Source organism: Artemia sp. Qi Xiang Cuo, chromosome 1 (assembly GCF_049724085.1).
Source record: "Artemia sp. Qi Xiang Cuo chromosome 1, ASM4972408v1, whole genome shotgun sequence".
Taxonomy (NCBI): Eukaryota; Metazoa; Arthropoda; class Branchiopoda; order Anostraca; family Artemiidae; genus Artemia; species Artemia sp. Qi Xiang Cuo.
The window spans coordinates 95,934,374-96,182,145 of record NC_142794.1 but is presented as its reverse complement, the minus strand read 5'-3'; the positions used below and the strand labels follow the sequence as shown (position 1 = coordinate 96,182,145).

Here is a 247,772-nt window from a genome sequence, read left to right as displayed (position 1 = left end):
TCATGCTGAATAAAATCGCTATCTCAAAATTTTGATCGGATGACTATGGGGAAAAATAAGCGTGGGAGGGGGCCTAGTTTCCCTCTATTTTTTGGTCGCTTAAAAAGGGCACTAGAACTTTTAATTTCCATTCGAATGAGCTCTCCCGCGATAGTCTAGGGCCACTGGGTCGATATGATCATCCTTGGGGAAAAAAAAAAAAAAAAAACAAAAAAACAAATAAACACTCATCCGTGATCTTTCTTCTGGCAAAAAAATACAAAATTCTACATTTTTGCAGATAGGAGATTGAAACCTCTACGATAGGGTTCTCTGATACGCTGAATTGGATGGTGGTATTTTCATTAGGTTTCTATGACTTTTAGGGTGTGTTTCCTCCTTTTTGCAAAAATAGGGCAAATTTTCTAAGGCGCGTAACTTTTGATTGGTAGGACCAAACTTGATGAAACTTATATATTTGAAATAAGCATAGAATTTGATTCTTTTGATTTATCTATTGGTATCAAAATTCCGTTTTTTAGAGTTTCGGTTACTATTGAACCGGCTCGCTCCTTACTTACAGTTCGTTACGCCGAACTGTTTGATAATCTTTTGAAAATTGAACCCATTGTCAGTAAGAGAATTAAGATTTTAAATAATTACCAGGGGACTATATTATCTACTAGACAAAATTGAGTTGCTTCAGTAATAGCTAACAAGAGGATTATTTTGCAACAGAATAATTAACTTAATTTCATTTTTTATATTTTTACCTGAGTTGATTTGATGATCTCGTCGAAGTAACTCTAATAGCTTCTTTTCCCTTCGTGGATCAGTTGCAAAAACTGTATTTTATTGGTTGTGGTTTTATTTGTTTTTAGTTTTGTTTGTTTTTTTTCTCTTGTGCTGAAGACGCCTAGTTTAGATACAGGCGAAATATCCTCGTTGTTTTAGTTTTTTATCTGTACTGGCCCCTAGTCTCGTTTGGCGTTTTTTCTCTCTTTGTTAGTTTTTTTGTCATGGCTGGTCAGTTAGGCTTAAGATCTTTTAATATGATTCTGTATATTTGTTTAAATATTTTACGTGGTAATAGAATGAAGGTTAGACCAAAAAATATTTTCATACAAGCCAAACTTATTAAGAGGAAAAATATACTTAAGAACATGGTTTTATCTGCTCCATGTCTCCATGTTATTTGCCATGAAAAGTTGCTATAAAATAACAAAAGTAATTAAACTGTAAAGTAAAATGTAAAGTAAATAAATTCTTGTGTGAGCGGGACAAACTTTATGGTGCACATTTGATGAAAAATCGTATTAGCTTTGATGACGCGGTGAAAGCCCCGCGACATGCTTTACACAAAAATGTACAAATGTGCATTTTCCAAATGCTTGTATCTATTCTAAGGTTTCGGATAAAAAAAAAGTTGAAATATTTTACCAGAAACAGTTAACACAGTGAATCATGGCTTGATATAATTAATTACGTATTTTAATTTTTGATATTGCTCTATCACTTTCCTTTAAGGTAATAACTCAAAATAATCTATGAATTTATTTTTAAAATTTCCCTCTCCAGCAACCTGTGAAAGTTTCAAAAGCCAAAATCCAGCCAATCTTAAAATAACAAATGGGTATTTACCAGTTATTTCAGTTGACAATACCTCTTGAGCTGTTAATATGCATTTTTTCAAATTGAAATATTACTCTTGACTGTCCACTGAACGTGTGAGATTAATATATTCTTTGAATTAGTTCATCCTTCTACCTTGAACTAAAAGTTTCATCCTTAAGAGATTAACCTGTCCAAAGATATTGAATATTTATGTTTCTAATGTTTTGGATTTGAGGGTAAACAAATTATTTTTTTTAGAAACTGTTAAACCATACACTGAAAAATCTTATTATATAACCATATTTATCCAAATAACAATATCGTTTCTTTGAAAGTATGAGCACAAAATAGTCTACTGATTTAGCTCAGCATTCTCCTTCCCAATAAAGTCTGAAAGCTTCATCCCTCTACGTCCGACTAATCTTACGATATGGAATATGTGTTTTTTAATGGTTCCATCCCTTTTTAGATTACGGTAATTCAATTTTAAACTTTTTAGCTATCCTATCCTCCTCAGACCGGGCGTTTCATTCTGTAGACACTCTCGCAATGAATTTCGTTTGTAAAGGGCATATCACCTAGTCAAATTTTAGTTATTTTAACGCTTTTTTCAAGTCTGAAATGCCATTTAAATTTTTTCTTAAATTTTTTTGTCTCATTTAGAGCTTTAATACTAACCAAAACTAACCTAAATTTGGAGATGAAAAAACCAAAGGTAACAAAACAGAAAACAGTGATGAGAAAAATAATGTGTAATCTTTCAAGTCTAGACTGTGCATAGACAGTTTTACAAGTAATTACGAGTTTAAGCGGATGACTCTCGTAGAGTCTCCTTCCATTCCCTGTCCCCGTCTGTGGCAACTTCCTCTCAATCAAGTAATCGAGAAAGTTAAAATTGGTTGGCTTTGGAGTGAGGTAGATCTTCGTCACATGAACAATCAATGAAAAAAATGTATGTGAAATTTATGTCATCTTGGTCCTGAGGTAGCCCCGGTCCATTTCCAGGACCATGAGGGCAGGAATTCGGAACAATTCTTTCAGCAGTATTACCCAGGGAGCTTTTTCCAATATACTACTTTATGTATTAACTACAACCATCAATTAGTCAGCAATAAAAGCTTGAACACTACTCCTGACTAGCTCAAGACATTTTGGGGGAGAGGGTTAGTATTCTAATAGGGAACCTCTATTTTCCTCGTATCTGTGTTTAGTGGTCCAGAAACTTAAGGTGGAAGCCGTATCACATAAGATCAGTCGATACCGGGTCTTCACAATCCGACTAAATTTTAGGTTTGTTGTTGAATCAGAAGTTACAGACGAAGTAAAAAAGAAAAAAAAAGTCTTTGTAAACCCCTCAGGGCTCATTCTTGATATCGAAATCTACCAGGGAGGCACAACTGTGGATGACAATCTCCAAGTACATGACTTGTCAGCGGAATGTGTACTAAGCTTGTCTCAATCCTTATCATAAGCCACATACCTTTATTTTGACAATTTCTTGTCTTTTATTGAGCTTCCAACCCTGCTGTCTCAAAAAAAATTGATTCCACCGGAACTATAATAATAAAAGATTCTGGGTGCCAACCTCTCAATACTTTTAACAGAAGGAGAAAAGAAAAAGAAGGGCAGATGAACTTCTGTGATGTATATATGTTCAGATAGAAAAGGATCTGTTACACGATAGTATGACAATAAAGAAGTTCTGTTACCTTCCAACTGCAAAGGTATAGGAAGGATGGGAAGGAGGTCAAACTGTATGGACAAGCGCCAAAAGTCAAACGTGCAGATCCAGTGTCCACGATCAGTCTCAGACTATAACACCTCCACCCAAAGTAAGAGCAGCACTACACTTACTTCAATTTTTTGACTTGAAAAATGCCACCCCGCGCAGACAGCCTGGACGTGGTATAAAGTGAAGATGGCGGTGCTCCCAAGATTATTCTCTCTTTGACAAGGGACAACTGCTACTTTGAAGGGTTTCACGAAGACTGAGGTTTTATTTGACGAATTTTTTTTAATGAGTGATTTTTTTCTGTCTATTGTTTCCACTAGATAGGGACTGAATGTCCACCCCTTTTGACTTCCTGCAGGGGGTGTAGGGGGCCAGATTTTCTTTAAAGCTCATTAGCGTTAAATAAGGCTTTTTATTATTATTATTATTATTATTGCAAAAAAGAATAGAATCATAGAAGTATTTCTATGTTCAGGTCTCGGGAGGATATATTTAAATATTCTGTATTTATCCTAATTCTCGATTTTTTTTTTTTTTTCAATGGTCTATATTTGACACATCTTTAATGCAGCTACATCAACCATACCCTTTAAGTGATCAGAAATTGTATAGAATGAAAATTTTAAGATACCTGGTTGTCACTTTATTATTTTTAATAATATTAGTTCCCTTTATTTTTTTACATTGACCATTAGGCTTCACTCAAAGGCAAACAAGGAGCTCGTTTCTATGTCCTGTTTTACCACATTTCTATTGTCCCGCTCATTGTGATTTTGTCACCTACTGCTCATAGTTACAAGCCTTTTAATGTTTCTACTTAAATATTTAGTATGCCATAATGGGATAGCAACGTGCTGAGGAATTTAAATAAAAAGGTGAAGAAAATTTTTTTTTATCCTCATCATTATAAATCATGAGATAAGAATAGAAAATTACACCTAAATTTTAAATATTTTATTTTTCCCCAAAAAAATTCAAAGTCCGGAAAATGGTTGCAACTAATACTTCAGTTGCCTCCAAAAGAAATTTTAATAAAAATATTGTCAGATCTTACCTAAATTCAGTTGAAAAAAAAATGATTCTTTTGTTTATTTTTTTAGGGATCAGATCCTAATCAAACCATTGCAGTAGAGGGGAAGTGAAGGGGTTCCTTTATTCATTGGCATCAAGACATTAAGCTAGAGGGTTTACTTGGCTCCGACGAAACTTTGCCTGAAGCAAGACTAATTGTTGTATTTGTAAGTTTTTCATCCCTCTAATAGGTAAAAGGGTTTCTAGCTTTTGTGTTACGACATCTAACAAAATGGATTGTCAAATTTTAACTAAACTTGAAAATATAGGACCAAGTTTCATGGCTTGACCTTTTAGGAGTTCCAGCAGATATGGGAGAAGGTTTGAGGAGCCTTCTAATGGCTATTTGGTTGTTGTGTCAACCAAAAGAGGCCACCAAACCAAACTTATTTAGAAGAGACGTACAATATCCTGGTTATACCTTTCAGAGTCGAGGATTAATTCACCATCCTTGTGGCGAGGGGCCTATGTTCTTCTCTTACAAGAAGAACATTTAACACAAACCAGAAGAAAACATTGAACACCAACCAAACAAGTTGAAAAGATAAAGCTAGGCTTATGGTTTCGCCTTTTTACGGATGGCACCTATTCCAATATCCCTTTTTTGTAAACTCCTTATTATCTACATTGCTAGGGAGGGTAGAAGATTTTTTTCAGCTAAACCTCGTCAAGAGCTAGAAATATTCTTCGTGAAATTTTTTCCTAAAGGAATGGCTAAATTCTTGCAATTTGTTTATTTTTTCCAATTTGTAACGGAAACCTAAAATCCCGTTTGTTTATTGTAAATAGATATAGCAAATATAGTTTTTAGTCAAATGTAATAACCAAAATAATTTTTTTTTTTTTAATAAATGAGTCAAGTAAGATTAATACATTTTGTAAAATTAGAGCTGTCGTAAAGGCTGTCGTAAATGTGAAAGAAAGTGCGACTTCTTCCTCCAACTTCTGTTTTTAAATCAATTTCAAAATTTGTATAAAAATGATTTGAGAATAACAATAATCCTTGAAAAAAAGTACACTCCTTCAAATATTAATTAGGACAAAAGGGTGAGGGGAGTGTCCAAAAAAACTTATTATATCCATGGTTTTCAAGGCGAGCTCTTCAAACAAGTTCTTTTTGAAGTCAATCCCCATGGATGCAAGCAGGAGGGCTAAGGGCCAATAACAACACTCCCACCAGAATCTGAAAGAATAACAAATCCCATCCTACAACTCTTTCAGATATATTTCCTGATAAAAGACATTATGCTCCTCAACATCTCTGTCTTTTGTGCCTATAAGAATGCCTGGGGAGCTTGTGAATGTGATATATCATGTTGCACAGAAGAGAAAGTCTGCAATAGAAACGCAACTACCACCCCATAGCGATTATATTACAAGCGTAGTAACTAAATATTTCCACGACTGGAGGTTAATTTTCACCCTTTATCTCTCCTCTAACCTCCTCCCCCCCCCCAAAAAAAAAATCCTTCTGTTCTTATCCGAAGGTTCAAAGACAAGTAGGGATTTTGAGATTGGAAACATGACTTTCGAGACTTTAAGCACACTTCTACAAGGATCCACCGACCCTCCTCCGTTACTTTGTTACCACGAACTATTTGATATCTTGGTAAGAAAAGTTAATAGGAATTACTTAGAAAATTATTTCAAAAATGCAAAAAATATTAATGATTTGCTTCACTTATTAGTATTGGGCGACAACTTGATTAAACAATATATCGATATTTTCACTTTCAATATTCAATAATCGATATATCGATTTTGATATTTCTGATCAGTTTTTTGTTGAGATTAACTTTTGGCTTTGCAAAAGTTTAATAATAAAAAAATTGTAATTAAAGCTTATTTTGCAAAATTTGAGTTAAAGTTTGAGTAATATAAAATAAAACTACTACTTCTACTACTACTAAAAACTCACCACAGCACCAAGTCGCCTGAGGCCAACAGAGCTACGCACGCTCCTCCTCCACCCCAATCTATCCAAAGCCTCCCTTTTTACACCCGCCCAAGAAGTTCCCACTTCCTTTAAATCTTTCTTTATGACATCCTCCCAACCCAGACGAGGACGACCTGCTTTCCGTTTAGCCCTAGACAGTTGGCCAAAAAGGACAATCTTTGGCAATCTGTCGTCCTTCATCCGCAGAACGTGCCCTAGCCACCTCACCTTTTCTTTCATTATAGCCCTAGGGAGCGGTATTGAACCACATTTTTCGTATAGCCTATTGTTTGACATATGGTCAGTCAGCCGGGTACCCAGAACAATCCTTAAGCAATTTCTCTGGAAAACATCTAGCCAATCTTCATCCGCTTTTCGGAGCGTCCATGCTTCAGAGCCATATTTGACCACTGTCATCACTGTAGCTTCTAATACTCTAATCTTGACTTGCAGACTTATCTTCCTATTCTTCCAAAAAAAATTTTAACTCTGAAAAAACACACTGAGCCTTGGCTATTCTACTTTTAACATCTTTACTGCTCCCACCATCTTTACTAATAATACTACAAAGGTAAGTGAAGCTGCCCACCTGATCAATATTTTCATTACCCAGCGCCACCTTTTCATCTTCACTCATTCCTAGCCTAAGTGACTTAGTCTTCTTAACTTTAATTTTCAAACCTATTCTAGCGCCCTGCACTCGCAAAACCTCTAAAACTTCATTCATTTTGCTCACACTTTCATCTAGGATGCTTAAATCATCAGCATAATCTAAGTCCAGGAGACTTTTTCCTCCTAATTTGATTCCGTGGTCTCCCATTGCCTTTCCTGTGCTCCTTACGACAAAGTCCATCAAGGTTATCCATATAAAGGGGGATAGAACACAACCCTGCTTAAATCCTGATTTAATACAAAACTAGCTACTAACTTCATTTCCTACCGTAACCGCAGCAGTGTTATTCTCGTAAAAAACACTAATCACTTTAATGTATTTGTCTGGTATACCATACAAGGATAAAACCTTTACTAAAGCTCTTCTATCAACAGAATCGAACGCTTACTCATAATCTATAAAACTGAGTACCAACGGTATTTGAAAACTCAGGCACTTCTCAAGTCTCACTTATTAGCCTAAGAGTAAAAATTTGGTCGACACATCCTCTACCTTTTCTAAAACCGCACTGTTCTTCTCTTAAAACTTTGTCAACAGCATCTATCAGTCTAAAAATTATCATATTACTAAGTAATTTGCTACCTACAGAGACCAGACTAGTGCCTCGATAATTACCACACTCCCTCTTATCACCTTTGTTATAAAGTGGTTTGATTTAAGGTTTTCCTAAAATCGTTAGGTCCTTCCCCTTTTTCGAAAATCATATTCATAATATTCAATAACTTATTTCTAACCTCAGAGCCCCCATATTTAAGAAACTCATTTACCACCTATCAGCACCTGGAGCCTTATTATTTTTAAATCCTTTTAGTACTGTCGCTAATTCCTCCTCACAAAACAAATCTTCCTTCACATCCAAGGTATCACAAACATTTTCATTTTCCTCTATATCTTTTCCTGCAACTCTATCTCGGTTAAACAAATTCTCAAAATGTTCGGCCCATCTCTCTTAAGTTTTTTCCTTATCGGTAATTGCGGCCCTATTCCTATCTTTAACAGGGCCAAGTCCGGATTGACTACTCCCTCTCAATTTGTTAACATGCCAGTACAGTATTTTACTATTATGTTGTCTAGCTGCATCTTCCATATCCTCGGCAATTTTATCCATGGCCTCCACTTCACACCTCCTTAGTTCATATTTTAATGCTTTCTCCACTTTCTTTAGATTCCTTTTGTTTTCATATGATTTATCACTCAGAGAGTTCTTGTACAAGTCCTTTCTCCTTTCTATTAAATATAAAGCTTTTTCACTAATATTCTTAGCTGCAGCTCTAGCTTTCTTCCCTAAGATACCTTCAGCAACTTCAAAAATTATTTTTCTAAAATTATTCCAACCATCTTCCACATTATCAAATTTTAAACTCTAAGTCTAGTATTCAACTGTTCCTGGAAAGTTTCTCTTAAATTCTCATCCTGGAGTCTACCAACATCATAAGTTCCCGGGAGGTAGTTACCCTTCCAATATTTCAGCTTTAAATTAACCCTTGACACTACTAGAGGGTGATCTTTACTTTTAACATCAATAACGGCACTCCTATATACCCTAGTATCTTGTATCCTGTTGTATCCTGTCAGTATAGTATCTTGATCCTGTCAGTCTTCGGTTTACTATAACACAATCAATAAGGTATGCTGTCTTACCATCACGTGAATACCATGTTAACTTATGAGACATTTTATGACCAAACACTGTATTGGTTATAACTAGATTGTTATACCTACAAAATTGCAAAATACTGTATCCATGACTGTTTTCTTTTCCTACACCAAATTTACCTAGGCTAGGATAACATCTATCCCTATTTCTACCAACCTGGGCGTTAAAATCTCTCATTAATAACATCATATTTCTACCTGGGACCCTGTCTATTTGCTCCTGTAACTGTAAATAAAGTTCATCTGAGTCACTAATATCTCCGTCAGTCGGCTCTACAGGGGCGTATACCCTGAAATTTTAAAGGGCTGTATACCTATAACTGATACCCTGAGCTTTTTAGTCATAAAATGAGCAATTGGTATTCTATTATTAATACCTTTCCAGCCTAAAAAAGACTTAGCAGCTTTCTTATTCATCATGAGCCCTACTCCCTGTCTATGTACCCCATCCTTCCTGCCTGAGTAAACGAATTCTATATCACCTAATTTCATGCTTCCTACCCCTGGGATACGAGTTTCTGAAACTCCTAGCAAATCCAGTTCGAATCGTCTGAATTCGTCAGTCAAAATGTCGATACGATAGTCATTTTTTAACGTCGTTCCAACGTCATTCCAAGTTCCAATTTTCATGTTCTTTAAATCATTGAAATTATTTTCGCCTCGGGAAAAGCAATGATCCCGAATACCAGTGCAGGACGGGGATCACATATCTTCTCAAGTCTACACCGAAGTGCTTAAACCGGCTTAGAACCGGTCAGCAAGAAGTCCCTGGGACCTCCATGAATGGAGGTTTTGTGCAATCCTGGGCCCATCTTGGTCACAACATGGTTTACAGCACAACATAAAATAAAACAATAAAAACAAACTTCGATTACATAAATTAATATTATGGAAATCCCCAGTTGACATTATTCGGGCTCAGAATAAAGGAAGATAACCTTGTGGCTACTTTCGGCTATTCAAAATCAGCAACATGTCGATACTTTCCCCGGAAAATTGGTTCTACCTTCCAGTGACTAGATAAAAAAAAAAGTTTTGTTTTTTAATGAAAGTAAGTATCAGCATTAAAACTTAAACAAACAGAAATTATTGCATATGTGAAAGGGATGCCCCTCATAGATGTTTTTTAGTATTTCAAAAAGCTTCTTATTCTAATTAAACGAAACTTGTGTTTCAGGAGTTGTTCTTAAGGAATCTGGACAAAAAGTCAAACTCTCGCGTAAAGAGTGAGGCATTGAGGAAGGGGTATCTCCCTTCATATGCGGTATGATTTCTTTTCGCTTCAAGTTCAAATATTGCTCCCTAGTTTCAGGTTTTAAAAAAATGTTTTTTTATTAATTTCTGATCATTTTCCAATAATGCTGGGAAGTCTACCTCTTCCCTCTTTGTATCCCCCCCCCCTAAAATTCATCAATGATAAATTTAGCCTGCGTAAAATCTTCCCTCCCCACAATATATCCATCTCAGCTGAAAATGCCGCCCAGAAATTTTCTTCTGGTCAATATCGCCAAGAAAATTTTTTAGCCTACTTTCAGTTGAAAAAAGACTTGTTTTTCATTTAGTTTCTACTTTATTTTCAAATCACACCGGAAAAACCCCTTCGTGGTAAATATTTACTAGAAATTCTATTATTCCAATGGAAAGTTTTCTCGCAGAAAATTCTCCCATGAAGAATTTCTCCTACGGCAAATTCCCCCATGGAGGATTTCTCCTGCGAAATATCTCTCCCTCCTACAAAGAATGCCCCCAGATAACTTTAACCTTTCGGAAAATTTTTCCTGGATAACTTCTCTGGAACATCTCTGGATGTAAAATTGAATCAGAAAGAGAAAGCAAGATAAATTTCATACAGGGGTACTGGAAAGTTTTCCCGTGTAAAGTTTCCCCTTGTAAATTCATCCCAGGAAACTTCCCTGTTCAGGGAAAATTTTCCCCGTGGAAAATCCCCCTTCCACAAAAAATGTGTTTTTTTTTTCTCCCAAATAACAAATACTAAATGTAAACTATAGGCAAAGTCCAAAATGTAATAGCGCTTCGCCCAGGTACTGTGGAGGGTCATGACAATTTAACCGAAACATTTCTAGATGAAAAATTCAATCGGCAAAGAGAAAGTAGAATTTTTTTGTATAGTTCTGGCAAATTCTTCCATGTAAAATTCTCCCTGCAAGTTCATCTCCGGAAACTTTCCTGTCCATGAAAAATCCTCCCCGTAGAAAATCCCCTCCAGAAAACTCTTCCTCCCCAAAAAATGTCTGTTTACTTACAAATCAAAAGGTACCTAGGGGGTAGGGGGAGGAAAAGGTACCTAGGTGATGTTAGGCTAGGCTAGGTTACGTATTCAATATATGCAGTGCTCTATCCCCCATCCCCCCCCCCTAATGTGCATATATATAGCCCAAATCTGTTTAGAAACTATTAAATATTCATCTATTTTATTTTATTTAATTAGCATTAACCAAACTTGACTTTTTAGAAGTGCCCATATAATGGGAAAATACCAATTTTAATTTTCGTTCGAAAGGGCCCTCTCCCGATATTCTTGGACCATTGGTTCTACACGACAACCCTGATGAAAAAAAAACAACAAATAAATAAACACGTATCCGTTATATTTATTCTGAAAAAAATACAAAATTCCACGTTTATTCATATGGGAGGTTGGGACCTTTACAGTAGGGAGTAGAAGGGGGGGTACCAGCGCGATCCCTCACCCCTGCTGCCACCTACAACTTTTTTAACACCATATATTAGCACGAGAACCACGTGGTTTATGGTTTTTGTCAGTGAGAATTTGAAAAAACAGGAATTTTGTCAATTTTATGTATGTTTTCATGGATGGTTATGTGTGTTGTTCGATTTATTTGATGTTTTTCATGGATGTTTAATGGTTTTTGTCAGTGAGAATTTGAAAAACAGGGACTTTGCCACATTTATGGATGTCAACAGCAATTCATGTCTGTTTTATGGTTTTCTCAGTGAGAATGGAAAAACAGGAATTTGCCAAATGTTATGACTTTCCCGGAAACAGTTAGATCACGTGTTTCCTTCTCAGCCAATCAACGAGTCGGATACAACCTCCTTCTCAGCCAATCAGAGGCCTGCTTACATATGATTTCCCCATTACATAACAATTCACCCTTGAGATTTCATATATAACGGACATGCACTGTGATTAAATTATCAGAAAGTATTTTGACACAGTGTAAACAACAATGGATAATATTGATGAATTAGAAGCCTTGGCAACTACAATTTACCATGTAAGTTCCATTTTATTTTCAAAATTATTTTACTTGGACCTTCTGCCATATATATTTCCATCTAACTTCCACCTCACTAACCACTGTTTTTAATACAACATCGTAGCTCAATCATAAAGATATTTTCGCGCCAGGCGGGACCTCTATATTTCAAGCACACTCCCCCCTCACTCCACCATAGTGTTTAACCACAAACGACTCGCCAAAGGAACTAGATTTTCATAAATTCATACCAACAAGATACCAGGTAAAAGCAACCAATGACTTCCGTCAATTTCTAATGAAAATGGTGCTCTGGGTTTGACAATACATTTCTACACAAGCATATAAATAGTTTTGCACTCTCTTCCGATTTACAAACGCGGCAGTCAAAGGGTTTCTCCATCAAAATTAAAACACTTTTAAGCAATAATTAGGCACAGACGCACTGCGCTATATGAAAGGAGAGAAAGAGATTAAGATCTAACAATATATTTAGGGCATTATGTGAGAGGGGGCAATACATTGCTTCTAACAGCTTCGTTGTAAGTAAATTATGTGAAGGGGGATTCTGTGTGTAGACACATACGCCCATTGACAAGAAAACTAATGTGTAAATTTATAATTTCTTAAAGCTTTCAATATAACTTCTTTTATATTCCCAGGCCGGGTGCGTGAAAAATTTGATTTTTAACTTTGACATACATGGCTAGAAAGAAAAGTCTGTATGAGTTGCATGAAGATTATATTATGATTAAATTGAATGGCATTTTTTTTTAACCTACGTTTTCAAAATATAGGCATACAGGTCGATGGGTTAACGTTCTGATTTAAAGCCTATAGACCGGAAAATTTCAATGGTAAAAATAGAAACAATGATTTCCATCCTATGGCTATAGATTACTGATTGTCTAATATAAACGCTCGATGTCTAAGTCTAATATAGTTCTCGCGAAATTGTTACATTCTAGCTGTATAGTAAAAAAAATTACGTTTAATAACTCTATTTCTCTAAATAGGAAGAAATTATTTTGATTTTTCTTCTATTCTTTAAGGTCAATTATGAGGAATTTGCAGACCCTATGGCTGACGCAAATAGCGAAGAATGCGTACCCCCACCATCCAAGAAAGCGAGGGCCAAGACTGCACCCCCCGCAAAGGCGACAGTTGCCCAATATGGTCGCTGGCCGAAGCCCCCCAGCTCCACACTACCTGCCCAAGTGCAGCCATCCATGCACGCCCCTGTCCCGACTCCGCACGTCACAACTCCTGCCCACGAAATTAACGTCGGCCCCTCCACCCTCCAACAGACGTTACCTGGGCCTTCAAGACAAGCCGTAGGCCAAACATTGGTTCCTTCTCACGCAATATCTGAGCTATCAGCTCCACATCAATCGTCAGTGCACTCTCTGTCAAGTCCTGAGCCTTCCATGCAAGATAGAAGGGTTGGCTCATTCAAGCATGTCATAGACCAACCAATGGCTCCATCTCATGTAATGGTCAAGCCTCAAGATTTCTGTCTAGTGATTTATCAATATGAAGACGTGATTATTTTTTTTCAATAAAGTAATTTATTTTTAGCTGTTAGAGAGCCTTTTACTCTTAACCGATTTAATTTCAATTTTTTATCTAATAAATTAAATATACATATATACAAAAAAAGAAATATAAACACTATTTAAAATTATATATATGTGATATCATAACCCCCCTCCCAACAATACTTCTATATGCACACCCACCCTTATCTAACAATATATTTTTGCATAGAAAACACTCTTTTCTAATCTTTGCTATAGCATCGATAGCTCATAGGCGAATATTTTTAGGATAATTTAAATTAATTCTCACAATTGAAACTCAAAATCCCATATTTTTTCACAATAGATTATCACAATGTTTAATGAGAAGGACCTGAGGGGGATTATTCACATTTAACTATTTGTTCCATATGTACCCCCGTACTGTGCTCAAAAACCTTTTAAAATAACTTTCAATCGTACAAAGCCATGCCAATATTTTAGCGATGTGGATACATTGATGACGATCCATTGAGTTAACGGTTCTCGAATGTAATTTTACTGTTTCACAGATAATATGCTTTGTAAACATAACATAAATTATATTAAAATTAATATTGCATAAGTGGTTTTAATCTACACTGTTTTGGGTAATTAGGCTAACCGACTTAGGTCGCATAAAAATCGTTTTTTTTGGGGCTTTAGTAACACGGCTGGGGGCCGCGATGTCCGGAATGCGCCGATGGGTCCGGGGAGTGATGGGGGGGGGGGGGGCAAGGTTAGGGGGACCGCCGGGGGATGTGCCCCGGCCCAGGAAAGCGACACAGAGATGCGCCATGGGGCTGGAAAGCTCCACTGAGGGGTGTCCCGGGGCATGATAGGGCCCCAGGGATGTGACCCAGGTCATGGAAATCGCCAACGGATGGTCCACGGCCCCCCATAAGCGCCACGGGAAAAAAAAAAAAAAAAAAAAAAAAAAAATTGAACACTTTTTAAAAAAAAGCTACACTGTTCGTCTTCTAGTTAAAATATTTTTTTATATTAATTTTGATTAAAACAATTTTATTAATAAAAATAAAAAAGAATTTTAAAAGCAGTAGGGGGTTAGTTTAAAAATTTTAAAATAAGATATTTTTTCAGTTATAGATTGGTGATTTTGAACCATACTCGAAATAGCTTGACTAAGTGGTGGACGGAGAGTCCCTCGTGGAGTCACACAACCAGTTAACCTTGTAAGATCTACATAACAGTCATGTTATTCTTGTTGATTGTTGTTCGTAGTGTTTTGTACTTTTCTATAGGATAGCATCGGCACTGGTAGACTGTATTCAGCCCCATTGTAACTTAATAGTTTTTTGTACCCGGGAATTAAAAGGGACACATCAACCATCATATCAAAACACTACACCACTTCTATCATCTGAATTGGAGCTGTCGAAAGTTTTTTTTGAACAACGTGGGGGAGGGGGTAATATAGACGAGGGGGAGGGGGGTACAACTCTCCCGGACTTTCAGCTGTCCAACAGAATTTTAAATCATATAGTTGTTTACACTGCGATGTTTGGTGACCCTTTTAATTCGCTTTTGTGTGGTAATTTTGTTTATGATCCTATAGAAATTGTACATAAATATGTAGATAAAATTCGTGCACGTCTGGAGAACCAGCTTCAAGTGTGGGGGGGTAGGGATTCAATTAAGGTCTCCATTGTTCTAAATGTATTCTATATAAATGAGGGGAAAAGCTAAGTTTATTATCATTTTATACATTCAGAGATGTGTTTGGTTTATTCGAATTTGGAAAATTTTGAGGGAATTTTCGTGGAGTGGGTGGATCAAATTATAGCGCATCTTGAGAACTATAATGAAAATGGAAGTGGCTCAGTAGTTTTTTTATTGAAAATCTAAGTGTAAATATTTTTAAAATAAATAAATATTTTATTTTACGAGGGGGGGCAGGCGGGGCGTATGAAAGCGCGATAGTTTTGAAAGATAATCCAGATCTAGTAGGTTTTAAAGGTGTCCAGAAGATCTGTTTTGAAACACATCAAAAGTGTTTCAAGTATGCTTTCCTCATCTCAGCATTAGAGACTCGAGCTCGGCACGCAACTAAGACGAATTTAGATCATTGGGCTGTACACGGGAAGGAGGGGTCCGTTTTTCCATTGTAGATTTTTCATGCTTAGAAGTAAAATACACAGTAACGCTAAGATCTATTGATATTTTTGAAATGGCTAATGTTCACTTAAATATCGGCGTTACTGTGGTACAATTTGAAACTGAATTTGAAGATGGGGCTCGTTTTAAAAAGAAGTGGGTCGTTTTCCCTATAAGGGGCCCGTCAGTTGATTTGGTTAAACACTGGGTTTGGTTACTATACACACCACCTAGTCAACCAAATACAATCGGGCATTTTAATCCGATCACTGACATCAGGCGAGTTCTGAGAGGTGGTAGGCATAATGCGGGACCCGTTTCTACTGTCCAACATGCCTTTCATAAGTCCGTAGTGATATGAAACTATGGGGTCATATGAGGCATTGTAGCCACCACGGCTATCAGACAGTGGAAATGGTTTCAGGGGATAGGTCAATTTTACGATTTAAAAATTTTCAAAACACACTTCTTCAGTGCAGCAAAATATCTTTGGATTGTGAGGCTAAATTGGTAGAAATGAATGAGCCAAACTTTCCAAACAGAGTCAAAGAACACCAGGCCATTGCATTGTCATACTCCCACGCGCAAAGAGATAATTCTAACACCAGGCGATTGTTAGAAGTAGTTGAAACATTGGATGAGCATGAGTATTTGGACAAGGCGCTGACTAAACTGATTGGTACGGCTCATGGTGCTATTTCTATCTTGATAAATTCGCATTAGCCAAGGGTGTGGACGGCTGCGGAGCGACTCGCTAAAAAAACACACACCAGAGGGGTGGGTGGTCAGGGGGAGGGGACCGAGATGCGTACTCCCGGGACCCGTGGGGTTCGAGGCACAGTTAGAGCTCATGACAAGGTAGGGTCGAACAGTTCATCGGGGGGGAGTACTGGTAGTGGAGGTGCGCATCAATAGTGTAATGTAAACGTGAGCCAACAGTTTTTTATCCCTGTTTTCATTCATATTTACAATTATATATTGAAATATAGTGGAACTGCACTGGCAAGTAGGCACAGGGAGGGTGGGGGAGTAGATTGTCCATTTGTAAATAGTTAATTTAAATACATGATAATCCCCAAATCAGCCGAGAAGGTATTGATTCTCGAGCTGAAATGGCAGGCCGTGGATCTTGATAGTACGTGCTGTACTAAAATCAGTATTTTAGAGTCATGTATTTTTGTCCCCAAGGAATTGATTCAAGTGAGTCAAGTGAAAAAAAGTGACAAGTTTGATAGCTTTCCATTGCTTAAACGGAACTGTCCAGACAGTGAAATGTATGACCTGTTGACCTGCAAAGGCATATATGCAGATGATTATTACTGTTCTGACGCACACCGAAGTGAGGAGAAACTACCACCACTTGAAGCTTTTTACAATTCACTGACCAACAGTGAATTCGCAGCCGAGGAGTATGAGTTTGCCAAGAAGGTGTGGTCCACGGGGGATTGTAAAAATGTGTGGGATTATTTTAGACTTTACTTGGCCAGTGACGTTCTAACTCTATTAGATATAGTCTGTAAAAACACAGACCAGATCTATTCAGAGTTCGGGTTAGATATACGCTACTCTTTGTCAACACCCCATTGTTTAACTGATTTAATTTTAAAAATTATCAGGGAGTACCTAGGACTACTCAAGGAAATAGACCAACACCAATGTGTATAGAGTTAACGGAGGGGGGGGTATGTTTGTCATGGGGCCCATGTCTTGTCAACTACTCCAAGTAGACCAAACAGCACTGATGCACTGTCAAAGGCAGTGTTCTTGGACATGAACTCATTTTAGCCCTCGGCACTGTCCCACTACGCTTTGCCTTGTGGGACCTATCAATGGCTTGAGAATCCTTGTGAGGTCTCTGACATTACAACCGTCGAGGACACCGAGCCAACCGGATGGTTCTTTGAAGTTGATGGTCACAGTCCGCTGGCGCTTCACGACTCAGTCAATGAGGTTGTCTGTCCCTGGATCCCGCGACTAGGGAGCAGGGGCTCTTTGAGACCCTACACTCGTTCAGTGGGTGAGAAGATGGGGATGCGTTGGGCTCCCTCCAAACATACACGGATCGCTGATTTGGACCCTCAGGATACTATCGGTGTTCACCATGTGCTTTTGAACTGGATGGTGAACAATGGCTTAAAAATCACAAAAATACCTCTGGTCATGCAGTTCAATCAGCGATCCTACTTGAAAACGTTTATAGACACTTGTGTCGATAAACGCTCTAGGGAAAAGTCAAAGGTTGAGAAGGAAATGTATAAGCTTATTCTAACGTCCGCAGTTGGAAAAATGTGTGAAAGCATCCGTACTAGCTCTTGCAGTGATTTAGTGACTGACCCTCGAGAGGGTGCAAGAATTAGTTTTGACTCCAATTTACATCATTAACGAACAGAGAGACCGGAATGGTTCTTCTACCCGGATGAAAATAAACTGTAGTACTGAACAAGTATATCGCAGGCGGTCCTTCAGTCCTGGAAATTTCAAAAAAGCTCATGTTGTCATTCTTTTACAATTTGTGCAAGGTGCAATGGCCACGGGAGGGGGAGGTTCAAGTTTACTATGGTGATACAGACTCTCTGCTGTTAAAGGTAAATGGGACTGAAGATTTGTTGGGTGATTTGCAAAAGGGGGAACACATCAGCTCGCGGATGGATTTCACCAACTGGAATCCATCACTCTACCCCGAGCTGGTGAAACGTCAAGCCCCCAACCAACTATTAATGTTAAAATCAGAGACGGTGAGTGATTTGATATCCAGGGGGTGTTCCCGGGCCCCAAAGTCTATTGCGTGGAAACTCAGAGTGGGGAAGAAAAGAAGGCGTGTAAAGGGGTGCCTACACATTTTGTAAAGAGCAATTTCAACATGAGCGTGTACAGAGACTGTGTAGAAAGTAGCCTAGTGCCAAGAGCCCAAGTGCTTGCAATTTGCTCTCTACAGTATAGAAATTATACTGTGAGAGTGGAGAAGAATGCAATGTCGTGTATATCTAACAAGGTCTATGTGCTCGAGAATGGTGTGTGTGTCCAACCCCACGGCCACTATCGTATTTCAGACCGAGTTGAATGCATAGACTATCGCAATAAACTTGGTCTGAATAAATCACCCTACCCTGACTCTACCCTTTCACTACCTTCACTCAACATGGACATCTACGCCGCTCGTACAACCCCAACCACCACTCAACTCCACTAACGCATAGCAGTGACGACAAAGTGTGTTTGGCACCCCAAGGCCCCCGGGGGGAGGGGGGATCCCTTCCCGCGGCCGCCCAGGGGGGGGGGGGTCCCGCCCACGGCCGGCCGGCCTTCGGCCCCGCGATTCTGGGGGGGGGGGATCCCACACCTTTAAAGTCATAATAATGCTCACCGTTGCTACTAGCAATTTCCGAGTGTGTGTGTGTATTTTGTGGTACAGAAAGTGTTATTGTTGTAAATAGAATTGTTGACAAAAAAAAAGAGTGTTGTACAGAAAAGTGTTTTTTTTTATTGTACAAAAATTGAGTGTAATAACAGTGTTTTTAAAGAAAAATATTTCGTTATTTTTTTTTTTTTTAGTTGCCCTGTTAATTTTTTATTAACATCTTTTTTTAATTTTGTACATGAAATTTATTAGTGTTGACCATGTGTTATTTTTATTGTTTAGAATTTTGATTGCACAAATTTTTGTGTTAACTTATTGTAGTAATAAATTCTGCCATGTATTATTGTTTTTTTGTTGTTCTTTAATATTCGGGAAAATTATTGCTACTAATTAATTGTGCAGAAACGATTAAGCGTTAGTTATATTCAGAATGCTACACCCAACAGCAGCAGGTCTCAATTTAAAACAAAACACAGATTGTGTCTATGTGGTCCCTCAATGTTGGTTAAAAAAACACTTTTAGCTAGAATAATTCAAAATTTCAGTAAAATTATTTTTGAAAATACTAAAAAAATCTACTAGTGATATAGTCTCTGTCAGGAGTCCTATGATATAATAAAAATAATTGCAACATCCATACCAATACAATTCATACGGGGACTTGATGTTTTCAATAGTATTGAATCGAACTCGTGGTTAATCATTGATGATTTGGCTGAATCCATAGAACAGTTCTCACATGAAATGCTACAACTGTTCACCGTTCGCTCCAATAATGAGCACATTTCCATAACACTAGTTCTACACTATCTGTTTCATCAGAGCACATGTATGCAATCCCTTGCATTGAATTGCACTGTCTATATTATCTATCGAGTTGTCCGGGAATCTCTCTACCGACACAATATAAAACATACCCAATAAACCCGTGCCCCTAACAGTAATGTTTAGGCGTAAACTCACGTGCCTAGCCAGCCCTAACGGTAAAATTTGTTGGATCTTAATCAGAGCAGGCCCCAGGATCTACGTGTAGTCACCGACATTTTCAACACTGAAATTACAGTATATCTTCCGGTGAAAAGTAGAAAGGACTATTAGTCGCCATTATGACACTGAAGAAACTACACGAACAACGGCATCTGTTTTCCGTTTTAAGCACTTCAAAACCATTGCTTAGGAAGGCTATACTCACCCTCTGTGTTGACAACGATTTCATTAATCTAATATCTGAACTGTGTTTAAATTTAAATGTAGGCATTATTCAACTATCAGAAGATTTTAGACAACAGAAAAAGAAACATCGTTCCACCTTAAGTGCCTGGTCTTTAAAAAACAAGGGGAAAAAATTTAAAAGAAAACGGCTCCTTCAGGCGGGCGGTAGCTTCTTCACACTTTTACTACCGATAATTGCAGGACTTGTAAACAGTTTTCTCTAGAGAATGGCAAAACCCTATAAATTGACACCATTTGAACTTATCCTCTCGCCCATCGAACATTTTGAAGACAATCTAATCAAAGTCATTAACAATGAGAATATTGCCGACGAAAAAAATCTTCTTTTACTTCAAGATGGAATGCGACGTGTTAACAAACATACACCTTCTAGTGAGAGACCTAACACTGATCCCCCTCCACCGGAAACATCTCCTCAAGATTCTTCCGAAGCACCCCATGAGAAGGACTTGAAATCGAGCTTATGGAAAACTGGAAATCTATTGCCACTCTCATATCGGGAACAGATTAAAATAGTATTATCCTATCTCGTGTTGGAAACTGATGATCAGGTTCAATTCGAGAGCACTGGGAAAAGAATTATAATACAGAGAAAAAGTTATAATCTAGTTGATTTTATTTGTTATATGGTGACGAATCTTAAAGGTCTTTTATCCTTTGAAAATATTCTTTACACATGTCTGTTTTCGATAAACTGCCCCAAAAGTATTATTGCCAATAATAAAATTCTCAAGAAACTAAGAGAATTTAGTCCTCCTCCAACACCACCGTCATTAAAAAAAGAAGAACATTCAATGTTTGAAGATACTATCAGTAGCAGCACTGATTTTACATCATCTGTGGCTGCTATTCAAAGGCGAAGACGAATTGATTCGACCTCCAAAGTGCACAAGTGGGATGGTCATTACACTACGTGTTTACGCTCGAAATGGATGAAGTTTTGAAAGGTGTTTCTAAAAATATTGGCGAGGTGGGAAGTTTAATTTCCCCCAAAACGCTTTCCAAAGCTGTCTCCGGCACCACCACATTGAAAAATGCTAAAGAGTATCTACAAAATGAGGCGAGTTACACACTACATCTGAATCATAGGCTTCACGGTAAACAATATCGACACACTACCGCCTTTGTTCCTATACATATACTGCAAATGGATCTTTTAACGGTGGATACACTTCAACGAAGTTACAATATACCTTACCAATATATTCTGGTGGCACTCAGTGTCTTTAGTCGCTATGCCTCTGCCAGTCCATTACGGTAGAAGAGAGGTGTTGAAGTTGCACAGAGCATTGAAAGTATTCTCCAACATGATTCGTATAGAAAAATTCAACCGGATCGTGGTAGTGATTTTGTTAATCCCCATGTGCAAAAATTTCTTTTGAAATATAATACAACACATTATCATAGTCACAGTCCGATAAAGGTTGCATTGGTTTAACTATTAATAATAACGATTCTTATATTAATTTAAATATATTGTAATTTTAAAAATATACCTTATTTTGTTCATTATTTATATAAAATCTTGTTTATATATAATCATCGACCTCCTCTATCTCATTCTAACTATACAACACATGATGTTCATTACAGTGAAAAGACAGTTGATACTTTTATAAAGCAATACTCCAAGTGGTAAAAAGAGAAAAAGAAGAAGAAGAAATTCAAGGTTGGTGATACTGTTTGAATTAATAGAACCACCAATATTTTCGAAAAGGGTAATTATTTATGGAGCACCGAACTTTTTAAAGTGTCCAAAATCCTGGACACCGAGCCAATAACTTATCGACTGCGAGACACCAAAGATGATGAGATTCTCGGTGGTTTTTATGAATATGAACTGCAAAAAGTTGGAAACACTAGTGAAATTTATCAAATTGAAAATATATTACAGAGTATCAAACGATCTGTTAAGAAACATGTGGTTTTTCGCTGGCTAGGATACAACTCGTATTTTAATTCTTTGATCAGTGCTGAATATATCGACTATGCCCAATGATTTCTATTTGACTGTTATGTCCAACGTTTCCGATCCTCTCTACACTGATCTGAATAGAACAATTGATTTTTGGACAAAACTCTCACCCAACATCAAATTCTATGATTTAAAGTATGAATTGTCTATTGTCGACTTTATTCTAAAAAATAACTCTGACATCCTGATACAAGATCTTAAATATTAAAGAAACATTAGAAACTATGATTGTCCGCCACCATAAGGTGATCAAGAACAAATTAAAAAAATCAAGTGTTTTGATTATAAATACATAGAATTACACTACGATGAACACAAAATTATTAAGTATTTATGTCGTAATATTAATAAAATACGTTCCTCTCGTAAAAAGGGGGCTTGTCATTTAAAATATTCAAATTAGTATTGCAAGATCTCCATTCGTTCACCTCTTGCCAGTGAAAAGGTTATTATCAACAATAATCTAAAGTATGTTCTTGGCTTTAAGCTCAATATAATCAATGGCAAAAGTGCGGGAAACACTAATTTCATTTTCGCTGACTACCTGCCTGCCTTCCCCACAGACACTTGTATATTTCTCTACACTTCATTTGCGGAAACATCTCAGGTTGGTAATTCAATGGGCCCCCTCCGAAGAGTTCTTGAAAGAAAAACCCCTCAATAACATATTCACCACGACACTATACCTAATCTACAATAGATCCCAGAAAACACGTCATCGATTTAACTCAGTAAGCGAAAACTGATAAACAAAGTGTGTGATCAACTAGCACATTCAAAGTTTTTATCTGTTATTACATGACATTATTTAACCCTTGTTCAAATACACGATGCCTAATAAAAAAAGTGGTATTCACTTGTCCTGATATTGAATGATATGTTAATACTCTTGGTCAAAGACACCTGGGCAGTGGACTGGACTACTATAAGGGTCGCTCGTCAGTGTCTGGCTACGGTCTTGGTAGCTGGTTTGCTAAGCTGTTTTGCTCTTCACTACCACTGGCTAGAAAATATCTTGTACCGGCTGTGACAGATTTTGCATCCTCTACACTATATTAGTGGGGCTCTGGCAAGGATTTTAAAAAAAAGTGCTTCAGAAAATCTTAGGTCTAGTGCGCGAACCCTTGGCGAGAGATTAAGACAAAATTGTCATGGTTTAAAAAGGTCACGCAACAACGCTCCCCTTATCAATCTCCATTCAGGATGGACACGAATGACATCCCACTTGTCAAAGAAAAGAAGTACAAAGCTGATACATAGTGTAACCAGTAGCCCCATGACAAATAGAAGGGTAAGATCGACACTAGAGGTCTTCTCCTAAGATGTCCTCCCTACCACAGAAGGAATCCCACCCTTCAATCACCGCCTCAGTGAATCTATTCAATGCAGAAAATGGTGAGGTGAGTGTCAAGCATTGATACTATGACCAATTTTATCCACCACACCCCCTCTCCGATAATATCAACTTTCAAAATTAGTCCAATGAATACGACTTTATGGACGTGTCTTCAACATTTATAGATTTGCACATGAAAGTTCTGAAATTAGATAATGCAATCCAGATTCGGAGCAATGGACTCTTATATGAAAATTTTATAGTACATAATTTTTTTCTTCAAATTAGTGTGTACATCAAGGGCACGCTGGTGAGCACGAGCCCCACTCTCTCCAACTCTACCATCTCTATGCGATTCATGCTGATGACGCACAAGTCATACAAGGACTTGAGAGGTGTATCAAATGGATATGAATACATAACTTATAAAGATAGTACATATGCACATAAAAATGCTACAACTACTGAATTACATCTAGTTGGAAAAATATATCATGAAATATTTAATAGAGCCCACTGGCTACCGCCCAATGTTAAAGTGGATATAAAATTGACGCTCCTACCCACCAATGTCATATTGAGAAAAGAACGTTCCGCTAATCCCGATGTAATTCTCTCCATCAACTCTTCACTACTTCACGTGCTCAAACAATAGGTCCAGAGCTATGTTGCTTTGGCTGTGTAAAAACTGAGAGTCAATGGTAACAACATTAAACTTCTTAGCCATCATACAATCACCACTCAACATAATATTGCCGTAGGGTCACACACCTTCACCGACTCATCCTTTAGCACTGGCGAAATTCCTTCGAATTTGTCATTGGCCTTTGTAAAAAGCGCCAGTGCACTAGGATCATGGACTGAATGTACACCTACATTCAAGAAGTTTGGACTTTCATCTCTTGTATGCAAAGTAAACTGCATCACACTCTACACTCTCTCTTTTGATAAATCCTATAGAACATTATATGAGTTGACCATGCAAACCCTAGATCATGACTCGCAACTATTTGAAAATGGTATAACCGAAGATATGTTTGCTAAAACACATGGTATCATTGTACTGGATTTGTTGGGTACACAGGATCTGAGTCTAGTACGTACGGGGAGTTTACGTTTAGAGTGTACATTTACCGTCCCATTGGCTGAGAGTAGTTCCATAATCTCACTAAATCAATATGAAACCTATTGGGAAATCACCCCAGAAAGTAGTGTTCTATTAGACTTGGCGCCAGGAACACCAGTCAAATAATCAATGTTTTTAATAGGGACCCTTACATGTCCCAGTACAAATCCCAGTGTCTACCCTCCGACTTTCTTTGAAAAATTCAAAGTGTGTGCACGACCTTGAGTATTGTTAATAGCAGTCACTAGACTCTTCTGTCGAGTGCTTGGCTGTGCATCTTTCAAGCCCAGAAGACTATTGATTTTTTTTATACTCGTTGTTTACACTATACATTCCAAACACCCCACATCAGCAACACTATTGAGAGCAGTGTGGAAAATTTAATTCAAAATCGGAAGAGAGTGCAGTATCTAACGGCTAGAAGATGCGGCTTTCATACTCTACTATATTGTGTGTTCAAGTGTCATGACTATACTTCCAAGCAGTTTCTCCACAGCTTTAGTGACAATCCCCGTCTGAACGACTTCTTAGAGGAAAATATCATCTCTGACCTATACAGTATTGATTTCAGTGCCCTAAGAGTAAAGTGCTTAAAAAATGTTTGTGAATTTGTTTATTAATAAAATGCGTATATATACAACAATGTCTTTAAATCTTCACTTTAGATTTCTTCATCTTCGAGGTATTGGCAACTGTCGTGAACCACTAATGCTGGTAAATCATTTGGATTCACTCTATATTGATCTTGATTGACTGCAAAGTCAGGGTCACATTTTCTACAATACAATTTAACTTCACACTTATCATATCTCTTTGTATAGTCAATGATACTATTTACATTCATATTCGGAAATTCATGAGTTTCAATCTGCATATTTGAAGCAATATCAAAAACAGTGTTTTCAAGTGGTGAATCACATTCTGTAATTGAAAAATAAAAATAACTTGTTTTATATCAATAGCTGTTGGTGACATCACAGCGATTACTTAGAAACCAGATTGTATTTTTATTCAAACATTTTAATCGGAGACCAGATTCCTCTTCCCAGAATAATTTAAATCCTCGACGATACCGATCTCGTAGAAATAAACTAAAATCACGATTAGGATTCTTTCCAATCATAGCGGGGTAAGTATTTTCCCACTGGTCACATTTATCAATATGACAATTGGAGCACAGGTGCTCTCTTGGGTGGGAATCACACACATCTTCAAGACATGAATTACATCCTTTAATTTGTACCGCATAGCCTCTATGTAATTTACATGTATTACATAATTTACACTTTTCACTATACCAAACAATAATTTTACAAGTCTCACATTTATTCCACCTGCAACGAGTGTACATGAACAATGTAAATATATATAAAATTTTTCGGTTTCCGATGTCAACTCACTCACAGCTAAAACGAAACTGATCGTCTTCGCTCGATAAATTCAATGTGGAGGGAAATGGTGGGAGAGAGGAGTAGCTCTGTGACGTTACCTCTTTCGAATGATGGGGGAGCCATCTACATTGAATCCAATGGCAATATTTTCAAAAGTATATCCACAATATGATTCTGCTTTGTTCCAATTAATATATCAATAAATTGACTATAAGCACTTGAATCACATTTTAAAAGTTTCATACAATAGTCCAATGGGGGGGAATCACTCCTCATTATATTGTCAATTGTCCCTTGACGAGAGAATATCTTGCGTTTAAGAGATAACTAGAGAAAATCATCATCCAAAATCAACTGTTTTTCCATAAACACTAGATTTGATCTAAGTCTATATTTCTCAAATTTATTCATTTTTCAGTCCTTTCACTCCAACTGCTGATTCTAGACTGACCATGAGTCGTTGGCCCTAACCTGACCAGAAAAGAAAAGAGAACATTTTCGATTTCGAAACAATTTTATTGAATAATAAGAACAATAACCTCAATAATATTGAACATGTACAATCAGCGATACTGTTTATTGTCCTCAATATGTTTCATCAATGAACTTAAAGCACATTGAAGTCTTTTCACGTGTGCTATATCAACTTTATCGGCGAAACATAATTGATCTTCCATATGAAATGTGCTGAAGTACCTTATAGATCTTATATGTACTGCATCCCATTCCATACATAGTTACTAACACGTCGTAATCTTCACCGCACTGCTTGTTGATCTTACGATCTTATTATCAACCCCCCTCTCAACGTCCCAGCTTTTACTTATACAACTTGTTGCCATCGTCAACACACACACAAATATATATCCAAAATGAGTAATGTTAAAACTGTTCTTCTTCTTCTTCTCACTCCTTTGAATTCTATTCACAGACTAATAAAACTATATCAAAAAAACCCGTTCCATAAATTCCCACCGCCCGCTAATATGTAAGCACGTCTCTGATTGGCTGAGAAGGGGGATGTAATCGACTCGTTGATTGGCTGAGAAGGAAACACGTGATCTAACTGTTTCCGGGAAAGTCATAACATTTGGCAAATTCCTGTTTTTTCATTCTCAGTGAGAAAACCATAAAACAGACATGAATTGCTGTTGACATCCATAAATGTGACAAAGTCCCTGTTTTTCAAATTCTCACTGACAAAAACCATTAAACATCAATGAAAAACATCAAATAAATCTAAAAACACACAAATAACAACAAATGAAAACATAAAAAAATTTGACAAAATTCATGTTTTTTCAAGTGATAAATTTCCTGTTTTTTAATTCTCACTGATAAATCCATAAAACAAACATGAATTGATGTTGACATACATAAATGTGACAAAGTTCCTGTTTTTCAAATTCTCACTGACAAAAACCATTAAACATCCATGAAAAATATCAAATAAATCGACCAACACACACATAACCATCCATGAAAACATACATAAAATTGACAAAATTCCTGTTTTTTCAAATTCTCACTGACAAAAACCATAAACCACGTGGTTCTCGTGCTAATATATGGTGTTAAAAAAAAGTTGTAGGTGGCAGCAGGGGTGAGGGATCGCGCTGGTACCCCCCCTTCTTACAGTAGGGTTCCATTATATGATGAATCTGATGGTGAACTTTTTATTAAAATTCCTTGACTTTTCGGGGGTGTTTCTCCCCTTTCTCGAAAATCACGCAATTTCTTTCAGTTTCGTAGCTTTTGATGGGCACATTAAACTTAATGGAGTTTATATATTTGGAATCAGCAGAAAAAGCCAATTCTTTCGATGTATATATCGTTATCAAAATCCCTTTTTTACAGTTTTAGTTACTATTGGGCCGAGTTGCTCCTAACTTACAGGTCGTTACCCCCAACTGTTTTATTAAATCACCAGCCTTGGAACTGATCACCTCGTATGACCTCATACACATATTTTTGAGACTCATATTACGAGACTTCCATGACTTGAATGGATCAGTTTTTTTCTTGGAACTATAGATTCCCTATAGAAAATCTCCAGAGCCTTTACAGATTCGGCTGTTGGCACAGCATGCATTGCATTGACTACTGAAACTTCGCCATATACTTCCCACCGACTAGCTTGATTCTGTCGTAGGTGAATCACAGGGATCGTGGGTAAATTCGTCTATTGATAAGGATTTAGTACCCAGAAAGGCCAAATTCATATCTCCCTCTATTGTACTCTGGAGAAGATCGTCAGTGGAAATATACTTTTTCATGAAACTCAGATCAAGATATATAGCAATCATGCCGGGTGTGATCTAAGCAAGCCCTATAAGCCTAGAAGACATTTTATACAGCCAAGTCCTTTTGAGGTCCTTAGTAATATTTGAAAGTCCCCCCTCACTAAACGTATTTTGAATTTGAGAACGAGCTATACCAACTTATGGATACAGGAATGTATGCTGTGTATCAGCATGTATGAGTCAATGGATTAAATACGTCGTTGTTCTTCTTCTCGGCCACTGGATGTTTTCTGCAGGACGTTCTTAAGCATTTATTCTTTAAAGCAGAAAGCAAATATCGAAAATATTTAAAAGTATTTATATTGTTTAAAACAGAAAATAGTCAAAATTTTCAAATATCGTTTTTGATATCGATATTTACGTTTCGATATTCGACATCAATAGTTGCTCCGATATATGGATATATGAATATCGATATTGATTATCGCCCAACAATATTGCTTATTACTTTTGTCTGTTGCTAATGGCTAGTAGCAAAGCGTATCAAATATTTTTCCGGGGGAGAGTTCCCAAATGCTCAAAAAGAATGTTTTTTTTTCCTTTTTATGGCTATCGTCCGTTAAGTTCTATTGCTAGTTTGGACGTAATTGCTTAGCTGTTTAATACCCTTTTCGCGAGTTCACCGTTGTAGACTATAAATTAATTATAAAACAAAGCCTAAAAAAAACAATTAAATCTACATTATAGAAAATCCCTGCGGTGTTTGATCTTTCACAATAAAACAGATTCTCAGTAGAAGCAAGCGTTGGAAAAGACAGTTTTATGTTTCCTAGATTGCGTAGAAAACGTTGGCGAAAATTGGGCTTCGAATAATTATAAATAAAAAGGGACACATAGGCCACTATTGTTGTAGTTGGTGCCCTCCAAAAGAAACACTATAAAACTTTGAAATCAACTTAAAAAAATTACTAAGTACTTATTTATATCATTCCGAAAAGCGTTTCACTTTGCTTTACCCCCATTCCTCTAATAGTCAAATATATAATCCAGATTATATATTATCCGTGACTATTCTGTCGCTTGATCTCGTCGACACTGCTTTGTTTGTTGTTAAATGTTTTTGAAGAAGAGTCACGAATAAAAAAAAAATCCAAACTAATAGTATTTTTAAGGTTATATATTTGATAATTAGATAGGGGAGGGGGAGGGTAAAGCAAAGCTAAATACTTTTAGGAATGATGCAATTAAGTATTTAAGAGATTTTTTAAATTTTCTTTATAGAATTTTATAGTGTTTCCGTCTGAGGGGGGCAACCATTGAACTTGTACGAGACACTACCAGCAAATAATGCAAGGCTATTATCGATACACAATGGATTTTGACCAAGCCCTTTTTTGAGGATGTGACTGAAAAATTCAAACATTTACTATATTTCATGGCCTTAGGAGTCTCCTCATACATATTTGCATGCCTGTGTATGGGTCTGTCTTTATTATATGAATACCCGTTAAATATCAATCAAATATCAGCAAAAATGATCAGCTCCCTCGGAACTAACGACTTTTAAAATTGTGACAGGTTAGATTCATTGACCTTCCTCAAACTATACCACTGAATCTTCTGCTTGGTTTTTAATAAGAATATAAATGAAACTAGCAACTCCCCTATCAACTGGATATGAACCCCCCCCCTCTGAATGTGCTTCTCTTATGGTACATTAACATTAGGAAAACTTAATGTAATTTTTTCTACCTGTTCCAGACTCCATTTATATTCCTTTTATATTTAAAATATCTTGAATATCCTTCGCAATCGGCCAGAAAAAAGAAACTAACCATCTTGCATTTCATTCCGCGTTGAATGAACATAACTTCTGTGCACTGTGTGTTAGCTAGCTGCTGACGTCATAACAGCAACTGTGATTTTTGAATACGGATAAATTCGATTTGTATAATTTGAACGGCAGCAGGTTGGGATGTCGGAATACGGTAGGAAAAATTGACAGGCTCCGACGTTCCACCGGGCCCTCATTCATAAGGGTGTCTGCCCCCGTGTAGCGTGGTCCTGTCCACTAAAGATAAGTAATTTTTCGTTTTATTGGATCCTTATTTCCATCATGGTACAGTTTCAAAAGGGGGATTTGGCGTTATCACATTTCAAGGGATATCCCCTTTGGCCAATTCGGATTGTTGGCATTACTATTCAAGAAGAGTTTATGTCGAAATTCATTGTATTTTGTTATGGATCCCATGAATTTCAAAATGTTTTAAAAGCGAATCTTCTTTCGTATAATGAAAATTATTTGAAAGCTTCGAAAAAAAACCCAGCTACGATCATTACCAGCACCTACAGGCTCTCGTGCAGCTGCATAATCAAACAGTTCGTAGTAACGAACTGTAAGTAAGGAGCGATAAGGCTCAATAGTAACCAAAACTAAGAAACAGAGTCTTGATGACAATGGTTACATCAAAAATAATCATATTTGCATGCTAATTCAAAATATGTAAAATTCACCAAGTTTAATGTTACCCATCAAAAGATATCTACCCATTCAAGATATCTGCCATGCCTTCTCTCTTTTGACAGAGTTTCGCCAGCCAAAGTTTGAATGCATTTTCCAAAGAGAAAATAGACAAGAGAGCGAGAAAGAGAGAAATGAAACTAAAACTAATGGATTCCTCTTCTAAGTTGTGATTAATATCCGACTTGTCTTTCTCCTTCATTTTTGATTTTGATTACTTCAGACAATTTAGCAATGCCCTTCTCTTTAGCTGCCCCTACTGGTCTTGTCTCATTTGATTGTACTTGTACTTGTTGCACGTTCAAGCCGCATCCAGGCAGATCGTGGCGCCCAGCAGACAACGACATGTTTCTTACCAGAGATTTCACTCGAGGGTGCCCGGCTCCATAATTGACGATTCCACCGTCGCTCAAATTTTTGGAAACCCCCAATATGCTCTAGGTCAGCGTTGACTGTCGCAATCCATGTTTTCTTTTGTCCTCCTGCTTTCTTCCTCCATGCTGGTAGTGGAAGGCATCTGAGGCATTTTTTGGTAATATGGTCTTCTGATCTCTGCATGGTGTGGCCAAACCACCTCAACCACCTCAGTTTTACAACATCAGAGACAATTGGGCGATACTCACCTCTTCTCCTGACCTCTTCGTTCGAGACTCTGTCTGAGAAGCGAATGCCTAGTATATATCGCAGGCATTTGTGTAAACGTCCAAGTTTGACTCTGCTGCTTTTGGCCAAGTTTCACACCCATAGAGAAGAACAGAGAGTACCATGGCTTCTTAGACTCGGAGCTTTATGTGTGGAGAGATTTCGCTACGCTTCAAAAGCGAGTTTTTTAGCTGCAGAAAGACGTTCCATGCTGAGGATATACGATTCCGGATCTCCTTTGAAGATTCCCCAGTTGCAGTTATCATTGAGCCAAGGTATTTAAACAACTGAACGTCCTCAATTCGACTACCATTTAGGGTCACAGGGGTGTCATTCATCCCAGCTGTCCGCATCTATTGGTCTTCGGTAGACTTATTTGGAGGCCAGTCACAAGTGCTCTGCTTGCTACTTCATTAATCATGGCTGGGGTATCTGTAACAGACTCAGCAAGTATATCCACATCGTCAGCGTAATCAAGATCCTTGAAAGATTAGGCTGGGCTTAATTCCACACCTTTATGCTTGTCGAGGGCCACGAGAATCCAATTAATGATGAAGTTGAATAATATCGGTGACAGAACGCATCCTTGACGCACACCCTCCTCAATCAGGACCAGATCTGAGAGCTCATTATCAACTCTAACTTTGAAATCTCTAACTCCTCCCTCATTGTGACCCATATGGCTTCCCGATGGACCGAATCAAAAGCTGTGATGAAATCGATAAAGATTTGGATTGTCTCCTGCTGGTGCTTAAAGCGATGTTCTAGGACCTGTCTTAAGCTAAGGATCTGAACACAGCAGCCCATGCCTGGTCTAAATTCCACTTGGCTGGATCACGTTCAAGAATTTCTAGTGTCTCGGAACCTATTTAGAAGTATAATTGCGAATATCTATGCAGCAATCGGGATGAGGGATACGCCTCGGTAGTTTTTACATTATATTCAATCTCCTTTTTTGAAGATAGGGACAATTATCGATGTCTTCCACTCATCGGGAATGTATTCATTATCCCATACATTCGTAGCAAGTCCATGGAGCTCATCTGCGGTTGACTCAGGTAGAGCTTTCAGCTGCTCAGCCGGGAAGTCATCTATTCCAGGACTTTTATGTTTTTTTAGGAGTTTAATTGCCTGGCCTACTTCCTCTCTAGTAGGTGGGTTCGTAGACACACTTTCATAAGAATGGTTTTCTGACGGTTTGGGTGAGGCCAGAGGGTATTGGTTTTCGCTGCTAGTAATTCCTGGTCTCAACAATTCTCGGAAGTGTACCCGCCACCTTTCGATACGTTTTTCCTTACTTATGAGTAGTTGCCCGTCTTTCGCTTTAAGCAGGAGCATGGTAGATTCATTTTTCTTCCCGGTACATTCTCCAAGAATCTGGTAGTGTTTCCTTTCGTCATTTTGTGAGGCGGCTTTTTCCATTTCATTGGCCAAATTTGATCAGTATTTTGGTCACTCTCTCGAGCCGACTTTTCGTCGGTTCCAGCAGACTTATGGCATCCCTGACGCAGTGATTTATATACAGCAGACTTTTTGCTGGATGTCTCCTTCTTCATTGCAGAGAGTCTTAATGTTTTCTCAGAGATCCATTTTTGGCTTTTCGTTTTACAGCTCCGAGGATGTTTATTGCGGTTTCCTTCACTCGGCCTTTGAACTTGCTCCATTTTCTCTCTATCTTCGAAGTGGGGCATCCTGAGGAGTTGGAATCCTGATCAATAACTTCGGCGTCGTCTTGCAGGCTGGTGAAGCGGTTGGAAAGCTCAAGGGCAAAGGGTTCTCGGTAGTTATCTAATTTCAATTTAAATACATCTATTTTCTTACTTGGCATGGGCGCCTTCTTTGTACTGAGTCTGTACCTTAGCCTGGTCTTTAGCAGGAAATGGTCGGATCCATTTCTTAATCTTGTGTCAGTACCTCTGTGCACCCTTGAGTCTAACATCAAGGTCTTCCACTTCGAAATATAAGCAGGTAATCAATTTGAGCTTCCGTTCTTCCTACCCGGGATTCCCAGGTACATATATGGCAGGGCTTGTGTCTAAACCAAGTATTAGCAACAGCAAGATTGTTCAGCATTGCAAACAGGTCTCATTTGATGGTTCAGGCTGTTGATTTTCCCCTATTGTAATTTTTTTGTTTTTTCAGGGCCGACCGCATCGGACCAACGGTCCTAAAACATGGGGAGGCTCATTTGAACAGAAATCAACATTTCTGGTGTGCGTTTTATTTGAACAAAGGGATTATACGGCTACTAGCCCCCATCCCAGCTTCCTTTTTTCCCAAAAATTGTTAGATCAACAGCTTGAGATAGCCATTTTGTTTAGTATAGTTGAAAGGCTCCAAGACTATACCCTTAGATTTAACATGACCCATGCAGCCCCTGAGGACAGGTATAGAGATGAAAGTGCGCTAAGGATAATAAGGATAGTGTACGATCTATGAAAACCAGTTTCATAGCCATAAAGACTAACGGGTGACAGAATGCATTGGACAAAGGGATTAGACGGCTACTAGCCCCCATCCCACCTCCCTTTTTTCCCAAAAATTGTTCGATCAACATCGAACAATCCTCTTTTCCCAAAAATTGTTCGTTCGTGTAACTTGGGCTATATACTTGTGGAACTTAGGCACATTAGGGGGGTGGGGGTAAGGCTAGGTTACTTTACCCCTACACCTCATAATGTTAAAATATATAGCGAATCATATTATTATAATATGATTATAATATAATTATATTATTAAATATAAATTAAAGTATTATATTTTCATCATACTTTGGTATATTTCATTAGGATTACCATTAATTCATTTCTTGGGCGTGTTCTGTATAATTAAGAAGTACCTCATTTTTTTTATTAAAGAAGCTATAAGACCAATGCTTGTCAAAATTTGTGAATGGTGGGGTAAATTTTTCCATGAGAATATAAAATGCCATTTTCAAAATTGCCGCTGGTGTTCCAGCAGTTATACCAGCTCAACTAGATTAAAAAGAAAACAGTTCCTATATTTTTGGGGGAAAAAATATATACCATTTTTTGTGATCAGGGTATTAGCCAATGGTACAAATTCCAGAAAATTCAGGAAGGAAGCAAAGATTTTGTTATATTCTCTGCATGAAGATGCAAAAAGGTATTTTTCAAAATTTCAAGGGTAATTTTCGCTTGAGAAAACAACAAAACGTCAATCTAAAGGTATATTTCCATATGTATGGTGTAATTTTACCCCTTCCTGTAGGTGCGCATGTATAGAATATAGTAAAGAAACAAAACAATTATTAATTACAATAACAAAGAGTATTATATTTCTAGTTATTTCTATTCAATAATATAGTGATTTATGTGCCAATTTAGTGATTTATTTTTCAAGAATCTTGTGGTTATTTTTCACTGGGTGGCAATCCTGCCAACACGGCGTGTGCGTTGTCATTTATCTTAGGGGAGAGGTGTTGGGGTCGTGCGCTTTTTCTTATCAGATAAATTTTCCTTTTATTTTTACACAGATTTACCCACGATATAACTTTAATTTACAAGTTAAAAGCTCGGAGAGGCTAGCCTGTTTTAAATGTATTGCTTTTGCAACAGGGAAGAAATTGTTTTGAAATTATATCTTTATCTAGCTAACACTGGACATTAAACTATAATTTATGCGGAAAGCAAGTTTAATTTGGAGTGGTAAAACATTCTATTAGCCCATCACTTCACAGAGCCAACCTTACCTTTTTTGTAAATTTTTTTTTTCCCTTCTACACTAGATATTGATATGGCAAACGTGATATTGGAATTCAATTCAATTCAATTTCAATTCAATTCAATTTATTGAAATAAAAATAAGATGAAACATAACACCAATAATAATATGGATCCTGGAAGCGAACTTGTTGAGGACCATAACAACAAAAATTGAAAATGAACAAGAGAAAAAAAAAAGAAAATACAGAAAAAAAGAGAAAACACGGGTAAATTAAAGCAAATTGATTTAAAAATTTAGAGATTTATAATATCAAAGTTTAGTAACATTGTTATACAGCGTGCGAAAACTTGTGGATAGCTCGATACTAGGGGGTATCATATTCCATTGAAGCATAGATATATAAATGTGAGATCGCTAGGCAGATCTAAAGACACACCTGGGGACAATAAAGGAACGGTTGGATGAACGGAGACATAGGCCTTCAGAATTATTGCAATTAAAATAAGATAATAATTGGGGAGGAAGGTTTTTATGGTAAGCGGAGTATGTAAGGGATAAATTTAATTTTTAAATAATTTGTTCAAAAGGAATAATACCAAAATCGGAGAACAAGTCCTGGGTGGGATATAGCCAGGGCAGCCGAAAAACTGCTTTGATGGCACGGTTTTAGGCAGATTTTAATTTATTGGTAATTGAAGGATAAGTGTTGCCCCAAACAGATCCCCAGTATGAGATATATGGGTAAATAAAAGAGTAATAAAGGGTGACAAGGATATCAGGGAGAAGAAAATTATTCACACGATTAATCATACTTACCTGTCGCAAAATTATGGCTCTGATGTAGGATACATGAGTTGCAAATGATAGGGAGGAGTCTATGTGGACACCATGAAACTTGGCAACTTCGACCTGCAGGAGGAGATTGGTGGAATATTTTAGGTCAAATGCTTGTTGAGCTTCATTTTTTTTGTAAGGGATTCGAAATAATACAACCTGAATTTTATTGCTGTTAATGGTCATACACTTAACGAGAGACCATTCTTGTACTCTATTCAGAAGGATTTGAGCAGAGGTGACGACGGTTGGTAAATTAGGGCCGGTGATGAAAAAGTTGGTATCGTCAGCAAAAAGTACTGGGTGCACTGATGGACCCAGGCCTGTAACCAAATCATTAATATAAAGGAGAAAAAGTCTTGGACCAAGAACAGAGCCCTGCGGGACGCCCCTCCGGACAGGCAGGGGATGCGAGGTCATGCCGCCCAGACTCACACTCTGTACTATCTCTCTCCTATCTCTCTGTACCAGAGAGATAGGAGCCGAACCATGAGAAAGGAATTCCACGAATCCCTATGTTCTTGAGTTTACTTAATAAAACACTGTGATCAACCATGTCAAAGACCTTAGAAAAATCCAGAAATAAGCCAATTACAGTATTTTTATGGTCAAGTTGGGAACGGATTAACTGTATGGTGTCGATTAGTGCATGAGCAGTTGAAAATTTGGAATGAAATCCATATTGATGAAAAGAAATCAACGAATCTGAAGGATTAATCCCAAATAAAAAGGGAGAAAGACATCGAAAATAATTCTCTCGAGCATTTTGGATACAACTGGGAGAAGTGAGATTGGACGATAATTACTTATCCCAGACGGATCGCCTTTTTTATGAATCGCGATAACAATTGCTGATTTAAATATTTCTGGGAAGACTCCATTGATCATAGACAGGTTTGCTATATGCACAATGGGTTCACAAACATAGGAAGATGCAGTTCTAAGAAGCTTATTACTTATCCCAAGGAAGTCAGGTGTACTACAATTAGAGAGAGATTCGACAACTTGAAGCACCTCATTACTATCAGTTGGAGAGAAAAATATGGATCTGGGATTCTTGCTAGGGTGTACTGACTCGGAGGGGGAACAGGAGTTAGCATTTGGAATATTGGTGAAATAATTATTAAAAGCATCTGGTACTGAAATTGGGTCAATTAATCTGCCTCTGATGTCCTTAAGGTTAATAGATCTTGAATTCCTTTTTTTTGAAAGAATTTCATTTATTGTTGACCAAATTTCCCTTTGCAGTGAGTGATTTTTGAATAATAATGATTTTTTTTTTGCTTCACGGATGAGTTTGGTATATAAGTTTTTGTAATTTTTATAATTAGTTAGGTCAATAACGCTACTGGTTTTGCAAGCTAACTTATATAGGTCATTTTTACAATATGAAGAGATTATCAGGCTATTGAACATCCAGGGTTCTATATAGGTAGTTTTTCGGTTTGATTTACAGACTGGAAAGGTTGAACTGATAAGATCACTCAGTCCCTGTGTAAAACCATTTGTGGCTGAATTAACATCCTGACAATCAAAACCTTTAACCAGTCAAATGATTTCAAACGATCCGTGAACCGGGTCATATTCACACTATTATATATTCTATTAGACGTAGGGATATTAGTTCTAGGGTGTGTAGTAGTTGGTTGGAAGGGTAGGGAGAGATAGATTGGAAAGTGGTCTGACAGGTCAGAGAATATTACTTTGGAGGACAGGTGGTTTCCCAGGGAAGTGGATACAAAAATGTTATCCATTACAGTAGCGGTAGACCTCATAGGATCAACTCTAGTAGGAAAAAGGATTGTTGGAAGAAGACCACTTGAGGTAAATGTTTCAAAGAAGGTATCACAATCATTATTACTGCTAACATTTAGTAAATTACAATTGAAGTCACCAAAAACTATTGCCTTCTTTTGTGGTAAATTAATAAAACTAGAAAAATCATCAAAAAGATTACAAAAGAAATGTATCAGTAGAGAGGGGGGTCCGACTCCGGGGCGAACCACGTGGTTGATGGTTTTCTCACTGAGAATGAAAAAACAGGAATTTTCTCACATTAATGGATGTCAACATCAATTTATGTCTGTTTTATGGTTTTTGTCAGTTAGAATGAAAAAACAGGATTTTTCTCACTTTGATGGATGTTTTCTGGATTATTGAGTCTAATGGGGAACATGGTCAATGACACCTTTTTCTAGTTCAATCATGTAGGAAAACAGGATCACGTGTTACAGATGATGTCATGGTTGATTGATTTGACACGAAAGGGGAATTAATTTGTTGTTTCTAAGGGGAATTATTGATTCACGAAAGGGGAATTAATTTATTGTTTCCAAGGAGAATTGTCTCCGGGACGAAGTTTATTAATATCTTTGGAGTTCGACCAGGAGACTTGTTTCCGGAATTATTTATTCACGAAAGGGGAATTAATTTATTGTTTCCAAGGAGAATTGTCTCCGGGACGAAGTTTATTAATATCTTTGGAGTTCGACCAGGAGAATTGTTTCCGGCGAATGTTTTGATCTTAGAGATGAAGAGATGCGTGGGAAAGGGTTTCCCAGTAATTTCAAATGTGACAGCGCAAGGATGCCAAAAACAAAAGCAACACACAGAAATTACGTTTAGGGATTATTTGGGCGAAACCGTTTTAGACATTTTAGGGAATTATTTCGGCGAAACAGTTAGAGACATTTTAAAAGATAATTTTAGAAGATGTTTTAGAAGAGGTTTTGAGTGTGGTCGTTATAATACACAAGTTCCATTTGAACAGTGTCGTGAGGTCCCATACCCCAACCCCAAAGGGCCCCGATCCCCCTACCACAACCCAAAGGGCTCCGATCCTCATACCCCAACCCCGAAGGAAGCCCCCGGTCCCCAAAGGTTCCCCGGGCTCCCAAAGGACTCCGATCCCCCGACCCAACCCCAAAGGGCCCCAATCCCCCTACCCCAACCTCGAAGGAACCCCCCTGTTTTGTTGTGGTTTACCTTGTCTTACTTACATTCTCTTAATTTTTCAAAGTTCATCTTGGATTTCTTTCGATGAAATGTAAGAGTTGGTATATTTCAATAGTGCTTTGTCGTGGTTTACCAAGTCACAGTTACATTTTCTTAAGTTTTCAAAGTTCATTTTGGATTTCTTTCGTTGAAATGCAAGAGTTGGAATATTTCAGTAGTGTTTTGTTGTGGTTTACCTTATCATAGATACATTATCTTGATTTTTCAAAGTCCATTTTGAATTTATTTCGTTGAAATGCAAGTTGGAATATTTCAGTAGTGTTTTGTTGTGGTTTACCTTATCACACTTACATTTTCTTGATTTTTCATAGTTCATTTTGAATTTCTTTCGTTGAAATGCAAGAGTTGGAATATTTCAGTAGTGTTTTGTCATGGTTTACCTTGTCACAGTTACATTCTCTTAATATTTCAAAGTTCATTTTGAATTTCTTTCATTGAAATGCAAGAGTTGGAATATTTCAATAGTGTTTTGTTGTGGTTTACCTTATCACAGATACATTTTCTTGATTTTTCAAAGCTCATTTTGAATTTCTTTCATTGAAATGCAAGAGTTGGAATATTTCAGTAGTGTTATGTCGTGGTTTACCTTGTCACAGTTACATTCTCTTGATTTTTTCAAAGTTCATTTGAATTTCTTTCATTGAAAAGCAAAATTTGGAATATTTCAGTAGTGTTTTGATGTGGTTTACCTTGTCACAGCTACATTATCTTGATTTTTCAAAGTTCATTTTGGATTTCTTTCGTTGAACTGAAAGATTTGGAATAATTCAGTAGTGTTTTGTAGGGGTTTACCTTGTCACAGTATCAATTTATTGATTTTTCAAAGTTCATTTGAATTTCTTTCATTGAAATGCAAGAGTTGAACTATATCAGCAGTGTTTTTTCGTGATTTACCTTGTCGCAGTTACATTCTCTTAATTTTTCAAAGTTTATTGTGGATTTCTTTCATTGAAAAGCAAGAGTTGGATTATTTCAGTAGTGTTTTGTTGTAGTTTACCACATCGCAGTTCCATTCTCTTTATTTTTCAAAGTTCATTTTGGATTTCTTTCGTTGAAATGCAAGAGTTGGAATATTTCAGTAATGTTTTGTCATGATTTACCATGTCACAGTTAGATTCTCTTAATTTTTCAATGTTCATTTTGAATTTCTATCGTTGAAATGCAAGAGTTGGATTATTTCAGTAGTGTTTTGTCGTGGTTTACCTTATCACAGTTACATTTTCTTGATTTTTCAAAGTTCATTTTGAATTTCTTTCATTGAAATGCAAGAGATGGATTATTTCAGTAGTGTTTTGTCGTCGTTTACCTTGTCACAGTTACATTCTCTTGATTTTTCAAAGTTCATTTTGATTTTCTTTCATTGAAAAGCATGAGTTGGAACATTTCAGTAGTTTTTTGTCGTGGTTTACCTTGACACAGTTACATTCTCGTGATTTTTCAAAGTTCATTTTGAATTTCTTTCGTTGAAATGAAAGAGTTGGAATATTTCAGTAGTGTTTTGTTGTGGTTTATCGTGGTATTGATTTTTCAAAGTTCATTTTGATGGATTACCTTGTCACAGTTACATTCTCGTGATTTTTCAAAGTTCATTTTGAATTTCTTTTGTTGAAATGCAAGAGTTGGAATATTTCAGTAGTGTTTTGTTATAGTTTACCTTATCGCAGTTACATTCTCTTGATTTTTAAAGTTCATTGTGAATTTCTTTCATTGATATGCAAGAGTTGGATTATTTCAGTAGTGTTTTGTCGTGGTTTACCTTGTTGCAATTACATTCTATTGATTTTCAAAGTTCATTGTGGATTTCTTTCATTGTAATGCAAGAGTTGGAATATTTCAGTAGTGTTTTGTTGTAGTTTACCTTTTCGCAGTTACATTTTCTAGATTTTTCAAAGTTCATTTTGAATTACATTCGTTGAAATGCAAGAGTTGGAATATTTCAGTAGTGTTTTGTTGTAGTTTACTTTGTCGCAGTTACATTCTCTTGATTTTCAAAGTTTTTTTTGAATTTCTTTCATTGAAATGCAAGAGTTGGAACATTTCAGTAGTGTTTTGTCGTGGTTTACCTTGTCACAGTTACATTCTATTGATTTTTCAAAGTTCATTTTGAATTTATTTCATTGAAATGCATGAGTTGAAAAACTTCAGTAGTGTTTCGTCGTGGTTTACTATGTCATAGTTACATTCTCTTGATTTTTCAAAGTTCATTTTGAATTTTTTTCGTTGAAATGCAAGAGTTTGAACATTTCAGTAGTCTTTTTTTGTGGTTTACCGTATCTCAGTTACATTTTCGTGATTTTCCAAAGTTCATTTTGAATTTCATTCGTTGAAAAACAAGAGTTGGATAATTTCAGTAGTGTTTATCGTGGTTAACCTTGTCAGAGCTACACTCTTTTAATTTTTCAAAGTTCATTTTGGATTTCTCTAATTTTAATTCAAGAGTTGGAGTATTTTAGTAGTGTTTTATCGTGGTTTACCTTGTCACAGCTACATTCTCTTGATTTTTAAAAGTTCATTTTGAATTTCTTTCATTGAAATGCAAGAGTTGGATTATTTCAGTAGTGTTTTGACATGATTTACCTTGTCATAGTTATATTTTCTTTATTTTTCAAAGTTCATTTTGAATTTCTTTCGTTGAAATGCAAGAGTTGGAACATTTCAGTAGTGTTTTGTCGTGGTTTACCATTTCACAGTTACATTCTCTTGATTTTTCAAAGTTCATTTTTGATTTCGTTCGTTGAAATGCAAGAGTTGGATCATTTCAGTAGTGTTTTGTCGTGGTTTACCTTGTCACAGTTACATTTTCTAGATTTTTCAAAGTTCATTTTGAATTTCATTCGTTGAAATGCAAGAGTTGGATTATTTCAGTAGTATTTTGTCGTGGTTTACCTTGTCACAGTTATAATCTCCTGATTTTCAAAGTTCTTTGTGGTTTTCATTCATTGTAATGCAAGAATTGGAATATTTCACTAGTGTTTTGTTGTAGTTTACCTGTTCGCAGTTAAATTTTCTTGATTTTCAAGGTTAATTGTGAATTTCTTTCATTGAAATGCAAGAGTTGGACTATTTCAGTAGTGTTTTGTCGTGGTTTACCATGTCACAATTACATTCTCTTGATTTTCAAAGTTCATTGTGGATTTCTTTCATTGAAATGCAAGAGTTGGAATATTTCAATAGTGTTTTGTTGTAGTTTACCTTGTCGCAGTTACATTTTCTAGATTTTTCAAAGTTCATTTTGAATTTCATTCGTTGAAATGCAAGAGTTGGAATATTTCAGTAGTGTTTTGTCGTGGTTTACCTAATCATAGTTACATTCTCTAGATTTTTCAAAGTTCATTTTGGTTTTCTTTCGTTGAAATGCAAGAGTTGGAATATTTCAGTAGTGTTTTGTTATTGCTTACCTTATCACAGTTACATTCTCTTAATTTTTCAAAGTTCATTTTGGATTTCTTTTGATGAAATGCATGAGTTGGAATATTTTAATAGTGTTTTGTCGTGGTGTAACTAATCATAGTTACATTCTCTTAATTTTTCAAAGTTCATTTTGAATTTCTTTCGTTGAAATGCATGACTTGGAATGTTTCAGTAGTGTTTTGTCGTGGTTTACCTTGTCATAATTACATTCTCTTGATTTTCAAAGTTCATTGTGGATTTCTTTCATTGAAATGCAAGAGTTGGAATATTTCAGTAGTGTTTTGTTGTGGTTTACCTTGTCGCAGTTACTTTTTCTTAATTTTTCAAAGTTAATTTTGAATTTCCTTCGTTGAAATGCAAGAGTTGGAATATTTCAGTAGTGTCTTATCGTGGTTTACCTTGTCACAGTTACATTCTCTTAATTTTTCAAAGTTCATTTTGATTTTATTTCGTTGAAATGCAAGAGTTGGAATATTTCAGTAGTGTTTTGTTGTAGTTTACCTTGTCACAGTTACATTCTAATAATTTTTCAAAATTCATTTTGGTTTTCTTTCGATGAAATGCAATAGTTAGATTATTTAAAATGTATTTTGTCATGGTTTACCTTGTCATATTTACATTCTATGGATTTTTAAAAGTCTATTTTGAATTTCTTTCCTTGAAATGAATGAGTTGAAACATTTCAGTAGTTTTTCGTAGTGGTTTACATTGTAACAGTTACATTCTCTAGATTTTTCATTTTGGTTTTCTTTCGATGAAATGTAAGAGTTGGAATATTTCAGTAGTGTTTTGTTGTGGTTTACCTTGTCACACTTACATTCTCTTAATTTTTCAAAGTTTATTTTGGATTTCTTTTGATGAAATGCAAGAGTTGGAATATTTCAATAGTGTTTTGTCGTGGTTTACCTAGTCATAGTTACATTCTCTTAATTTTTCAAGGTTCATTTTGGATTTCTTTCGTTGAAATGTATGAGTTGGAATATTTCAGTAGTGTTTTGTTGTGGTTTACCTTATCACAGTTACATTCTCTTGATATTCAAAGTACATTTTGGATTACATTAGTTTAAATGCAAGAGTTGGAATATTTCAATAATGATTTGTTATAGTTCACCTTGTCAGAGATACATTCTCTTAATTTTACAAAGTTCATTTTGTTTTTCATTCGTTGAAATGCAAGAGTTGGATTATTTCAGTAGTGTTTTGTTGTAGTTTACCTTGTCACAGTTACATTCTCTTTATTTTTAAAAGTTCATGTTGGATTTCTTTCTTTGAAATGTAAGAGTTGGAATATTTCAGTAGTGTTTTGTCATGGTTTACCTTGTCAAAGTTACAATTTCTTGATTTTTCAAAGTTCAATTTGGATTTCTTTCGTTGAAATGCTAGAGCTTGAATATTGCAGTAGTGTTCTGTCGTGGTTTACCTTGTCACAGTTACATTCTCTTTATTTTTCAAAGTTCATTTTGTATTTCTTTCGATGAAATGCAAGAGTTGGAATATTTCAATAGTGTTTTGTCGTGGTTTACCTAATCATAGTTACATTCTCTTGATTTTTCAAAGTTCATTTTGGTTTTCTTTCGTTGAAATGCAAGAGTTGGAATATTTCAGTAGTGTTTTGTTGTGGTTTACCTTGTCACAGTTACATTCTCTTAATTTTTCAAAGTTCATTTTGGTTTTCTTTCGTTGAAATGCAAGAGTTGGAATATTTCAGTAGTGTCTTGTTGTAGTTTACATTGTCACAGTTACATTCTCATAATTTTTCAAAGTTCATTTTGGATTTCTATCGATGAAATGCAATAGTTGGAATATTTCAATAGTGTTTTGTCGTGGTTTACCTAGTCACAGTTACATTCTCTTGATTTTTCAAAGTCCATTTTGAATTTCTTTCATTGAAATGCAAGAGTTGGAATATTTCAGTAGTGTTTTGTCGTGGTTTACCTTGTCACAGTTACATTCTCTAGATTTTTCAAAGTTCATTTTGGTTTTCTTTCGATGAAATGTAAGAGTTGGAATATTTCAGTAGTGTTTTGTTGTGGTTTACCTTGTCACACTTACATTCTCTTAATTTTTCAAAGTTTATTTTGGATTTCTTTTGATGAAATGCAAGAGTTGGAATATTTCAATAGTGTTTTGTCGTGGTTTACCTAGTCACAGTTACATTCTCTTAATTTTTCAAAGTTCATTTTGGATTTCTTTCGTTGAAATGCAAGAGTTAGAATATTTCAGCAGTGTTTTGTTGTGGTTTACCTTGTCACAGTTACATTCTCTTGATTTTCAAAGTTCATTTTGGTTTTCTTTCGTTGAAATGCAAGAGTTGGAATATTTCAGTAGTGTTTTGATATGGTTTACCTTGTCAAAGTTACATTCTCTTAATTTTTCAAAGTTCATTTTGGTTTTCGTTCGTTGAAATGCAAGAGTTGGAATATTTTAGTAGTGTTTTGTTGTACTTTACCTTGTCACAGTTACATTCTCTTAATTTTTCAAAGTTCATTTTGATTTTCTTTCATTGAAATGTAAGAGTTTGAATATTTCAGTAATATTTTGTCATGGTTTACATTGTCACAGATACATTCTCTTGATTTTTCAAAGTTCATTTTGAATTTCTTTCATTGAAATGCAAGAGTTGGAATATTTCAGTAGTATTTTGTCGTGGTTTACCTTGTCACACTTACATTCTCTTAATTTTTCAAAGTTTATTTTGGATTTCTTTTGATGAAATGCAAGAGTTGGAATATTTCAATAGTGTTTTGTCATGGTTTACCTAGTCAGAGTTACATTCTCTTGATTTTCAAAGTTCATTTTGGATTTCTTTCGTTGAAATGCATGAGTTGGAATATTTCAGTAGTGTTTTGTTATGGTTTACCTTGTCAAAGTTACATTCTCTTAATTTTTCAAAGTTCATTTTGTTTTTCATTCGTTGAAATGCTAGAGTTGGAATATTTCAGTAGTGTTTTGTTGTAGTTTACCTTGTCACAGTTACATTCTCTTAATTTTTCTAAGTTCAATTTGAATTTCTTTCGTTGAAATGAAAGAGTTGGAATATTTCAGTAGTGTTTTGTCATGATTTACCTTGTCACAGTGACATTCTCTTGATTTTTCAAAGTTCATTTTGAATTTCTTTCATTGAAATGCAAAAGTTGGAATATTTCAGTGGTGTTTTGACGTGGTTTACCTTGTCACAGTTACATTCTCTTTATTTTTCAAAGTTCATTTTAGTTTTATTTCGTTGAAATGCAAGAGTTGGAATATTTCAGTAGTGTTTTGTTGTGGTTTACCTTGTCACAGTTACATTCTCTTTATTTTTCAAAGTTCATTTTTGATTTATTTCGTTGAAATGCAAGAGTTGTAATATTTCAGTAGGGTTTTGTCGTTGTTTACCTTGTCACAGTTACATTCTCTTGATTTTTCAAAGTTCTTTTTGGAATTTCTTTCGTTGAAATGCAAGAGTGTGAATATTTCAGTAGTTTTTTGTTGTAGTTTACCTTGTCGCAGTTACATTCTCTTTATTTTTCAAAGTTCATTTTGAATTTTTTTTCATTGAAATGCAAGAGTTGGAACATTTCAGTAGTGTTTTGTCGTGGTTTACCTTGTCAAAGTTACATTCTCTTGATTTATCAAAGTTCATTTTGAATTTATTTCATTGAAATGCATGTGTTGGAACATTTCAGTAGTGTTTTGTCGTGGTTTACTTTGTCACAGTTACATTCTTGTGATTTTTCAAAGTTCATTTTGAATTTCTTTCGTTGAAATGCAAGAGTTTGAATATTTCAGTAGTGTTTTGTTGTGGTTTATCGTGTCACAGTTACATTTTCGTTATTTTTCAAAGATCATCTTGAATTTTTGTCATTGAAAAACAAGAGTTTGATTCTTTCAGTAGTGTTTTATCGGGGTTGACCTTGTCACAGCTACATTCTCTTGATTTTTCAAATTTCATTTGAATTTCTATCGTTTAAATTCAAGAGCTGGAATATTTTAGTAGCGTTTTGTTATGGTTTACATTGTCACAGTTACATTCTCTTGATTTTTCAAAGTTCACTGTCGATTTCTTTCGTTGAAATGCAAGGGTTGGATTATTTCAGTAGTGCTTTGACATGATTTACCCTTTCACAGTTACATTCTCTTGATTTTTCAAAGTTCATTCTGAATTTCTTTCATTGAAATGCAAGAGTTGGATTATTTCAGTAGTGTTTTGTCGTGGTTTACCTTTTCACAGTTACATTCTCTTGATTTTTCAAAGTTCATTTTGGATTTCTTTCATTGAAATGCAAGAGTTGGATTATTTCAGTAGTGTTTTGTCGTGGTTTACCTTGTCACAGTTACATTCTCTTGATTTTCAAAGTTCATTGTGGATATCTTTCATTGAAATGCAAGAGTTTGAATATTTTAGTAGTGTTTTGTTGTAGTTTACCTTGTCACAGTTACATTTTCTTGATTTTTCAAAGTTCATTTTGAATTTCTTTCGTTGAAATGCAAGAGTTGGAATATTTCAGTAGTGTTTTGCCGTGGTTTACATTGTCGCAGTTACATTCTCTTGATTTTCAAAGTTCATTTTGAATTTATTTTATTGATATGCGGGAGTTGGATTATTTCAGTAGTGTTTTGTCGTTGATTAACTTGTTGCAAATATATTCTACTGATGTTAAAATTTAGTTGTGGTTTTTTTTAATTGAAATTAAAGATTTGGACTATTTCAGTAGTGTTTTGCTTTCGTTTACCTTGTCGCAGTTACATGTTCTAGATTTTCAAAGTTCATTCTGAATTTCTTTCATTGAAATGCAAGAGTTGGACTATTTGAGTAGTGTTTTGTCGTGGTTTACCATGTCGCAATTACATTCTCCTGATTTTCAAAGTTCATTGTGGTTTTTTTTCATTGAAATGCAAGAGTTGGAATATTTCAGTAGTGTTTTGTTGTAGTTTACCTTGTCGCAGTTACATTTTCTAGATTTTTCAAAGTTCATTTTGAATTTCATTCGTTGAAATGCAAGAGTTGGAATATTTCAGTAGTGTTTTGTCGTGGTTTACCTAATCACAGTTACATTCTCTAGATTTTTCAAAGTTCATTTTGGTTTTCTTTCGTTGAAATGCAAGAGTTGGAATATTTCAGTAGTGTTTTGTTGTGGTTTACCTTATCACAGTTACATTCTCTTAATTTTTTCAAAGTTCATTTTGGATGTTTTTCGATGAAATGCATGAGTTGGAATATTTCAATAGTGTTTTGTCGTGGTTTAACTAATCATAGTTACATTCTCTTAATTTTTCAAAGTTCATTTTGAATTTCTTTCGTTGAAATGCATGAGTTGGAATGTTTCAGTAGTGTTTTGTCGTGGTTTACCATGTCACAATTACATTCTCTTGATTTTCAAAGTTCATTGTGGATTTCTTTCATTGAAATGCAAGAGTTGGAATATTTCAGTAGTGTTTTGTTGTAGTTTACCTAGTCACAGTTACATTCTCTTGATTTTTCAAAGTTCATTTTGAATTTCCTTCGTTGAAATGCAAGAGTTGGAACATTTCAGTAGTGTCTTGTCGTGGTTTACCTGGTCACATTTACATTCTCTTAATTTTTCAAAGTTCATTTTGATTTTATTTCGTTGAAATGCAAGAGTTGGAATATTTCAGTAGTGTCTTCTTGTAGTTTACATTGTTACAGTTACATTCTCATAATTTTTCAAAATTAATTTTGTTTTTATTTCGTTGAAACGAATAGTTTGGAATATTTCAATAGTGTTTTGTCGTGGTTTACCTAATCATAGTTACATTCTATAGATTTTTAAAAGTCTATTTTGAATTTCGTTCATTGAAATGCAAGAGTTGGAATTATTCAGTAGTGTTTTGTCGTGGTTTACCTTGTCACAGTTACATTCTCCAGATTTTTCAAAGTTCATTTTCGTTTTCTTTCGATGAAATGTAAGAGTTGGAATATTTCAGTAGTGTTTTGTTGTGGTTTACCTTGTCACACTTACATTCTCTTAATTTTTCAAAGTTTATTTTGGATTTCTTTTGATGAAATGCAAGAGTTGGAATATTTCAATAGTGTTTTGTCGTGGTTTACCTAATCATAGGTACATTCTCTTAATTTTGCAAAGTTCATTTTGGATTTCTTTCGTTGAAATGCATGAGTTGGAATATTTCAGTAGTGTTTTGTTGTGGTTTACCTTATCACAGTTACATTCTCTTGATTTTCAAAGTTCTTTTTGGTTTTCATTCGTTGAAATACAAGAGTTGGAATATTTCAGTAGTGTTTTGTTGTGGTTTACCTTGTCACAGTTACATTCTCTTAATTTTTCAAAGTTCATTTTGAATTTCTTTCATTGAAATGCAATAACTGGAATATTTCAGTAGTGTTTTGTCATGGTTTACCTTGTCACACATACATTCTCTTGATTTTTCAAAGTTCATTTTGAATTTCTTTCATTGAAATGCAAGAGTTGGAATATTTCAGTAGTGTTTTGACGTGGTTTACCTTGTCACAGTTACATTCTCTTGATTTTTCAAAGTTCATTTTAGTTTTCTTTCGTTGAAATGCAAGAGTTGGAATATTTCAGTAGTGTTTTGTTGTGGTTTACCTTGTCACAGTTACATTCTCTAGATTTTTCAAAGTTCATTTTGGATTTCTTTCGTTGAAATGCAAGAGTTGGAATATTTCAGTAGGGTTTTGTTGTGGTTTACCTTGTCACAGTTACATTCTTTTGATTTTTCAAAGTTCTTTTTGGAATTTCTTTCGTTAAAAAGCAAGAGTTTGAATATTTCAGTAGTGTTTTGTTGTAGTTTACCTTGTCACAGTTACATTCTCTTGATTTTTCAAAGTTCATTTTGAATTTCTTTTGTTGAAATGTAAGAGTTGGAATATTTCAATAGTGTTTTGTTATGGTTTACCTTGTCACTGTTACATTCTCTTGACTTTTCAAAGTTCATTTTGAATTTTTTTCGTTGAAATGCAAGAGTTGGAATATTTCAGTAGTGTTCTATCGTGGTTTACCTTGTCACAGTTACATTCTCTTGATTTTTCAAAGTTCATTTTGAAGTTCACTCATTGAAATGCAAGAGTTGGAATACTTCAGTGATGTTTTTTCATGGTTTACCCTGTCACAGTTACATTCTCTTGATTTTTCAAAGTTCATTTGAAATTTCTTTCATTGAAATGCAAGAGTTGGAATATTTCAGTAGTGTTTTGTTATGGTTTACCTAGTCACTGTTACATTCTCTTGATTTTTCAAAGTTCATTTTGAATTTCACTCATTGAAATGCAAGAGTTGGAATATTTCAGTAGTGTTTTGCCGTGGTTTACTTTGTCAAAGTTACATTCTCTTGATTTTTCAAAGATAATTTGGGTTTTCTTTCTATGAAATGCAAGAGTTGGAAAACTACAATAGTGCTCTGTTTTGCTTTACCATGTAACAGTTACATTTTCTTGATTTTTTTTAGGTTAGGTTAGGTTAGCTGGATCAAATTAGGTTAGGTTAGGTTAAGTTAGGTTTGGTTAACATACATACGCACGCGTACGTAGGCTAGCCTAACCTAACTTAACCTAACCTAACAAAACACTACTGAAATATTCCAACTCTTGCATTTCAACGAAAGAAATTCAAAATGAACTTTGAAAAATCACGAGAATGTAACTGTGACAAGGTAATCCATCAAAATGAACTTTGGAAAATCAATAGAATGTAACTGTGACACGATAAACCACAACAAAACACTACTGAAATATTCCAACTCTTGCATTTCAACGAAAGAAATTCAAAATGAATTTTGAAAAATCACGAGAATGTAACTGTGACAAGGTAAACCACGACAAAACACTACTGAAATGTTCCAACTCATGCATTTCCATGAAATAAATTCAAAATGAACTTTGAAAAATCAAGAGAATGTAACTGTGACAAGGTAAACCACGACAAAACACTACTGAAATGTTCCAACTCTTGCATTTCAATGAAATAAATTCAAAATGAACTTTGAAAAATCAAGAGAATGTAACTGTGACAAGGTAAACGATAACAAAACACTACTGAAATATTCCAACTCTTGCATTTCAACGAATGAAATTCAAAATGAACATTGAAAAATCTAGAAAATGTAACTGTGACAAGGTAAACTGCAACAAAACACTATTGAAATATTCCAACTCTTGCATTTCAACGAATGAAATCCAAAATGAACTTTGAAAAATCAAGAGAATGTAACTGTGACAAGGTAAACCATGACATAACACTACTGAAATAATCCATCTCTTGCATTTCAATGAAAAAAATTCAAAATGAACTTTGAAAAATCAAGAAAATGTAACTGTGACAAGGTAAACCATGACAAAACACTACTGAAATACTCCAACTCTTGCATTTCAACGATAGAAATTCAAAATGAACATTGAAAAATTAAGAGAATGTAACTGTGACATGGTAAATCATGACAAAACATTACTGAAATATTCCAAATCTTGCATTTCAACGAAAGAAATCCGAAATGAACTTTGAAAAATCAAGAGAATGAAACTGTGACATGGTAAACCACGACAAAACACTACTGAATTATTCCAACTCTTGCATTTCAACGAAAGAAATCCAAAATGAACTTTGAAAAATCAAGAGAATGTAACTGTGACAATGTAAACCACATCAAAACACTACTGAAATATTCCAACTCTTGCATTTCAATGAAATAAATTCAAATGAACTTTGAAAAAATCAAGAGAATGTAACTGTGACAAGGCAAACCACGACATAACACTACTGAAATATTCCAACTCTTGCATTTCAATGAAAGAAATTCAAAATGAACTTTGAAAAATCAAGAAAATGTATCTGTGATAAGGTAAACCACAACAAATCACTATTGAAATATTCCAACTCTTGCATTTCAATTAAAGAAGTTCAAAATGAAGTTTGAAAAATCAAGAGAATGTAACTGTGACAAGGTAAACCATGACAAAACACTACTGAAATATTCCAACTCTTTTATTTCAACGAAAGAAATTCAAAATGAACAATGAAAAATCAAGAAAATGTAAGTGTGATATGGTAAACCACAACAAAACACTACTGAAATATTCCAACTTGCATTTCAACGGAAAAAATTCAAAATGAACTTTGAAAAATCAAGAAAATGTAACTGTGATAAGGTAAACCACAACAAAACACCACTGAAATATTCCAACTCTTGCATTTCAACGAAAGAAATCCAAAATGAACTTCGAAAACTTAAGAGAATTTAACTGTGACTAGGTAAACCACGACAAAACACTATTGAAATATTCCAACTCCTACATTTCATCGAAAGAAATCCAAGATGAACTTTGAAAAATTAAGAGAATGTAAGTAAGACAAGGTAAACCACAACAAAACAGGGGGGTTCCGTCGGGGTTGGGGTAGGGGGATCGGGGCCCTTTGGGGTTGGGTAGGGGGATCGGAGTCCTTTGGGAGCCCGGGGAACCTTTGGGGGCCGGGGGCTTCCTTCGGGGTTGGGGTATGGGGATCGGAGCCCTTTGGGTGGTGGTAGGGGGATCGGGGCCCTTTGGGGTTGGGGTATGGGACCTCACGACACTGTTCAAATGGAACTTGTGTATTATAACGACCACACTCAAAACCTATTCTAAAACATCTTCTAAAATCATCTTTTAAAATGTCTCTAACTGTTTCGCCGAAATAATTCCCTAAAATGTCTAAAACAGTTTCGCCCAAATAACCCCTAAACGTAATTTCTGCGTGTTCCTTTTGTTTTTGGTATCCCTGCGCTGTCACATTTGAAATTACTGGGAAACCCTTTCCCGTGCATCTCTTCATCTCTAAGATCAAAACATTCACCGGAAACAATTCTCCTGGTCGAACTCCAAAGATATTAATAAACTTCGTCCCGGAGACAATTCTCCTTGGAAATAATAAATTAATTCCCCTTACGTGAATCAATAATTCCGGAAACAATTCTCCTGGTCGAACTCCAAAGATATTAATAAACTTCGTCCCGGAGACAATTCTCCTTGGAAACAATAAATTAATTCCCCTTTCGTGAATCAATAATTCCCCTTAGAAACAACAAATTAATTCCCCTTTCGTGTCAAATCAATCAACCATGACATCATCTGCCACACATGATCCTGTTTTCCTACATGATTGACCTAGAAAAAGGTGTCATTGACCCTGTTCCCCATTAGACTCAGTAATCCAGAAAACATCCATCAAAGTGAGAAAAATCCTGTTTTTTCATTCTAACTGACAAAAACCATAAAACAGACATAAATTGATGTTGACATCCATTAATGTGAGAAAATTCCTGTTTTTTCATTCTCAGTGAGAAAACCATCAACCACGTGGTTCGCCCCGGAGTCGGACCCCCCTCTCTACTTGTGTCGGAAATGAGGGTGGTTTATAAAACAATGAAAAAATAAAAGAATTGTCGTCAACACTCATATCAACAATTATTGAATAAATGCATCTATTATTAAGAGGTTGCGAGAATAAGGATTCACAGTGTAATAGCCTGGTGAATTTTAGACTTGACTGGATGTAAAGAGAAATGCCGCCAGAGGACTTGGTTAATTTCCTTTCAATATGAATAGCTTGAAAGCCAGGGAGGGAAAATTTATAGTGTCATCAATTTCTGAAAGCCACGTCTCCGTTATTCCAATTACGTCGAAAGGGCAGTAACCGTTAATTAAAATTAAATCTTTAAAATTAGTCCACTTATCTCTTATGCTTCTGATGTTAAAGCAGATTATTAAGTTTTGTCTCTTCCATTAGCTTAGGTTTTACATTTTTTACAAAATCAAAAGTGTCGAGATATTCACAGTTAATATGGCTTAAGGGGCTATCAGGGCTAGCTAAGGGGTTGTTGCACAAATTATTTTGGTCATCGTAATAGTTAAAAACAACATTATTGCACAGTGATACATTTGTGAGAAACGTAAAATCCTGCCTAGTACACATTTAAAGATCTATTGTGCTAAGAGTTTCAACATTTGCTTGATTTGAATATTGAGATTCTTCTTCAGCCGACGAATTATCCTTGGTGGTAATTTTGGACTGGGGTGGAAAGTTGGCCGTTTATTTCATAGATTTCATGCTTTTGACTAGGGCAGTGGCACCGAGTTGATTAGCAGTTGAGTCAACAGGCTTAATTAGCTTCGATGTGAAATCTATGTCCTTTTTGATGGAAGATAGTTGAGTTATAGCTGTTTGCAAAATGACATCACCTATGAGTTTGGTGACGTCTTTCTTCTTGAGAATATTTTTGGTTTCTCCTTGTTCATTACTAACCTCAGTTAAGTGACTGATTGTGAGAAAAGTTGAAAGTCTCTGACCCACTTGGCACCTTTTGGATGAACCTTTTGGGAGGCAGGATGTTTAAGTAAACTTAGGCAAGGGATGGGGGGACTGACTAATACCTTGAGTATGAACATTGTTTGCCTCTTTAGGAAATGATACTGTATGCGCATCTTCTACAACAACTGCTGCTTGGCTTCTACTGGGCCTATGGGATGTAGGTTGCCGAGAGATTCTTGCAGCCAAAACTGGGTAGGGTAGGGTCGTTTTATTCAATGTTCTAAGGATTACTACTCGCTTTTGGTGAGCCGAGCAAGACTTTTTTTGGAGGGTTTTGTGTCCATTACAGTCACAATATCTGCAATAAGGGTCTGACTCACGGCATTCATTAATTGCGGGTCCTGTTTTCCCACGCTTATGGCAAGACAGATTGGACTGTTTGCAGTGTTTTTTTCTGTGGCCATGGGCCAGACAAGTAGAGCTTTGTAGGGGCTTAGGCTTATAAATCTTATAAAAAAAAAGAGACATACTGTACAAGAATTTTTCTCTGTTTAGCTCAACTTTGCAGGAAAAGAGGATTGAACGGCTTGGGTGAAGGGCTCCTTCTTTGTTTAAACTTAGCCTTATTGCAGTTGAAGGATTTATGAGAAGGCCTGAAAAATCTATTAGTTCAGTTTGTATTTCCTCCACTTTTAACCTGGTATCAACACCATAAAGCACATACTTGTGTAACTTTTCCACATTTTTTTTTGTGGCTAAAATTTTCGAGCCATCAAGGATTATTTCTTTGGATTTTGACAGGACATGGTCTGCTGCCTGAGAAAACGTAAAGTAGATATCAATAGACTTGTCCTGCTTGAAAACAAGTTCAAAATTTACCTTGGCGATCAGAAAAATAGCTTTCCTAATTTACATTATTCGATCTTTAGAAAAGGGTTGGCCATTGATTTTATTGATTGAGACAGTATAATAATTAGGGTAATCTGCACTACTAGTTTCTGGGATACTTGAAGGGAGGGGTTGCACTATCACTGGCGATCGAGTTTCATCCTTTTTCCTCTTTTTGCCAGGCGTCTCACCTCTTTCATTAGAGTTAGTTGTGGCTAATGCCTGAATTCCTGACAGGTGGCTAACTGTTTCCTACCGCGTAGTTGGGGGGAGGTTCTGGAAAGAGTTTTAGAAGTAGGTTGGAAGGGCGACTGGCCAAGGGTTTCAGTGGGAGTATCCTTCTCGGGTGGTAGCCTTGGGGGCTGTTTTTTTCCCGACATTTATTCTGACGAGACACTACAGATTCACGAACTGTTAATCAGTATTAATTCAAAGTTACTTGACCAATAGTAAATATTCAGTTATGAAACTAGATCATTCACTATGATAAATAATAACTCACTTTGTGTGAAGTGAACAATCCCTCACAATTAAATCCACAAGTTAATTGCGCAATCTAACACAGTACAGTACAAAAGATAATCCGATTAGGCTCATAAGTTAGTTCCTTTTAGTTCAGATACTAAACTCATACATTAACATTGATAATAAAATTGAATCATTTTTCTACGAGTGTATTAGCTTAATTTCCCCTAACCCTGGTGGGGTTAAGAAGAAGCTATTGAGGATTATGAGAGGTTAGGAGAGGTGCATGTAGCACTGTGCCGCATCTGCCACCACCACCAGATGTAAGAACCGCTGGGAAATATAAAAATCTTGAAAAGAAAAAAAATAAGGAAAACAAAAGTTGAAACAAAAATAAACATAAAAGTTTATATAAATATACTTTCGAACTACAAAAAAGGGTTACAATTAGGAAATCGAAGAAAACTATCAGTTCAAACTTAACGAAAAACAAAACGTTAAAAAGTTGATAAATGGTAAAATTTAAGCAAAGAAGCTTGAATTAAAGAAAATCGAACAGCAAGGTCAGCCTCAAACCCTATAAGGGCCAGGACCCCTAAACGTGGACATAGAGACTTACCCATTTGATCAAAAAAATTAAAAAATACTAAAATAAGAAGTAAGCAAAAAAGGCAATAGTATATAGTATAAAAAAAAACTTAGAGCTGGGAGAAAAGCCCCACAGGTCTAGAGAAAGTCAAGGCGTTGAGTCTTAAAAATGTCAATCCGTTTCATGCCCGCTAGGAAACATAGAAATTTTAAAAAAGATAAAAACAAGCAATACAAAAGTAGGTATTAATAAAGCGAAATGTTAAAGTTGGAATTCTGAAAAATATACAGTTACAAGTTAGCAAACGGAAAGCAAAACGTAAAAAAGCGGATCAATGGTACAATATAAGCGAAAAAGTGTAAACTAAAAAAATTCAAACAGCATGGTCGGCCTCAAACCCTATAAGGGTCACGACCCCATAATATGGACATATAGTCTTCCCCGTACTTTCCAAAAACTAGTAAGATTTAAAAAAGACTTAAATAAAAGAAAGTTGAAAATCACGGCCACTCTCCAACCCTAGAAGGCGCCACTAAAATGGGGCCGTATAATCTCACCCATTCGATTCAAAAATAATAAAATATGCTAAAACTGATAAAATATAATAAACAATAAAAGAAAAAAGGACTTGTTTGAAAATAAATATTTCTTCCTAGCATGTGTTCACCCTTTATATTTCTCCATTATAAAATTGAAATTGAAAAAGGAGCGATTGGCAGAAAATTACAATAAAAGAGTGACATGATCTTGCAAGCTCATTCGTTTGAGAAAACAGTCTTTGGAGAAGCGGTAAATCGATAAAACTATTAAACTTAAAAGTTAGAATGATTTATTGATGACATTTCTCTTAGAAAGAAAATCTAGGAATTCCTAGCACTTAAAGAGAATATTTGTTACAAATCGACCGTTATCCCATTATACGCAATGACGATTTATCCTCTTTGCCTCCTGGTGTTCATTCCTAACCCTCTGCTATCCCTCAATGTAACGAAAACTTCCTAAGGCTACTTAGTTAGCTCAAACTTCCTGGGAATTCCCACTTCCATCTACTAGTGTCTTACATACACAGTCTAACAAAACTCAGCATTAGAAATCATTTGATAAAGTAAGTATTTTCCCATCTCTATCTGGGAGTATCAATTGGAGGGGCAGAAAGGGGATTTATCTCCCCTTTAATGCTCACTTCTCCTTAAATTTGGAAACAAATATCTTTTATTGGTATTTTTGTTGAAAAAATACATTTTTTTTTTCGTTGATAAAAGTAAGAAAAACAAAATAATTGCTCCCTGCCTAGATTTCAAAAAATATATGTACCCTCTCACCACCCTAAATTCTTGTGAACTTGATCGCCAGTGTGTCCTTAGCCATAATGGAAATACAAAAAAAATCCTACCATTGAATCGTATGGATCGCGGAGATATCTGATTTTTTTTTTTTAGCTTTTATAAACAAATTAAAAAATATGACATATGTTGATTTTTAGATTATTGAGGGTAGGAGTTAGTTATGTTCATGTCAACTACTTGTCAAATATTCTTCTTTGGCGATAAAAATTTCCATTACATCTAGTCTTATTGGTGCAGATTTCTCCTATCTCTAATCCATTGGAGAGATACAGATTCCGATTGAGCTTGTCGACCATGGCACACGATCCAAACACTTTCTTGGAGAACCGAAAATCTTTTAGTTTTTGGTCCTCCTGAACAAGGAGAAAAATGGCATACATCTCTTTCTGGACTTTGTATCATCTTTTCAACTATTTCAGAATTCACCTTTGTGTAAAATCTTAAGTGTTACAGCCAGTTTTATGATTCTAGCATTTTTCTGCATTAACTATACCAATTTACCATCAAATATGGTTATATTCAAAAAACCCTCAACTGTTTTCTAATACTGAAAGTAATACCGTCAGGTGTAATTCTAATTCGGTTGAGGTTAAAAGTTACCTTGTTTAAAAATTTCGGTTGAGGTTACCTTGTTTTGTCCAGACAAAATGTCCCTGCTAAGTAACAAATATAAATGCATGATTCATTCTAGTATGAACGATAGTTAACTCTGGCGTTCTATTATTATATCCGCGTGCGAGTTTTTCTATTTGAATAAATTTGAGTTTAGTTACATTTCAGTTTATTAATAAAAATAAGAAAATAATAAAAGCGGAGATAATGACAAACAGTTTCATATACGACTAAGTAGTCGTTGTTAGCAAAGACAAAGATAAAGAAAAGATAGAAAAGAAGAAAAATAGAATAAGAAGAAGAGAAAAATAGAGAAGAAAAAAAGATTTAATTTGGGAGTTCGAAAAACCGCTCCGTCAGCAAGGCCGTATTCAGAGAAGATTTTGGGTTTTGACCTCCTCCCCCCAAAAGGAATCATTTGTCCGAGTCGTAAAAACGCAACAAGGCAATTTTGATGCTTTTTTTGCGTATCACATTGAGTTTATTCACATTTTTTACCATATTTGAGTTTTTCTACTTCAGAATAAATTAAACAATTTTAAGTTTTATTTACTAGAAAAAATGGTTCTGTTGCGCTTAATTGTTCACACGAAAGAAGTCAAGTTTGGTTAATGCTAATAAAAAAAAATTGGAAGAATATATAATAGTTTAGAAACAAATTTGGGCTATATATTTGGACATTAGAGGGGGGGGGGTAAAGCATAGCATATATTAAACACGTAATCTAACCTAACCTAGGTATCATCCCCCTCCCCCCCTAAACCCCAAAAACAACATTTTAAATATTGTAAATTTAATGAAAAACCGCTCTCTTCGATCAATTTAGATAGCAATTACACGCTTTACGGGTCTCCATTACTACAGTCCTTAGACAATCTATAGCGCTGTGTACCATTAAGCGCAACTGTACCGAAAAAATATACTGAAGAAAGATATGTACTATGCATACAATTCTTTTTAACTTTTGCCTCGTCTTGAAAATCTTCTACATAATAGGGAGCGCACTAGCGCTGCCTAAGTAAAGAACGATGTGGGCACAATGTGTTGTTTTTTGTTTTTTGTTTTTTTCCTCCATACCCGGGCACCTCGTATCGAAGGAGTTGTCATAAAAAGTTCGAGTAGGGATCATTTAATTGAACATCGAATGGACTGAGGCCCTTTTTAATAGCAGAAAGAAATTGAAGGGAAACTAGCCCCCCCCACATCCAGTATTTCCTCCAACACATCTACAACAAAGTTTGATATAGCCATGTGGTCAGGGAGTATTGTTTTACACATAGATAATATATTGCTGAGGAGGACACTCCCCCAGAGCCCTCATGGCAAGGGTTTTAAGTTATGCCCTGGGGGCATACAAGGTTTTTATAGAAGGCGTTGTCGTTAAAACTTCAAAACAGGCTCATTCGATTGGAAATTCAAAGGGCTAGTGCCCTTTGTAATAGTTGAAAGTGATTGGGTGGCAACTAGCCCCCCCCCCACGCCCATCATTCCCCCAAATACAACCAAAAAAAATTTTTAGATAGCCATTTTTTTCAGCGTAGTTGATTTCCAGATAGAAAATATATTTTTGAGGAGGACACTCCCCCAGAACCCTCAAGGCAAGGGTTTTAAGTTATGCCCTGCGGGCATATAAGGTTTTTATGGAAGGCGTTGTCATAGAAACTTCAAAAGGGGCTCATTCGATAGTAAATTCAAAGGGCTAGTACCCTTTTTAATAGTCGAAAGGGATTGGAGGGCAACTAGCCCCCCCCCCCTCATGCCCATCATTCCCCCAAACACATCCAATCAAAATTTTGAGATAGCCATTTTGTTCAGCGTAGTTGATGATGTTTTTGAGGAGGGTACTCCCCCACAACCATCAGGGCAAGGGTTTTAAATTATGTCCTTTGGGCATATAAGGTTTTTATAGAAGGCGTTGTCGTAGAAACTTCAAAACAGGCTCATTCGATTGGAACTTCAAAGGGCTAGAGCCCTTTTTAATAGTCGAAAGCGATTGGAGGGCAACAAGCCCCCCCCCCACGCCAATCATTCCCCCAAACACATCCTATCAAAATTTTGAGATTGCCATTTTGTTCAGCATAGTAGATTTCCAAATAGAAAATATGCTTTAGAGGAGGACACTCCCCCACAACCCTCAGGGCAAGGGTTTTAAGTTATGCCCTGGGGGCATATAAGGTTTTTAAAGAAGGCGTTGTCGTAGAAACTTCAAAAAAGGCTCATTCGATTGGAAATTCAAAGGACTAGTGCCCTTTTCAATAGTCAAAAGTGATTGGAGGGCAACTAGCCCCCCCCCCCCCACGCCCATCATTCCCCCAAACAAATCCAATAAAAATTTTGAGACAGCCATTATGTTCAGCGTAGTTTATTTCCGGACATAAAATATGTTTTTGAGGAGAGTACTCCCCCACAGCCCTTAGGGCAAGGGTTTTAAGTTATGCCCTGGGGGCATATAAGGTTCTTATAGAAGGCGTTGTCTTAGAAACTTCAAAAAAAGCTGATTCGATTGAAAATTCAAAGGACTAGTGCCCTTTTTAATAGTCAAAAGTGATTGGAGGGCAAATAGCCCCCCCCCACACCCATCCTTTCCCCCAACCCCACCATTCCAAATTTTGAGATAGCCATTTTGTTCAACGTAGTTGATTTCCAGATAGAAAATATGTTTTTGAGGAGGATACTCCCCCACAGCCCTCAGGGCAAGGGTTTTAAGTTATGCCCTGGGGGCTTATAAGGTTTTTACAGAAGGTGTTGTCTTAGAGACTTCAAAAAAAGCTAATTCAATTAGAAATTCAAAGGGCTAGTCCCCTTTTTAATAGTCGAAAGTGATTGGAGGGCAAAAAGCCCCACGCCCTACCACGCTCATCTTTCCCCCAAACACGTCCAATAAAAATTTTGAGATAGCCATATTGTTCAGCGTAGTTGATTTCCAGATAGAAAATGTGTTTTTGAGGAGGATAATCCCCCACAACCCTCAGGGCAAGGTTTATAAGTTATGCTCTGGGGGCATATAAGTGTAGCGATGAAGGAATGATATTTGTGGCTATAAAGAAAATATTAGCGATAAAAGAAAAGGACTGGGCTTAATTGTGGTCATAAATATTGACCGCGTCAAATCTAATATCGTACCTTGAAGCTGTGAACTTACACCTTATAAGTTCTCCGATAGCGCCGCTTATATGGCTAAAGATCGTGCCAAAAAGGCCTACGCCACCATCAATTAATGAGAGAAAATAAAATGTGTAGCCATATAGATGTGACCTCTTCTCCTCGAGCTATCTGGAGATCAGATTCCTTGGGAACGTAACTTTGGAGACATGCGAACTAATTAGCTGTCATTAGGCTAGATACAGACATATATAATGAAATAAACACAGGTAAAAAGCAATAGATTTATTGAAACTTACATATTTAGGTGAACAGCAGTAGGTCACTTCAAATGTCAACAACGGTGACTGAGATACAACAATCAGAGAAATGCAATGCTTGAACGTCGAAAAAATTCTGTCTAAATGATCCTGAATCTCTTTTACGAATATTTCAAAAAGCACTTTTACCCCACTATCAAACATAGTTTTTTTTTTGTCTTGCACTATTAGGACTGGCTCACGATTGGCTCAAGTGGCCCAAGGATGCGAACCCTTCGTCCAATAAATTGTTTTAAATATTTCTGATGATTCGAACGTTCACACGGCTCTTATCATTTAAACTTCCCTAGAAATATTGTGCGTAGCATCCTTTTTATTGCCCACTGTCTTAGCGAAATCCAAAGCTTGGATAGCGCCTTTCTTTGTCTGAGGCTATCTGCAATTTTTCTCTTTGCTGATTAAGGACTTTTCTAGATTTAAACTTAATTAGAGGAAGTCAGAATTATCTTTAGAAAGAAGGAACTTTATTTTGGTATTTTAAATACATCGCATTTTGCTCACGGTACATATTACCCTTCCCATTATTTAATGACGTCCCGTCATTATGACTTGCTTGCCTTTGGGTTTTTGAAATTTTCGCAATTTATTAACTATTTCTTCTACATAATTATTTCATATTTATGTTATGGCTTAATCAGGAGTGCTAAAAATTTTCTCTATTACTTTTCTTATTTTATTCTACATCCCTATCTAAAATACATCTACCGGACTAAGATTATTCATGGTTTTAGGCTAGCTACTATACTAAATTTTTTTTTTCTACATCTAACACTGATTACTTTTACATTTCCAACAAGGTTGGGGCTATTCTACCTCCACATAAGATTTTTGAATTCACTTTTTACAAGGCTTTTTTTTGCTGTCTATATGGCACACTAGTTTCTATCTACGCTACATTAAATGAATAGCTCGACAACGCCACACATAACTCTATCTGGATATCTAACACTACATACAAGAACGATTTAAAATACACAATATTGGGTTTACCATGTTCACTGGTAACATTAGAACACTTTCACTGGGGATGTTTGCTACGCAACATTAATGATAGTATATTGGAATTTTTTGAGTTATCAAAGTTATTAAGAAGTAACAGATGTGTAAATTCACATCTATTTCATCACCATTCGAGTCCTTAACGTACTCAATCCTTCTGTTGTAAATTATTGTCCTTCACTCTTTTTGTCTTGGCAAAACATTTTTAAAACACTTACTTTATAGTTTCTTCATGGTATAGTTCAAGCACGATTGTGTTGACACGCTAAGCTTCTCTAATTGTCCACTGGGAAATGAAGCTTCCAATTACAGGTGTGGGAATGTGCTATCAGAGTTCACTCTCACCTGCTTTTTGATAGTTCATAGGGTGCCTTATCATTAAGGGGTTGAACACTGGGAGTGCGTTTATTTTCTTTTCAGTATATAATTTTTGGGATATTTTGAGGCACACAGAGAATGTATTCTCGTATAAAATTGTTCATTCGTGCATTTAGGGATCACAGTTCTCTTATAAAATCGTTAGCTCACGGCTTGCGTATCTCGACATTTGTGGTGATACCTAGGTTAATTGCGGGGAACATACAATTTAGCTCTGGACTAGGTTGAGCAGAAACAGTTGTGAATCCATCCACATATTGTCTTTAGTTTTTGGGATAGGCATACTATAAGTGAGGGGCTGGTCACCGGGGTTAATTTTGGTTTCTGCAATTCAATGGTTGGTTTCCATGTTCATTTTTTAGAAATTATCTCGTAGCAGTTATGGGATAACAGAGATATAGACTTTCCACACAGAGGGGATAGGATGGGTTTCGAGAAATGATCGAAAGGGATTCGAAGCGTAAGTCTGTGACCCATAAATAGTTTTTGGGGTCATCGAATATCATGACTGTACGGTCATATGGTATATGGGTCCATAATGATTATCAAAGGCGATATGTATGTACTTATCTCTTGTACTGATCGATGGGGTTCTCAGAATTTATGTGATTATGTAGTTCGATAGTGCACTGGATACTGAGATTCAAATATAATGTTACCTGATACGTAATATGGTTGATGGTCGAGGAAACAACGATCGAGGGTAACTGTTGTTTTCGTAGACGAAGCTGGGATGAAAATTGCCTGGAGTCTATGGTGAGTACTCTTCGTTGGTTGAGTTATGATGAAAATAGATGCTACTAGGTTGTATCTGCACTGGGCAACTCATTGTAATGATCGATATCCAATATGTCAATCCACTTCATGTAATAAAAATAACGAGGCAGAATCACACGTTCTTTAAAGTAAATACTCATAGTACAAATACGTATCGATTGGGTACATGGATTTTACACTACGAGACAGAGTTAAATAAATACACTAATATTAGGACACAAAACGAAATTTTTATCATGTTGGTTGAAATATATATGTAAAGTTCCCATTGGGAAATTCAGTATATAGAAGTTTCTTCTAAGTTGTTATAGCCTACGACGATATAAAAGATTAATTCTTTAACTTTAAGTGTGGTCTCTTAATATGCTTTCTAATATACACTACTACATACACTTTATTTTAACTTCTTTCAACACTTATCTAATTTTACATTAGATTTAAAATAATCATTTAAACAGAGTTTATTCTACATGATTAATTTTGAGGTCTAATTTTACAACATATTTCATGCTTGCATTGTTCACGCACGTCCGCGCTGTTTAAGAAACGCAAGTTGCAGCGTCATAGCCACACGATTCTACGTAAACAATCTTACATTGACGGAACAAGACATATCAAGGACGAGTGGGGACCTCCATACCCACTCGTTTTCTCATGTCTTCCCTTTTTCATGGCTTAGACGTTCTCAGGGGGTTCCGGGTTTAACCTCTGCATTTCAGCCGTTTCCCCGTGTTCTTCTCTTGGTTTTCGCCTTCTTAGTCTCAGGATTTTTCCTTAATTACAAGTCAATACGGTTCTTATGGTCAGGGAAGTTGCGAATACAAAACATACGGCCGGTAGCATGTTCCACCAGAAATTGGTTGAGAACAATCCGTATCTATTATCCACGTACGTTAATCTCTGGTCTTCATTTGTCAATAGGGGAATCTGGGAATCTAATGCTTCTCTTATTTTTGTAAGCCTTATTGTCCCTTTATTCTTTTCTTTTTTAGACCATATCGAGGTTTTCATTTCCTCGTTTTCTATATTGGGAACAGTGTACGACAGGTTAATTGCTTTTAAATTGATTATTTTGGGACTTATTCTCTTTGTGCTCGTGGTAATTAATGGCGTTCGAACAGTTGACTCTTTGGTTACGAGTCGACACCCTTGTTTTATGGTTATCGTACCCACATTTTGTAACAGTAATTCTGTTTTGTAACTTGGGTCTATTCTTTCTGTATTATTATAACAAGACAAAGTTCCAACAGTTTCTCTTGGAACAGAAAATAACCAAAGATCATTTCTAAGGTGTATGAATATTTCCCGCTTAGTACTTCCTATTACGGCTTCGCATGAATTCGGTGTTTCTTCCTGTTGGGTATCTTTTAAAAATATATCTAACATACAGGATCCAGACTTGACATTATAAATAGGTAACGTAAGTTGGCATACTAAGTTTTTGAATAGTACGCACTCTTTTAAGTCTTGTGGATTGGCTAGAGTGTATTTTCGCCTGTCTTGATCAACAATCAACAGCTTTACTTCAGGTATGAAAGTTATAAATGAATTCGTCTTCTTTATGTTCGCAGGGAAGGTCGAAATTTTGTCCAGGTCGTATACGGACTGTTGGTTTCTCAATGGAATTGTTACTAATGCGAATAGCTGTTCATTTATTTCCGTGACATGGACCTTTAATTTAGTATAGTAAAGGAATAAATTTGATATTTCTGGCTCTACGGGTAATTGTAAACCAAACGTTAGGTGCGTTATTATTTTGTATGACATATTTTTTAGGCTAGAAGAATATAATAGCTCGTAGGAGAAGGTTTTTCCCGTGAGGGAAAACAGTGCGAACTTGAACTGTCTAACACCTGTTGCCAAATTTAGTAATGACATGGTAATCGTATCGAGTGAAACCATGGTAAAGCTCGCGTCTATCACCACGCGGTCCACTTCGTTTCTTAAATACTTCATTACGTTTAAAGTTTTCAAGATCTTCTTCTCTATGATTTCAATTTTATCTTTCTTGTAATTTGATACACTGGCTTGTACCTGATGAGCATGTAATGTTATGTTTGTGGCTGTGTTCTGATTCATTACGTTTTCCCTTTGGCTTTTAAGGTTTTCCCCCGTTGTCAAACCGAAGAGGCGGGAGGCGAGTTCTCCGATGATGGGAATTAGGCCTGTAGACCTACGGTATTTATTTCTTCGAAAGAATACTTCGAAAATCTTCGTGGTACTTTGTTTTAATTTTTATATTTCCGCATTGAATAATTCAAATAAGGCTTGTAGTCTTTGTCTATATAGTATTAAGTAGGCTTGATGAATTGAAACTTTTTGGGCGCTTTTCTCATTTAGATTGGGTAACGGTTGTTCGTCTATCATTGCGTAATTTCCATCATAAAGTTTTCCTTTCCTTGTAGTCGCTAATTTAGGGTTTTGCATTGATTTTGTTTTAGCGACGTCCCTCGATAAGTATTCAATATCATCCGCCAATCTTTTCCTTCTGTCTTCCTTAGTGCTTGTTTCAAGTGCCATGTCAATTTCTGTCCTCTTCTCATCAAAGTCATCTATTTCGAATTTTGATTTTAGTTTGGGGACAACTGAAGTTGGAAACTCTTTATTATCTTTACTGTGCATTATTTTACTGGCCTGTAGTCCTTTGTTCGATCTAAGGAATTGAAATATCGATTCTTTGGGTTCATTCGTGTTTCTTTCTAGTCTTGTTACTTGTTGAAACAAGGTCTCGAAGGGTTTTGGGTCCAATTTCATAAAGATCTTCCATGCGTCATGGCTAGCTAGCAATGAATTTTCATGCTTGAATGTTACTCCATGTTTTACAATATCTTGGGCCACTGCTTGAACAACGAGGATTATGATGATATTCTTAAGCCTCATTTTATTGTTTGTTTCTAGAATTAATTTATCATTAATTTTACCCATTTTTTTTTGCAAAATTCGTTTGTTTACTTTTTTTTTATTATTATATTTTTTTTCAAATGCACTTTAATTTTTAACTTAGGTTTTTTTATATTATATAACCATTTTGTGGTGTTGGCCAAAGAAAACTGATTTGTAGGCGTAAAACAGAATAAATATTTTAGGATTAGATAGGTTAGGAAAGTAAAGTTAGTGCTCCTGAGCTTCATTCTAGTCGTGATATACCTCTATGACTGGTTGAGATATAGCTTTAAAGCGTAGCTAGTAATCGCTATACAATTTAATTTTTGCATTATATTTCTCGAGTAAGAAACACATGAATAAGCAAGCGTGCAGCACATAATTACACTAGTATCCTTTTTTTTCTTTTTTTTTTTGGTAGGCCTAAAATAATTATAATCTGCACTAAGACAAAATAGTTTATATATATAAGATTAATTTCTTCCACAGTTACTTACTAATAGGTAGTTTTGAGTTTAGAATCTTCTCTTAATTTTTTTGTTATTATTTTTATAGGCGTCTCTTTTTCTTTGGTAAGTTTTCATACGTTTCAAAAATGTTTTACTACCAAGGGATTTGTATTCTTCAGATTCAGGGTCAAATAAAAATTGTTTGTAATATTGAATTTCCGCTAAAAGGTGATGTATTCCTTCATATTTGACACATTGGGGATTTTTTTCGAGGTTATAGCAAATTTTAGGGGCTCTGCATTTACCGAGAAGTAATAAGTCTGTTTGAGTAGGTCCCTTGGAATAGAAATACTTGATATTGAGGTTCTTTCGTAGGCGTCTTATCAGTAATTGTAAACAGCCAAGTTGTTTCGCACTTCTTCTTCTATATTTTGTTTTGACTTCCCCTCTAGCCGGACGATACTTGGGGGTATTCGCGAGTGCTAAACCATACTTACAAGTGTGGGGTGCATACCGTTTAAGATTGTAGGTTAAATCCCATTCCCTCTCATATATCTGATTTCCTTGTTCGTCCACGACTAACATGGCTGCCGAATATATAATGTTTTCCTTCGCGTTCATTATGGTAATGAACTCAGTATCAATTATCGCCTTTCGAATAGGTCTTGATTCCATTGTCATGATCTGAGAATGCTCACAGTTAGGACACTCCACCATCATGTTCAGGTATAGGACCAACAGTTTCTCTTGGAACAGAAATCATGATAATGTTCATAATTAGACGCTTCTGTACTGGTAATTTCTTGTTTTGGAAAATATCCATCTTAGTTAGGACATGGGTCGATTTTCTCATAGAAAATCCAAGGAGACACCAAAGCCCAACAAACCAAATATCGCTTGGGTTCTGAGTTTCCCCCCCCCGGGCTTCCCACAAAACGTGATTATTCTATTTGGGTTCTATGATATTCTTAGCACGGAATTGGGGATGGTTTCCGTGGGTCATTTTGTAGAAATATAAGTTGATTCTCACAGAGATTTTCACATTGATTCCATTGTCATTATCTGACAATGCTCACAGTTAGAACTGTGAACTATGAAAATGTCCGCATTTCATAACTGTGAACATGATCATCTCACAATTAGACTCTTCTGTACTGGTGTTTTTTTTTTGTTTTTTTTTAGATTAATCTTTGTTTGGACCTGGGTCGATTTTTCATAGAAAATCCGAGGAGACCGCCAAAACCCAGCAATTTAAACGCCGCGTGGGCCTTGAGTTCCTCCCCAGGCTTCCCAGAAAACGTGGTCCATCTATTTAGATTTATGAAAACTGGGGTCTATTTGGGAAGTAGGATTATAGAAGGCAGTTGGATGGGGTCTGGGGGAAAAAGAGGACACAGGATAATTTTCTTAGATACTGTGAACTTGGCAAGGAACAGCGGCTGCACAAGGATCAGATATTAAACAGTTGTTACCTAGTGTTTGCCATGGTGGAAATGTTCTGTCAAGATTTTATTGGTTTGTCAGAGAGTGGGGAGGGAACAAGGCTTCTGTATACAGGGTAGGGAATAAGTGGAAGAAAGGGATGTTGTTTGCCAAAGCTGGAGAAGGAATGATGGGTACTGATGTTTCTAAGAGGCTTAATACTGAGTAGGGGATGGTTTCCATAGTTCATTTGTAGAATATAAGTTGAATTCCATGGAGGAGTATAGGGACGGTCTCTCCCACTTTGGGCCTTTCTCCCTGATCAGCAATGTTTTGACATCACTCGTATTATTTTTTTTTCATTAATATTGACTTGGTTAACTTTACTTGCACACTGTTAAATTTATTATGGTGGATCATAAGTTGATTTTCATAAGGGATTTGAAATTTGTCTTTACATTAATTAGGGATATTTCCGTCTGTCAGGTTTTTTAACCGTTCTACCTGATTGTGTCGTTATTTTCTCCTCTGTTTCTTGCTGTTTTTTCTTTTTCGGTTCTGCCTGCCAAATAAGATCAAACTTTTTGTATTGTCTTTTCCAGAATTCCTGCCCTTTTAATTTCGTTTGTTTCGCGTGTGCGACTGCTGAAGTCGGTCTTGATTTCCCTATTTCTTTAACTACTATACGGTCTGATTCGCCGTCAGACTCTTTGGAACTAGTTTCCGACGAATCCGGATTAGAACTTTTAGAGTTGGCACTTTTTAAGGTATCACCTGCCCTTCCTTCGTAAATTTCCACTTCTTTGGAAGTAGAAGGTTTATTCTCTAAGTCCTCGCTTTGAATTTTTGACTCGGGAGATTTGAAAGATTCTTGAGAGCTTTGAGAGGAATCAAGAGTTTTTGCGGAGTTCCTCCACTGTTTGAATGCCATGTCCTCAGGGGGATGGGGCATTTTTTGCACTAAGGTTTCCCTCCATGAAGTCCACTGTTTAGGCTTGACCTTGGACACAGTTATATCATGATATTGTCCTTGCTGGTCATCCTTGGGAGTTTTTTATCTCGGGCAATGTAATTTGACTCGTTTTTATCGGGAAATTTATTAAATCCATAGCTTCTCGCAGATTTGTTTTAGTTGAATCTTTGGGGGGAGTTTTCTTTACAGTAATACCGGGGGTTTCCACAGCTCTGTTTAATTCCTCCTGTAAAGACAGGGGCCTTTCTATTGGTGTTGCAGGGGAAACCATATCGTCTGGAAATCTTTTGGGGGGACAAGGGGTCGAAATTCTATGGGGGAAAAATTGGATTTATGGAGATATTGTAAAATCCAATTCTCCCACGCTCTCTGATGATGAACTTTTTGAGCCTTTTGGTGTTTTTATTCTTACTGGTATTAGAGATTTTTTCTTTAGAATAAATAGATTTTTCATAGATAAAAATTATTCGAAATTTTTCTCATCGCTCTCATTCTCGAAATAGTCTTGGTTGAAATTAAAGGGTTTTAGCTCTGCCAATCTTGATTTAGGGGGCTCATTTTCTGCATCTGACGCATCAGTAGAGGAGGGATGTGATACCTATATCTCTGAAAATGTGGCTCTTTTTATTTGGCTAACATGCGCCTTGTAAGTTCTTCCACAACCAGGGTTTTCCATTTTAAAAGTATAACCGTTATCGTACTTTTTGACTATTCTGTACGGTCCGGAACATTTGTTGGAAAGTTTTTTGCCTTCCGTTTTTACCTCGTTCTTCAGGTAGATGCAGTCTCCTACTTTGAAATCTATACTCCCCTTGACTTTGGGTTGGTTTCTTAGCTCTTGGTTTCTTTTACATTTTTCCAACTCTTGCCTAGCTATTTTATAAGTTTTCCTCATCCTATTTATGAATTCTTGTTTGTAATCCTCCGAGTTATTATAATACTGCCGAGACTCAATAATCTCATCATACGGGATTCTAAAATCACGACCAAAAAGTAAATAAAATGGATTATCTTTAGTTGTTTCTGAGTAAGCAGTATTGATTACGTTAGTTAATAAAGATAAGAATTGATCTCAGACGTTCCTATTGTCTTATGTATAAATAATTAATAAGTTCGAGAATATTTTATGCCTATTTTCTATTTTACCATTAGCTTGTGGATGGTACGGAGGTGTCACCATTTTCTTTATATTAAGAAAACTCATTAAGTCTTTTGTTACTTTTGAAACAAAATTGCTTCCGTTGTCACTCAAAATTTTATTCGGAACACCAAATTTTAAAAATAATTTTGCTAACGCCTTACTTGTGGCGTAAGCACCTTAATTCTTCAATGCTTTTGCAAAAGTAAATCCGGTAAAATGGTCTATGACTGAAAGAATACAAGTATGGCCTCTGCTGAAAACAAGCACGGCTCCACTCGTTCCGTAAAAGTCAAATGAAATAATATCGAAGGGATGCTTTTCTACCGGGACTCTTCCCAGTGAAAGGTTAGGATAAGCCTGGGGGATTTTTCTTAAGTTACATGCTTCGCATGTACTTACAAATTCTTTAAGTTTTGTCATTGCCGACGGCACGTAAAAATATTGTTTTAATTTATGGAAAGTTTTCATTACTCCTAAATGTCCACCTATATCTGAATGAAAACATTCAAATGCAGGTGCTATTAAGTTTTGTGGTAATACAGGTATTATTGAAGTTTGGTTTCTATTTGTCTCAGCCGTCACGATTCTACATAATATTTTTTCATCGAGATCATAGTAAAAATTATCTATTTCTTTTCTAAGAGTTTTGAATTTATCCGGTAACGTATCGTCATTCACAAAATTATTAATAAGCGCCGAATATATATCGTCTTTTTTGCTTTCTTTTTATATTTTCTAACGACAAGGGACAATAGTTAACCTTATTTTCCTTTACTGCGTCTTTGACTTTGTTTTTCTTACATTTATGTTTGCTCTTAGCATTGATAGCGTTAACCTCATTTTCCTCAGTTTCCGACGGACTATTTTCTGGGTATCTACTCAAAAAGTCACAGGCTGCGTTTTGTTTACCTTTTAAATGTTCAACTTCGTAATCTAGGTCTTGGATTTTCATAATCCATCTAGCTAGAAGTCCTGTGGTGTTTTTAAATGTACACAGGTACTGCAAGCTCTTATGTCTGTTCATAGTATAAGTTTTCTACTGATCAAATAGTGTCTAAATTTTTCCAAATTGTGGATTATAGATAATAATTCTAAGTCTGTGACGGAATAATTACTTTCGCCTTTTGATAAGGTTCTGCTTGAATAGTTTATAACTTTTACTATTTTATTTGATTAGAAGGTTCTTGTTAAGGATCAGGGTTTCCTATGAGAATTATTTGCAAAAGAATAGCACTAATGCCCTGTATCTGGCATTAGTCGTTACCAAAAATTCTCCATTTTTAAAATCAGGATGTGATAATATTGGTTTAGAAGCGAGTGGTTTTTTTAGACGGTATATAGATGTTTGAGCTTCCTGGGATCTGATAACATTATGGGAGTTCCCTTTAGCTAATTCCGTGAGGGGTTTCGCAATTTGGGTACAATTACGTACGAATTTTCTAAAGTAGCTAGTAAGACCTAATATTCCCTTTAATTCTTTCATGGTTCTAGGGGGTTTGAGGTTTTCAACACATTTCATTTTATCAGGGTCTGGGGACATCTCTCCTTGTGTCACTACTACTCCTAAAAATTTAATATTAGGTTGAAATAAATTTACTTTCTCAGGCCGACATTTTAAATTGCCCTGTCTGAACTTCTCGAAGACCTTAGCTAATGTTGCTAAGTGTTGTTCAGTGTTTTCTCCCACTCATATGACACCATCAACAAAATGAATTATATTCTTTAATCCTCTTAACAGGTGTAATAGGGGTCTACTGAGCGCGCTTGAACTTTTATTAAGTCCAAAGCTCACCCTTAAGTATTCATATGAACCACATTCATATTTTAAGAATTCAGTTTTGTAGACATCTTTTTTGGATATTTTCACTTGGTGGTAGCCTTGGGCGAGGTCCAAAGAAGTAAAAATTTTGTTTTTGCTTGAAATAGAGTCAAGAATTTCATCTATTCTTGTTAAAGGAAATTTATCGCTAACTACTTGTTTGTTGAGGGCTCTATAGTCTACTACAAGTCTAAGGTCACCATTCTTCTTTGGTACTAAGATCACTGGTGTACTATACGGACTTACACTTGGGCGTATAATTTCATTTTTTTCTAATTCATGAATTTATTTTAACCATTCTTTGTGCTTATATGACACACGATATGGCTGTTTTGCTACGGGATAACCAGTCGTTAAAATTGAGTGTTCATAAAATGGTATCAGCCCGATGTCATCTTCAGATGCGGAAAATAAATCTCTAAAATTCCATAATAATTCGCACAATTTTTTCTTAAGTTCCATGTCTGTAATATGATCCATATTAAATTTGTTTCAAAATTGCGATTTAGTTAAAGCATATTTGTTATTTGAGGTTTTAATGCCGTTAACTAGGTTTCTTTTAGAATTTTCTCATCTATTTAAATCATTCTCCGTTAAAACCTGGATTTGAACTAAACACGTCCCCTTTTTATTGTAATTGTATCATTTTCGTGGTTATTAGTTACCCAAATAAAACCTTCTCCTCTTTTGTAAGGTATAATCTGTTCCTCACATAGCAGATTTTCAGGAATTTCGTTTGATGGTGTCACAAACCATATTTCGGATTTGCTAACCACTGGTTCAATCATCTGTGATATTTGAGTTTTTTGCATCGTTTTGGGACGGACTTTTGTTTTCCTTATCGCGAATCCGTAATATTTCTCTTTATTTTCATTGTTTAATAGATTCTTACTGGCGCTATGCTGTGCCATGGTGGCATCTTGTGGTGGCACGTTGGGTTTTACTTTGTTTTTCTATAACTCCGCTATTTTCTTTATTTCGTTTGACTTGTACTGTCGCATATCTCCTATTTTTATTTTTGCGGATTCAATACTTTTATTATTTAAATTTACTTCATCTCTGCAATGTCTTTCAGAGATGGCCATCATTGATTTTATCTTCATCAACAAACACCTCGAATTTAATTAGACCGGACTTAGACACAATAATATGGTCGAGGTTGGATTTAACGGAGCCTCGATTATGACTGTAAGTATAAGCCAGGTTCTTAGCAGCGACATGATAGACACTTGGCAGAGAATCTAGTAGGAGTTCAGATCGATCAGATGGGATCGATATATCAGTATTCATAGCCCCGGATAAGATCCAATCAATATTTTTATCTGCAAATTTTATGAAAAGAGATTTCAGTTTATGGCAAGCTTTAACAAAAGCAGTAAATCACTGAGTGTTTCGTTGATTGCATGGGAAATGCACATTTACAAAAGCCATGTTATTACACTGGATTGCTAGAATATTAGCATCAGAATAAATTTGCATAGGCTGATATCCCGATCGAATGAAGATGGCGGTGCTACCGGAAGGGCGACCGCGGGTCTTTTTTGCTTCTCAAGTAAATGTATAATGGGTAGCAGACCGTCTTAATCTGTTCGTATTAACTTTGGAAAGTAGATGCTCCTGTAGGAATACAACATCCAAATTTAGCAGCTCGTCAATTTGCAGATTCTTATCTTCAGTACCATTAATGTTCAGAGAATCAAAACTTAAGGCTGTACGAGAAATCATCATGCTGACTTGGCACGCGCATTTCTCAATACCGAACATTTGAAACTATAAGAAACATGATTTCCTCTGTAATTGGCGTACTTAGGAGCAATTGAGCACGGGTTGTCTGTGGTGTTTTCGTGAGCCCCAGCACAGCGGGAACATTTTGGTAAATCAGGAGAACGTGGGCATCTAGCACTAGTGTGATCTACCCCTTTGCACCGGAAACAACGACGCGGTAATTCTTGGTAGATTTCAACACGAAAAAGCTCATATCCAAGTCGGAGACCATGGTTAATTGCATTTTTCAGTGCTAACTGATCCAGAAATTCCAAACGAAAACATTTTGAATGTCCTATTTTTATAGCATGTACTAATCCCGGTATGCTTTCCTTTAGAGATGATTCTGATACATTTTCAGGGATACCCCGAACAATACCAAGTACTTTTTTATCAAGGACCTTGGATTGAACATTAGGTAGGCTCTTAGAGGCTGAGGCGGCAAGGGATACGGCTGACTGCCTATCTCGAGTAACTACGATCCACTTTTTATTCTGATTATCAGGTTTTAGACTTAAAATCCCTTCATGACCTTCAAGCGTATTCAATTTATCTTTTCGCAAACCAGGATCACTTAAATCGGTAGGAACATTTTTCACAATTACTGAATATGTAGGTTTATCTTCAACTAAAGGGGGAGCGGCGGGGGGAAAGGCGGCTGGGTTTGAAGCTCTTCTGACAAAGCGCGTAATTTATTAAAACAGACGTTTACCTTACTACTAAGCATGGAATATACCGATGCGGGAATTATCGGGATTTCACTCGCGTTCCTTATCACGTAGTCCGGCACATTTATATCTTCAAAGTCGCATCTTTCAAACGCTGCAATAATATCGGCAATACTATTTTGTTGGGCGTTGTTACCAACTCGCCTGGGTGGAACTTCCCTCGGAAACACTTTCTGGAGGAAAAGCTTTCTCGCATCTAACACATCAGTAGCCGAAAAAAAAAATCCAAAGCTTGATCTTTAATCAAATCGTGGGAAATCCCTTGTTCGAGATTTTTCTGTATGAAATTCAACACTGGATTATAAAAAAGTTTATCTTTCGCCCAAATTCCAGGATCAATCATTTTCACTTACAGTAATATAGTCCATAAATCGTAATCCCTTATTCCACTTATGAAACCAAATTGCTTCGATTAATCGTGTCCGTAAATCATAAGCCGTAAAAACTTAGGTAAATGTCCAGAAACTAGTTTAAAAGATTAAGCAAAGGTTTCATATATAGGTCAGGAACTATAATCCTTTAGAATAATTGCGAAATCTAACTAACTTCACTGGGATTATAATTCAATGAAAAAGCTTACGTCCGTTCACTTTGAACTCTGAACTCTTATCTCTTTTCTTTTACTTTCCCCTTCACTATTCTCCCCTCAATGTTCCGTTTCTTCTTTTCTGCCCGTCGAATGTGTTGTCACACTTCTTGGTAATTTTTTCTCGACCTTAGTTCATTCCTGGAGGTCTAGTCCTGACTAGTCCGGATTACCTGAAGAAATAGGCATGGCTGCACCATGCATGCAAGCTGAGGAGGGCCCCCCACGAAAATACGGAAAAAATTGAAATTTTCGCTTGAGGGGGAGTCCTAAAGTTTAATCCTTTGTGCGTGCCTGTTTCAAGAATTAGATTGAGGGAGGGGGATGAAAGGGGATTCTGACTTGCTGTCCGAAAAACAGCAAGGATTAGTCGACTTATTTATTAGACAAGGATCCATTCCACAATTATAATACTTACCTCTGTTAAAGACGAGTAGGATTAAAACATTTCGTATATTTGGAAGCTCAGGGCTCTCTTAAATGTGAAAGAAGATACAATTCCTTCCTTCAACATTTTTTTGTTTTTAATCAACTTCAAACTTTTGATAAGACTGATTCGAAAATGACAATGATTCCTGAAAAAAATACACTCCTTCAAATATTTATTAGGATGAAAGAAAATCTAAAAAAAAAAATTATCAAGGTTTTCAAGGCAAACTCTTAAAACAAGTTCTTTTGGAGGACAATCCCCTTGGAGACAAGTAGGAGAGCCAAGGGGCAATGACACCCACTTCCACTCGAACCAGAAAGAATAAGAGATCCCATCCCTCACTTTTCTCAGGTACAGGTACTTTTTTCTTTTTTGAAAAATGAATATATTTATCAAACAGTTCGTGACAACGAACTGTAAGTAAGGAGCGACCCGGCTCAATGGTAACCGAAAGTCTAAAAAACGGAATTTTGATACAAATAGATACATCAAAAGAATCAGATTTTAATTGTGATTTCAAATATATAAGTTTCATCAAGTTTAATCTTACCCATCAAAAGTTACGCTCCTGAGAAAATTTGGCTTATTTTCGAAAAAAGGAGTAAAGACCCCCTAAAAACTATAGAACCTTAATGAAAATCACACCATCATATTCAGCGTATCAGAGAACCCTACTATAGAGGTTTGATGCTCCTATCTCCAAAAATGTGGAATTTTCCATTTTTTGCCAGAAGAAAGATCACGGATGCGTGTTTATTTGTTTTTTGTTGTTTTTTTTTTCATTTTCCCAGGGGTAATCGAATTGACCCAGTGGTCCTAGAATATCGTGAGAGGGCTCATCCGAACGGAAATTAAAAGTTCTATTACTCTTTTTTAAGTGACCAAAAAATTGGAGGGCAACTTGGCCCCCTCCCAAGCTCATTTTTTCCCGAAGTCACCCGATCGAAATTTTGAGATAATCATTTTTTTCAGCATAGTTGAAAACCGAATTAATATGTCTTTGAGGATGACTTAATCCCCCACTGTTCCCGGGGGAAGCCTTGCAAGTTATAAACTTTGCCCATTGTTTACATATAGCACAGTTCATATAATTATCCAGTATGATCATTCTCTATCTCACCTATTATAAAAACCCGGACCGGGGTGCGAGTGCTCCGGAGAACTTTTTTGCAGATATAAACATAGGCGAAGTCAGATTAGCGGGGATGCAAGTTAGTCTGTTTCCGATTGTTTCCATCAAAGTGCAGTGAAACAATCGGAAACAGACTAACCCGCATTCCCGCTAATGCAGAAATAAGGTGGGAGGAGCTTTTTGTTCGCACCGAGAACGAAGACCAGAAATGATCTGCGATAAGCTTACTGGTATATTCTGTCTACTGTGACATATAGTGTTGGTTATTGGCAAGTATACAGGCGTTTTCAGGAGGATTTTTTTTTCTAGTGGGGGGTCGGGGTTAGAGTAGGGGTTACATGGGAGGATCTTTCCATGGAGGATATTTACTTGGGGGAAGGGACATTTCTATGAAGGGGGCGCCGGATTTCCCAGTATTATTTAAAAAGAAACGATCAGAAATTAAATAAAAAAACAAGTTTTTTTCAACTGAAAGTAAGAAGCAACATTAAAACTAAAAACGAACAGAAATTATTACGTATATGAGGGGGTTCATCCTCTAGTCAATATCTCGCTCTTTACGCTAAATTTTTTTTTTTAGTACTTTCAAAAGAGCCATCTATTCTAATTAACCAGCCTTTGTGATTCAGGAGTTTGTGATTAGGACAAAATTCGAACCTTAGAGTAAAGAGCGAGGTATTGACTAGGGAGCGAACTCCCTAATATACGTAATAAAAACATTCGAATATAGAAATTCGTTACGTAAGTTAATTCGTAAGTTACGTCAGAACAAAATTTCGAGAAAGCCAATTAGCAAAAAAGGGAAAATTAATATGATGTACGGTGAGCCAAAATCAAAGCTGCATTAATTCAAAAACGTTCAGAAATTAACTTAAAAAAGACAAGTTTTTTAACTGAAAGTAAGGAGTGACATTAAAACTTAAAACGAACAGAAATTATTCCGTATATGAAAGGAGCTTTTCCCTCCTCAACGCCTCGCTCTTTAAGCTTAAGTTTGACTCTGTCTCACAACTTTATTTTTTGAAACAATAAAAACTTTAGCGTAAAGAGCGAGGTGTTGAGGAGGGGAAGCCTCTTTCATATACGGAATAATTTCTGTTCGTTTTAAGTTTTAATGTCGCTCCTTACTTTCAGTTAAAAAAAACCTGTTTTTTTTAGTTAATTTTTCAAAAGATAAGACAACAATAATTTACTTTACTAATTACTTTTGTCTGCTACTAATGGCTAGTAACAAAGCTTATCTAATTTTTGTAGAGGGGAGGGTTCTCAAATTCTCATAAAGAATGAGTTTTATTGCTTTTCATGCCTATCTTTCGTCAAGTTCTATTGCTAGTTTGTATATAATTTCTTAGGTTTCTAATACCCTTTTCGCTGGTTTACTGTATGAGACTAAGTAAAATATAAAACAAAGCAAAACAAAGAATATAAAAAATTTCTCCGGGGTTTGGTCTCTCGTAATCAAAACAGATTCTCAGTAAAAGCAGGTATTGAGAAAAAACAGTTGTTTCTTTACTAGATTGCGTAGAGAACTTTGGCGAAAATTGGGCTTCGAATAATTATAAATAAAAAAAGGACGCTCAGAGTACTAATGTTGTGGCTGTTGACCTCCAAAAGAAACACTATAAAACTTTGAAATAAACTTCAAGAAATTACTAAGTACTTATCTATATCATTCCGAAGAGCGTTTCACTTTGCTTTACCCCCATTCCTCTACTAGTCAAATATATAATCCAGATTATATATTATCCGTGACTATTCTGCCTCTTGATCTCGTCGACACTGCTTTGTTTGTCGTTAAATGTGTTTGAAGAATGAGTCACGAATAAAAGATTCGAGCTTGTAGTTTTTTTGGTTAAATATTTGGTAAATTGATAGGGGGAGGGTAAAGCAAAGTTAAACACTTTTAGGAATAATACAACTAAGTATTTTATAGAATTTTAAAGTTTTCTTTATAGAATTTTATAGTGTTTCCTTCTGGAGGGGGCAACCATTTCACTTGTACCAGACATTATTAGCAAATATTGCAAGGTTATTTTCAATACGCATTGCACTTTGGCCAAGCCATTTTTTTAGGTGACTGAAGAATTCAAACATATACTATATTTCACAATCTCGGGAGTCCCCTCAAATATGTGTGCGTGTCTGTCTATAGGACGTGCGTGTCTATATTATATGAATACCCGTAAAAATCAAAGAAATATCCGCAAAAAAATTATCAGATCATTTTGGACTGCCGATTTTTGAAAGTGAAACAGGGTTAGATCCTTGCACCTTCCTCAGACTATACCACTGACTCTTTTCCTTGGTTGCTAATAAGGATATAAATGAATCTCACAACTTCCCTGTCAATTGGATATGACCCTCCCTCCCCCCTCTGCATAGGCTGCCATTATGGTATATTAACACTAGGAAAACTTAAAGTATATTTTTGTACCTGTTGCAGACTCCATTTGATTTTTCTTTCTGATTTAAAATCTCTTGAACTTTTGCACAATCAGACACAAAAACAAAACTATCCAGCTAGGCTATGTAACTGATTTGCTACCTGAGTGAGAATGCCCTTGGGAACTGTGGATTTTCTTATATTATTAAATAAAAAAAGACAAGTTTTTTAAACTGAAAGTAAGGAGTGATATTAAAACTTAAAACGAACAGAAATTATTCCGTATATGAAAGGGGAAGTCCCCTCCTCAACGCCTCGCTCTTCATGCTAAAGTTTTTTTTGTTTTTTTTTTTAAAGGAGAGTTGTGACAAAGAGTCAAACTTTAGCGTAAAGAGCTAGGGGTTGAGGAGGGACAGCCCTTTTCATATACGGAATAATTTGTTTTCGTTTTAAGTTTTAATGTCGCTCCTGACTTTCTGTTTAAAAAACTTGTTTTTTTTTTTATTTAATTTCTGATCGTTTTTTAGTTAATGAAGCTTTTATTTTGGCTAACCGTCATTGAATAAGTAAAGAAAATTTGCATAAAAATTTTACTTTTCTTTTGCTAAATGAATGTCTTTACAAATTAACTTACGTAACTAACGTTTTATTTAATTTCTGATCGTTTTTTAGTTAATGCAGCTTTTATTTTGGCTAACCGTCATTGAATAAGTAAACAAAATTTGCATAAAAATTTTACTTTTCTTTTGCTAAATGGATGTCTTTACAAATTAACTTACGTAACTAACTTCTATATTCGTATATTTTTCTTCTGGCAAAAAATACAAAGTTGCAGATTTTTGCAGATATGAGCTTGAAACCTATGTAATAGGGTTTTCTGATACGCTGAATCTGAAGGTGTGATTTTCATTAGAATTCTTTCACTTGTAGGGGATGTTTCCCCCCCCTCTTTAAAAAATCGGGTAAAATTTCTCAGGCTCGTAACCTTTGATGAGTAATACTAAACTTAATAAAATTTATATATTTAGAATCAGCATTATAAACACATTCTTTTGATACATTTGTTGACATCAAAATTCTGTTTTTAAAAGTTTCGATTACTATTGAGCCGTATCTCTTGTTTTTTTTATTTTTTTTTATTTTTTTTACGTATATGTTACTACGTATATAAGGGGGCTCTCCCCTTAGTCAATACCACGCTCTTTACGTTAAAAGTAAAAAAAAAATTTGATTCACAAACCCCTGAATCACAAAGGCCGTTTAATTAGAATAGATAGCTGTTTTGAAAGCACTAAAAAAACTGTACCGTAAAGAGTGAGGTATTGACTTGGGGGAGAACCCCCTCAAATACGTTATAATTTCTGTTCGTTTTAAGTTCTAATGCTGCTTCTTACTTTCAGTTGAAAAAACTTGTTTTTTTTATTTAATTTCTGATCGTTTTTTAAATAATGCTTAGAAATCCGGCGCCCCCATCATAGAAATATCCCTTACCCCAAAGAAACATCCTCCACCGAAATATTCTCCAGAGTAACCCCTCCTCCAGCCCCCCCCCCCCCCAGAAAAAAATCCTTCCTGAAAATGTATATATACTTCCCAATAACCAATAAATAATGCTGGCAAGTCTGGCACCCCCTTCATGGCAATTTCCCTTCCCCATGAAAACTTCCTTCATGGACAGATCCTCCAACATAACCCCCGACCCACCCTTCCCTCCCACTACCAGAAGAAAACCCTCCTGAAAACTTCTGTATACCGTACTTCCCAATAGCCAATACTATATGTTAACATTGGGTAAAGTTCATAACTTTTAGCCCTCCCCCTGGGGACTTCGGGGGATGAAGTCATCCTAAAAGACATATTTATCATATTTTTCAAGTCTGGAAAATGTCTGTATACTTCCCAATAACCAATAAATAATGCTGGCAAGTCTGGCGCCCCCTTCATGGCAATTTCCCTTCCCCCATGAAAACTTCCTTCATGGACAGATCCTCCAACATAACCCCCGACCCACCCTTCCCTCCCACTACCAGAAGAAAACCCTCCTGAAAACTTCTGTATACCGTACTTCCCAATAGCCAATACTATATGTTAACATTGGGTAAAGTTCATAACTTTTAGCCCTCCCCCTGGGGACTTCGGGGGATGAAGTCATCCTAAAAGACATATTTATCATATTTTCCATCATGCTGAACAAAATGGCTATCTCAAAATTTTGATCAGGTGACTTTGGGAAAAAAATAAGCGTGGGAGGGGAACTACTTGCCCTCCATTTATTTTTGATCACTTAAAAAAGGCACTAAACTTTTACTTTACGTTCCAGTGAACCCTCCCACGATATTCTAGGACCACTGGGTCGACATTACCACCGCTGGGGAAAAAAACAAAAAAACAAAAACCCCGCACCCGTGATCTTTCTTCAGGCAAAAAAATGCGATATTCCACATTTTATCAGGTAGGTGCTTGAAACCTCTACAGTAGGGTTCTCTGATACACTAAATATGATGGTGTGATTTTCATTAATGTTCTATAGCTTTTAGGGGTCTTTCCCCCTTTTTTTGAAAATCAGCCTAATTTTCTCAGGCGCGTAACTTTTGATGGGTAGCACTAAACTTGATGAAAGTAATATATTTGAAATCAACATTGAAATCTGATTCTTTTGATGTATCTATTGGTATCAAACACCCGTTTTCTAGAGTTTCGGTTACCATTGAGCCGGGTCGCTCCTTACTTACAGTTCGTTACCACAAACTATTTGATATATTTTCATGATCCGTTCTTGAAAAATAGGGACAAATTGCCAGATTTTAGAGTAATATTTATAGGCAATTACGCTGTAATAAAGGGACAGGAGAAAAGTAAGCAGAAGAGGGGCGAGAGAGCTGTTTGCAGAAGCCGTGGTACCCGCGGGGTTTGCCCTTTAAATTGCAGGGACAAGGTAGTAACCCTTCAACGCTTCCCTTACTTCTCTTGTAAGGAAACCACCAGAAAAATGGTGGTTTCTATACATGTATGTCCAGTTTTGAATTTTCTGCAGCGGAACATTACAAAAGAAAAATATACATTTATCATGATTGCATCAAAATTTTTCGCAAAAAATGCGATAAACCAGGCATAGGATGTTTACAAAAGTGCTTTGAAATATGCTCTTGAAAAGCACAGGGGTTCACATCCAAGTAAAATATTTTTGGCAGATTTTCATAATCTGTTGAGTGGTTTTTTTAGCACGTAAGGAGGAGCTAACCCTCTTTCTTATAGTTGATTCTTGTGACATAACAGCTATCTCTAATGAACCAAGCACTATTGTAGCATCTCGTTTAAACGAGTGCGTGAGTATGTTAAATTTTCTCGTTGAAAAGCAAGAAACCACAATACAGCCCCCAGGCCATGTAGTCTGACCCTCAGTGCCAGCTAAAGCGCAACTTTCTGCTCCTGTTGTGTTGAGCAATGTTCCGGGCAACTTGAATATTCGAAACCCAGTTAATCATCGTGAGTTTGTGGTTCTATAAATGCGTCAATGAATGAATAACTTGAGCGGTAGGGGTTTTATCATACACGTACCTTTTCTTGCTAATTTTATTTGCCATTGCTATGCATCTTCTTGCCGGAAGATTTCTTACGCTTTAGGCGTTAGATTAAACGCAGTACATAATCAACCGAAACACACACAGAGACTTATCAAGCTTTTTGTGATCGAACGCCAAAAGCGTAAGAAATCTTCCGGCATCGATAAAGTGATCACTCTTCACACTCTGCATGGAAGTGAGCTGCTGGTAAACAAGATTGCTCTTTTCATGCAGATGATTGTTACCCAAGGAGTTATACCTTCTTCTTTCTCGATTAGAGATCTCACTCCAATTCCAAAAAATAGGTAAACTCGCCACCCAGTGGTCGTCTTTCCTCCCTATAACGGTGGCTACTACCTTCTGTGAACTTTTTGGACTTCTGTTCATTGACCATTTGAACGTAAAATGCTATGTTCTACCTTACCAATTTGTATTCCAGCCACGTCTCGGTTGTGCCCACGCTTTGTCGGTTGTCACGAACGTTTTAATCGATGCTGATGCATAAGGTGAAACTCTTGTGTTAGCCGGGCACGATGTTTGTAAAGCGTTTGATCTCTCATTCATGCCACTGTGCTACTCCATGCAGCAAAACGTTGAGCGAGGCCTTTATATATCAGAGGGTGACGACTCTTCTCAAGGGAGGAGCATTATAGGTTGACCATATGAAGAGTACGAATTTGATATTTATAAAATAAATTAAAATACGCAACTGCAAATTACAAAATTTTGAAATAGCTACTTTTACTGAGATAGAAAGGTTTAAAAATAACGAAATAACCAAGAACTTACAGGATGTGTGGGCTGAGTTACAGAATTTTGAAATCCAACCTTCCCTACTTAAAACAGAATCCATGGTTAGGGAATGGGCTATAATATCTGTATGTCTTGTTTTAGGATTACGTCGGACTTAACCTCGGAACTTGTTACAATCATCGATTTGTAATAATTTATCAATTTTAATTTGTGCATTGTTTAATTATTATTCTATATACCAATTTCTGATTATAACAGCGATATTTTGTTTCACTATAACTCCTCATTCTGCACCGTTGCCCACTTAAGACTCAATTAAAATTAATCAATATTTAACCTATGTCTTCCCTCAAAACTTAATAGGTCACACCTCCTTCTAATTAGTTTCAGCCACCTTGCGACTATGACGCTACCCATAGTTATTAACTTCATTACCTTTGGTTACCCTAGAATTCACAACTCTCATCCAAATTATTTCATTTTACACCATCTGGTGGCTAAAATACTTTGTCGTTTTATATGATCCACTAAGTTTTCTCTTTTTTTGCTAAAAGTTTATACGTTACAAAGGTTCAACTGCTGTGTTTAAAAAGTTTTTCTGAGCTGTTGAAAATGGTTTCCGTTATTCAATCATATTTATTTTGAGTTTTGCATTAATTTGACAAATAGTATTAGGGTCATGTCTTTTTTATTCCAGTTCCTAATGCTCAAGGATCGAGGGTATATTTCTGGGGACATGAACATAGAAGATAAGAACTATATTTTAACTAAGTATAGCTAGCCTAAGCAGATACAGATTACTCTTTGAATATTTATCTTTGATTCTAGAACTTCTTCAGCACGTTCATGTGGATAAGCTGTTTAAATATCTCATAGTAATTTTGTGCTTCAACAACTGCAGTGAGCAGTTTCTGACATTTCTGTGTGAACATTTTTGTGACTTCCTCTCATCCGCTAGTGAGCCGGTTTACGTTAGAAAATTCACATCAGTCCAGCTTACAAAAAAGCCTTTTATATTTAGGGATTTTTGTATTCACCATTGACCTCCTTTTAAGAAAAGAATATACTTCTTTTCATCATTGTTGTTGGATCTGAACATTAGAAATGGAGTTGTTTGTTCTTTTTGCGCTTGTTATAATTGCATCAGGTATTTCGACTTTGAGTAATTATTTCAAAAAAAATCCATATTTCTTTAATTATCGAAGATTTAAAGTAAAAACTAAAAGCCTTAATTAATCATTGGTAAAACAGGCTATGCAACTGCTCTCAAACTAGGCCTGTCTGGTAACTATTTTTGATATTGTCTTTTGGATGATGGATGCTAGTATATTTTATGTTCTTTTCTTAAGAAAATGTTACTGAGGGTGTTTATTTTGTGTTTTTTATCTTCTGTAGGGAACATGCTTAACAAATAAGAAAGTAGGCTAAAGTTCTAGACATGCTAGGCAACTTTTGCTAACTTAGAAAGGGGTTAGAAAAAAACTTTTAATAATGAATTCAGGACCAAAAACCCTCTGGGAAGGTACAGCTAAGCCACTGTGTTAACCTTCTATTCAACATCAGAGATGTAGAGGTCCAACATTGACACATTAAGATGGACTGCTTCAGCATTTGAGTCAGAGCTTCTGTTGTGAAAGTAGCCTCCAACTGAGTTGATTGATGTTTCCAGTGGTTAGAGAAAAATAGGGTCTGAATCTTGAATAAAAACACTTGCACCATTAATGGGATAAATATTCATCTCAACAGAGTATTCTGGATGGGATGCCAAGGGGTCCAAATTTGTGAAGACAGGACTTTTCTCATATTTGTTGATCTCAAGTGCTTTTGATGATTCTATAGGCTAGCCTAGTTGTTTTAAAAGTACCTTGGAGAAGAGCAGAGTCATTGCTATCACTAGATAAGGGCCACCAAGAGTGGTGCCATTTTTGCAGCCTGGTCAGCTAGTTCATTTCCATGTATATCAGAATGATCTGGAACTCACTGTAAAACAACCTCCTGTCCTTCAGATAGCCTACTTCCTTTGACCATGTCCCTTCTCTTTATGTTGTTAATAACTTCTAGTGCACTCTTTGGATCCAAGCAAAGGCTATTAACACTAGAACAATCTTTCAGACCACCCTTTATATACATCATGCTTTCTTTATTGCTATCACTTCAGCTTAAAAACTCAGTGTTTGTTTAGGTAGCTTGTAATGTGCTGTAACTTTGTTCTTTGATATAACAAATGCAGCTCCAACTGTACTTTAATCATCTACTTTGGATCCATCAGTATAAATATTCATTCAGGGAAACCCCTGAATGACTCCTTAATCAAATTCTGAACCTAGTGGCTAGGGCTAATCCTAATTTTCCTTTCTTCTCCATGATAGTTGAGCACTAAATTTTGCAACTTTCTCATGATACATACATGATACATGATACAGGTTACTATGTCTAGAACTTGCAACATTTCTATGATTGGTAAAGTTCTACCAAATCATATTATTGAGTTAGGACAATAGTGAATGCACCATTTGATGCCTTTTTTATGCTGATTACAAATTTAATAATCATTTCTATCAGAAATGAATCTCAGCCCCCCCCCCCTGTATATGCCAATTCAGGGTTAGGTTAGGTATATATAGGGGGGGGGTCTGAAATTCATATCCAATAGAAATGATTATTATATTTGTTATCAGCATAAAAAAAGGCATTGAATGGTGTATTCACTTTATTTCTAACTCTAAAATATGATTTGGTAGAACTTTACCCTATGATCTTTAGTTCTAGGTCAAATAGAGCACATTCAAATCAATCTTTCAAAGAAATCTAATTGATTTTGTTTGTTTTTTTTTGCAATTGTTTACAGTCATACACAGACTGGTATAACAATCCTTGATTTCACAGGATTTATTCCATCCAACCCCTATACTTTTACTAAACATATCATTGTAATAGTATTCCTTCTTGTTTCTAGATCTTCCAGGTCAATTTATGGTTGCAGGAATGACACTAGGGTCCTAGCTCCAGATGCAATCCTCATTGGTGTATTTTGGATTACATTTTGATTTTTAAGGGATGACTGATTTGCAAGATGATACACAACAGCTGCATATTCCAGCTTTGACCTAATGCATATGGTCATAGAACCGAATGAAGAAATCAGCTTTGCTTCCCCATATGACTGCAGTCAATGTCTTGATTATGTTTATCCTCCTAATACAGGCTGCTTTAATGCTTTCAATATGCAAATTCCAGTTTAAATGTACCTCTATTGTGCATCCCAGAAACTCTGTTTGGTCCACAAATTCAATTGGTATTCTATTTAGGGTTAAGAATGACACTTCAACCAATTTCTGTCTTGTTATGAGCACAGTTTTTGTTATGAGCTGCAAATCCCAAGTCAATGTCAGATGCCCAATTTTCAAGCTGTTCAAAATTAGATTTTATAGCTGGCATGACTGCTTCAGTTGTTCTCCCCATAGGTTATTGTCATTGGCAAAAATTCCTGCACTATAGTCATCATCATCTAAAGATATGTTATGTTTATCATGATATGCAATTTAATTGCATATCTAAGATATGCAATTTAGTTTATCATGAGCTGAGCCCTGAAGGACTCCACTTTTTCCTTTAGTAAATTCACTGGGAATAGTTTTGCTCACCCTAACTTACACTTCTTAGTCTCCTGTCTCTCTGCCTCTTTATCTGTATCCTTCTTTCCCATTGTTTTCATCATATGTTTGACATATGTATTAGCTTTGTCCATGTCTCATACCAAAGTCATTCTCATAATCTAGAGGTGGGTTACTTATTCTGTTTGGCTGTTTGTTCTACATCCTACATATTAAACTATATAGTTTAGCACCTCTCATTTTTTACACAGCCCTTCTTTGTGTCTTCACATTCACTGTTCCATCAAATGTAGAATAGAATAGAATTTTATTTTAAAATTTCTTTCACAGCATGTTTGCCAAATTTAAATTTTATGTCCAAAAAAGCACTATATATCTCATATATCATCAAAAGAATATGATGTTCACTTCAAACATAATTCATTGCATAGAAATATGTGAAAGAAAGTCATTATTTAATTAGAAAGTCAGAAATAGAAAACAATAAAATTAATGAAAAACATAAAAAAATATGATGCTATTCACTGGAATAGCTTTCTTTGCTGCTGTCAATAAACTTCCTTGAAATATGCAAGTTTTCGTCTGTTGATGTTTCTACATTCACTAATGTCTGAATTGATACTTCTTCAAGTTAATGTCTGAATTGATACTTCTTCAAGTTGGTGCCCATACTCTGGCCAGTTTGCTGTCTTCAATCAAAAGTAAGGAGTGTTTTTACTTTCCAATAGTGCTTGATTGCTGTTAACATTATGGCCCTCAATGTTGATTTATATAGGGCACTATTCAGTAAAAAACAGCGTATCCTCTGGAATTACAACAATATTCCTTGTGGCTAAGTTAGGACTAGTAAAGGTTCAGTTAATTGTTGTGTGACTACCAGGTAAGATGATTTTAACAGGTTTGGCAATCCTTTGTGAGTGGCAAGGTAAATGTTTGATTCTAAAAGAAACTCCTCCATACTCCTTTCAGACGAGTTCACAATGTTGCATTTGCACCAAATTTTGCTGTGTACATTAAAATTACCTGTTCTAGCCTGTTCATCATTAGCAGGCATTGTCTGTGACAGCTCATTAGTAGTTCCACCAATGTCACTGTTGTTTAAATTGGCATGGTATGTATATATAATGTTAGTGGTTGATTCATCTTGTTGAAGTACACTGCAACCATGGATTTCAACTTTATAGTCTAGAGAATCCTGCAGATCAATCTCCCACTCTATAAAATGTGAAGCCTTTTTAATGCAAATTAGTGCTCCACCTTTTATGGCTGTTGACCTGGCTTTTCTTACCACATTATGCCCTTTAAAGTGAAATGCATATTTGGTTGCAACCATGTCTCTTCTATGCAAATTTCATCAGTCTCATTTTCCTGACAATAATCTATAATAAAGTCCCTATTCTGTTTCATGACCAACTGGACTTTCCAATACAAAATTTTAATGTGTATTTTGGATATTTCAAGTTTTCAATCCAGCTTACAAACACTGGCAATCTTTTACTCATTGAGACGCCCCAACTCTAGTTCTTCAACTAATCTGTAAAGTCTCAATTCAATTAGATAGTGAAATCCTGCTCATTTCCAATAATTCAGCTTTGCAGAGTAAACCTATTATGATTTTTTATGTAGTTTCTTATTTGTTCAACATTGCCAGCTGATTCAGATATATTTGGTGCTAATCTTAGCAAATTCATCCTGTTGGCTGCATTCACATAGTTCTTAAATGTTACTTGAGCCATCCTGTATCCCATTTGATGTAGGGGTATGATTTCCTCATTAATTGGAATAAAAATATGCCCTTGGTCTATCAGGTGAGACATCATTTTTCAAAGGACACTTATCTGATGAATGTTTATTTGAAAAACATTGGCAAACTGGTTTCATGGCTCTGCAATCCTTTTACAGTTGACCATACTTCTGACCTTTATGGCACTGCATGATTCTATGATGGTAAACATGAACTTCTCTTTTCCTCCCACAAAACTAAATGTTTGGAGGTAATGTATCACCTTCAAATATTGTCATTATTGCTAAACTGTCTTCTAGTGTTTTTTTTTTTTTTTTTTTTTTACAGTTGAACCTTTTCTGTCTTACTACTTTATGTACAACCATTACACTTTGTAGACAGTCTATTGTTTCTTCTGATGTTGGGTTAAGAGGAACCCCCTTTACAATTCCTCTCACAACGGGCACTTTCATTATTGGTGTTATTGTGATATCATCAATTTTCCATTGTTCAGACTTATTTGTGCTGTATCTTCATTTTGACTATATACAGTCCTCATGGGTATATCCCTCATAACATCAAATTCAAGCATGTGGCTTGTGAGCAATGCTTAGTTGAAGGGAATATTCACATTTGCAAATTCTCATTTGGATGGCTTATCAATGCTCTGTCTATTTGTCTGAAGCAAAATGGACCTATCACTATCTGGAGAAACATCTCTTTTTTTACAGCCAAAATTCTGAATTTGACCCAGCCTTAACGTTTCTGTTGGTCTCTTGATTCCTTCAACATCATATGGGTTTCCAACTACTTTCATCTCATTAGTTACACACTGCAATGATGGAAATTGCTCTGTACTTAATGGCATAAATCTATAAGCTCTTGTCACAGTATAACTGGGGATTCTGTGCTGTTTCTTGTTTGGTGACTGAGTTTTGCTGAGCATTTACAAACTTTGATGATGCTGCAGCACAGACATGGCTATAAGAAGATAAAGCTTGATGTTGGTTATGTCAACCTGTTGAAGGAGGTACATACTGCTCAGGACCCAGCTGGCAGGGATGACACCAATTCATCATTACTGGATTGCCATTGTAGTAAGGATCTATTGTCCCTGAACCCCTTTAAGGTCTGGCAAATTGTTCATCTTCCCTAATTCACTTCAGTTTATATTATACAATTTTATAAAACTTTTAAAAAGGCAGAAGACTAGAAGTTCTTAAGAATCACAAATGCTCACAGAAAGATTACAAACTTGAAGCAAAGATTTTACATCCAATCATTTAATCTTTTCTTCTCTCTTGCACAGTTTCACTTTTGTAGCACAGAGATTTTTATAGGTCATCAAAGGTTAGTGCCTTCTAGAGGGAGAAAGAAGAAAGGTGGACACTTCCAAATACTTTCCTGGGACTTTTTTTTTGGCAGTGCCTTCTAAGAAGGCCTTATTCTAGCATCCAAAGCAAATAGAAGTACTCTAAGATGGGTCCCTAGACACTTGCAGATTGAAAGTAAGGATGTAGCAGATGAAGCCGCCTATGCTCAAAGATCAGAAGAGTAAAACAGAATTGGCATAGGAAGGTTGGATGTAACCAAACAAAGCAAATGCTGAAGATAAGAATGATGACTGAAGTCATAACAGGAATTGGATATTTTGGAAAACACCTTTCCTAAATGGCCAAGGGCTGATTCTGCTTTTTGCCAAAAATGTAAGATGACTGTGAAAACAATGAAACATCTGGTTGGGGAATCTCCAGCAAGGAGTCCAATTGGCTGGAGATTTTTATGGGTTAAATGCTAAGTTAGATGACATATAAGTGGAAGGAAGAGTCCAACTGCTAGCAAAGTATATGAGAAGAGTGGGGAGGTCATTTCCATTTTTGGTTCTTCCAACCAATATCTAGTTTGTTTTTGGGGGTGCAAAGGCAAAAGACCTGTGAGACATGAGCATCAACCCAAATTGTGTGGGTCTGCCCTGTTATTAACTTAAGTTATGGAAAAGCCAGCCACTGCACTAGTACCAATTCTTAATGTATAATATGCAGCATGTTTTTATTCATCAGATTATCATGTTTCCTTCCTTTCATTATAAATTTCTTCAAATAATATATATATTCACAGTTTTATTGGTCTCACCAAGTTGAAACTGAATTTTCTCATTGAGAACAGAGGAACCTGTTTAACAAAGAAGAATGTCAGCACAACAACAAAATATACTATTAGAGCTATATCTTAGACCATCAAGGGGGAGGGGGTTGTCAGAAAAGTAGCCACAATATTTGGAAAAGGCATAAGGTAAAGAATATAGTTGTACTATTTTAATTTGTTTAGCATGTTTCCTTTAGGGGAGACCAACCTCTACATATTTAGCCTCAGTATAACAAAACTCTGAATTGTAGGTTTATAGAGACAGGAAGCCCAGTAATAAGAAACCAACACTAGTGTAATAACTACTCGGAAAATTAAGTCAGATACCATTTGAAATTAGGGTTCCCCAAAATTATATGTTCTAATAAAAGGGATCTGTTTGATTCCATTCCTCCATCTCAACAAAAAATATTTCATTAGGATAGTACTATTAGACCTGTTATTTAATAGGGCTGTTTTTTAGTACCAAGATCTTGCATCTATCTGCAAAGATTATTGTTTTTTAATGCATCTTTGTTCTAAGATCTTATAGCTCACTGTTAGCAAAAAGTGTCAAGAACACCATTTTTCTGCCATATAGAACAATGATGACAGAACTTTGATGATATACTCATCATTGTTCTCAGATCACTGATCAGAGCAGAATAATGAAAGACGTTTTGCATAAAAACAACAAAAGGTCTAAGATCTTAGTTCAAAGATATCACTTTTATGTGATTTCTGACAAAAGATGTAAGCACATTGATGTGTGAAAAAATGGCCCTAATGATATTTCTAATTATATTGTTTGCTTTCTTGACAATGGATACCCTCTTTGATGGTCCCATATTTAGCTGTAATTATATATTATGGTTATTGATGTTGAATATCAAGTTGCACTATCAAAAGATACAGCAGAATAAAGTAAAAACATGCAACATAGGACATACCACCATTTTTTTAATGTAAGAACTTCAGTTTTTGTTGATTTTTAGCTAAGATTAGGTAGGGGTGATAAGACCCAAAGGGGAGAAAAATTAGGGTGCAGTGTAAAAACACAAATATGAAATTCAAAATAAGGATAAAATATGGAATCCAAAGGTACTGTAGGCATCTAAGGTGAATGTTATTCAATAAAATGTTTCTTTCTATGGAGCCACTAACCTAAGTGTCTAAAATCTCTATTGTATTACCTAGGAATGGGGTTATTACACCATTGAATCTGCATTCTTGGTGGAAATTGCAGTTTGATTTGTATTCAATATAAATTAACTGTGAACCTGGAATGATTTGTTTACTAATGCCTCTTTTCCCTGCACAAGTTCCATCACTTTTCAATGTTCCATCATGTTGAAAAGATTCTCTTTTCCATTTCAGAAGTCCACTTGTCTGTGTTTTTGAAAAGTGGTCAAACTGTTATTCCACCCTAACTAGAGGATATAAAAAAGTTTTCAAGTACCAGCCTTCTCTCTCCATTCTAGAGACTGAAGGCCTTAAATCATGGCTAAGATGATCTTTTGAAGGATTTGTCTTTGCCCATTCTTCCTCTGAAGCATAATAAGCTTTTATAAACCTAGGCAAACTTTGTGCTATAAAAGTGAAATTTTGGAAATAAATCTATAGCCTTCACAGAGCCTAAGAAGTGTTTTGATCTTCATGATTTCACCAAACCTTGATTTATATGGTTTAAAAAAAAAAAAAACTTGAAGAATATATCTTGCTTGAAAAGAAATATCCAAGAGAGTTTTAACACCTACTTTATTTGTTGGAATTGCGTTTTGAATACCTTAAGTTATCCAAATTAAGGAATATCAAAACCAAGCAGGATAAGGGAAAGGTTTGTTTTCTGAAGTTGACAGATATAAGCCTCAAAAAAGCAAGAAATTGTAGTTAGGATTTTGAAATCTTGTAAACCAATGCCTAAGTTTAGCTTTAGATCCATTTCTTTGCAAGTTTCATTTGCCTAGCTCAACTACCTTGCAAGCTAACATAAAGCCTGTCATGTAGAATTTTGAACTCTAAATTGTAAAGCTTGAGGGTTCTGTAAAAATGGCTTATCTTTCAGCAAAAATTTCATTTTAGCTCAATTATCCCAAACTTTCTTGCCATGGCTTGTCTGCAACTCTCACAAGTAAAGAAAACGTCAAAATATAACCCTGATAAAAATTCATGCTAAATTACCTGGGGAGCCAATTTATCCAAATCCTGTGCAAGGATTCTAGGTCTTCTACAGAAGCGGGTTCTGTCTTGGCTTCCATATTTCAGTGACAGGGATTTGAAAATACTATGTTCAAAAAAATTTTATTTCCTCTTGGATTTCTGTAAGAGAATTTTCCAGTGCTCAATAATGCCACAACTATACTACATTTTGACTCAAATAATCTACATTCCCTTTCCATTCTTTGCCTATGGCAATTTCTGACCAATTTGGTAATATGTACTTTGAAAGGAAGTTAGCTAACATTTGTGGACTGAAAGCCATTTGATTCTTGGACACTACAAAGAAAAAAGCAAAAGACTTGTCAGTTATTTCTGTGACATTATGAAAGATGGCTTTGGTACCAAAAAATGCAATTTTGCAAAAATAATCTTTTATTCAGTTCAATCAGGACAAATTTATGAAAGCTGTGCAGATATGAGCTGTAGCTATTAATTAAGTCATGAAATATCCCTTTAAGGGGCAACCATACTTGAAGCAACCTTTCTATCTCTCCCATAGTAAGCGTTTTGAGTTTGTCTGACATTAATAGTTGAGGCAGTTAGGCGGTCTCAGTCTTTTCTAATAGAATAGAATCGGGTGAACATTTTGATTTAGCAAAATGCTAAAGCCAACACCTAATTTTCCTGAAATCCCCAAAAAAAACTCAAAAACCTATTTTGGGTTTGCCTGCAAGATTGCTGCAGTCAATATTGTCATAATTGGTACTTAAAAATGGAGCAAAAAATATTCTATTGAAGCAGTTGCAGCATATTTTTATAAAAAAAAAACACTTGCTGACTGCAGTCCCTTCGAATACTTTACATACCAATGTTTCAAATTGCTTATCACCTGACAAAGAGCCTAAAATACTTGGAATTAAATGGATGTGGGCGCATAAATTATGCTGAGGGGGTTAACACTTCCTTTTGTTCAAAATCGTAAGGAACCCCTTGAAGTCGCCCTCTTCAGGTTTGTTTACTCAAGTCTGTGTGAAATCTGATACCTTTGTGTTTGAGCCTTTTTGCTGACCAGGAAAAGGGCTCGAATTTGCCAAAACGGCTTTGGACTGGCGTCCCCCCTTAAGGAATTGTTGCCCTGTGCTAGCCATGAAAAATAAGGGTTTTGGATAAGATAAAATCCAGCAAGACTGCAGAAACTATTTGTGACTAGTTCTGACAACAAGTTGTATTAGGAGTCAGATGACTAAGACCTAGTAACTTCTATGATATTCAATATTGGTTTGCAAGCCAGTGAATAAATTCATAGTCTGAAGTTGTTGAGGCATTGATGTTGGTGTTGTAATTCTAAAATAGGTTAAACTTATTGGTCTACCATTTATTTGAGCCTGCTTTGAACCTCAGGGTGGTCTTATGACAGTCTATAGTTAGGATTGTGACAACAGCTGGTTTACTCAAGTGACTAGTGGGGGAGTTGGTATTCAGGGGCTCTGATTTTGAGAGCAAGGATTCTTGGTAAGGGTTGGGTTTTGATTTTAGGAATGAGATTCCCAGTTGTTTTCTCTTGAACTGGTTTAAGAATTTTTGTTCTTTGTAAATATTATTTAAAGACAAAGTTTTCCAGAATAAAATAAAGGGAAAATATTTAAGCCTTTATCAAGCAATTGTGACTTGATGAGTGACTGTTACCTTTCCATTCAATATTTATTTTGTGTTTGTGATGGGATAGCTTTAATTATAACATACTGAAAGAAAATACTTACATAGATAAGGATCCCATGTGCTGCTTGTACTTAGCCAATGCAACATGTTTTGATCTCCTCTGATATGAAGGCTACTGGAAAGAATTATCATTTCAAATTTTGTGATTTTAACTTGTATAATGTCAGCAATTACAAAAAGGTCACAGAAATATAACCCTTTAAAAGATAGTGTCACTCTACTGAAAAGTGAATGTATTTCAATGGTAAGTATGTTAAAATATCAACAGAAACAAAAGGGAATCAAGGGCAATCAAGGTTTCAGGAATGAATAGACAATTTTTAGAATAATTATGGCTGTGACCTTAAGTTTAATTTAACCATATTCTACTGATTTTGATTTTATCAAAGCTTTTTCTTTTGATTCTAGTTCAATTAGAAGCATGAGAAATTGATATCTAAGCAATAGTTTCAAAACTAACATTGTAATTTTGATGCCATCAGTTTAAATAGATTAAGCAATATATTGAATCAGCAAATCAATAATCACACATTTGACTTGTTTTTGGGCCCAACAGAAGATACTAGAAGGTTTTTAGCTGACCAGAAAATCCTTGGTCCCATTCTAGAGGGCTACGCTGTCATTCTTTTTTTCTACTTAGCTTTTTTTTTACAAGAAGTCTACACATAGCTCTGTTAGGGATTTGATTTTATCCCTAATATCTGTTTTGAAGGAAAATCTTTGTTTTCCAATTATTGTTTGAAATTTTATGGTGAGTTTTCTTAGCAAAATGCAAGTGGGTATTTTGGTAAATTGTGATTTAATAACCATAAGTTATGATAATTACAGCAAGAATTTGATCTAGGAGGCATATTAAACTACTAGTCTATTACTATTAGTTTATTAGTCTATAGCATATTAGTCTATTACTACTCATTCTTCTTTTTGCAGCTGAAAATAAAACAACTGCTCCCCCTACTACTGTGACATCAGAAGCTCCACCAAATATTACGACTACTACAATTACTTCAACAGCATTTACCACAACTACAGTGCAGCCAAACGCCACAACTACAATACAGCCAACCACTACAGTTACACCAGCACCAACTTCAACAAATGCACCAATACCTCCTGGACCTCCTCAGCCAGTAGCTGGATATTGGGTTGTCCATGATGAATATGCTAATGTAACATGCATAGTTGCGAGGTTTTCTGCAGTCTTCAAAGTTCCTTACATTAAAACAGATGGGCAGGTAATTATAGCTAAAATCCTTACATTTTTATTATTACATTTTACTTAACTCACTGACTGTCATCATTCATTCAAAATTTGAGATGTTTATTTTGAACCCTTCTTCTTGTAGCCCAGGTCTACCTTCACCACTGCAGATGTGGGCGTTTTATTGCCTATTTTGGGATTTTTGCTTTAGCCAAACACCCAAAAGACTGCACCAGTCTTTGATGTGGACTGCAACAGGAGATGGTTTGAAATGCAGTTTAGAATACAACTGATGAACAATTGTGTTGTTATTGTGCATACATATATGCAAATGCAAGAATTAAGACTTATTCTAAAAGAAACATTGCTTGGGAATATGGTCTTTGCAAAGTCAAAGTTTCTGAAGGGTTTCTTAGCCAAGGTGTTTCTGCTATTAAAAAAAAAATATCACATTTGTTTTTAGAAAGACGGTTTGATATTACCTGTGAGTAAATTAAATTACTAATTTAAAATAATATTTGGTACTCCTATGTTAAGTGCACTCTTATATACTGCAATGGAAACCAGTCACCAAAAACCTGTTTTTGATGGGTTAATTTAAGACACCGCTATAGGGCAACACATGTATAGTGTGGTTTTCATTGCATATACAATATTTAAACTGTTGTTTTTTGGGGTTTAGGAGGGGGGGTACCTAGGTTAGGTTACGGAATAATATATGCTATGCTTTACCCCCCCCCCCCCCCTAGTGTGCAAATGTATAGCCCAAATTTTTTTCTAAACTATTATATATTCATCCTATTTTATTTCATTTGCATTAACCAACCTAAACTATATAAAAGAGTGCATTTAACATAGGAGTACCTAATATTTAAGCTTAAAGGAACCTAACATGGGAGTGAGGATTTTGCTCAGCCAAAGTTTCTACATGGTTTCTATCTGCCAAGGGTTATCTGCTAAAAATGAAAAAAACTTACTTTTTATGTAAGTTAATTTCGTATTGTGCCTTGCTTATCATTAAATTCTTCTGAATTAAAGCAATTTTGACGCTTAAAGAAACATGACGTTATGTATTTCTAAAAAGATGAAAAATGTTTTGTTTTTTTTTGTAAAATTATCATGTTCATCTCAATAAAAATATATCTTATACTATAAGAAACAATATGAGAATACAGTCTTTACCAAGTCAAAGTTTCTGCATGTCTTTTGAGCCAAAGAAGTTCTGCTTCCAATTGACATTTTTCATCAATTGATCTGATATTGTTTCTTTAAATAATGGGCTCAAATTAACATATTTGAGCAATAAATTAACATATTTGTAAAATTATTAGACAGCGCTTGTAAATAATCATGTTTATTTAAATGAAAATAGTTTTTGTGCTTAAAGAAACAGCATGGTAATACAGTCTTTGCCATGTAAATAGTTAATGTATGGTTTTGTTAGCCAAGGTAGTTCTGCTTACAATTGAAAGTGTTTCTGTAAATTGATTTAATGTTATTTCCTTAAATAATGGGATCACTTTAACATAATTTGATTCACAACTCAGCTCCAAAAACGAATTCTCTTCCTGAAGAAATTTTTGCTTAAAGAACTTGGCTTAATGAGGCCCCATAAGTATTTTGTATTTTGATCTGTGTCAACGTAGGCTATGCTCTTTTTTCCTAAACCTTTCATTTCCTAATAAGGATTTTTTTTTCTTCTTTTTTTAAGTAAATTTGGCCTACGTGGACTTACATCCCACTCATTCCCGCTAGAGCAGTGTTTTCCAACCGATTTTGGGACATGTGCCACTTGGGCATTTCTAAAATCTTGATGCCCCCACGTGATATTTAAAATTTTGTTATATGTAATTACCTTAAGGAAGCTTAAAAACTCATTAACTTGGTTTGTTTGGGGGTTTCGTCCTTTAGGCATATTTTCTGCTAATGAAAATATATTGTCTGTATACAAAATGTTTTTATACAATGCATGACATTATTGCAATACTATTGTGTACAGGGTTGCCACCGTTAGTAGGATTTTACTATATCTAGTAAAAAAAAATATCGAGTAAATTTAGAGGATCTAGTAAACTTTTCGAAATCTAGTAACAACTAGTAAAAAGTCATGACTTATAGTAAACAAAACTTTTTTTATTTTCCATGAATTCAGGGATAAAAATTATCCTAAATATATGACAATTTGCAATTTTGCTCGTCTGTTTTACAATAAAGAATTTTGCTTTTCTGTCTCATAGACAAACAAGCAGTCACTTATTTTCATAAGCAGTCAGTTCACTTCCGGCGTCTAAAGGTCAAAAAAATCAGCTTTCTGTGTATCAAATCTTACCAACTAAAAATGAAGCTATAATGACACTTGGATTTGTGATGATTGGGAATCTATTGGAATCAAAACAAAAGCCAACCACCCAAGGTAATTAGGTGAATCTCCTCAGTTTGAAAATTGTTATTGAGGAAAAAGGAGCCTGCTGAGAGAAATTAAAAGTAAAGATTGAGAAATATCCAAAAAAAGGATTTTTGAACTTGTAGGTTTCCGGAATTTTCAATCATACTATGAAAACGAAAGAAAAGAGGAAAAGAGAAAAAAAAGAAGAAAAAAGTAAAAAAGATTGTGAAAATCGCATTGATTATTCTCATGTAGTAAAAATTGGCGCTTGATGGTTCACAAGTGCGGCATAGCTGCATCCACAAAATTTTTTTTTGAGCATTTAGTAAAAACAGATGCGATCTAGTAAATTTTTCCTCTCCTATTTAGTAAATTCTTCCAGGTCAGTGTGGCAACCCTGATTGTGTATCTTTTTTCTCTATAAATGCACATAAATGTGATGTCATTTACAGGATTTTTTTTTTTAAATGAAGACTTAAATTAAATTAAGACTTAGCCAAACGGTGCATATACTGCTCTTGATACACCAAAATACTGCCATGCCTCCCCCCTCTCCTGATGCCTGAGGTGGTTTTTAAACGTCGCCCGAGGCGGCTTTCCATTTGTGTAAAGCTGATTAAGATTTTGAAGGTAATACTGTATTTCTATTTCAAGGCTGGTAATGGAAGTGTGGTTCTTAATCAAAATGCAACAGCGACTGGTACTTGCGGAGAAGTTGAGCAGACATTGGTTTTGAAGTGGTACCAAGTTGCAGAGGGAATTCAAGCTCCGAAACCGAATATTTTAACTTTCACTTTTACAAAGAACATTTCAAATGACATCTATTACGCCAAATCCATTGAATTAATGGCTTATCCAGATCTCATTTACTTTCCAAATGCAACTACCCCAGGTATTTTTTTTATTAATGTTTGCTCATTTTTTCTCTATGGATAGACATGCTTCTATTTTTGCCTTTTTCTTACCTTCTCTTTATTTTTGATTTAAAGTATGAATTAGGCCATTGCATTTTTAAAACTCAAGGTAATGTGGCCACATGCCATAGTCTTTTTTCTGTATTGTTGTTTCTTATGCTACTTTAAATATGAAAATACTTTAAGCGCTTTATGTTAAGTACTGGGAAAAAAACTAAATACTGTGGGAATACCTTATAATTTTTTTAGATTATTAACAAGATTTTAATTAGATTATAGAGATTTTAATTAGATTTAGATTTTAATTAGATTTAACAAGATATAATTAGATTATATTAAACATAATTTTTTTAATAAATAAGTTACTAAACATAAAAATATGTTGATCTGCTAGTGTTTTGCATATGTTTATGTCTCTCTTCTTTACATATGCAAAAATTATTTTGAGTTTCCATCTTTGTGTTGCTTCTATGGGTTTTTGCCACCTCCCTCATTACTACAGTTAGCATGCAGAACTTCTGGCCCTTGATGATGTCTGTTTTCGAGTTTAATGATAATTTTTTAGACTTGCATAACCTATTCTAGACAAGAATGGGTGTATGATGGGAACACCCAACCCTTCCATGTCATGACAGGGGTCAAAGGAGGTCATATGAAGGCTGTGTGCTACCACTGGTGTTATTTGTCCTCGTTATTGACGGATCTTTGGACATGTAATGGTCATAGAATCTGGTTAAATTGTAAGAAACTTGGAGAAGTTGACTTTGCTGTAGTCCTGCAAGCATAAGATCCAGCAATACCTCAACCATGTTAGAGATGCTGTCATTCTTTTTGGCCTAAAAATATATGGCAACAATCCAAAAAGGATGGCGCAAGATTTTTACTCGATTTAAGATGCGACAGCGTGATGACTGAGGAAGTCAAGGAGTTCAAGTATATAACTAACTAACAACAACTCACCGCAGCACCAAGCTGCCGAGAAACAACACAGCTATGCTCCTGTATCCCAATCTATTCAAAGTCTTCCTCTTTACACCCTCCCAGGAAGTTCCCATTTCCCTCAAATCTTTCCTTCCGACATCCTCCCATCCCAACTGAGGACGGCCTGTTGTTCGTTTACTCCTAGACGGTTGGCCAAAAGGGACAATCTTTGGCGATCTGTTGTCCTTCATCCGCAGAACATGCCCTAGCCATCTCAGCCTTTCTCTGATTATAGCCCTAGAAAGTGGGAATAAACCACACTTTTTGTACCACCACATTTTTCGTACAGGATCATGTTTGAAATACGGTCAGTCAGTCGGGTACCCAAAACTTTCCGTAGGCAATTTCTCTGGAAAAATAATCCAGCAAATCTTCCTCCATTTTTCAGAGTGCCCATGCTTCATAACCACATTTCACCACTGTCAACATTTTAGCTTCCAATATTCTAATCTTGGTTCGCATTTTATCTTCCTATTCTTCCGAACTTTTTTAATTGTGGAAAAACACCCTTTGCCTTGGCTATTCTGCCTTTAACATCTTCACTGCACCCACTGTCTTTAATGATAATACTAATAAGGTAAGTGAAGCTGTTCATTTGATCGATCTTTTCGTTCAAGTATATAGGGGGGCGCAATCGACAAAACTGGAATGTCCATGCAAGAGTCAAGCTCAGAATCTCGGGCAAATACATTCTTCAAGAAAGTCAAATCCTGCGCAGCTAGCAACACTCAAACTGAAGCTAGGAATGTTAAATCAAATTGACGCTTTGCTGTGATTGTGGAGCCTGATATTTAGACTAACAACTTAAATGAAACTCTTTGCGTTGGAAAACGCATACTAAATATCCATTGAACCCAAAAAGTAACAAACACTACTTGTATAACAGAAGACCTCTCCACCACTAATAATCAGAGTGATCAAATACCGGAAGTGGAGATGTCTCGGGTACGTTATTCGCAAGCCCGAATCTCGAATACTAATGACCTTCCTCTAATGGCAGGCACGCAATACCGGGAGAAGAGGAGGCCCAAAAACATGTTGTAATACAGTTACCTACCTGACCTCACCAATTTCAAAGCCTCGCTCCAATAGAAATGGGAGGATGTTTGTGCGACTTAAGTGATGAAAGATGAGAATAAGAGGAGTGTAGAGAAAGCAATTAAATATGAATTAATGAGGTATAAACTGGAAGCATGGATAAGCTTGCCCAAGGTCTGAAAGATGCAGCCAGATGGCATTACAATATTGTACTGGTATGTTAAGAAATTGAGAGGGGTAAACAGTCAAGATTTGTCCTAGTTGAAGAGAGGAACGGGAGTCAATTAGTGATAAGGAAAGATTTAAAGAGAGATGTGCTGAACATTTTGAAAAAATGCTTGGCTAAAGTGTCGTAAGGATATAGGAAAAACATTGTAAAAAATTGGAAGAGAAGGAAGATTTATTTTGCGAGGAAGATTCAGGGACAGTGCTAAAAGTACTAAGGCCATAGTTGCTGATAGTGTGGTAAATGAGATTTTGAAATATGTGGTTGTGAAGTTCAGAGATAAATTGCTGAAGACTTTAAAAGGGGGAAGTTTCTAGCTGTTTTAGGTAAACTTTAATTAGATCCCCTTACTAGAAAGATTTTAGGAAGAACCTTTTCTAAAGGCTTTTACTGGGGGATGGGGGGGGGGGTGGTAGGATGCTCTGACGAAAAACTTCACTCTTAAATTAATAAATGAGAAGTGCCTGAATCATCATACCCCATTAGTTTTTGGCTTTTAGGTTATTAACAAGCGTTTGCTGCAGCCAATAGAAGAGCTTTAGCAAAGGTCCTATCTTTGTATAGTATACCATGCAAATATATTTGAGTGGCAATTGCTATGTACGGAAACAACATTGCTGCGGTTTAATTCAATCGCCTCAGTGTTTCTTGAGTGCAAATCACATTTGTAGTCCCATATTTGTTCGTTTTCGCTCCCATTTTGGCACTCTTCATGATAAGCAGCTATCAGGAGGCGTTTCTGTTATACATATCTGCTTTGACTTCTCCTTTGGACTGCTATTACGGCTGCAACGACCCCGTATGAAGCTGCTATCCCATTAAAAGCTGTCAGAGTAGAAAACTGATGAGTATCAAAAGTAGCTAATTCTTGATATTGTTCTTCTTTTTATTTATTTTTTATTATTATTATTTTACTCTGCCGGTTATGTGCATTACAAGGATAAAAAATTAAATGAATGTATACGCACTGCAAGTGATTGGAACGTTACAACTTTGAACCAACATGAAAGTACACTTTTGGGTAATGAAGCATATTTATATAAAAAAACACGTATGTGTTACATATTATTTTATAAATACCAGATCCTGCTGGAATTTATAGTTCTTAAAAATGATTATAAAATAACTATGACATTCTATCCCAGATAAAATTCGGAATATTTACGAAAGTTCTAATTCAAACCACGAGTTTAAGTAAACTATACAAGAAATAGATGATAAATATGATTTATTATATTTATATTATATGATTTATCATATTTATATCAATTTGTTTATATCTTGAATTATAAACTAATTCCTACGGGAATATGTATTATGGAAATGGTTTTATCCGTTATTAATTATTACTCTGATGAAGAAACTGATTATCTGCTAAAAAAAGAAAAATAATTTCGTGCTTTAAACAGCGAAAGAAGGTTCAACGACATAAACATGGCTGCCGAATTAATTGTAGAAATTGCAGAAAACTTAGCATATTATAACCGCATACTTCTATTTCTGAAAAATGATCTGAGTGTATGAAATTAAGAGGATCATAAGGAGAGAATAAAAAGGGGTATAATAATGAAGATAGGAACAATGGTATTGGTATTTATAAGAACTGTCTATCGAATACCTATTCCTAATATTACAAAAAAAAAAACTACGAAAGAGAGGAATTATCAGAGACAGAGACGATACTCCAATAATTTTGTGCTTACTATATATATACTGTTTTTAAACACTTAATCTCTTAAATTTTTGTATACATTTCATATTTACAATAGTTCAATAACTTATACAGTTATATCATGGTTGTGGAAGTAGCTGCAACCTAGTTAAAGGTAGACTTAAAGATTGAAGAACAAACAGTTTGATTATTAAGGATTGATTTGACTATTTGGATCCGAAATCCTTCACCTGTTTCTAAGTCTTATTAAAAGTTTATATTTAATAAATATATTGTATTTCATAATAAAATTTATTGTATATTTTTAGTATAATTTTATGTTATATTGTTCATTTTATATTATTTTATTTAAAGTTTAATTTTGTGATTCATAATGACAGATGTGTTCGTTTGGATTCGAAGTGCTTCATCTATTTCCAATCTTATTGAGAGTTTATATGTATTAATGTATGTTATTTAATAATAATTTTTAGTTTAATTTATTTATCTATATTTAATATTATACAAAAAAAACGTTAATTTTCTGTATTCAAGTCATATTTTCTTTTGTCCTATCTTTCCAATGTACTAATTTTTAATCCTTTATAGATTATGTAGAATCAGTCCTTTCGGACTCCTACTTGGACTTTTTCCCTGCTCACTTAAACAACTCCTATGCCTGTCGATCGGAGCAAATTTTCAATATGCCTCAACTTAATACCGGTTACCAAACACATGGAAGTATTACAGGCATGCAGATTCAGGCTTTTAGGAATACTGGAGATGAAGAGTTCGGAGCATGTAAGTTTTTTCCTTCCTTTGTTTGTATATCCTTCATTTATAATGTATCTCATTTTTTCATGTATTGGCCTTTTTATTAGAAGCACTTCAGAACTGGGAAAACTGTCCCCCCAAATTTGTCCCTTTTTTCTGTACATCATTTTATAATGTTAATTGTTACTGCGACGATTGATACAGAAGTCTAATCAAATACTCTACAAATTATTGTACCCAAACATTATAATGAATAAAAAACAATAACTGTGTAATTCTTAGTAATTGTAATAATTTTTAGTTGCGAAATTTGTACAACCTTCCAAATTTTCAATATTGCAAGATAAAACATTATTATTTAAATAGCCATCTGCCTACTCTACCTCCTTAGAGAAGAAAAATATGTAAATCTTAGTCTATTAGTCTTAAAGAAAATGTTTCTCCCTTTTTTTACATAAAAAAATCTAAAGTAATTTGTAATTTGTCATTTTGTAATTTTTGGGGGATTTTGTTTTTACTAAAGTAAAGTAGAGGGTGCAGTTAGTAATGAAAATAATTTATAAATTATTAATTAGTTAATAAATTGAAAATAGTTCGTTAATAGATGAAAATTTTGTTAAAATCTGGCCTGAAAATTTTGGGAAGACCGGGGGGGGGGCTAATTAAGAATTTGCCCGAACTCAAGAGAGGGCAGAACCGCCACTGGATGTAATGAAGTATGGTCTTCCCAGTGACAATCACCATTGTAGTTTTTGTTGCACCACTTAGCTATTTTTAAACAAGAAAAACGGGTTCTATTTTTCTATAAAGCAGTGAAATACAAAACAATTAATTATGCACAAAAGCTCCGAATATTTCGGCCCCACATCCGGGAGCCTTTCTCAACGGAAAAAAAAAACTTAACTTACATCAAAATAGAAAATACTAAACACATAAATATAAACAAAAAAAAAACAAAAGAAAAAAAATAAATAAATAGGAAAAAAATATAAAATATTAAATAAACAATTCCATGCACTGAATGTATATAATGATTCAACTCGCCTAAGCTCGCTTAGTGTGGTCTAAGAAATTATTTACACTTAGCTATATTCCTAGAGTGGCAGTGTCTTATCCTTTGTAACCAACATTAGTATATTTTTGAGAGTTAGGAACATTGTTATTATTTTTAGTATATTTTTGAAAAATTTTCACTTGAGGGTCCTTAAAAAAATTGAAACCAATTCCGTGAAATTTGAAGGTGATTGTAAATAGATACAGAAGAAGCTGTAGAAAGAGAGAAGCAAAATAAAAAGAGTTGCAATTTTCAAATGATGTAAAAACAAAAGGTAGGGAATTTCCGACATTGAAATTTTTTCAAATATATCCAAGAGTCATCCTCAGCAAAACGCTTTTATAAATAAAATAAGATATACAATAAAATGCAATCTTTAAAAGTAAAATTACAAATTAAAACAGTTCTAGAATCATTATTTCAGTGATGTCCAACCAGTACTTTGAAACTTCTAGGAAATTATTTAGTTAAACTGAGTCCTGGTTAAGCTTCGTTGAAGTGATGATTTTAGGACTGTTTAAGTTTCGCTTTTATTTTTAAAGATTATATTTTATTATAAGTCTTATTTTATTTATAATTCGTAAACCTTCTGTTAAATCGATGTCGTAGAACTCAAAAGTGGACGCTAAACTGCTTTTACAACTCCAAGCGATATAGAAAAAGAGAAAATAAAGGTCACTTGTTAAATACGCTTACAAAATATGGCCCGAAGGAATTTAAAAACTTCGTACGGCACTTAACGGGTTGTAGCTTGTTTTGATGCCTAGTAATTCTGTTGATATGCACAGATAGTGGGAAAACAGATCGGCACTTCTCGTTTGCTAATAGTGTTTTTCCCAAATTTCATTATTAAACTATGTCTTTGAGCGAATAATGTGCCAAGTTCAAGAGCATTTTCGCTGAAGCGGGTTCCGAGTATTTTTAATAGCACGTATAATTTTTTTTGTTCTTTTTTAGAAAAGCTCTTGAATATAGAGCCGTGATATTAATTTAAGGCTTGAACAAATTTCACTGTTTGAAAATCCTCTATTGTTTTATCCCTCGTTTGTTTTTATTATGGAAAGACAGTGTGATCTTCGTCGTTATTTTTAAAAGATGACAATTTAATAGGAAACGAAGAAACCTAAAAATGTCGAATCTCCCAAGACAGACATTTTTTAGAAATATGAGATTTTCTGTTGCAGAAATAAAAAATGACTATGTCTTCTCCTTGTACCTTTTTTATGCCTCTTCTTCTTTGCAGCCGAAAACTGTTCTGGTGACACGGCCACCTCGGATGTTGTTCCAATTGCTGTTGGCTGTGCCTTAGCAGCTCTAGTTGTCATTGTTTTGATTGCATACCTCGTCGGCAGGTCCCGCTCCGCTTCCCGTCAGCGTGGCTACCAAAGCGTGTGATTTACCTTATGAGTCTCCAGGAAACCGCGAAAAACGATCTTGTGTCATTTTTAAAAGGGCTTTCTTAAGTTTAGTTGTAAGTGGCTTCTTTGAAGCTGTACTTTCATTTATTTTTTCTTTCTACTTGACTAAGATAGAATGTATGAGGTTATTCATACAGGCTATACAGCAGTGTTGCGACAAATTTAAGATCTTTTTATCTGCTGTCATTTGGAGCTAAAATGTTTATAAACTTTCTGCCTAAACTGATGCTTCCAAAACGAATCATTACTATATATGTTGGATTCTTAACTTTGTCGTTCCTCATTAAATAATCATAAGTAGCCCCTTCTTCATCTGTTCAAACAATGGGGTATTAGTTATTGACAACAATTACTTCACTTCTATTTATTAGTAACCAACTTCTTTTTTTTCCAATTAAAAGATAGATTATATTCACCATTTCAAAAATATAAATAAATCAAATACATTAATTTCTGGTCTGTGTTTCATAGCAATTCTTTTTCTTGTTTTTTTTTTTGTCTTTGTTTTAATATATGCGAATCATTATGAAAACGCCTAGAATATTTGGTGCTGTGATTATGGTTTATTTTTTCTTTGCTTGTATGTGCCTTTATTGTACGTACCTTATAGATCGTTTTTCATTCCCTTTCGGTTTCAGTGACTTGTGCCGTGTTTTGTTTCATTTTTCCTCTATATATTACGCAGTGTGGTAGATTTGTTTGATATTGTAGTAAAAGTTTTGAAATCTGATCAAGTAATCTCGTCTTATTGTCACTTTTAGAACCATTCTCATAAATTTCGTGAAAGATCTTAAAAAAATTAAGTTATGCAAGTTCATCATCAACACAGGTCTAAGAAATATCAGGTTGAGATATAAATTCTGTTAATTGAGATATAATATATTTTATGAGATATAAAATATATTTCTCAGAAACATGTCTGAATGAAAAAAGTGGTGCAAATATGGGGAAAGGGCAAGGGGATTTTCAGGTGCAGCATCTGTTTTTGTGCCATTCAGATAAACGTGTTTATTAGTTTGTTTTTTATTTTTCAGAAAAATTTTTGAGGAGGGGTGGCAAATACTATTGCTATCAGACTCTGGAAAGTCTTGTCTGAGAAAGTATTAGATCCACACTGTAACAAAAAGGCTAGCAAAAACTTGGTATTTTATATGGATTACCCAAGGTTTTGTTTTCAGGCTTCATAAATATCAAATGCTTCTATTTCTTCTAATATCAGCAGAAGGACTCATTCTTTCGGAATTTTCTTTGAAATATTTTGAAACTTGCAGAGAAAACTTATTTAATGTAAAGGAATAAAAATGTATCCTGATCTCATTAGAGCTCTGAATGAAAAAATGTAAGTGCACACACATATCCCTTATTTGAATGTATTTAGATTATTGGTATGCATAAAAAAAATGTACTGACATATATTTTGATGTGAGACATCATGCAACTGCATTTCATGTGTCTATATTTTCAATTTGGTCATATGAGAAAAAGTGCTATATTCAATGTAGCGTGTGCTACAGTTGGCAACCCTGTTTATAGGGCTATCTTTTTTCCAATGAAAGCAAATGGCAAGTCGCTAGTGTTGATCTAAGTAATCGGCTGGTCTATAGTTTCGTAAATTCCCCTCAAAAGTTTAATTCCTTTTTTATTCTCATACATGCTAATTTAAGTCTCAGTGTTGAGAATCCTTGAAAAACATACTTTTTTTTTCTCTTAAATTGATTTCCTTTCTTAAAAAATAGCCTGTGATTTTCTGTAGCATTTTTCTTCTTTTTTTTCTTTTTTTTCTTTCTTTTCTTTTTTTTCTTCTTCGGAAGTATTAGTTTAGTTTGTGAATTATAATATAATGTTGTACAATATTTTTGAAACAAAAACAAAATTCATGACATGCTGTCCTTGTAGAATGGGGGTTAGTTTATTCCAATATAACTTATCAAAATTTGTCTTATTTTACTAGAAAGAACTAAGAAGCATAATATATTGCTAGTATTTTTCTGGAAGCTTTCATATTTAATTTCTCTATGGTTTTGTAATTTAATCATTGTTAAAAGACGATCACGAATGACTGTATTTATAACGAATCAAGAATTTTTTTACGAAAAGCTTCTGAAAGGGTCATCAAAATTGCCTAATATGCTAAAAAATCCAGACCCAGTTCGGACGCCGGTGTTGAAATGCAACCCATGTGAAAGCTATTATAGATAAGTGCATAATAATGGTTGTAGCGATGCCTGTACCTAGTAATGAGAGACCCATCCCCCTTAGTGGTCAAATTTTGAAAAAAAAAGTTTTTAGATATATTTTCAGTGACAACTAATGCATGGGTATTACTAGTTTAAGAATAACAATTTTCATTACTGGTCGTCGTAACTGTTATTTTTAGTTATGAGAAGGACACTTGGAATTTCAAAAGAGAACCTGAAACCAACTCTCCCAAAATCAAATGAAGATAGAACATACTCCGTAAAAATTGTCAAAATAGGAGATCAAAACCCCTAACTTAAGTAACCAGTCCAAAAGTGATAATGAAAGGTTCTAATTGAAATATAATCGTATCGAAATTTTGAAGAAGAAAAAAATATATACGACTGCCACAATTGTAATGGGACATGTATGAACTTTATTTGTTCACATAACTCCTTTGTAAACTATATTACAAGTTTTTGACAACAGGGAATCACGTCTAAAGGTCGTAAGCGCACAACTAAAATTATCATCAACTATTTACCACGCATGGTGTTACATATTTCAAGTGTCGATATAAAAAAAATCCTTGATTTCACGACTTGTCCACTAACTATCTGGAAGTATTAAGTTACTATATTTTTAGTGCCTTTGAGGTTTCTTGAGAAAGTTGAAAGGTAAAAATTTACAATTGCTATTCTTGATAAGGAGACATGTTAAGAAAACAATTCTCCTTCAAATATGTATAATGATCCTAGTTAACATGTTATCCAAGGGGAGAACCTTTATCCTCTTTTTTCCTTCTTTTTCTAACTTAAAAGAAAAAAAATTCAATTTTTGCCATGTTCTCAGCGCAATGCTTAAATCTTTTGAAATTGTAGCTATAAGTTTCTTTTTATAGATTATATTGAATCCCGTTATTAAGGTCCGTTTTTTAAACAAGATTAAATAATACACTTCCAAGAAATTGAATAGCATCTCAGAACCCATATACTAACAGAATATATACCCCCACCCCCCCTAGTGTACAAACTTATATCCAAAATCTTATTCTGAAGCTAAATATAATCAAATTAACTTTACCTCAACCCCTAAATATATCAAAATCAGGGTATATATTTTCACAAAATGGGGATACAATTCATCTGTGATTCAAATGAATGTCTGAAGTGTATTTTAAAATATTGTTTAAAAAAAACGGAACTTAATAACGAGATTCGACGCCTTCTATAAAACAAGCTTATAGCAACAGTTTCAAAAGATTTACGCATTGCGCTGACAGCATGCAAATGCAGAAATTTATTTTCTTTTAAATTTGAAAAAGATGGAAAAAAGGGGAAAGACTTGAGGATAAAGGTTCTCCCCTTGGATAATATGTTAACTAGGATCATTATACATATTTGAAAGTAAGAATTGTTTTCTTAATATGTCTCCTTATCAAGAGTAGCAATTGTAAATTTTAACCAATTGAAAAAGGAAAACATTCAATGTGCTGGAGGTTTTATAAGAGAATGAGACACCAGCCCATGCCTTACACCTATTTTTAGAAACTAAATTGAAAAAACTAATTATGGCCAACCCATGGAGGATTTTGCAATCCTAAACAAACCAATGTATCTTCTTAAACTGGGTTATTGCCAAAATGTTGCAGTTATCTGTGCATATTTGATATTCATCCTGTGAGCCCTGTCCAAGCTCAATTTTTTTAGAAACATGCATTTTCAAAAACTCAATCTATAGCAGAGTGTATTCCCAGTTCATTCTTCAAACCAATAAAGATACATTGTCGTTTTCTTTCTGGCTGGTATGAAGATTGCCGGTTCATAAGAACACAATCCAGAAAGATGCTGACTTCAGCTTCGTGTATTTTTTCCCTAGTTGTCCCGAGAGAGACGAATCTGATAACGCTTGGATGGAAGATTATTTGCGGTAATGGCGCAAAAGAAAAAGCGAAGAAAGGAAAACTGGCAAGTCACTTCTCTTCCTACTCTTACAAAGCAGCTTTGTCGGACTTGTGTTGCTTCGTCAATAATAGGGGTCATGTTGATTTACTACTTGATAGAAGCACTCGAACTAAGCTTTTGCACCAAGCAAAAGAGGGAGACAAACAGAAAATTTTTGAAAATCCTTTTGGACGTTGTAAGGACCCTAGCGAAACAGGGTGATGTCTTTAGAAAAACAAAACCGCAACTTTTTTCAAATTGATCAGCTCTTAGCGTGATTTGTGCCTACTCTTGAAGCTTGGTTACATTCTTCACGATACATAGCATACACAGTTGCTTATTTACACAAAAATTTCCCAGAACAAGTTCATAGGCTTGCTTTCAGCAGAAGTCAGAGTGAGACGAAGTCTTGGGGTCACAATTTTATTCTGTGATTGTGGATACAACGCCCGATGCTTCAAGGTATAGTAAACTTGTGATCGTAATCAGCTCGGAAGCAACGCCTAGAGAGAGACGATTAGGTTTTAGCTAGACTAATGAAAAAACTGGGCAGGGTATGTGATAAAATATAATAGGAACATTGCCATTGCAATGTATGAACTAGCTTTCTAGTCTTGTGACCAAGCAAGTGCAACGTCTTCGGCTGCAACGTCCCAGCCGAAGTATCTGAACTTATCAATCGATATGTGTCTTATATCCTTTGCTAGGACAACAGACTGAACACCGTTACGGAACATAGTTGCCATTCATCTCTTTGGATAGCCGATCTTTGAAGAAAGGTTTGTGTTCTTCCTTTTTTCTACAAAGCATCTTACCGCTCTTAAAGAGAAACTACTCGATTGAAAATAGCCTTAATACCCAAAACTTAGGATGGAGTTGGTGGACTGCAAGGGCTGAAGCGAAGCAAGAAGCAGTTTTTCTGTTTGGAGCAGCAGTTTAAGCCCTTGAGGAAACAAAATAGATAAAGATTGCTAATTTGATAACGAAAGTGCATGCTAGCAGGCCTCTAAAAAGGATCATCAGCTTCGACTTTTTTGCCTGCCTCATGTTCATGAAAAAGGGCGTGTAGATGGTCGGGATTGTAAAATAAGACTTGAAGAGGTGATACGCAATCAAGACGCTTTGACCTACGAAGAAATTTTTCGAAAGAATATCTGAGGAGGAAAACGAACAATTTATTTGAGAGTACAGCACGATGAATGTCGGTCCAGAGAAAACTCAAGTTTGTTGAGAATCGGCTGAAAATTAACATGGTTACCTCTTAACTAGATTTTCTTGTGGCGTGGGTGAGTGAAAAAGACCTTATTAACGCAAATTGACTTTAAAAAGATTGTCCAGCGAAGGTGAACTTTGTAGTGGAGCCGAATATAGATTTAGGTGTGCTTGGTTGTGAATTGGTGCAATAGGCATTTTTTTTTTTTTTTTTTGTCTCCCAAGTGTAAATAATAAAGGATTGACGTCTATGAATTTTGACGTGTCGTTTACTGTCAGAAGTCATTTAATTGGGAGATATTACCCCCCCCCCCTGACTTTTGTTTCTCAGAGCAACCCATGGATGGGAAAAGTGAAAGTGTCACTTTTGAAAATGCATAGGGTAAGCATTATAATCTGTAATTTGACTCACTTAGTCAGTTTTTATTTGTGTTTGAGATCCACTGTCCTTACCGAAAGTAATTATGTCAAATTCCATCTTTGTCTCTTTTATGGCTAGCCATCGTAAACATATTTCGCTAAAAACAGCCTGAATGTTATAGCTGTATCAGACACGGAGTTTTTTTTAGATCTGATCGTACACTGGATGTAGAAAATCTCACATCACCTGATTAAATTTTTATATCTATCAACGCAATATTATCTTCCTTGGAATGTTACATTTTCTCGAGGTAGGAAGAAACGTCCGCACTTCCGGAATTGACGCTCCTCTGTGAAGGTGCAATCAATCTAGCATTAACTAAAGGGGAAATTTTGTATGATTTGAGGAAGTCTATCTATTTTGGAGAGTTTTATGTGATATTGTTAGCATATTTTATTATATTTAGACTAGCAATGGTTGATGCTTTCCAATTTCTATCCAAACCCAAAAAATTGACTATTCGTTCTTCTTGTACGTTCATCTTGCTTCTTGCCGAGTTACAAATTACTTTTGTATAACATAATTAACATGAAATTCGAAGATAGACAATAAAATTCTGATTCGTGTGTTCTGGGGTTAGAACACCCTAATGGGATAATCTAAAAAAGCTTCTTTGAAATATTTCCATGGCGATCCTTGTAATTTGGCTCAGTTACCGAATGAAAGCGTTTTGCAATTTAGCTGTTAAAGGAATACTTCCTTAAATTACTTATTTCCTGAATGTGAAAATTACATATAAAAAATGATTTTTGAAGTCCAACTTTTTTATTTGCATACTGTGGACGTTTGTCCAGGGTTTCCCTGAACAGGACCTAGGCTATCAGAGAATCGATTTATTGCCTGTTTCTTGTTTTCTTTTATGTTTTTGTCGCTTATGCTAAAAACATATCTGTGCCATTTATTCTACCCAAGAAGAAAGGAAGAACTTTGGATTGTATTGTAGATTCAGTAGGATATGTTCAGAAATTAGCCTTTCTGAAGGGGGAAACTGCTTTATGAAACATTTTAATGGAGCTGTCACTAACATCTAAACTGATTGGATTGCAACTGCATAAGAATGACAGTCCTAGGTTCCAGGAAGAGCTATCTTTATCTCGCAAAAACTCAGGCAGACTTCGTCCTTCTTGTGAGTCATATTTCTTTAGAGCTTTCTTCAGCAGATATTGTAAACTTTTCTCATTTCAAAGGATGTGCCTGAATAAAATATAGTGGCTTCAGGCAAGCTTAAGAAGCCTGTGCATATGTGAAGGAATGCTACAAGAATGGATCTTGGCCTAGGCTACAGCCCAGAGTAGGGCCTAGAAAAGTCCCCCCACTCATGATCCTATATAGGTTAAAATTTTAGTTTAAAGGCTTCCTTCTATCTTGAAAAGTAGTTGAGTCAAGTGAATAAAACCCTCTGGAATATATCCAGAGTCAAACTGTACCCTGGAAAGGTATTGCCAAGCTACTGTGGCTATCTTGTTCCTTTTCTTGGGTTAAGACAGAGCTGGGTAAAGTTCTACCAAATCATATTATTGAGTTAAAAATAAAGTGAATACACCATTTGATGCCTTTTTTATGCTGATAACAAATATAATAAGCATTTCTATTGGAAATGAATTTCAGCCCCCCCCCTCCTATAGCCTTTAGGCTATACCAAACCCTGATTTGGCATATATATAGGGGGGGGGGGGCTGAAATTAATTTCCGATAGAAATGCTTATTATATTCGTAATCAGCATAAAAAAAGGCATTGAATAGTGTATTCACTTTAGTCCTAACTCAATAATATGATTTGGTAGAACTTTACCCAGAGCTGTTCCTAGGGTTGGTGGTATCCACAGAAAAATTAGTTACATCACCCCCTCCTATCTCAAATATAAGCATAAAAATTCTATTAAATATTAAAAATTGGGTTAAAATTCACAATTTCCTAGCTGCAGCCCCCCCCTAAGCTACAGCACTCAAGGCAACTATCCCAGCTGCCCCCTCCCTCCAGCCCCAGGAAAAAATTGCATTTCTGACAGGTCTATAACTGTTTGAATACTGACAAAAGTCTTGCCTTGATTTTGAATTTTCAGTCTTTTTTTCATTGGTGTTGGTTTTTAAAACACAATTCCTGATATTTTAGTAGGGTATAATTTTAGCCATGGGTGTAGACAGCATATTGTCTAGGGGAGGGGGCAGTCAATAGTGTGATGGAGGGGGAGATGAAGTTATGTCAGCATGGGCATACATAGCTTCTTGCCTAGGGGAGGGGGCAGCTGCCCCCTACCCGTTATTTATATATTTCTATAATTGCCTTATATATAAATGTAAAGGCAATATGGCCTATGGAGTTATTAGCCTGAATAAAGGCATTTGTGAGGTCAAAACTATCACATGGATCAAAATATTGATTCTGCTTCTGCAAGTATAGTGAAGGTCTAGGAGAGGGCAGCTGCCCCCCCTCCCTATGCCCATGATTTTCGCCATATCAAGGGGTTGCTCCTAAACTTGAAAAATCAGTCAAAGATCCTTAAAGCCTTATAAATTGAGATTAAGCCAAAGATATTAGGTTCAAAATGCTTTTCTTGTGACTCAGTTCAAAACAGAAGATCTGTTTTGCAAGGTTTCACTTACCAAGTTTTACTTGGTTGCCTTACTAAGAGATCATTAAGGCTCTGTATCAATTCTTGGGAGTTTTAATCACTTAAATCAACCACTTTCCTTGGTCAATAAAAGCCCTTAAAATAGAATTATACCCCTGGTGGTTTTGATAAATTTTTGGGTTGTTTTTCATTATGAGATGTGTCATTTAAATAGTAGCAAAAGATGTATTTGATACAGGGACAAGGTGAATGCCCTTCTTAATGTTATCTTCTCAGTTTGTCATGTATCTCTGTGAGTAATTGAGTGCATAGTTTACCAAAATTTCATTCAAGTTAAGAAGTGTATATTAATGGAAAGAAATAAATGAATAATAATAATAATAATAATTAATAAAAAGCATCCTGCATATTATAAAAAAAGAATTTCATTGTTTAGGGTTTTATTTGTTTTTTAGTATTCTTCAAGCTATATCTTTTGGGGCTAGGGGGTTGAACTTGTAATTAAATTGGGTACTTGTGTTTTATAGCCACCACACTCAGGTTCTGTTGAGAAGTGAAGTTTGGCTAATGCTAATGAAATAAAACAAAATATGATGAATTGGGTTAGGTTAGGTCTAACCTAGGTTAGATTAGAGTCTAATTGCCTCTTCTTCAGTCCTTGGCAAATCCCAAATTGTCATTTTAACATCCAAGGTCAGACACTATTTCCTATCAACACAGATTGCAAACTGAATGAATTTCACCCCATAGTCTGAAAAACTGGTAATCTGTTTTTAGCATTGATTAAACTTCACTTCTCAACATAACTTGAGTGTGGTGGCTATAAAACACAAGTAACTTAAGTTGATTATTATATTTTGAAATAGCATACACTATGCCCATTGGGCAGGAATATACCTAATTGAAATAATATAAAAAAATTTCTATTCTATGGAATGTAAAAATGATATCCAACCATACTTAAGTTTTACATAGATTACCCAACTAGTTAGCTAATTGAGAAGTCCTTTTAAGCAAACAAGGCATTAGTCAACTAGAGATATAATTAAAATTTAAAAGAGAAATAATTTTAGCCCACTAACCAGATATAATGAAGCATGAGAGCCAACTTAGTGTCTCTACCTAGGTGGATAATACTTTATCTCTTCTGATATATATTTAACTAGGCAAATAATTAAATTCTCCATGAAAACTTGTGATAATATCTAACCAGCCAGATAATTTTTTCTCTTAGGAATAGCATGAACATCTAATAAGGTGAGATAACTCTTTGTCCTAGCTCTTCTCATATATATCAAACTAGGCATATAAGTAAATTATTTAAACAATTTGGTGATGATATCCAACTTGCCAGAGAATTATTTCTCTTAGGCATATGATCAACATCTAACTAGATGGATAATACTTTATTTTAACCCTTCTGATATTGTGTATATCTAACTTTGCAAACAATAAATTCCAAAAACCAAATGGTGATAATATCCAACTACCAAGAGAATTAGTTGTCTTAGCAACTATTTTACAATATCTAACTAGCTGGCTAGAAACTTTATTTAGGCAACTTATCAAGAATAGTCTATTACAATAGCATATTGTCATCTGATTATATTGAGAGTTTACTTTTCTGCCTAGTTGAATATATATCAGAAAGGCTAAGATAAAGCATTATCCACCCAAATTTATATATATTAGAAGGACTAACATAAAGCATTATCTACCTAGTTGGATGTTCAGTCTACACCTAAGAGAAATAATTATGTAGCTTGTTGAATCCTAGTTGGATAATAAAAACAGATTAGGACAAAGTATTATCCACTTAGATAGATTGTCATGCAATGCCTAAGTGAAATAATTATTTGGCTAGTTGGATATTACAACTAATCTGCTTAGAGAATTTACTTATTTGCCTAATTGGATATATAGCAGAGGGGCTAAAATAAAGTAATATTCCTAGTTAGATGTTCATGTATTGCCTAAGAGAATGAATTATGTAGCTAATTGGATACTATCTCTACTTTGCAAAGATAATTTACTTATCTGCCTAGTTGGATAATATGAGAAAGTCTATGGCAAAGTATTATCCCCCTAGTTAGATGTTCATGCTTGCACCTAAGGGAAATAATTATCTAGCTAGTTGGATATTACCACCAAATTATTTAGAGAATTTACTTATCTGCCTAGTTGGATAATATAAGAAAAGCTAGGACAAAGTATTATCTACCTAGTTAAATGTTCATGCTACATGTAAGGCAAATAAATGAAATATGCAATTATGAAATAATGGGCGACTCGGATATTATTTTAAATCCAATATTGAATTTTATTTCTCGATTAATGATTGATGGTATCAAAGTAGAAACAATAATTGCTAAGTCGACAAGCTTTTTCAGTCATGAAACCATTCTAAAGGCAAAGGAGGTCTTACATCAGGTGCTAGAAATTGGAACATGTTTAATTAGATGCCAAAAAGACAATGAATATGTCCTTGACATTTGTAAGTGGTTATCTACGGCATCGAAAGAAAAACGTAAGATCCCGAAATTCGTGATTTACTCACCGTGTGAAATTCCAACAATTGGTGATGCAATCGTTGCAACATTAACCTGTTGCATGAATGAACTTTCCCGTAAAATTGACAGTTTGTCTGAGCTAAATAAGCAACATTTCGCAGTACAGCAACTTCTGCCTGGCCCTCTTCCACTCAGTCGTCTTGCACCAAGGACCAATCCAATCCTCCTACCTATGCTGTTGTGTTAAAAAATTGCCCGTCCAATCTTTCATCTCTATTAAGGAAAGATTTTATTGATAAAATATGTCCTGAAGCTGCAAATGATATTTCAGAGGTGAGATGTTCTTCATCATAATGGAAAATTGTAATAAAAATTAAACCCGCTGCCTCCTCAATTGCTGACCAGATGAAAAAGTTCCAACCTGGCCTTTTAGCCTCTGTTAAATCTCCCGCCTTCATCGGTGTAATAAAAGGCGTACCGACAGAATAAATGAAAAAGATCTAGAGAAAATTATTCCAAAGTGTGTCAAAGCTTTGCAGTGTGGTAAGTCACGCGTCTACAAGATTTATTTTGAACAACGGAGTGATCTTGATTCTTTTCTGAAAAATTCTGTGAAGGTGGGTTATGAAAAGTTAACTGTCCAGAATTTCATATTCATACCTAGACAGTGTTTCAGATGCCATCAGCAAGGACATTTTGCTGCTGATTGTAAGAACGCAGAACTGTGCTCTTGCTGTGGTTCCTTGGAGCACTCTTCCACCAGGGATAATCCATGTGTTCGGAACATGTTCTGCATTACATGTAAAGCGTTTAATCACACCTGTTACAGAATAAAATGCCCTGGCAACGCTCAAACTGATAAACGGGCAGTTAAGTAGATAAATGGATATTCGTTTTCTCTCTTGGAACATTAATGGTAGTCTTATAAAAAAAAACCTATTCTTGAAAATATACTTCATAATCATGATATTCTTTGTTTGCAGGAACATTTCCTGACCAACCACAGCCTTAGTTTACTTGACATTAGTGCCACTTTCAAAAATTTCTCGGTTCCAGCTAAACGTAGTGCTTCTAAAGGCAGAGCTTCCGGTGGTATTGCTACTTATGTAGCATCAAATCTTAATTCTAGTGTTTTCTTTTCTTGTGATAGTTTTTTAGCTGTTTGAGTAGTTGAGTGCATAATAATAAATGTGTATTTACCCACAGATTACAAAGATGAAGATTTGGAGAGAGATTTTGCTTTAGCAGTTAGTAAACTTAGCTCTTGTCTTTGTGATGTCCTTAAACTGAAAGTTGAAAGGTTTTCTTCAGCTTCTATCCGTGCTTCTTTACTATTACAAATATTTGGTGATGATTTTAAAGTTCAACAGAAATCTGCTCAGTTTCTTTACTTTCATTCTTCATCTTGAACATCTAACCTTGACCATGTCGTTTCGTTTAACCTTGATATACCTTGTGTTGAGGTAGTTTCCAAATTTCAAGTTTCAGACCATCTTCCTATTGCTTCTAGTTTCAAACGAGAAGCTTCTCAGATTCCAGTGTTACAGGCTTATACTGTTCGCTGGCACAAGTGGTATATTTCTCGCAATTGGAATAAAATTGACACATCTCAGTACATTGAAATTTCAGATAGTATCCTAAACAAGATCCGGGTTCCATTTCATCTTCTGCAGAAGTCTTCTAATAAAGAAATTAATGAGGTTAGATTAACTTTTGATATATACTCCACAGAAATCTGCCATGCACTTTTGTGTGCTGAAAAAAGGGCAGTTCCTCTTAAAAAAAATACGTGTTGGTACCCAAGTTCCCGGGTGGTTAGGAAATCTAGCGCTGTCTGAAGCTTGTGACCGTGCTAAATTTTGGCACAAATTATGGAGAGATCGCCTATGTCCCCGTCAAGGAATAGTCAATGAACTGAGAAGAATGTCAAAAAAACATTTTGCTAAGGAACTTTCCCTTCATCGATGTAAAATGCAGACATTTTATTCGGAGAAGGTCAGGAATTTACCTGATCTACTGTCGAAGCTCTTACCTCATGATATCTCCTCCACTTTGCCAGACCCAAATGACATTCCTTTGTCCGAGTGGATAACCCATTTTTCAAATGAATTTTCTGAGCCTGATCCTGTTTTAGAGTCACAATTTTGTGATGAGCTCTGCAAATTCATTGATGAATCTCCTGATCTTGATTTTGTTGTTACTTGTGACGCTGTTATAAAAGCCATTTCCCAACTTAAAAAGAAAGCGTCTTGTGGGATAGATAAGGTGAGCACTCTACACATCATTAATGGAAGTTATCTATTGGTGCAAAACCTCAGCCTTCTCATGCAAATGATATTTGTTACAGGTATTGTTCCATCCTTGTTCTGCATTGGTGATCTGTCTCCGATTCCCAAAAAAGGGAAATCTGAGCTGCAATGTTCCTCTTTCCGTCCCATCATTGTATCTACTACGACATGCAAACTTTTTGAGCTTCTTTTTCTTGATGAGTTAAGACAGAAATGTTACGTTCCCCCACATCAGTTCGGTTTTCAGGCTAATCTTGGCTGTTCTCATGCTTTTACAGCAGTTTTTACTGCCCTCGCCGACGCTGAATCTTCGGGAGAAAGTATGATCCTTGCCGGACATGATGTTAGACGTGCGTTCGATTCCTTAATTCATTTGTCCATGCTTCTTCATATGGCAAGGTGAGGCGTAAACCCATCAGTTGTCCGTGTTCTCAGGGATTTATATAGGAATCTAAAAGTGCGTTTAATAATTCCATCCCGTTTTTCCCTGCAGTTGGGTCTTCATCCTTCCCTATATAATTGCATTAATTCTCGTGTGAGGCCAAACTCTTTGATTCCCTCGAATATGCTTGTGAATCTTCAGTACCCCATCCTCGTTAAGAAAGGGACTAGACAGGGAGCTATCACTTCCCCAACCCTGTTCAATAATAGTGTCCTGGAAGCACAGGCAAAGTGTCTTCCTTCATGCATTCTTGGGAGAATTGATATGTCTCTTATTTGTTATGCTGATGACATCCTGAATCTCAGCCGTACAATCCAGCACATTGAGCAGAATTTCAAAATCCTCAAAGATGAATATTCAAAAATCGGTCTGTCTTTTAATCCTGAGAAATCCAAAGTAATCCTTTTCAATTGGCAAAATCCCTCTACTTCTCTTATAAATACGGACGGTTCTCTTGTTAAACCCTCAGACCATATTACATACCTAGGCCTCCCAATTGGCACATCTATAGGCCACACACGTCGTTTGCTGATTTCTCACATTGAGCGTAAAATTAGCATTTCTTACACTGTAATTGTAAAAAGCAAACTACGTTTCAACCGTTATATTCTAGCATCCATTTACAACGCAACAGCCCTTCCTCATCTGCTTTACATTGCTCCTTTTTGGAGATCCTTTACAGTTACAGATAAAAAGCACCTACACTCAATCTTCTTCAGATTTGCTAAATATCTTCTACATTTGCCCCCCTTGGACAAGAAACCGTAAAATTATTCATTTGTATAAGCTATCTGACCCTAATATTAGCATTAATAAATCTGTATCCCATTTTCAAAATAGTTTAATCATCCATGGTCAACAATTTGTTCACAATATTTTTTTATATTAATGTAATGCATATAGTCACTGTTTGTATTAATGTAATGAAGAGTTTTCTTTTGTCATGTGTTTGAATTTTCAATGTGTGTTTGTGTCCTTCTTTTTCTTCTTTTTTTTCTTTTTTGTTTTCTTTAGTGATTACTCTGTCTACTGTACCTTTTGTACCTTTTTTTGATGGGCAATAAATGAATAATAATAATAATAATAAATATCTGGCTAGTTGTATACTATTATCAAATTGCTTTGAGAATTTACTTATCTGTCTAGATAGATATATATAAGAAAGTCTAAGATATGCTATTATCTGCCTTGTTAGATATTCAGGCTGTGAACTAAGTTCAATCCTTATTAAACTAGTAGATATTTAGTATGCAACTTAGACAATCAAATATTCAGCTAGAAAGGTATGTGAATAAGATTCTTGGAAATAGTATTATCTATCTAGCTGGATATTTTATTTTGATACTAAGTATAGTTGGAAATTATTTTTACATTCTACAGAATACAATATTTTTCTTTTCAGAATATCTATTGGGCACTTTCCCATATTGGGTACTCTGTATTTTTACCAAGCCCTTGGATATAGGTCTCTACAAGAGTAAAAAAAACAACAAAAAAAACAGTAAATTAATGTCAAGCACATGAAGTAGTGTGCTCACCATGTCCCTACCTCATTTATGGTTTTTTGTATATATTTATTGAGATGGCTCTAGTTTTAAATGGAATTATGGATAAAATAATATTTTTAAGAATATGGATAGGAAGAGAGGAAAAACGATTCTTTTTTTCTGTTTTTACTGATTTTTGTTAGAATTGTTTCCTGTCAAAACATGTAAAATTGATTGATGAAAACTGGGATTGTTGTAAAGTTGGAATCTCATTCTTGTAGTGCTTTTTTACTGTGTTTTTTTTATGTATCCCAGGGCTAGATCTGGGACTAAGAGGGTGCATTGCCAGAACCACAAATATACCATTTTGAAAGAGCATAAATTGAGAAATGGTACTATTTTTTATTTTATTAATGTCCCCCTCTGTGGAGCTCCTTAATCAGAATGATGGCCCAATTAATCTGAGTAAAAACAAATATTATATTTTCACAATTCCTTACTACAATACTTTGGAATAATTAAGACTAGGGGATATTTCTCTGTTGTTTTGTATCTTGTGATATGTCATGTATTCCCTATTATTGGATTGTTCTTGGATTTTTTCATCCAGTGAAAACAGCAAGCCAAGATATTTCAAAGCACCATTCCGGATTAGGGGCTGCTGAGAAGGAAACGTCTTAACAAAATGAAAGTGGTATCAATAAATTCTATTTTTTATGTTATTTTTGAAAATCATATTTGTATTTCTAAAAATATTGCCATATGATATACACAAAACTAAAAGAAAACAATGAAATTCTTATTTTATAATATGTAACTTTTTTATCAAATTATCATGTCTTCTTCCATTGTTTTCCACATGTTAAATAATATATCTTTTTCTTGATCAATTCTATTGCAATCACTCATGTCCTTTGTTTTTCATGAGGTCAAGAATGCAGGTACCCATTTAAAAAAAAAAAAGATATAAAACGCATCACTAGATGGTCAACAAAGAGATATATTAATTAGGGCTATATCTAGGACCATCAGGGAGGAAGGAATGCATTGTCAGAAAATTGAAAATGATATTTCAAAAGAGCTGAAAATATAAAATCTAATAACAGCATCCTTTGTTTTCTTTCTTTTCTTTGCTGTTTGATTTGCATATGCAATTGTAAAATTCTGGTGTTTGCTGTTTGAAATTGTAAAAGATTTTTCAGTAGTTGGAGTTGTAATCCCAATCTTTCACATTTGCAAGTAGTTCCAAAAGCAAGTTGTCACAGTTATAAACTGTTGCAGTAGTCAACTGCAACTGAACTTCAACTGATTTATTTCAGTAGTAGTAGCAGTGGTAGTAATAGTTGTGGCCCTGAAAGTTTCAACTGAATACCCTCATTCATTCTTGAGATAATAATGCAACATCCTTCTGACTGCCAGCAATTGCATTGTGCCTTTGATTTAGTTTTATAACAGCATAATATTTCCCTGAAAGTTCTACTTCACACACTGTAAAATTTTTTTACAGTGGGTGTTTGATTTTGGTCAATACTGCCCTGACTATTCCCTGAAAGTTTTACCTTAATACCATTAGTATTAGCAATAAGAGTAGTTGCAGTAGAAGTAGTAGAGTTTGCATAGGTCGTTTTCTGCTACTTGTTCAACATCCCTTCAACATACCCTTACAGTTTCAACTTAATACTTAAAGCAATTTTAAGATATTGCTGATATACCATTTTGATAACCTGCATGCATATGATTTGTTTTGACCTAGTCAAACAATCCCTAAAGCCTCAATTGCATTAGCCTTAGTAACAGTAGTGTTGGTAGCAGTTATAGTAGTGCTACTGCTGCAAGCATTAGTATGCACATTGTGTCTTTTTATTGGTCCAACATGCCCCTTAAAATGCCCTGGAAGTTTCAAATTTATGTTCTAAGCTGTTACTGAAATATAGGCAATAGTCTGTCAAAAAAGAATGCCCTTTTTCATAACAGCTATATTGTTATGCCCTGCATTGGCATAGTATAGGCTATTTCAATTTAGTTCAACACCCCCTCAACACTTCCTGAAAGTTTCACCTTAGTACCCTTAGCTTAAGTAGTAGTAATAGCAGTCCCAGTTATTGTAGTAATAGTAGTAGTAGGCACATAATGCCTTTTGGTTAGTCCAATATCCCCCTTAACATGCCCTGAAAGTTTCTACTTTCTGGGACCTTACTGACACACTCTTTTGATAACCTGTGTGTAAAAAGTGTGTTTTGATTTAGTTCAACATCCCCCTAAAAATTTTCTGAAAGTTCAATTTTACAATTCTCAGCCTCAGTAATAGTAATAGTCATAGTAGCAGTAGCAACCAGGGCTTTGGAGTTGGTTATGAGTTATAACTGACTCCAACTCTAGGTTTTTTCAATATATTGATTCCAACTCTCACTCCATTCAGGCAAACAACTACTAAAATTTTGGCTCCAACTCTGCAACTACAACTCCAGATGCCTGTTTCAAAGCTTCATTTAACTAGATTTTATAAGCTACAAACAATTCCGACGCCAACTCTGATTCCACACATTGTAGTTCAACATCACCCTTAGCCTCAGTAGCATGTACATTGTGCCTTTTGCCTAGCTCCCTCTCTCCCTCAATGTACCCTGAAAGCTTCAACTTAATGCTCTAAGCTGATCCAAAGATATTGCTTATATGCCCTTTTAGTAACCTGCATGCTCAGTTTTTTTTTTTAGTTCACCCCCCCCCCTGAATATTCCCTGAAAGTTTCAACTTAATGCTGTTAGCCTCAGTGTTAGCAATAATCACTGTAATAGTATGCACATAGTCACTTTTGTTTTGGTCAGCATCCCCCTTAAAATACTCTGAAAATGTTATCTTAATGCTCTTAAGCCATTCCAGAGATATTGCTGATACACCCTCTTGACAACCTACATGCACATAGTGTGATTTAGTTCATCATCACCCCAAACATTCTCTGAAAGCTTCATCTTAATACCCTTAGCCTCAGTAGTATAGTTGTGATAGAAGTAGTAGCATTAGTAGCTGCATGCACATAGTGCCTTTTGTTTTCCCAACATCTCCCTTAACATACCCTGGAAGCTTCAACCTAATACCCTAAGCAGCTCATGGGATGTTGCTGATACATCCTTTTGACAACCTAGATGCATAGGTTGTCAGTGTGTTTTAATTTAGTTCATCCTACCTCTTAACATTCCCTAAAATTTCAATCTTAATACCCTTAGCTTTAGTAGTAGTAGTAGCAGTAGTAGAATCTACAGTAGTAACATGAAAATATTGTCTTCTGGCTGGCTCAATATCCCCCATACCCTGTCCTGGTAGTTCCAACTTAATACTCTAAGCTGGTCCTAAGGTTCTGCTGATATGCCCTTATGATAACCATCATGCACATACTGTGCTTTGACTCAGTTCAACTTTCCACTCAATATTCTATGAAATGTTGACCTTATACCCATAATAGTAGCAGTACTAGTATGCATATATTATCTTTTTGTAAGTTGAAGTTCCTTTTGTGAGTTCCTAAGATGTCACTGATATGCTCTTTTGACTAGCTGTATATATTTAGTGTGTTTTATTTAGTTCACCCCCCCCCCTCTATGTTCTCTGAAATGTTCAACTGAATACGCATTCATAGACCTTTCCCCAGGAGCTGTAGGGGGGTGTTATCTCCAAAGGCATACTTTCAACTATGCTTATCAAAATTGCTATCTAAATATTTTCGACATAAGTCATTGGGGGAAAAGGGGGCGTGGAAGGGCTGCTAGTTGCCCTCTAATTGCTTTAGACTCTTAAAAATGATGCTAGTCTTTCTCTAGTTTGTATGACAATTCCTTCTATACAAAGGACCTTAGTGAATGGACTTTTCTCTTTACTTAGCCATTGCTATTCTGCTGCACATGAATCATGGCTGTAGCATCATGACATGAAAATTATGGTTGCAGCATTAGATGTTATCATGGTTGTGGTGTCAGCAGATAGGCTTTATTTGAAGAAATGTGATATTTAATTCTCAAAATTTTGAGAAAACTAAATTTTTTGCATAATTTGTTTTTGCTACCAGTATTAAAGTTCAAAAAAGAAATAAATTGTAGGAAAATGAAAATTCAAGAAGTAGGATGCCTTACATAAAAAAATGTGATATTTAAATTCAGAAATTTTAAAGAAACTGGAATTCTTGATTTTTTTTTTCCTTGTTAAATTGCAAAAAGCAGTTTGTTCCCAAATGGGGTGGGAGGAGGTTCTAAGGAAAGATTCCAGAAAAAATTAGAACTTCTTGGGAGGGGCTGTGAGCTAATGATGCCAAATACAATCAAACGCTAAAGCCCCTCCATGGTCCTTGAAGACTGGATTTTTCAAGTGGTTTCTCTTTCAGGGCTATTTCCCATATTTATTAGCATTAGTTGATCTTTTTTTTCCTTTGTGCCATTACCGTGCCGCATCATTGCAAAACGCATAAACGTTCTTATTAGTAGACACATAAATGCACTCTCCTAGTCGAAAAAAAACATGCTGTCAAATGCCCAAAGACCTAAAGCATTGCAGGTATCCATTGTTTAGGCTCTTTCGAAAGCATGATCTTTAGCGCTATCTATAGTGGCCAAAACTAAAATCATCATGTAAAGATAGGGAGCACTGTTGTCAGTTTCGATTATAATGCCAGTTGTAATTCCACGCCACAAAAAAGTCATTAATGATGAAAGTCTTGTCTTAACTAGGTCTCTAGTCTATATGTTTGGAATTATACTTCTTCTCTTGTGAGAACAAGATATTTCTCATTATATTGTGTTGGACTGATCTGATGTAGGTTTTAAATTTAATAGTTTTTCTGCTACAAATCGAAATTGCGAAGGGGGTAGGGCTGCTCTTGTGTAGGGAAGCTTGTAAGCGCATTGAAAAAAAGGTGAATATTTTCATTTCATGGGCAATAGATTGTCAGATAGCCCTCTATGAAATTTCAAGAAATCAATAGCCCATGCCCTAGAATTTGGAGCCCCGTGATCACCCCTTAGATTGGCTGTATCGATAAGTATTTGATTTTACTTTTTTTTTTAATGTTCAAATAATTTTTTTAAGGTTTAAACAGAACAATGCCAACAGGCCTTGAACAGTTTCGAAACTAAAACTTTTTAGCTTTTTTTTTTGTTCTTTTCTTCTTCATAATAGTTATATTCTTTGCAGTACAACTTCAAGGAAATGGAACTCCCACAAGGGTTAGGAAACCTGGACTATTGGATATTGGTTGTGGAACCGGGCCCATGAAGGAACAAAAAGCTGAAGCTGAATTCGAAGCAAGACTCAAGAAAATCATGAGCGTCAATGGACTCATAACAGTTAATGGAAAGGTAAAACTATTGGAGTATTTTTAGCTGTTAAGGTGTCAGATCATTTACACAGAGAAAGTGGTGAGATCGGGTTGGGGAGTGTCATCAAAATCTCGAAGTTAGCCTAGGAAAGAGACTGATAAACGTGGCTATGCAAATTTCTCTCGCCAAATATTGTTAGGCATATCAAAATCGCTATGGGGGTGGAAAAGCTCTAAATATATCCTGTGATGTTGCAGTGGGTTTGATCACTGATTGGTAATATGAGACCCAGAGTTTAAAACCAGCTGTAGCAATAAACTGCAGGTCTGACACAAAGACCTTTGTACTCAGGAAGCGCCGTTAGTCTGATTATTATGTTATTATTAGTGGCCCTGAATATTTTCTTGTTTTATTAAAACCAAAATTGTGATTGCTAATTATTCCCAGAGGAAGTATTCTGTTCTCTATTGTGAAACATGCCCTAGTATTTGTGCTGCAGTGCCCTGGAATTTGACAAATAAATTCAAGGAAAGTTTTTCTAAATACACCTAACCTAAGAATTTAGATTTTTTTTTTTCTGGTGATCAGTATCATACATTGGCGAAATACTGACAAGATGCTGCTAGCTTTGAAACTTATCGAGAGTCTGAATTGACTAAAATGTCGAGTTTATTTAACAGGATACCGGGAATTTTAAGAATGTTTTGGTAGATATTATTCTTGTCTAGGGTTTACTCATGACAAGTCAACATTAGAAAACTAAAATTAAAAATTTTATGGTGGACTGAAAGATTTGACAGTATAATAATATTAATTGTCATTATTATGTATATATATATATATATGTATATATATATATATATATATATACATATATATATATATATATATATATATATATATATATATATATATATATATATATATATATATATATATATATATATATATATATATATATATATATATATATATATATATATATATATATATATATATATATATATATATACCATAAGTATTTTTCATATTCTATGCCCCCTCCTCCCTGAGGCTGATGCATTTAACTGATATGCTTATTATGATAGTTATTTGTATAGTTTGCTTTAATGTACAAAACAAATGGACAGGACCAATTGGGTTAAATCCCAAATGGCGAGGTAAGTTAAAATGGAGTAGAACAATTTAATTCTTACACCTCTTATACATCTATACCTCTCAGTTTTGCACTGCATTGAAGTGAAAATGATGACCTTTTCGTATTTCTTTATTGGAAGGTAGCTTTCAATCTTCTCTTGTCCCCTTAATTTTCTGTGTGAATTTTGTCAGTTTCAGGTCGAGTTCATTTTTGCAGAATGAATGATGGGACGACACATTTCTTTGAATAGGATTTAGCTGTTTTGTTATTTATCATCTTAAAGGAGGAATTATAATGTGTGGATTTGGAGATTATTTCGCTATGGCTATAGTCGGATAACATGCTAATACATGCAAAGCTAATACAATAAATAAACAACCATAACGATAAAATACAGTCATGTTTAAAATGAAACGACAAGTTGAAGTGACAAGAGCAAGGGGCAAACAAAAGAAAAATTTGGAAACGAATTATTGTATGTTAATGAGCCGAACTGTTGCCTTTATTGATCGTTCCTCATTTAAATCCTCGAAAACAAATTCTTTCATCCAAATTTGGGAAACACTTGTTTATGCTATTGTATAAAATGATGGAGTTGCTAGGTGCTATGTTCAGGAGCTATAGGGGAGACCAGGGCAATATGGACACTTAGGTAATATGGACACCCCACTCCTATGTACTCCGGGTGACTCTAGATTAAATTTCATTATAGCTAAAATAGGTGGCGTTACTGGTAGATGCACGTGGTAAATGACTTCTGTCGTTTGGATTACGCATTCATTTCTGAGAGCATAAATTTGGAACTTTCGAAGGTGAAGTAATTTTCTTTGTTTTCACTGAATTAAAATTTTCTACAAGCAGGATGTAGTTTCACAATGTGTTTAAGGTAAGTTCAAGAGAGTACTGTTTAGGCTAGGCATTGTGTACATATAATTTGAAGTGGCACTTCTTGGAGAGGACATATTTTAATTTATTTTATTGTAACTGATTAAGGGGCAAAATGGACACCGAAGACCAGGGTTATATGGACTAGGATGTCCATGATGCCCCAATAGCAGCAAAATCTACTGCACATCTAGATTATAAAAGATAATTCTGTTTCAGATGGGAAGAAATTATCTAAGCAAGTCAACCAGGGGCTTAACAGACAAGTATGCAATTAAAGAAGCTTTGCTAATGATTCGTAGTGGTGTTTCCAAGAAGGAAACATCAAGGAAAGTCAACATTCCTCGAGCAAGCATGATAAGATGGGTAGATGGAAGGAAGTGCCTTCAAATTAACTTGAGAATAAAGAACCAGAGCTATTTAAAGCTGACAATGGTATGAAAAAAATATTAAGTGGTATTGACGAAAATAATCTTGCTAATTATCTGACAAAAGCTAGTAAGTTGCGCTATGGACTCAGCCCAAAACAATATTGTATTCTGGCCTATCGGTTTGCAAAAATGAACAAGAAAATGCTTCCAGGCAGCTGGGAAAATAATAAAACTGCTGGTGCAGATTGGTTTACGTTCTTCCTGAAAAGAAACCCAATCGTGTTTCCGTTCTCCTCAGGCTACGAGCATTGCTCGGGCAACAGCATTCAATCAAACAGCAGTCAATGAGTTTTTTGACAATTACTCAGCTGTGTTAGAAAAGGAGAAATTCGAAGCTTATGCTATATGGAATGTTGATGAAACTCGTGTTACAACTGTGCAGAATCATAAGAAAGTGTTAGCTCCAAAAGGTGCTATGCAAGTGGGTCAACTAACATTAGCCGAGAGGGGTGAGCTTGTAACGGTATGTTGTGCAGTTAGTGCTGTAGCAATTCCCCCCTTTATGGTCTTTCCACGTATTCACTTCAAATATTGTATGGTCTCTGGGGCCCCTACTGCCACGACAGGTGCTGCTTATGTAAGCGGATGGATGACTGTTGAAACCTTTCCAGAATTTCTTAAATGCTTTCAAAAGCACACACGATGTAGGTTTTCCTTAAAAGTCTTATTGATCATGGATACATATGCATATATGCATGGACAGTGTGCTAAATTGAATGGAATAGTAATACTTATTATCCCACGACACATAAGTCAAAAGCTTCAGCCCTTGGATAGATCAGTCATTGGACCATTAAAACCTCACTACAATAGAGCTGCCGATGTATTGATGCTTAACAATCCTGGTCAGCTCATTAAGATCGATAATGTTGCAGAACTGCTTGGCACTGCTTTCCCGCAGTCTTTTACGGTGCAGACTATTCAGTCTGGCTTCAGAGTTTTTTGAGTCTATCCCTTCAACCGTGATATTTTTACAGATGAAGAATTCTTGAGTTCCTATGTCTCTGATCGTGCAGAACCAGCCACTCCAAGCATTAAAACTCATGAAAGCATTGATCCGTCTAAACCAAGCACCTCTTCTAGTGCATCTTCAGAACTAGTAGAAGAAACGCCTGGTATCCCCAAATATCTCCCTTGAACAGATTTCTCCTTACCCTAAGGCAAGTGCCAGAAAAAAATATTACAAACCACAAAAGGAACAAAATCCTTGTAATCACTCACAAATATGTCAGAAGTCAACTGATAAAAGACTTCGCTGAAAGAACAATAAAGGCTAAGGAAAAGAAAAAAGTAAGAAGTAACAAGGCAAAAATTAGCAAGAAAAAAGGGAAAAGGCCCTGAAGTACACTATATAGAGTAGTCAGGATGAAATGGAGGAAGAATTTCATCTGAGTGATTCAGATGATAACAGCATGCATGTAGGTGTCGTGGGAGACATTGGCTATGAAAAAGTGATAACTGGTGACTATGTACTTGTCTTAGAGGGAAAAATAGGGAAAATCCCATCCTACTCAGTTAGGATGATAGTTTCAAAGAAGGAAGACTAATATGAGGTACTCTATTTAAAAAGACTTGTGCCTTTTCTGAAGTTTACGAGAACAGATCAGATATGTACATTCGACAGAGCAAGCATCAAAATGAACATAGGGCCTCCATTATTTACTGGTGGTGCTATGCAAAAAGAAGAACACATTTTTTTCAAGTCAACCTCTCCCAATTTTGACATCAAGTGGTTGTGGTTGTTGAAAGTACCACAGCTGAACAGCTGAGTTGAATTAAAGCCTACAGTGGAAAATTTCCTATGTTATCACTGCATACCTAACTGTTATATATATTCGATACATTTTTAATAAACAACCAACTCTTCTCTTTCTGATTTCTTATGCTTCTCTTTTACTCTCGTTTTTACTTCTGATTTTTACTCTTCTATTTATGACTTTAGTGACCCAGGGTATAATGGACATCAGTGTCCAAATTACCCATACCAAGTGTCCGTTATACCCCGGTAATCCAGGTATATTGACACTTTTACCACTTTTTGTTTGGTCACTTCCGATGAGAATCTGGTAAGAGGTACAAGTTTGTTATGAATAGCTCAAATAAAGCAACATACTGAAGTTAATGTTGGTAGAATCGGATGTGCAAAAAAGAATCTTACAGAAAAGTTATTTGCAACCCTGTGAAAAAGTGTCCACAATGCCCCGGTCTCCCCTAATTTACGAAAATTGGGTGGGGGGGGGGATCAAGGAATTTTATCTGTCTTTTAAAGAAAAAAAGTGAGGAGACTGTATCTCAGACAGGCAAGTCTCCCTCTCTGAGATAGATGTTTGTAATATACATATTTTGACATTTATTTTTATGACATTTATGTGTTTTTACTGTTCTCAAGAAGTAGACATAAATTGGTTGATTCTTAAAATGACCAACATTTTTTGTCTTTCACTTGATTTATTGACTTTTTCTTTCTGATGTGCCCTCTGTGTGCCTTTGATGTGCCCTCTTGACTTTCGTCTTGCTAATGGACCTCAGTAGGTGTCGGCTTTCAGAAATCATGTACACATGGCGCGTGCTAAGCGTAGCAGAATTGTGCCGCGCGTTACAGGGACTGAGCCACGTGCGGTGGAACTGTGCCATGTTTGGAGAAACTAGGCACGCTTGGTGCTCCAAAATTTACACCCAGAGGCGGGAAGTGGGTGAGCCCTCTGACCAGCCCTCAATGTCTAAAAATTCGTATATTTAGGGTGTTTAAATTTACATGTATAAGGCGTATATGGAAATTTATTAACTAATCATACATAATTCCAAAATAAAATAAATATAGCATGGAATAAATAAGATGAACTCATTCCTTACTGAGAGTCTTAAACTACAGTATGATTAGTATTAGCAATTTTACTAGGATATTTTTTTTTATCGAATGAAATTTAAGTTGCTTCTATTGTCAATGACCAGTTACTGCCCAGTTGACTATAGGAATGTCATAGTATGAATGAATGAAAATAATGTTTTATTGAATGAGATTGAAGTTGATTCTATTGTCAATGACCAGTTACTACCCAGTGGACTATCTCAGTTGACTATAGGAATGTCATTGTATGAATGAATGAAAAGTTAATGTTTTATTGAATGAAATTTAAGTTGCTTCTATTGTCAATGTCCAATTACTACCCAGTTCACTATCTCATGGTATGCCTATGATATTCCTATATTTTGTTTTAAAATCTCAATTTTTAGGTTAAGGGCAAATACATCTTCATTATTAGTTTCAACTTTGTTCTAATTTTCATTCATTACAAATGAAGCTTAATAGTTTGTACGTGAAAATTGGGCTATTGTCTTGAAACCTGTAAAAATGCGAAAATCCTCAAAGATAAAAACTGAACTTTTTAGAACACTTGTACGAAAACCTATTCGTCAAACGAGCGTCAAATTCAGTTACGACTCCAACCCGCAAGACAAGAGAAAACAAGAGACAGTGAGAGAACTTAAAAAGGAAAAAGTAATTGCCAAGGAATTTCCCTGATAAAAGGAAAAGAAGAAATTCCATCTAAAATTTTGGATAAGCCCATGGACCCCTGTAGTCTGAGCTTGGGTCTGAGTGAGACTAGTGATTCAAAATTTGCATCTAAGTTTAAAGAAGGGCTGAATTTTAATCTGTAATTTTCATCATATATATATATAATCTACTTTAGATGTTCGCTTATTGATTACTGGAAAAGAATTGAATGTTTGATTTCATCTATTTAAAAAATCGAGGTGAACTTTTTCTGCAACTTGTCTTTTGTTTTTGTTGGGTTGACCTGCCTAATATTTGAATTAATCTTACAAAAATTGTACTTTTTCTAAGATTTTTTTTTTTTTTTTTTTTTAACATTCACCACAAGCCGAGTGCTCTAAATCTCAGGCCTCATGTGTGCTTATCTGGGCTTTAATGTCAAGATATTTCAGCAAACGTAGATGCGGATTATAGTTGGTCGCACAATTTTACTTTTTCTTGAAGGAAAATTATGAATAATATTAATAATAATAATAAATATTATTAATAGTATTTTATTATGGTTATATTATTAATATTATTGTAATGTTTTACATTACTAATAATAATAATAAATATGAATTATGAATAATAATAAATATTTTCTTGAAACAAATTTTGGATTGTTAATAATGTGGTAATTAACTATTGACCATTAAAACCATTAATAATAATGGTTAATAATAATGCACAAGCGAAAGCTTTCCGCGTTGTTGTAATAATAAATAAATAGTAAATTAACCACTTGCTTCTCGCAAGAAAGTCAGATAGGGAGGCCACATCTCCCCCCCCCCCTTCATTATTACCTATTATTGTATTTAATTGTTATTGTTATGTAGATGTCTCGCAAGTAAAGAAGAAGAACTGAAAACCTAATTGGGGATTCGTATCAAATATCAAGTCAGTAAAAATACCGAAAAGTGTCGAAATTTTGTAAATAACATTCTGTTTCTTTTTAACTAAACGGTCTTAGTATAGCCTATTATTTGTTAATAAAGTTTTGTAAATTAAAGCTGGGGCAGCGGAAGAGCATGTACAGTAATATTGGCCTCAGGTGGCTTAGAGTTGTGCTGAGTTGTTAGTAGTAGTAGTAGTGGTAGTTGTAGCAATATGACTTCTTTAATTGCTTTAACAAGATTTAAACACTGCTTTTATTTCACGAGCCTATTAAACTTGATCCAAACCTTTGTGTAACCGATTTTGTTTTATCTTTTGAGTATGTTCACTAAGACACTAATTTTTGGAAATGCAAAATATGGAGGCTGTTTGGAAAGAAAATGCATTTATTGCGATACGCCTATGGCTTTCTACTGTGTTGAATAAGATAAATAAATGAAATACAATCAGAGAGCCAAGGGAGAGATGCTTTGCATTCGTTTGAAAGCAATGTTCTTTAAGTAGAGTGCAATATAATTCCAGTTTATATTGAGACATTTTTTATAATGGTACACCAAATTTAGTAAAAAAATTACTCTTCCTTAAATTTCAACTAATGTACATCTTAAGAAACTTTACGGTTTTGAAGTTTTTCCCCACCCATCAATTAAGAGGTTCCCATCCTTGTCCCAAAATTCTGCCTTGGTATTGTTCTGGGATAAAGTTTTTGCTATGTAAAAAAAATACCTTTCACATCTTGCTATCTTCTGGATTTTTGTTGGGATGGGGGAGGGGCTTTCGCTCAAACAAGTTGGGGTTGATCCTATTATTCATGCCTTCATATAAAGAAGTGGTCTCAGATGGGAGCATTTTATAAAGTTGATTTAAATAAGCCCGTGCAGAACTTGTGGCAAACGTCTAGGCTTGAATGAAAAATGTGGCTAAATCTAGTTTTTAAGAATGTAAAAAAATGCCCTGGAGAAACACGGGCTTTAGTTTCCCTATGTGTTATATCACGTGATTAGCTACTTGTTATGTATCTAGCTAATTCTAAATTAAGATATTTTTTCGATATTTAGTGACAGGAATACCAAGTATTTTTTTTTTTAATCCTGCTCCTATAAAAAGTTTTTCTTATCTAATTCTACTCCTTCGCCTCAGTTTTTAGTGAGAAATGGACCTATTTGGGTCGTAATCAACACCTTTCCCCCCCTGAGGGTTGAAGAACCCCTATCCCCTCCACCAGTACATGCAAAATAATAGCTTTCTAATATCCCTGCAGAAGTATTGCAATTTTCGAATATATTATTATGATCACAGTACATTTGTTCAAATTTGATTTTGATGATATCTAACATTTAACTTGTAATTGAATTAGTTTTGATGATTAAATTCGCGCCAATCGAAAGCGTTTTTTTTTACCTTTTAATTAAGCATTAGACTATTTCATTTTTTCATTGCAAATTCCAGAGCTACAAGACGAGTAAAGATGACGACCTGGATCACCTGGGTGAACTTGGCTATGGTTCTTGTGGCCATGTTGTCAAAGTGAGACATGTTCCTAGTAATTCTGTAATTGCCGTGAAAGTAAGTTACTTTGTTCCTTGATAAACGATTAAAACGTAAGTTTATTTTTAGTCAATTTTTTCGTCGTTTTTAACTTTTTTTTCCTGTCATTCTTAATAACTGAAACACTGTCACGAAATTTCCAATACCAGAATGGACTTGGACCCTGTCCTTAATGTTGCAAGCAACTTTTTTTTTAGGTTAAAAGACTGGACAACGTGTCTAAGAAACATCTAAATTTTTCGCGAAATAACTTATTAGTTTTGAGCTTTTTGAACGCACTCCTTTTAAGCTCTTTTTATGAATACATTGTAAAATTAGGAAGGAATCCCTCCCCCCTGCACATTTCCATGCTCTCTATTAAAATTTAGCAAATTTGACAAAACTGTTGTCATAATTAAACCACACGTATAAGGAGTGTGTCATGCTTATTATCCACCTGTTTCTAACCGCACTAAAAATATTTAGTGCTTACGAGGATTCCAAGATTACTTATCTGACAAGCTTGATTGCTTATCCTTAGCGTTTCGCGAGATGTAAGTGACGTCAGAGGCTAGCAGTATTACTACTTGAAATAGTCTGGATTAGTTGTCAAATACCTGCTAACCCTGGAAAAGGCAAGATTACTGAGGATAAGCGACGTCATATATAAACAAAAGATTCAATCTTTTGAAACATGGAAAAAGTATGTGAAATTATATGCAGATTTAAAAAAGAGACAAATATTGTGAAAAGTGACACACCTTCAGGGGTTTGTAAATCAGCTATGTTTATAGAGGAGTGCATGTAATTACTGTTGTTATTCGCCTAGTTGCTTTTTGTGTTTCAGGTGACAAGTTGCCTGATATGTAATTGCTGTTTTCTTCTATGGATCACACCCAGGGAGCTTAATATTAAGCTGATAAGTAGGGTAAGAGATGCTCGAACGCACTCATCGTTACAAAAAACATTCGATGAAACTTTAAAAAGAACAAAGCTGAATTGATACTGAAAAAATGAAAGGACCAGGACTTTTTCGTCTACAGTACGACTCACAAGAGGATTCATTTATTAGTCAAGATATAATATTTTCTTTTAAAGGAAGGGAGTAAAGGGGTTATCATAAAATTCAACTTCAAGTGAATTTTTTTTTGTTATTTTCAATATTGCAGTGTTGATCGTCTATTAAAAGATATGAGTGTCGGCTATCAGCGGCATTTGTTAGTCAACCTATGTGATACTTAAATTGATGCTGTCATGGCTGCAATTCTTTAAATTGCTAATGTGGCTTCAAATCGAATTAAAGTCAGTAAGAAAATATTTTGCTTCACGTTTATGTGAGCAGTTTTTGGCATGTTAATTTCCTACGATGCAATAGCTTTAATGCTCCGACATAAGAGGACAGTTTAGCCATTATTTGATTTAGGTCGATCCACGTGCGAAATTAACTTTTTTAAATTTATTGGCCTTTTTTATATTTAAAAATGTTTTAAAATACTTGTGAAAATAGGAAATTTTTTGCTATTTTTACGCAAGCTTATAATATTGTTTAAGCCTAAGTTATGTAATAATACCCGCTTTGTGATTAGATGTGCCTGAAACTACTAAATCTAGTTATCAGTAACGGTATTAGGCCTTATAAATTAGGGGGACAGGGTATGTAAACATTTCAACTACGACAATTTTCTATTCAACTAAGTACCTTTGGAGTATAAAAATATAAAACAAAAGGAATTTAATGTCAGATGTCAGAAAAACTCAGTAGGGGGGCAACCCCTTCCCAGGCCCATTTCTAGTGATATATAAGTATCTCTTTTTTTTTCGGGGAAAAATAACCGCATTGCAAAATTATGTAAACAGATTAGAAAATGACGGGGATTTTTTTGGAGTAACAAAGAGCAATGACTCAGTCAACGTTTCTTTTCAGTCTCTTAAGATTATAAGAGACTCGAAAAAATTGGCGAGGACGTTACTTATCATATGATAAAAAAAAGAAGAGAAACTTTTGCGCTGAATACTAACCTATTAGGATTTGCGATCATGCGAAAGTCCATAGAATAATTAATAAATAAAAAAGATAATAATAGATAAATGTAAAATAATAAAAAATCCATTCTCCATCAATATTCAAATCCCCACCCCCGCCTCGCCCTCCAAACACAACCCCTCTGCCCACCCTTACCTTCCCAATAACCCTGGGTATATACTCTTGCCAGGAACAGAGAGAAATGATCTGCCCTTTTCCCAAACCTGAAATTCTACGTCTTCTTACTGCCTGTAGTCTCCATTAAGAACCGTATTGAAACCTAATTGGGTGTGTTTGCCAATTACTCTTTTTTTTCTTTTTTTTCTTTTTTCTTACAATGCACTTTTACTCCGTTTATTTTTTCTAGACTTTTGTCATAAAGCCATTTGTCGAAAGAATTCGTGTCTTTTCGAAAATCGATGAGAAGTAAGCTGTAATGGCCGAGTCAGAGTCGGGATCTGACCACACCTCTGTAGGAGATAAAATGTAAGAGGTTCCCAAAACTGGCGGTTTCTGGGCATGTAAAAATAGAGATTGTCCATACCTGATTTGATCAGGGTGGGCGTCCTTTGTTTCTTTCTCTTAGCTTGATCCTGAAATAGCAGTGGAAGATTCGGATTTATCATTCGTTACAGTACGTTATAGTTTTTATCTTCGAAAAATTTGGATTTATCATTCGTTACAGTACGTTATAGTTTTTATCTTCGAAAATTTATGGAGATTTCTAATTTGTAAAAGTAATTCGGATTAGTCCGACAGGTTCCTGAGGGACAACGCATATTTCTTTTTCTCATTGAATTTATTTTGCCTCGTTCAGACTTAATTGTCTTTATTTGCGTTTAATGATGCTCTTAATGGATTAATTGATTTGAAGCATCCACGAAATTTTTATTATTAACCAATATTGATTGCAAAGTACTATACTATGTAAAGTATTTTCCAGTTCATGGTTTCTGCTGGAAACAAAAACAGAAAGAAAGACATGTTCTATGTTGAGGAGACCCTTAAAATAGCCTATTGTAATTCACTTTGCGCCCAGGAAGCCGGAAAGAGTCATTGTATTTCGATAATAGTTGAACGGACCTTGAAAACGGCCCACCAAAGTTTACTTTATAACCCATTTGGCTAGGAAAGGTTGCGATGTTGTGATAAATGTTAATAAGACCTTTAAAATGGCTAACTAAAATTTATTATCGTTCATGTGACTGCAGAGTTGCGATATTACAATAAATTTGAAAAATAATGTTTTCCTACTAATGAATTTCGAGAATTCAATGTTTTGATGTCTTTCTTTTTGTTGGGAGGGGGAGGGTGTTTGTACTTGAATGAATTTTTGAGAGATGCTGCTGTTAAGACCTTCTACTGGAGGGTTTATTCATGATCGAAGGCTAGAACATTTTTTAGTGTCAATCACACTGGAACATCAGTGCTTATTGTTATTCAATTTACACTCGTTGTTGATAGCAAGAATATCTTAATCATTATTTTAAGGTTATGTGATTAATTCTAAGTGGATTTTTTTTTATTCTACGCAATAGCAAATGCGGCGTTCTGGCAATCACGAAGAAAATAAACGTATCACTATGGATCTCGAAGTCGTACTGAAGTCCCATGACTGTCCGTATATAGTCAAGTGTTTAGGGTGCTTTATAAGTGATGCAGATGTGTGGATATGTATGGAGCTTATGTCAACATGTTTTGAGAAACTTCTAAAGAAGACACAGAAGCCAGTTCCTGAACAAATTCTCGGAAAAGTAGCTGTAGCTGTGAGTTTTTATGTCTCTTGAATTGTTCATTTGGTGTACCGTATTTACACTCATTTGTTGATTAATGTTTTTTCTTCGTAACTTGATTTGTTGTTGCACGTCATTTTGAAGTTTCAGTTAAGGCAAATGAAAATCATTGTTTTATTTTTCTTGCTTTTTTCTTTTGTATTGTTTTCCCTTTGCATTTCTATTTTTTGTCTTAAGTTGTACATTGATCACCCAGGGCTGTCCAGGATTTTTTGGTAGTGAAGGGGGGGGGGAACTTTAAAAAACGCATCAACTTTTTTATATTCATTTTGTTACGTTTATACAAGCCGGAGAAACATTTCGGGGGGGGGGGGGTCAAAACTTCAATATCAATATTTTGGTGAGTCATGGGCAGGGTTTGTACCCTTTAGCCGACTATAAAGATATATGATAGTATTACTATAACGTCATGCATTGTATAAAAGTTGTTTTGTACGAACAATTATTTAATATCAAGGGAAGGGAGGTATCAGGATTTTAGAAATGCCTAGGTGGAGCATGGCCCGGAAGTGGTTGAGAATCAATGCCCTAGAGCCTTTGCTCGCACTAAGGGGGTCCAATCGACCTTTCAGTTGCTGTTTATTTTTTCAAAAGGATGAGTGACAAGCCTGTTGCTCAACCCTGCCGCACAGGGAATCGGGACATCAGACCCAGTGTTGCCAAGCAGAGCTTTAATGCACTATTCTACCATAGGGTAAGCCTCTCAAATCAAGGTTCATTAAAGTTTCCTTGTTGCACCAAGTCTTGGAGAGATTTTCTCACACCTGTGACACATTCAGGCCACATTAGTCTTACGGAACTAGATTCTTTTGAAACGCACACAGCACAAATAAATCGCATAATAAATAAACAAATAGATAGCACAATTGTCCGTTTTGACGCACAAACGCACATTTGCATTCCGGGAAATCAGACCCAGTGTTGCCAAGCAGAGCTTTAATGCACTATTCTACCATAGGATAAGCCTCTCAAATCAAGGTTCATTAAAGTTTCCTTGTTGCGCCAAGTCTTGGAGAGATTTTCTCACACCTGTGACACATTCAGGCCACGTTAGTCTTACGGAACTGGATTCTTTTGAAGCGCACACAGCACAAATAAATCGCATAATAAATAAACAAATAAATAGCACAATTGTGCGTTTTGACGCACAAGCGCACATTTGCATTCCAAATAATAGTCCTCTAAAACAAAGAATGTGCTTTTAGTATGGGACTTAAAAAAGGGGCTCCTTTTTTAATTTTACCTTTCATGCCTTCAGACTTGTGTAAGATGTATTTTTATTTCGGGTGATTTACTTAGTGGACTAGTATTATAAAGAAATCTACCACTTCATCATCTACTGCAGAATTTTTAATACTTAGAGATTGCTTGGGAACCCCGTCTCAGTACGTACATCTGTTGTTAATTAAATAATAAAAGAAGCAAATAGAAGGTAATTAAAAAAAAGTAATTTAATTTGTTAGCATCATATATCGTAAATTTTACAAAACGACAAAAATAAAACTAAGATGGTCAATTCCACCCCTGTTAGTGACGAAAGTAAAACTGACTTTCAAGTTTAATATCGTTTCATTGGTAGTGTATTAGCGCTGCCTAAGCAAAGAGCCATTACCCTTTAGTTCATTATTTGTAATTTTGTTCACCCGGACACTGTGTGAAAGAACAAACAAAAAGAAAAATTGAAAGTACAGCCTTTGAGAGGGTTCAACATTGGGCATCGTTCCATCATGTTAACCCCCTTTCCTTCCAAGAAATTGACTTCAACATCTCGATTTTAGAATAGCAATTTTAGTATCTTTCAATTTCATACCTGAAAACAAAAATGGATAGGCGATTTCTTAAACTTATTCACATGAAAGGAACAATCTACTAATGAGATCGCCCACATTCTAAATTGAAAGGCAATCTTCAACTTTTATTCCCCCAAGTTTTGAAAGACAAATTTTAATGCAGCCATTGTTCGGATACACATGAGTCGGCTTTGACTGAGTCATGTTCAACTTTTAAGGATTATTCGGCTTTGGCATGTGTAGTCAAATAGCTGTGACAGGGGCGATTTTGATGAGAAAGAAGATGTCATTAAAGTAAAAACCATTTTGGGTTATACAAAAATTAATTCGAAAGGGCATGTCAACATGATAAATAAAAGATAATTTGTAAGGATATGATTTTTTCGTGTTGTGTGATTAAGTCTCAATCCTCAAGTTTCAGTCATGATATTTGGACGGGCCTACTCGGCTGCCGTGCTTCAATACGATAAAGTAGCTTTAATTACGTGAAGCGTGAAGCACTAAACTAAAAGTGAATTGTAGTGGAGAGCAAAAAAAAAAAAAGAAAATTCTTTCTCTTTTCTTTTTAATAATAGCAATGGTTCTCTGGGCATGATAAACAGGAAGGGTGTTCTAGAGTATAGGATGGCTGGCTCCCAGCCCCTCATTAGACTTCCTGGCTGAAGGGCCGTGAAACAGAGATCGGAATCACCGGTAGGGACTGAAAGGCCAAGGCTTTATTCCTTATTTATTATTTATCATAATTACCCTTAAAAGGACGCCTTTCTGGGCATCCAAGATACGGCAAAATATGATTTTTATACCGTAAGTTTTAATTTTTAGCCTTTTCCTGATGCGCCGAAAATTTTACCCCCCGGAAATACGCCGAAAAACTTCAAGCTTCCAACTTCGTCAACTTCAGTATTATATATCTTGGTCATTGAGCCGAATTCAAATGGCGCCTGAATAGGGTCATTGTTTCAAAATCGTTTGAAAGTAACATTTGTAACCCCCCCAGGTCAAGAGGACAATTCATAAGTAAAAACTTCAGAAACAAGTCTGAGTCAATCCAAAAATGGCTCAAAACACTTTTTTTTGTCTACCAAGACTTGGAGTATTTATAATCAACCGAAACCAAAAGGAGTAACCGAAGGTTTTTTTTATCATATCAGACCAAATGACAAAAAGAATCGTGATTCCCAGAAAGAGGCCCTAAAATGTTGTACCTCGTTCAAATGGAAAAATACATACTAAGTTCTTGAGCGAAGTGGACCCTAGTGAATGAAAATATAATTGTAGCCAGTTTTGACAGTATATATATTTTATTTTTCTCTGGCCAGTTTGAAACTTACTGAATATGTAGGCAGGGCCAGGGGCGCCCAATAAATAGAACGCTTAAAAAAGGATGGTTATATTAAAAGTACTTAAGGGTATTTTTTTTTAAATTTAAGATCCCAGAAACTGGTCAAAATTATTTTTCGTATAATTGGTTTAGACGTGCAAGATGTGTAGAGTTGATACCAAAAGAGCTCCTCTGGTCCAATGAGGGAAAAATTATTGAACACTTATATTCAATTACGAGAAAATTTCTCTTTTTCCGATTAGCTTTAGACTTACAAGGGTCTGTAGACAGTGCTAAAGGAATCATCGGCGCAAATTTTATGATCTGCGATCGGTTTGAATTTTTACAGTTAATAGGGAAACTACGTAGGGAAATAGGGAAAACTACGTTTCCAAAAAACTCCGGGAGAAAGAATATATTGATTAAATATTCATTTTTTTTATTGCGTAATAAAAAGTAGTTCCAGACTTTATTTGTGATGATTTCTCTTTGTTTTGAATTTAACTTCATTATCAAAATTAGTTTTTTGCTCATTCTAGGTTTCATTTGTTCATTCATAGTTATATCTGTTACTTTAAAATTTGATTATTCATTCTGATTTCTGTTTGTATGTTTTTTTATCCATATATTCGTAGCATTTTCTGTTCATTTTAAGTTTATATTATTATATGAATTTACTGTTGTCTCGTTGTGATTTTAATATCGCTCTTTATTTTTCTTTGGGTGGCCCGAATATTGTCCCATTGTAAAATGATGCAAAAAAGGATTTCAGCCTTTACTCCTTTCTTAGTATTGACATAAATTTTGGCCATGGCAAGAAAATCAATTATCCAATTAAGAGATATAAAATTATATTTAATGCTGATCAGTATTCCTTCGGAAGCTGATGATAGTGTGCGACATCAATCATATTATTCTTATAAATCGCTATAAGACACACCATGCTGAAAATTTCGTGAGCTGGCAATCTGTTGTTGGGGTATACATCGGAAAAAAAAGATCATGTATCTCCTTAAAAGAGATTTAAGGGAAAAGGAAGTTTATCCTGATTTGCTATAAAAATAGACTTGATGGTTCAAAATTGTCCGTGCCTTCTCCGTCACATCTCCCCTCTCACTATTAGGTTTTCAGTAAAAAGATTTGAAACAGAAGTTTTAAGTAAGTTAGTTTTAGTAAGTTTTATCGATAAATGTTATTGAAGGTGCAAAGACTAACTGCAGCTTCTCCGCTACCCCTCCCCTAGTCGACTTTCTTTCAAGGAAATAGGCGTGTTGTACTGGAATTCTCAATACGTAAGATTAGGGAACCAAAAGGGGCCGCTCCAATCCCCCAACACCATCCACTACTAAATTTTCTCTAGAAAGTTGGACATTTTCGTCCTTGTTTAAACTGGAATCATTCAAGATAAAACTCAGTTGGGCTTTGGCTATAACAACCAACCCCTCACAAGACACTACCACCAAAGTTATAGTAAAAGTAGGAATGTTGTACCTTTTTTGAAGAAGAGTCATGCAAATATTTTTGATCTGCACTGTTGGAGGTACAAAGAATGTGTGTGGACCTTCCAACAAAAAGCCATTTTTTCTTGCAGAAAGAAGGCCATATTCAGGACAGTGCTATATCTTTGGGTATGTAAAATTAGAGGAACTAAACTAGTGGTTCCTCCACTTCCACCCTGTCCCATTCACCGCCAACTTTTTAGCAAAAAGAGTGTTGCCATGTTTTGAATTACTATAGTACAAGTATTTTCAAAGGAATCCAGGATTTTAGTATTGGAGGCACGAAGTGGGTCTTCTACCTCTCCCACTCTCTTCTTCCCTCCCTGTTTCGGTAAATTTATTTTCAGTAGGCCATTTGAAGGATAAATTGGTTCCGCCAACCTCTGCGACGTCATCACCATCCAACTTCCAACTTCTCTGCAGAAAGTTATTACGTTAGAGCTTGTTCTAACCTGAGTCACGCAAGGAATTTGAATCTGCAAAAGTAGAAAACTAAATTGAGGTATTTGCTCCTTTAACACCCCGCCCATCCTATTGCCGACGTTTTAGTGGAAAAAGCGGCATGTTGCCTATTATATGAATCAGAATCTTTCAAGGAATACGACTTTCATTCAAATTTGTCAATATCTCATCCAACATCACCACCCCTCAATTACCAGCCTTCTTGCAAAAAAAAATGACCTGTCGCACCTCAGGTGAACCACACTCACACACAGATTTAAAATCTATATGATTGCATAGCTTAAAAGAGTCAGGCTAGAGATCCAAGCTAAGTTAGAAAAAATTAGGCATGCTGCGCTGTGCTTGAATCAAAACCTGAAAGGACTGTTAGTTTGTGTGACTGGAGGACAAAACTGAGTCCATGATGTAAGAGTTTTCAAACTGTAGGAATGCACAAAATAGGTCTTAAGTCGTTTAAGTACCCCTTCTCCAGTCCAACTTTTTTCAGAGAGGTTGGCATTCTTCCCTTGTTCCAAGCGGTGTCACGCAGTGATTTTCACCTTGTTGCAACAGAGATTTATTGTTGGCTAATCCCCCGCCTCCCAATACAAACAGCTTTTTTTGTACAAAGCTATTTATGTTACACCTTGTTAGACTCCAAAACCTACCGTGATTGTCAATCAGTATTATTTTAGGCATAAAGTGGGCCTATATACCTTCATAAACCTCGCCGTCTGCCTCTGTCCGTTGTAATAAGTTTTTTTTTATGTGGAATCACACAAGAACTTTTTATCTTTATTAGTGTTAGTACTAAGTGGGATCCCCCCTCCCTCTCTGATTCCATTAAATTTGTTGACAGAACCTTCTTTCAGCTAATTGCTTCAAGTTTATATGACAAATACCCTGGGCTAGATAAGAATGGTAATTTTAACAGGAGAATCCTTCATGAATTTCCCAATAAAAGATCTGCCTGAAATCCATGGGCGTAGGCAGCATATTGTCTAGGGGGGGGGGCAGTCTATAGTGTGATGGAGGGCCTTTTATCAACTGCTTTTCCAACCATCTGCTTTTTCAGCCATATCTAATGTAAATTTGAAGGTCTAGGGGTGGGGGCGGCGCTGCACCCCTCCCTACGCCCATGCTGAAATCTATGGGTAAGTTATTTCTGGCCAAGACAAATGCAGATCAATTTTCAGATGTATCCACCCCTTTTAAGCCCCATCTGCCTGCCAGACCAGTGCTTTCGTATCATTCGTATTCACTTGAATTTTTAGGTGTACCTCTTGTTAAGAAATCAATTTTGAAGGGGCACAAACTTGTGCCAATCAGTCAACCATTTTAGGGTAGGAAACTCGTTCTTGCGAAAGTGGTTGCGCAACACTTGTAATCAATGATGCCCCTATACGATATCGTCTTGCAATTAATCGTCAAGTGTTTATGTGGCAACCGCTAGTTAGTGGACATAGGCTCGAATTGTTTTTGTCATCAAAATTTAATGGAAAATAAATTATAGTGTGTATGTTTTCATAGCCCTAATCGTGCTGCGATTTGGGACATAACAATGTAGAATTGGGTTGCTTTTATGGTTTGATAAATTAGTTTAAAGAATAAACGTATTTTGAACACTGATTTATGGGATGTGTAACGGTAATTTTTGTTCTATGAATATTTTCTTGATGGGACGTTTTGTTTTAAAAGTTTTGAAAAGTTAACGTCTCCAGCGTTAATCAAAACAGAAGATTCGCCTCCATAACACTTTTGCTGGTGAAGCCGACAATGGCTTCCGTAACACTTCACGCTGTCCAATGGAATCTAATGGAAAGATTTAATTAATCTAATTAATTTAATTAATCTGCTTACGAATTAATCTAAGGGAAAGATTTTTTTTTATTGCTTGCCTACTCTTATTGGTTTATTCTTAAATTTTCTAATAGTTAAACAAAATTTATTGAGATGCTCTTCGTCTTTTCAGACAATAAAGGCCTTGAATTACCTTAAGGAAAAGCATGAAGTCATTCATCGAGACGTGAAGCCTTCAAACATATTATTAGATGAAAAGGGTAATATCAAGCTGTGTGATTTTGGAATCTCTGGCTGGCTTGAAGACTCTAAGGCGAAGACAAGAAGTGCCGGATGTGCAGCTTATATGGCAGTAAGTCTTCAAACTATTTGAATCGGGTATGTTACCGTGAATGTCCGAAATCTGGTCAATATCGACATTCACCGGTGAATGTCCGAAATTCCTTTTTCTCTGCTTGGATTCAATCAGCTTTGCGAGTCAGCTTTTTCAGTCTTATGCAAGCTATGATGGTAAAAGCTATAGTTAGATTAAGTTAGTTCAGGTTAGGTTAAATTTGGTTATGAATATAAGAAACGGGTTAAAAACCTAAGGTAACTAAACCTAATTTAACCTAACATAACTTGTCATCATCAAACCTTGCATTAAATTGAAAAAGTTGACTGTCAACTCTGACTAAATCCAAGGCGAAAAAATAGTATTTTGGGATATTCACCAGTGAATGTTGACATTTACGAATTTCGAACATTCACGGTAACAGGTATATTACAACCTTACATAGTGTAGAAAGTTCAAGTTAAGAACTAGCTCTAACGAGAGACAGACTTAGTATACTCAAATTTGTTGTAGCTTTTAATAGACATTTGAGACTTTCCACATATTACTAAGGCTTTAGAAATAATGCCGAAATAATATGGCTTTAGAAGTATGAAGCCAGGTGACCTGACAATCTCGACCCGTTTTAATTGTAAAGTTCGTTCAATACTATTCCTGTGTCCTTTCTCGTACCTCTTTCATCTTCGAAATAAGTTTGTAGATACTTGCCTAAACGGAATATAATTTCCAAGTGCAAATGCTACTGGAACGCCATGCTCTCGGTCTGTCCTTTATCGTGTATTTTGTGGCATAACACATACATGTGCAAGGAATTATATTGTACATATTTTATTAATAAAAGTTTTTGTTTTGTTTAATATAATTACATTTTTAGTCTCTTTTCGTGCAGGATTCATTGGAGTCTATATATTCTATTGAATTTTTTTAATGTGTCTAATCTATTTAATTTTTGTGTTCTGTATTTTTTATTTTTTTTTTTTTTTTTTTTTTTTTTTTTTTTCTTTTCCCTCTGTGAGTAAGCAAGGAATTTTTTTCTCGTGTGTCTTGTTTCGACTCGTGTGTCTTCCACCTTCTTTACTGTCCAACGTACAGTACAGTACTTTGCGGAAATAGTGTAGTGAATTATTTTATGTGTATTTCATCAAAAATAAATCTTACCCATGTTGGAACTTTAAGGACGAAAAAATTGCTTTAAATCATGCAAGGCTTACAGATATGCTCGACTTCCTGAGATTGTAGATATACGAGTTACAAAGTGGTGGAAAAACATGGGTAGATTTGTTGAGTAAGTCTTGTTGACTCAGCTATTTACCTACCAAATTTTAATCAAACCTGAGTATTTTTCAACCAAAGTTGAGTGGGACTTGGAAGTGGTTTTTGACTCTGAAAGTTCGTCTTTTCTGTCCTCTTGGCTCAATGTACGAGTCGTATATGTTTTAGGGGGATTGGAGAACTCATGTGCAAAAGTTACAGATTAGAGCATACACCTCGACAATACACCATTATCAGGTATTTTTGACCCAGTGTATTTCTTGTATGAGTTTAATCCAATCATTGCGAGAGCAAACTAGTCTACGTTTTTGCTGAAAGTTATTTTGGTCGGAAGGGTATTTGCAGGGACCATAGACTCACTTTCTCCATCCAATCGTCCGGATTGTAAATTCTTCTATGATTTCTGTTCAAATTAGGTGCTGTACGTCTACCTTTTCATTCAAAACAGGATGTTGTGGTGGTAGGAGGGCACTGTTCCTCCAATCGTCATGGTTGCAGCGAAAGTTGCAACCTAGTAAAAGGACCTGGCTAATAGCTTAGCAAGAAAATATCCTGAAACCCTAAACATGGTATCGGATCGAAACGGAAAGTGCATCATTGAAATTGCATTGGCCGAAAAAAAAAACAAATTCAGGAAACTCACTGTCCCTTGAAAATTTATTGGCTTGAACAGCAATGGAGCTCACTTTTTTTTGGCAAAGGAAGCATTTTTTGTTCCTACTAATACAAAGCCGTTCCGAGGTTCTGGCTCAAAACAATGTGGAAAGTCCCATTGGAAATTATCCTAGAAATTTGGAGTTGAGGCGGGTTTTGGAGGGAACACTTTCGAGTTTGGCAAGTCGCAAGACATGAAATTCGAAAATTATTATGTTATTCAAGTTTAAGGAAGATGCACCATGCTTACCTTTCCGCTTGAAAATTGATGGTGAACTGTTCATGGGCTCATTTTGTACCTGCAATCGTATTTAAAATCATTACGTGTATATGATTTAAAAAAGGGCTGGCTTTCCAAAGGTCTGCTAAAAAGTCTCCTGAAAGTTGGGGAGGACTAAGTGCAGTCTCAACCTTCTTTTTTTCATATATCGAGTCAGGATTTACTCGTTTTCAGTGAGGACTATCGTAGTTTTTGGCCCGAATCTGTTTGCACATTGGACGCTCGTTTCTGAAGTCAAAGTTAAGACTTTGGGAATTCAAGTCTATAGGAAGGCAACTATAATCGCAAACTGTTTTGCTAATGTTTGTACAATTTGAATTAATCTGGTATAGTAAGATAACCAGCTTTTTCTTGCTACTTGATTTAAAGCCTTATGAGATTGACAATTTTGGGTGTACCTTATGACGTCATAAAACTTGAAGATCCGGAAATCATGTCTTGAAACTTGATTTGAAGCCTCATGAGGTTGACAATCATGGCTGTACGCTTTGACGTAATAAAATTTGAAGATCTGGAATTCAGACTTGAATAATAACTCCAAAATAGTTCAGCTTATTATCAATTCTAAAAAATTTTTTTTTACCATTAACACTGTTTTGACTATTACTATTCCCCTTCAAATAGTTTTCTTTTTTTTAGCCTGAACGAATTGAACCTCCAGACCCTAGTCATCCTAACTATGATATCAGAGCTGTATTATCCATTAATACCGTTTTGACTATTACTATTCTCCTTCAAATAGTTTTCTTTTTTTTTTAGCCTGAACGAATTGAACCTCCACACCCTAGTCATCCTAACTATGATATCAGAGCTGTATTAACAATTAATACTGTTTTGACTATTACTATTCCCCTTCAAATAGTTTTCTTTTTTTTAGCCTGAACGAATTGAACCTCCAGACCCTAGTCATCCTAACTATGATATCAGAGCTGTATTAATCATTAATACAGTTTTGGCTATTACTATTCCCCTTCAAATCGTTTTATTTTTTTTAGCCTGAACGAATTGAACCTCCAGACCCTAGTCATTCTAACTATGATATCAGAGCTGTATTAGCCATTGATACTGTTTTGGCTATTACTATTCTCCTTCAAATAGTTTTCTTTTTTTTTTAGCCTGAACGAATTGAACCTCCAGACCCTAGTCATCCTAACTATGATATCAGAGCTGTATGAACCATTAATACTGTTTTGACTATTACTATTCCTCTTCAAATAGTTTTCTTTTTTTAGCCTGAACGAATTGAACCTCCAGACCCTAGTCATCCTAACTATGATATCAGAGATGTATTAACCATTAATACGGTTTTGACTATTACTATTCCCCTTCAAATAGTTTTATTTTATTTTTTTAGCCTGAACGAATTGATCCTCCAGACCCTAGTCATCCTAACTATGATATCAGATTTGTATTAACCATTGATACTGTTTTGACTATTACTATTCCCCTTCAAATAGTTTTCTTTTTTTTTTTAGCCTGACGGAATTGAACCTCCAGACCCTAGTCATCCTAACTATGATATCAGATATGTATTAACCATTAATACTTTTTTGACTATTACTATTCCCCTTCAAATAGTTTTCTTTTTTTTAGCCTGAACGAATTGAACCTCCAGATCCTAGTCATCCTAACTATGATATCAGATTTGTATTAACCATTAATACTCTTTTGACTATTACTATTCCCCTTCAAATAGTTTTTTTTTTAGCCTGAACGAATTGAACCTCCAGACCCTAGTCATCCTAACTATGATATCAGAGCTGTATTAATAATTAATTTTGTTTTGTATATTACTATTCCCCTTCAAATAGTTTTCTTTTTTTTAGCCTGAACGAATTGAACCTCCAGACCCTAGTCATCCTAACTATGATATCAGAGCTGTATTAACCATTAATACTGTTTTGACTATTACTATTCTTCTTCAAATAGTTTTCTTTTTTTTAGCCTGAACGAATTGAACCTCCAGATCCTAGTCATCCTAACTATGATATCAGATTTGTATTAACCATTAATACTGTTTTGACTATTACTATTCCCCTTCAAATAGTTTTCTTTTTTCTTAGTCTGAACGAATTGAACCTCCAGACCCTAGTCATCCTAACTATGATATCAGAGCTGTATTAACCATTAATACTGTTTTGACTATTACTATTCCCCTTCAAATAGTTTTCTTTTTTTTAGCCTGAACGAATTGAACCTCCAGATCCTAGTCATCCTAACTATGATATCAGAGCTGATGTCTGGGCTCTTGGAATAACTCTTGTTGAACTTGCAACTGGACAATTCCCGTATAAGTATGACTTAGTACTTTTCTTATGATTATTTTATCTGATTTAAAACTGTTTTTTTTTTTGTCATTTTGGAGATACAAAAGACCCTATCTCCATAATTATAAATTTTCATAAGAGCCAAAAAACACACGTACCAATTTTTTATTTCCCCTCTGATAACTGTCAATAAAAAATAGATTGATATGTGAAATTAATACATATCAATCCGTTTTTCTTTTACGGTTTTGGAGGGGAAATAAAAAAGTTGTGAGGTTTTTTTTGCTCTTCTGAAAATTTTACAATTATGGAGATACGACCTTTTGATACCCGACTGACGATGTGAAGATTCCATTTTTTTTTTTTATCAAGAATTGATTTGGTTTTCAACGTTATGTTTGGTACTTGCACAATTATGTGGATGTTGCAATTTCCTTTCAAATGAGCCCTTGAATTACCCGCAAAGATCAGAAGGCAGGGGATAACTGCCTTCTGATCACTTTGGCTCTTAAAAAGGGCACTAGAAGTACAGATTACCAATGCAATGAGTCCCCTCCGAAATATATATAACCACCCTCTCTATAAAAACAGTATATGCCTGTGGAGCATAACTTACAACGCTTGTCCTGAGAAGTGTGGGGGTGGGCGTGTCTTCTTCAAAGAAATAATTTCCGGACTCTTCAACTACAGTGAACAAAATTTCTATCTCCAAATTTTGATTGAATGTCTTTGGGGGAATGATGAGCGTGGTGGGGGGGGGGGGCTAGTTGCTCTTAAAACACTTTTGACTCTTAAAAAGGTACTATAATTTTCAATTTCAAATCAAATGAGCCCCATCTGAGGTTTATGTGACCATCCATTCCTTAAAAACCTTATATGACCCCAGACCAGGACTAACAACCCTATCCCAGGGCACTGGGGGTTTGTGTCAACCCTAGAGTCATTTTTTTTAGTTCTTTGGATTAGTTTGAGCAAAATTGCTATCTAATAATTTTAATCAGATTTGTTTGGTGAAGAGGGGTAGTCGGAGGGGGGACTATTTACCCTCCATCACTTTCGACTCTTAAAAGGAACTAGAACTTCCAATTTTTAACCAAATGAGCCTCCTCTAAAGTTTATACAACCTTTCCTCTCATAAAAACCTTAAATACCCCCTGGGTATAACTTACAACCCTTGCTCCTAGGATGTTGGGTTTGTTTCAACTCCAAAAGCCTTGTTATATGATATTTAGCCTATTGTGAATAAAATAACTATCTTAAAATTTCTATTAAATGCATTTCGAGACAATACGGCATGTTTGTGTGTGTGTGTGGGGGGGGGGGGGGTAGCTCTCTCTGATCACTTTGACTCTTAAGAAGAGCAGTACTGCTTCTGATTACCAATCCAATGAACCCCTTCCGAATTTTATATGACCACGTTTTCTATAAAACTTCATATGCCCCAGGGTATAATTTACAACCCTTGCCCTGTGGACTGGGGGGATTTTTTTTCTCCTCAAAGACATAATTTCCGAACGTTTCAAATATGTTGAACAAAATGGCTATCTCAAAATTTTTATTTTCAAAATTGATTCATCATTTGAGAAAATGATGGACGTGGGGGGGGGGGGTAGGTTCATTTGCCCTCTGATTACTTTCGACTAATGAAAAGGGCACTATTCCTCTCAGTTTCCAATCGAATGAGCCCTTTTTGAAGTCTCTACGACAACGCTTTCTATAAAAACCTTATATTCCCCAAGGGTGTAACTTACAATCCTTGTCCTGAGTGCTGTGAGGAGGGGGGTTTATCATCCTCAAAGACATAATTTTCAGACCTTTCAGCTATGTTGAACAAGATGGCTAAATCAAAATGTTGATCGGAAATTTTTGGGGAAATGATGTACAGGGGGGGGGGGGGTTCTCCCTTCGGTTACTTTCAACTATCAAAATGAGTACTAGCCCTCTAAATTTCCAATTGAATGAGCCCTTTTTGAAGTTTCTACGATAACGCTTTCTATAAGAACCTTATATGCCCCCAGGGCATAACTCACAATTTTAGCCCTGAGGGCTTGGGGGGGGGGGCTTGTCATCCTCAAATACATAATTTCTGGACTATTCAACTACGTTGAACAAAATAGCTGTCTCAAAATTTTTATTTGATTTGTTTGGGGAAATGGCAGGCGTGGGAGGAGAGTTAGTTCCCCTCCAATCACTTTTGACTATTAAAAAAGGCACTAGTTGTCTCAGTGTCTAATCGAATGAGCCCTTTTTGAAATTGCTACGACAACGCTTTCTATAAAAAAAAAAAAAAAAAAAAAAATACACCCTGAGGGTTGTAATGGGGTTTGTCATCCTCAAATACATAATTTCGGACTTTTCAACTACGTTAAAGAAAATGGCTGTCTCAAAATTTTGATTGGAGGTGTTTAGGGAAATGGTGGGCGTGGGAAGGGGGCTAGTTGCCCTGAAATCACTTTTGAATATTAAAAAGAGCACTAGCCCATCAATTTCCAATCGAATGAATCCTTTTTGAAGTTTCTACGACAATGCCTTCGATACGAAGTGCCCTGGTTAAAAAAAAAAGAAGATAAACTATACATTGCGCCAACATCGTTCTTTGCTTAGGCAGCGCTATTGCGCTGTTGCGCCATGGAGTGTCAAAACTTTTTCTTCTTGGTAAGGAAAAATATTCACTTAAATTTTTCCTCTTTTATACTCTTCTTTTGGGCCATAAAAATATTATTCGAAATTTGATATAGGATATTTGTTTTTCTTCTAAAAACTAGTGGAATATCCGTATCCAAGAAAATATCAAGAACTGTTTTTCGTGAAATTCTTAGTCAGTTTTCAGAAAATTGAAGGACATCAAAAGAATTGTATTTGTATTATAAGAAGAATATAAAGTAATGCTTGTTGTTATAACATTCTGCCACGAGCTTGCAAATCACGTAAAACTTCTCATCAGAAAGTACTTCTTATGACTCATTAAGTTAACCCTCACGATTCTTTTCATTATCTTTCCAGTTTCGGGTTACGTGCAAATTTGATATAAAACTTGGAATGTTTTAGAATTATGTTAAGATTATTTAAAATTGTTTAATCATTCTAGTTAAAAGTTTTATTATCAGTTGCTAATCAAAATTCCTTTTGTCCAGGGCATGTTTGGAGCCAGAGGAGGGGGGGGGCAATGGCTCCTCACTAGATGGGGCCTTGAACACATAATTTAATGTAGCTTAACTATTAAGCTTTAAAATGACATAGCAAAAGACTTTTGTTGATGCCGAAACAAGTGTTTTTAGTCATTCGCATTTCTAGGATTTTCTTTTCTCAGTTTTAAGGATTGTAATCCTTAAAACTGAGCGCACACGTTCGTATAACGAAGTGAAATTTAAGAATCGTGAAATCAACAGAAATTCGAAACAAGGAAAACAAACTAGCAAGTAATTATTTTAGTTTTAATAGTTTAAATATTTGACTGTCTCCTTTTTTTCAGCAAAGAGGCAAAATTTTTAAAATCTGTATTTGATTATCTCCTTAATGAGCTCATCAGTAGTACAGTCAATAAAAATCAAACCAATATTTGTGAAAAAAGGAAGTGGCTAAATTTAATTTAGCGGCGAGTCTGCGTTCATGCCGACCACATAATTTCCCTTTGAGAAAAAAATGATAAAACTGTGAAACTGAAATATCAATGTGAAGCGACAAACTTCCTTAATCGAATGTCATCACGTTATAGCACTCTTCAAATAAAACTTATTTTTACCTTGATTATCCTTATAAATTCGTTTTTTTTTCCATTCTCAAACCAATGTTATCTTTACCTTTTGCATTATTACAGCTAGACCAATTCTTTTCCTTTTTTTTGTCTCTTAAACGTATTACATTATTCCTTATCCCCTAGATGCTCGATTTGTTTTATTTTTTCCCTGTTCTCCAGGCTACGAATTCCGATGCCACACGCGTGCCTACCTCTTGGTTCTCTTGGTTTATATATTTTCCGGAGAAGCTGCAACCCGGTCCGGCTTTGTCAAATGGTTGAGATAGGGGATGATCGTACTGCCTAGATATCTCAACTGTGACATGGCTGCAGATAGTGCCTTTTCATTCATTTCAAAATCTCTCTCAGCATTCACTAAAAGCTTCAATTAAATAACATTAGCCAGTCCTGAATTATTGCAGATACACTCTTTTGACAACCGGGATGCATATAGTGTCCTGTGATTAAGTTCAACATTCACCTTAACATTCTCTGAAAGTTTCAACTGTATAGTCTAAATTGAAAAAATCTAATGTCCCTTATGTTTCTCTTGGTTTATATGTTCTCTGGATGAGCTACATTCCGGTCCAGCTTTGTCTAATTGTTGGGATAGGGGATGATCGTACTATCTTTTATCTCTACTGTGGCATGGATGCAGATAGTGCCTTATCATTTATTTCAAAATCTCCCTCAACATTTCTTAAGTCTCAATTAAATAAGATTAGACGGTCCTGAGATATTGCAGATACACCCTTTTGACAACTTGGATGCATATAGTGCCCTGTGATTAAGTTTAACATCCCTCTCAACAATCACTGAAACTTTCATCTAAATACTATTACCTGTTCCTGAGATATTGCAAATGTGCTTGTTTGACGACGGGGATGCACGTAATCGTTATGTTCAACATTCCCCTGGACATTATCTGAAAGCTTAAACTTAATTGCCTTAGCGGTTCTATAAATATTGCAGACATACCATTTTGACAACCTGACAGCGTATGGTTTCTTTTGCTTTTGCTCAACATCGCAATCAATATATCCTGCAAGTTTCAATTTAATAATTTTAGCTATTCCTAAGATATTACGGTTACACCCCTTTGACCACCAGGATGCAATATATCCTGCAACTTTCAACTTTATAAGTTTAGCCATTCCTAAGATATTAAAGTTACACCCCTTTGACCACCAGGATGCACATAGAGTCTAAGTTCAACTTTTCCTCAGTATTTTTTGAATTTTTCAACTTAATACTCTTCGCTTAGTGTTCTCGAAATATTGAAGATATTCCTTTTCGACTGCCTGGATGCATATCGGGTTTTGACTGCATATCAGGTCTTGACTTCCTGGATGTATATCGGGAACGAGTTTATCTATTGGGATGGTCAAGACCATCCAGGAAGGTCTCGACTTCCTGGATGTATATCGGGAATGAGTTTAACTTTCACCATAGTATAACCTGAAAGTTTGAACTTGGTACCCTTAGCTGTTCCTGCGATCAATATAGATACGCTCAAATGCAATCCTTTGATAATCTTGATGCACCAGTGACTTTTGATCTAGACCAACTCCCTCATCTCCCTCAACTTTCTCTGAAAGATGCAAAACAAACCTCACAACTTTTTTATTTCCCCTCCGATAACTGTAAAACAAAAATAGATTGGTATGCAAAATCAATCGGTTTTTTTTAGGGTTATCGGAGGGGAAATAAAAAAAGTTGTGAGTTTTCTTTGCTCTCACGACTGACGATATGAAGATTCCTTTTTTTTGTAAAAAATTGATTTTGTTTTTAACATTATGCTTTGGTGCTTGCAAAGGTACGTGGATATTGCAATTTCCTATCAAATGAGCCCTTGAATTGCTCTGCCCCGCTTGTAATCAAAACTCTGGCTATAGTTTCTTTTATTATTAGCCCGGCTTTCTCTTTACTTACAGTTTGCTATCTTAAGACTGTTTGATGTGTGCCTTAATCTTCGGCCAAACGTAAAGAAAATAAAATTAAAGTTTTCAAATATAGCGTAAAATCAAAAGCTTGTGTTTTGTTGACTTGTATGAGAGAAGTCGCCTTAAAAAGTACACTAGAAAATTACATAAGAAAATAAATAATCATTGGCTAAAAATAAATGGTAAAAAATTAAATTGTAAAAGAAAAAAATTAGCTACACCGTTCCATCCATGCTCTTCCTTGGGACATGCGGGGTTGAACCAGATTATGCATAGCCACTTTTTAGTTACGGTAGATTTGAGGAATTACTGAAAACATCTTGGGAATGGTTTTGAAGAAGTATTGGGAAGAGGGTGAGGACTCGAGTAGATTTTAAGTGTTTACTCGGGGAGAAGGCAGAGGTGTAATGAAATATACCATTTGTATAAATTTCATCGGAAAATCATGTTTGCAGTGTATTGGGGACAGCTTGGGAGATACAGTTGAGATTTTCATGTACTTTTGGGTAAAGTAATGGGGAGTCTGAGGAAAAGGAAAATCAAATTTAACATGGAGGGAAGAGTGAAGGGGCTAAAAAAATATTTGTCTCCATACCAGAAAAAAAAAGAATTTTAAAACTATAAGCTCCTATTAGGCTTATATTTATGCACAGTTGGTCAGCTGATAAATCAGGAGACGCTTTGAGGGAGCGTTGGGCAGAGGGTAAGGGCTCGAGTAGATTTTGAATGTTTACTCGGGGATAAGACAGAGTTCTAATATATGTCTACAATATATTGGGGACAACTTGGGAGATAAAGCTGAGATTTTCAGGTATCTTTTGGGTAAAGTAATAGGGAGCCTGAGGAAAATCAGAATCAAATTTAACATGAAGCGAAGGGGCTAAGCAATATTTGCCTTCTTTACAAAAAAAAAAAAATTAAAAGTATAAGCTCATATTAGGCTTATATTTATGCACAGTTGTGCAGCTGATAAATCAGGAGACGATTTGTGCTGCCAGGCTCTTAAAATATTGCATCTGCGATATCTCAGGAACAGCTAAGGGTATGAAGTTGATACCTTCAGGGGATAATGAGGATGATGTTGAACTAACTTAAGGTACTAAATATACCCAGGTAATCAAAAATGCCCTACCTGTAATATATTGAGAGTAGCTTGGGGAATCGAGTTGGAACTTTCCAGTAAAATTGAGGGGGATGTTTGGCTAAATCAAAAAACAGTTTGCTTACAGATTGTTTATGGGGCGCATTTACAATATCTTAGTAACGGCCAAGGGTATTAAATTTTAATTTTCAGAGCTACTGCTACTACTTCTACTACTACCAAGATAATTTCACAAACCCTATTGTCCTGCCATAACATCAATAATGGAGTTTTATAAGGCCTAGGAAATTACTGGACAAATCCAGAAGAATAATGTGATGAGAGTTGTAAAACATAAACAAGACGCAACAGAACCATAATAAACAATCCATCATAACCGATTGAAGACGATGGTTGCAATGGATTCATATGAATATGATTAAAAAGTTTTTGCGAACCCATGGAGAAATATGTGCAAGAAGTACGAAAAGAGCTTTCTGATCTAAAAGCAAAAGCTGAAATCACAGATAAGCTCTATAAAAGGTTTTATCCACGGGGATGTACGATTCTTTGTTTTTATGGTTTCCCTAAAATTCACAAGCCCAGAAATCATCCCGGCCATTTATCTCCTTGCTTAACTCTCCTACAGTAAGGATCGAGAATTTTTGTCAGTTTCATAACTATCACTTTTTCCGGCTCAAAATCGTAGTAAAATTATAACGATTTTGTTTCAAAGGTAACACAAGCTTTGGTCACACCAGATACGAGAATTACAAGTTTTATGTGAATCAATTATTAAGACTATGATCCCAGAAAGGCCAAACTCATTCTGGAGGAGAAGCTTACTGCTAACCCATATATCTAATAAATCTTCAACCATAATTTAGTAAGACTCCTATTTCACTCACAAAATCTTTGTAACAAAACTTCTTGTTATTTTAAGTATAGAGATACTTTTTACAGACAAAAATATGGGGTTCCAACGAGTGCTCCCTTTCACTAATTGAGAATGAGCTCATCATGGGAAGCCTTCAAGAACAGACTATTTTGCTCAGTTTTAATAAGCCTAAATTTTGGGGTTGTTATTTTGAGGATAAATTTCTTTCTGCTAGCCCTTCAATGAAAGCTATTTGCCTTCAGCGATTTAAAATTTAGAGGAATATTTATAATTCTGTGTCGAAAGGGCAAGTCCCAATATTATTTGAATTGTTTTTTAGATTGTGGTAAAGATATACAAACAGCTTGACAGGTTATAAATTCTGTGCTTAGGCCCTCTTTTCAGTCTCCATCAGCCCCTTCTTTTTTGGATCTCGGTGGCAAAATCATCGAAGGTGAACTGAATGTTCAAGATGCAATTACTTCATAGTTTGCGAATATTGGAAAAGGACCGCTTCTGCTGTTAGTTCTTCTCCTTCAAAATCCAACTTCAGGTCTTATCTTGGGCCACCTTGTATGAAGTCAATGTTTTTGGAACCAGCGATAGAGAAAGAAATTGCTAAAATTGTTATAGGATTGAAAAATCCTTCATCGTCTGGCCCAGATAATATTTCTACTAAAATAATTAAGTTCACACTTCCTTCCATTATTTCTCCCTTAAAAAAAAACTTATTAACCTCTCCTTTCACCATGGTATTTTCCCGAGCAATCTCAAGCGTGTTCGAGTCATCATATTCGGGGGGACATCATCATGATAATGGGAGGACACGAATTGATCCAGCCAACTATTGGTCAATTTCTTTGTTGTCTGTATTTAGCAAAATATTTGAGAAGGCGATGCTTTCTCGTCTTAATAATTTCCTTACTTCTAAAGACTTTTTTTCACGATTTTCAATTTTGTTTTCGAGCTAATCATTCAACTGAACATGTTTGCGCAGTTTTACTGAATTATCTTCACTCTGCCCTAGACTCCCTTTTTATTCTTGCTGCTTTGTTTCTGAATGTTCGTAAAGTCTGCTATTCTTTAACCCACAGTGTTCTGCTATTTAAACTTTCTCATGTTGGCGTAAGAGGTAGTGCGTTTTATTGGTTCAAGTCTCTCATGTCTGGTAAAATAATTTCTGTTGACCCACTTTTTCGCTCACCATCAAGTGTTGACCAAGGGGTCCCTCAAGGGTCAGTTTTAGGGCCGGTACTGTTTTTAATTTATTCTAAAAGACCTAATTTTTGCAGTTAGAAATAAAATTCCTCTTTATTGCTGTCGTTTATGTCGTCCAACAGTCTCCTGTACCCATAACTATACTTTGCATACCTTGGATTCTCTTGTTACTTTTGCCGATGATACCACCCTTATTACTTCTGGGAGGATAGAGGATGAGGCTCGTACAAAGTTAGTGGACCTCTTCGAGAGAGTTTCAATTTGGTTTGATGCTAACTCTCTGCCCCGCTTGTTATGAAAACTCTGGCTTTAGTTTCTTTTATTATTTAAAGACCAATACACAAATAAAACTAAAAACAACCACATACAAAATTTGTTTATATACATTTTGTTACGTTTCTACGAGTCAGACATTTTTTTAAGGGGGGGGGGGGGTCAAAAGGCCTAGCCCCCTTAGATACGGCCTTGGTCACAAGTATAATAGAACAGAATAATTTCTGTTCGTTTTAAGTTTTAATGTTGCTCCTTACTTTCAGTTGAAAAACTTTTTTTTTAAACCAATGCGCACGTATACAAACAGTCAGCTACTTCCATGGACACAGAAGCAACTGGCAAAAATGAGATAATAAATTAAATTTTTAAATGAACTTAATTGCTCTGTTGAGAAATAATCCTTTGGTTAGCATCCAATGCCGTCAATCTTTGTGGTTTTTTATTTGATTTATTCCCTTAGAGATTTCTGCGGGACTTCGTTTTGAATGTAGATTCATTTTTTTTTAATTATGACATAAATGGAATCAATATTTAAATTTTCAGTGTCCGTATTGATTGCCAAATATGCAAAAATACGTCTTTTTATTTCTAATGTTCTCCTAGTCTGTTGCGTAAAACTTTTATCATTGGAAACAAGGCTGTGTCCAGGGAGTGGGGGATTAGGGGGTTTGTACTCCCCCTCGAAATGTTTGTCCGACTCGTAAAAACGTAACAAAAATGAATATAAACAAATTTTTGATGCGTTTTTAAACGTTTTTTTTAAACATCCCTCCAAAAAATCCTTTTGTAACCCCCCCCCCCTTACAAAAAAAAATCTTGGATATGGCCCTGATTGGAAATGACCGTCGCTTCCTCGCATTGTACAAAAAGGTCAGGATGAAAAAAAAAAGAAAAAAACGTTCTGCTAAAGTGAAAACAAAAATTTTGGGAGGCTTTATGAATTTCAGAGCATGGTCTATAGAATTTCGGTGCACACTCAACTCGCTAAAATACTACCGGTTTTGTCTTTCCCAGAATTTGGAAAGTTATCGAATGGCCTGATTGATTTGATGCTAGTTTCAACGTTATGTTTCAGTAAAGTACGCTTTATTTTCTCACCAAGAACTTGTATATCAGGTAAAAAAAAACGTATCTGTTTGAAATTACTGAGTCAAGAGGTTGGGACCAGGCTCGTACGCACGAACTTGTATCGGGGGGGGGGGTCCTTCAAATCCCTAATTCTATGAGAAGTATCTGAAAATTATGGGAAAATAAAAAAAACGTACGTGCCAGGTTTGAATCTTGGTTTTTATTGTTTTTTACACGCTTACTTTGCCTTTTTTATTATTGTTTCATTTATGAATTTAATTGGATACCCGTTGCAAAATAAATTATCTCTCAAATGAAACAATTCACTGTCAATATACTCCGGGGAACAATTTCGATACACCCTATTCACCAATGATTTAAAATACTCCTTTTTAACTGAAACTAGATGACGTTAGTGAAAGTTCAGATATTTCTCATTATGAGTTGATTTTCTGTATACTGAAATAAGTAAACCGCTATTTTTTCCAAAGACCTGCTGATAAAATTCTTCTCTAAAACTGAAATAAAAGGGGTACTCGTTGGCTGAAGTTGCGAATTTCATCATAACTTCAACATCCATGCTTGCTAAAGTTACATCCAGTAACAGATCAAAATTCTTCTGTATTTTATTTCTTAATGGGCACTCAAATTTTTTAAATCACAGTATGTGTGCATAGATACAACATCAAAATTACAGAGAATTATATTATCGTTAAAGCAATGATTTTTGAACATGTCAATAACATCATTTGAATTTTTTAGATAAGACATTTGAGTTCCTCAACATTCCCTGAAGTCACCTTAATAACTATAGCTTCGGAGACAACCACGATCAAACATTCCCCTCTTTCCCAATGACTTATCCTGTATGTAAAGAATAAACTAATCGTATTATTTGCAACCTTTTCCCCGGGTGCTGTGATGAGGGAGGGGAGCACTACTACTACTACTACTAACAACTCATCGCAGCACAAAGCCGCCTGAGGCCAACACAGCTACGCACGCTCCTCCTCCACCCCAATCTATTCAAAGCCTCCCTTTTTACACCTGCCCACGAAGTTCCCATTTCCTTTAAATCTTTCTTTATGACGTCCTCCCACCCCAGACGGGGACGACCTGCTTTCCGTTTAGCCCTAGATGGTTGGCCGAAAAGAACAAGCTTCGGCAATCTGTCATCCTTCATCCGCACAACATGCCCTAATCACCTCAACCTTTCTTTCACTATAGAACTAGAAAGCGGTATTGAACCACATTTTTCGTATAGCCTATTGTTTAAAATACGGTCAGTCAGCCGGGTACACAGAACAATCCTTAAGCAATTTCTCTGGAAAACATCTTGCAAATCTTCATCCGCTTTTCGGAGCGTCCATGCTTCAGAGCCATATTTGACCACTGTCATCACTGTAGCTTCTAAGATTCTAATCTTGGTTTGCAGACTTATCTTCCTATTCTTCCAGACTTTTTTTAACTGTGAAAAAACACCCTGAGCCTTGGCTATTCTATTTTTAACATCTTCACTTCTCCCGTCATCTTTACTAATAATACTACCAAGGTAAGTGAAGCTGCCCACCTGATCAATCTTTTCATTACCCAGCGTCACCTTTTCATCTTCACTTATTCCTAGCCTTAGTGACTTAGCCTTCTTAACATTAATTTTCAAACCAATACTAGCACCCTGAACCCGCAAAACCTCTAAAAGTTCATTCATTTTGATCATACTTTCATCTAGGATGCTTAAATCATCAGCATAATCCAGGTCCAGGAGACTTTTTCCTCCCCATTTGATTCCGTGGTCTCCCATTGCCTTTCCTGTGCTCCTTAAAACAAAGTCCATCAAAATAATCCATGTAAAGGGGGATAAAACATAACCCTGCTAAACTCCTGATTTAGTACAAAACCAGCTGCTAACTTCACTTCCTACCTTAACCGCAGCAGTTTTATTGTCGTACATATCATTAATAACTTTAAAGTATTTGTCATGTATACCATACAAGGATAAAACCTTTACTAAAGCTCCTCTATCAACAGAATCGAACGCTTGATCATAATCTATAAAACTGAGGACCAAAGGTGTTTGAAAACTTTGGCACTTCTCAATTATTAACCTAAGAGTAAAAATTTGGTCAACACATCCTCTACCTTTTCTAAAACCGCACTGCTCTTCTCTTAAAACTTTGCCTACGGCATCTCTCAGTCTAAAAAGTATCACATTACTAAGAAATTTGCTACCTACAGAGACCAGACTAATGCCTCGAAAATTACCACACTCACTTTTATCACCTTTCTTATAAAGTGGCTTAATAAAGGTTTTCCTAAAATAATTTGGTACTTCCCCTTTTTCAAAAATCATATTCGTAATCTTCAGTGACTTATTTTTACCCTCAGATCCACCTTATTTGAGAAACTCATTTACTACGCTATCAGCAGCTGGAGCCTTATTATTTTTTAATCCTTTTAGTACTGTTGCTTGTTCCTCCTCACAAAACAAATCTTCCTTCACATCCAAAGGATCACAAACTTTTTCATTTTCCTCTATATTTTTTCCTGCAACTCTATCTCAGTTAAGCAAGTTCTCAAAATATTCGGCCCATCTCGCTATAGCTTTTTCCTTATCACTAATTGCCACCCCATTCCTATCTTTAACTGGGACAAGTCCGGATTGACAGCTACCTCTCAATTTATTAACGTGCCAGTACAATATTTTACTATTATGCCGTCTAGCTGCATCTTCTAAATCCTCGGCAATTTTATCCATGGCCTCCACTTCACAGCTCCTTAGTTCATATTTCAATACTTTCTCCACTTTCTTTACATTTCTTTTGTTTTCATGCGATCTATCACTCAGATAATTCTTGTACAAGTCCTTTCTCCTTTCTATTAAACCTAAAGCTTTTTCACTAATATTCTTAGCTGCAGTTCTAGCTTTCTTCCCTAATACACCTTCAGCAACTTCACAAATTATTTTTCTAAAATTATCACAACCATCTTCCACATTATCAAATTTTAAACTCTCAAGTTTAGTATTCAAGTGTTCCTGGAAAGTTTCTCTCAAATTCTCATCCTGGAGTTTACCAACATCGTAACTTCCCGGGAGGTAGTTACCCTTCCGATATTTCAGCTTTAACTTAACCCTTGACACTACTAGATGGTGATCTTTACTTTTAACATCAATAACAGCACTCCTATATACCCTAGTATCTTGTATTGATCCTGCCAGTCTTCGGTTTACTATAACATAATGAATAAGGTTTGCTGTCTTACCATCATGTGAATATCATGTTAACTTATGAGCCATTTTATGACCAAACACCGTATTGGTTATAACTAGATTGTTATACCTACAAAATTGCAAAAGTCTGTATCCATTACTGTTTTCTTTTCCTACACCAAATTTACCTAAGCTGGGATACCATCTATCCTTATTTCTACCAACCTGGGCGTTAAAATCTACCTGCAATAACATTATATTTCTAACTGGTACCTTTTCTATTTTCTACTGTAACTTTAAGTAAAATTCATATGAGTCGCTAGTATCTCCATCAGTCGGTTCTACAGGGGCGTATACTACTATAACTGATACCCTGAACTTTCTAGTCATAAAATGAACAATTAGCATTCTATTATTAATACCTTACCAGCCTAAACAAGACTTAGCAGCTTCCTTATTCATCATGAGTTCTACTACCTGTCTATGTACCCCATCCATCCTGCACGAGTAAACAAAGTTTATATCACCTAGTGTCATGCTTCCTATTCCGAGAATACGAATTTCTGGAAATCCCAATAAGTTCATTTTGAACTGTCTGAGTTCGTCAGTCAAAATGTCGATACGATCGTCATTTTTTAATGTCGTAACATTCCAAGTTCCAATTTTCTTGTTCTTTAAATCATGGAAATTATTTTGGCGCCAGGAGAAGCAATGGTCCCGCTAACCATTACGTAGAGATGACCACACACCTTCTTGAGTTTGCGACAAACCGTTTATGCAGGCTTGGAACCGGATAGAAAGAACTCCCTGGGATCTCCGACATAAATGAAGGTCTTGTGCAACCATAAGCCCATCTTAATTACAACATGATTTTCAGCACTTGAAGATGCTCTTCTATCAACAAGAGTCGAAATCCTGCACAGACAATCTCAAGCCTATTGCCTCCGACTCGTTATATATTCATGCCTACAAGTATTATGCTACTCCGGGGAGGCAACCCGTATTAGATAAATTAGCTAGGAAAATATTTTTCAGCCCAAAGACGACCATCAAAACATACCAAGCCCAGAAGAATTGTCCATTAGTCAGAATCCTGTGCGAATGCTGTGTCGTTTACTAGGCCATAATTTCCTCGAGGGGCGCCACTCCTCAAGTGGGAATAGAGTTGACCGCAAGGTCCCCAGTCTTGCAGGTACCCCGAAAGGGTCGAGGCAGCCCTTTGCAGAGGCCGTTGTCCATAGATCTGGATCTTACGCCCTGCCGCAGTTGTCCTCCTATAGAGGATCCTCCCGCGATGGTGTTCTACATCACCATGCAATTTAACCCATTGCTGGGAGAAGGTTTGCAACTCATGGAACTTGTGGACAAACCAGTGGGCCCTTTTGAGTGTACATTTGAGGGGCCTTCTTCTTCCTCCGCCTGTATTTATGACCCCGGGCAAGGGTGCCCCAGATTCTATTATGGACCTCCAGGGACAAGGTCCCCCTTTGGTCCGTGCCTCCTATGGAGGTACTCCACATGTCTGTAGAGCGTTCCCCTATCGCCACCTGGGGACACGCTGAATGGCCTGGAGGAGGCCAGATAAACGGATCACTGTTGTTTTGCAAAGGCCATAACTCAGTGACATATTTAACCTACTACTTATAAATATACATAACTCAATGACTAGGCCTATATAAGTTATATACAGAAATATATAACTCAGTGACATATTTAACCTACTACTTATAAATATGTGTAACTCACTGAAAAGGCCTATATAAGTTATATACAGAAATATATAACTGAGTAACATATTTAGCCTACTACTTATAAATATGTGTAACTCACTGACTAGGCATATAAGTTATATACAGAAATATATAACTGAGTGACATATTTAACCTACTACGTATAAATATTTGTAACTCACTGACTAGGCCTGTTTAACTTATATAAAGAAATATATAACTCAGTTACATATTTAGCCTACTACTTAAAATATGTGTAACTCACTGACTAGGCCTATATAAGTTATATACAGAAATATATAACTCAGCCACATATTTACCCTACTACTTATAAATATGTGTAACTCACTGACTAGGCCTATCTAAGTTATATACAGAAATATATAACTGAGTGACATATTTAGCCTACTACTTATAAATATGTGTAACTCACTGACTAGGTCTAAATAAGTTATATACAGAAATATATAACTGAGTGACATATTTAGCCTACTACTTATAAATATGTGCAAATCACTGACTAGGCATATAAGTTATATACAGAAATATATAACTCAGTGACATATTTAACCTACTACTTATAAATATACATAACTCACTGACAGGGCCTATATAAGTTATATACAGAAATATATAACTCACTGACTAGGCCTATCTTAGTTATATACAGAAATATATAACTGAGTGACATATTTAACCTACTACTTATAAATATGTGTAACTCACTGACTAGGCCTATATAAGTTATATACAGAAATATATAACTCAGTGACATATTTAGCCTACTACTTATAAATATGTGTAACTCACTGACTAGGCCTGTATAAGTTATATATAACTGAGTACAGAAATATATAACTGAGTGACATATTTAGCCTACTACTTAGAAATATGTGTAACTCACTGACTAGGCATACATAAGTTATATACAGAAATATATAACTCGGTGACATGTTTAGTCTACTACTTTTAAATACGTGTAACTCACTGACAAGGCCTGTATAAGTTATATATAACTGAGAAATATATAACTGAGTACAGAAATATATAACTGAGTCACATATTTAACCTACTACTTAGAAACATGTGTAACTCACTGACTAGGCCTATATAAGTTATATACAGAAATATATAACTGAGTGACATATTTAGCCTACTACTTATAAATATGAGTAACTCACTGACTAGGCCTATATAAGTTATATACAGTTATATACATTATATACACACATATATACATACATATATATACATATACATAAATGTATATATAAATATATATATATATACATAAAATTTATATGTATGTATTTTTATATACAATATAATAATATAAATTTTCCTTCAGAAAAGCTCCAGGTCAAGTCCTAAATTGAAGAGCCTCTTGACATTTGAAAAGTAGTTGAGTTAGGTGATTGAAACCTTCAGGAATGAGTTCATTGTCTTAACCTTGGGAGATGTTATTAAGTTACTATCGCTATACTTTTTTGATTTTTATGGCTTAGATGATGTGTAGGCCTACATGACCTATCTAAATTTTAATAATAAAAAAAAACAGTTTACCTTAATTTTAGCTTTTTAGTCTCTATTTCAATGGCTTTAGTTTCAGAGACGCAGTTATTAGAATTTTGGACTATTTTCAGCACAATGACTTTTCCTAAATTTCGATCAGGGTTGAGGGGGAGGGTTATCTAAAAGGAATGAGGGGAAAATAGGGCTGGTTGCCCTCCGATCAACTCTTAATATGAGTTGTAGCATCTTTCTTAACATGTCCTGAAACTTTCAAATTATTACCCTCAGCTGTTTAAGATATTGCTTATACGACTTTTGACAATTTATATGTACATAATGTATTTTGATTTTGTTTAATATATCCTGAAACTAGTTTTAATTAGAAATATTTGCAATATGAAGTAGTCAAAGTCATAATCACAAGTAGTCGCAGTTGCAAGTAGTTGAAGTTATAAGTAGTCGTAGTCGCAGTAGAAATAGTAGTAGTGGCCCCGAGAGTTTCAATCTTATACCTTTGGCTTTTCTCAAGATATTGCATATACTACCTTTGGATAACCTGGACACGCATAGTGTTTTTTATATAGTTCAATATCCTCCTAAAGATTGCCGGAAATTACAGTTCAATACCCTTAGCCATCTCTGAGATACTCGCGATGAAAAATTCCGCCCCCGCCCCTTGTTTCCATTGGTAAATCCTGCATGTAAATAAAGGTTGAATTGTATAATTCAAAACCCTTGTCTTGGGGGTTGTAGAGAGAGGGCCTGATATCTCTGGATGAATAATTACTGGACCTTTTTACTCTTGAACAAAATGGCATTTTAGAAATTGTGATCAGTGTTGAGGGGTTTGAGTTATCTTAAAAGGGTGAGGATGGGTGGGGGATTGGCGGTCCTCCGATCCCTTTCCAACATCTCTCAACATGCCCTGAATGTTTCAATTTTAGTGCCCTTAACTATTTCTTAGATATCGGTGATACGTCTATTTGACAACCATCTTGCACTGAGTGTTTGGTTTTGTTCAACACCCCCTCCCCTAACATTTTCTGGCAGTATTACTTTAATACTTTGAGCCTTCTTTGAAACCAGAGGCAAAATATGTTGCCTTTCCCAATAACAAGTCCTCTATGCAAACAATGGGAAACTTGCATAAATTATAACCCTTGCCTCAAGGGCTGGGATTGGGGGGTGATATACCCGGAAGTATTTTTACTATTAGACTATTGTTAACAAAATGGTTATTTCAGAATTTTCGATTGGATGTCTTTGGGGTGAGAACAGTTGAAAAGGATGCGGAAGTGGGACTGCTTGACCTTTGATTACTTTTGACCCTTAAGAAGGACACCAAAAATTTCAATTTCTAACTAAAAGAATAATAATACATTGAAGCTTCTGGCTCTTGACTACAAGCAATCGCCTCTGATAGTTTCAAAAAAAAGAAACTCCAGATGCGCTAGGATGAAGTGAATCCATGGAAATCTAGTGAAGTTTTAGCTAAAAACGAGTCATTTCTGTAAATAAAGTAAAGTGTGTAATAATAAACTTTAGGAATTCTGTGGACAAGTTTTGGACACAGAAACGAGGAGAGATCTTGTAGAAGTGTGATAAATTTCCTTATTTACTGGAAATGTTTCAGACGAAATTCTAAGGGATAAAAAAGTCAATGATTTTGCTACTCTTAGTCGGAAAATATTTTAACAGTTCTTGCCTTTATTTTAGGGATTGCACCACTGATTTCGAGCTGCTTGCCAGGGTCTTAAAAGATGACCCCCCTGCAATTACTCAGGAAGACGGATTTTCCAATGAGTTTTGTTCATTTATACAAGTTTGGTAAGTCGGTTGTATATTAAAACCGATATTTTATTTTATTTTTAAGAACCAATGTCTGTTTTATTTCGATGAAGTATGTATTCTATAGTCATATTCTTGGCATGCCTTAGAATACTTTTTCAGTATTATCCGCTTTCTGTTGGTAGCTGAAGCTTATCATCTATTGAAATTGTAAAATGATATAGAACTATAGGTTTACCGCTGGGTGGAAAATAGACATCGCTATTGTTGGCATACTAACTGTTTCAATTGACAAGTAAGCTCTATTCAAATAATCTTATCGAATATATTCATAACATTTAAGAGAACCTCAGCTTTCTGCAAAACTCCGAAGTGAAAACGAAGTCCCAAATCGTAATAGGTCGAAGAAAAGAGTAGAAATAAAAGAAGAAAGAAAAAAAAGACAAAAAAATAAGGATGATATGCAAACTGTGAAAAAAAAATTCCTATGTGTGTAAAGGTTATATGGTTTGCACCCTCTTAAACCTCAAAGTTAGAATAATGTCTAGGTAAACAAAAAGTAGCCTGAATAGCCCTATTTTTGCGACAATTGCCTGCCTACTAGCATGTACACAAACAATGAAAGAGGTTCTTAAGGTGTTCTCCCCTGGATATTAGATGTAATGCTAGCCGGAGGTGCTCTTACATGATGAAGTAGCTAAATAAAAAGTTACGTCTCATAGTTGGGCCTCCACATGCAGGTCATTTTTGGCGATATCTTTTTGAAACCATGACTTACGAAAACATACCGGTAACTGGTCCAAAGTGTCTTTTTTTTTTTTTTTTTTTTTTTTTTTTTTTTTTTTTTAATACAGAAACTCAATTATACAGAGGGAATTAACTTCCGCTCAGACTATGTAAAAACAAAATAAAAAGCAGTAACTTGGAAACGGGGCTAAAAATAAGGGGATCCGCCGTGAACACCCTTCGTTGCAATAACTAATGTTCGAAGTGAGCTGCTATTGGTATAAACCTCAACTCCTAGTGCTGTTCGAGTGAAGAGAGCTGAAAAACAGGCAGGTATTTTTAGGGTTCCCTTGCTAAACGCGTGGCCTTCCTCAACTACTGCATTTGTAAAGCCAGTAGAACAGGACTGACTGCTTTTTAAATAAGTTTCTCAAATTTTATCATTTGTGATTTACTGAAAACATATTCTTTTTAAGCTGTGTGTTTTTATTTTTAATAACATGAAAAAAAAGAATAAAATCACCATAATAGTCAATATTACTCAAAAGCACAGTGAAATGTAGATTAACAGTTTAATATATACTAATATTCATTCCTGAAAGTCTCAGAAATTTTTGATTTATTAATGTTATAAATGAGAAAACTGATGGCCACGTAGACCTGATGTACTGAATTAATTGTAGAGTGTCGTTAGGTGTTATGTTATCATAAAAGGTTTCTTTGCATATCTCGTACGTTTCAAAAATTTCGCCGCGATAAAACAGGCAGCCAAAGTTGGTAGTTTGAGCTTCTGGTTGGCTGAGAAGTTCTTCATAAGGAAGGTGAGATAAAGTTGGGCAGCATTTGGTCATTCTACGTTGTACGCGTACAACCGAGTTGATGTCCTTATTGTAAAAAGTGCGGATGAAACACTGTCCATTCTTCAGGATCGGCCTTACAAAGGCTTTATACAGCGTATATAGTATTTCCTTATTGAGAAACGAATTATCTACGGAGGATTCCAACTATCATCGATGACTTCTTAATGATTGCTTTATAGTGGCTCGAAAAACTCGATTGACATCAGCAGTTATGCCCTAGTCACGTTGATAAAGGCTGGGTGTTAAGATATCTTCAGTGAACTTAAGTGTTGTATATACTCTTTTTTGGCTTATTTATACTTGGCAAGAGTTCGTGGTATTAATTTCCATCAATTAAGTTGCCATCCCCCTCTCAACTTTCTCCAGGTCCTTCTCTAGAATCCTTTGATCTTCCCGTGTGGAAATAGCTCGAAATAGCTTCGTGTCTTCGGTATATAACAAGGTGCTGGAATTGATGTCATCTACAAGGTTGTTTACGTAGATATCGGAAAGGGGAGGCCCTAACACAAGTCCTTGTGGCACGCCACTGATTATATTGATTTTGGTTTCACTGTTTTCGCCATCCACTTCTACTACTTGTTTTTTCCATGTCAGGAAACTATAAATCCAGAGAATGATGCAAGTCGTTTCTTCATTCTTAGTACCAAGGGCCACTCCTAACTTATATAGTAGCCTGTTGTGCGGGACCTTGTCAAAGGTTTTCTTGAGATCCTAGTAGATAACGTCGTTTTGCTGACCCTGATCGACGTTGATTTTCTTTTCATCAAGCGCTAGTAGGCGCTGGAGCTCTGCAGATCTTCTTTTGAGAAAATCGAATTGTTTGTGACAGATCTTGTTGTTAGCTAAGATAAATTCAATCATGTGGTTCGCAATTAAGAGATTCTAGTACCTTGTATAGTACTGAGGTCAGACTAATTGATCTGTACTTTTTAAGATCTGACTTGTCGCCACTTTTAAATATGGAGGAAATTACAGCCTTTTTCCTGCCAACTGACAGTTGGTCTAACTCAAAAGAACATACGTAAATGTATTTAATTGGCTCTACAATGTCTTCGGCTAACTCATAGCATCATTGGATGGATACAATCGAGACCATGTGATTTAGTTGCATATAGATCTATCAGCTTTAAATTGGCGTAGTTATTTGCGTATCATGGATATTATCATTTCCAGCGGTTCCGGTTTTTGGGATTTATGAGTCGCTGCAGCTAAAATTCGGCTCATTGGTAAAAAAAAAAAATAATAATAAACAAGGCGAAGTGATTGTTGAGTATAATTGATTGACGCACAGGATCGTCCACGGTCTCGTAAAAAGCGGGGTCTTGGAGAGTTGAGATTGTAACACGGGTTTTTCTTTCACTGTTAACATGATTCCAGAACTCTTAGGTTGCTTTTGAACATACCTGTCAAGGAAAAGGCCAAGTCAATGGGTCAGCCTGAGAATCAACAAAGGTGGTTTATCAGAATTCTCCCCGTGTCTTTCCTCCATCTACTGGTTGAAATCTACTATCCTTTTCTACTTCTGGATCAGGCCTCCTGAGCTCGCCAAGAGATAGGCTATGGGTCCTGACATCACTCCTGTGCCCACATGCGTTCTAAAACCTAATAGCTTCCCCCACCAGCCGCTAAAATCTAATTCCCTTGTGGACACGCACTCAAAGGCGTTCTCGTACTACTTCCTAAAGAAGTTGTGGTAATTCACTTCATTCTAATGTCTACCACGGTTTTTTGAACCTTCTATGGCTTTGGAGGAGTCAGTTAAATTATTCCTCTTTTATCGAGAAATCTTATACACATGTGAATGAGAATTAATGCAAATCACCAATCAACAAAATGTTTCTCTAAATAGGGTTTAAAGCTGTCCTCATTAAACATGCTCTTTACCTAAAAATGAGGTTTCTTGAGGCAAAAATTCTAAGCTTAGTTTGTAGCACTAAGACTTGTGTATTTCGTCTTTTGCCAACATTTCCTAAATTCTAACCCAACGAGTATGAATAGCTTAAAAGAGTGGAAACTGGCGCTAATTTCGGCCAAAAAACCATCAACGCCATCTAGTGTTAGACGACACTTGGCGGTTTTTCGAGCTTTGTAATGGTTTTTCTGTCAGGAACTTAGATCGGACATTTATCACTACACTAATTTTACAAGCAACACAAATTAAATTAGTTATTCTTATTATTACACCGAAATAAATGCCAAGTGTCACCAAATGCTAGATGGCGGTGAGGTTTTTTTGGCCACTACTAGCGCCAGTTCCCACTCTTTGGTCTGACCCTGAAACTTTCTTTTGGGATTTTTCGACATTAAAAATGGCCGTAAACCTAGAAGAAGTTGCTACGGTATTTTTTTTTTGTAAACTACATTTATTAGTCTTTTTTTTCAGTCTGATAAAGAACTATAAACAAAGGCCGAAATACAAAAAACTCCTTGAGCATCCGTTTATCAGGCGCTATGAACATGCGGATGTAGACGTCACTGGCTGGTACCAACAGGTTCTTGCATCAGATCAAGATTCAACTTTCAAAAGAACTTCGTCAAAGCGTGGGTAAGTGGCGGAAGACTTCAAAATGGCAGATAATACTCTGTCAATTGTGTTTTCATTTGATTCATTTATAATTTAACTAAGAAGGGGAAAAATTGTGTTCTTTTGAAAAAAAAAAATTGAACAAGAAAGATATCTTAGAAAGTATCTGAAGTGTGGTGTCCAAGTTCATTAAGAGTTGTTGTACAGCATATGGTAGCAAAAAAATTATTTTTAGCCTTTAATTTTGAGAATTTATAATTTTTTTTATATATTTGTTTCATCTTTACTTGCTTGTTCTATGGTCTGGATAAATCAACAGCAGCCAAGCTGCGTTTTAATTTGTGATATTTGTCGTACATTTAGTGCTTTCCCCGGGATTTGATTCTGGGACAAAAAAAAAGGAAAAAAAGAAAAATGTTACACGTTTGTATAACATCAAATTTGCTATTGTCAATAAAAATAAGCCGAAAAAGTGACTGAAACCTATATTTTTTTATAATCAAGCCGCTTTTTTTTTTTACATATATTTAACTAGGAAAACAAGTAGCAAAGTCAGTTTTACAACAGACAAATAATAATAATAATATAAAAAAAAAAAAAAAAAAAAAAATTATTCATTTTAATGTGGAATCACAGAGAACTTGATTTCCCTGGTGCTTAGAGAAAAATCACATTTTCCTGACAGCATTCCAAAAGTGGTTTGGCGAATAATTCCCACTGTCCTTCCTTCATAAGATACCCCAATTCAGACTCAGTATATAAGTGGAAAATGCAGTCGAAATTAAGGGACTTCAATTTATTATGGAAAGTGACAAATTTATTATTAAGATAAACTGAAAAGATAGTGGAAATTTCTATTTTTATGGGATAGTGGGCGCATGGGAATTTAATTTAGGAAGGGGAAATGCAAGCTTGTAATCACCTAAATATTTATATTTAAGGCCTCCCTGGCAAATGTACCAAAAAGTAGAGAGGCATAGAAAAAAATATAAGAATTTGAATTAGCATATTCCCCCCCCCCCCCGGCAATTATTTTATGAAAATCTTAACTTGATTACCTAGTTATGAGAAAAAAAAATTCAAAGCTATATCCTTGGAAACGCTTATTTACTAATAAAACAAAATAATAATTATGATGGATCCTTATCTATCTACCATTACAAACGGAAAACAAGTCGTCCCTGAATTTGGTGCAGCAGAGGATCCCGGGGACAGAATGGCCCCTTCTCCCCCTCCCCCCTCCTTCTCTTGGCTTGGCATGGGTAAAAAGCCTTGCCATCGGATTATAAGATCAACGCTTTAATGTTCGAAAAAGTATGGTGTTTGAAAAGGATTTGGTGACGCTTTTTTGGTTTGAAGTCCTTAGAGAATTGTCTTTAGAGAGTGTTTAAGTCTTTTAGTTTTTAAGTTTAGAAGGTTTAAGATCAATCGAGCTAACGAGGAATTTTGTTACATCTTACTATGACGTTAATCGTAAAACTGTCTAAAAATGGGGTCGAAACCCTGCTTCGTTTTCAGCAACTAAGCTAGCAATAACAGAGGCACCCTAGGGTTAGTCACAATTCAATAACGGTTTGGACAATGCCAACTTTTTGGATAAAGTCAACTTTTCATTATTTTGTAGCAGAGGGGGCAGAGAACTCTGAATAAAATTTTTGGTTCAAAAAAAAGTTGAGTGGACGGTGTAACTGAAGATAGAAATAGTAAGTGTTATCGTGATTCTAGTGATTCCAGCACTGTTACGGATCGTAAGATTGTGTGTGATCTGTCGGTAGCATCAACTGATGTTTGGCCCGAGTCTGACACAAACACCGTTTAAATAAGTAATTTGTGTGGAAATGATAATGGAAGCTACATTAAAAAAAACAACTAAAAAACCGGATTATCATTCGCGATCAAAACCTTTGAACTACAGCCACCCCTATTCAGCTCACAAGAAGTAGGGAGATTTTTCAACCCTGAAAGCCACATCTTAAGCCTTGTAAACGAAAAACGTAGCCAATAAGTGCGGGGAAACAGAGCAAGATTGGAGCCAATTGTAGAATCCATTGTTTTCTCGGGTTGAAAGAAGTTCAAAAGGGGGTAAAGAATACCCTATGTTGTCCATATCACGCTCTTGCTCTAAATCTCTCCTGGTCCAAAGCTTCTTCTATCCAGAATCTTATAAGCTCCATTAAAGCACAATTGTGTTTTAATTTGAGTGATGACAGTACAGCTAACTGACATGTGTGAAACGTGTTGAATTGAAAGGTATGATTCCTTAATGCAGTTCGTGGCAGAGCTCTTGAAATTGTCGAAGCTCCTGAGATCATCAGTACCTGGACAGAATACATAACTGCAGCAAAAGCAAAATCCTTATTGACTGCCATCCTATCCTCTGGTCTCATTGTAACCATTTGCTCTTTTAGCAACATATCTGGACTGATTTTGCCACTGAGTCGGCTTTTTCAGATGAAAGCTTGGACCTTGCTTCTACAGTTAGCCATGTCAAGGACTTTCTTACTCAGCTGCAAGCCAAGTATTGGGAAAGTTAAATCAAGTAAAAAAAAAAAACATCCGACGAGGTATCTGAAGTAGCAAGTGAACTAGGTTTAGAAATATCAGTCCCAAGAATAACCAAAAGGCAAAGCCATCGGATTGATAAGCTATTCAGTTCACACAAGGAATTTCATAGACGATCAGTTTTTATTTCCCTTTTGGACACGATCGTTTTGGACTTAGAACACCGTTTTTCAGAAGAAACGCTGGGTATTTCTAAGATCTGTATTTTATTGCTAATAAATTGTATAAAAACGAACAAACACTAATTCGCTGATACAATTCATGATTTGTTAGCGCAATACTGGTCAGCAATCGGTTTCTCTCTCAATCGGTTTGTGAATATGCCCTGACCCGGGAAGCGACAATATGGAAAACTTGGAGAGTTTGTCTGAGAGAAGACAATGCCGGCACAGGTAAGATATCTGAAACACTTCGGGAAGCTGTACAGAAACAGCTGTGCAATGGTGATATTTTCCCAAGTATTTCGGTGCTCTTGTAGATTCCTATGACCGTGCCTTTAATTGTAGTGTCAGGTCAATGAACTTTTTCTGTCTTGAGAAGATTGAAAAGATGCCTAAGAAATAAAATGATGCATAGGTGTTTGTTTCACCTAGCGTTTTTTGCCGTTCGTTTATTGTAGTGACCATGGGTGGCTGCGGTGCTGCCGTCGACGTTTATTTTACCGCCTAATGTGTTCCCGCAAGACTATCCTATACACCTCTAAGAAACGCTTGGCAAAAAACGCCGAGTGTGTCTCAGACCTTTCGGTGTTTGGTACCATACGTTTTTAGTCTTTTTGCTAATTTGTTCCACATATCTTTTGTATTTTTGTGCCTGCTTATACTAAAAACTGTATATGAAGATCCTTTTCAAAGGATATGGATATTCAACTATCCTTAATTTTTAGAGATGTGATCGTAAGTCTTAACTTAAACAACCTAAAGAATCATGTTTTATTTCACTATCTTTGGTACTTAAGTAATAGCTGTGTCATGTACTTTCAACCGTTCTCCATATTCCACCATAGCACGCTTTGATGTCTATTTTCCTAGATTTCTTACTTTAATAATTAATAATGAAGTAATCTTTTACTTAGGTCATCGAGATTTACTCCACCGTCTCCTATTCTTCGGCGTGTTATATCGGATCCTCCTCCTATTCCCCCGAGAACTCCGGATTCGCAAAGAAAACCCTTGATACAGCGCCTGACATCAAATGAAGCCCTGGCAGAACATCTTGGACTTTTAAATGGTGAAGTATCTTCTATTATTTTTCTATTTGTATGGCTGGGGCTAAGGAATCTTTAAAGGTGGAGACTGAAAACCCAAAATTCAAATTTCAGCTTTACTTATAGACATCAGCTTTTTATCTGTCAGATTTTTTGTTTCCTGTGATGGGGTATAAAACAATTTGGGTTGCAATTTGTTTGTTGTTGACCCTAGTTTGAATGAAGAAATTGCTTAAACAATTATATTTGTGAATTAAGATGCAGTGTTAGATACATTTGCTAAATATTTTCAATTTCTCTTTAATCCACGATTTATAGTAAAGAAACGATTCCTTCTGGATGATATAAGAAGGGCCAAATAGAACAGATTGAAGCCTTGAATTGATACTCAAAGGGCTCGTCAAGATTTTGGTCCATCTTCTCATTTATCATCATATAACGTGTACGCAGATCTAACTGGGCGGGGGATGAGAAAAAAATATGCATAAAGAAAGAAAAACAAAGATAGTTCCAGCCAGTGAAAATGAAAAGAAAGCAGACATTTCGGCCTCAGAAATTATCGTTAAATTAATTTTGGAATTTACGAAAGTTGTCTCAGAAACTGTTTAGATGAATGTAAAAGCAAAATTGAAGCTCTTAAAATGTTTTAAAAGTTATTTTATATTGATTTTGCTTAATGTAATTGCAATTGAATAGCCAAGGAGCATCTCGGAAGACAGGCATTAAATAAAAACTGAATCTTTTAAATTGCTTTAGATACCCTTAGATTAAGATTAGGTAGCTAACGACGAAATTTTTATTTTATTTATCCATGATTTTGGCTAAATGAACGATTCTTTTCGTGCGTATTGACTAGTCTTACACGATTTTCGATAAAGTGAGGTTGTTCATCGAGGGACTTTTTAAGCCAAACGAAGAAGAGACTTGCTTTTATTTTCGAGAGCAATTTGGCTTCAGGAATTTCGAAAAAAAAAATACATATTTCACTTTACATAGTCCTATTTACATATTTACTTTACATACATATTTCAATTTTGTCATGGCTGCCGCATATAGCTTCAGAAATTCCAAACAACGAACAATAACAAATACAAATACAGGGGTGATTTCCCCTTGGAAAAAACACTACCCCTCTCTTCCTATTTCGGTTTCCCACTTTTGTACAAGTGTGACATCGAATTCAAGGAAAACACGCAACATTCATATATATATTTAAAATAACAGAGAATTCAAATGTAATATATATATATATATATATATATATATATATATATATATATATATATATATATATATATATATATATATATATATATATATATATATATATATATATATATATATATATATATATATATATATATATATATATATATATAAATATATATATATATATATATCTCGGTACCCCCATCCAATGTTCTTTCCAAATGCAATAATCGCTGCTCTTGCAGTTCCATTCTAATCTCGGGGGTATTATCTCGATGAGAGGGGGGGGGGGATTAATTTCATTTATGATCAATTTTTGAATGTTAACTAAATTTATTCCAAATTCCATACAATTATCTAACAAATCGCTTGATATTATTACGGTTTTCCTTTACCAAAACCCAGTTTCTGGGAAACAAAGGACAAAATAAGAACATATACTCCCTTGTGAGCGTCAGAACAGACTGAATCTGACTTTATGGCGAAAAAACTCTCGCTTCAGGAATGCTGCCCATAATATCACATGGCTGTTTTGAGATTACTGACTGGCTTGAAGTTCCAGACATTTACATAAGACATTTATATATTTTATATACATTTATATATTTATTATTATATATTTATTTATTCATTTATATTATATATATTATATTGTATATATTATATTATATATATATTGTATATTATATATTATATTATATGAGATTTATGCTATGGTTTTATGTGACCTATTTTCTTTCTATTTCTTTCTCTTTTCTTATTGTTCGAAAGGCTCTTTGGATAGTTCTTGAAAAGAGGGGGGAAAAGTGGTTTACAACGGTATCTATGGCAAGATTGTTTTAAGGCTAGTGGTTAGAAGTAAGCACTATACACTGCACTTATTTAACCTAAGTTTAGGGTATTCTCTACACAGAGGATCGCTTGATAGTGTTTTTAAATGCGATTGGTATTTGAAATAATTGGTAATATAATAACTGATATTAATACATTGACTCCCTTAAATAAATCTTTAGATTTTGCGTCGGCGGTCTATTTTATGATTTTAGTGTTTGTGTCCTGATCTACGTTGTGTTCTAAAGTTTGTTCGAAGATTTTCTGCTTGGAAAAAAAGCTCTGATATTTTTCCAGGAATATTTCCTATAACTTCTCCTGTTCATGCTTTACTTATTAATTCCCTTAGATTTTATCGAAAGAGATGAGAAGTGAGACTTGCGTTTTTTTTACCTGTTTTGATTTTTCTAGGAAAGAGTGTTGTTCAGATAGGATCTGGAGGTTTGACTCTACACGATATGAATTCTATCCAAAGAAGTAAAAGAAATTCAGAAGAAAGACTGCCAGATATGTCACCCAACTGCAGTCGGAGATTCAGTCAAGAATCTCGCTATGATGAGTCTGAGCTTTATCCGACCCCACAAGTAAGCAGTGTTTATTTTGCAAACATTAAGGTCTGCTTTGAAACACTGAAAGTTGTGTTTCGACGCACACTGTGGTAACGTACTAATTGTAACAAGAAATAAAAAAAAAAGATTTAACATCAGGAATTTTGACCATTATCATAGGCAGCGACTTTCCACTGGGCAGTTGTTGGACAGCAGTTTCACGTTTCGCAGTTCTAGAAGCTAACGAGTTATCAGAATTAAGCAGCTGTAAGAAGAATATTCTTCAAATACCTCAGGAGCCCTCTAAAAACTATTGCGTCGTTTGCACTTTACTGAAAATCAAATATATTTTAAGCATTTCGTATTATAAGTTGAACTTTGAAAAATCAGAAAAATCTGTTGAATAAAATGTTGAACCTGGAATTGCTTAGCATTCTAAGATCTAACAGTATTATATATTAGACATTTAGTTTATTTTCATTAATCCTTTCAAGTCATCTTAATTATATACGAAGTAAAGAATGATGTTGGCACAGTGTATTATAAAATTTTGTCGATGAAATCGATAAGTCTTCTGATACCCTAGTCTTCCGTTAATTATGGTAGGTTAGTCGATATCCCACTACACTTAGCAGGTTCGTTCTTGAGTCTTTACTGATGAGCCTTGATCGTTTTTTAGTATAAATTGAAGTTTCAATTGAGTACAGAGTGATAAGAATTATAAGGTATTGAAAGAGGCACTTTTTGTGACATTGACAACACTTTAATTTTCTAGGAAGCTACCCAGATTTTGAACCCAGGCGTCATCCTTATTTGAGGGAATTAAAACTGTCGTTGTTTAAAGATTAATAAGCCTCCAAAACAGATGAATAGATACAATCTTTTGGCTACCATTTCATTGTTGGCTGAGCCTCCTTAGGTGTGAGATGAGAGATGAGATGGGTTTTATTTTCAACTAATAATTACATCATACTTAACTGGCACTTACCACATTTTATAAATAACGTTATCAACCAAGCGTAGAAAATGATAAGAACGTATGACGCTTTATTAAGCCACTATTGTGGCTTGAGCAGCGTCACACAATCTTTCATCATAAACCAAACTCATTCACTCTTCCTACTCTTTTCTTACCTTTCAATACTATTCAACCCTCCCGAATAAAAAAAATACCCACAAAATGAACCCAAAAAATAAAAAATATAAAAAACAACAATCAAATATACTCAATAACCACCCAACCAAAATTTTTTAATTTAATTTTAAACTGAAACTGGTTTTCTGACTCCCTATTGCTCTCTGAGAAACCATTCCACAAATTAACTGCATAATTTCTAATTAAAAAAAACTAGATTGACTCGTACTCCTTATTTCAGAGACTAAGCTTCCACGACCTCTAGTTCTATGCTGATGATAATCTGAATTAAACTTAAAAATCTCTAAAATATTTAGGAGATAATCTATTAAGCATTTGGTAAGTAAACACTCCCGCCTTATGGTCCCTCATCTGATGAACATCTAAAATTCTAAAACTCACAACACAAGTGCATGGTTTTATATTTTGGCTTGTTTGTATGGTGTTTACGGTGTCTTTTTTTTTTACTTGTTTTTACGGTGTCACATACTTTGTTCATTGACTCCAATACATCACCGTCTGTAAAATACTCCTACAGACTGACTTGATTCAACACTATGATTCAGCAAGCATGAATTCTGCCGGTTTATCTGTAAGTTCACGCCTATATTGGTGCCGTCTATGGCACTCAATAAAATTATATTTAAAGGAGGCCTTGGAAGGCATCAGTTTCGAAGTCAGAGAATTTCTATCTGGAACACAGTTCTCGTTTTAAATCGTGTCTATTATTCCTCCCAGATGTCAGCATTATAGGTGAACAATAATTCCTTCTGAGGTGGATTTTACACATTAGCCAGTTTCTAATATTATTGTGATAAAATTTAGGTAAATAATTACAGTTTTCTCTTTGCCGAGTTTCAGTAACTCTGATCGAACACCCATGGGGCTAGGATCATTACTTGACTTTATTTTTACTGTTATTCATTCATCGTTCGAAAATATGGTTGAAATTATAATACTAGAAGGCAAAAGTCGCTTAGACCAGGAATTAATTAGGACTAAAAGATGATGTTAGATAAAAAACAGGATCTGTAAAGTGGGTAGTTTCACTTACCCGGGAAGTGTTATAAGTAATGAGTATACTCTGTTGGTATAAAAATAAGAATTGCCGAGGCGTAAGGTTTTTTTTTTTTTTTTTTTTTTTTTACCATTGAAAGTCTTCCAACAAAGATTAAGTTGTTGAAAGCCACGCTAATTACAAGTGGTCAAATCGCTCTCAGGATCGGGGCTAAGTTTGGGAATGGTACACCATTTTTTTTCGGAGTTTTTTTCCCCAGAGGACCTAGAAAAAGTGGATGCTTAGTTTAGAAGCATTCACTTGCTCACTGTTAGTTGCTCAAATTCAATCGGTCAAACTCGATGTAAATGGCATTCGGGTTTTCACTTAAATATTCCTGTTATCTTTAGCTATTGTTATCCATCTCGAATGTGTCTATAGATTTCGTAACATTCCTCGTTACTTGTCAGCCTAATATTGTTGCGGGGCCTGCCTTATTTGTAATTATCTATATCTATATATTGTTTATAGATTTCGTAACGTTCCTCGTCCCTTGTCAGCCTTATATTGTTGCGGGGCCTGCCTTATTAGTAATTTTTTTCTTCGATTAAGGGCTATTCTCTTAATAAGACATTTCAGTTTTTTTTTTTTTTTTTTTGTATCAAAACTGCCAGCATGCTCTCGCTTCTTTTGACATTTATCACATGTGATTTCCATCCTTTACCACAGTAGATCTTGACCTGACCGACACATTCTGTATTTCGCTTATTTTGATATTTTAATTCCGATAACGTGCAATGACCTGTGGCTCTTCAATATAGTTTAGAAAAGCAAAACAAGAATGTGCTGGAATATTTAAGTGTAAATATACTAACGGAGCAATATGTAAATATCACCCATTTCATTATTCCTTAATAATGGTGATTTTTGCTGTATGGTAAGTGAACATGTAGCTGGATTTTGATAGAAAAAGGTTAGCTTCAAAAACTTCTTCAATTCCTTTTTTCTGGGGGTTCCAAGATTCGATCACCCCCCTTCTAGCTAAAAAGTGCACATATCTTTGATAAAATGGTTTGATATCGCCCCTCCCTCTTCCATCTTGTTCAACTCTGGGGCGTTTTGTATTTGATCAAATAAACACTTTTTGTAATTTGATAACTTTTTCAAAAATCTGATTATTGTTGTAATTTTATTTAGAGAAGCATGCACTTTACAGTACTTTATATTTGTTAATTCTGTAAATTTTGTCGGGTTCTCTAACCCAACATTATATAGAATTCCTTGAAGGAATTCTATATAGACTGTTTTGTATGTTTTTGTTTATTACATCTTCATGATGGCGGACAGAAATAATCATCAATTAATAAAGGAAATCCAAAACGAACAGAAATTATCACATCCACAAGTATGACTACCGCCCCCTAAGCCTTTTAAATGCTAGGCTTTACTGAAAACAAAATAGAGCTTAAACGTTTTCTCTTTTATAACGTTGATTAACCAAAATCTGCAGATTACTGAAATCCTTTCAGCAATCTTGGTTAATACAATATTTGTTTTGACATTAAATAAAAGCACTCACCTCGAATTAAAAACTGCTTTTAGCTTTCGCTAATGATGCTCTGGCCTTTAGAAGGCTTAGGGTGCGTTAGCCCTACTCCTATCTGTGGCAGTTTCTATTCATTTTAAGCTTTAATTATTATTTTACTTTTTTTCTGCTTGTTTTTGGTTTAATACAGCTTTTTACTTTTCCGCTTTGGGACAACTTTAATTATTTTTCTGTATTAGTGAATAAAAAAGGTAAAAAGGATGCTAACACGAAAGAAAAAGAGAATGAAAAATTTAAAGTTGATAGAAAAAGCAGTTTTGTACTTGTTCGTGCAAAACTTGTTCGTTTGGTTCTAGATAAGCTTTTTAGTGAAACTATTTCTAATGTAACTTTAACTGAGATTAGACTATATTAAAAAACGAATAACGGTAGCCATCATCAACATCAGTTACGGTGACGACGTAACTGGAATATGCCAACCAATTAGAGAGGGGCCTCTTGGGCATCAGCTAATGTCGTGCACCATTCTTATATTATATCGTGCAATATTTAATATTATGTCGTGCAATATGCTCTTAATCCTGGTCACGAGTAATTCAATTTTCACACCATTTATGTGAAAAATATGCAAAAAATAAGTAAATAATCCTGACTTTTAGGGGTAAGTATAACCCAGAACTGGAGATGTTATTAGTTTCTCCTATCAAATTAATTCTGTTCCTTTCTTTGATCTTACTGGTTTATAACTACCATTTCGAAAAAAAACCTTAAAGCACAAAGCTAAAAGAAAGAAATGAGATAAAAAACAGACAAGCTAAAAAGCAGAAATTGAATATTTATACCAGATAAATATATACCCCTGTTCTATACCCCTGTTTTCAGATACATACCCCTGTTCTAGCTCTGTTGGCTTAATGGATTGATCTCTGCTTGACCGGAATGTGGGGTGGGAATTAGGTCCAAACTGCCGCAATGTTGCGAGACTGGCATGCTATTGGTATTTGAAAAAGAGTTGTCAACTGGAACGTTGACGATTAGCGACAAATGGTTCTGGAGGATATATGTTCTTTTCTTCCGCTAGAAGAGCCGACAACTGGTACTAGACCACTCAAAAATTCATAATCAACTTTGATAAACCCTGTGCCTTACGAAAACACGTGAAAAAGAAGAAGATATTTCGGTGGCTTTCATCATTGTAGTGATACAAACCATCTGAGAGGTCGTCGGTGGCTTTTTGGGTATCAGCTAATAGCCTGTAATGCAACTTTGGATTCATAAAAGTATTTCCAAAATCGTAGCTAAAGTTACTATTACCGTATTAAAAATTAACCTTTTCGGTGTTTTCAGGAGTCACGGCGAAAATTTGAAAATTTGACTTCAGTGCGTGGAGATTCTAGTCCTGGTGCCATTAACCGTCCAGTTTTATTTCATTCACGCTCTACGTCTAGCGAACTTGTTGGTTTCAGCCCTCAGCGTAGGCCATCTAATTCTAGTATTAGCTCCTACAACCAGCACTCTCCTAGTGAAGGTTCCCCAACTAGTGAATTTGACTCCTTGAGGACTTGGAGCCTTTCTACACCCTTTCAAAATCCTGAAAATGCTAGTGCAAAAAAGAATCCTGCTGACAAATCAAGTGAGTAGCGCTACAGTTTTTTGTTTCGTATTATTGTGCTCTTGCTTGCTTTCTATTCAAACCAAGGAATAAACATGAAACTAAGTGCTAAGACATCCATAAAACGGTTTAATGGCCAATTATGCACTTTAACTACTATATTTTTTTTTCAATATTCTGCATTATTTATTAGTAAGCTTTCATAAAAATATATTTTTTTACCTTGAATGCCTTGTGTATATGTATATGTCTTGTCCTTGTTGTGACCATAGGTATGTTGAGTCTCTTTTCCTTCTTGACTTTTTTTTGTAGCTCAGGTTGCTAAAACCTACACCCTGATATACCACAAGGCAACCATTTATCTAGGCTTTTTCCCTGGGATTGTGTCTGTTCTGTTTTTGAAGGTATTTTGAAAGTTTTAAAGGTAACATTTTAAAGTGTTACAGCTGACCCTTGCGGTCCTATTCTAAACCCTCTTGTATGCTCCAAGATTACTTATCCCTAGCGTTTCACGAGACGCAGATAACGTCAGAGGATTATTACTTGAAACGGTCTGGATTAGTTGTCGTATAAGTTACACCTGCTAACCCTGAAAAATGTTGATACATGGCTAGTAGGGAGTGTTGTTATTTAATGCTAAAGATGACATATGATATACAAACACATAAAATTCAGTAAATGCTCCATTTTTAGTTTTGATATTGTTCTTTACCGTCCCCTGGAGGTCCAGGTTCAAAATATTACACGGATTGAATTCAATAGCTCAAGAATGGCAAGAATAGGATATTTGACGTCAGATATAAACAAAAATATTCAATCTTTGCAAAAATGGAAGAAAAAAAAGATGGGAAATTGTATGAAGAGACCAAAAGGGACAGTAATTGTGAAACGTGGCACACCTTGACGAGTTTATAAATAAGCTTTGTTTTATTCGGAGTACATTTGATTAATTCGTTATTTGACTAGTTGCATATGACGTTTCAGTTGGCAAGTTGCTGGATAAGTGTTTGTTGCTATCTTTTACGAATCACACCCTGAGAAGTTTATATTATGCGGATAAGTGGGATAAGGGATGCTTGAAGGCATTCTAGGGTTTTCGGAACCTCTGCAAAAGGGGACTCCAAAGTTTGCACATCTTCGAATTGATGATAACCGGTTAAAAACCGAATTTGTAATATTGCTGCCTTTAACGTTTTTAAGTGAATACTAAAAAAAGTAGTATTTTTTTCATTTTGTTAATGCAGATTATTGTGATGGCAGAAGCAGTTTGGCAAAAAAATTATAATCATTTAAGTTGTATTTGGCAGAAGTACTTTAAAAAACTGACGTTTTAACCTATATAATAGATGATTGGATTTAGAATTATTTTGTATAGCAGGGAGTCAAAATTGTCGTTTGGTTAATTCGGCGTCGATCTCTTCCGTTTAGGGCAATTATTATTATTTTCAACTTAGTTTCAGGCGAATTTTAATTAAAGAGTTTTAAACGATGAAAAAAAAAACAACTAGGATTGCATTTAAAAAAAGACATGTTCCAGAATGTAACTTAAATAACACCCGAACTTTTATAGGTAAATTGTCTTTACCCAACTTTAATAGAATTGACTTGTCGAATAAATTAGATCTTTTCGGATATCGAACCCTAGCATTAAGAGCTGTGACTTGACCGGGCTGTAGGGCTTTTCTTGTTATAATTAGTTTATAGTTTCGATGTAGGACTTGTTTTGTTTCCTAAAGAGATTTAAAGCAGAAACAAAAAATACTAACAACAAAAAGAAAATGCCAACATAAATTAGTAAGCATATTAAGAATTAAAACAGGCATTAGTTACACCGAGTAAGAAAAGAGGTGCTATTCCCTTGAGTGTATCACCTTTCATCGACCAAGTGCCAATGCTCAACACATTATTCCATTTTTGCGTTATGTATTTTAGCTCAAATATTCAAAAAATCAGATTTGAGCCCAAATTGGTGAAATGTTCAAAATATCTTTCAAATACTAAATAGCATGTTAAGGTTTCTGAAAAGCTAACATTTGAAAATTAAAAATCGATAGTTACTGTTAATCTAAAAAGCTCTTTTTAATACCAAAATATTTCCGCTGACATTTTGACCAGTTATACGCTTTCACTCACTCCTCTTGTTATAATAAGTACAATAGTTCAAATCTGAAGTGTCTTTAAGAGCCCCCCCCCCCTGAAAATAGAGTTTTGACATTTGACGTCTCTAATGCACCATTGATTTTGAGATTGATTTTTTTTTTCATGATTAATGAGTTAATTATAAGGAACAACTATAAACCAGACGCCATTTTATATTCCACAAGAAAGTAAAAAAAAATAGGACCAATTAAAATTACTTATCTCCATGTAATTGAAACAGTTTATGCCCAGAAAGGCGGTTACAGCTAATGAAATAAATATTTTGCTTAGTTATAAATTGCTTTTCGATTTCATATAATAGATTTTAGTTTAGAAACTTCATGAAGAGAAACGATAATGATGCTTAATTAGTTCTGCCTCTTAACATTTATTATAATATCCTTTACTGTTTGATACCTCGCATCTCCCACCCTACCCCTTCATCTATCATATTTTACATTCAATATGCACGTGTATACCTCTCTTTCCTACCTCTTTCCTTATTGTATTTTAGATTCAGTTTTGCAATGGCCTCTACAGATTTTTCGAATGTCCGTTTTGACATTATATTATTTTTTTTCGATTTCCTCCAAATTACGTAAAAAAAATAGTGAAAAATTTATTTTTATACATAAATCAAAAATATATTTGATTGTATTGCCTTCTCAAATTTTACAAAACCTTTGTTATGTATCATTGTTATTCCGATAAAGTCTTCAAGTTTTAAAATCACAACATAAATTTAAAAGCTACAAAATAAAAAAAAATTATACAAAATATATATTATTCGAATGTCCGTTTGAAATTATAATTTTTTCCTCGATTTCCTATTAATTCAACGAAAAAAAATAATGAAAATTTTCTTTTTCTTTTTAAATCAAATATATTTGATTGTATTGCCTTGTCAGATTTTACAAAACTTTAATTATGTAGCCTTCTTATTCGGATAAAGTCTTCAAGTTCTAAGATCACGACAAAACATAAATTTAAAAGTTATGAAATAAAACAATTTTCAGCTTAAAAAAAAACTTTGGGCAAATCTATGAACCATTTTTGTATTTTAATTTAGAACTTGGGAAAGTTATTTTATTAAAAATTAAGTTGCCTTTTTCTTAAGAAAATTGATTTTCAGAAAGATTAACTTTACCAATGGAATTTGGCTTGAGAATAAATTATATAAGTAAGTTATATTCTTGATTTTCAGCACAATTGAATTTGTCTCTCAAATCTTTGAGTAGCCGGCCTCCTGTACCTGATATACAACCACGGCCTCCTAGTAGTTACAAATTGGGCAATGTTGACGTGAAAAAGACTTCGTACCCAGAGGCGGCTGGGACACGACAGACTCAAGAAACCTCATCAGTGCGTTGCTTTGTCAAAGATGGTGGCCATGGAAATGCTCCTCAGTATTCTCGTAGAATTTCAGTGGATTCGCCAGCACTGCCACGAAGGTAAAAAAAAAATTCTTTAGAGCTATATTTTTCTCAGTTGTCTCTTTTTGTTTTTTTATTGCTATTTTTTTCTTAATTATATCAGTTGATTTCACATTTTAAAAAAAAGGGAAGAATAGATTAGAATGTTGGAAGCTACATTGATGACACTGTGTCTGGTCAAGTTTGGCTATGAAACGTGTGCACTCTAGAAAATGGAGGAGGATTTGCTAGATTTTTTCCTGAGGATTTGCCTACGGATTGCTTTGGGTACCCGACTGACTGACTACATTTCAAACAGTAGGCTGTACGAAAAGTGTGGTTCAATCCCGCTTTGTAGGGCTATAATGAGAGAAAGTTTGAGATCTTTAGGACACGTTCTAAGGATGAAGGATGACAGATTGCCACAGATTGTCGTTATCGGCCAACTGGGTAGGGCCAAACGAAAAGCAGGCCAGGGCCAACTGCAGGTCAGGGCCTGCCTAGGGCCAAACGAAAAGGATGGGAGGAAATCGTAACGTAACTTTAAGGGAAATAGAAACTTATTGGGAGGGTGTTAAGAGGTTGACTTCGAATAGATTGGGATGGAGGACGAGGTGAGTTGGCCTCAGGTGGCTTGGTGTTGTAGTAAGTTGTTATTAGTAGTAGTAGTAATAGGCTAACCATTTCATCTATCTATAGCTTTTAAGCATTTTTTTCTTTATCGTTATTTTATATTTGTATAATAGTTATTTTTCTTGTTCAGTAGTTCGAGTCGAACAGGTTACTCCTGTTCTGTTCATAGAGGAAAACACAAAAAAAGCTGGAAAAAGAAAGAACTACACGAGTAACTATTCGGTGAGGTTTGTCTTGGTATGTGAATGTATATTTGTCTGTTGGTTGAGAGACTAATATTCTAAGAAATTGTTATGTCCATCTCACTAACTGATTAAGCAAAGCAACTTGATGCATGGTATCTTTTGTGTCCGTGAGAAAGGTTGCTGTGAAAACTAGCCTGCTTGATTGGGCGTCGGTGCTATTTTTTACTATACAAAAATGTTTTCTTCTTTGTCTTTTTTGTAATATTCTCGATACAAAAATGTTTTCTTCTTTCTCTTTTTTGTAATTTTTACGATAAGAAAATGTTTTTTTCTTTCTGTTTTGTGTATTTTTTACGGTGCAAAAATGTTTTCTCCTCTCTCTTTTTTGTAATTTTTACGATACAAAAATGTTTTCACCTTTCTCTCTTTTTTGCGATTTTCACAAAAAAAAAGTTATTTCCTTTCTATTTTTTGTGATTCTTACGATACAAAAATCTTTTCTTCTTTCTCTTTTTGTGATTCTTACGATACAAAAATGTTTTCATCCTTCTCTTTCTTGTGATTTTTACGATACAAGAATGTTTTCTCCTTTTTCTTTTTTGTGATTCTCATGATACAAAAATGTTTTCTTCTTTCTCTTTTTTGTGATTTTACGATACAAGAATATTTTCTCCTTTGTCTTTTTTTGTAATTTCACGATACAAAAATATTTTCTCCTTTCTCTTTCTTGTGATTTTTATGATACAAAAATGTTTTCTCCTTTCTCTTTTTTGTGATCTAGAGGATATTAAATTAATTATTTTACTCTTCTATCTTAGCCAGAATAATTTTTTTCTCAGAGGAGTAAAATTCAAATCCTACTTCAAAAATTTGAATCTTGGATCATCTTCTGAAAACGTCTGACACTCAGTCATTTGAATAATTAAATAGCAAGTTAAATTAAATAATAAAGCATAAAAAATAACTCAGGGGAAAGAGGCAAGGGTCTGAAGATATTTCGAAAAGTACCCTAGTTTTCCAAACCTTGCACTAGTTACCAATGTTTTGATTTGGTATATAATTTATCCCTTCCCGTTTTAGGCACGTAAGATTTGTATATATTTACTTTAGGGAGATGTGTTGTAAGCTAACAATTTGAAAAATTGATATTCTATTGCCGTGTCAAAAAAAAATCTCGTTATAATGCTTGTTCAGTTCAGTTCAGTTCATTTTATTTAACATCAAAAATATATTTAACTAATATTCCAATACCTGCCCCAAGAAAGATACAAAAAAGCACTTGCGACTGGGCGGGTACATAAAACTTATTTATTAACTAATAATTAACTCTAAACAAAGGAGCAACAAATAATAATAAAAAAGCACTTGCGACTGGATGGGTACATACAACTCATCTACTAACTAATAATTAGCTATAAAAAAAGGAACAACAAATAATAATTTTAAAAAAGAAAAAAAAAACTATTTAATAACAAATATTTTTTAAATATATTTTAAATATATTTTTTAAATATATTTTAAATATATTTTTAAATAAACCCTGGTGCTCAGCCGCCCGAATGCTCTCAGGAACACGGTTCCACACATTAGATCCGGAAAATCTAGTATGGAAGCCGGCCCTGGTGCCACTTCTATTCGGAACAATGAAGTCACTAGCATGACGAGTTTCATAATGGTGCAAAGACCTATCATCACTAAAATAATCACAAAAAAACCTCTGGAGTAATATTATTCCAGCATTGATAGGTGAAAATTCCTATTTGGTAGTCCCGTGGCCGTCCTACATTCAACACTTGCAACTTATTGAAGCAAGCTGAAGTGTTATGTACACCTTCAACATACCCACTAATAAGACGCATTGCTTCTTTTTTTTTTTGAAGAGTATGAACACGTTTAAAATTCACATAAAAATTGCTTGCCCATAGCACACAGCCATACGAAGCATATGGATGAATCAAAGCATGGTATGAAATCGATGAAACTCTTTGGGGTAAAAAAATTTTAAACGACGAATGACTCCAAGGCTACGTGCAATTTTTGTTGTGACAACATCACTGTGGCGTTTTCACGAAAAATTACAATCAATATAAAAACCTAACTACCGAATTTCCTGAACTTGAACTACAGGCTTATTATTCAACAGAATTCTACCATCATTATCACTGAGCTTGCCTACTCTAGAATATACAATAAAATTAGTCTTACTAACATTTACTGATAACAAACTCAAACTAGTAAACACATGGAAATTTCTCAGAACACAATTCAATTTCGACAGAAGACTATCCAAAAACCGAGTAGAAATCGTAACAGCAGTGTCATCAGCAAATGACGTCAAGCAACAATCTGGAAGATAAGACCTCATACTATCCACATAAACCAGATACAGAGGTGGACCAAGGACCGATCCCTGTGGCACACCACACGACATTTGATAAGGGGAAGAAAAAATCTCATCAATCATCATTTTAATAGACCTCCCACACAAATACCTTTCAAACCACTTCAAATTCACTCCTTTAATACCCAAGCATTCTAATCTTTGCAATAAAATTTTAAAATCTACCGTGTCAGATGCTTTTCTAAAATCAAGAAGTACTGTTAGAGGGATTTCACCATTTTTCAAACCAATGTTTATAAAATCAGCAAGATGAAAGATAGCATGACTAGTGGAATGACCTTTTCGAAACCCGAATTGGATATCACTGAGTAGGCTATTTTTCGTGAGATGGTCATATAGACGGCAATGGATCACTTTTTCCAAAATTTTGAGAATAAAAGCAGTGTCGATATTGGTCTCCAGTTTCCGGCATCTGACCTGGCACCCCCTTTGTAAAGTGGGATAACTTTAGCTTGCTTCAACGCTTCTGGAAAGGTCCCCGTTTCTATAGATAAGTTGATAACATGGAGAATACCTGGTAGTATATTCATTAAAACAGCAGAATTCGATTTTATATTTTTCGCTATTTTAATCACTTCATCACTTGTGCATTTTTCAAACTGCAATTCAACAGTATCTCCACGAGAGTCCACGAATTCCCCACTAAGAAAAATTTCCACACGTTACACTCTCTTGAACAGACGAGCCAACCTGAGAATAAAACTGGCCAAAATAATTCGCGACTACATTCTTATCACTCACATAACTTCCATTTACATCAATGCAAGGCGACTGCCTACTTTTCTGATTTCCCATAAGCTCATTAATAACCTGACATGTGGCTTTGGTATCTCCCTTACTATCAGAAAACTTTTCTTCAAAATACTTCTTCTTTGCTTGCCTTCTCATACTGTTCACCTTATTTCTCTTCGTTTGAATTCTGCAAAATCTGCGTCATCCTGACTATTAAAAGATTGCTCATATAACAAGTTCCTTTTATTATCTTGTCTATTATTGCCTCCGTAATCCACAGCTTGGAGGGATCATCCCTCTTTTGTTTGGTCAAACGCAAGGGGCATGTTTTCTCATAAATCGGTTGGAAAATATACATGAACTGATTATACGCTAGAGAAGAGCCATAAGAAATCTCCAAGACCGAGTCCCACTTGATACAGATCAACTCCTCAGCAAAGCTACTCAAATTTTGCTTTTTCAGCTCACGTTTCAGTATTTTCTTAGACGGGATACGTCGTTTTTTAAGACACGTTACATGAGCAATTACAGGAAGATGATCCGAGCCTGGATATACTATCTCATCTGAGTAGCTTTGGCTCAAATAGCTAGGTCCCACGAAAACGCTGTCAATTAAGGTCGCAGAATGAGTAGATATTTGGGTAGGTATACAAGTTAAAGGTTAAAGGTCACTTGAAACCATATAGTTGAAAAATCCAAATTTTTACCTGAAAGACCTAAAAGGTTATGATTAAAATGGCCCAAAAAAAATTCATTCTTGCAGACGAACCCAGGCTCATCAACTCATCAAAACCTGCTACAAACTCATCCAGGCGAGCATTGGGTGCCTTATACACCACACTAATTAAATTTTATTTTTTTTCAAATTCAAATTCCAAACAAAAACTTTCAATCTTACCTTCTATCCATACCCCCAAATCCTCCCTCAACATATACTTCATATTTTTTGTATCAAAAATCCAGGCCTCCTTGGTTTGTAGTTGATTGGTTCCTAACCTCAAAATCATATCCTGGAAAAGAAAAAGCCGAGGGAGATTGGTCAGAACTCAAAAAAGTTTCACAAATACCCATTATATCAAATTTTGAAGATGATATCTTAATCATCTGCAGAACATCTAAAAATCCTGTAGTGAGGTGGCAATTCCACGTGCAAAGACACATCGACATATCCGAACTAGTTTGCGAGGGTAATATGTAAGAACTCTCACAAAGAGGCATTGAATTAATAATAGGCAAATCCTCACTTCCAATTTGAGCCTCTAAATGATCTTCAATACGGAGCGGATGACGCATAACTCTATTCAATGAAGAAATATCATTCATCATAAAGAAATAAACCTAATTTCTAGAATAGAGCTAACTGAAGAAAAAAACATAAATAATCAATTTTACTAATACACTATAGGGTGTGAACAAGTGAGCGGCTTTTTTAATTTTTGTAAGATATTCCGTGACAAATACGCCTGATTTCGCCAGCTTTGATTGCGTTCTGAAAACAGTATACGCTGTATCTGTAGTTGTAAATTTAACAATAACTGGTGCAACAGTCGTAGGTATCTGGATATTCCGGCCAGCGTTCAAAAGTCTAAAACGGTTCACAGACAACAACTGTTCTTTCTGGACAATTACACCTATTTTCTTCACTATATCAATCACTATATCTTCACTTTGTTTGAAAAATTGAATAACTCTGGAATTCGTAGAAAGGCATTGGATTTAATAAAGTCATATTTACGAAATCGCGGATTCTAAGTAGACCTACAAGGCCATCTGTCTCAGCCTAACTCCCTGGATGATATTGGAGTGCCCCAGGGGTCTATACTTGGACCGTTACTATTTTTTATATATATAAATGATCTCCCTAATTGTCTATCCTATAAGGAGACCCTAGCAGTTATGTTTGAAGATGACACAGTGGTATCTATTTGATCACTGTGGTATCACAGTGGACCATATTGATCGAGAATATGGCGTCTGAAATGAATTCAGTTATCCAGTGGTTTTCTTGTAATCGTCTAGTTCTCAATTTGTCTAAGACAGAATTTATGGTTTTTGGGAGATCTAAGCAAGGAGTTGCTAAAGTTGGGATTGATGAGTTAGTTGCTTCTGGGTGTAGAATTAGACGGGTTAAGGCATATAGATATTTGGTGATTATTCTTGATGAGCTTTTATGTTTCCGTAGTGATTCTGACCAACTCCGTATAAAATTAGCCAAAATTTAGGATGTTTTCATCGATTAAAGTTTGTTTTTCCTTTTTCAATTATTAAAATTCTGTATCATTCTTTAATAGAATCATACCTAAGATATTGTCCCATTATTTACCTAAATTCATTTCTTAATCATTTTAAACCCCTCCAGACATTGCAAAATAAAGCCGTAAGAATTCGTGATACTTTCTTTCATTGTCCTGCACGACTTCAAAATCTTTCTGAAACATAAACTTTATTTTTATTCCTTCATATATTAAACCTTAATCAACGCAGGGATTTGCATTTATCGCTCTGGCATTATGATATTCAGCCTCCGGCGATTTATTTTTATGAATCACAAATTCTAGTTACCCCTATTCACTCACTCGCTTCTTCGTTGGCTCATTTTGGAGAGTATAGAATCCCCTCGTTTAGTTGTGGAAGAGATACATTTCAAATAAGGTACCAAACCTCTTCTAAAGAAAATAGGCTAAAATTAAATACTAAATTTAAAAATCTTAACAGCCGATCACTTTTAAAGACTAAATTAGTAGAATATATTATTAACCTTTGATGACGGGGTGATTCTTCTTGTTAACTTGTTTCTTAGTATTATTTTTAGATTTTGCCGTGCTGGGGTAGCCTCTTTTGTCTTTCTCCTTTTATATGTTATGATGTTTTTTGGTATATCTTCTTTATCTTTATTTTTGGTGTACTTGAACTCATTGTAATAATTGTTAGCCTTCTTTTTGAGCTTAGCTCCTTGTTGGCTCTATTTAATTGTTTGTGTTTGTTTATATTCGTATGCAATAAAATCTATATATCTATCTATGTATCAAGAACAGTAGTACCCAGGTCATTCCTGGGGTCTTGCTTCACTCCAAAATAAAAACCAAAGAATCAAGCAAACGCTCCTGTTCGTAATCGTCCAGCTTTTCCTCAATAGTAGCCACCCGAAGCTCAAATGATTGAATCTGGCTATCCAGAGATGAAAACAGTTTTTCTATTTTCTCAAACTTTATGTTGCATTCTAGAGTGATTGAATCATATATTTTCGAAACAATCGGCTCAGGCTTCAGAGTGGCTTGTTGCGATGAGCCTGCTAATCCTGTCACGGAAACAACTTTTCCTGAACTTTTTTTTCTATTCGTTTTACTAGGCCAATTTTAAGCTTTGTAACTTCATCTTATGCTAAAGTAAGTTACTTTCGGATTGCAAATGATTCGCTCGAAGCAGTTAAATCAGTACCCGCGCCTTTCGTAGTTTTCTTTTTCATAAACTGATAGTAAAGATCGTGACTGAACCCCTCCCTAGACAGGGATGCTAACTATATTCCAATATTAATTAATTAATTATTAATTAATCTATTGTTGTTTTTTATTTTTTATTTTTACTATTTGAATTTGAAATGTAAACAAATTTTTTCCAAGGTAAAAATTGTAGTATGTGCTTTATATAGAAAACTTATGTATATCCTTTATTTTTATTGTTTTACAATATGGAAAGCGTAAAAATGTCACAATTGTTGCTGTTGCTGTTCCTACACAAAGAAAAAGAGAACAAAAAAGAGAAAGGAGCAACAGCAAAACTGTTACTGTTCCATGCAACAGTAAGTCTGACTCTTTGTAGATTTAAGTATTAGACTTGATAGTATTAGACTTAGCCGCAAGTATTAGATAGACTTGATAAATTTAGGTGTCAAATACTGATTAAAATATACTTTTTTTTACTGATTGATTCACTTTTTGAAGGTTTTCCAACCTTACAACGGTTTCTTTTTTCAAAATAAAGACTTTCGAGGAAAAACAACAGGATATTTTGTAGTTTGAGTTCTTTTTAGACAGAGGATCTATATATATATAAAGACCGTCGTTCTAGCCCGGTCCTGTTTGGTCGGGCGACAGTCAGAAATGGGTACTGTCATTGTCTTTTCGTCATTTTCATCAAAGATAAAAAAAAAACTGTCTTGTGGTTTTAACAATACTTTCAGGAACAGAACTACGCACCCGAATGGGAAGCGAAAAGACTTTCTCGGCCCTTTCTTCCCTCCTGAAAATTGAACTTTTCAAGCCCTTGAAATGTTTTTGTGTTAGGTGTATGAAAATCTCAGCAGTTTCATACTACTCCAGTTTGGGTATGGGAATTTGTTTTCTCCCAACTGCCCCTACAATACTAGTAGGCTTCTAGCGAAGCTGTTAAAGCATGGCAGGCTTCAACAGCTCTAAAAAATTAGAGGATAAGTTGGAAAAACAAAATCGGTTTGGCTTACTGGAAAAAATTAGTGCTGTGCATCATCTTGTCAGAATCAATGCTCTCGGTCGTTGTTGTTTTTTTTTTTGTTACTCTAAAAGAAAGTAAAAATCAGAGATTCCGGGCAGAGATGTCACTTTGGAGCTTTGTGACGTTCTTTGTAATTAATAAAAAATTACAAGGTTGAATGCAGTTTAAAAGGTTAGAATTAGTAAAAATTATATATATATATATATATATATATATATATATATATATATATATATATATATATATATATATATATATATATATATATATATATATATATAATAAGCGTGGTATCACGAGGTTGGAGAGGACGGGGGCACCATTTCGGTCACCAGGAAATATCTCAACAGACAGGTGAGCAAGAGTTATCAGGAATTTTGTTTTCACCGAAATCTAAATGGAAATATTACTCATTTTCCTGTTTATATATTATTAAAATGTCATTCTTACTTCCCAGAGTGGGAGGGTCCTACTTGCGTCCATGGCCCTGAAAACCATGGAAATGATGACGCTATAATTAGTTTTTGATAATTCAACCATATAATTGGATATTTTAAAAACGTGTATATATATATATATATATATATATATATATATATATATATATATATATATATATATATATATATATATATATATATATATATGCTCCCACTGACTCAATTAAGGGGGAAATGGCCTAAAAACTTATATTGCCCCTTATGCCGAAAAAAAAACTATCTGCAGCTCTTAGGACTTTAGCTCAATATGTAAAAATTCTGACTGAGACTAAAAAAACAAAGTCATAACCATAAATGAAAACGACCTCAACAAGTTTAGTGGCATGCTCTTGTCTAGAAGGGAAGGAGAACAACTTGGTCCTAAAAACTATTTTGTGTTATAGCTTCAGATAGGTAGTCTTAAAACTAAAAATCGAGGGATCAATTGCTGGATTGCTAAGAAAAGGCTTTTATGCATGCTTTGTTTGTACTTTCTCATAAATACTGTTTTTCTGTTTTAACTATTCCCTTTAACTTTCCTAGTAACTTTACTTACAATTACGAAGTAAAAGTTCTGTTATTTCCAGATTTCAGCTACCCCCAAACACTGGAACACACTCTCAGCCCGCCACTGCCTCTCGTCGACATGGGTCTTATTCTGTCCCTGCTTCGCCGCTACTGCCTTCCCGCAATTCTCGGGGAGAATCTCATGAGACGCCACCACCTTTGCCGCCACGTCATCATCTGACTCCAGAGCCTCCAAGAGGTTTCTATGGAAACTTTGGCTATTTTTGAGTGTGTTGTCTGTTCAGTTGCTCACCATAGAAATTGGGACGTGAGTGCCAAAAATGAAAAGTTACAAAATGAGCTATATTTGACAAATATGACATAAAGAAAAAGGAACTGATCATTGGACAAATTCAGTTAATAGTACTGCTGATGCAGTTACCAGTGTCATTGCTGAATATGCTATTTGATAATTATTTTCTCATTATTGTTTATTGCTTATAAGATTGCTTATGTTTTTGTTTTTTTTTGCCAGCGAAAAGTGCGCGTTCTGAAATTCGTATCCCTGCACCGTGCTGCCTCTTCCCCGTGTAGTGGCAGCTCTTAAACAGACTTTAAATGTAAAATAATTTCTGTATGTTGCATAAAATAATCATTTTTAATTACTTTTTGCTGCTATTTAAAGAATAATTAACTTTAATTAATGGAATCAATTAATTAATTTTAATTAACTCTTTAATCGATTGATTAACTTTAATTAGTGGATAATTAATGGAATTAACTTTTCCCAGCTGTTGATCTCTTGTGTTTTATGTCAATAGCAAGTGCTGAACTTGACCTTCTATATTTTTTACACATTCAGCGAATTTTTGCGGTATTAGACTTCTTTTCTCTCTTTTTCTTTTTTGGAGTTGTCAAGTTGGCTAAAATACTTGATATCACCTTTTTGGGGCTGTGACTTAAGATTTTTAAAACCTTTTCATTTTTCACCAGTCTTATTTGTTCGTGCCCGTCTGATTGAGTTTGGATGAAATTCTCATTATAGTTTGCCTTTTTTGCGCTGAGCTGAAGCTTTAGAAAATGCTAGTTTCTTCAAAATGTGAAAATTTACGTGGTAGCACATATTTTAAGGAAATTTGCTTTTAGGGTTAAAAAAAAATTACAGAAACTTCAAACTTTGCCTAATGTTTTTGCAAAGAAAGTACATTTAAAACGTAATTCTTTTCGAGTTTCAGCCGCCTAAATATTGTAAAAAAAATAAATGTTATTTTTTTTGGTTAATTGAAAATTCCAGTACCACAACGTATACCGCCCGTTGTGCCTAGATGGTACTTTTTCACATTGACCTGGGTTTGCCATCTACCTCTGGAATCTAAGAAATATGTTCTTCTTCATTATGTAATGACCATTTTCATAATTGGATTGACACTTTGTGCTTGAACTTGACAAATATTTTCATGCCTACCTTGGACTTTTGGACCTAACTACATTTGAACCCTTGGCGACCAAAACCATGACCTTAAACGACCAGGGACCTTGACCAGGGGCGTCTCGAGGGGGAGGGTCTTGCCACCCTCTCCCCCCCCTCCCCCAACTTTTTTGGCAGTCGGTAAAATTTTCTTCGAAGGCGAAACTTATGGCAAAATTTGCAAAATCGGCCGAAATTCAGCAAATTCTTGATTTTTGCAGAAAATTTGGCATAAATCAGGTAGCGATTCGGTAAAATTTACGAAGATCTCCCCCCCCCCCAATAAAATGAGCCTCGGGACACCCCTGACCTTGACTACCAAGAACCAAAGATCTAATGAAATTGGAGATTTTGTAGAAGCTTACTGGATATTCACTCAACAAATATTTAGGCAAATATTAAGTTGATCTCGTTCCCAAGTTTTTGTTGAATTCAATTATAAAACCTTGGACTTTTGGACCTAACTACATTTGAACCCTTGGCGACCAAAACCATGACCTTAAACGACCAGGGACCTTGACCAGGGGCGTCTCGAGGGGGGAGGGTCTTGCCACCCTCTCCCCCCCCTCCCCCAACTTTTTTGGCAGTCGGTAAAATTTTCTTCGAAGGCGAAACTTATGGCAAAATTTGCAAAATCGGCCGAAATTCAGCAAATTCTTGATTTTTGCAGAAAATTTGGCATAAATCAGGTAGCGATTCGGTAAAATTTAGGAAGATCTCCCCCCCCCCCCCAATAAAATGAGCCTCGGGACACCCCTGACCTTGACTATCAAGAACCAAAGATCTAATGAAATTGGAGATTTTGTAGAAGCTTACTGGATATTCACTCAACAAATATTTAGGCAAATATTAAGTTGATCTCGTTCCCAAGTTTTTGTTGAATTCAATTATAAGATCTTTAAAATATTCATAAAATATTTTGCAATAAAAGTTCTCGAAGCAAAGGAATATGCAGAAATACTTCAAATAGTTGTTTAAAAATCAATTTTTTTGTGCATATCTTTTTAGAATTTGCTCATTCTCTCATCAATTTTCTTCAAATGATCGGCCTCTTCTCTTAAAATGATGATAGAAACTCATTTTAGCTTGAGAAATTGAAAATCAATGAAAAAAAGTTATCATAGAAACCTAACAAATAAATAAAACTCACTAAAGACGGTTTTGGACAATGTCACAGATGCTGATATTGCACTGGTATTGTGTTACACTCGCAACACGGCTGTTTTGCACTTGTATTCCAGAAGTCTTGAAAAGCACAAATAAAAACAATACAAAAATTTATATTCATTGACATGCATCAAGGCCAAATGACACCTCGGTGACTGTTATTAAATTTTCCGAGTTCATTTACTTCGTCCCCTCGCAAATCTTAAGAATTTCTTCTTCTAAAATCTTGAAGTCTATCGATGCCATTAGTTGTAAATTATCCTCTAATTCTAATAAATTTAATTTTAATTTACTTGATTTGTTTAACTATTTTTAACCATTCTGTTGAATCGTTAAGAAAAAACTTTACAATTTCATGTACCCATACAGAGGGGCTTCGTATTTTTCCCAGTGAAAAGTATGTGAAAAAAACCTTAATTTATTTCTCAACGCATTCCTTCGATAGTAAAGATATAAAAAAATGGAAGATAAAAGGAATGAGATTAGGTGGTCCTAATTTTGGGACATTATGTACATTTCAAAAATATTTAATAAACCGCCTTTGAAGACCTTAACTTATCAAAATTAGTTTTCATTAATCACTTAAATTTGTAATATTAACTCACATTTGAGTTGAATCCTTTTCGGAACTGCTTCAAGTCATATATACATGTATATATATATATATATATATATATATATATATATATATATATATATATATATATATATATATATATATATATATATATATATATATATGTTTCAGTTTCAATTAAGCCATCACGTGTTTGGTTTGGTAATTTTTGTTCTCTACTCAGTACTTGATCTCGAGAAGAGTACAACCTGTACTGGTAATTACCACATAATAACCTGTACTGGTAATCGCCTTAACTGCCTCTCCAGTTGTCACTCCAGAAAAACGATTTTGATTTGTAAAAAGCTCTCAGATGTTTTCTTCACAGCAGAATAGGCATGGCAGATTAACAAAGGTACATGCAGGGGTGGTTAGGGGGTTTCGGCTCAATCCTTTTCTAGAGCATTGTTTCCCATCCAATTTTGGGCCATGTCCCATCTAGGCATTTCTAAAATCCTGATACCCCCCTTGTGGTATTTAAATTTTGCTATCTAAAATTTTACTGTAGGCTATTCATCTGAAGGAAGCCTAGAAGGCTATTAACTTGGTATTTTTTGGGGTCGTCCTCTGGGCATGTTTTGTGCTAACGACAAATATTGTGTGTATAAAACACCTTTTATTCAATGCATCACGTTATTGCAATACTATCATGCGTCTTTTTCGTTCTTTAAATTCACATGAATCTGACGTTATTCACATGAAACAAATTTTTTTTTTTTAGGTCAGCCAAAGGTTGCACGTTGTGCCCAAGAGGCTTTTCTCCTCCAAAAAATAAGAACAAAAGTATTTTCTAAAAGTAACTCCCAAGAAACTGTCAATCATAATTTAACTTTAGGAGTGTAAGAGGCAATATACAAAAAGCAAACAAAATGATAGAATAAATAATTAGCTAGTAATGGTCAAATACGGGAAAGAACGAGGAGATGCGAGTTTATTTTCCAGATTTAAATTCCAATTTTTGTATCATTAGCACATAAATGTTTGCAAAGGTTAAACTAATAATATAGTCTTCAATTAGATATGACTAATGGTTACTGGATTTAAAAATGATGCGCCAAGAGGTTTCCCAAAACCAAGCTAATTTTTCATTATTTTCAAAAGCAAAAAAAACGAATTTTTAATTACCTATCAAAGCAGACAAACGAAATATCAACTCAAAAATTTTTCTCTGCTCTGTCGTCTGAGGCTTTGCTGGATACGATTAAATCGTTTGTACGGTCTATGCAACATAAATGCCATCCGATGTTGTCTCATGGATAACAAGTTCTTATTGCTAAGTCGTAGAAGCCACAAAAAGGCCACTTTTGTTATGACTGTTTCAAGCCGTAATAAATATTTAGTTCCGCTTCTTCAGTCTTTAGTTGAGATGCGCTTTGGCTTTGCAGGAAGCCTCTGATTTATCCTCGTTTTGTGTCACATTTTCATGTCTTTCATTGCGTATTTGCCAAAGCTATATTTTCTTAGGATCAGTTTTCTTTCTAGTTACCTGTTGCCATAAAAGCGTGTTGATCGAAGTAGTAGGAAGCAGATCTTGATTTCTGAACAGTTATTTTCAGATAGATGTTGTTGATATGTGATAATTGTGTGTGCCATGATTTATTATTTTTTTATCACCCAAATACTTCATACAAATTGTATTGGCAGAAGTGCTTTGAAAAGACCATAAGCTATATATACCAATCACAACCCTTCTTAGGATTTTCCTGAGAGGTTGAAAGGAAATCCTTAGACATTCTGTTCAGACGTAGTTTTTACACCGTACAAATAGAACACCAAGATTACTGTGATCTACTGTAATCCCTGTTGCTTGGATTTTGGAGACAAAGATAACTGAACCAAAGCAACTAGGTCTAAATATGCTGCAACTTTCAAATCTGCTCTTTTTTGTTGGCTTTGATCAGTCATTTGTGCAATCGTTTCTAAGTTTTGTATCTCTTATTCCTTCGTACCCTGTTGTAGCACAGTGGATTGATGGTATGCTTGGCAATACGGGACCCGGGCTCTATCCCTGCCGCAGCAAGATTGGGTGATAAGCTTGCTACTTGTCCCTATAAAAAAAAAACAGCAACTGAAACGCCGATTTGATGCCCTATGCGCCAGCAATGGCTCTGGAGGATCTTTATTTTTATCCTTTTTTATTGTTTTTTAAAAAACGAAGAATTTTTCCTCCGCAAAATCGGAAATCCTATCAGGTAGTTGAAAAAATTTTCACTCAAATCCTATCGCCCTTTCAGGAAAACCTTACAGGAATACTTTCACCCTGTCAAAATCCTATACGTCTGATTCCGTTTCTAATGTTAAGAAATGAAGCTCTAGCATCCTTCGATTTTTTTTTTTTTTTTTTTTTTTTTTTTTTTTTTTTTTTTTTTAGGAAGGCTTTTTTTATGAAGATGAGTTGTATTATTTTTTGAAGTTTACATTGTTTCGAAGTTATGCTTTTAATACGCATTGCCATATTGAGAGCAAATGGACATCTAATTTTTATTCTTGGAGAAGATTCTTTTTTAGTCTCCTAGAAGAGACTTAATAAAAGTCTACCGTATTTGAAAATTGGGCGTTGAAAATACAGCAGTATTTTGGCTGCAAATAAGAGTTTCTATTGCACTTTGAAAATGCGGTAGTATGTTCGCTGCATATAAGAGTTTCTATTGTGCTTTGAAAATGTAGTATAACTTTGGCTGCACATAGGAGTTTCTATTGCACTTTGAAAATGCAATAGTATTTTGGCTGCACATAGGAGTTTCTATCTGTTTTGCTTTGAAAATGCAGTAGTATTTTGACTGCACATAGGAGTTTCTATCTTAAACAACATCATGTCTTGAATTAAAGAGTTATCAATAAAGTGTAGAATATTTTAAAGCTGTACTATGAATATGCGTTTCCCTTAGTTAATCAATGAACAACTTGAACTACGAAAAAGTTTTTTTTTTTTTTTTTTTTACTGAATAAAGTTTATATGTACTGCTCTCAATATGCAATGTGGTTGCATGCATGTTTTTTTGTTTTTGTTTTTTTTTTTTTTTTTTTTTTTTTTTTTTTTTTTTTTTTTTTTTTTGATAAGTTACTTTTGTCCAGTTTCTATTCTAAGAAGAAGAGTCGTGTTACTTAGTGAATTTGCAATATTTTAAAATTAGGTTTTGAATATGCAATACCATCACGGTTACATGCATTGATTTGTATCTCAAAAATATTATTTTTTTTAGTTTCTTTGCTTCCTTCATTTGTTTCTAGGAAGATATGTTGTGTTGTATAGTGCTATTCTTTTGAAGTTATTCTTGGAATTTCAAAGAATATTATTGATTTGTTATTTCCTTAAGGTAAGGTAAGAATATTATCAATTATGCAATATCCTTACCGTATCTGTTACATCCACAAAACACAGGAGGCGGTTTTAGGGAAAAGACAGAGGGGACACTTGCCTCGGGCGCAGAAATTTTTGGGGCGCGAAATTTAAAATAAATAATCTAAAGATTAGAATCATTTGTGATTTTTATTAAAATGAAATAAAGGGTACAATTAATAAATGAAAATAATGAATTCTTAATTAATTAATAAAATACAAATAAATCAAAAAATTGAATAATAAATAAAATAATTAATAATAGTTAAATAACTTAAATAATAAAGTAAAAAACTATTAAAAAATTAAAAAATAAATCAAATAATTAATAATAGTTAAATAACTTAAATAATAAAGTAAAAAATTATTAATAAATTAATAAATGGGAATTTTGTTGAAATTGGGCCTGAAAATTTTGTGGGAGAGAGGGGGAGCGGGGGTAATCAAGATTTTGTCCCGGGCGTAAGAAAGGCTAGAACCGCCACTACTGAATATGTAACTAATTTCCTCTTTTGTTTCGTTTCAGTCGATCAATTTTGTATTCATTTAGATCGGATGAGCAGATGTCATCCTGATAAAGTTCATTTGACCTTAGTTTATGTTTTCATGTTTTTCTTTCTTCACTTGTTTTGATGCGATTAGGTTTTTTTTTGCCTGCGTATTAATAAAAGTATCAAATTTACTATTTCTTTTTTTTTAATATTAATTTACTGGTGAAAAAGGAAGGGAAAGGGTGTTCATCATGATGTAGCAACTTTATTTGTCTTTAAAAACTCAAAATAAGGCACCTCAAAATAAAACTCAAAATATTTCTCTTTTACTGATCTATAGCTAGCATTTAGTACATATGTAAAACTTGTAAAAATTTTCTCAGAGATGTCTATGATTGGTCATGGGATTGTTGAATTGGTACTTATGTATTATAGCGACCCCAATCTAGAAGTGAAGTTAGGTTAATCCTAATGAAATATATCTAAATTTGATGAAAATATATTACTAAGTTACAAAATTATGAAAACTACAAAAAGAATTATGGAAAGCAGGCCGCCCAGTACGCGTTATATTAAATACTTAACCAAAATGTCAAGTCTATTAAATATTTAATTAAAATATACCTATAAAGTAGTTTATCTGACTGTACCTAAGCTTATTGTCTCCGACAGACAAACCGGTTTTACGCAGACAGATCAAGTACCGCTGAATTTGATCAATTACCTTGAGACTAAATTTTATGTTGGCAAAACGGAACCGAATTTAGAAAAGAGGCTCAAACAATATAAAGAGAAATAGATCCCTCCCCAAAGTGTACAAAAGACCTAATCTCCCGTCCCAGTAGTTGAATAACATTTATTTGATATTCAGCTACATAATGGAATGTTAGATCAGTAACAAACAATGATTACGTTGGGCTCTTACAAAGCTTGAAAGATCTTAGATATTAAAAAAAAAATCAATCAGGGGATTATTATAAATTGAGGTGAGGGAGATTACAGATTAAATCCTATTTATAATATTTAGTTAAAGATAAAAAAAAAACATACCCGAGCTTAGTATGAAGGTAAGAGAATTTTAGAAACGAAACAAAAAAAAGAGGGGGGGGGGAGGGGTGATTGACCCAGGAGCGGATCCAGGGGGCCTGATCCTCCCAGGATTTTTATGGCGCCCTCATTCCGTTTTTTTTTCATTTTTTAGTTGTTTTTTGTTTTTTAATAAACTTGTAAAGCCGGTCAATTTTTCGTTCCCTTGTCACATTTGGACCCCACCAAGGTTTTGCTCTAAATCTGCCCTTGAATTGACCCCCTTTGATGGGATTGACGAGAACAATCAAGGTAGGGTTGTGGTTGGGGAGTGAACTGGGAAGGGTAACTATAAGCATAAGCGTATTCTTATTTTGGTTAAACGGTTCCGTTCAAATGTTTGTGTGTGCATATGTCAAAAACCCTATTTTAGAACACAAATTCCAGGACATCCAGCTGATTCTAAATCTGTTGACAATTTAATGTCCAACGAAGATTCTAATTTTTAAAAATTAGACGTTCCAAAGATAAATCATATACAAGAGTATGTTTACCCACGCCTGACTAACCGATATTTTCTTTTTTAAAATTAACTACCAAAATCGATGACTTCGGCGTAAATATTTGGGTCACTCTTGAGGAAAAATGGGTATATAAATAGGGCTATTTGGTTGAATTTTAAGGTATTTTTGGGTTTTAGTGCTCCAGAGCCGGGACGCTCCGAAAAGCGGATGAAGATTTACTAGATGTTTTCCAGAGAAATCGCTTAAGGATTGTTCTGGGAACCCGGCTGACTGACCGTATTTCAAACAATAGGCTATACGAAAAATGTGGTTCAATACCGCTCTCTAGGGCTATAATGAAAGAAAGGTTGAGGTGGTTAGGGCACGTTGTGCGGATGAAAGATGACAGATTGCCGAAGATTGTTCTTTTCGGCCAACCATCTAGGGCTAAACGGAAAGAAGGTCGTCCCCGTCTGGGGTGGGAGGACGTCATAAAGAAAGATTTAAAGGAAATGGGAACTTCGTGGGCGGGTGTAAAAAGGGAGGCTTTGTGGGATTGGGGTGGAGGAGGAGCGTGCGTAGCTGTTTTGGCCTCAGGCAGCTTGGTGCTGCGGTGAGTTGTTAGTAGTAGTAGTAGTTTCAAAAAGCAGGCACCTTTAGTAGGGATAAACATATGATCAAACTGGCGGAATGACACAGGATTACTAAATCCTGGGACAGGTTTGCCAGATGTCTGAGTGAAAATGTACCGAAAGAATGATTTCCTCCTCCCCCCCCCCCAAAAAAAGTACCAATTTGAAAAATTAAATTCGCAACCGCCTCGAAAAAGCACTCAAATGGTGCACGTGCGCCCAGTCTGGCAACTCTATCCTGGGGTCGTACTGAAAACAAAATATTTGAAAATTCACAGCAGCTTTTCAGATGCTTACTTACATCTTATAGCGTTCTTTTGAAACGTCTTTCATCATTCTGCTCTGATCAGCGGTCTAAGAACAAGGATGAGTATATCATCAAAGTTCTCTGATCATTGTTCTATATGGCAGAAAAATGGCGGTCTTTGCATTTTTCGCTAACAGCAGTGAGCTGTAAGATCTTAGAACAAAGATGAGTTAAAAGAACAAAAATCTTTGCAGAAAGATATAAGATCTTAGCGCAGAAGAACAGCCCTACTTTAAACAGATCCCTAAGATGTTCGAGAGCCCCGCAAGTGGCAAAAAAAAGATCTATGCAAAAAAGTAGTTTTCCTTGTTGTTCAAGTTAGTGAAGTGGGGGCTGTAACTAACCTGTATGGGGCTTCTGACAATAATGATTCTAACCAGTTGTTTTCCATTTTGATTCGAAACCATTTTCGATTATTGGTTTTTAATCATGTAAATTTGTTTTCAAAATAACATTTTACTACAAGACTAATCGAAATATAATTACCATTTCTGAATTAACTACCAATAGCAATGTTGTTGAAGAATGGCTCACTAGGTAGTTTCTCTCTATTTTAAACTTTTTGTTACTATGGGCCGTGGTTTACCAGGGGTATTAGCAGATCCAGGATTTTAGGAAGGGGGGGGGCGCTCGTTGTAAAAAATTCCCATTCTAAATTAAGCCTAACGTACCTTACTGATATTGAAATTTGCATCCCACTGCTTCTATCCCTCATTTAGCTGTCGGTTCTGTAAAGCTATCCACAAAACTACATTTATAGAAACACTATCAATATTATATAACAAATTTTTGCCTCATATTTCTACTATTAGCAAATCTGTCAATAACACTTTCTACACTTATGACAATATCACGGTGAACATGAAGAAGGGTAATTCCGGCGAGTCTTTCCTCCGTCATTTTATTTCTTAGCAACGTTTTCAATCTTCTCAAGGCAGAGAAACTTCGTTCAACAGATGCCACACTGACAGGTAGGGTCATAAGAATCTGCAAGAGCGCTGAAATGTTCGAAAAATATCAGAATCCCACTTCTGTGCCTGTACCGCTTTCTCTCAGACTAAGCCATCGAGTTTTCCATTTTGTCGCTTCTCCGACCACGGCAGATTCACAAACTGATTGGGAGGGGAAACCCATTACTTACCAGTATCTCTCTAACAGGTTATGAATCGTATTAACGAATTGTTGTTTGTTCGTTTCCATACAATTTATTGGGAAGAAAATACTGAGCTTAAAAGTGTCCAGCATTTCAACGGAAAAACGGCTTTCTAAGTCCAAAATGATTGTGCCCAACAGGGGAATAAAAATTGATCGTCTATAATATTCCTCGTGTGAGCTGAATGGTACATTAATCCGATTCGTTTGATTTTTCGCTATCCTTGGGACTGGTCCTTATAAACCTAGCTCGGTTGCCACTTAAGTTACCTTGTCAAATGTTTTTTTAAACTCGTTTTCACCCTCCCGACGCTTGACTTACAGCTGGGTAAGAAGGTCCTTAACATGGCTTGCTGCAGACGCGAGGTCTAAGCTCTTCTTCTGAAATAGCCGACTGAGTGGTAAAATCAGTTCAGATATGTTATAAGAGAGTAAATGGTCGGAGGATGTGACGGCAGTCAGTAAGGATTCTGCTTTTGCTCCAGTTGTGCATTCTGCCCAGCCGTTGATGATCTCAAGAGCTTCCACTATCCTAGGGAGCTCTACCACAAACTGCATTAAGGAATCGTGCTTTTCGATCCAGCACGTTGCACACATGCCAATTAGCAGTGCCTTCATTACCAAGGTTATAATTGCGCTTTGCAGAAGCACCAAAATAAGCAACTATTTCTTTTGTTATTCCGATGGAGTTTCTAACAGTCTGGACAGAAGAAGTTTTTAACATGGAAAGATTTAGAGCATGGTTGAAACATGGGTAACGTGGGGCATTCTTTGCTATCTTTTGAACTTCTTTTACAGCACCACAATGCTCTGAAACCATTGTAGCACATCCATCTGTGCCTATGTCCACACAATTTTTCAAGTCTAGCCCAAGAGACCGAAGAAAATCCAACACAACATTTCCAAGCATTTCCCCTTTAATGATCGGTTTCGAAGTATCCAATGCTGTCCGACTAAGTTTCATGTAGGTGTAAAAAAACATCGAAATCTTCACGTCTTGTGCAATTATAGCAAAGGGCAGTACTCAGTTGTGACTTGTGTGACACATCCGTAGTTTCATCACGAACCACACTGTAGAACTTGGCAGAATGAACTCCTGCAAGCATTTCTTGAAGAATCTTTTTGGCAAAACGTTCAATTAATTCATTCTGTGTTCTTTTGCTTATATAAGTAGCATTTGCACCTGAGCTTCCCAAATGTTGTTTTAAAATGATGTCGCCACTATTTACACGGTACCTTAAAAGTTCTCGAAAGTTCTTTTGGTTTTTCAATGGGTCCTTTTCTGCCAATAATTCTCCGTCATCTCTATGGCCACGAAGAGCAATGTTCTGTCGACCCAAGAAAACGATTGATTCCACAATTGGCTCCAATCTCACTCTGTTTTCCTGCACTTGTTGGCTACGTAGTTAGTTTACAAGGCTTAAAATGTTCGTTTCAGGGTTGTCATATTTTAGAAGGAAATGTTTGCGTGCGTCAACTGAATCGCGGTGACACTGATTATTTTCACGAGACCCAGTCACCGTCTTTTCTAGTTAGCTTAGCAATAGTCACGAGGGGCTTCTTTACCAATGTTTGCAATTGATTGGAGCCTCCAACCCCTCGAACATTAAACAAAACACAATATTTACAGAATAAGCCCCTCATCTTATTTGGAAGTACTAGCTAATGAAATTCCTCCAAGTGAGTAAGTTTGAAAAATCTCTTGTCGTCCCTGCCCTGCTTCTTCTGAACTGAATAGGTGAAGCTGTAGTTAGACAGCGGAATCCACAGGTTCTGAGGCAATTGATATCACGCACGATCATCCAGTTTTTCATTTCTATTGATATAGCTTCCGATATCATTTTCGCAGAAAGTGCTTATATGTTCGATGTTTGTGTCAGGCTTGGGGCTACACTTCAATTGATGCTAACGAATCATTCACAATCTCACTATTAGTCAAAGCGCTCGAATCACTATTAACACTGAAACTCTCATCATTTCTGTTTTCAGTTACGCGGTCCACTCGCCCAGCTTTAGCTTTCGAACCAAAAAAGTTGTCGAGAGTTATCTGATTTTGCTTTAACATCATAACTGGTTAATATTATCGAAAAATTCTCCAGAATCACGACTAACCCTAAGGCCTATGTGTTAGTGGAGTCATTTCAAGATTTGTGTTTAGTTATTGAGTAAGAAACAGGTTTTGACATGCACACTTTTTGAAGCTTCAACGATTTACGAGATGACAAGCTTCAAAATGCCTTGTAAGTTCGGGTGACTCCAAACACTCTAGACAATTCCCTAAAGACTTAAGCCAGACAGACCAAGTGTCGTCAAATCTTTTTCAAAGATGCGTTGATATCGCAATCAAGTCACAGAAAATCTAATGATATAACTTTTCGCCCAAGCTGAAAGGGGGTGTGATTCACTTCTGGAAAGAATCTGAAACGGGGAAAGTGTATGGAATCTTGAAAACCACAGAATTATGAGAGTTGAGGGCCCTCTTCGACTGTGTAACTATCAATTAAATTGTTTGCAGAACTATTTCTAAGTCATAGGTCATAAAGCATGGTATGATTTGGATTTTATTCTAAAATAGCCCAAGAAACTCAACGTCTGATCAATCACAGCGGGATGTAACATTGCGATATGGAAAGGGGGGTCATGACTTGTAGCTTAAATTACAAAGAAGACCTTACATGTTAAGGTTTTTAGTTGAAATTGAATCATTTCAGAATATTGCGATTATGGCTAAAACCTGCTACTCATTTCTTGCTATGGCTAAAAAAAATTAAATGCAAACTTCCGAAAATGGGAGGTTTTGGTCAATATTTGAAAAAAATAGTTTTTTCCTTGTTCTATTTGACTAATAAACCTCTAAACATAGATTAGAGAAGAAAGTGATGTTGAAGGTCAAGCATAGAAATATTGGAGACTGGATTTTATGCAGTCATGTTCCACTGGGAGTTTTCCAGGGGTGTAATTTGATATGGTGCATTGGGAACTGCCCCCAGCTCCCCCCTCCCCTCACAGCTGAAATTTAGCGTCTTCAAAAATCGTTTCAAAACTAAGATTAGTCTACATAATTCAAGCATCCACAGAAACAAATCAGTTTTCTTTAGTATACCTTTGTCTTTATGGTACTATATGGCTTATTTTCACTTGACTTGGAAAAATCGGGTCCAACTTTGCCCCCCTACCCTAGGATTTTGACGAAATTACGCCACTGCAGTCTTTCCCCTCAACTTTATGGCATGTGGATTCTTTCTGCAAAACCAAAGATTGCTACAAGCAAAAGTAATTAAAATATTGGTCAGTCTTCGAAGAATGAGATTTTATAATGGTAAAATTCTATAATCCTCCACAATCATTACCCTACCCCCCTTGAATTGGAAGTAACAAATTTGGTCTTTAATAACATGGGACACAGTTGGGGTTAATATTTAGGAGGGTGGTTTGAGGTGGCTCTTAATCTTCTTTTATTGTTCAAAAAACTTTCAACCGATTTAATTTTTTGCCACTCTTGTAACTAAAACATTTTGTGTTCTCATTTTGCAATACAAAGTAATTTGCCGTTTCCTTTTGAAATTTGTCGACTTATTTGTCATTTCCCATGTTCCGTGAGTGCTTACGTAATTCCGCCTCCAACTTGTTAAACCTTAGAATACATTTTTGATAAAGGTAAAATTACGAACGGCAATTCGGACACATATTGTGTTTGATATTTATCAAGGTAAACAAAGTTTAACTTTTTGGCATTATATTATGATTGACCAATCAAATCATACCGACAACAATTAATAGGCTGCATCAAAAGAATTGGTTTTTTATCCTGATTCCATATATATATATATATATATATATATATATATATATATATATATATATATATATATATATATATATATATATATATATATATATATATATATATATATATATATATATATATATATATATATATATATATATATATATATATATATATATTTAAGTTTAATGTTACCCTTCAAAAGCCACGAGCCTGAGAAAATTTGCCAGATTTTTGATAAAGAGAAACAATAACCCCAAAAAGTCAAATGATCCTATTGAAAATCACACCATCAGACTCAGCATCATATAAGAGAACCCTGTTGTAAAGGTTTCAAGCTCCTCTGCAAAAACGTGGAATTTTCCATTGCTTACCAGAAGAAAAATCACGGATGCATGTTTGTGTTTTTTTTTTTTTTTTTTTCTCAGGGGTGATCGTTTTAAACCCAACGGTCCTAGAGGTTTGGAAGAGAGCTCATTTGAATGAAAAATTAATAGTTCTGGTACCGTTTTTAAGTGACCAAGAATACTGAAAGGCTACTAGCCCCCACACCGCTTTTCCCCCAATAACGTCACATCAAAGTTTGAGATTGCCATGTGGTTTAGCATAGTTCAAAGGTCCAATAACTATACCTCTGGGAATGACATGAACCCCAACAGTTCCTGGGGAAAGGAATGTAGGTTGTGCAATTTGCCCATTGTTTACATCTAGTATTTCTTATTGGAAAATATACAAAAATTTTTCAGGGGGGTTTCCACGGGAATAGTCTTATGTGGGGAGGAAAGTTTTCATGGGGAATTTTTGAGGAAAAATTTTACACTGGGGGGGGGGGGGTTATAAGTTATAAAATTTTCAAATTGTTTGCATATATTATTTATCATTGGGAAATATATGGAAACCTCCGAAGGTAAATTTTTCAGGGGAGGTGGGATTCCCGTTATGACTTGAAAAAGATCAGAAATTAAATAGAAAACAAGTTTTTCAACTAAAAATTAGGAGTAACGTTCAAAATCAAAAGGAAAAGGAATTATTCCGTATATGAAGGGAGGCTGCCCTTTTGTCAATCCTCACTCTTTACACTAAAGTTCTACTTTTTGACCCAATTCTTTAAGAACGAAACCTCAAACACAAGACCCGTTTAGTTGGAATAAGAATTTTTTCTAAATAACTAAGAAACATCAGCGTAACGAGCGAGGGTTGAGAATGGGACCGCCCCCCCCCCCCACCTCACATACGAAATAATTTTTGTTCGTTTTGAGTTTTAATGTTGCTCCTTACTTTCAGTTTTTTTTTGTTTTTTTTTTAAGACCAAAGCCCAGATTTTTTTATATCGGAAAACGTGGAAGCTTTGTATGGCAGTTTCATTATCCGTAAAATGAATCTGGCAAAAGGTGCAATAAAACAGTATTAAAACGGTTTCCAATTGACTAAGTAGGCTTTCCAAACTAGTACACTTAAGTTTCGTAAGCCCCATATTCTCCGTAGCAAGATCCATGGGCGTAGGGAGGGGGGCAGCTGCCCCCCTAGACCTTCAAATTTACATTAGATATGGCTGAAAAAGCAGATGGTTTGGAAAAAGCATTTGATAAAACTCCAACACACTATCGACCGCCCCCCCCTTTACAATATCTGCCCCCCCCCTAGACAATATGCTGCCTACGCCCATGGCAAGATCTGGTTACAAATTTGAAAAATAAGATCCATAACATAAGCAATGTAGAAAATCCAAAGTGACTTGAGTTATAATTGAACATGGATGATTTATATTAGTTAATTATAGACTTTGTAAAGGCAAGGTTCATATAGCCTGGCTAAACCACTGTAAAGTATTTGAAACATAAATTCGAGAAGCCTTTTCCTGGTGTCTCGTTACTAACAGAGTTAGCAATGTATATGTCAACAATAGCTTCTCTAGGGGGTCTTCCGGGAGGGCCAAAGCTTATCGTGTGAACTTTTTATTCTCAGGCCAGTGAACAGCCAATCACTGGGACTTCCGATATTAGTGAGTCGGGGCCAAGTATTTACTTGGAATGGCAGTCCATCTTTCGCCTTCGTCGTAGCTAGTTGTTCTTGTGCTACCTTATTTTCTCTATGTGTATTCTCACGTTATTTAATAAAGACCATGTACCAATATTTGTTGTCTATCTTTGGAATTTACGTAAACCATTACATCTGCCAATATAAAAGGGCATATAAACATAACTGAAATAGATTTACACCACTACCAGCGTAGGCTGCTCCAAGTTTAAATTTCTCTTCCTCTAGAAAAACAGCCAACCGAACAAAGCCTTCATCACTGCTCGGGTCAGATTCGGAAAGCTAGTTTCTGTTTCTTCGTTTCTGTTTCATTTTTCCATTTATTAAATAAAAATATATAATAGAATATATTTCTTCGTCTTTGTCTAAGAGTTAAATACGGCATACAAAAGCTTGCGGTACGGAGCTAATAGAAATTTCAGTGTGATAGGCAAAATCCCAATGTGGAAGCATTTACTTAAGCTCCGCAGCGTAAGCCTCTTAGCCTAAGCGATGAAGTAGTATTGTGAAACCGATATTAGAAGACTTCGAGCTAGCACAAAACGGTAATTCAAACATTTGGAACTTCGCGAAAAAAAATTGATGTATTTTATGTTGTTTACCCAAGTTCCGGTCGAATGATAGTCTCGGGAAATTCTTAGACCAGGCTTGAATTTTGCTGTCTGATGCAGAGGCCTTGCTGCAAACGGCCCCACGTGGAGAAGTTTGACGACGCTCTCAACACCACCCTGACACGAGGATTAAGTAAGTAAGTAAGTATTTTATGATGTTGCATTCAATTTAGTTTTACTATTCAACAGAAGAAACTAACTCTCCATTTCTGATATTTATAGCCAAATTTAACCTAACTTTAACTTTTACCATCAAAGCTTGCATAAGACTGAAACAGCTGACGCGCAAAGCTAATTGAATCCAAGCAGAGAAAAAGGAATCTGGACATTCACTGATGAATGTCCGAAATACCTTTTTTCTCCTTGGATTTAGTCAGCGTTGCCAGTCAACTTTTTCAATGTAATGCAAAGTTTGATGATGACAGGTTAAGTTAGCTTAGGTTTTTATCCCATTTCTAATATTTATAAACAAGTTTAATCTAACCTAACTTTAACTTTTACCATCATAGCTTGCATAAGACTGAAAAAGCTGACTCACAAAGATAATTGAATCCAAGCAGAGAAAAATGAATTTTGGACATTCACTGGTGAATGTTGACATTAACCAGATTTAAAACATTCGCGGTAATATATCTACAAAACAGTTCATATAAACCGACTCGTAATATTCTTGAATATCTTTAGAATTCGGAAACCTAACATTTTGCTTAAAGCTTATCTCGCTTAAGTTTTTTAGATAATTAATATTTTTTTAAAAGAGTTGTTGATAGCATGATCAGTACAGGTTGAGTCTCCATAATAGAGCCTTATAAATTAGTGTTTTCCTTTCTACAGGCTACTTATGGAATTTTTTTGCTCCTAAGAGTTTTTGTGGTAAGTATTGTGTTTTCAGTAAAGCGTTAGTTTTTATAATTCTACAGATATTAGAAAATATCACATGTCAGTTTATTTAAGCTAGTTTTGTAGATGTATCTTGCGTAATATGCGCAGTAATATTTTTTTCGTTTTAAGTTCTAGCTTTACTTTTTAAATGCGCAAGAAAGACTTGTTTTTTTTTTTTCAAATCAATTTTTATTCGTTTTTCTAAAACAACAAACCTCGCAGAAAGATTTTGGTGGAATTCAGGCAATGGGACTAAAGAAGTCAATAAGATTTTATGTTACGATACGATATTGAGCAGAGGTATTACATCCTACTCTGTTAAAACTTTCTGACATGACATTTGTAACTTTGTCACATAACTGAAAAGTCTGATGACTGTTGTCACTGGTATCTTTGAGAATTTGACAATAAAGAATTCAATAAATAATTTATATTTTTGTTTCACTGGGCAGTTTTTTTGGAAATGCATTGTTTTCCGCTTACTGAGGGGAATGGGAGAGGAGTATGGGAGAGTTGTAAGCCTCCACTTGGGGATTTCAGATCATGAACAATTTATTTAATATTTTATTGGGTATTGGGTAATTTACAGGGTATTTAATGGCTACTCTGGAATTCCACACAGTTTTTTCCTCTTAAATTGACGTTTTGTGGTATATAATGGCGGAAAACACTACTTTGCCTCCATTACTACTTAATAAGGCCATCATCTGCTTAGAATTAAAAAAAAAACTTCATAATACCGAAGCATTCATATCATTTGACGAACAAACACGGAACTCACTGCGGCAATAAAGTCATACTTTAGAAATATTCTTCAAAATAGGGTGGGGCTCAAAACCCACGGTCGGGGTTTCAGACCATGACACATCGATTGCCAACCTAAGGATTTGCAGCCTCCTTTTTATTTTACCCTCTTGGTATAATGAAGCTAAAACTATATTAAAAGCTATGAGAAGTAGCTGAGAGAAGGGGAAGAGGTAACTCTTATTTGTAAACCGTGTTGAGATTTATAACATTGTTTTCTATTTTTGTGTTGTTATTGCTGCTATGAAACATGAAAAAGACACTACTTGACATATGAATCGTTTTTAATATGGCATAGATGGTGACCTTGTGTCTATATTAGAAGGCTTAGGTGACGTTAAGAGCTCTTCTATGCGGTAACAACTTTTCATTTCGTTTTACTTGATTATTCATTTTAATTTATATTCGTTTTAATATTTGTCTATAACAGTGCTAATCATCTTTGGGTTTGATGTGAGTTTCACTTTAATTTCACATTACATTTACTTTTGCTTAATTTATTTAATTTATTTAACTTTAATTTCTATTCGTTTGGGTTTTATTAAGTCATAGTATTTTCTGTTCGTTTTCAGTTTGAATTTCCCTAGGATTTCATTTCTGCTCCTCTTGGGTTTTCACATGGCTCTTTACTTCTTTAATTTTTACTTTTCTAACAAGAAAATTCTTCTTAGGAAATAATTTTCAGTCTAATGAACACAAAGAAAGGCAAATCAATATATACAGAAAAAAAAGAATTCTTGAAAAAACTTAGTGATTCGAGATTTCAGCATTCGGATATGCAAACTTGAAGCCAACCCTCCCCCGATACACATAACTAAAAGTACAGAGATAAGATTTGAAAAATCCTTCGATGACTTCAAGCTTCAATTTTAGGTAACGTAACATACTTGCATTTACCTTCCGGAAAGATACTTATTGCGGCTTAAAATGGTTCATTGTGTTTTGAAAAAGGTGCTTATTTTGAATAACAAAGTTGCTAAAAGGTCCTTTTATTTAGATACCAAACCAAATTATAATGAAAAAACAATATTTTATATGAAGCCAAATAATTTTCGTAAAAAATGGTTAAATGTCAGCTTAGACTAGCCTTGCAACTTAATTTAATAATTGATGTTTTAGGGCATAAACTAGCAGGAAACGCCACTTTGTTGTGGTTTATCAAGATTGGGTTTATACCGTGAAAAATCGATTTATGTCCTTAGAATTTTTATTGTATGGCATTTTAATTTTGCCTACACTAGGTTCCAGCTACCGATACAACCAAAACATCATATGTAGGCCTACTTATAATGACATATGCTACTAAGAACATTCAGAATGGTTTGCGGTATCGAATAACATTAAGAAATGTTGCTTAATTTTGTGTAGGCGAAAGGAACGGCTACCTGGTCTGACTGATTCAGCTGATGATCGATAGGTATGGACAATGAGATGATAATAATTAAAACCAAATTTTGTCTGATTTTATTACAAAACTAAATATTTATATAGATATAAAAACATATATATAAAAACAGATCTGAACTTTCCTTTGTTCAAAGGTGTTTCAAAAGAGGTCCAGACTTGTCACATTCACAGACTCTCAGCTTTTGTACTAATTACTGTTCTTCTTCGTATTCGTATTCATACTCTTCTTCAACCTGTTCTGCGGCTGCTGCGACGGGGATGGCTGTTGTGACTCTTTTGACTGCAATAGAAAAATACTTTTGAAAAAGAATTGGGTTTCATATTCACAACAAGTAGTATTTTTAAGACAAAAATTTGCACTTGACTACTTTTTATCTTCATCATTAAGCTAATTTTCTCATTTTCAAAGACGACTTTTCAATAGTAAATTAATTATTTTTTCCTTTTACAAAAATAAACCGCTTAGATGATAGATATTCAACGTCTCATTATCAAATCAAGGGCTACACTGAACGTAGTTTACAGATTAAAACCTTTCCCTTCTATGAAAAATGAGCCTAAAATTAGAAACCGTCATATTTCAGCTGCTTCATGCTTCGCTTTTGCGATACTGCTACAGTACTTAAGGGTTTTTTACCAAGAAGGTAAATTCCATGATACCCTACCAGGGCTACTTTTATATCCTACCAGGCAAATAAGCCAACCAGGCGCAAATGAGCAGCTAGAACTAGAATTCCGCCAAATTTGAAATTACATTGTCTTTTCAATATTTGGTATTCGTCCTTTTAAGACTGGCAGGTTGATTGTTTTTCAAATTCTTTTGACCACTGTTATTCACGACCATAAATTAGGTACCCGACAAGCAAATCCATTGTACCTTGCCATTCAGGAGATTTGAACCACTATATCTTGCAGAAAGTATGTGGAACTCATATCTGATCATCGAACTGATATCAACCTCTTGAAAAGAGAGCAATGGGAAATGAGCCGTCAGTAGGTTTTTAATCCTCATTTTTAATTTTGAAAGGTGAGCAGATGTTCTTCATTATAAAAATTGTATAAAGTTAGAGGTTTCATTAAGAGGTAAAGAATTCCATGTACTACAGTGTATAAGTTAAGTACACGGCATTACAGTGTTTTTGGGCGACCAAGGTCGAGCTTGCAGGTAAGGTTTTTTGTGGGGGGGGGGGGGGCTAGTATTTTTCATCTTTGGGAAAGGAACAAAACGTTTCCATTCCAGACCTCAAAAAAGAATATATGCTTTTCTTTTTTTCTTCTTATGCCTTTCGTCCGCTATGTTCTTTGCTTAGTGAAAAATACATGCCATATTGAAGCTTTAAGTGTCTAAGAGCTGCTCATCCTTGCTCTCTCTTTGTGAAATGAATGTTGCGTTCTTCTTGGATTCTAAGTGTCTAAGAGCTGCTTATGCTTGCTTTCTCTTTGTGAACTGGATATTGCTTTCTTCTTATACTTCTCGTCCGATAGACTCTTTGCCTAGTGTAAATTACATGCCATATTGGAGTCTAAGCGTCTAAGAGCTGCTTATCCTTGCTTTCTCTTTGTGAACTGGATGTATTGTTTTAAACCAAATATAGCTTCTAAATTTTTTTCGCAAAATCATCGCTGAGAGCAGGGTTAAGAGGTGATCTTGATTAAATTCCCAAATTCTAGGTGCAGTTATACAGTGAAAAAGTTAATTTTAAGTCCTTGATTGGGAAAAGCAATATTTGTTTCTTTGGATTATGCAGTAATATTTTCATAGCTTAAGCAAAATTCGATTTCAAGGAGATGGTAAAAATAACCCCAAAGAACGGGTTGACAATTTAAAAAAAATACCCCCTTCATTTCTCCCATTATACTTGTAAACAATTATTTTGTTTGACTTGCCAAAAATGCAGAATGAAAGGTTTAACCATTAGATTTGATAGGTCTATCAAATCGCAACTTGAGCTTTTCAGTGGCAACTTGGCAACAGTGGCAACTTCAGGGGCAACTTGAGCCCCTCCCTCTTTGGCTCTTTTTCTTCTTTTAAAAGAGCCAGAGCATACTTGGTTGGATGGAAACAGAAACAATTAAATTGGATAAGTGCCCATTTTGTAAAGAGCAGATTCATTCATTCGTAAGATGATTTGAAGAAACCATGCATTTCTTTCCTTTTTCATTGACAATTCCATTAGGAAGAGGCCATTAGAGATTGAAAGAGCCCACGGCTACTCTTCTTTGAACCAACAGCAGTTCTAAACAACTAACAGGGCATTCTTCAGTTGCCTTTTTAATTTTTGAAATTACCCACTTGGTAGAAGTGATAAAAGACTTGAGAGCCAAGGTGAGTAGAGTAAAGAAGAGTAAGGCTAAGTAGTTTAAAGCCAAGATAGTCTCTATGACTGGTAAAGCTGGCATAACTTTTTCAATTGTAAAAAAATGATTAATTTCACTTGTTGATGATAGTCTATTATCTACCTTAGGGCAGAACTAAGGTTTTTAGGCATAGAGTAAGAGTTATTCAATAAGAGTAACAACAAAAATAGTGTAGTGTTTCGTTTTCACGTTCTTGGTTTTATTAACCCTTTTCACCTTATTGCCCAAAAATTACGGATCTTTACAAATCGTTATTCACCAGCTAAAATGATGACTAAAAAAGGAAGCTATAAAAAAATTTAACCCTCTTCTGGTGTTACAAAAATTTTTGCCATAAACTAGCGCTAATAATTGGGTTTCAGTCATGATTCCCCAAGGTTTTCGAAAATACGAATCAATTCTTCAAGTTGTTGATAAAAAAAAAAGAAGAAAAAAGCTGAAATTGGAAATTTTATTAAAGCCATGAGCGTAATAATTTAAATTAAGTGCTTATAACCGTTTCTTTAAAAGTATAGTTGGCAGGGGCGTAACTTTCTATGGGGCAGAAAGGCAACTGCACCCAGACACCTGATCCCTCAAGACCCCTTTTTGTCCCCAGCTGAATTTCTTCCAAAATCTTGTCAAAACTAAGATAGGTCTGCATAATCCAGGTATCCACAGAAACAGGTGAGTTTTTAATAGCACATCCTTGCCTGAATGGTACTCTGTGGCTCATTTTTCAGTTTCCGCTGTCATAATCAATTGATTTGGTAAAATTGAAACCAACTTTGCCCCCCCCCCCAGGATTTTGACAAATTATGCCACTGATAGTTGGCCCATTCCATTGTTGAGGAGCTCCATCTGATTTAGGATGTCATTACCTTTAGATACTTTGAGGTGAATAAAGAACAGTTTTTTTCAGCAGTATAGTATTGTAACATAAAATGATATTGAATATTCATTTTAAGTCTAATTGATATTTGTTATGAATAGGGTAAAGTAATTACTTATAACACACCCCTGACGCACACTGGCTCAAATCCCTCACCAACCCCATCTTATTCAAAACGACTGTTTTGATTACGGCCGAAAAAATACCTGAAAAATTCAGTCATGCCGAATTTCCTGTGAGCAATAAAAGGGGTATAACAGATAAGGAAAAATAATTGATCCACGACTTAAATCGCGGAGCGACTTTTACAAAGTTTAAAGACTTTACACAAAGTTAGACGAATACCAATGATAAGTCTTTTTGAATAGTCTTTTAAGTTACCAAAAAAAAGTCTTTTAGACGAATACCAATGATAAGTCTTTTTGAATAGAAAGATGAAACAGCGTTATTCCACTTATTGGCTATAACATGGTTTATTATGCATTAATTAAGAAAGACTTACTTGCAGCTGAGTTTCTCAGTAGCGGTTTCCTTGTTGTTCCTCCATTCTGGTTAAGTCCTGACAGAAGGTCAGATTTTTTTAAAGTTTTGAGGTCTAGTTCACCATAATAGTCTTCGCTAAAAGAGATTAATTGCAGTCATTAAAGAGCTATCATAATTAATAGCAATCACAATTAGTAATCAATTGCAATCATAATTGCTGAGGTTTCGAACTTAGTTCAGCTAGGTTTTGAACTGAAGTTGAGCTATAATATTTGGCAGCAACTGAAATTCTTTGAAAAGTCTTTAATATTTAGTCAAAATATTCGTGGCCATAGTTTTGTTCCATTTTTATTTTCAATAATATCTTTTAGAATAAAATTCGAGTAGGATGGGAAGGTAAATTTTCAATAATAGTTCTGAATTTTTAATAGGACTGAAGCCGTCAGAAATCGCTATAAATATTAGTAGGGTTACTTCCCCTATCACTCCTAAACTTTCTAAATTTTGTGCTCTACTGAAACCAAGTATATTTCAAACATTACTTTTATCACTTTTATCACATTACATTATCACTCCTAAACTTTCTAAATTTTGTGCTCTACTGAAACCAAGTATATTTCAAAAATTACTTTTATCACTTTTTTCACATTACATTATCACTCCTAAACTTTCAAAAATTTTGTGCTCTACTGCAAACCAAGTATATTTCAAACATTACTTTAATCACTTTTATCGCATTACATTATCACTCCTAAACTGTCCAAATTTTGTGCTCTACTGAAAACCAAGTATTTTTTAAACATTACTTTAATCACTTTTTTCACATTACATTATAACTCCTAAACTTTCAAAAATTTTGTGCTCTACTGAAAACCAAGTATTTTTCAAACATTACTTTAATCACTTTTATCACATTACATTATCACTCCTAAACTTTCAAAAATTTTGTGCTCTACTGAAAACCAAGTATATTTCAAACATTACTTTAATCACTTTTATCACATTACATTATCACTCCTAAACTGTCTAAATTTTGTGCTCTACTGAAAACCAAGTATTTTTTAAACATTACTTTAATCACTTTTTTCACATTACATTATCACTCCTAAACTTTCAAAAATTTTGTGCTCTACTGAAAACCAAGTATATTTCAAACATTACTTTTTTGACTTTAAAATTGAAAAATCCTAATTTATGTCAATAAAATTTTATAATCTTGAAATTCTGAATTACGAAAGCGTCTTTGCTGAGACACGAATGTTCAAGAAAGGGTAAAAAAAAATCTTTTCAAATTGGGGCAGTGCAATAATGTAAATCTGTAAAGTATGCACAGTGCAATAATAAAAAATGCACAGTGCAATAATGCGTATATTTTTGTATGTAGAATTTCCTTCTCAACAAAACGCTTTATACAATACAGAAAAAACGTATACAAGTAATAAAAATTTAATTAGTTGGACAATTTTATATATATATATATATATATATATATATATATATATATATATATATATATATATATATATATATATATATATATATATATATATATTTATATATATATATATATATATATATATATATATATATATATATATATATATATATATATAATCCAGAAGAATAGCAAATAGGAGAGTGCAGTGGAAAAATATGTTGCTCTAAGCAGAAGAGTCCCCAGCACCAAAAAACAGCCTTGATCATGACAATATCAGGAAGACGAATTTGTCTTTAGTTATGGATCTTTAATAAAAAAATATACATAAAATAATAAAGTTACATTTTTGAAATAACATAAGTTCCGTCGGCCCTGAACCTTCTGAGTTAGATATTCTAGGCCAGCAGGAATCTTGGAATAATAAATAAGAGACTTAGTACCAGCAATCTGTAGGTATTAGAATTTATTTTGTCTAACAAATAAATACGTTTTGAGAGGTAGGCCACTTTGGACTACTGTTAAAATTAAGTCTATAGCCTAGTGACACTAGGTATTGTAAGTATTGGCGTTATGATTTAGAGGTATCGGAGGTCATTATGGTCTAAATGTTTTACATTATGTTTATCTAGGTAAATGAAGTAGCATATCTGCATTATTTTGGGAACGGATTGGAGGATGGAGCTGAAACATCAGCCACTGTGACGGAAAGAAATCAGGCGGTTGGGGCTAGAGTTTTTTTTTTTTTTTGTGTTGGGTGGGGGGAATTTTTAATCTCATCCAGCAAAAAAACAAATCATTTTAAATCCCTATAGGATCTATAATCTATTTACTGTGGAGTACAACAGACAAAATACGACAAGCATTGGCAGGATATCAGAACAGGGTATCTGCTATATTTCGGGACTGGCCTTGGGCGTAAAATTGAAACTTGCAAGAAGTATTGAAGGAGGGAGGGGAAAATCTATTCCAGTTAAAGTAGTGATGTAGACTGAAAGAAACTGTGTACCTAGGCAATCAAAATAACGTATCTATACGCCTCAGGAACAGTTAGGGAGATCGATTCGACATTTTCAGTGATATTTGAGAGCCAAGTGAATGTTGAATTCCTATTAGTGGGTGGAACAGGGGTAAATTAAAACAGCTCGTGTGTACAGGTTATCAAATAGCATATCTGCAATATCTTGGGAGCAACTTGCGGTGATCAAGCTGAAATTTTTCGGGTGTTGGGGAGATGATGTTAGGGCACTTCACATTTTAAGTTTAGAAAGAGGGGATATGGGGACCAAAAAATATTTGAATCTAATCCATATAAAGGTTTTAACTCTTTTGACCACAGTAGAAGTTCAAATTTTTTTATGGTGAATTGGGGAGGTAAATGAAAAAATAGCGTATTTACCCCCAGAAGTCAGTGTGATCATATATCAAAAAATAAGCCTACTTTAATTATTTCTTTCCTGTAATTTTGATAATTACGGTGATAACTTTTTTGAAAAATAAAACTACACTTCTCAAATTGCATTTTGTGCCTAACAAAATGCAAATGAAGCTTTCACTGTTTTAAGACTATGAGAAGTAGCTGGGAGAAGCGGGGGGGGGAGGGATAGGAAACTCTTATTTGTAAACCGTGTTGAGATTTATGACATCGTTTTCTATTTTTGTGTTGCTATTGCGGTTATGAAACATGTAAAACACACTGCTTGACATATGAATCGTTTTTAATACAGCATAGATGGCGACCTTGTGTCTAGATTAGAAGGCTTAGGTGACTGTAAGAGCTCCTCTATGCGGTATCAACTTTTCATTTCAAGTTTTACTTGATTATTCATTTTAATTTATATTCGTTTGAATATTTATCTATAACAGTGCTAATCATCTTCGGGTTTGATGTGAGTTTACCTTCAATTTCACATTAAATTTACTTTCGCTTAATTTATTTAATTTATTTCACTTTAATTTCTATTCGTTTTGGGTTTTATTAATTTATAGTATTTTCTGTTCATTTTCAGTTTGAATTTCCCTAGGATTTCATTTCTGCTCCTCTTGGGTTTTCACATGGCTCTTTACTTCTTTAATTTTTACTTTTACCTTTTTAATTTTTACTTTTACTTTCCTAACAAGAAAATTTTTCTTGGAAAATAATTTTCAGGCTAATGAATACAAAGAAAGGCAAATCAATATATACAGAAAAAAAAGAATTCTTGAAAAAACTTATTGATTCGAGATTTCAGCATTCGGATATGCAAACTTGAAGCCAACCCTCCCCCGACACACATAACTAAAAGTACAGAGATAAGATTTGAAAAATCCTTCGATGACTTCAAGCTTCAATTTTAGGTAACGTAACATATTTGCATTTACCTTCCGGAAAGATACTTATTGCGGCTTAAAATGGTTCATTGTGTTTTAAAAAAGTGCTTATTTTGAATAACAAAGTTGCTAAAAGGTCCTTTTATTTAGATACCAAACCAAATTATAATGAAAAAACAATATTTTATATGAAGCCAAATAATTTTCGTAAAAAATGGTTAAATGTCAGCTTAGAATATCCTTGCAAATTAATTTATTTATTTTCTTGTCTTATTTATTTTGTTCTTTAAAATTGTTTCTTTATTTAATTGATGTAGATAAGGTTCTGCAACTCTGCAGCATTAAGTTTCACGACAAGGAGATCAACTTTATAGGGGGGGGGGGGAAGAAACTTTCAAGCTTTTCTTGTGGGTAGTAGGTGAAAAATTCTTTTCTGGCCCCCACAAAAGAGTATGTGTCTCGTTTTTTTTTATCAATGCTTATCGTCAGAAAGACATTAATGCTAGTATTTAATAGAGCCAAGTATCCTACCATCCTTCAACCTCTTCTGGGTCAGCACAAAATCCACTTGAATCATCATCACCAATCTTGAAGACAGTTCCAACAGGGCAGCCGTATTCTCTTGGACTACCATCAAGACAGACATAGTACTTTCGGCAATCTTCAGGGTGAGCATGTCGAGTGAAGCTTCCTGCTGCAGGTGCTTCAGCCGGACATTGGAAACCATTTCCAACTTCTAAATAATAAAATAGCTGTTATAGCAATATTTCAATATTTAAAGCTCAACTTCTATGATAGTATTTGACCCTCCTAAAGAGAGAGACAGAGAAAAAAAAGAAACAAACAAATAAACACGCATACGTAATCTCTCTTCTGGCAAAAAATACAAAATTCCACATTTTTCAAGATAGGTGCTCGAAACGTCTACAGTAAGGTTCTCTAATACGCTGAATTTGATGGTGGGACTTTCATTAAGATTCTATTACTTTTAAGGGGTTTTCCTCCCTTTTTTCGAAGATAAGGCAAATGTTCTTAGGCTCGTAATTTTTGAAGAGTAAGATTAAACTTGATGAAATTTATATATTTAACATCAGCATAAGAATTCAATTCTTTTAATGTATCTATTGGTATCAAAATTCGGTTTTCTAGAGTTTCGGTTATTACTGATTTGAGTCGCTCTGACTATACAGTTCATTACCAAGAACTGTTTGATTAGGTCAAGCAGTATTTACATTTAGTAGACTTTTATCATTGCAAAGATCACTTTTTAGGGGGGGGGGTGGTGGTCAACAGCTTTTATATAATTTAATATCAACTTCTTAAATCAGTATAGTAGCTTTTTATAATTTCGTGAGAAAGTTACATTTATTCTGTCATTAATTCTAGTATCAACTTAATTAGTTAGCTTTCTTTAGTCAATCAGAGTTTATTGATTTTGTTTATATGCACGTTCCGCTACTAATTTTAGCGGTACACTTTGAACGCTTTGAAATTACAACATCATCGTTCACTGAACAACAATATTATTATTGTTAGTATATTACTTGTTTTAAATTAAAATTCTAAGGAAAAAATTATATAGTTGAGGAGGTATTGGAATATACCCCCCTTTATATGGATTATTTTGATGGACTTTGTTTTAAGGAGCACAGGAAAGGTAATGGGAGACCACAGAATCAAATGGGGAGGAAAAAGTCTCCTGGACTTGGATTATGCTGATGATTTAAGCATCCTACATGAAAGTGTGAGCAAAATGAATAAGGTTTTAGAGGTTTTGCGAGTTCAGGGTGTTAGAATTGGTTTGAAAATTAATGTTAGGAAGACTAGGTCACTGAGGCTGGGAATAAGTGAAGATGAAAAGGTGACGTTGGGTAATGAAAAGATTGATCAGGTGGGAGGCTTCACGTACCTTGGTAGTATTATAAGTAAAGATGGTGGGAGCAGTGAAGATGTTAAAAATAGAATAGCCAAGGCTCAAGGTTTTTTTTTCACAGTTAAAAAAAGTCTGGAAGAATAGGAAGATAAGTCTGCTAACCAAGATTAGAATATTAGAAGCTACAGTGATGACAGTGGTCAAATATGGCTCTGAAGCATGGACGCTCCGGAAAGCAGATGAAGATTTGATAGATGTTTTCCAGAGAAATTGCTTAAGGATTGTTCTAGGTACCCGGCTGACTGACTGTATGTCAAACAATAGGCTATATGAAAAATGTGGTTCAATACCGTTCCCTAGGGCTATAATGAAAGAAAAAGTGAGGTGGCTAGGGCATATTCTGTCGATGAAGGATGACAAATTGTCAAAGATTGTTCTTTTCGGCCAACCATCTAGGGCTAAACGGGAAGCAGGTCTTCCCCGTCTGGGGTGGGAGGACGTCATAAAGAAAGATTTAAAGGACATAGGAACTTCGTTGATGGGTGTAAAAACGGAGTCTTTGGATAGATTGGGATGGAGAAGGAGCATACGTAGTTGTGTTGGCCTCAGGCCGCTTGATACTGTGGTGAGTTTTGAACAGTAGTAGTAGTAGTTATTGGAACTTCTTTCAAGGACTAAATTAATATTAACACCTAACCAACTACTCCAAAATAGGGTAAAAAATGAACGCTTTATAATGGTCCAATAAAAACATTACCCAGTATTAAAACAATTTTAATTTTTAATATATTCTTTTCTCACACATTCGAAGAATAAGTATTGTCGATTTATTTAAACTGTTTATATTTCTTTTTTTTCTCAATGATAATATAAGCTAAATGATTTTCGTCATTTTTGAATTTTAGTAAGAGAATCTTCTATACCTTAATTATGATACAGAATATTTCATTTAATTCTTAGCTTTAGAAGAAGAGTCACGAAAGAGATCTCCCCAAAACAAGATTCAGCCAAAAAAGAAAAACGTAACAGTAAAAAGATTAAAAGATACTTCCGCATTAGCCAGTAAACCCTCGAGAAGTGAAGTTAGGTTAATCCTAATGAAATAACCAAAATATGATGAATATATATTACTTTAGTTTATATAATACTATAATTTGGGCTATATATTTGTACATTAGTGGGGAGGGTAAAGTAAACTAACCTTAACCCCCCCCCCCCCACCCTAATCTACAAATATATAGCCCAAATTATACAAATCCAATGCATTTTGTCACCAATCATTTGTCTTTGTGACTGTGAAGCTGGTTTTCTTAGATCTTTCATTTAGCACACTTCTCGAGTGTGTGCTGGCTAATACAGAAGTTCAAATTGAAAATCCTTGACCTAAAAATTACTTTTTCACTTTTCAGACTTCCTCCCTCCCACCCTAAGGATATTAAATCTTGGATTATGTATTCTTTTAGGGATATCCTCATCGATCAAATAGTTTTGGAAACATATACTTTTTGACATCTAGTAATTCTATCACTTTTTTTAGTGATCAGTAAGCCAAGTAAGAGAAATTCCAGAAAAGTGATTTTTTATGAAATAGAACAATAGAGTTCTTTGAAAATTTTCTAATTAAAACGTCAAATTTACATTTTTTGAAAACATGAAACAAATTTGAGTGCAGCATTTACCTTCAATTTTACATTCTGGAACTTGATCAGCCCACATGCAAACTCTAGCTTCTCGATCGTAAGCTAAGCCTGGTGCGCATTGATACCTATTGGCTTCACCGTTCCAACAGCTCCAGAAGACATCACAACGCAGCTCATCAGCGAAAATTCCATATAGACGTGGACAATTCTTTGTACCGACTGCTGGTTCTAAAATTAGGAAGGTAAGCTGATTTTTTCAGATAAGAAATATCACATGTGCAAGGAACTAGGGGATTTAGCTACTAAGAGTATGGATACAAGAGCTAGTGTGGGAAAAAAAAAAATTAAACGGCATCTCACCTTTGGTAGCACTTGGTATTTTTTCAGTGTAATAATAAGAATAATTTATTTAATTCGTGCAGTCGGTAAAATTAGTGTAGCAATAAGCAAAAACAGAAAAACGAAAGCATAGTTTAACAAAAGTAAAAGTATCGCGAAATACTAGATGGCATTGGTGTCTTTTTTTCCGTCACTATCGCCAATTTTGACTCTTACCCATACTCATTATTTGTATATATATTAAATTAAAAACTCTGGCCTTTTGCAGTGACGAACCGAATTGTAAAAGCAGAATCAGGATTTTAAGTTTGCTGAACTGTTCATAATCCAGATTTTGAAAATTTTGCGCCATTGACAATCGGGATTCCAAGTTCATAATCTATACTGGGAGTTCTACAACTACGCTAAAAAAATAGATTGCGAATTTGGATTATCAATTTCGCCTTACCGTGAGTCAGGCTTATAAGCTTTATTGTTCAATTAATAATCTCATTTCAAGAATTTTGTTTGTTAGTAGAAAACAATACTCATCTAAACTAATGCTACAGGCACAAAGGGTTTTGATAAAATCTTTTATGGATTCGGTCATTATTTTCATTTAAATCTTTTTTTAAGATATCCCATAATGTTCTTAGGAAGATTTCTAAGGTCTTTCCTTGAAAATTAAATTTTGTAAGGTATCCCCAAAAAATTCAAGCTAAAAATAGCAACAATCTTTAATTGATTTTGTCAAAATTCTACGCGAACGAAACTTAGCATAACTAAAAATATTTTGTATATTTTAGAATTACTCTATACAATGTCAATGTTTACGCATTTTAAGTATCTTTTTGTTTTTATACGCGCATATTTGTAGATTTGGATGCAAAATGATAATTTCCTAGCGATGAAATTCTGTTGCTAATACCGAAAGTCCATAGTAGGTTTTCAATACGATGAAAATAATCAAAAGATACAAATAGTGGCGGCTTTAGGCCTGGGAGGGGAGGGGTGCATCTGTCCCCTGTTTTTCTGGCATCTGACATTTAATTTCTTTCATTTTTTTTTATTTTTACACTCCTATGATATACCCTTCCCCATCCCCAGGTTATGAGGGGCAAAACCGCCAATGAATATAAAACCACAGAAAAGCAAATTCTATTTCGGTGGCCAGTGTTGCGACAAGATATTAAAGTCTTGTCCCTGTAAGAAGGGCTTCAATAAAAGCCTTTCTCTTTATAGAGAGACTTTACAGAGGCTTCTATAAAGGCTTTCTGTAAGAAAGTCTTCTATAAAAACAGCAACAAATGAAAGGTTTGACATTCTAATTTTCTTATGAATGCTACTCGTTTTTGGTAGAGGAAGAAACACACAACCTTTTTACTATTATCAATGGGCAAACTTTTACATTGTTGCCATATGCATCTTTCCGTAAATTATGAAAGCATTTAAAGTTAGTTTTGAAGAAAAATCGTAATTCGCTACGCCCTTCAAGTCAAAATAATATTAGGCTGTTAGCATGCATTACATTGTAATTTAACAATGTGACTGCTATTTTTTTAACGACGAATTTCTTAAATATAATTAATTTTGATGTATAAAGTAATATAAGTTGAAATTTTACAGAGTTTGTTAGCTCACTTTTGTGAAAACTTGTGATTCTTTTTAAAATGACAGCTGAATTGACGATGTATGCCATAAGCTTCAGTCATAAAGACATATAATTGTCAGAATTAAGAAAACTTTTCCAAAACAAGATATACGGCAAAATCAAGCGATTCAGTGAATTCATGGATGGGACGCGTCTGTATTAAATGCTTTCAGTTAAGCCCATAATAAGACTTAGTCAATAAATCTATTTCATAAAGCTTTGTTGAAGAAAAAGAAGCAAAGACTTTATTTTTATTTTACTAGTTACTTTACAAGGGGAATTTTGCAACTATAGCACCTTTTTTCCCACCTTCAAAACTGAGATTTGTTGTGGAAAAAAAACTAAAGCCATGACGTATAAGGGGCTTCCGCATGAAAATGAAATTAAAAAATGACCTGAAAACACTTAGAGTCAAGAGCAAGGCCTGTCTAGGGGGTAGGGTCAGGTGGTTTGACCCCCCCTAAAAAAAATGTCTGAGTCGTAAAAACGTAAAAAAAATAAATAAAAAGGCGGTGTATAGTTTTGAGTTGAATTTGATTAACTATTGTAGGGATTGAATATTTTGGGAGTGGAGTTGTGTTGTACCAAATTGTGGGGAATGGGGTTTTTGGAGAGTGAATTCCGCAGGATGAAGATGCATGGGAGTTTGATCCAATTTAGTGGTGATTTAGCGGTGTGGAGAGTTGAGCTATATGGAGGATGTGTTTGGTGAGTATGAGTTAGTAGACTTGACTCTCGTGGAGTTAAGCTTTTGGCTTTATATCTTCGCACAATTACGAAGATCGAACAAATTTCTGGGTAAATTCAAAATATCATTTTTGAAACTTTCCGAATAAACATAAAAAGTAGAATGGCAAAATACTTTCACTAAAACAAGAACCAATTTCAATCGATGTCTGAGCACTGATACGTCAACTGATCAAGGATCTTACCTAGCTCATCTAGGTAAGGTGATTGATCATCTAGCTCATCAACAAGGTGGACTTACCTAGCTCATCTCTTTCTCCGCAATCTACATTATGTAAATAATCACAGTTCTCTTTTTGGTGTTTCTTATCTGTATCATCAAACGCTAATCCATTACCACATACTTTCAGTTCAGCATTACCCTCTTCACACCTCCAGTACTTATCGCAGGATGTGTCATGTGCAAAGTAGCCATCTTCTAGAGGGCAGTTGAACTGGCCATAGGCTGGAAAAATAAAATATTTATAGTAAACAAAATATTTATAAATTATAATAAAATAAAATAATTTTCTTCAAACACTTCAAGTAGATATGCTTCAACGTAATTACCCTTTTTTTTACGAAAGAAAACAACTTTTTGTGATAACAGAAGAGCCGATTGAAACGTAAAGATAATAGACACGCGTTTGAGTTTACGATAACTGTCTCCCAATTCTGGATTATCCTTATTAGTTCTTCTTATGTTCCCTAAAAATTCGCCTATATCGAGCTACTTTTATTTTGAAGCTATTCTCTTTTACAATTATATTTTATACGTGCTGAAGGCGGAGGGTTTTCTTATTTGAAAATCATTCAGATTGCATCACATAATGATGAACTAGATTGATGAGAACTCCAACGAAATCAGTCTTTTTCCACCTTCACTTCGGTGAGTGATGCTTCTTTTATTAACTTAAATATTTACAATACCACCGTTAAAAATACCACTTATGCGTAATGTTTGAATCTTGTTGGCTGAAATGGTGTGATCAGTTCCTGCACTACACAATACGTAACAAAGAAAACACACTGCTCATGACTATACCAGAGGAATTTATGGGCAGAATAGGGGTAGGGACACATTTAAGTCTACAAAGAAGGCAAATTATAGGTAGAAAATACAACATAAACACTTACAGTGCTATATGGAGGTCTCAGACAAGACCAGAATACTTTTAGTAAGATATAAGTTAAAAAGCAATCATTCATTGCTTAGCTTAGGTTAGAAAAGTTTCACACTGGAGAAACCTATTTAAGCCCTACTTATAATGAACTAACTAATTCTGATCGTTTTTTCTTAAATCAACAAAATCATATTTTGCAACCTAACCTAATCTGTAATGGTGTTTTACCTGGGAAGCGTTTAGCTTTTAAAAATGCTCTGTATAAATTAAAAAATTGAATTGCCATTCAATACTGTATTTTTATTCAGTTATCCACCTTTACATGGAAAGGGTCGTCAAATTTAATTTTGTTTTAAAGTTTGATTTTTTATAATATCCTTGGATTTTTATTAGTAATTTTCATTTTATTATCGTGCACTGAGGACGGTCAAACGGAGTTCTTGACCGAAATATGTCCATTTTAGTTTACATTTTCACTGGCTTTGTAATCCTCGTTTTTCTCTTCTTTACTATTTTTTCTAGTTTCTATTTTTTTTCTAGTTTTAATAAAACTTATATCATTAGAAAGAGTGAATTTCACAGAGCTAAATTTTCCATTCCCTAAAAATGCTCTAGCCTACTTGCTAGGAAAACTCTCAAAATCAACTCAAAGAAAATGTCAGTAGATCGATTTGGCAACTTTAGGAGTTTCAAGTAGTGCAACGCGCTCTGACTGAAAACCTTGCTGATACTATTTCACTGTATTTTCAATCAAGTTTCATATTCAAATTACAAATTATCAATAGTTTTGACGATCACTAGTCCCCTGCAAGAGTTCGCTAATGGACTCTTGGTCTTTGAGACAGTCAGCCGATTTTTAGGCTAGCAAATTGGTTTTTAAGGATCGGATTAGTGTTGGGCGATAATTTGATTAAACGATATCGATATATCGATAATTTGAATAAATATATCGATATATCTATATTTTTACTTTCGATAACCGATATATCGATTTCGATATTTCTGATCAGTTGTTTTGCTGAGATTAACTTTAGGTTTTGCCAAAATTCAATAAAAAAAGAGTATTTGGCGCAATGTTCTCCAAATTTTGAATAAAATACATAAAAACTTCCATTATGTGAATGAATATTACAAAAACCTGGATTTGGAATTACTCGGGCACAGGATAAAGAAAAATATGATACTGGCTATTTTTGGCTATTCAATATCTGCCGCATATCAATGTTTCCCCCTGAGAGTTGGTTCTGCCTTTCAGCGATAAAAAAAACAACAAAAAAACATCCACTGAAAGTACGGAGCAACATTAAAACTCAAAGGAATAGAAATTATTCCGTGCATGAGGGGGATATCCCCTCCTAATACTTCGCTCTTCATACCAAAATCTCTTTTTGTATTTAAAAAATCTCCTTACTCCAAATAGGCGGGTCTTTTGTTTCAGGGGTTGTTCTTAAATAATTCAATATCTACCGCATATCAATGTTTCCTCCTGAGAGTTGGTTCTGCCTTTCAGCAATAAAAAAAAAAGAAAAAAAAGAAAAAAATCCACTGAAAGTACGGAGCAACATTAAAACTCAAAAGAATAGAAATTATTCCGGGCATGAGGGGGATATCCCCTCCTCAATACCTCGCTCTTCATACCAAAATTTATTTTTGTATTTAAAAAATCTCCTTACTCCAAATAAACGGGTCTTTTGTTTCGGGAGTTGCTCTTAAATAATTGGAAAAAAAGTTACAATTAGCGTAAAAAACGAGGTATTGAGGAGAGGGACCCACTCCTCATACATGAGACAATTTCGGTTCGTTTTAGCTTTGGATGTCGCTCCTTATACTTTTAATAGAAAAAAATTGTTTTTTATTTAATTATTTTTGAAATAATGTCGGAAAATCTGCCTTTTCTCTCCATGGAAAATCCCTCCTAAGAAAATTACTCCATGGAAAGTTCCTCCCGAGTAAGATCCCCTTTCCCCCAGACAATTCCATCCCTGCTGAAAATTTCCCCCAGGTACGTAATAATATATGCTATGATTTACCCCCCAGCCCCCCTAATGTGCAAATATATAGCCCAAATTTGTTTCTAAACTATTATATATTCATCCTACTTTATTTTAATTCATTAGCGTTAACCAAACTAGTAGTATATAAAAGAGCAGGTTTAAAATAGGAGTACCAAATATACTTTGGTACTAAGATAGCCTACTAAGATAGCAAAGTACCAAAGAGGAGTACCAAAGATACTTTATGACACCGGCCATTCTTACTAATCCAAAAACTGCTTTTTTGAGTCTCACAAAATAGGAAAATGAAAAAAAATTTACACAAAATCTTCCAATCTACCACTCGTTATGACTAATAAAAATATTTATTGTTTCAAAATATCAATAAATATTCCTTACGGAGGAAAGGGGGGATCGTGCATAAACAGGTAAAACAGAACCTTGGTATAGTGTTTTATTTTCAATGCATCAATTAAATTTAGTAAGATCAATGGACTATCATTCATTATTTAGGGTTTCCTTTTTATTTGTTCAAACATCACACTTTCAAACAAAAAACTAGACTTAAATACTCTTTTATTTTTTCCATTTATAACAAAAGTGACACAGCGCAGTGGGTTTTTAAATGGTTGACTATGTTTACTTGCAGTCAACCAGTTTGTGGTTACGAACTGTGAGCAAGGAGCGACTTGGTCCAATATTAAACAAAACTCTAAAAAAAAAAATTGGCAACAATGAATTGAATTTTTGTGCTGATATAATATAAGAAATACCTTAAATTTAATTTTTCCCATCAAAAGCTACGAGGCTGAGAAAATTTCCCTGATTTTTAAAAATAGGGAAAACACCCCCAAAAGGTCAGGCGATCTTAATGCAAACCACACCAACCAATTCAGTATATAACAGAACGCTATTGAATAGGTTCCAAGCTCCTATCTACAAAAATGTGGAATTTTGCATTTTTTGCCCGAAGAAAGATCACGCATGCGTGTTTATTTTTTGTTCTTTTTATCCCCAGGAGTGACCATATTGAACTAATGCCCCTAAAAAATGGAGAGAGGGCTCACTTGAGCGGAAATGAAAAGTTCCCTGATGAGAGATATGAGGATTCCGTACAAGAGGAAGACTGTCCCTTCCTCAATCCTCGCTCTTTACGTCAAAACTTAATTTTTTCTCTCAATTCTTTAAGAAAGACCGCTCAAACACAAGGGTGGTTGAATTTGAATAAGAAGTCTTTTTAAATAACTTTAAGATTTTAGCGTAAATAGTGAGGGCTGAGGAAGGGACAGCCCCCCCCTTATAAACGGAATAATTTCTCTTCATTTGAGAAGTTTCAATGTTGCTCCTTGCTTTCAGTTGAAAAAATTGTCTAGTCTCAGCTCCTATAATTAACATAGCTTTTGTAACTTAGGCTCTTAAATAGTGAAAAAAAAACTAGAAAAATTTTTCAACAGAAAGTGAGGAACAACATTACAAATTAAATGAATAGAAATTATTACAAATGTGAGGGGAGCTGCCCCTTCCTCAACCTCTGCTCTTGACACTAAGCTCTTAAGGTACTTTAAAAATTTTTCTCGCTCAAATTCAAAGTCCCTTGTGTTTGAGGAGTCGTTCTTAAGGAATTGTGACAGAAATTCTAACTTTACCGCAAGGAAAAAGGGGTAAGGAAGGGGCAGTCCCCTCATATGCATAATAATTTCTGTTTGTTTTAAGTTTAAATGTTGTTCCATGATTTCAATTGAAAAAAATATATTTTTTTTAAAATCTAATTTCTGACTATTTTTCAAATCACTCTAGGAAATCCTCTTAACACTTGGGAAATTTCCCCTGGAATCATTATTCCTCATGGAAAATTATCCCTGTGGAAATTTCCCCCTACCCTCGCAGTAATTTTTCCTTCAAAAAATTTCTATATGTTTTTTAATAACAAAGACTTATGTGAACAATGCTATAGTTGCGTAGCATGCAGCCCTTTGCCCAGGAACTATGGAATTAAGAAATAATTTTTCTGGCAAAAATAAAAAGTTGTTGTTAGTCCTAAATTAGTTACTTTCAACCATACATAGTCAGGCCATATAGTAGGTTCAATTTCATTTTAGCTCATTTTCACCATGTTAGCGGTACCTGGAAGAAGAAGTGAGAAAGTCTTGTAGACGTTACTCTAGAGAGATGGAATAAGAAAATGCACTATCGACTCCTTTTTCTTTCTTCCTAACTCACTCCTTTTTCTTTCTTCCTGTTTCCGCTTTCTAATTCATTCACCGCTTCTGAAAACAAACAAATTCGTTTTCTGTTTATAAGTTAGGGTACAATCCCTTTATATGGGCCTTTCTAAAAAGTCAAGTTTGGTTAATGCTAATGAAATAAAATAGGATGACTATACAATACTTTAGAAACAAATTTGGGCTATATATTTGCAAATTAGGGGGAGTAGGGGGCAAAGCATAGCATATATTAAATACGTAACCTAACCTAGGTACCTTTGGCCCCCCCCCCCCAAAAAAAAAAAAAAAAAACTCCAGAAAACAAAACTTTAAATATCTTAAAACCATGCTATACAATGTATTTCTCTGCAGCGGTGTATTGAATCATCTAGTAAAAACGGATTTTTCATTGCGTCTCTCCCGTTTGACTGTAGCATCTCTTGTTGGACTTCTTTAGAGAGGCCCGTATAAAGAGATTGTATCTAAATTTGTAAATATTGTTTCATATTCCGATTCAAACGCGAAATAGGTTTACACAAGAAAGTTACTAATTTGGCAGTTTTTCAAATTTGCAAAAAATGGATTCTTTAGTTGCTGAATTCAGTATTCGATCCAGTACAGTAGCAGATTTTCTGCTGAATTGGCTTTTGCTGATGTAATCTGTGTCAAATTTCAATTTGTATTTAGGTGTTTATACCCGTGTGTATCTCTTGTATGAAGTTTCCTTCCCTTTTCCCTTTTTTATCTTCGTCTTTTTACATTCTGCATACACGCTTTAAATAACTCATTGTAATTCAATCACTGAGTGAACCGGTCTTCTGAAGAATGATATTTCGTGGGTTGCAATTCTGATAACTATCTTCAATTAGTTGTAGCAGATTTCTATTTGGACGAGGCCAACATGTGATGAGGCGTGGTTCAGGCGCGGTGCAGTCAAGGGCGACTAGCTAAACTATTATTGACCAAATCACAAATATTTACGGAATTTTAAACTTATTTATTACTCAAGTACTTGGCTGAGTCACAAAAAAAGAAAATAAAAAACCTTGACAATTTTATTGGCTTTAATCAAAGCAAAAGAAATAACTCTTAAACCAATACAGATAAAGATAATTAAAATTTGATAAGAAATGGTTTTCTCATCCGAATACAGTATTCAACAATCCGAATATAGTATCAATTAAACAAAACAAAATAACGAGATGTTACTCCTTTAACCAAATGAGTTTTACTCAAACTACTTCTTTACAGACATATTTTATTTTATATTTGGGGCAGGAAAAATATATTGTATAAGCTTTAGATTAAAATTATATTCAGCTTGTCATTCAATCTTTTATGTTTGGGACTGAGACAAGGGAAAGGTACGTGTGTACCCTGGGAATTTTTGTTAGTTATCTCATTAATAAAAATAAACTAGAACTTATCCGTTGCTCTTTTTTTATTGGTGGTATTGGAAGTTGGTCCTCGGCAGGAAAATGTGCTTTGAAATCAAGACAGATACATTCTACTTTAAATTTCACCAATAGTCCTTGATGAGCCGTCCTAGCCAAGTGGGTTGATGCACTGGATTTTGGATCCTGGGTCTGAGAGGACGAGGGTTCGAATCATAGTGTACTCAATTATTGGTTTAGGACGGGGGTCAGTGGCGTGACTCTGTAAGCTCAGGCAGAGTCGTCGACCCAGCTTTAAACGGGTACCTGGAGAAATCTGGGGAAGGTAAACAGGAAGGGTGTGCGAAAGCACAGGATGGATGGCCCCAACCCCCCATTGCACTTCCTGGCTGAAGAACCAAGAAACACAAATTAGCACCACCAGTTGGGACTTTAAATTTAAATGCCGTTTTTTTTTTTTTTTTTTTTTTTTTACCTTGATGATCTGATCAAAATCTATGGCACAAATTTTCTGTTCGTGAGAACGAACACTAAATGAAATGATCCGGTCAAGAGTTACCCCATTTTGAAAATTCCGACTGACTTTACACTTTATAATGGTGGCTGAATTTAAAAGGCTCAATCAAAAAGGCTCAATATTTGAGACATCAAAAAGGCTCAATTTAGTCCTCTACCACCACTAATTCAAAATTTGCGCAAAATAAAAAGTTGGCAGGTAGCACCTTGCATAAATTCAAGCTTACAAAGGTTATCCATTTGTATGATAAGAAGCACAATGCGGGTCTTCACCCCATACACACACCCCCGTGAATTTTCGAGAAGAAAGGCAGGTATGCTGCACCTTGTTTGAAGTGAATAATGTAGCCATTTGTGATAAGCATTATCGGGGGGACACACAAAGCGATCCGTGACTCCTCAGAACCTCTCAACACCACATTCAACGCCGGCTTTTCTGCAGAAGGAAGTCTTGCTACACCTTACATAAACCGGAATCATGCAAATATTGTCAAACATAGAAATTGGAAGATTAAAGAAGGCCCATGGCTTCTCTATTATTCATTCTAAGCCCCCCCCTCCCTGAATACTATGAAATGGAAAGGTAGACTTACTACACCTCGCGTTCACCGGAATCAAGCAGAAATATTAAATATGCATGAATGGAAGACCAAAGTGAGCCCTTGACCTCTCCAATACCCCTCCCTCCCCCTTCAAAAAGTTTTGTAGAAAAGTAAGCACATACTAACTTCTTAAATTTGTAACCAAACAAGAATTTCAAGCAGTATGACTAGAAATGCATAGTTTTCTAGTAGCCTCCTCCACGCCTTCTCCCCACCAATCTTATTGCAGAACACTCATACACATGCACAGACAAGGATTTTCTAGTAAAAATTGAGGAACGTAAAACCTTGTTTGAACTGGAATCAAAAAATTCTAACCTATATCATTGAAACCCACCAGCAGCTTTCCAGTAGAAAAGTACACACCTTTTCTTTTTTCATTGATCGGCTCATACTGATGGGGTAAGAAATTTGAGCCATAGACACATGAGGATTGATACTTTCATTGGTACACGTCCCTCCTCTGGCCTTACCACGGAAGTGCTTGATAGGTACGGTAGTATTTATCGGGTGTGTACCTTGGGCAAGGGGAAAGAGAGGCCGTAGTTTCACAGCCATTGCTCAAATGTTTATGTGGCAATTTCGAAGGCATTAGCATTTTCAGTTTAACGAGGTATCCGACAGGTCTGCCAAATGACCTTTGGGATCTAATGAAAGTACAAGGATTAGTGCCAAGTATACGGGAAATATTGTTTGCATTAAACCAATCTGTTTGACCAGTCTTTGTTATATTTTGTCATGAAGATTATTATAAAATACATTATTGTATAAAAAATTATTTTGGTGCAGTGTGTGGGCTGTTGAGTAAGATCAATTTGTTTTCGCTTTAAATTAAATTTAACCAAATGCAATCACTGAATTAAATTTCCTTGTCTCTAGGTGATTAAGGAATGCTGACTATTATACATATTTAATCAGTAGTGGTTTTGGGCTTCATAATGTGGGGAGGGGCAAGATGCCTTAATAGGAGTGTAAAAATATAAACTAAATTATATTTAATATCAGAAAAACTAGGAGGGGCAGCTGACCCCCCTCCATGTCCAGGCCAGGAACCACCACTGATTTAAATTTCAGTCACTGAAAAGTTTATTGCGAAAACAAATTTTCGAAATTTTCTAGAAGCCTCCCAAAAGTTGGGGTAAATTGTAACGAAAAGTAAACCGTTGGAATCACCGTTGCTAGAACCCTAAACTTTATACATACAACCGTGCCCCCCCCCACCTTTTAAAATCATTTTTTTTTGCGTTGTTAGCGCTGACATGTCTCCTTTCCATCTCCCCCCAACCCATCGATGATCGTATCGGGCAAGTAGTCGTAGGATATTGAGAGAAGCGAGGTTTGAACAAAAATTGTAATATCTATTACATTTTCTTGGGAAAAAAGGAGATTATGTAGCAGCAAAGTGGCTTTTTTTTAAACATTTTGTGCCAGGAAATGTTAATTTTTGCTGACCAATGACAAAAATGGTGGGCAATGCAAATTCTATTGCCACATGAGAATTACTGCTCAAATCTAGGCTGCTTGCTTCTCATGAATTATTCCGAATAACTATTCTGTAAAGTGCCATACACTACTTCTAACAACACACCGCAGTACCAAGCCATCTGAGGCCAACATAGCTATCCATGCTCCTGCCTTATGGCGTCAAACAAGGTACATCTTGGTGCCATTTTTGGAGTGGAAAGACTGGGAAGTCTAGCAAGGTTACCACTGTAATTTCCGTTGTCAAAAAATCTTAAACAAAAGGTTAAAATCCTCCCTATTGCATACTCCCCGTCCCAGCCCCCTTCCGAAAAGAAAGCTTAAAAACACGCGTTGAGAAAAAAAGCTGTTTTGTGAAAAAAAAAGTCATTTAGCCTATGACGAAACTTAAATTCCGCTTTAATAACAAAAGTTTAACTTAGTAATGAGCATAAGATTTCTATTAGTCATATTTTCAGGGTATCTTTCAGCAATTCACACAAATCCAGTTGAGGGGGTAAACTGCATGTTAAAAATCTGGGGGATGGGCAAAAATCTAGGGAGACTGCTGTCACTTCTTTTTTTTCGTTTACCCGTTTTTCTCGATTTAATCAACAATTTTTTAGGTTTTGAATGTATTCTTAGTTATATCTGGCCCCACCAGGGGGGAATCCACAACGGTGGGGTAGGTTGTATTTATAAAGAATGATGAATGGGAAGATGAGAGGTACTTCGGTAAATTTTTCAATCAACTCATTAATGAGATAGCTAAGAAATAGATATTCTTTTAGAATTAGAATCTCATCCTGGAGCCAAATATAACATTCATTTGCGTCATAAATGAACTTTAATCGTGTACAAATATATAACCTACATTGAATTGCATATATGCAATGAATTTTTCATTATTTTCAAGATAAGAGTAACTTAATTCAGTGCATACATGCAATTCAAGTTAAATATTTGCACATTGGCAGTGGGGGGGGGGGGATTAAAGTTCATTCCCGCCATAAATAAATTTTATGCTTGGATTCAGGATGAGATTCTGATTTTAAAGGTATGTGTAATTCTTAGCTATCTCATTAGTGAGCTAATCGAAAAATTTACCGAAGTATTTCTTTCTAGGGTAAAGGTCTTGTTGATGGGCGTTTTGCTATATTGGAAAGTAGTTGGGTTGAAAATTTCAGGAATGAATCCAGGGCCAAAAATATACCATGGTAAGATGTTATCAAGCTACTAACTCTAGTGTTCCTTATTTCTAGTGCTTAGAAGATTGCGTAGGTGACGGGTATAGACTGTACAATCTTAGACTTGACAATCTTAGACTTTAGTTTATGTCACAGTTTATATAATTATCCAGTATGATCTTTCCCTATCTCACCCATTATAAAAACCCGGACCAAGGTGTGAGTCCAGAGAACGTTTTTGCAGATAGAAACATAAGCGGCATTAGATCTTTTCACGGGTAGACAAGTCAGATTTCTCTTGGACACGAAACAAGTGGAAAGCCGCTATTACGAATAATGCACTTTGTAACCATTTCTCATTGATTGACGGAAACAGACTAACCCGCTAATGCAGAAAGAAGTGGGAGGAGCTTTTTGTTCGTACCGAGAATGAAGAGCAGAAATGATCTGCGATAAACTTACTGGATAATCCTATAAACTGTGGTTTATGTTTCAGTTACTTTCTCATTGACGCTAGTTTTGGAAAATGTAATTCCTATTATTTCAGCAGTATTTTAAGCCATATCGTGGCTTTTTTCATAACTTTGAGAAACTAATTTACAAATCCTTAACACTTTATAAATCAGGATTGAGTCATTAAGGCAGCAGGTTTATTTCTCAAGGTTTCACTTTCTTAACACAAGACTATAAAAGGTCATCGCCCTTTGGAGGGGGAAGGAGTGGGGGTAGCTATCTTGAGCATCTTGCCAAGGGATTATTGAGGATCCAGATTAATTCCTACGAGTTTCATCCACCTAGCTTCACCCCTTTTCAAGATAGACCGTAGCATAGTGGCGTAGCTAGGGGGCAAGGGGGACGGCTGTTCATGCTCGCAGCCTCTAACAGGCTCGCAAACGGAGGGTTTTTGTGCTTAATTGTGTTGTGATGGTTTGGGGGGAGGGCAACAATTTACATTGTCCCCGGACGCTGAAAACAATAGCTGCGCCTCTACTCCTCGTTCAGAATTTTACCTTTTTATGCTATTAATGTTATAGAAGTAATTGGTACAATCCCATTTGGTACTTTTCTATTAACCGGACTCCTTTGAACACGGCAATGCATACCAGTCACGAAATAGAGCTAGACGCGTGAAGAAAACAGGTTTAGAATGCCTTCTGGGATATAAACAAAGGCAACAACTGTATTTATTTTTTTTTTTTGGGGGGGGGTAAGAGATACCTAGGTAAGGCTACGTATTTAATATATGCTGTGCTTTGCCCCCCCCCCCAATGTGCAAATATATAGCCCAAATTTGTTTCTAAACTATTATATAGTCATCCTATTTTATTTCATTAGCATCAATCTAACTTGACTTTTTAGAGAGGCCCATAAAATGGAATAGTACCAAGGAATTTTGCAACACAAGTACTTAATTGATTCTTACCTGACGCTACAAAAACAGATATCACAAAAAGTTTAGCCATTTCACAAACTAAATACGGCGTGTATCTCTACTGGTACTACTGTCAATGCCATTGAAGATACATATTTATACCACTAATAAGGCGGCAATACTACTCGGCTTGGGGCATGGAGCTAATTGAGAAGATCTGACAATACGAGATTCATGAGTGAGCGTATCAATTGAAAAAAACTTGGCATATTTCGTTAGTGGTTTCAACACCTGTTTTACCTTCTCAACATTATTATGGTGTATAATGTAGACCTATATGGCTGAATCTTTCATGCAACAGGCCTATGATCACCGCCCAGAGGAAGGGGGGCAAGTCAGGGGCGGATCGAGGATTTTTTTTAGGGGGGAAATAGGTTGATCCGATAAACTTGCGTTAGGAGCAAGTTTAATTAACGCTGTCTTTTGTTAATTAAGCAAATTGCACTACTTTAGACTAGGTTAGGGGGCGCCCCCTGGATCCGCCACGGGGCAAGTGCTACCAGGTGCCTTGTTTCCATCAGGATTTAAATAGGTTTTTTCTCATTCCCATCTTCTTGTTTTTTACACTTTTAATGTCTTTTTGTTTTCCAGGCAGTGGCGGATCCAGGGGGGGGGGGGGCACGGGGGCGCGCCCCGCACTAGCTCAGTCTAAAGTAGTGTAATTTACTTAATTAACCCAAGTTTGCGTTAATTAAACTTGCTTTAATGCAAGTTTGTCGGATCAACCTATTTTGCGCCCCCCCCTAAAAAAATCCTGGATCCGCCCCTGTTCCCAGGGGACACCACTCTCTGCCGCCGTCCCTCGACGGCACCATACGCCAGCTGCATTATTGCGTGTATCTTAGGACCCACTTCAGTATGATCGGAGTTTATTGTTATTTTTTTTTACTATTATTATGCACTACCACGTTTTAATAATAATTCCTTCTGACAGCAGGGGCAGATACAGGATTTTTTTTAGGGGGGGAGGCAAAATATTTTGATCCAATAAACTTGCGTTAGGAGCAGAAAGTACACTACTTTAGACTATGTTAAGGCTCCCCCTGAATCCACCACTGTCTGACAGTGTTTTCTTTTTGAACGCATAATGAAACAACGTTAAAATTTGGAGAAATCTTCACATTTATTTTTTTTGATGAATTTTCAACAAGTTTTCAGAATTCAATAAACCTGAGTAGTCTCCTAGATTTGATTATATGTAATACTTTATGCTATGATTCTTGACCCAGCCAAGGCTTATTAATCAACAAGGTTAAGATTTCCACAGTGCATTGGAAATAGTCAAATGTCAAATTGGAGAAGACCTTGAACTTGTTGAAATAAACTATTATTTGAAGTTCAGAAGTAATGTTGGAACTAATGAAAATACAACCAAATTGTCTTCTTGAATTCTAAACACAGTATACATATTTAAAGGAAAACCTATTTAATAAGAAAAACGTTGAATTTAAACGTATACAAAGTGTATGTACAGACATTTCTACAACAAAATTAATGTTTCATTGAATTTCTTTTGGCAATTTTCTGTTTTTGTTTTCTTTTTTGACTTCCTGTTGCTATAACTTTTATTTTGATGTGCTCTTTTGCTTAAAATGCCAAGCTCTGGATTTTAAATTACTGTGAATTTTAGTGTCAAGTTTTTGCACGAGAGTAACTCAGATTTTTGTGATGAATACTATTCTTTTTTTTGCGCTGAGAATATCTCTAAGTGCCACAAGTTTGCCTCTAATTCTAACTACCTAATTTTGAAAATTTTGCCCAACGAAAAATGCCTAATGCGTTTTTGTTTTCGTGATTACATGTTACATGCAGTGTTCACGTGAACATAGAGGAAACTTTTCTTAAGCTGGGAAACTTTCTGAAGTTCTGTTGGTAATAGTTCTTCGTAGTTCTGTTGAACTTGAATATTATAGCTGCAGAGTTCCTTTTGACCTAGAAAGGGTACATTCTCAAAACATAGTGTTCAATTGACAAAATAGGTATGGTGAAGATACCTTACCTGTACCAGTATAAATGCCATAGCAGGGACTGTGACATCCCGGCCGATGAACTCCCTGTGTGACTTTTTGACCCGAAGGTGAATGTACTAAAAACATGGGAACTAATTTAGGATATCTAGTGCTTAGAGCACTTGATATCCTAAGTGCTTATATATTTCTAGTGCTTAAAAGATAACAAAGGAGACAAGTATAGCTTGTAAATATCAAAGACTTGAAAAAAAATGTTTAACTTTAATTTATATTTCAGTCACTTTCTCATCGACTCTAGTTTTTGAAAATGCAATTCCTATTATTTTAGTAGTATTTTTTAGCCATAACGTGGTTTCCCCCCTAAATTTAACAAACTGATTTACAAATCCTTAACGCCTTAAGTTTTTGCACGAGAGTAAATCAGATTTTTGTGATGAATGCTACTTTTTTTTTGCGCTGACAGCATCTTTGTGCCATGAGTTTGCCTTTAACTCTAACTACCTAATTTTGAAAATTTTGCGAAACGAAAAATGCCTAATACATGTGATGTCTTTACGTGAACATAAAGAAAACAAGACTTTTCTAAAACAAGGAAGCTTTGTGAAGTTCTTTTGGCAGTAGCTCTTTGTAGTTCTGTTTAGCCTGAATATTATAGCTACAAAGTTCTCTTTGACCTAGAAATGGTATAGTCTAAAAACATAGTGTTCAAAATAAAGTTCTTAAAACTGTTCACCCTTTAAGCATTGAACAAATTCTAGAGAAAGACAATATAATATAAAATGTTCTCTTAACAAGCATTTTATACTAAAAAAATATTTAGGGTCCAGATACCTTCCTTTTAATGCCATAGCAGGGACTCTGACACCCCAGCCAATGAACTCCCAGTGTGATATTTTGTAACATCCGGGGGTGAATGTACTAAAAACATGGGAACTAATTTAGCATATCCCTTTGAGTGACAACCAGAGATCAATTACCATTAATGAGCTTCTTGATTACTAAAAGGGCGTAGATGCTGAGTTTGCATTAAAGGCATGCAGAACATAGACCATTGATGAAAAACATGGAGAGAGGAAAAAATACACCTGATTTAAATAAAATAAAAAAGTATTATAATTTTTCTTTACCCCAAAAAATAAGAGATGTAAGTGTTAGGGAAATCCTTATTTAATATTTTAAGATTAGTTGGATTTATGGGTATCAAACTTTCAGCGGCTGTTGGAAGGGGGAATGTAAATAAGGGGGAATTGTCTAACGGCAGACAATTTGTTGTCTTTTTATAATGCTGTCTTTTTAAGGATGATTAAAGCAAATCCGATTTCTAACAACGATATCTACTAAAATTCAAAGTTTTGTTTTCTTTTTTAAAGTTTTTAAATTGTTGTAATCCCTCGTTTAAATACATACAAATATTTTTGAAATTACCATTTTTTTGCTCTTTACGTAATTTAATGTCTTTCAATACTGTGTCTTTTCAAAGATATTCGATTATTAAAGCAAGTCCAATTTATAACAACGATTTCTACTAAGCTTCAAACTTTTGGTTTGATTTTTTATGGATTTTTAAATTGTTTTAATCCCTTGTTAAAATATATACAAATGTTTTTGCAGTTACCAGTTTTTTTTTATCTTTACTCAATTAAATGTCTTTTCACACTGCAGTCTATTCAAAGATATTTAATTATTACAGCATATCCGATTTCTAACAACGATTTCTACTAAACTTCAAACTTTTGGTTTTATTTTTTATGGTTTTTTAATTTTTTTAATCCCTTGTTAAAATATATACAAATATTTTTGCAATTACCAGTTTTTTTCTATCTTTACGCGATTAAATTTCTTTTCATACTGCGTCCATTCAAAAGGTATTTGATATATACGTGCACTCGGTACGCGGAAGGCTTCTATGTATGGGGATTCTAATTGTCACTTGTCTTCTAACCATAGACAATTTGATGTCGTTTCATACTGCAGTCTTTTCAAAGATATTTGATTATTAAAGCAAGTCCAATTTCTAACAACGATTTCTACAAAGCTTCAAACTTTTGGTTTTATTTTTAAGGTTTTCGAATTGTTGCAATCCCTTGCTAAAACATATACAAGTCCAATTTCTAACAACGATTTCTACTAAGCTTCAAAATTTTGGATTTATTGTTTAAGGTTTTTGAATTGTTGTAATCCCTTGTTGAAATACATACAAATATCTTTGCAATTGTCTTTTCATACTGCATCATATTCAAAGATATTTGATTATTACAGTTTTTTTATATATATATGCATTATGTTTTAGAGGTAATTACTTGGCAAGAAAAAAAAAAAAAAAAAAAAAAAAAAAAGAAAAAAAGACTGTCATCTAAATCCAGCAATTTAGACAAATGTGCACTTGAACGAGGTTTTGACCTTACTCATCTATCCAACTACCTAGGACCAAACAGTGTAACCGCACCATCAACCAAATAGAAATGTCCAAATCCATGCAGAGTCGTCATCAATAAATGTAAGTCGTTGTAAATT

The 247,772-nt window shown here is 35.2% G+C and overlaps 4 protein-coding genes across 5 annotated transcripts; 2 read left to right on the top strand and 2 right to left on the bottom strand.

Moving 5' to 3' along the window:
• Nucleotides 1-32,341: 32,341 nt before the first annotated feature.
• Nucleotides 32,342-32,821, bottom strand: LOC148956961 (uncharacterized). The gene has a single exon (XM_089092696.1). It carries the CDS (start codon nucleotides 32,819-32,821, stop codon nucleotides 32,342-32,344), a length of 480 nt encoding a protein of 159 aa, XP_088948822.1.
• Nucleotides 32,822-84,122: 51,301 nt separating this feature from the next.
• Nucleotides 84,123-106,816, top strand: LOC148956960 (lysosome-associated membrane glycoprotein 1-like). Its single transcript, XM_089087940.1, has 5 exons — nucleotides 84,123-84,250; nucleotides 95,374-95,678; nucleotides 98,685-98,922; nucleotides 103,450-103,641; nucleotides 105,912-106,816. Exons 1-5 carry the CDS (start codon nucleotides 84,208-84,210, stop codon nucleotides 106,061-106,063), a joined length of 930 nt encoding a protein of 309 aa, XP_088944066.1. The 5' UTR covers nucleotides 84,123-84,207; the 3' UTR covers nucleotides 106,064-106,816.
• A 5,990-nt stretch (nucleotides 106,817-112,806) lies between these two features.
• On the top strand, nucleotides 112,807-199,192 carry LOC148956959 (uncharacterized). 2 transcript variants are annotated; one of them, XM_089097003.1, is made up of 13 exons: nucleotides 112,807-112,966; nucleotides 126,319-126,482; nucleotides 134,779-134,895; nucleotides 138,418-138,645; nucleotides 145,696-145,875; nucleotides 150,245-150,357; nucleotides 168,693-168,803; nucleotides 172,734-172,895; nucleotides 176,512-176,666; nucleotides 179,095-179,267; nucleotides 184,257-184,542; nucleotides 187,865-188,111; nucleotides 197,560-199,192. In XM_089097003.1, exons 1-13 carry the CDS (start codon nucleotides 112,849-112,851, stop codon nucleotides 197,765-197,767), a joined length of 2,262 nt encoding a protein of 753 aa, XP_088953129.1. In that variant the 5' UTR covers nucleotides 112,807-112,848; the 3' UTR covers nucleotides 197,768-199,192. The 2 variants fall into 2 exon arrangements, with proteins under 2 accessions (XP_088953129.1, XP_088953138.1); XM_089097012.1 differs by lacking the exon at nucleotides 197,560-199,192 and adding an exon at nucleotides 188,836-188,942.
• An 18,551-nt stretch (nucleotides 199,193-217,743) lies between these two features.
• On the bottom strand, nucleotides 217,744-243,438 carry Gasp (Chitin binding Peritrophin-A domain-containing protein Gasp). The gene is made up of 6 exons (XM_089087933.1): nucleotides 243,280-243,438; nucleotides 231,637-231,840; nucleotides 228,719-228,907; nucleotides 225,698-225,902; nucleotides 221,441-221,556; nucleotides 217,744-217,989 (listed from the first exon to the last, which is right to left on the bottom strand). The coding sequence occupies exons 1-6, from the start codon at nucleotides 243,317-243,319 to the stop codon at nucleotides 217,901-217,903; spliced, it is 843 nt and encodes a 280-aa protein (XP_088944059.1). The 5' UTR covers nucleotides 243,320-243,438; the 3' UTR covers nucleotides 217,744-217,900.
• Nucleotides 243,439-247,772: the final 4,334 nt, after the last annotated feature.

Coding starts and splice junctions, on each gene's coding strand:
- Gasp (XM_089087933.1), bottom strand. CDS start 243,319: ATGGCTAAACTTTTTGTGATATCTGTTTTTGTAGCGTCAG. Junction 228,908..231,636: donor CGGAGAAAGAGATGAGCTAG/GTAAGTCCACCT, acceptor TCCTAATTTTAG/AACCAGCAGTCGGTACAAAG. Junction 221,557..225,697: donor CCAGAAGAGGTTGAAGGATG/GTAGGATACTTG, acceptor AATCTCTTTTAG/CGAAGACTATTATGGTGAAC.
- LOC148956959 (XM_089097003.1), top strand. CDS start 112,849: ATGGAGCTGTCACTAACATCTAAACTGATTGGATTGCAACTGCATAAG. Junction 112,967..126,318: donor AGGCAGACTTCGTCCTTCTT/GTGAGTCATATT, acceptor TATTCTTTGCAG/TACAACTTCAAGGAAATGGA. Junction 150,358..168,692: donor ACTGGACAATTCCCGTATAA/GTATGACTTAGT, acceptor CCTTTATTTTAG/GGATTGCACCACTGATTTCG.
- LOC148956961 (XM_089092696.1), bottom strand. CDS start 32,821: ATGGAAAAAGCCGCCTCACAAAATGACGAAAGGAAACACTACCAGATT.
- LOC148956960 (XM_089087940.1), top strand. CDS start 84,208: ATGGAGTTGTTTGTTCTTTTTGCGCTTGTTATAATTGCATCAG. Junction 84,251..95,373: donor GCTTGTTATAATTGCATCAG/GTATTTCGACTT, acceptor TTCTTTTTGCAG/CTGAAAATAAAACAACTGCT. Junction 103,642..105,911: donor AGATGAAGAGTTCGGAGCAT/GTAAGTTTTTTC, acceptor TCTTCTTTGCAG/CCGAAAACTGTTCTGGTGAC.